Here is a 230,090-nt window from a genome sequence, read left to right as displayed (position 1 = left end):
TGTCCCCGGCTTGTAGAGTAGGATTACGTATAATCTTGAACCTGCTGGGCTCCGTATCTCGATAGGTTCGCTATTTTGCGCACGTGCGGAAGCGTCTCGATTCCATAACTCGCCCATACTCGTCCCATATAATACATTGTAGCCTCTATTTGATATAGCGATTCGCAATACGCGATGCTTTCGAGATACGGGGCCCTGGATTCTGGCTTTAATTGGTGCATTGGCGCTCGTTGCAGTGCATTGTGCACCCTTGTCCATTTTTTTTTTTTTTTTTTTTTTTTTTTTTTTGTGAAATATCTCCCACACTGAAGGAAATTCGGAAAAGGTTTATTTTTATTTTAAAAAAAAATTGTCGTCTAACAGGCTAAGAATTTTAACTTCACCCGAAACATCTGTTTAACAAAATGAAAAAATAATAATGATAATAATAATAAGTGAAAAGTAAGTTAAAATTGAGTAGAGAAGTTTGACCGATAGAAATGTGTTGAGATTGCGAATCCGACCTTGGATTTAAAGCTTTGCCTAATCACTATCAGACGAGATGAGGTTTATGATTTGTGTGAAAGTCGCGCAGGTTTTCAAAAGCTTAACATAACTTATTTAGCGATAAAAACTTATTTTGGGCCTCCTTGCGGCTGCGTGAATTTGGGGTAAGTCGGTGCATTTCAGCCTCGGTCACAACCGGCCGCACGGGCTCTTACGGCCTGTTTGCGTCCAAATTTTGCGCAGAATCTCACGTGCCGCGCAAGTTCTTGTGAATTTTCAAATTCGCAGACAGCCCGTAAGCACGTACGCAGGATGTTGGACATGTCCAAAAGATTCTACGAACAGCGAGACCGCAAACGTAACTTGTTCCACTCGCAAGGGGTTCGCGAGAAGTATGCAAGTGAGTCGTGCGTTGTCCAAGACGCAAGTCGTAAACAATGAAGGAGCAAGTGTCCTTTGCGTGTTGAGTACGACGAACGCCCTCACAGCTAACGAATAAAGTCGAAAGCACGGCGGAAGTGCGTCGCCCCCACGCCAGGAGTATAAAAGGCGTGCTCACGATGCACGCTCGTGTCTCGACAAATAACGTCGCTTGTACCTCGTGTACAACATTTCAAAAATTTCGAAATTTGCTTAATTCAGCTTCTAATATGCCTCCAAAAGGCAAGGGAAAGAAGCTAAGAGAACAAAAAAGAAGGAAGGACGAAAAAAGAGAGAAGGGGGAACAGGAGGCAAAAAAGACGTACGCGGTCAGTACGTCAATACATGCGTGTGAAGCAAGTGTGAAGCAAAAGGAAATTACTTTCGCCGCTAGCATTCTCTTCATAAATGGTGAGTGCGAGCCGCCTACGCAGGTAGCAAGACAAACTCAAGAAATGTGTACATCGCACCTTGCAATTGGCTTCCCTGCTTCTCACGTGGACTCTGCGACTCGCAAGGCAGACTTGCGCCTTTCCATTGCAAACTTTCCTCTACCTCTACGAACTCCACGGCCTCCACTGCACCCAAAATTCACAGGGGCCGTGCAATCCTAAAATTCTTGCGTCCGGTCGTGACCGAGGCTTTAGGTGCTTTTTTTTTTTTTCACTTCTAACATTTGTGTTACAGGGTGGGTATGTTTGGGTATTCATTAGGAATTCTGTTAAAATCGGGAATTTTGTTTCGTTGCTATGTTAGTGACTATATTGCCAAGACCCCCTTTAACAAAGGCCTGTATAACGTTTACACAATATTTGCAATAGATTTACTGTGTTGTGATCGACAACAATATGGTACCAAACAGCACACCAGGGTACTTCACATTGGGCGTATGGCGCCACGCTTTGCGCCGCCCTAGCGTCTAATCCATTACTGCCTCTCTTGTCTTCAGGATTTGTTCATTGGTTACCCATGCCAATTTTGAAGGGAAAATGGTGGTACCTGTTTAAAAGTTTATCTCTGAAAAGAATTCAGTTGAGTGCCCCCGCGAATGATTAACATACAATGGGTTGATATAATTTACGAATTCGCTGATACCAGGCAAAATAGACTAAAGATATGATTATCCATACTTGGTTTACATAAACATTGGTTTAGAAGCCCTGATCTGTAATTCCTCGGATTACGTAATGGACGCGTTCTGGGGACAAAAACGTGGTTTCGGTGCCAAAGATGTCTCCATCCTTAGCGCTATCATCAATGCAATTAATTTTGTAGTTAATGAAATCGTCTAAAGACTAATAAGCTTACAAGTGTTTGTGCGTTTGTGGTCATTGTCTCAAAATTTCTCAAACAATTAAATATGTCCCTGAAGTTTCAGAAATGTGTATTTGTTCACAGATTGTCGCATTAAAGCCAAAAACCGTTTTAAATAGTGCTTTATTGATCCAGCTAACACTTATCGTGACATTCTCATCATATAAATGGACAGTTATGTCATTCTATTTCGATGAAGTTATTTCTTCAGCACGACAAATCACCTGCTCACATTCTAGTCAGGAATTAATTAATTAAATTTAATGGAGACGCAGTGTTCTAAGGATGGAACAGCCATCTTTGAGCCATAATGTTGACCATATTTAATGCCTGCTAGGTGAATTTATATATAAATATTGTCCCTACTATGTACAAATGAAAATATAGTAATACATTGTAATTATTGTTATTATTACTATTACATTCAAACCAAGGGTTTTGTGCCATAGAAGCACTTCAGAATTTACATAAATAATACTAGACAGTTAAATATAGTAAATGCACAGGCAGCAAACAAACAAGAAAATTCAAAGAATGTTCCAGTAAACAGTGACCATCAATGATATGCAGAATTGCGTCAAAACTATACAGTATAGGTGCGGGCTAATGGAACGCTCGGGAAAAAGTGCGATAACGTTAATAAAAAATGACCCGTTATGACGAAATACCGTGTAAAGGTACAGGTCAAACATCACATCAGATCTTCAAACAAATCTACATTACAAAAACTTTGTGTTCATAGCGCCAAAACTAAGAAACAATTATTATATTATGATTGCTAAATTTTGGCGGATAATTTAGTTGTGACCAAGTGTGTCGAAGAGAACAGACGAAACAGACAACAGGTAAACTTAGTATGTGGGTCTATCATAAATGAACAATTTTAACTATTAAAAGCAGATCCATTGAAACAATTTTCGCAAAATGAAATATGAACAGTAACTAGCCAACAGGCAATATGTTTACAGTGATCCTTGCTTACTTAATGCATTGTATTCTACAAGGAAACAACAGAGACAAGGCCTTTTTGTATCTATAGTCCATCATCGCGTAAATAAACGGATTGATGGCTGAACTGAACAATACAAGATCCACTGCAATGTTTCTAAATATAATAAATACCTCGGACTCGACATCCACTTCTTTGTTCTGCAACGTTTGGAGAACTGTCTGTGGCAACCACAGTACAAAACATGCAATCAATGCTACAAATGCCATTTTTGCTACTCTGATTTGCAATTTTCTGCTATTTTTGGGTAGGTGTCTCAAGGCCCTACGAGGCAGTTGCTCCGATGCTCCCGATGTTTGTAAATGCTTCGATGTTGTAGCATCTAATCGGTTTTGAGATGAAGACGGACCGACCACGGCCTGATCTTCAACCCGTTTACTTTCTGTATCAGCGGACGTTGGAGGCATTTCATCATTCTGCACTAGGATTCGTGGCAGTTGTATCTTTTCATCGTCATCTCCCCAAGCAATTCTTCTGTGAGTAGATGCCTCAATTACATCATGTGATTCTGTAACAGTATCGCTCGTAGATAAAGCACCGACAGACGTTCCGAAATTCCTTGTTTGGAATGAGTCTCTTCTAATAGCTTGTTCCAGCTGCTTGGTGGAATTCCTGACTCCTTTCTGTCTTTTTCCCAGCACGTTTTGCTCCTTCGGGGAATTTTTAGACCCAGCTACTTGTAATCTCCCACTAGAGGAATCCAAAGTTTGTTTCAAAGTGTCTGATTCTCTCAAACTAGACGTCAGTTGAATTGATGGGTTGACAGCAAAGCCTTCTGCGGGATTTGGATGGGCAGGGGACGGCGAGGAAAGATGGTTTACTTGGATTTCGTGTTGTCGCACCTTGCGAAATATGGCAATGTAACATCCAAAGGACAAAAGTAAACACGCCAAAATATGGGGAGTATAGATGTATAACTTTGTTCCCCCGATTACCCCAGAGACTCTGCAAGGTTTTTCTGCAGACCATGAATTGAGTCCAAATATCGGCAAAGAGAACAAGGTTATAATGTAAACCCAGCAACTGATCAAGCTCGTGATTAATGTTTTCTTTGTCAGTATACGCAGGTGTGTAGAATTCCGGCATATTTTGAGATACCTTTCCACTGCTACGAACGTAAGATGAAACAAAGAGGTGAGGCACATTGCTGCAAATAGCGTCACTTTTCCGATACAAAAGTACTTGTTGGTCGAAAGGCTTTGGAGATGGGGAAACATGTACATGAAATAACTCGCCACAAGATGATACGGGATCAGTACGCCGGATAGGATATCTGCAACAGACATACTCACAAAAATCGTGTTTGTTGGAGATCGTAGCCATTTGAACTTGGCGTAAGAAATGATGACTAAGGCGTTGGCAAAAACAGTGACAAGAGAAATGATGATTTCAAACACCATAAAAGGAATGCAAAGTACCAGCCTTTCACATGGATTGAACCGGGTTCCATTATCTTCGCCTTGGAAGTATTCCGAATCATTTGTCAGGTTTTCCATGTTATCACAACCTCGTGGGCACTTCCCTTTGTCACTTCAGTTAGATCGATAGTTTACGTCTCAGTAGCGACGTTCGCGCCTTATATATTGCCAGTTTTAATTCACTTAGCGGTATGCCAATCTTCACCACGCATTTTGGTGCGGTACACGATATTGCAAGTACGCTTGCAAGAAATTACTCAACTTAGTATGGCTGCTGTCTTAATACAAACATATTTGCTATAAACTTGAAGCAGGAAATTCACCAATTTGTCTAGTTTTGAAAGGTGGAAACACAGGACACGCCTAGTTAACGCCCTGTTGTACTGCTTAGTCGTTGATGTAATAGTACAATATTACTTGACCAAACCAAGACCCTCAATACATTATACATTTTAGTCTATCATCCCATACATTTGGCTGCAAAATATGAGTGGTTCTCCAAAACATAAAAACAAGACTTTGCAAACTGTGCTGTTGGATAGGTATAGAAGATGGCTTTCAAATTATTCTCCAATGTCCTATTTATATTACACTGACGGAAAAACATTCTTTAAAATCGTCATATTAAAATAAAATATCTATTAGCTGTAATAATTAAAAGATTAGTTATCTTCTAGGGGTAAAACTAGAGTGAATTTTCTTTTGCATATGTACAATGTTCTTTTTTACATATACAATGTGGTCTGCTAAATTTTGTTTTATTCAACTCCGATGAGCCATTGTTGTTTTTTAAATATCTAATACACTGTACATGAACAAGAAATTAATTCATAAGCGTTGTTTGAAAAAACATATTACTGTATATCCAACACTGAGGAAACACACTAACAATAATCAATAAAACATCGTCACTTATTATCTAGATAATTATAGGTGCGAAAGTTAATAGACTGTGAACTATTTCTCAGGCAAGATCAGTGTCTGAAGAGCTTGGTTGGTACTTCCAAGATACTGAACACTTTTCAATATGGCCGTCAATTTATGAGGAAAAATAGAAAAACGACCAGAAGCCGCTAGATATACTTTATAAAGAGCTTCTTTGAACGTTTACCCTATTAGAAGTGCACAGCAGGACTAGTGAATACACTTAAGCACGTTTCTTTCTGCAAAACACAAAAATGGCCGTCAAAACATATGGCAGAAAGAAAAAAAATCTATATACATGTATACTTCTTTGTTATTACCTGTAATTTTTTAAAGAATTGTGTTCTTTGGGGCTACAAAAGTCAATTTAATTTGGCCTTTCTTGACAGTTGTATCTTCTGGGACATTTATCTATTTTCAAAATTCAATATGGCCGCCAATTATATAAAAACTTATTATAATATTACTATATTATAAATAAATAATTATATGAAAAAGCAAAAAGTAGGGTTCAAAGGGCATAGTATTCCGCATTTCAAATGACCTCTAAAACATGCTGGAAAAGGTACAAAATGAGCAGTAAAATTATGTTTTGAACTGGTAATCTGCCACATACTATTTCCCACTCTTTTATTTAATGACAAGGTAGTTAGCAAGGTACAGTTATACTAAGACTCCATAAATGAGCGTCATTGATAGGATTGACCCTTATGTAAGCTTTCTTTTTTTATTGTCAAATACAGATTCAGTCTGTAGGAAATTTTATCAAGGTCCAACAGGGGTTTCCGCAGGATTTGGGATACAGAGAGTCATTTAAAGAGAGTCCAACCACGTCCACTGGGGGGGGGGGGGGGGGGTAAATTAATGATAAGTAGATTTCATTATTATCAAAATATTAACCTTATAATTTTTAGTTTTTATATTGATCATAATTGCCTTTATTTTTTTATTTTATATCTTTATAATAACTATATTCAGTATGTTTATAAAATTTAGCTTTAAAATCCCCCTTCTTTTTATTGAGATTGGCACCTTTCAGAGAATTTCTTGTTCCAAATTACATCAATATATGGTAGCAATTCTAATTTGTCTTATTACTGCACTTTTTTTACTATAAATTACATAGAGTCAACAAACAAAACTGTAAGAAATCTTTTGGTTATTTCTGACAGTCGATCATTTAAATCTTTGATGACATAATTGTCTTTTTTATTTTATTTATTTATTTATTTATTTATTTATTTATTTATTTATTTTTGAAGCCCTAAACTTGGTTATTTTCATATATATGCAGAAACAAAAATCTTAAGTTTCAAGAATTATTTCAAAACAAAAACGACACCTGCCAAACACTAGCAAAGAAAGGAAAGCTTAATTGGCTTTTCTCACTTTTGTAGCCCAGATGATATGGTTTCTTTTTAAAACGTTTGCAAGATATAGCACAGCAGGCTTCAACCATGTGGCGCGTGAGAGTGGCAAATGGGCTCTTGGGAGATGACATTTTCTGACACTATCTGTTGAATGTCAGATAATCAGTTTCTGAGAGTTTAGGATCATAGCTAAAAAATGTCATAATGATAAAAAGGCGGATATACTTTGAATAAGATTAAAAATACAAAAAAAAAAAAAAGAAAAAAAAAGATAAAACGAACTAACTTTGCTGATTTTTTTTCAGTCTACCATATGTTTTGACGGTCATTATTTTTTTCTGCTGAAGGTCATGCGCTCAAGTGTATTCTCCAGTTTTGCTTTGCTTTTCTGATAAGATAAGGGTTCAAAGAAGTTCTAAATAAAGTGAAACAGGCGACTTCTATTCGTTTTTCTATTTTTCCTCATAAATTGACGGCCACATTGAAAAAATGATCAATATCTCGGAAATAGCAACCAAGTATTTTTGCTTGATTCGGCCTGAAGAATGCAATTCAGCAAAAAAAAAAAAAAAAAAAAAAAAGTTAACGGGAAAAAGCATTGCAGGGTTAGCGTTCTGGCTAATCAACAAATGTTGAGTTTATGCTCTTGAGGATGGTGTGAGTTGAAAAAAGGTACTGGTCAGTATGCAGGGGCTTACTGTACACAGTTTTTAAAAATTCTGTCTTAAGTCTTAAGTTGACATTGCAAATCTGTCCTTGGATTTTAACCTTGGCCTACTTTTCAGGGGGGCAGACGGGATAAGGTTTTTGATTTTCTGTGTAAAAAAGTAATGTTTTTAGATACTGAACAGACGGATGAACTCTAATTATGATAAAATTTTATTTTAAGTCCTCCTTTCAGCTGTGCTAGTTTAGGGCCAGTCGGTGCATGGAGATACTGAAACTGAAAACAAATGTTTTTTTTTTTTTCATTTTCATGCCCTTATGTCTCCTACTCTAAAGGAGCATCGGCTATAGTTTTTAATAAATCCAAATAAAATATCACGTAACATACGAATGAAAAATGCATTTTTTTCCCAAAATTGATCTTGAAGACCCATCACTTAATCTTTTTCTTTTTTGACAAATTTGTGATAGGTAAGCTTTCATATTCATAAAAAATAAATAAGAATTTTGGTGAAATTAAAAAAATTTTTTCGTTGCTATATAAGCGCCCATATTGTCAAAATGCCTTTTAACCAAGGCTTTGATTACGTTCACACGATATTTATTATGGCCATGTTCTACATGTCGATTGACAAGAATATTTTGCACCATATTTGTACATCTGTAGCTGTCACTGAATTAAATTGTCCCAAAATGTTCAGAAATGAGTATTTGTTTACAAATCACCACATCAAAGCTGAAAACCATTTTAGATAGGGCTTCATTGCTCCATTTAACAATTATCGTGATATTCTCATATATCTCATTCCTTTTCCATAAAGTGACCTCTGAAGCAATTACAAGCTTCAGCAAGACAAAACACCTACTCACAGTTCCAGTCAGGCATTTGTTTCAGAGACGCAATGTTATAAGGATGGAGCAACCATCTTTGAACCCTAAAGTTGACCGTATTAAAAATCTGCAAGGTGATTTTAAATATAAACATAAATATAGTCCCTATTATGTAGAAATGAAAATATAGTATTATTATAATTATTTTCAACCTAAAGGTTCTGTGCTTTAGCAGCTGTTCAGGGTTTACATAGATAATACTAGGCAGTTAATTTTAGCAAATGAAAAGACAGTAAACAGAAAATTCAAAGATTATTGTAGTTAACAGTGACCATCAATGACATACAGAATTGCGTCAAACTATACAGTACAGGTACAATAGAAAAAGCACTTCAAGCAGTTGAATGATATGATAAAATGTGCATACAAGGCATAATTAGCAAAAAAGTGCAATGACTTCAATGAAATAGTCGACCTCTTATGACCAAGTGCTGTGTAAAGGTACAAGTCAAACTTCACAATCTACATTACAAAAACTTTGTGATCATACAACATGAAACAATTAGGAAACCTGTGTCGATGTTTGCTTAATTTTGACGGATTATTCAGTTGTGACCAAGTGAGTCAGAGTGAACAGAGTGAACTGTAATACTGCATTTGGATCTTTCATAAATAAAAACTTTTTAACTATCAAAAACTGAGATCCATTGAAACTATTTTCACAAAATGAAATATGAACAGTAAATAGCCAACATAAAGTATGTTTTAGGCTTCATTCACATGCAATGTCTATTTTATAAATTCTATTTTCTATTCGCGGTATGTGTTATGATCACGGTCTGTGCCCTGAATATCCCGCGGCGTAATTACTGGCAGCGCGAGCCAGTTACTATAAGTTACTATAAGTAACTGGCTCGCGCTGCCAGTTATTACGCGGCGGGATATTCAGGACACAGACCGTGATCATAAGATAGCGCGAATAGAAAATAGATTTTTAGAAAATAGACATTCCATGTGAACGAAGCCTAAAGTGACCCTTGCTTATTAATGCTTGTACTTAACAAGGAAACAACAATGATAAGGCCTTTTTGTATTTATAGTCCATCATTGCGTAAATAAACGGATTGATGGCTGAACTGAACAATACAAGATCCACTGCAATGTTTCTAAATATAATAAATATCTCGGACTCGACATCCACTTCTTTATTCTGCAACGTTTGGAGAACTGTCTGTGGCAACCACAGTACAAATGCAATCAATGCTACAAATGCCTTTTTGCCACTTTAATTTGCAATTTTCTGCCATTTATGGGTAGGTGTTTTAAAGCCCTATGGGGCAGTTGCTCAGATGCTCCCGATGTTTGTAAATGCTTCGATGATGTAGCATCTAATCGGTTCCGAGATGAAGATGGACCAGCCACCGCCAGATCTTCCACCACTTTATTGTCCTTATCAGCAGACGCTGGAGACATTTCACAGTGCTGAACTAGGATTCGTGGTGGTTGTAGCTCCTCCTCCTCATTTCCCCAAGCAATTCTTCTGTGAGTGGATGCTTTTATAACATCATGTACTTCTGTGACAGTATCGCCCGTTGGTAGAGCTCCGCCAAATGTTCCTAATTTCCTTGTTTGAAATGAATCTCTTCTAATAGCTTGTTCCAGCTTACCGGTGGAATTCCTGTCTCTCTTGCCTCTTTTTCCCAGCACGTTTTGCTTTTGCGGGGAATTAATAGACCCAGGTACTTCTAATTGCCCACTACAGGAAGCCAAGTTTCGTTTCAAAGTATCTGATTTTCTCAATCTAGAAGTCAGTTGAAACGGTGTGTTGTTTCCATCGCCTTCTCCAGGATCTGGCAGGGCAAGATGGTGTACTTGGATATCGTGTTGCCGCACCTAGCGAAATATGGCAATGTAACATCCACAGGACAAAAGTAAACACGCCAAAATATGGAGAGCATAGATGTACAACCTTGCGCTCCCGATTACCTCATTGACTCTGCATTGTTTCTCTGGAGACCATGCGTTGAGTCCAAATATCGGCAAAGAGCACAAAGTTATAATGTAAATCCAGCAACTGATCAAGAACGTGTTTAACGTCTTCCTTGTCAGTATACGCAGGTATGCAGAATTCCGGCATATTTTGAGATACCTTTCCACTGCCACGAATTTAAGATGAATCAAAGGGGTGAGGCACATCGCTGCAAAAAGCATCGGTTTTCCGATACAAAAGTACTTATTGGTCGAGAGGCTTTGGAGATGGGGCAAAATGTACATGAAATAACTCGCCACAAAATGATACGGGGTAAGTAGGCCGGATAGGATATCTGCAACAGCCATACTCACAAAGATAGTGTTGGTTGGAGAGCTTTACCATTTGAACTTGGCGTAAGAAATGATGACTAAGGCATTGGCGAAAACAGCGACAAGAGAAATGATGATTTCAAACACCATAAACGAAATGCAAAGTGCCAACCTTTCACATGGATTGAACCGGGTGCCATTATCAACGCCTTGGAAGTATTCCGAAATATTTGTCAGGTTTTCCAAGGTATCAAAACTTCCCTTGTGGACACTTGTCATTGTCATTTCAGTTAGATCGATACATTTCGTCTCATTAGCGACGTTAGCAACTTATATATGGCCAGTTTATGTACAGGGTTACCACTTAATATGGAATATTATTTTTTGGCGAGTAAATTTTCTACAAAATATTTATTTTCTCTCTAACTACTTTAAATCCAAAGCTGAGGCATCACTCCATGTGTAGCCAGGTGTGTTACCTTATTACCACACAACTCTCGAAACAATTGATGCATGCAGTTGCATGTTCTCTGGTCAGAAATGTGAGGGGTGGTCTTTTCGGCAATTTCTGCCCTTGTATAAAAACGCATGGGTTTGGTCAATCTTTGGAGTGTTTTTAGAGAAGCAACAAAGGGATCGCTCTGAAACTTGACAGGCACCTTATTGAAGACATGGTTCGACAGCCAAGCAACGCAGCTTACTATGGGACTCTTGCTCTCAGAGAAAATGTCCAGAAACGGACAGCCATTGCCAGGTAATTCAACATTTATCAGGAACCGTTTGTAAAGTCCTCCAAAGAAATGATGCAACAAGGGCACCTTCTCCATTACCTCGACCAGGGTGTCCGCGTATCACAACAAGAAGACAGGATCGCCTTCTCCTTAGAGGACGCCGTGCTTGTCGTACAAAGACAACCAGTGTCCTCAGAAAAGAGAGGCAGAATGTCATTCAAACCCCCTTTTCAAGGTCAATCGTGAACAAGAGATTACTGCAAGCCGGTTAATTTGCACGAAGGCCAGTAGGGAAACCACTGTTAACAGCAGGTCATATACAGCGACGTCTGCAATGGGCTGGGGACCACGTGCGTTTGCACCCAAAACACTGGAATCACGTCGTTTTCAGTGATGAGGCCAGATATGGATTTTTAGGGTTGATGGTCGAATCCGTGTCCACCGACGTGTACGAGGGGCATAAAACGATGATTGTGTACTGCCTAGGGTGCAAGCAGGGGATTGTAACGTCTCTGTTTGGGGAGCATTTCATGTCGGTGCCCAGAACCAGTTGGTTTTTCTAAGAGGCAACCTCAGCCAGGATTCCTACAGAGACATTCTACAGCAAACGATGCTTCGATTGGTAAGAGCCATCTTCAGGAACAACTTTGTGTATCAAGACGGCTGCGCAACCCCACATCGAGGCCGCGGAATCACTGTTTTTCTTCGAAACCAATGGATTCAGCAACTGCCCTGGCCAGCAAACTCTCCAGATATGAACCCAATTGATTAACTTTGGGCAAAAGTAACTCACAGAATTAATAGCTATGGTCATCGGCCGGTAAATAGTGATGAACTGCGACAGGCAAATATCACTGCGTGGAATGATATCCCCATCCAAACTCTAAAAAACGTGTTACAGGGTATGCCATGTAGGATGAGGGCGCTGCAAGCGGCTGCTGGAGGTCATACCCGCAATTATTGACTTTTCATGAATTAATGTAGTGAGTTCTTTGACTGTGTAACACATCACTGTCCGGAGGCTATCATTTTCTTTAATATCTTAGCTTAAATTTAATACTGACATCAAACTGTTGATATGGTTTTCTGGGGGTATCCCTTTCTTTTGAATGGCATCTTATGTCAGATTTGATATCATTGACCAAAATATCTCACAACAAAAGACTGGATGTTTTTATTACTCAGTGGTATACTTTTTTAATGACTCAAGCCAAAAAATAAAAATTAATCAGCACTCAAAAATAACAATGATAAAAAATATTCCATATTAAGTAGCAACCCTGTATGTTCATTAAGCTGTATACCAGTCTTCACCAAACATTTTGGTGCGGTACACGACACTGCAGGTTCACGTGATGGAAATTACTCAACTTCTTATCACTACCGTCTTAACACAAACGCAGTTGATTTGGATCGAACCTGGAGACCTATTATTCTAGTGTAAACAGGTGGAGGCACAGGACACAGTTTAAGGCTCTGTTGTACAGCGCAGTTGAAGGCATCTGATTGCTTAGTTGATGTGAATATTCACAATTACTTGACCAAGCCAATACACTCATTATATAAGCAATATATTACACATTTTAAACTCGCATACCACAGATTTGGCTGTAGAATATGAAGGGTTCTCCAAAAACAAATAAACAAGACTTTGCAAACTATGTCGTTTGAATGGTATAGAAAATGGCTTCCCAATTATTCTCAAATGTACTTTTTTATTACTCTGAGCAAGTTGCATTATTTTAAAATAGTTATTTAAAAATTAACATATTTTAATTTGTTAACTGTAATTATGGTAAGATTTTTACGTTTGGATATGCTACTCATTCAAATTCAGAGTGACTTTGAATTTTCTTTAAATTTATAATTTTCTTCTGTACAAGCACAGTGTTCTTTCATATACAATGCGTTCTATTGTATTATATTTTGATCAGCTCTGATGAACCATAATTTTATTTTTAATAATACTTTGCATATGAATACGAAATGAATTTTATGTGTTGTTTAAAGAAACTATTATTGTATACCCAACACCAAGGAAACATTCTTACACCAATCAATAAAACATTGCCACCCATTATCTACGTAATTAAAGGTGTAAAAGTTGTTAATAGATTGCGATCTTTTTCTTGGACAGGCAAGATGTGTGTCTAAAGAAATCAGCTTATAAGTTTGCTGTATAACAACTTGACTTTTGAAAGTAAAAAATATTTCTCTGTGCATTATATGACAGATGATCTGGTGATTATAGACTGTAGGCTTTTTATAAAAGTACTGCAGAGAATGATACTGTCTTAAAATTAGTGGAAATACATCACGACCACTGCTGGCGTGGCTCTTGAACAAAATTAGACCGCTTACAAAAAAATAGCAAATCAGTTATTCAATAATACGTGCAATACACATTTGAATCTGTATGCTAAACATATTCTAAAAATATTTATAATTTCCTTTCAGTTATTAATGTCATCCTATCAAAAATGTTAAGAAAAGTATAAGTTGTAAAAATGCTTCTATGTCTAAATTTCTGTTTTGTATCATTAAGAGAGAAATTCACTATTCCCCACCACTAATCAGGAGTGACTCAAACACGGTAACCGCAATACTCAAAAATCTGTCAGATCGTAACAGATTTGGAAATAAAGTACTTGTAATCAAGGTAACGGTGGAATTTTCCGGGAAAACGAATTGTTTGTTATAAATTTTACAAAGTCTAATGTTCATAGATTGTTTAAGAGTGTGGACCTTCATTAAAAATAAGTTGTGTTTAGTAGATGCAAATATCTAGTAATGAAGGCTTCCTGTATGATACACCGCAGTCATTATCACATTACTGCAGAAGCAAATAAAAGAAATAACGGTAAAATATTATATACTTTCAGATCACTAAAATACATATAAAGACACCAAAGTAAAAACTGAATTATCATGTAATTACTATATTTTCCTGAATCTAAATATTTTCGCTAACAATTCTGTCCAACAAATACAAGCAGCGGTGTATCTAGATGGGGGAGGGGGGCTGGTCAGGAGGGACTTGACCCCCCCCCCTCTTCGGTTTCTGAAAAAAAATCACACTAATATCCCCCTCTTGGAATTAGGATTTTGACTAGCTGACTTATACATGTAGTACTAAACCGTTCCAAATGGCACCGTTCGCCCTCTCAAATACCAAAAATTTTGGGGGCCCTTCAGTGGGCCTCTAACCCCACGCCAACCGAGGAGGTGGGGGGGGGGGGGGGTCGGCTTTGCATCCCCGGATGGCCTTGTGTACGCCTCCGGAGCGGAGGAACGTGGGTTCAAACCCGTCCGGGGACATACCAGTCTTTAATAAACGGTACCTGCTGTCTCCCCGCTTGGCACTGTTGTTGTTGTTGTTGCTTTTTTTTTTTCATAACGTGCCAAGGAGTCAAAAATTCCTTAATATGGGGTCATGGTGACTCTTTTGTAGAGATAAATCAAGGGATGTGTGAATGGAGTCAATTGTGACACTCCTGTGGGGTCTGGGATGGCGTTACTCCATCGGAGTCATCTTGACTCCACCTAGGAGTTAGGCTTCGTTCACATGAAAAATATATTTTCTATAAATCTATTTTCTATTCGCGGTATCTTGTGATCACGGTCTGTGCCCTGAATACCCCGCGGCGTAATTACTGGCAGCGCGAGCCAGTTTCTTCCAAAGCTGTAATTAATTCTCGGCTGCGCTCGGAGTGATCACAAGATACCGCGAATAGAAAATAGATTTTTAGAAAATAGATTTTTCATGTGCACGGAGTCTTATTTTAGGCACGACTGCTGGACTCCAAGTTTGGAGTCACTTGGACTTCAATTTTATTCTCAGTGTGTGAATAGAGAATCTTTGATTAGGAAATCCATGCACATCTATCATACTGTTTATTTATTAAACCACTAAATATACAAAAAATATTACTATTGGTTGGGGGAGATCTCCAAATGATTTTACAGAAGTTGATAACACGAAACTTCTCCGTCAACGTAAAATCGAAGTATAGCGGTATCGTTCGGATTCTGATACAAAATTAAAAATACAAAAAACGAGGGTCTCTGTGCACATGTGACTCTGTGATATTCTGGTTATATACTGGTGGGTTGACGTGAGTGCATCGAGTAGGCATGGAAGTTATGATTTTTCTTATTGTTATTTTGGATAAACTTGGGCATGGCATGAACTGTCGGCTATTCAATTTAGCGTTCAAAATTAAATCAAATGTTTTTAATGACCTTAGCAATAAAGAATCATAATTGTATCAGCCCGGCTTAGAAATGCTATTTCAAAATAATTTACTTCCTATTTTTTTATTTTAAAATAAGGATAACATAATTGGCGACATTTGTTAAACAGCATGGTTCACCCCACTGTTTCGTTCCTGTGAATATTTCAGTCTTTATTCATTTTGATATACAAATGAAAACAAAAAGCAAACAAAATACAAGTTTTAAACTTTTAACTTTTCTATATGTTTATTCATATTTCATAGAATGTGGTCTGACCTCAGTATTTTAGTTATGGAAAGTTAGTCAACACCCTACATTCTTTCTGGAAATCAACAAATACCAACAACAAATACCATATTCCTACACTGTCAACTACATAAAACTTTGAAACAAATGATAAAAAACACGTCTTTAAGATAAGTTAAATCATAATCTCTTCTGTTTCGTGTACTGAAAGAATCCGACAAAAGCCAAATATATATTCTGTAAAAAGGCCGCTCTGTATATCTACCTATCATTTTCATGTGGAACCAGTGACTTGATACCTTTGAGATAACGTTTTTTTTCGGAAGTTAATACTAGGTTTACCGGTAACGTAGCTTACCTTAAAAACTAACTTCGAGATCAGACTTTTGATTTGCTGTTTGAAAAATAGCTGTTTTTCAGAAAATGAACAGGCTTATGAACTTATATATGATAAGAACGTACTCTGGGCCTCTTTTCAGCTGCGCTAGTTTGGGGTCAGTCGGTTCATTTGGATACTGAGACTGAAAACAAAGCCGCTATGTTTCCAATTCTAGAAGAGCTGCACCCATAGTTATTAATGAACTCGAATAAAATATCACATAAGATCGGAATGAAAAATGCATATTTTTTCCCCAAAAATTGATCTTGGAGATCTAGCACTAAATCTTTCTTTCTTGACAAATTTGTGTTAGGTATTCCTTCATATTCATGAGAAATGCATGACAAATTTGGTGCAATTTCAAGGAATTTTACGTTGCTATATAAGTGTTTATATTGCCTAGACGTCCTTTAACCAAGGCTTCGATTACATTCACACAATATTTAAGATGTTCATGCCAGTTATGGCGATCGCCAACAATAATATGCCACACAGCATATTCGTCTAAAAGCATACTGTCACAGAATCAAATACGTACCAAAAGTTTGAGAAATTAGTATTTGTTTACAAATTATCAAGTCACAGCTGACAATCATTTCAGATAGTGTTTGATTGTTCCAGATAACACTTATCTCAACATATATTTAAATTCATTTCCATTAAGTTGTAGGCTTTACCATGATACAGCGCACCTGCTTACAATTCTTTTTGTCAGAAATATTTTGGTAGGCTCAATGCTCCAGGGATGTAACAGCCATCTTTGAGCCCTGATACTAACTTAACTGAACACCTGTGAGGTGGTTTTATACAGTATATAAATATGGTCCTTCTGTACAAATCAAAATATAGCAAGCTTTCTTTTCTTTCTTTTCTTCTTATTATATTCAAAAATAATGGTTATATGCCATGATTTTCTTCACAGTTTACATTTATATAGCACTAGAAAGTTAATGCTAGCAAATAAATGTACAGACAGTAAACAAACAGAAAAAAATCAAAAATGATTTCAGCTAACAGTGACTATAACTGTTATGCAGAATCGCATCAGAACTATACAGTATAAGTACAGGGTAAAACACACGAGCAATTGAAAGAACTGATAAAATATACGGTGCAGGTGAAACATCACATCAAAAGTTTTAAAAAATAATGTACATTAGCAACTATGTAACAAAACCTAGAACAAGTGTCAATCTTACTTGTCTACTTTTTATCTTTGTTCCTAGCCATATATCTAAAATATCAACTACTACTCACTATAAACGGATATTTATACACACAATATCTTTCATATTCTTTGTATAAGAAAACTTTTGTTAGAGATACATCATATCCATAACCCTCAAGAGAATTATGGTCTTTGAAATCGTATTTACATTTAGTGTTGCAGTTTTCTTACTTTTATTTTTTTACCTTGATTAGTGAAATACACACAACTACTACTTTATCAAAAATATGAGTGGCCTGAACGTGCAGTCGCCCAAGGTGGCAATGATGCTGCTGTTTATTTCCTCACTTCTAAAAGTGGATTTGTTCAGAATCGGTTGCGTTGTTGGCATTTGAATAAAAGCATCCGCTAACTCTGAGAGAAATTTCTTAAAGGCATGGATCAGGTGGTAATATTTCTATTTCAATGTTTTTTGTATGTAAGGTACCTATTACAAACTGATGTTTAAAAACTAAATTTAAAAAGTGAATAATCAATGGGCAGTCTGTGTACAGTGACCATTGCTTACTTAATACATTTTATTCTACATGGAAACAACAGAGACAAGGCCTTTTTGTATCTATAGTCCATCATTGCGTAAATAAACGGGTTGATTGCTGAACTGACAACTACAAGATCCACTGCAATGTTTCTAACTATAATAAATACCTCGGACTCGACATCCACTCGTTTGTTCTGCAACGCTTGGACAACTGTCACTGGCATCCACAGTACAAAGCACGCAATCAGTGTCACAAATGCCATTTTTGCCACTTTGATTTGTAATTTTCTGCCACTTTTGGGTGGGTGTCTTAAAGTCCCATGAGACAGCGGCTCTGAAGATATCGTTGTTTGTAAGTGCCTCGCTGTGCTGACGTCTAAGTGTTTACGAGATGTAGATGGACCGGCCACAGCCAGATCTTCCACCGGCTTAGTGTTTTTATCACCAGCCATTGAAGTAATTTCATAATTCTGAACTAGGACATGTGGCGGTTCTATTTTCTTGTTGTCGTCTCCCCAAGCGATGATTCTGTGAGTGGATCCCTTTGTAACATTACCCAGTGGTTGCGCTTCTGTGACATTAATAATAACCCCTGCAGAAGTTTCGAGATTCCTTGTTTGATGTAAGTCACTTATAATAACTTGTTCCGGTTCCTTCACAGGATTCCCGTCTCTCTTGCGTCTTATTTCCAGCTCTTTTTCTTTCTTCGCGTAATTGGTGGACTCAGGTCCTTGTAGTCTCCCGCCGGATGTATCCAATTTTCGTTTCAGAATTTCTGATTCTCTCAATCTACTAGACGGTTGAAACGATGGGTTGTCACCACCGCCTTCTGGTGCGGGATTTGGCAAGGCAGGGAATGGCACGGAAAGATGGCCTACTTGGATATCGTGTCGGCGCACTTTGCGAAATATAGCAATGTAACATCCACAGGACAAAAGAAAGCACGCAAAAATATGGAGAGCATAGATGTAAAACGTTGCGCTCCCGATTACCTCAGTGAATCTGCATTGTTTCTCTGGAGACCATGAGTTGAGTCCAAATATCGGCAAAGAACACAAGGTAATAATGTAAACCCAGCAACTGATCAAGCAAGTGATTAACGTTTTCCTTGTCAGTAAACGCTGGTATGCAGAATTTTGGCATATTTTGAGATACCTTTCCACTGCAACGAACGTAAGATGAAGCAAAGAGGTGAGGCACATCGCTGCAAAAAGCATCGGCTTTCCTAGACAGAAGTACTTATTGGTCGAGAGGCTTTGGTGATGGGGCAAAATGTACATGAAATAACTCGCCACAAAATGATACGGGGTAAGTAGGCCGGATAGGATATCTGCAACAGCCATACTCACAAAGATAGTGTTGGTTGGAGATCTTAGCCATTTGAACTTGGCGTAAGAAATGATGACTAAGGCGTTGGCGAAAACAGCGACAAGAGAAATGATGGTTTCAAAAACCATAAACGAAATGCAAAGTGCCAACCTTTCACATTGATTGAACCGGGTACCATTTTCATCGCCTTGGAAGTATTCCGAAATGTTTGTCATGTTTTCCATGTTATCACCACCTCGTGAACACTGGTCGTTGTCCTTTCAGTAAGATCGATACCCAATGTCGCATTAGCGACGTTCGCGCCTTATATATTGTCATTATATGATAGATTCATTGAGCTCTATGCCAATTTTCACCACGCATTTTGGTGCGGTGCACGCCATTCCAGGTTCACTTGATGAGAATGAGTAATCTTCCTATCGCTGCTGTTCTAATACAAACATGATGGACTTGGATCGATTCAGAAGACCTATTATTCTAGTGTTTACAGGTGGAGGCACAGGATGCGCCTAGTTAACACCTCTGTTGTACTGCGCATTCGCCAATAGTGTCGAAGGCATTTGGTTGCTTTATTGATGATGTGAATATTCACCATTACTTGACCAAGCCGATACACTCAATATATAAGCAATGTATTACACATTTTAAACTCTCATACCACAGATTTGGCAGAAGAATATGAGGGGTTCTGCAAAAACCAATAAACAGAACTTTGCATGCTATGTCGGTTGAATGGTATAGAAAACGACTTCCAAACTATTCTCAAATGTACGTTTTTATTACTCTGAGCAAGAAGGAATACTTTAAAATAGTTATTTAAAAATTAACATAGTTTAAACTGTTAACTGTAATTATTGAACGATTTTAACCTTAAGATGTGCCCCCGACTCCAAATTAGAGTGAATTTGAATTGCCTTTCAATCTATAATTTTTCTTTTGTACATGACAGTGTTCCTTCATATACAATGTGATCTACTGTGTTATGTTCTGTTAAACTCCACTGAATTATATTAAAAAAATCTTATGCATTGTATATGGATAAGAAATTCATTTATAGTGTTTTCTTTTGAAGAAACTATAATTGTTTATCCAACACCAAGGAAACACTATTGCACCAATCAATAAGACATCGCCATTCATTATCTACGTAATTAAAGGTGCGAAAGTTGTTAATAGCGATCTTTTTCTTGGACAGGTAAGATGAGTATCGATAGAAATCATTTTGTAAGTTCTCTGTATTGTATTACAACATGACTTTTGAATGTGATAGGCATGGAAGTTATGCTTTTTCTTATTATTATTTTAGATACGCTTGGGCATGGCATGGACTGTAGGCTATTCAATTTAGTGTTCATTATTAAATCGAATCGTTTTTGATGACCTTAGCAATAAAAAATCATAATTGTATCAGCCCGTAGAATTGCTATTTCAAAATAGTTTACTTCCTATTTTGTTGAATTTTAAAATATGGATAACATAATTGGTGACACTTGTTTAACAGCATGGTTCACCCCATATTTCTGTCTTTATTCATTTTGATATACAAATGAAAACAAAAAGCAAACGAAATACAAGTTTTAAAGTATTTTTTCTATATGTTTATTCATATTTCATAGAAGTTTTTGAATGTGGTCTGCACTCAGTATTTTAGTTATGGAAAGTTAGTCAACACCCAACATTCATCCTGGAAATCATGTAGAAATAACAGCACAACAAATACCATATTACTGCACTGACAACTATATAAAACTTTAAAACAAATAACAAAAAACACATCTTTAAGATAAGTTAAATCATAATCTCTTTTGTTTCGTGTACAGAGAATCCGACAAAGAATCCGACAATAGCCAAAAAATATATTCTGTAAAAAGGCCGCTTTTATATCTACCAACCATTTTCTTGTAGAAACAGTGCCTTGATACCTTTGAGATAACATTTATTTCGGAAGTCAAAACCAAGTTTACCGGTAACGTAGCTTTCCGTAAAAACTAACTGCACTGGCCTTGCAATGGAGCTTGAAGTGTTATAGGATTGTGTGGAGATAACAGAGTATCCTTGGATTTCAAACTTAGCCCCATTTTCGGGATCGGAGGGGTTAAGGTTTTTTGATTTTATTTATGCAAAATTGCTGTTTTTCAGAAACTGAACAGGCCTATGAACTTATATGATAATAACTTACTTTGGGCCTTCTTTCAGCTGCGCTTGTTTGGGTCAGTTGGTTCATTTAGATACTGAGACTGAAAACAAAGCCGTTATGTTTCCAATTCTAGAAGAGCTGCACCTATAGTTATTAATGAACTCAAATAAAATATCATATAAGATCGAAATGAAAAATGCATCTTTTTTCCCAAAAATTGATATTGGAGGTCTAGCACTAAATCTTTGTTTCTCGACAAAATTGAGTTATGTATGCCTTCATATTCATGAGAAATACATGTGAAATTTGGTGGAAATTTTACGTTACTATATGAGTGTTTATATTGCCAAGACGTCCTTTAACCAAGGCTTCGATTGCGTTCACACAATATTTATGATGTTCATGCCAATTATGGCGATCACCAAAAATATTAAACCACACAGCATATTCGTCTAAAAGCTTACTGTCATAGAATCAAATATGTCCTAAATGTTCGAGAAATTCGTAATTGTTTACAAATTATCAAGTCACAGCTGAGAAGCATTTTAGATACTGTTTTATTGTTCCAGATAACACTTATCGTGGCAATCTCAATATATATTTAAATTTATTTCCAATAAGTTGTAGGCTTTACCATGATACAACAATGGCAATGATGAAGATGTTTACTTTCTCACGTCTAAAAGTGGATTTGTTCAAAATCAGTTCCATTGTTGGCATATGAATAAAAGCATCCGCTAACTCTATGAGAAATTTCTTAAAGGCATGGATCAGGTGGTAATATTTCTATTTAAAAGTTTATTATATGTATAGTACCGATTACAAACTGTTGTTTAAAACTAAATTTAAACAGTGAATAATCAATGGGCAGTCTGTGTACACTGACCATTGCTTACTTAATACATTTTATTCTATATGGAAACAACAGAGACAAGGCCTTTTTGTATCTATAGTCCATCATTGCGTAAATAAACGGGTTGATTGCTGAACTGACAACTACAAGATCCACTGCAATGTTTCGAAGTATAATAAATATCTCGGACTCGACATCCAATCCTCTGTTCTGCAACGCTTGGACAACTGTCACTGGTGTCCACAGTACAAAGCACGCAATCAATGTCACAAATGCCATTTTTGCCACTTTGATTTGCAATTTTCTGCCATTTTTGGGTAGGTGTCTTAAAGTGCCATGAGACAGCGGCTCCGAAGATGTCCTTGTTTGTAATTGACTCGATGTGCTGGCGTCTAAGTGAAAACGAGATGTAGATGGACCGGACACAGCCAGATCTTCCACCGGCTTAGTGTTTGTATCCCCAGCCGTTGGAGACATTTCACAATTCTGAACTAGGACACGCGGCGTTTCTATTCTCTTGTTATCGTCTCCCCAAGCGGTGATTCTGTGAGTGGATCCCTTTGTAACATTACCCAGGGGTTGCACTTCTGTGACAGTTATAATAACCCCGGCGGAAGTTTCGAGATTCCTTGTTTGGAATAAGTCTGTTATAATAGTTTGTGTCGGCTCCTTCGTGGGATTCCTGTCATTCTTGCGTCTTTTTTCCAGTTTGTTTTCCTTCTTCGGGGAATTGATAGAATCGGGTCTTTCTAGGCTCCCGCCAGAAGTATCAAATTTTCGTTTCAAAGTGTCCGATTCTCTCAATCTAGAGCTCGGTTGAAACGATGGGTTGTCACCACCGCCTGCTGGTGCGGGAATTGGCAAGGCAGGGGACGGTGAGGAAAGATGGTTTACTTGGATATCGTGTCGGCGCACCTTGCGAAATATAGCAATGTAACACCCGCAGGATAAAAGTAAACACGCCAAAATATGGGGTGTATAGATGTAAAACGTTGCGCTCTCGATTACCTCAGTGACTCTGCATTGTTTCTCTGGTGACCATGAGTTGAGTCCAAATATCGGCAAAGAGCACAAGGCTATAATGTAAACCCAGCAACTGATCAAGCAGGTGTTTAATGTTTTCCTTGTCAGTATACGCAGGTATGTAGAATTCCGGCATATTTTGAGATACCTTTCCACTGCCACGAACGTAAGATGAAGCAAAGATGTGAGGCACATTGCTGCAAATAGCGTTACTTTTCCGATACAGAAGTACTTATTGGTTGAGAGGCTTTGGAGGCGGGGTACCATGTACATGAAATAACTTGCCACAAAATGATACGGGGTAAGTAGGCCGGATAGGATATCTGCAACAGACATACTCACAAAAATCGTGTTGGTTGAAGATCGCAGCCATTTGAACTTGGCGTAAGAAATGATGACTAAGGCGTTGGCGAAAACAGCGACAAGCGAAATGATGATTTCAAACACCACAAACGAAATGCAAAGTGCCAACCTTTCACATGGATTGAACCGGGTACCATTTTCATCGCCTTGGAAGTACCTGTATTCCGAAATATTTGTCATGTTTCCCATGTTATCACCTCCTCGTGAACACTGGTCGTTGTCCTTTCAGTAAGATCGATACCCAATGTTGCAATAGCGACGTTCGCGCCTTATATATTGTCATTATATTATAGATTCATTGAGCTCTATGCCAATCTTCACCACGCATTTTGGTGCGGTGCACGCCATTCCAGGTTCACTTGATGATAATGAATCTTCCTACCGCTGCTTTTCTAATACAAATATGTTGGATTTAGATAGATTCAGAAAACCTATTATTCTAGTGTTAACAGGTGGAGGCACAGGATACGCCTAGTTAGCACCTCTGTTGTACTGCGCGTTCGCCAATAGTGTCGAAGGCATTTGATTGCTGAATTGATGATGTGGATATTCACTATTATTTGACCAAGCCAATACACTCAATATATAAGCAACATATTACACATTTTAAACTCTCATACTACAGATTTGGCTGAAGAATATGAGGGGTTCTCCAAAATCAAATAAGACTTTGCAAACTATGTCGTTTGAATGGTATAGAAAAATGGCTTCCAAATTATTCTCAAATGCACGTTTTATTACTGTGAGCAAGAAGTATTCTTTAAATTTGTTATTTAGAAATGAACATATTTTAAACTGTTTACTGTAATCATTGAACGATTTTAACGTTTAGATCTGCACCAGACTCAAAATTAGAGTGACTTTGGATTTCCTTTTAATCTATAATTTTCTTTTGTACATGAACAATGTTCTTTCATACACAATGTGCTCTACTGTATTATGTTCTGTGAAACTCCAATGAACCATATTAAAAAAAATCCAATGCATTGTATATGAATAAGAAAATCATTTATAGTGTTTTCTTTATGAAGAAACTATTATTATATATCCAACACCAAGGAAACACTATTGCACCAATCAATAAGACATCGCCATTCATTATCTACGTAATTAAAGGTGCGAAAGTTGTTAATAGGTTTCGATCTTTTTCTTGGGCAGTTAGTGAGTGTCGATAGAAACCAGTTTGTAAGTTCTCTGTATTACAACTTGGCTTTTGAATGTGAAGTTATGCTTTTTCTTATTATTATTTTAGATAAGCTTGGGCACGGCATGGACTGTAGGCTATTCAATTTAGTGTTCAATATTAAATCAAATCGTTTTTTAATGACCTTAGCAATAAAAAATCATAATTGTATCAGCCCAGCGTAGAAATGCCAATTCAAAATAGTTTTCTTCCTATATTTTCGAAATTTAAAGTATGGATAACATAATTGGTGACACTTGTTAAACAGCATGCACTTCGACTTTCTGGTTCCTGTAAATATTTCAGTCTTTATTCATTTTGATATACAAAAGATAACAAAAAGCAAACGAAATACAAGCTTTAAAGTAACTTTGACATATGTTTATTTATAGAAGTTGCTGAATGTGGTCTGCACTCAGATTGGGTATTAATTATGGAGAGTGAGTTAAGACCATACATTCTTCTAGGAAATCATGGAGAAATAACAGCATAACAAATACCATATTTTTGCACTGTCGATTATATAAAACTTTGAAACAAATAATAAAAAACACATCTTTAAAATATGTTAAAATTATAATCCCTTCTATACTGGTGTACAGAAAGCAGACAATAAAAACTAAAATATGTTCTGTAAAAAGTCCACTGTCATTTGTGCCTTCTTTCACATTCACCTGCTATTTTCATGTAGGACTTGTGCCTGGATACCTTTGAGAAAATATTTTCCTCAAGTCAAACTTAAGTTCACCGGCCTTAACGAGTTAATATTTAGTTTTCAGTTAAAACTAACTGCATTCACCTTCCTAATGAAGTCGTGTTGTCTTATAGTAATATTTTGTGCTCATTACATAGATAACCCATTAATTCACTATGCTTTATAATCACAGCAAAAGATGCTTCTACATTCCACGTGATCCCTCCTAATACATTCTGTGGAGAAACGACGATAGATATCCATTTCTAACCCTTTCTATCTTGAAAAATCAACAAAACCGATATTTATTTTACGTCTAATAGAACAAAGAACCAGATAGTCTTGTACCTTGATCACTCTATAATTTTATAAACCAAATAAAAGCTGCTGTCACATATTGCCAGTGTGGCGGGAATGGTAGTCCTAAGAATGGAAATCCGGGGTCCCATTTGATTAGGGGTTACTATATAAGATGAATATCACCTGTACAAAGTAATGGGACTACGGTTCCTAGCGGACCTCCATTCCTGTCACACCGACAGACTTAGACCCCATTTCCATAAATTTTAGATCGATCTATCCCTGTGGGGAGTCACTAGATTACTGTCAGCTTAGCCGGCTAAAGCGTCTGTCCCGCCTACTAAAAGCTGTAAAGGGGCCATTAACTACGGTGCGCGCTCGTCTGACTGCAATTTAGCGTGAACCCCCAGGGAGTTAGAATATTGCTAAAAGAGGGGAGGGGAGGGAATAAAAATATAGCAGGCAAAGCAGGCAAATGCTAAACAGGATGAGGGCAGTTTTAGGAGCAATAATATATAGGGTCCAGAAGCGGAAATATTGCTACGCTTTGCCTTGTTGAATTCGTTAAAAATACTTTATTCTTACGCATATTAAGGAAGAAAGGAGAGATTCCTAAATGGGTACCTACGACGCTGTGGGAGTTCAGCTGCTCGCTTCCTTGTCCTTGAACAATTATATTTTACCCGCATCAGTACCGATAAACAATATTGAATGTAAATAATAAATTCTCACAAGCATCAAAAGACTAGGATGTAGCCAACTTTGGATGTCTTACAATGTAAAATTAATTAAAACTGGGCTAATAAAGCCTCTAATTGCAGCTAACATGTTTTTTTTTTCTCACTTCGCTTTCAAAATATAAGGAAAGGGGTAAAATGAGATGAAAAGTGAAGGGTCACAGTTGTGGAATCTAGCAGCAATTTCCCGTTATGAGCAAGCTAAGTCTGATAGCGCAAAAGGCAAGCTATCTTATGTAGTGTCATTTGCAGTTTTCCCGGTGCCCTGAGTTTTTCAGCTCATTTCGAGCAAACATTTACTGCTATCAAAACGCATTTAAAAACTGTTGTTGTAGCTGAAGTAATCTCTTTCCAATGAGACTCCACTCAAAATTGAAAACTGTTATCAATGCCAGAAGCGGGCACGCATGAAGAGTTTTGATCCGATTTTGATATTCTTAGGATATAATAATACGCCCTCATGCTGAAATAACTTCACAGGAAGGCCTATATTATGCCTGTTTCGGATATCCATAGTTTGGATCCGTCGCTGTAGCATAAGTGGGAGGTAGGTTGTTTGCTTTTGTGTCGGGTGCTAGAATGTAAAATTAACAAAATAAGCGTGGTTGGACAAATAACAGATGTCTATGTAAGCGGTGTGTCACTAAGCATTTTGTTACGTTTATATGAAATATTTTCAATATCCAAAAAAGCATTACAGCCCGTCAATATAAATTATTTAAGAGAAAAGTATTAATTCAAGAGAATTACTCTACATGTACATGTGTTAATCAATCTCTCCAGAAAGAAACATATTTGTTTTTATACGTAGCCAGGAAGCAAGCCGAGAGCTCGGACATTTTACCAAACACAGTAGATCTGAATAGATGCATTTTAAACTAATTTATTTATCTCCTGGAGGAATGAAGGTTTCCTTGACATCACGTTTCCTGTAAACCTACATTCGGAACCGCTCGACCTTTTCCGCGAACCGAACAGATACGAAATCGTCCGATTTTGGACGAGTAATGCAACTTACCTCCCGTGCCCTGTGCTTCTGGGTGTTCCGCCTGGTACGTAGCCAGGAATTCTTGCTCTCTCTGTTGCCGTGAAGCCAAGTTATTCCTCCTCTCGCGTGCCTGTTTTCTGTATCGTATGATAAACCATATGATGATACCGATCAAGACAATCACCCCGACTGCCGCTCCTACGATCTTCAGGATGGTAGTTACCTCCAGCTTCCCGTCTCCGGTACAACTGCCGTCATCGCAGACACCTGGGGCTGCAACCGGTAATTAATAACAATGTCATTTTAAAATACTTTCTCCAAGGAGGTGATGTTTTCACCTCCGTTTGATGGTCTGTTTGTCACCGGCCTAACTCAAACAGTTTGGGATGGATTTTGATGGAATTTCCAGGATGGGTCAGAAATGGGATGAATTTAAAGTGATGGTTGGTTAGCTGGTTTGATGACTGAGGGGATGAGTGTTAGCTGAGAGCACAAGTGAAAGGTGTGTGTGTGTGAGTGTGTGTGTGTGTGTGAGAGTGTGTTTGGACACTGTTTGTACAATAGAGAGAGAGAGAGAGAGAGAGAGAGAGCGAGTGAGAGAGAGAGAAAGAATTTTAAAGAGTGGGTGAGCGAATGAATGGAAAAAAACAAACCGAGGGTCAACCCACGTTTTCCGTTAAAAACATGAGATGATAGGTCGATCGAGTACTACTCACACTATTGTTTGACTCTGACCAACACAAACGCAATGCACAAACCTTTTACTAAACACAGCTAGTTGCCGTCTACATGCAAAATTAGGGTAAGTTATTATTTAGCACGTGAAATCTAAAATTAAAATTAAAAAAAAAAAATAAATAATGATAATAATCATACTCACGTCTTTCATAAACTGAAAATCTAAAATCGTAGCTTGTGCTAATGCCAGGGAAAATTTCAGCTGTAAGATATGGCCCGGAACTCAGAAATTGGTCTGGCAGTGGAGACGAGCACTCGATAGTCGTAATCTGTTGAAAATAAACCGAATTTCAAATAAATAATAGTGCTCTTTTTCGTATTTACGTACTTCCATTCCACATCATCTTAGTATATATATATATATATATACAAAATGCTTGTGTTTATATTGCTTGAAAAAAAAGCAAAGAATTTAACACTAAATAATTGAACATCTTATAATCTACTATCCAGGGATGATACTACCATATAGTCAAAAAATATTGCACAGGGCCAGGGAGACGCCTAGGCCAATTATGTGTAACTCGTTATACAACATCAAGACATTGAATGAATTCATCAACCCATTCCCTTCTCTACCCTATAGTTTTCTATACGGCACACACACACACACACACACACACACACACACACACACAACAAACCTGCAATATAAAAGGTTCTTACTTTGATTGCCGACGTGTCAGATCCATCGTAAAACACGATATTTGTCCCACCTCCACAAGGTATGTTAAGTTCCCTGAAATTGACTGTAACACGGCTCCCGACACCCGCCTTAAAGTTTATGGTGCACATCGACGGCGACCTAAATATGGTGTCACTCGAACTCCGCCACGCTTCGATTGTCGTTGAAGCAAATTCGTAGACGGTGAGGACGCGGGTCGGGCAATCGTCTGCATAATCTGCATTACAGAAAGGGATCAAATATTGAACTAACTTTAGGAATGGAGTTGCCTCACTTTTCCTCCTTACATGCTAACGGTACCCTTACCGCAGGCACCGCAGGTAAGGGTGCCATAAGCATGTAAGGCGGAAAACTGAAGCACGAAATGGCGGCGGTAGTCAAAGTGATACACAATTTAATACTGCTCCACCCTCTGACGAATTCTAAGCAAAAGGAATATCAGCTTGCAATAGATCTTGTACTTTTAGTTTAATATGTAAGATATTTACATGTCTGTAATCAGTATCAAATCATTTTCAACAATTTCCCCGAATAAGTTTATATGCCTCCCCCCCCTCAAAAAAAATAAATAAAATAAAATAAAATAAAATAAAAAATAAAAATCCTGCATCTGCCAGTGAAATACTAATCTTGAATCTATAACCCTGGAAGCGGTTTAATAGGAAATGTAAGTTAAAATACCGTTCATCACTGTCTGTCACAGGACACCCTATACTTACAGGTCCTACAATGTACCAGTGGACAGAGAGCCCCTATCACCAGCAGAATTACCAATACCAGTTCTGACATGGTACGCCTGTGAATAGTAAAGGGAGGCTATTAGTGATGATGATAACCGTGATCTTGTATCTCATTTATCTTCTTTCCTTCCTTCTTCCCTTCTCCCAATCTTTATTTTCCAGCCACCTTTGAAATTGGTGACTCTTTCTCTCTGCCCCCCCCCCCCTTCTCTCTCTCTCTCTCTCTCTGGCCGCATTCACATCGAGTTGAGCCATGGCTCTACAAAGCCACGACCTAAATATGGCGGACGTACATGAAAGGAAAACAGCCTAATCTTTTAATAGTCTCTCCGCCTCTCACACGCCTCCCCTTGTGTCGTCCCAATGGAGCCGAGATTTAATGACTGTACCCCAGCAGGGACGACGTAGGGACGACGCATTATTATTGCGGCCTCTCTCTCTCTCTCTCTCTCTCGCCCGCGCGATGGGCGTGTTTGTGTGTGTGAGAGGGGGCGGAACTCATACGTGATTCAAAGGACATTCATGCATGCATACATGCATAGGAAAAAAAAGATGGAGGCGAGAAAGAAAATCGAAAAATAACCTCATCCCCTTCCCCTAGATTTACATTAGCGACAGGGACAGATATTGTCTTAACGCTTTCCGCCTGTTTCCCACACTGTTGAGCAAGGCTCCATGAAAAGAAACGCTCTGCAACTTCACTTTCATATCATTATACGTATTGATTCTGCATACCAAGTGCGACCTCAAACAGACGAATGATAAATGAAGATTAAGCACTTCGGTGACCAGTCTAGTTTAATTATTACTGTTATTATTATTGTTGTTGTTGTTGTTGTTGTTGTCGCCGTTGCTGTGGTGGTGTGCACTAATCATTAATAATCGGCGAAATACTTCAGCCCATTTTCGCATTAATTCCGGTTTAAATGGCTTATGACGCTGCCTAAGAGACGGTTGTGAATAAGGGGCACTGTACGCCTAAGTTAACAGCGTTTTAAAAATAATTGCAACCCTGTATGGGGCCTATTCTATATCACGCCTACCATATCGCACCTGATATTAAGCTGCCCACATTTCTCAGGGATTCCAATGTATAGTGTCATCTCACTATTTGAAGCATAGTAACAATATTATTTAAAAGATAGCAGAAGTGAATTTCAGTGAATGCATCCTTAAACCAACCGTAGGCCTCCGTACACCGACCTCGCTTAAATGCAGGCAGTCGTTACCAATGACGCTACCTCAGCAACAAAAATCAGCCCCACAGAAGTCACAGCGAGTGAATGAATGGAAAAAACAAAGCGAGCGTCAACCCACGGCTTCCGTTAAAACATGGAGATGATAGGTTGAATACTACTACGAGGCACTTTCTCCCCAACTCTAATATTATCACCACTTCTCGTGGATACACTGGTTAAGGTATTAAAAGAACGCCGATCTATATAATACCTTCCGCATTAACTGACATCTCCGTGCACACGCTGACCTCAAATAACTGTAGACCTACAGATGCATTTCAGCTGCGTAGATCAGAATGCATGGAAATGCAGAGACATTTCTCCAATTCTCGTTCTTACCTGTAGGGATGACTGCCTAGGATATGGTGGTTAACAATCCACGCCCTCAGCTCTCACTATTCACTCAATCAACACTTATTTGAAAGACTTAACACAATCGCCGCTACATCAGTGATTAACTTAAAGGCAGCAACATGCAGTCACGTCCTTGACCTATTTTCTTGCGCGCATGCGAAACAATACCAGTAGTTCACTGACCTTTTTCTATTACATAATATGCAAGGTGAAGGTTTGAAGACGTAGGCTATGAGTAGCTCTGAATGCCACAAAAAAAGATATTGGTATATTATAAATGTTAGTTTTGTAATGTGTAGAATCCGGTATGACTCATAGGCCTATATGCTTATAAGCTGGTTTGTTTGTTTAGATGTCACACGTATGCACCCTGAGCTTCAGAGATAACTTTACACTAACCTCTTCACAATAGCCTATCTTCATCGTGTCAAGTTACCTCTGACGAAAATAGTTTGACCTAGTTTATATAAGCCAATCGAATCCAAGTTTCAAAATTTTTCACCAAAGTTTGGTGAAAACGCTGATTGGTTGACCGTCAATCGGTAATCCTCGGCTGATTCCGCAAGCTCCATACTAACAATAAAGTTATTGTCGAGTGCGGAGACATCCGAGTAGTGCCAAGTGCATAACCGTACACAAAGTGACTACGTAAAATAATGTGTTAAGTTATCTCTTGATTCTTTGCAAAATATGAGTATTTCAGAATTGAAACCAGAGCAGTTTGAGGCCCTGCATCATTATCTACTGAGGGATGATGTATTTTGCGTGCTGCCCACAGGTTACGGCAAGTCCCTGATATTGAGCCTTATCTCTGATTGGTCCGGATTTGAACAAAGCGCGCTTTGACTCGTTCACGTTCATTGGCTAGATCGTTCAACGAGTCATTGAGTGCGGGCTTTAAATTTGATTGGCGGGCGGCGGGGGCAATCGAATGTGGTCAGAGGTAACTTGACACGATGAAGATAGGCTATTGTGAAGAGATTAGTGTCAAGTTATCTCTGAAGCTCAGGGTGCACGTATGTTAATCAGTTCGTGTTATGTGCGACTTTATTCAGGTATTAGGCCTATATAGGCCTACTATTAGGCCTACTACTGTACTGTAATGTTTTCTGTCACTCCCCTTTATTAGTGCGGTTAACGTCCAATATGAGTCTACTGTATGATAGTTTGTGTCTGCTGTACGTTGTAATAGGGCCTACATGCATGTGTTTAATGTGAAAAATGTATGTTTTGTTTTGTGATGTCAATAAAAAAGTCCCACTTAATGAAGTTTTGAAAAGTAGGCCCGTAGCCAGCCATTTCAAAAGGGGGGTTCTTTTTTTCTGAAAAAGTGGACCTTTTTTCCATAAAAACTTCAACCTAGATCAAATTTTACCCAGAGTGGACCTTTTCCCACCAAAAGCAGGGGCGGATCCAGAGATATTTTCTGACAGTCTTCCAAATTATCTTTGTTGATCCAACCTCCATATTTGACCGTCTTCCGACAGAAAAAAATAGATACCCGTCAATGTAAACTTGAAAATCTGACCGTCTTCCGGAAGACCCAGAAGACGGCCTAAATCCGCCCCTGAAAAGTGGCGGTTCTTTCGAACCCCCCGAACCCCCCACTGGCTACGGGCCTGGAAAAGGGAGGTAAATAGGCTACTGTACAAAAATTAACTCTGTTAAAAAGTAGAAGGTAAAACATATATGGAGAGATAGAGAATCTTGGCAAAACATTTAGGCCTATGTGTTATTGAAATTGGCACTTATTTATAGCATAAATCTGCGATAGGCCTACAGCTATTAATTCAGATTTCACGTTTGAGCATGCACCCGTGTCAGACTACCGTGCATATGTTCTCAATTCGGTTTAGAGCAGATCGTACGGTGTACCGAATGGCACTGTACTAGTATTTCGATCAAGTTATTAACCCCTCATTATCATCATTTTGACATTATCACGTGAGGCTAATCCATCCATGGCGCTATTTTTAAGAAAAAGAAATCTTTACTCGACCCCCTTTCAACTTTCATCCTCTGAATCTCCCATCCAATATATATATATAACTGTTTGGTATCACACTAGAGTAACCATGCAACGGTCCAGAAACCAACTGCCTGAAATAACAAGTTAGGTTAGGCTATGATGAAAAAGATAAATTATCGCTTGCATGATGACAATCTATTTTTGCAGAAAGAATGAAATATTTTGGGAACAAATTTAGCACAGGAGCTAATTGAAATTCAAGGGATCAAGGGATCGAATTAATTGGCGTTGGGTTGTTTAACTGTGTTACTGACCTGGAGAGCAGCAAACAAGTAATAAGAGAATAAAATAATTATACGATCGTTCTTCAGATTAAAGAGAACACCGCGCGCGCGCAAGCGCGCGCGTGTGTGTGTGTTTGCGGGCACGCTTGTTATATGAAGGGCAAGAGTCATCCATCTTTGATTTGGAAAGAAAATTCACCACAAAACGCACTAGTAGCAAATATTCGTCCGTGACACAACGTGCATTTCTTATACTAACATAAAATTCCATACGGGTAGCATTTGCCCGTGTTCATCGTTTCACGTTACTGCTCGTAAATAACGCGGTAAGATGTAGAGGCACAGATAACTACCGTATTTAGAAAAGCGGTCTTCACTGATGGCCATTGCCCATGATTGTCCACCTTTTAAAGACAAAATTTTAAAGACAGTCTAGTTATCATCCCTGCCAATTTGTGACAAAAGCTAGAGATCATGTTATCCCGCCCTTCCGTCCGACCGTCTCTTCTTATGTCCGTGCGTTAGTAATTTCCACAATCTCCTCCTTGACCGTTAAAGTGAGGGAGCTAAAATTTTGGGGATTGATAGGCCTATCGTATAAGCTCCCCCTACCGGGTGGATGATTCTACTGATATTAGCACTGTAATTTCTGCTGTTCCATCTAAGACCATTTCTAAAAATGAGGAGCTTAAAGCTTTAGAGGTTAGGGGATCGATAAACCCACAATCAGGCGGGGCTTTCCTTGGAGGGGGGTTACTTTAACTTCTAACATTGTAGTTTCTGATATCTCCCCCTACACACTTTGAGTGAGGAAGTTGAAAAATTATTGGGTATTAATAGACCTATCACCAGGGAAGGCCTTATAAACGGATTAGGCGTTTACTAACACTACTCGCAGGTCTTTTAACACTAACATCCATATAAACAACATAACCCACAAATTAACCAGCACTACCAGAGCAGTTGGATGTTTGTGTTAGGTATCACTTTGTTGATGCTAAATAAGAGCGCATTCCCAGAGATTTAGATCGATCCAACTAGATCGACTTAACTCCCTGGGGGTTCACGCTAAATAGCTGTCAGCCGAGCCCGCACTGTAGTTAATTACCCCTTTACAGCTTTTAGTAGGCGGAACAGACATTTAAGCCGGCTAAACTGACAGTAATCTAGTGAGACTCCCCACGGGATAGATCGATCTAAAATCTGTGGGAATGGGGTCTAACACTGATCCTCTAGTTATAATATATTATGACAACCATACTAAAACCTCTTTAAGTCTTCTTTGCATAAGCTGATGCGCACACGAAAAACAATTTATTTTATATCAATGACGCCAAAGCAAACTTACATCCCGTCTTTTATCTACAATGATAACCCTAACCCTCTTGAAATACTGCAAACGGGTTCATCTTTGCTTTGTTCTTGAGATTATATATTTTATCATCACATTGATAAGAGTCTTACCATGATTTTCTACCAAACCTCCATGTAAACTAGATGTATAAAATTTAACAGTTATTTCGAGATAAAGTTTACATGCAAAGCCCCTTCCACAACTGCTTAACACACACATTAACATTATGTACAGCAGTGGATCAAAATCCGAATCATATAAGCAATAGCCTAACCTTACACGTGATACAAAACCCCGGTGTTGGCAACGGATATCGAATTCATGGTCTCTTACAAAGACGCGAGCCTAGGGTTGTAGGTGGTAAAAGTGTGCTAGTAAGATGTGAGACATAAAAAAGTGATGGTTTTCTACCCAAAAAATCGGGTTAAAAAATAAATAAAATAAAACGACCACTCGGCCCAAAACTCGCTCGCCCTTCTTTTTATGTGCCCCTCCCTCAGTTGAGCCTCGGCTGCCAACTATTCTCTGTTCCTCTTTGCTGGTACATGTAGGACTCCATGTACCATGGCTTTCCATGCAGACAGAAGATAATTCTAGGAGTCTTCACAATACAACTACTTGGCTCTGATCACACAGGGCTCGTGACCTGAAATTTACTCGTACCTAAGCACACTAACACACCGAGTTTCCGAACTTTGTCTTAAGGCCAGAAGTAGCAAAAAGGAATATTTTAAGAGAAACAACGCCCTGTTCTTATATATATATATATATATATATATATATATATATATATATATATATATATATATATATATATAATGCACTTCCCCAAAAGACCAATTAAATACACAGATTAAGGGCAGTGTCTAACAGGTGACGCTGGAGCGACATTTTGGTGTAAAAATAGCGTTTTCGGTTTTGGGATTTTCAGACCCAACTTTAAGCCTGCTTCACCTCAGGGTGAATCTTCAGTAGTAGACTGAAATAGAGAACTCGGGCCTGTTTTACAAAATGATTTTTGCTAAAGAATCGTTCTTTACTTTATACCAAGGTTTAAGGTTTATTAACGGGTTTTCTTTACTGGGCATATATTCTATCTTGTAGACGGTAAATGGACTACCGATCTCATTTTGTATAACCTACTTAAAACAGTACTAGAACCAAGTTCGGAAGTCAAAAAGATGTCTTCTTCTATTTTATAAAGTACACCAAAGTTTTCAACAAGATGTGACACGAAGAAATGATAAAACAACTGAAATATATGAATATGGATAGGAAAGATAAGGAATAACGAGGAAGTTGCGCTGTACTTAATGAGAAGAACGTGGTGTTTTTCAGAAAATTAAGGAGCGGTGTAAGGCATATAATAACAATAATAATAAACAACAACCACAAGAACAATGATTATCATCATCATTATTATTACACTGAAGCTTTTGTCGACACCTTTCACTGAGTAAATTGGGAAGGCAATTTCACAAGAAGTAGAATATATATCCAAGAATTAAGCTACAAGCTAGTTTATTTGATAAACACACTGAGTCCGATGTTCTTTTTAAATTAGACTTCTCTTGAATCTTGTATTAGATTTTTTTCTATTTGAAATTTTCAGCAAATCTGTAAACTGAATCTAATAACAAATTCAGACGCACTAATTTACATTAAATATATAATTAAATAAATAAACAATCCTTAAATTAGTAAGTAGCTGTTAAAAGATTTCCAAAATACAGGTGGAAGCTCAGGATAAATCCTTGTTTTTTTTAGCTGTGTAAGTAGTTAAAAATGAAATTAAAACAGAAAAAAGTCATGTCGTTTTTAAAAATAATAATTAAAAACAAAACAAAACAAAAAACAAACAAAATTGTGTTTACGTTATTCAGTGTTTTCAGCAAATCTGCAGACTGGTCTAGCAATTCTACAGGGCACTCACCTTCTTTGAACTTTTGAACAGTGTACAAAAGTCTGAGAAAATATTAGAGATTATCACATTGTGATCATATATTGGGGGAGGACAGACGTGAATTTTTCAGAAGTTGACATAAGATATAATGAAAAAAAAAGCATTGTAATAATGCCAATGTACATGTATGCATTCACTTAATCATTCTGCAAATTAAGTCCTCTTTATATGTCACTTGAAATAAACTATGCTAGTTCGGGATGTTGAATTAATTATCCTTATACGGAATGTTGAATAAGACATCTTTATTTGGAATGCCTTTAAACAGACATCAATACTTGGGATACTGTGCCGGATGTCCCCCTGGGTAAGGGGGTGGGGCACTAGGGGCAGCCGGTGCCATTTGTGGGTTGTGAGGAGGCTGCTGGGGGTACCCGCCTGGCTGTGGCTGTGGCGGTGGCGGGTAGGCGACCGGTGGCTGAGGCAGGTACGCTGGCTGTGGCTGAGGCGGGTACCCGATCCCTTGATTGATCATCTGCGGGGCTATCTGTGGGGAATTAATGTTAGTTATGGGGGTGGATGTATTCAGGGTCACATTCACACTCGGCGTACCTGAAAAAAGGGAAAGGATATTTGAATGCTTAATTCATCTGGGACATCTGTACGAAATAAGTGTATTAGGGATGAATGTTAACCAAATTGCACAACGAAATTCAATACTTTATGCCTTAACTCTGATACACTTGCATCAAACTAAAGTAATAGACCTACTGTTAAAAATCACGCCATGCACATATTTCTTGTCAATTGCATTTGTGAATTAGATTATTTGTGCCAACGTAAAATTGTCTTCTCTAAAACTGCTTTAAGAAATGCTTCTCTGTTTGTCTGATTGTAATGTATCTTTATGTCCGGCTATTTGATTGATTGAATATCTTGCTGGATTGTTTTGGTTTGTAAAAATGCAAGCATATGAAGTAATGCAGCATCTAAGGGTGTATTCCCAGAGATTTAGATCGATCCAGAGATTAAGATTTAGAACGACCTAACTCCCTGGGGGTTCACGCTAAATTAGAGTCAGCCGAGCGCGCACCATAGTTAATTACCCCCTTACAGCTTTCAGTAGGCGGGACAGACGCTTAAGACGGCTAAGCTAACAGTAATCTAGTGAGACTCCCCATAGGGATAGATCGATCTAAAATCTATGGAAATGGGGTCTAAGCAACACAACTGTCGGGGATTAAAGAGTCTTCACCGCATTTAAGACTTAATATCCCGACGAGAGGCTACACGCAACAAAATATATTAATTAACACAAACTCTTACAAAACAGGAGTACTAATGCAAAAGCCCCCCAAAGGCCTTTGAAATTAAGTTGCTTTTTGAAATTTATCAGCATTCATCTCATCGAAACAACGCAATCTTAACCAATACTGGAAAATAAATCAAAAGATATGTACCAAGTCAATTCAAAATTTCAAATTTAAATGACAAAAATTGCACCTACTTGACGTTTCCCTTTCTCTGTACACCACTGTCGTCGTCTGCCTTTCCTTCCTTTTACAGATGCATCTACATATACAGATGCAGAATATCACGGTACCTATAGTACCCACCAGTCCGCCAATGATACCACCTACGTTGACGTATGTCACTGAAAGTACCAAAAACGTCGATGCTTTAACTTTAAACGAAAACGTTAATTCCAAGTCTTTCGAACGCTCTTCATTGAAACAGTTTGTACACGATATAAAAACTATTATCTATATAACGTTGGTGATCAGCAGAAGGAAAGTATCAGAGCCAAGTATGATGATATTTAATGAAGCCGTTTGCTTGTGCACTCGACTCGTTTTAAGGCCTTACCTTATATAACGTAAGTGGACGTGTGCAATTTGTGTGCACCGCCAAATAGTACTGCCAAGAATCCACCATATACATGTGTGTGTGTGTGTGTGTGTGTGTGTGTGTATATATATATATATATATATATATATATATATATATATATAAGACATTCAGAAGTAATATCTGAGAGTTCAGATTGAGAGAGATTCAGGGAGATAGCTCGAGTGAGCTACAAAGACAGACGCGAGCCATGGGAGATGGTTTAGAAGTTGAGACTTCACGTAGATCATGTAGCTAGAGAGCGTCATCAATAAACCATTGAACTGGTGTCTTTGGGTTTTCTTTGAGCGACTTTACGTAAATCTGACATGAAACATGGAAATGCGGATCGCGTTTTGCGCGTTATAAAAAATAGCATTACCTAAGTATAAAAAGATTTCGTTACATTGAGTGTCTTGATTTTATGCATATTATATACCATGTCCATGTCGACATTCTGCTGTTCGTTTACACTGGATGAAATGTTTACGGCACTGAATATAAGCTATTTAATATAAGTTGGCGACTCAAAATGACAATAGCAGAAACGCTATTTCTTGAAAATCTCTTTAGGCAATTAAAACTGTATCATTTCAATTTCTTGCATTTTAAAGAATGTTCCAAGAACCGTTTTATTCCCCAGTCACTACAGTCGCATTTTGATAAATTTTCAAAATTATCAATTTTGTTACTTGGCCGAAAAGGTAAAGCCGGCTATGGTACTGTTTGCTTTCAACGACACCTCTGAACTTTGGTTTTTTTTTTAACCTTTATGGCGTGCAAATAATGAAATCGATTTCCAGTTTTTGTTGTTTTCGACCTGTACCTGTGCTACTGCCACTGTCAATCTCGGAAACGTAGAAAGTAAAGTCATAGGCAGTACTCGAACTCGTAGTTGTCAGCTTCACAGTGAGGTATCTGGACGTGGAATAAATGGCCGACGTGGAATAGCCTCCACAGGTTATTGTCCTCAACTACAATAATAGTTAACAATAGGATAAGTCTGAAATCTAGGCTGTTTTGACTATTTTTTAAACTTTGTTCATTCCTCATTTACATCTCATAACGGGATATATTCCAAAAAGATTACCTAAACAAAACATAAGCATGCAGAATACCAACAGCGTCTTATTTAACTACTCTAAACATACCTCTTAGTTGGAGGGTGACAAAGAATGAAAAATTCTCTTACATACTTTGATATATCTAACGTAATGATAGACAAGGCAAAGTAGAAATGTACAAGAATCTCACCTTATTGCTGTATGTTGTTGAACCGTCATAGAAGGTTAAGGTTGTTCCACAATTGAAATAAGAACCGGACAGGAAGGATACTTTTACATAAGTTGAACTGTAGAGAGTATCAAAATACAAAGTGCACGTCCTGCTCGGCAGGGAGGGTTTGCGCAGACTGTCCTTCCACGCTTTCACGGTATGGGAATAGGAGTACACGGTCTTTGTTGAAGTACTACAATCGTTCTCACTGTCGTCCATGTAGTCTTGAAACAGAGATAAAAAGCAACATTTGCTTAGGTAGCATAGGTAGGTCTACATTCCTGTTCGATTTATAATGTCAGTTGGGATTTAGATGAGAGTGGGACTGGGGGGTTTCGGTCGTACGTGCATATGTATGGGTCCAAGGTTAATTTTATTACCTGTACCTTCGTTCATCTTTAAAATGTAACGATCGAAATATACGTTTCCAAGGTGGATAAAGCGCCAGTGGCGTAAAGGCGTAAACTTCCTCAAGTAATAATAATAATAATAATAATAATAATAATAGATAAGCAACCCATTTGATGATATAAAGGAGACAGAGCACTGACTTACACGTGGTACTAATGACCTCTTTCCAGTGCAATGTCATAATGCACAACACGACGAACAGGGCTGGAATCTTCTCGCTCAGCATGGCTTGTTATTCTAAAAAAATAAACTAGGGAAATAACATGCAACGCGTTATAACTTGTTGCTTCCGTTTGACTGTTTATCTGTCATTCTTGACCTTAGTTTATCATCAATTGCAACCTATCTCAAAGGTGACGGATTTGATTAAATTTTGATTAAAGGTCACAAATGGGCTAAATAAAAAGTGATAAGATTTTGGTGGTGATCCATTGATCAATGGATTAATTAATTCGGTCTGTTTTACTGTTAGCCATACAATGCAAAAACGTTATGAAGGGGTTTTGAAGAAATTTTCAGGAAATGTCGGACATAAGTAATAAAGAGGCGGTTGAGTATTTAATCACTTAACTAGTTAATTAATTAGCCAATCAATCAATTAATTCACTAAAATTAATACCAATAGAAAGTTAACACTTAATAACTTAATTGATAATTAATTTATGGTTATAATTATAGAATTTATAAATTCAATGATTAACTGACTGATGAATGATAAATGCTAATAAGCACTGAATGAGTTCCCTTTGCGGATGTCTTTCGCTCTTTGCTTTTCCTAGTTTTTGAATGTATTCGCACTGGCGCTATGAATGCAAAGTTCCTTTCGCGATCAAACCCAACAAGTGTCTCCAGGCAACCTTTATGCTCGTTTATTAATTGTTAACAGGAGATATGCTTCAATCAGCATAGCGTGTAGAGCCGAAGAATATAAAATGCATATATTTGGTTTTGAAGTCACCTAAAGACTTCATGCGCTAAAACATGGCTGCTATCAAAACGAAGCCCCGTGATAAATGTGTGGAGTCATATTCACAGCGTTAAAGCACAAAAACTAAACCGTCTTTAAAAGTGAAAACAACAACTAAAGCTGTAATTTTACTTACATCTTATAAGCTGTGCTTGTCTTGTTATGCGACTTCCTTCGGTGTCCGTTGACGATTCAATATATCAAACCTTCAATTGCAACCGTTTTATTAGTAATTTCGTTTTTAATGAGCTGATTGGGATGGTCCACGCTCTGCTCTTTATCGATCAATCAGCGTATCTGTTAAAGTCGGTCACAGTAGATATAAACAGCACAATACATGTCACGCGATAACACCAGTGCTGTTAACATACTTTCGAAATGGATTTTGGACAAAATGGATAAATGACCTCAGCGATGGAAATTCTCTATTTTTTTTCTGTTGTCTTTATTATTATTATTATTCTTTAGTAAAAGGGAGGTTATAGTGACTACAAGAATATAAGAAAAAATTCATAGCACCGCACGGAATAAAGGTATCACATCATACAAAAGAAATCATGCGCACTTGCTTTTCAATTACACAAACGTTCGGTAAAATTTGCAGACCCGATATTGTTGTGTTTATCACATCGATCTAGATAATGCAGTACTAGTCATTACGCGATACACTTGAGGACTTCAAAAGGGGTTTTCGTCTTTAGTATTTGCCGAACATTATTTAGAAATCCTGTACCAAACTCGCTGAAAAAAGTGATCAAAATAAAGCCATCTTGTTTCTTCTGTTGACGATGGTTCGCTGAATTTCGCGATCGTCTTATATGGTTGAAACTGTGCATGTTCCATTATTTACAGCCTGGAGAGTGTCCTTCTCTCTTGTAGGGAAGCGTACGTGTAAGGGTCACAACACCACACATACGTCACAACACCACACACGAAACTCACAACACTACAGACAAATCTCACAATACCAAACGAGCTCACAACACCACACAAACCTCACATCACCAAACGAGCTCACAACACCACACAAAACTCACAACACCACATACTGAACAACGCCAAACGAGCTCAGAACAACACACAAAACTCACAACACAAAACACAAAATCACAACACCAAACAAACTCACAACACCAAACTCACAACAAGAACAGGGGGCATTTTAAACTCAGAGGCTAGTAGCAAACCTGAGTATCATATGAATAATGTTTACACCGGGTGCCCATTCAAAATTGACCCACTTCAGAGGTCATTAAAGAATAATCAGTCAATTGTAAAGGTTGCAAATTAAAGAGTAGTGGCAATTCTAACCCTTCAAGAGAAAACAATCTATTTTTTATTTTAATCAGATCGTGTTTTTCAGAAGCAAGACAGACAGTCATGCCAAGCAGTCAAAGGAAACATATTTCCATATTTTCTATATCATATTTTAGTTTTAGACCTGGGAATTGTTTTCTACCCCGCTAATGTAAAGAAAATCTTAGATTGTCTGTTTAAAATTAAAAATATATATGGATTTTCTCTTTTTAAAATGTGCAGTGCTGCATTGACTTAACTAAAAATTATGAATGATCAGTTCCAGTTCAATCGATTATTTTAACAGTATCTAAATCCTTTCTTTTTGAGCCTTTCCTTTGTGATAATTATATATTACATATCGCTTCTGGGTGTTAAATCGTTTGAGCCATGTTTATAGTTTACAACATCTGCTGTTGAGACTGATGCCTGAATATCATATGACCGGCGTTATTCGCCAGGACTTTAAGGAAAACGTGTTTTAAATAGTTGGCGATCCTCAAATGTAGCTAGGATTGCTGATTGCTGTTTAGGAATAGATTCAGAAAATGACATTGAACTCTTTGTTCTTCGTTATTTCTTCAAGGACCGTACCTTACATAATTGGTGCATGAGCCAGTATGTCGGTCGTCCTTCCACTAGACTGCAAACTCGTACTAACTGGACTATTACCACGCAGTATCATAGCACCTGTCACACCCAACTCACCGAGAATTGCTTCAAAAGCACCCCGGCCGTCACCCTTGTGTTACACAAGCTATATGCGCTCTTGTAGAATTTATAATATTGTGTACAGGGTGTATTTTTTTACCAAATCCCCACGTAAACTAGATGTAAACAGTGGAGTCGTGTCACCGCAACTAATATTCTCTAACCAAATTGGGCTCATGACCTGAAATTTACTAGTACCAAGGCACACCCTAAACACCTTGAGTTTCTGAATTTTAATCTTAAAATTCAGACGTAATTTTAAGTCTCCTTCACCTCAGTAGTAGACTGGAATAAAGAAAACTAGGGCCTGTTTCACAAAAAAAATTTTATCAAGAGTCGGTCTTTACTTCTTTTCAGAACGTTTAATGTTAATTAACGAGTTTTCTTTACTCAGCACATATTCTATCTTGTAGAAAGTAAATGGTCTAACGATGTTTTTTAAATATATTTAACCTACGGTAGGCCTACTTGTAAGGTTTAGTTTACTTTTGTTGAGATTGAGGAGCCTGGTGTCCGGCTCATCTAATGCAATGAACATTCTTTTGCATAAATGATAACTTTTCATTCAGGGTGGTGCCCCATGAGTATGCACTTTATTTCATTCAGCACAGTTTCTCCGTAAGAGGAACACATGGTATACTCTTTCTTTTTGATCAGTTATTTTCGCTTTTGCTTACTTGCAATTTATAATTGGAATGTCAGAAAGAGGAATGTCAGAAATGGTGAGTTTTTAATACTGTTTATTGATTATTATTGAGTATTGATGATTATTGAATTTTATGTTTTTGTGTAAGTAAACTGAAGCATGTAAATAACCGGTAGTGAGGGCATTATTGTAATTTTCTTTTTCTATTCTTGTTTTTAGTTTTTACGTGTCTTGTGAATTCCTGCGTGAAATAAAATCAAGGTCCAATGAACAACTTATGCTTTTCGATGACTTTTAATTTATCTGTATAGCCCTTGCATGCTATACTACTAGAACGACGATTGGAAGTCAAAAAGATGCTGTCTTCTATTTTATAGAGTACACCAAAGCTTTCAACAAGATGAGACATGAAGAAATGATGAAACAACTGAAATGAATGAACATGGATGAGAAAAATAAGAAATAATGAGGAACTTGCACTGTACTGAATTAAAACAACGTGGTGATTTCAGAAAAAAAGGAGAGGTGTAAGGCATATAACAGCAATATTAATAATTATCAACAACCACAACAACGATTATCATCATCATTATTATTATTATATCGAACCTTTATTCGACATCTTTTATTGGGAAGGTAATTTCATATGAAGCAAAGTATATATATCGTTTTTCTTTAAATCCCACTTCTCCTGTATATTGCTAAGAACCTTCATTAGCATTTTAAAGAAAAGTGATTTTTTCTATTTTACATGTTCAGCAAATCTATTAACTGAATCTAATAATCAACCGAGACGTCCTCATATTACAGTACAAAACAATCCTTCAGCTGGTTAGTAGTTGTTAATAGAAATCCAAAATATTTGCGGAAGTTCAAGATAAAATTGTAGTTTTTTTAGCTGTGTGAGTGCTTAAAATGGAATTAAAACAGAAAAGAAAGCCATGCCCAAAAAGTCGTTTTTAACAATAAAATAAATACAAAAAACTGTTTACGTTATTCAGGGTTCACAGCAAATCTGCAGACTGTTCTATCAATTCTACAAGGTATTCACCTGCTTTGAACTTTTTAACAGTATACAAAAGTCTGCGAAAATACTGAAGATCAAAATTGTGATTATACATTGGAGGAGAAAAGACTCGAATTTCTTATAAAATTCATATGCTGAAATAAGATATAAGTAAAAAAGCATAATACCAATGTACATGTATGCATTCACTTAATCATTCTGCAAATTAAGTTTTTTTATATGTCACTTTAAATGAGCTATATGCTTGTTCGAAGTGTTGAATTACACATCTTTATCTGGAATGCCTTTGAATAGACATCAATACTTGGGATACTGTGCCGGATGTCCCCCTGGGTAAGGGGGTGGAGCATCAGGGGCAGCCCGTGCCATTTGTGGGTTGTGAGGAGGCTGCTGGGGGTACCCGCCTGGCTGTGGCGGTGGAGGGTAGGCGACCGGTGGCTGAGGCAGGTAAGCCGGCTGTGGCTGAGCCATGTACCCGATCCCTTGATTGATCATCTGTGGGGCTATATGTGGGGCATTGATGTTAGACATGGAGTTGGATGAATTCACGGTCACGTTCACACTCGGCGTACCTGGAAAAGACATAAGAAGGATATTTGCATGATTACGAAATATGTATATAAATGTTGAATGATAATCAAAATGTTAAATTAAAATAAATACTTTATGCCTTAACTCTGATGAACCTGCATCTAACTTAAGTAATAGAGCCAGTGCTAAAAACCAGGTTACGCACATTTTTCTCGTAAATTGCATTTGTAAATTAGATTATTTGTGCCAAAGTTAAATTATCGAAAAAAGGACAGTGCTATAAAATTGTCTTCTTTAAAATTGCTTTAAGAAATGCTTCTCTGTTTGTCGATTTGTCTTCTTTAAAACTGCTTTAAGAAATGCTTCTCTGTTTGTCGGACCATGTTTTTTATGTTCGCCTGTCTGTCTGTTTATTTGATATATTGAATACCTTGTTCGATTGTTTTGGTGTGTAAAAATGCAAACAGATAAAACAATGTGGCATCCATGCAGCACAACTGTCGGGGATTAAAGAGTCTTCACCGCATGAAAGACTTAATACCCCTACGAGAGGTTACACACAACAAAAGATTTTAATCAACACAAACTCTTACAATGCAGGATTTCTAGTGTAGAAGGACCACACAATCCAAAGGCCCTTGAAGTTAAGTTGCTTTTGAAATGTATCAGCACTCATCTCATCGAAACAAGGCAAACTTAACCAATACTAGGAAATCAATCATAAGATATGTACCAAGTCAATTCAAAATTTCAAATTAAAACGGCTAAAATTGCACCTACTTGACCGTTCCCTTTCTCTGTATACCACTGTCGTCTGCCTTTCTCTCCTTTTACAGATGCATCTACATATACAGATGAAGAATATCACGGTAATGATAGTACTGACCAGTCCGCCAATGATACCACCTACGTTGACGTATGCCACTGAAACTACCAAAGACGTCGAAGCTTTAACTTTAAACAAAAACGTTAATTTCGAGTCCATCAAACGCGCTTCATTGAGACATTTTGTACGCAATATATAAACGTTTTTCTATATAACGTTGGTGATCAGCAGAAGAAAAGTTTCAGAGCCAAGTAAGATGAGTGTCATGGTTTTACAGTATATACTTATTGTATGCTACTGTACCATGTTGACATTATGTTGTTCGTTTACACTGGATGAAATGTTTACGTCACTGCCTAATAAGCTATTTATTATAAGTTGGCGAATCAAAATGACAATTAAAAAATCTCTTAAGGAAATGAAAACTGTATCATTTCAATTTATTGCATGTTACAGAATGGTCCAAGAACCGTTTTAATCCTCAGTCACTACAGTTGCATTTTGATAAATTTTCAAAATCATCAACTTTGTTACTTGGCCGAAAAGGAAATAAATCCGGTTAATAAACTGTTTGCTTTCAACGACATCTCTGAATTTTGGGCTGTCTTTTTAACCTCTATGGCGTGCATATAATTTTAATTTAAATTAAAAATCAATTTCCGGTTATTGTTGTTTTCGACCTGTACCTGTGCTGCTGCCACTGCTAACCTCGGAAACGTAGAAAGTGAAGTCGTAGTTAGTACTCGAACTCGTAGTTGTCAGCTTTACAGCGAGGTATCTGGACGTTGTATATATGGCCGATGTGGAATAGTCTCCACAGGTCATTGTCCTCAACTGCAATAATGGTTAACATTTGGATTAGTCTGAAATCTAGGCTGTTTTTATTCATTTATTTTAAAAAAGCTCATTCTCATCTCACCACTGGATGTATCCCCAAAAGATTACCTAAACAAAACATAAGCATGCAGAATACCAACAGTGTATTATTTAACTACTCTAAACAGGCCTCTTACTTGAAGGGTGATAATGAAATGAAAAATACACCTACATACTTTGAAATATATACCGTAATATTAGACAAGGCAAGATAGGAATGTAGGGGGGGGGGGAGAGAGAACAAGATGGCGGTGTGTAACGAGGACTGTGCGTGAGCTCTGAGTAAACCATCGGCAACAGGCAGTAAGTCTGATTACTTTGCCACCGAATTTTTTACAAATGCACTATGAACTGCGGAAGAAGAAGCTAAGAAAGAGATTAGGACTAAAAGTTTTCTGCGTGGGTCTTTTTGAAAGTTTTTTTTAACTACTCGTTGATTGGGACACCACGTTACAAGGGAGGTGAGTGTCACTAAGAACTTATAAAAATATTCAATTACTAAAGGATTGCGTCGAACTTTTCGGACAGCGAATGCAATAGAGAACAATAAAAGATCTAAAAATACAATACGCCACTTCACCATACGATAGACAAAAAATACACCTGATTAAAAATGATGAATTGGAACTCCAAATAGATGATCAAACTTTTTTTGAACTGCTATTGTTGCAAATTAGAGGATTCTCTATATCATTTGCTAGTGCAAAAAAAAAAAAAAAAAAAGAAAATAAATGCAAATTGAAAGTAATTTTCTGGAGGCTCCATTGTGGTATAATCCGGGTATTTTGATCGAAAACAAGGCCGTATTCTTAAAACCATTACATGAGAAAGGCTTCCGGGTGGTGCTCGACTTGCTTGACCCAAGCGGCAACATGCTTTCATATAGAGAAATCACGGATGCATACACAATACGCCTCCCATTTACAAAATATTTTTGCCTAAGAAATGCTATCTATAATGCATTTCCCAATTTAAAAGAAATAACTCTTTCTCAGAAAACGTATAACCTGAAAATACCCAAACCGCTTATGATTACATGGAAAAAAAACTGTAAAGCGATTTATGATACGTTTATAAAAAAAACTGTATAACCCCTAAAAATGAAACAAAATGGGAAAGGTTCCTTAATAAAGCAATAACATGGAATCTTAGCTACAATCGTCTCCTGACAGATATAAAAGAATCCAAACTTTAGATGTATTCATAGAATTCTAGGGACAAAATAACCACTGTTCAAATATAAAATAGTTGATAATCCTCATCGCAATTTATGTAGCACAAGGATGGAAACAATTGAACATCTATTCGTAGATTGTGATCTCGCAAAAAACTTGTAGAAGCAAATCGAAAACTGGTTAAGGGAAGAAAAGGGAGCCAATATTCATATTTCTGCATCGGGTATTATTCTTGGAAACAATGATGAGAAATTCAATTTATTAATTTCCCAGGTAAAATATTACATTTACAGTAAATCAAAGACATCTGGGGGACATCTGTCCTTCAGGGACATCGAATACTATCTGTTTTAGAAAAAAAATGTTGTGCTTATCAAAATATCTTATTTATTTATGAAAATGATGAGCCATCAGTAGTAGTTGTGTGTGTGTGTGTGTGTGTGTGTGTGTGTGTGAAAGAGAAGTAAGCGAGGGGTAACAAAGAAGTATTGTATGCTGTAATTTACATTCCTTAAGTTCAAAAAAAAAAAAAAAAAAAAAGGAATGTACAGCAATCTCACCTGATTACTGTATGTTGTGGTAGAACCGTCATAGAAGGTTAAGGTCGTTCCACAATTAAAATAAGAACCGGTGAGGAAGGTTATTTTCACTCTTGTTGAACTGGAGAGAGTATCAAAATACAAGGTACAAGTCCTGCTCCGCGGGGAGGGTTTGTTCAGACTGTCCTCCCATGCTTTCACGGTATGGGAATAGGAGTACACGGTCTGTGTTGCAGCACCACAATCGTTATCACTGTCATCCATGTAGTCTTGAAATAGAGTTAAAATGCAACATCTATTTGCTGTCATTGATACATACTAATATCATTAAATCAAATTAATTTTACATTACAGGGTGGGACTTTGCCTTCAAACGCACGCTGCAATTTTTATTGATATGCTTTGGGCCCAAGATAAATTTTATAACCTGAACCTGCGTTCATTTTTAAAATGTAACGATCGAAATATACGTTTCCAAGGTGGATAAAGCATCAGTGGCGTAAAAGCATAAACCTCCCCTGATAATAACAATAATAATAATGATAATAGATAAGCACCCCATTTAATGATATAGAGGAGACAGAGCACCGACTTACAAGTGGCACCAATGACCTCTTCCCCGTGCAATGTCATCATGCACAACACGATGAACAGGGCTGGAATCTTCTCGCTCAACATGGCTTGTTATTCTAAAAGAAATAAACCAGGAAAATAACATGCAACGCCCTATTTCTTGGTGCCTCCGGTTGACTGTTTACCTTCATTCTTGACCTTAGTTTATCATCAATTACAACCGATATCGAAAATTACAGATTTGATTAAATTTGCAGTAAAGGTCGTACATAGACTTAATAAAAAATGATAAGATTATAGTGGTGATCCATTGATCAATTAATTACTTAATTCAGTCCGTTTTACTGTGAGCAATACCATGCAAAAACGTTATGGAGGGATTTTGATGAAATTTTCAGGATATGTCAGCCATAGTTAATAATAAGGTGATTTTGTATTTGATCAATTAACTAGTAAATTAACTAGTAATTTAATTAATTAACTAGCATTAATATTAACCACACACTTAACAAATCAATAACTTAATTGATAATTAGTTTATGAAAATAAATATACAATTAATAGATTCATTGTTTAACTAATTGATGAATGATTAATGCTTATAAACACTGCATGAGTGCCCTTTGCGGATGTCTTCGCTCTTTGGACGCTTTTCCAAGGTTTTGAATGCATTTGCTTTGGCGCTACATGTACAAGTGCAAAGTTCACTTTCGCGATGAAGTCCAACAAGCGTCTCCAGGTCACCTTTAAGCTTGTTTATTAATAGTTAACAGGAGATATACTTTAATATGTATAATGTGTAATGTATTAATTATGACTTGCCAATCTTGTATATCTTTCTTTGATACGGAGGTACTTGTTAGAAGATACTGTACATCGCGAATTCTGTAGGCTGTATGTGATATGTAAGAAATCATTCCCTTGCACACTAAGCTAGTTACAATTTAAGGTATTAGAAGGGAAATTTTACCCGACAAATGCAAGAAGGTTGAGTCATTCCATGAGAACCTTTCACAGGGTTTGACAATTTCATAACCAAACAGGTACATGGCCAGGATTGCCTGGGTAAGGCCGACCGAAGAAAACCTCACATAGGGAAGAAAGAACGTTAACAAACAAAAATTATCTCACACTACCTTTGCACCGTATGTAGAACGCAACTACTCCGCAAACGTTACAAAACTTTTTGACTCCACGCGCCGTCGCGTCAAGTACATTCTCCAATCCAGAGTATACTGTACAAAATTCTAAAATGTGAATTTGATTTATTTTAATATCGTTGCCTTATTCGTTGGTCGCACAATCAGCAAAATTTTGTGAAAAAAATCCTTTTAGAAGTTGAATGGAAATTTTATAATAATAATAAATACACTGGCGCTGTAAGTGGAAGGTTTATATTTGCGATCAAACCCGACAAGTGTCTTAAGACCACTTTAAAGCTTGTTTATTAATAGTTAACAGGAGATATACTTACATAATGTGTAATGTATTAATTATGACTTGCCAATCTTGTATATCTTTCTGTGATACGGCGGTTGTTGAAAAAAGATATTGTACATCGCGAATGCTGTAGGTTATATGTCATATGTAAGAAATAATACCCTTGCTCACTAAGCCAAAAACAATCAAAGGTATTATAGAAGGGAATTTTTACCCGCCAAATGCCAGAAGGTTGGGTTATTCCATGAGAATCTTTCACCGGGTAAGGCAATGTCATAACCAAACAGGTACATGGGCACGATTGACTGGGTAAGGCCGACCAAAGGAAACCTCACATAGGGAAGAAAGAACGTTAACAAACAAAAATCATCTCACACTACCTTTGCACCGTATGTAGAACGCAACATCTCTGTAAACGTTACAAAACTTTTAAACTCCACGCACCGTAGCGTCAAGTACATTCTCCAATCCAGAGTATACTGTACAAAATTCTAAAATGTGAATTTGATTTATTTTACTATCATTATCTTATTTGTTGGTTGCACAATCAGCAAAGTTTTGTGAAAAAAATCCTTTGAGAAGTTGAATGGAAATTTTATAATTATTAATTACACTGGCGCTGTAAGTGGAAGGTTTATATTTGCGATCAAACCCGACAAGTGTCTTAAGACCACTTTAAAGCTTGTTTATTAATAGTTAACAGGAGATAAACTTTAATCTGCATAATGTGTAATGTATTAATTATGACTTGCCAATCTTGTATATCTTTCTTTGATACGAAGGTTGTTGTTAAAAGATACTGTACATCGCGAATGCTGTAGGTTATATGTCGTATGTGAGAAATCAGACCCTTGCTAACTAAGCCAAAAACAATTAAAGGTATTACAGAAGGGAATTTTTACCCGCCAAATGAAAGCCGGGTTGTGCCATGAGAAACTTTCACAGGATTAGACAATGTCATAGCCAAACAGGTACATGGGCAGGATTGCCTGGGTAAGGCCGATCAAGCGAAATAAAACCTAGAGAAGAAAGTAAACACGCCTGGACGCGTAAGGGTTTGACTTTTGCACCGTAGGTGGAACGACACTACTCCACAAACGTTACCAAACATTTTGACTCCACGCACAGGCGCGTCAAGTACATCCTTCAATCCAGAGCACTGTACAAAATTCTAAAATATGCATTTGATTTAGTTTACTATCGTTATCTTATTTGTTGGTTGCACAATCAGCAAAATTTTGTAAAAAATCCTTTTAGAAGTTGAATGAAAAATTTATATTAATAAATATCGAGTTAATTATATAAATAATAAACTAATTGATAAATAATAGATGCTGAGTTGCGTTGGCGGATATCTTCTCTCTTGGAATACGGTTTTGATTGTATTCACTTTGGCGATGTAAGTGCAATGTTTAATATCGCGATCAAACCCATCAAGTGTCTTAAGGCCACTTAATAATTATTAATAAAGCTTGTTTATTAATAGTTAACAGGAGAAATACTTTAATCTGCATAATGTGTAATGTATTAATTATGACTTGCCAATCTTGTATATCTTTCTGTGATACGAAGGTTGTTGTAAAAGATACTGTACAGCGCGAATATAGTGGTTTGTATGTGATATGTTAGAAAGGCAATTAAAACACTTCTTTCCCAAAATCAGACCTTTGCACACTGGGCGAAAAACAGTTCAGGGTATATAGAAGGGAATTTTAACCGCTAATTGCCAGAAGGTTGGGTTGTTCCCTTAGAAGCTTTCAGAGGGTAAGATAATATCATAACCAAACAGGTACATGGCCAGGATTGCTTGGGTAAGGCCGACCGAAGGAAACCACACATTGGGAAGAAAGAACGTTAACAAACAAAAATGATCTCACACTTCCTTTGCACCATTTTTTGATACGCAACTACTCCGCAAACGTTACAAAACTTTTTGACTCCACTCGCCGTCGCGTCAAGTATACATCCTCCAATCCAGAGTATACCGTAAAAAATTCTAAATGTGGACTTGATTTATTTTACTACCATTATCTTGTTTGTTGGTTGCACAATCAGCACAATTTTGTAAACAAAATCCTATTAGAAGTTGAATAATAAATATTGAGTTGATAAATTAATCAATAAACTAATAGATAAATGATAGATGCTTATAAGCACTGAGTTGCGTTGACGGGTGTCTTCACTCTTGGAATGATGTTCCCAGTTTTTTTAATGTATTCGCTTTGGCGCTGTAAGTGGAAGGTTTATATTTGCGATCAAACCCGACAAGTGTCTTAAGGCCACTTAATAATTATTAATAAAGCTTGTTTATTAATAGTTAACAGGAGAAATACTTTAATCTGCATAATGTGTAATGTATTAATAATGACTTGCCAATCTTGTATATCTTTCTGGGATACGGCGGTTGTTGTTAAAAGATACTGTAAATCGCGAATGCTGTAGGTTATATGTCATATGTAAGAAATCAGACCCTTGCTCACTAAGCCAAAAACAATAAAAGGTATTATAGAGGGGAATTTGTACCCGCCAGATGCCAGAAGGTTGGTTTATTCCATGAGAATCTTTCACAGGGTTAGACAATGTTATAACCAAACAGGTACATGGGCACGATTGACTGGGTAAGGCCGACCGAAGGAAACCACACATAGGGATGAAAGAACGTTAACAAACAAAAATTATCTCACACTACCTTTGCACCATATGTAGAACGCAACATCTCTGCAAACGTTACAAAACTTTTAAACTCCACGCACCGGCGCGTCAAGTACATTCTCCAATCCAGAGTATACTGTACAAAATTCTAAAATGTGAATTTGATTTATTTTACTATCATTATCCTATTTGTTGGTTGCACAATCAGCAAAATTTTGTGAAAAAAATCCTTTTAGAAGTTGAATGGAAATTTTATAATAATAAATACACTGGCGCTGTAAGTGGAAGGTTTATATTTGCGATCAAACCCGACAAGTGTCTAAAGGCCACTTTAAAGCTTGTTTATTAATAGTTAACAGGAGATATACTTTAATCTGCATAATGTGTAATGTATTAATTATGACATGCCAATCTTGTATACCTTTCTGTGATACGGCGGTTGTTGTTAAAAGATACTGTACATCGCGAATGCTGTAGGTTATATGTCATATGTAAGAAATCAGACCCTTGCTAACTAAGCCAAAAACAATTAAAGGTATTACAGAAGGGAATTTTTGCCCGCCAAATAAAAGTTGGGTTGTTCCATGAGAAACTTTCAGAGGATTAGACAATGTCATAGCCAAACAGGTACATGGGCAGGATTGCCTGGGTAAGGCCGATCGAGCGAAATAAAACCTAGAGAACAAAGTAAACACGCCTCCTCTTTAAAAAAAAAAAAAAAAAAAAAAAAAAAAAAAAAAAAAAAAAAAAAAAAACGACCACGTCCAGTCAGATCGTATAGCATCTAGAACTCTGGCAAACAACTGGGCAATGATACTGTTCTAAGATGAAAGCAGGTTTAACCTTGTCAGAAATGATGGACGCGTAAGGGTTTGGGAAACAGCTGGTAAGAAGTATCTTTCCAATTTTCCACCTCTGGACGATGGGACGCACCCCGCATAATTCATAGCATGGGTTGTATTGGTTACTTTGGTGTGGGCGAGCTGGTATTGGTCAATGGATACCTTAACGCATAGCAATGCATCCTAGCACTGGAAAGGAATTTTAAAGAATTCTGTCGAGAATACCTCTGTGGACAATGCCTATCCAGTTAGGTTTCATAATGTAAAGCCAATGGAACAGGTGGCCATTTGCAAACCAGATCCAGCCCCCCCCCCCCCCCCCCCCCCTCTCCCAAGGTCAGCTCAATCACTAGATCAGAAACTCAATGACAATGTGTGGGATATCTTCGGAATAGCATTACTAATTGATAACCCTGGAAACAAAAATGACCTCATACTACCTTTGCACCGTAGATGGAACGACACTACTCCACAAACGTTACCAAACATTTTGACTCCGTGCACAGACGCAAGTACATCCCTCAATCCAGAGCATACTGTACAAAATTCTAAAATATGCATTTGATTAAGTTTACTATCGTTATCTTATTTGTTGGTTGCACAATCAGCAAAATTTTGTGAAAAATCCTTTTAGAAGTCGAATGAAAAATTTATATTAATAAATATCGAGTTAATTATATAAATAATAAACTAATTGATAAATAATAGATGCTGAGTTGCGTTGGCGGATATCTTCTCTCTTGGAATACTGTTTTGATTGTATTCTCTTTGGCGATGTAAGTGCAATGTTTAATATCGCGATCAAACCCATCAAGTGTCTTAAGGCCACTTAATAATTATTAATAAAGCTTGTTTATTAATAGTTAACAGGAGAAATACTTTAATCTGCATAATGTGTAATGTATTAATTATGACTTGCCAATCTTGTATATCTTTCTGTGATACGAAGGTTGTTGTAAAAGATACTGTACAGCGCGAATATAGTGGTTTGTATGTGATATGTTAGAAAGGCAATTAAAACACTTCTTTCCCAAAATCAGACCTTTGCACACTGGGCGAAAAACAGTTCAGGGTATATAGAAGGGAATTTTAACCGCTGATTGCCAGAAGGTTGGGTTGTTCCATTAGAAGCTTTCAGAGGGTAAAATAATATCATAACCAAACAGGTACATGGCCAGGATTGCTTGGGTAAGGCCGACCGAAGGAAACCACACATTGGGAAGAAAGAACGTTAACAAACAAAAATTATCTCACACTACCTTTGCACCATTTTTTGATACGCAACTACTCCGCAAACGTTACAAAACTTTTTGACTCCACTTGCCGTCGCGTCAAGTATACATCCTCCAATCCAGAGTATACCGTAAAAAATTCTAAATGTGGACTTGATTTATTTTACTACCATTATCTTGTTTGTTGGTTACACAATCAGCACAATTTTGTAAACAAAATCCTATTAGAAGTTGAATCATAAATATTGAGTTGATAAATTAATCAATAAACTAATAGATAAATGATAGATGCTTATAAGCACTGAGTTGCGTTGACGGATGTCTTCACTCTTGGAATGATGTTCCCAGTTTTTTTAATGTATTCGCTTTGGCGCTGTAAGTGGAAGGTTTATATTTGCGATCAAACCCGACAAGTGTCTTAAGGCCACTTTAAAGCTTGTTTATTTATAGTTAACAGGAGATATACTTTAATCTGCATAATGTGTAATGTATTAATAATGACTTGCCAATCTTGTATATCTTTCTGGGATACGGCGGTTGTTGTTAAAAGATACTGTACATCGCGAATGCTGTAGGTTATATGTCATATGTAAGAAATCAGACCCTTGCTCACTAAGCCAAAAACAATAAAAGGTATTATAGAGGGGAATTTGTACCCGCCAGATGCCAGAAGGTTGGTTTATTCCATGAGAATCTTTCACAGGGTTTGACAATTTCATAACCAAACAGGTACATGGGCACGATTGACTGGGTAAGGCCGACCGAAGGAAACCACACATAGGGAAGAAAGAACGTTAACAAACAAAAATTATCTCACACTACCTTTGCACCATATGTAGAACGCAACATCTCTGCAAACGTTACAAAACTTTTAAACTCCACGCACCAGCGCGTCAAGTACATTCTCCAATCCAGAGTATACTGTACAAAATTCTAAAATGTGAATTTGATTTATTTTACTATCATTATCCTATTTGTTGGTTGCACAATCAGCAAAATTTTGTGAAAAAAATCCTTTTAGAAGTTGAATGGAAATTTTATAATAATAAATACACTGGCGCTGTAAGTGGAAGGTTTATATTTGCGATCAAACCCGACAAGTGTCTTAAGACCACTTTAAAGCTTGTTTATTAATAGTTAACAGGAGATAAACTTTAATCTGCATAATGTGTAATGTATTAATTATGACTTGCCAATCTTGTATATCTTTCTTTGATACGAAGGTTGTTGTTAAAAGATACTGTACATCGCGAATGCTGTAGGTTATATGTCGTATGTAAGAAATCAGACCCTTGCTAACTAAGCCAAAAACAATTAAAGGTATTACAGAAGGGTATTTTTGCCCGCCAATTAAAAGTTGGGTTGTTCCATGAGAAACTTTCAGAGGATTAGACAATGTCATAGCCAAACAGGTACATGGGCAGGATTGCCTGGGTAAGGCTGATCGAGCGAAATAAAACCTAGAGAACAAAGTAAACACGCCTCCTCTTTAAAAAAAAAAAAAAAAAAAAAAAAAAAAAAAAAAAAAAACGACCACGTCCAGTCAGATCGTATAGCATCTAGAACTCTGGCAAACAACTGGGCAATGATACTGTTCTAAGATGAAAGCAGGTTTAACCTTGTCAGAAATGATGGACGCGTAAGGGTTTGGGAAACAGCTGGTAAGAAGTATCTTTCCAATTTTCCACCTCTGGACGATGGGGCGCACCCCGCATAATTCATAGCATGGGTTGTATTGGTTACTTTGGTGTGGGCGAGCTGGTATTGGTCAATGGATACCTTAACGCATAGCAATGCATCCTAGCACTGGAAAGGAATTTTAAAGAATTCTGTCGAGAATACCTCTGTGGACAATGCCTATCCAGTTAGGTTTCATAATGTAAAGCCAATGGAACAGGTGGCCATTTGCAAACCAGATCCAGCCCCCCCCCCCCCCCCCCCCCTCTCCCAAGGTCAGCTCAATCACTAGATCAGAAACTCAATGACAATGTGTGGGATATCTTCGGAATAGGATTACTAATTGATAACCCTGGAAACAAAAATGACCTCATACTACCTTTGCACCGTAGGTGGAACGATACTACTCCACAAACGTTACCAAACATTTTGACTCCGCGCACAGACGCGTCAAGTACATCCCTCAATCCAGAGCATACTGTACAAAATTCTAAAATATGCATTTGATTAAGTTTACTATCGTTATCTTATTTGTTGGTTGCACAATCAGCAAAAATTTGTGAAAAATCCTTTTAGAAGTTGAATGAAAAATTTATATTAATAAATATCGAGTTAATTATATAAATAATAAACTAATTGATAAATAATAGATGCTGAGTTGCGTTGGCGGATATCTTCTCTCTTGGAATACTGTTTTGATTGTATTCTCTTTGGCGATGTAAGTGCAATGTTTAATATCGCGATCAAACCCATCAAGTGTCTTAAGGCCACTTAATAATTATTAATAAAGCTTGTTTATTAATAGTTAACAGGATAAATACTTTAATCTGCATAATGTGTAATGTATTAATTATGACTTGCCAATCTTGTATATCTTTCTGTGATACGAAGGTTGTTGTAAAAGATACTGTACAGCGCGAATATAGTGGTTTGTATGTGATATGTTAGAAAGGCAATTAAAACACTTCTTTCCCAAAATCAGACCTTTGCACACTGGGCGAAAAACAGTTCAGGGTATATAGAAGGGAATTTTAACCGCTGATTGCCAGAAGGTTGGGTTGTTCCATGAGAAGCTTTCAGAGGGTTAGACAATGTCATAACCAAACAGGCACATGGCCAGGATTGCCTGGGTAAGGCCGACCGAAGGAAACCACACATAGGGAAGAATGAACGTTAACACACCTCCTCTTAAAAACGTTTTATGATATAAAGTACGCTGAATACTTACAAGATTTAAATCACGAATAGGGCAAATTATGTTTCTGAGTTAACCGTCAGAAGACAACTGCACAATTGCAGTAATTTTGGCAGGGTTGTTGTTAGGAGAATAGTGATCACCGCCTTGTTGTTAGGAGAATTGTGATCACCGCCAGACACCGATCACGTCCATTCAGATCGTACATGTACAACAGAACTCTGGCGTTGGCACCAGGAAACATCTGGGCAATGGTACTGTTCTAAGATGAAAGCAGGTTCAACCTTGTCAGAAGTGATGGACGCGCACGGGTTTGGGGAACAGGTTGTAAGAAATGTCTTCCCAATGGGCACCTAAAGCAGAACAATGCATCCAGGTACTGAGAAGGAATTTTTGGTAATTCTGTGGATTGAAGAGCGACAGTCACAGAGTAGTGATTATATAATAGTCAGAGCTTAATCACAGTGTTTACCCGGCAAGAATAAAGCTAACCTGAACTGATTGTTTTAACATTGTTTTAAAATTAATGTGAGATGACACGTGCCAAACAGTGAAGTTAACCCGAGAGATTGTAATCCAGCTTTTTAAATTAATTTTCTTTGATGATTTTAAGTATGAAGAAGGCTTTTTGTTAAGTTTGGAGTTTAGGTCGTAAACATTAACTATTTTTTATCGTTTTGAATTACAGAGGTGCAGAGTTAATATCAAACAACGAGATAGAAACATTTGTATCAAAATTAAGGCTAATTTTTTAGATAATATTTTAGGCGTGTTTAATTATAATTCTTCCTACTTTGTGTGCTGCATAACCAAGGAGTCAGTCTTTCGGCCGGCCACACTTCGCCTTGTCAAATAAAGAAATTTTTGATATTCGACAACGGTCCAGTTCCCCAGACAACCTTTGCGTGCAGTTAATGGGAAGATTGTTTACTGTTGATGAACAAATTCAAAGGGACAGAAATGTTAGGGGTGTAGATCGGAGAGGTCCTGTTTGCAAATATAGACTGAAATATATTAAAGATATGGCCTACAAATGGTTATTACTCAAACAACTGACAAGTCTTCTTGGAAAAATGCATTCCATTCATGAACAAAGCAAATAAAAATAACAGGACCTACTATAAAGATAAAGTTCAATCGTTTTATAGTAAGTATATAGCAATAACGGTTTGAAGCCTAATATATATTACATGTACAAGTATCAGTAGTGTTTTATTTGATCTTTCATAAATTCATTTATATGTGAATTCAATCAATTCATAGCTAAAATGTACACGAAAGTTGCTTTCATTACCGCATCTTTTTGGTAAAGTTACCTTATAAAAATCATTGTTGGCAAATTCTAATACTTAAAATCACCGTATCAGAGTACAGTGAAACCACCGCGCATCAAAGGTCAATTAACGCTTAGACGAACACTTTATTGCGACCACGCTCAGCTTCGATCTTTATTTCAGCGAGCTAGGGTTAGGCTCTTTTGTTAGCAGAAAGTAAAACACGATAATTATCCGACGGGGCAGGACATGGTACTATTGTTAACAGGCCCAAACAGAGCATGGATGACAAGGTTATTTCCATGGTTACTGCGCCAGGCCGTATGAACAACCCGCAGCGACCCGCAGAGTAAGTAAGGGGACTTTCTGGTGGGTCTGTACCTCTGTGGACAATGCCTATCCAGGTATGTTCCTGAATGATAATGCAACAAGTGATTATTTGCAAAACAGATCCAGACACCTCCATCTCCCCTGGCCAGCTCAATCCCTAGATCAGAACCTCATTGAGAATGTGTGTCATACCCTTGGAAATGGATTACTAATGGATAACCCTGCAAGCAATTATTAACTTATATTAACTTTGCACCGCATGTGGAACGCCATTACTCCACATACTTTTTTGATTTGGTTGCACAATTGGCAAAAGTTTGTGAAAAATTCTTTTCGAGGCTGAATAAAAAAACGCTGGTTCATGACATGATTTTCTGAATCACTTAACACAGAGGTGACGCTTTTGCTGGGAGAGTAACGCGTTTGTTTGCTCGTTTATAAAAAACGAAGGCAGTAGTGTCGGAAAATTTATTAAATTTCATCATTTACACTCTGAAAATGTAAGCACTACATAGTAATGCAAGGGCCTGATGTTATTTTTAACACAGTTTGGTTTCTATTTCAGATAAATGCCGCATCATCCCGTAAAACGCGATTATCTTGTAGCCCGAAGTAGCGTTTTATACTTTTGTAAACAAAGATATTGTTAGCTAGAATAATCTTTCATTTAAGAACCTAAAAATGAAGAATATATATGCATATATGTGGTTTTGAAGTTACGGACTTCATGCGCTGAAGCATGGCTGCTATCTAAATGCATGGAGTGCCATTCACACCGCTCAAAGTACAAAAATAAATAAATAAATAAATAAATAAATAAATAAATTGCCTTTACAAGTTTTAAAAAACAACAGCCAAAGCTTTAAAAAACTGCAATTGTACTTACATCTTATAACCTGTTGCTTGTTATGCGACTTCCTTCGGGATCCGTTGACGATTGCAATCGATTTATAAGTAGTTTCCTTTGTAAAGATTGATGGCCCAGGCACTGTTCTCGATCGATCGATCAACTTATCTGACATAGTCGAAGTCGGTCAGAGGAGAGATAAACAGCAAAATACATGTCACGCGACAACACCTCTTCCGTAAACATGTGATCTAAGTTAATTTTGGACAAAATGGATCAATGACCGAAGTGCTGGAAAATCTTTATGTTGTCTTTGCTATTGTCTTATTCTTTAATAAAATAAGGTGATAGTAATCACGAGAATGTAAGAAAATAAAATGCAGGAAATAAAGACATCACATTTTAATACAACAATGACCACACTTACTGTTTTCAGTAGTGGCAGATTTGATTTCAGAGAAAGAAAAATCAAACCAAATTGCCACCCTCTTGAAATTAGAATTTTGACTAGCTGAATCATAAATCTTAACCGTATCAAAAGGCGTCGTTCGCCCTCTAAAATACCAAAATAAGGGGTGGGGAGGGTCGGCTTCACATCCTTCAAATGATCCTGGAAAACATGCCCCTGTACATTTTCGGTAAATTCTGCAGATCCGTTATTGTAGTGTTTATCACATCGCTCTAATCAGTGATGACAAACCGTGGCATCTATCCCATTAACAAAATAAAAATTATCACTTAGTACAATTTTTTTGCGATACACTTGAGGACTTCAGAAGGGATTTCCGCCTTTAGTATTTGTCGAACTTAGCTATGAAGACCTGCACCAAGCTAATTAAAAAACTACAACACAATGTGAACAGATAGAGCCATCATATCTCTTTTCTCGTCGATGATTCATCGAATTTCATTATCGTCTTAAATGGTGGACACTCGCACGCGCATATTTCGATATTTACAACCTAGGGAGTCACGCGTTATCCCTTCTTTGAGCTTAAATCGAGGGGAAAGTAATACCAACATTAAGTCCCCTTTACATTGGTAGGCGCTTTATGAGTCCCTAGTACATGTTTGAGAGTAAAAAATAATACTGACAACTGGCCGATAATTACGCATTCATTCTGCAACCAAAGCGATGCTTGTGCCTCATTTCTACGACCACAGCGATGCCAGTAACATGGTCGCACAAAGGACACCGTCCAGTGTAAGGGTTTTTCAATAAAGTGGTATAAACTATTTTCGGATTTCTTACGGGACACAATTATAGACGGTGAGTACTAGACTATTATCGCTGACGTCAGAAAAGTTGTGATTCTTACTTTTTTTTACTTTATTTTTACAAACCAGTACCGATATATATTCCCTACTTTTCGAGTCCTTTTTTTCTTATAACCCATCAAGTATTTTGCAAGAAATTGGACTAATCATGATTATTATCAGGCCCGTAGGCTGGGGGGGGGGGGGGGGGGGGGGGGGGGGGGTCGGAGAGTTCGAACGAACTGCCCCTTTCTCTGGGACAAGGTAATTTATCAAGCCCGAAAATACTAAAATGTCAGAAATGATAGCTGCACCACAGGTTACAAGTGCGCTTGTGAAAATGCACACTATATATTTGAAGTTAACCAAAGTAGTTAACAGCAAATTACATTTTGCAAAAATAAATAAATTATCGGATGGATAAATAATGTGAGGAAAAGAAAGTAAATAAATAATAAAAGTAGATAAAGGTATACTTTTTTTTTTAGAAATAAACCCCAGACTTCCATCTAATCTCTCTAAGAAACCGAAAAAAAAAATCAGCTATTCAAAACTATCTAAGCCTATTCAGTGCCTCCAAGCCTGCCCTGTCTCCTACCAGCTTCTAGGTCTATATCATACTCTAGGGCTCGGGAATGAAACTACAGTCGACATTCAAATCAGAAATAAAAATAATTATAACATTTGGGAGCAACTGTACAATCAATTTTGTTCCATTTCCAAGACAGATTCAATTTGCAACTCTGAGGAATGCCGCATAGTTTTCAACAAATTTCTTAAGGGATTCCCCCTTCAGCCTCGCTCTCAGTTTGCTTTGACGGGTCAAATGACGTCATCTTTCAGGTCACGTGATCAAGAACGGGGTGGGTCAAGACATAATTGACGTCCGCCATTTTGACGCAGATTGACAGTGTCTATTTCAGGTAAGGTTGTCACTCATAGGACAGCTATGACCATAAAGAATTACACAGACAACTTATTTACATTTCACGATAATTGGGCAATCGGGGCGGTACCTTGTGATGTTGCAATTAGACCGTAGAATGAAAGATTATTGGGTCATGTGTTCGTTGATTGAATGGAGGAGGTGCGAGATTTCGGAGGGATTTAGGTTTGATGTGTGAACAAAGAGTGACGGATGGTTATTCAGCGTGCCATTCAGAGGGATCGACTGCTGTTCATATTGGCCGTGTGGGCTCGCTTATGAGTGAAATTCACAACATACGGTCGATTTGGTTGGCCAGGAAATGCTTTCCACACTGGAAATAGTTTCTTTGTTCTTTATATTTATCATACTGATAAATGATTGCAATAAATTTGTAGATTTGAGATACATGTTCCAGCACAACGTATGATAATGCGTTTTTCATAAATATTTTAGTAATGTAACACATGTGGTTGCTTATATACTAGCACTTAAATGCTTGTAAGTGTGTGCTATGAAAACGTTACTGTTTTACTTAAACGTTACTTTAAATTGGACTCCGACTAATCACGTTGTTTGCGTTTTGCCTTCGTTGTTAATGTTAACTGCAAGATAAAAAAAAAGTGTATGTGACTCGTCTATTATGTTTAGGTCGTAATCATAATTAAGAACAGGCTATAGTTACGCCAAACGTCGTGCATAGGTTTTACAATCCATTAGGTCTACGATATTATTGCAAACAATATATGTTCAGCAGCAGAAAATTACGAGTCCTGTTATGTACACATTTCACATTTCCTACAAAAGCTAAACAAAAACAAAGCCCTGCATGTTCTCGACATGCTGTTAGTAACATATTACATAGCAGCCGTCAGAAATGTAGAACAGCCCGTTTATACATTTATTTTTCATCTAGGCCAAACCCCTTTGATTAGAGGGTGGGCCCGCAGCCTGTGAGTGACTTGGCCACTGATATGATGACAAAGGGCTCTACGTAGCACGTGCTTTACTGCCATATCACGGGGACTTCCCGTTGACCTTACGTGTGGGGCGTTTTGTTCCGTATCTTGCTGCTATTAAGTTGTTCATATACCGTTTTTTTATCTTTGTTTTCATATATTTGATATTAAGTTTATGTGATAGATACTGCTGTTGTTGATAATAGTTATTTTCATCGGTTGTAGTATGCAGAGAGTACGGCAACTGAGATAGTGGCCAACGTGCTTATAAACGAATATTTGCTTTGGGAATAAAGGTTTGGGTAATGACAGTAATTTTTCATAAAATATAGGAATATCTTCATGTATTTGTTTGTTGAGTTTTATTGAAACCAGACTTAGATTGACTAATTATTACGTGATTAATATGAAAATGTTTTTATTTTCTTTTTTCCTGAGAGTTGTAAAATAAAGATATAAACAGTCGTGACTGCTCGGTTTGCCCCAAGTTTTCGTAAGTTTCTTAGTGTGGCTGACTGCATGCAGTTCAACTTGTTAGATGTGTGTATAAAATCATGAATTTATAAAAATAAAGCTTGATTAAATCATAGTAGATCAGTGACGCTCATTTAAAAATGCCATCACAGTAACATGATTATCTGTTCTATGACCTATTCACGCTATATATACTGGTACATTTCTTTGATGGTTCATGCAGTTATTGTAGGCATTATCCGGTGCATCGAGGCACATATTAAGAAAGGTCGGGTCATATTCCATATATGGGTGTTGTTGCCATGGTGCTGGATGTCATGTGATCTAGATATATTGAGCTTTTATTCACTAGATGTCAGTCAAGTAAGATTACGGCAGGTCATATTGATCGTGTGCTGCAAGGAATAAATAATACCATGGCTCCTCCCTCCATAATAAAAGTAGGTATTACTGATCAAGACAAGGGACATTTGTTCTTGTATTACATTACTGTGATTGATAGGTAGGACGCATGGAAGGGGAATGGTGTGGTTTTTCACAAATAAAGGGGCCAAAAAGGGATGTGTTTTTTAAAGAAATGTTTTTTTCCTTTTGTTTATTTTTGAAAATGGATTTAATTGGAGTTTTGAATTGATGATATAAATTTGTCATTTTTATTTACACTTGATATTGTGTTGCACTGTTATAAAAGACTGGTCCCATGTTGTTATTTTGAAGCAGAAAGTATAAATTATACCGGTTTTTATCAAGATATGTGAAGCTTTTGGAATGCAACACCCTAGCTTAAAATATTGAAAATACAGGAGGTATTTTTGTGGTTTATTTAATATTTTTTAGCAGTTACGACCATGTCATGTCATGTTAATGTGATTTGATAACATACATTCTGACAATTTCACTTAGCGGATATAAATGTGATGTTTTGGCAGAGATAGTAATTTTATTTAATTTGTTTATAAGGAAGAGGGTGTGCCATTTTATACATTTGTAGATAAAAAAAAGGAATGGCTAAGAAAAGTCGGGAAGGTCTTGTGTCAGAATATAGTCTCTTTAATTTGAAGCAAACATGGTAAGATCACTGGATTGAAAACTAAATGGTCAGAGATCAAGTTGAGATTTTCTGTTTTTATGTGGAACTTTGTGGTACTGTTGGTCTTTTATTTATTTTTCTATTTTTATTTTTTCAAAAATTTCAGGTGGGGTATTAATACCTAGCTGGGACAAGATTTCACTAGTAATTGCTATTTCCAAAAGGCTTCATGATATAATATGTACCTTGCTATTATATGAATATAACCATGCCATGTAACATTTTGAAACTGAAGAATGAATAGATAATGCACATTGATTTCCTTTCCAGTTATGGCCCAGGTGGAGGTCCCTTGCCCTTAAATGATGGCCATGTCCCACCCCGCGGGTGTGGTCCCCATCCTGGCCACCCAGGGGATTCCAGTGACAGGGTACCCTGGGGTTCACCTGGTCCCAGCAGATCATGTGGCTCATGTCAGTACAGCAGCAGCAGTGGCCCAGGCACAGGGAGAGGCGGCTGCTCACAGGTGGGACTTTCTTGTGGTAAACAGCAATTGGTGCAAGGAAAAAACTTTTCATCCTACTGGTCCTTCTATAGGCCACCTTAATGATTAGTTTACCTGACTAATGCCTGAACAGTGGATGTTTAACTGAATAAATTTACATGATTTTGGTGGAACAGCTCCAATTTTACTGATGTGTGTTTTGGGGTCAGTGGTTATGTTCCTCACGGACTGAACGAAGCATAATTACTAGTAAGGTGTATGTGAAAACAGTACAATGGGCAATATGTTTAAAAGTTTGTCATTTTTGTTTTATGAACATTTGAAGGTTAACATGCTCAAAGGTTTACTGGTTAATAATTCAATCTAAAGTGCACGTATGTTTTAAAAATGAGATGGCAGATATGAGCTTTTTCTACAGGATCATGGTATTCAGAACTGTTTTAATTCATCCGATGGGACCTAAGGCAGCCCTGGACTCCCAGCTGATGAAGTATTTTCTGTGTTGCTAAATCTCCAGAAAGTTTTTTTATGTCTGATAATGTTAGACATAAACGGTCACCTGCTCACTGAGATTTCAGTTGCCCTCAAACATTCAGACCTCACCATTAATTACCAGTAAATCTCTGAACAAGCCCAAAGTTTAAGTTGTCAAACAGCAACTGCAATTTCAAGGAATGTAACCTGCTGGAAGAATTTTTTGTATATATATATATATATATATATATATATATATATGGGTCAAAACACGGTAACGGTGCCATGGGTGTCAAAATTTTTTTTGTTTCATTGAAATTTAAAATTTTTACATTTTTGTAGAAAACAAATCAAATTTTCAGATAATGTAAGTTTCATTGATATACTCCCAGTACTTTTTCTGTGAGCCACTGGGAAACAAAAAGGAAAAAAAAATTGTCTCTGACGGGACACATGGTCATATTGGCCTGAGTCAGATATTAGGTTGTTTTTTCAAGTTTATATCAACCAAATATGTTAAACTAATCAGAAGTAATAGTTCAACATAGAAAACTGCCACATATCACTTATTTTGAGTAAAAAATTATTTAGCACTAGGAGTGGTGTGTCCCGTCAGAGACATTTGACTTCGAAAAGTTTTCATATTTTCTACATCTGGTAGGTTGTATAAATGAAACTTAAAATCCTCTTTTAAATAATGATAAGTAATGATTATAGCTAAAAATTACAAAATTAAAACAATTGACAGTGAATTTATTGCCACATTTTATCATTGTCTCTGACGGGACATTTTCTGTCTCTGATGGGACATTTTCTGACAGATGTGAAACACAAGGTTTTACATCTTCAATTGAATCATTTTCAAGTGTTCTGGTGTGTTACATTTCTTGTTTTTCTTTTGCAACTGATCATTACTGGGTAATTCATTAACTATTACTGATTATTAGCTAGGTTGACTGTCAGTGATTAGGTGTTGACATGTGCCGTCAAAGATCATGTCAGAGCACTAGAACTGTGAGCAGGTCATTCTGTTCACTGCATGTGCATGATTTAGAACAGAGTCTGAAGGAGACCTCCAGCTCCAACCATATGTTGTGGTATCTGATGATCTGCACCATAACAAACAGTCTGTCTTCACTTGTAATAAGGCCATTCTCAAAGACCTCCAACACCAGCAATCATTCAGCAAAGTCCATTACTGGTCAGACGGAGCCGGAACCCCCAGTCAATTCAAAAGTTGGTTTTTACTGTCTAAACATGGTACTATCATGAAACAGATTTTGGTATGGAAGCGCAGTGGTACTTTTTATACCACTGCCCATGGCAAAGAACCAGTGGATGGGATCGTAGGGGAAATGAAACATCAGGTTTGGAGAGCAGTGCTCCAGAGAAAAATGGTTGTATATACACCTTATCAATTCTATTTGGCTGGCTAAGAATGCCCCAATGTCAACATAATGTACCTGTCTGCAGCAGATATTGTAGCAGCTACCACACCCATCAGCAGTCGCTGGGAAAACTGTCCATCTGTTCCAGGAATTCAACACTTCCAACAGCTTCAGCCCCAGCCCTAGCCCCGTGGACATGTTCTTGTGTCAACCAATTCTTTGTACCAGCAACCCTCTTAATATGCTAAACTTATTCATATGACTGGGGACTTTGATTTGCCTGCACATCCGCACTATGACAATGTCAGTCAAGGCACAGCTCAGTCTCACCAGGGAGATTTTGTCATTGCGGAGTTTGCTGCCAGGAAAGGAGTAAAACAGTTCTTAGGTTAGGTCACCCATGACACTGAAGATGGCGAAGTGGAAGTCAGTTCTGGGAAAAGAAACTGTGTTCCCTGCCACAGAAAACAAAGCATGGATTCCCATAAAAGATGCAAAGGAAGTCCTTCCAATGCCTAGCATAGACACTCGTGGACTTTACTTGTTTCCATCACCTGTTAATGTGACTGGTTGAAAAAAATCTCTAAAGTGCAGAAAAGATATGTGTTCTAAGACTAATTGAAAAACAGAATTTATCATGTGAACTATCATGGAAAATGTTGATTGATATTGAGAAATAGGAGTAATGGACAGTGGATTACGTGAAAATTATACTGTGCCTTATCGCTGTGTCATGATAATTAATTAATATTCTAAACATATTGCATCTGGTGATTTTTCTAATGTACAGAAATGCTATTTTGCAATAACCATCAAGTAAGATTCATTAGATACAAAAATGTGGCTTTTTAAACCTCTTTTCTAAGATTTTTCAATAGTGCCCAAAGGTGTCCCATCAGAGACAGTGACTTTTTACACTTAACAGCCCATGCTGCCAAGGAAAGTAAACAAAACTGGCCTGTTTGTGCATTAATTGCTTCCCAAGACTTGTACCTTGCAATATGTATCACAAAAGTCTTGATTAAATGAAATTTCAAAGAGAATTTTGCATTGGAGTTTTAGTAAAAAAATACAGGGGTCAAAAATGTCCCGTCAGAGACAGACCTTTAAGTGATTGTCATTCCCACATTAATTTCAGTACAAATTAGCTGCTTGTTTTACATAATCCTTTATGGTCCAGCTAAATAAAAATGTAATTAAAAGTAACCATGTGGATCGTTTACCAACTGTAATTTTTAAAATTGTCTCTAAAATGTCCCGTCAGAGACATTTCAAATACCGTGTTTTGACCCATATATGGTTCTATATGTTTTCAGTGTGGCCCAGTTCACAGGTCAGGCCATTACATCAGTACAACTCCAAGAGGCTGAAGCTGCCTTAGAGAATGACAAGAAGGCCATCTATAAGTAAGTTCTGAAACTAAAGCAGCTGTGTGTTGAGTTCATATTGTTAGATGAACATTCAAAAGCATGAATACTTTGATACATTATAAATTGTATTTAAAATATCAACATGTACATCTGAATATAAAAATATAATAGATATGTCAGGAGCTCCACAGTAATCGCTCCTGTCCCTGTGACATTTACTCAGTAGTTGGAATGGAAAATGATAAGAAATGTAGTTTCATTCTGTAACATAGTATATGTACAGTACATACAAAGGATGTGAAAATAAAATGCAAAACATTTGTCAATCTATAGAATCATTTAACTTCTAAACACTAAAAGCCAAGACCTAACAGTTTTAATAATGCTACATTTTCTGTCATTTCGTCTTCTGCCCCATGCTACATGAAATTGTGAAGAATTTATGTGCTATTTTCCTCCTTCCAGGCACCCCCTTTTCCCCCTGTTAGCCTTGTTATTTGAGAAGTGTGAGAAGGCCACCCAGACCCCAGAGTGCCCCACGGCGGACGGCTTCAATGTGGACATCCAGGCCTTTGTCCAGCAGCAGGAGAGGGACAACAAGCCATTCTTCAGTGATGACTCCGAGCTAGATAACCTGGTCAGTGTGTGTGTGTGTGTGTGTGTGTGTGTGTGAGAGAGAGAGAGAGAGAGAGAGAGAGAGAGAGAGAGAGAGAGAGAATGTGAGTGAGAGGGAAAAAGTGTTTGTCCTTGTTTAGGAGAGAATAGGAGTGTGTGTGTTTTATTTTGCTGATATAGAGGTGATAAATGCCTGTTTTAAGTTTAAAGAAGTAATTATATGTATCTCAGTTCTGTAAAACAATTTTCTTTCATTGAATTGTGCCTATAACATAGCAGCAGACTATTGATTAAGCACCTGTGTATAATTTTTTTCAGAGTCTAAATATTACTGCTTAATTATATATTATAAAACCTCTTTCATATCTTTTTTACTTCCAGATGGTGAAATCTATACAAGTGTTAAGGATTCATCTACTGGAACTTGAAAAAGTAAATGAACTGTGCAAGGATTTCTGTAACAGATACATCGCCTGCCTGAAAGGAAAACTCCAGAGTGAAAACATACTAAGGACAGAGAGTTCCAGTGGGGATAGTTTAGATGATAGTTTTGACTCCCCCCACCAGGGGCTCTCTCAGGGTAGCCCTGGGGTGTCATCTGGGGTTACCACAGTAGGGGGGAGCACAGTTGTGCTACAGAATGCTGGAGGTGTCCAGCAAGCCGCGGTGGCTCTAAACCCGGGACAGATTGTGTCTGGAGGAACCGTGTACCAGATGGTGCAGACACCACAGGGAATTGTGGCACAGCCGATACAGGTGAGGGTGCCCTTGTGGGTTTACACACACACACACACACATGCACACACACACAAACACACACACACAAATGTAATCACATGCACACATATGCATACACACACACACACACACAAAGGCACACAAACAATCTAGCTTGAAAGCACAAATGCAGAGTCTGACATGCATGCCAAAAAGTACACATACAAACAAGTTTTGAGTCTGTTCATGTACTTTAAGGTTTACAGTAGTCTTCTTGACAGAGCTATTCATTTCTGCTATGGCTTTGAAGCAGTCGAGCTAGCTTAATTTGACATGAGAACCTTTTGTTTCAGATCCAGACAGCAGTGCAGCCACAGGTGGCCTCAGTGATACACGGCAGCACACCACTGTCACAGATAGGTGTCCCCACCGTCAGTACTCCAGTGTCACGCACACAAACAGGTACAGTACTGACACTAGTGTCATGCACATAAACTAGTATCGACGCCAGAAGCCAAATTTACATATCAAAATCTGTCCCTAAACTATTAAACCAAAATTTTAGTCTAACTTAACCTTAGATAAATCATAAGCTATTTTCTGAAATATGTCTGATATTTTATTATAACTCATGATTGTATACTGAAGTAGAATGGATCTAAATGTATACAGAATTGGGATATTTCCAACTAAAAGCACACTTCTCATTTTTTGGGAGCCCCGTAGACCTCGTGCCCTATTTTCCAGATTTTTCACTAAATGGCAGTCTCATACCTGTGTATACCATTCTCCTGGATCCTCATTAACAGTGAACTGTAATCATCTGGAATTTTTTTGCATGTTCTGAAATATTGATTTTAATCTTTATTTCCAGTAACTAGTCCCCACCCTTCCACGCCTTCCATGCCCTTGTCTCCGTCCGAAGATGAAGATTCAGCCAAGAAAAAGGCCAAGAGAGGCGTGCTGCCAAAACAGGCCACACAAGTGATGAAGTCTTGGCTGTTTCAGCATATAGTGGTTAGTCTGTGTCTAAGTGTTTTTAGCCCCCTGGCCCTGGTTTCACAAAAAAAAAAAAAAAAAAAAAAGTCGGGTTTACTGGCTGGGAACTTATTACCAAGGTTACATGGTCACATGGGCACAACTTACCCAATCAGGTGCAATGTAACAGCAGTTTCACTGGAATCCTAGTCAACTAAGCCAAGGAACTAACCACCAGACTTAAGCCCCAAAGTGGGTCTAAACTTTAAGACCAAAAATGTAGTCTTAAAGAAGAATTTCATCAGCTCTGTAATGTTATAAGAATAAAATAACCTTTCTTAGATCAGCTTAATACTGAAACAGTTTACCTCAATATTTCGATGTCTAACTGGACATCTTAATCAGAAAATGAGGCTGATTCCAGTTTTTTAAAAAGCCAAGAAATTTATCTGATTGTTAATGCTGTATCAAGTACGTCTCATATACCGTCCCTGCAGAGGTTATGTTAAAAGTCTCCACTATTTAAGTATGTAATATAAGGAACATGAATAATATTATGCTTCAAAATGTATCTGTTAAGTCCCCTCCACAACATACAGGTTCAGTTTTGTATTGCATACTCTCATGATTGCTATTTAGTTTCATGTGCAAATTGCTTTGTTATCTTTTAGCATCCATATCCCACTGAAGATGAAAAAAGGCAGATAGCAGGACAAACAAATCTCACTTTACTGCAAGTTAATAACTGGTGAGTGGACTTAGGATGATAATGGAGATTGAGAAGAAAATTCAGTAATTATTTCTTTAATATAATAATTGAAGCAGGAGATAAACCTGCTTGGACCATATTGCCTTCTGAATTCGTCTGGATTCATTTATTGGCATAATGCGATCATATATACTGAGTATTTATATATATACATACGCATTCACGCACGCACACACATATATATATATATATATATATATATATATATATATATATATATATATATATATATATATATATATTTTTTTTTTTTTTTTTTGATGGGGGAAGGGGATGCCTGCTGTAAGTAAATCCTTTAAATTTCAAGTATGGTTGTTTTACTGTTTGTGAAATTTAATTTTCACTTCTGTATATGGCTTGTTTTGGTGCTTTGTTCATAGGTTTATCAATGCCAGAAGACGGATACTTCAACCCATGTTGGATGCCTCCAACCCAGAGGGTAGCAAAGCCAAGAAAAACAAGCCTCAGAACAACCGCCCTGTCCAGCGGTTCTGGCCAGATAGCATAGCAAATCTTCAGCCTCAACCACAGCAAGTGTCCTCATTACAACAACAGCAACAACAACAACAGCAGCAGACCAGTACTGGGAGCACAGCTGGTCCAACCCCGGGTACCATCACGGTCGTACCTTGTAAGTGGGAACTCTGACCTCCACATAGCTAAATATATCTAGGACTGGGTTCCCATAAACCTGTTTTGTACTAGCAGGATTGTTCTAACTCTGAGGGGATACTCGCTAAATTGCATTCAGTTTAAGCGGCCTAACTGGCTGTTATGACCTAGGGACCATTCCCATACCCTTTTGTACCAGCAGGATTGATCTGTCTCCAAGGGGTTTCTTGCTAAATTGTTTTTAGTTTAAGCGTGCACTAAAGTCAGTTACCCCTCTAGCAGCTTCAGTGGGCATGGGTAAAGAAAATAAAAACACTCTCCAGCCAATTTCTGCTTAAAATTGGCCAGATGCTTATTAAAAATTTTTGACTGGTTATTTTAGAAAGCTTTTTCCTTTTGAAAAATGTGAGTTATCTGTGCTATTCTGAAACTTACTTTTTGTATTTATTGGGTTTTTTTTCCCCATCATAGTATCCTTATAATGCAGAGTGGTTTCTGTGTTGATGGAATTTTATGTGTCCTGGTCTTAATACAACATATCACTTGCAGTAACAGCCTCTTTCACATTTCAGACTTCTCATCAGACGGTCAGCTCATCAGCACCCAGGCAGTCACTCTGGAAGCTCTGCAGACCTCAGCGTTACAGACGTCTCACGTGAACCCCATGTTAAGTGAGGCACAGCCTACGGGTGCCAACAGCCCCACTCTCATGGTCCAGAACGGGGAACAGGACGAGAAAGACAATGAGGAGGAAGGGGCGTTACAGAGTAGCGACCTGGGAATGGAGAATAGTGACGATGATTCAGACTTGGTCGGGGATGACTGAGGAGGAAAATGAAGTTGGGGGAAAAAGATATGGGTGATACCTGGTTATAGTAAATACCTGAAAAACCAGAGAATCATACAAGACATGTTGGATGTAGTCTTGGAAGACTTTTATATGGATGGCTGTGATTTGAAAAGATAAGATCTTCAATGAAGATGATTTTGTGCCTTTGAAAGATTTGGAAGGTAGATAATAGTGCTCAGTGTTCATTGGGACCTAGTGGGTCATCTAAAGGCTTTCTTGAGGAGGTGACCAAGTAAGGAAGAATTATTTGGTATCTGGCTTTAGTGCCTATGAACCTAAGAACTAGAATTCTTTAGTAAGTGGAAGAGGAAGAAAATTGTACTGAGACAAAGATTTTCATGTGTTGTATACTAGGTCATCTTGCCTATGGACAGAATTGGAGAAGGAATATTGTAAAGCAAATATTATATACTGGGTTGTAAAATCATGTGATACACTGTGCAAGGATCATGTTGTATGACGGTAATCTGCATCTGTGAAATATTTCCTGGAAATTTTAACAAAATCACCTGGATGTCATCGGTACCTCGGATCCCACCACATCAGTCTATGCAATGTATAGTGTTTGTATGAAAGAAGTGGATGAATCAAAAAAGACCCACTGCTACATGTAGATTTGTGTCACAGCACACGTTAGAATTGTGACATTGAGAGTTGCAGTGTACAAATATATTTAGAGGTAGAAAAACTGTAAATTATATATATACATATAGACCTGTTTTAGTTCTTTATTGCTGGTCATCTTCCAGCTTAAAACCATCACAATGGTGCTCAGCAGAAAGTTTGTAAACTAGCTTAAGATGAATATGGCCGCATTCACAACGGCATACTAACTAGTCAGGGGATCGAATATGGCTGACCCACTTGAATACTTGTTGCATAATCCCCGCAGGGAATATATACAGTGTCTATTAGGGGATAAGGGGTTTTTAGGGTGGTCGCTGTATTTGATCTGCGAACTAGTTAGTCTGCTGTTGTGAATGCGACCTATGTTCCAACCACTATACACTGTGTATCCAAAGAAGACCAGCTGTACTGAATAGATTACCAAAGGCAACTATAACCAGTCTCACGTCAAAGCTTCAAACTTCGTAGGTGCTACAAGTCTCAACTTAATTTAACACTGTGTTTTAGAAGTAAAAATAATATGGAGACACATCTGTTGGTGCATGGTTGAATGAATTGTGAATCGGAGGGTTTATGCTAAAAACTCAGAGGAAATCATTATTTGATATGCGAAATGGGGTGGTCACAATTTTATAATCTTTTTTTAACTACATGGTGGATTATAAAGTGAGGGGATTGATTTTTGTTTGTTTAATCAGTTATAGGGTGTATTGAGGCCCTTAGTGAAAAAGGGAGCTTTTGTATTCTTAATTATGTAATAGTACTTTGCAATGTTTTAAGTTTTGATATTTTGGTAAACAAGCTGATCATACATTATTAGACTGGGATGGAGAAATTTATTTTGCCGGTTGGCAGTGAAAGACAAGCCTGCTATGTAACTACAATGGTATGAAAAGGGGATTAATTTTCAGGTTAAAAATATAATGGACAAAAATATATAAATGGCCTAAGGCTTAACATTTTGTAAAATGTTTGAAGCGCAATGGGGTCTCCCTGCAGAAGGTGTGATGGCACAAACTGTTTTAGTGTTAATTAGGCTGGATATCGAGTAGAACTATTTTGTTAGCAGTTATTACTTAAAGATTTCTCAGTTTACCATCATCTCATCTGTACCAGATTGTTGAGTCACAGGCGGAATTTCTGTTAGACCTTGCTGTAATCCTACAATATGGGCTAGGTGGGATAGATCCCAGGCTCATTGATCAGTATTATATAGACAGGGTGGGAAGATTGTGTCTGTATTGTTTATTTGTTTTGTGGTTTCAGAACACCATTTACTATGTTTACCGTTTTGATTTACAGCTCTTAAATCTCATTTTAAATCTTTTTTTTTTCATGTGAAAATGTAACTTGTGTAGCCTGTTTGCATGATGTAGATTTTAGAGTAATTTATTGCATTTATACCAAACCAGTTTATGTTAATAGCACTAATGTCTTTTCATACCAGATAGGTTTCCCTTTCAAAAATTCCAAAACAGCTTATAGGTGAGACTCAAGAGCTGCACCCCTGAGTTTCAGAGGTCACTTTTCTTCTGTCAGCATGCTGTGGACACCAGACACAACACAGGCATGCTGATAGCAGGAGTGCATTTCCAGGGGCGTCTGAAACTCGGGGTGATGAGCTGATGACAGGGTCAAACCTTGAGCATTTAACCAGTCAACTAAGAACGCATTCAAAACAGTGGTCCAACAGAACTGGGCTCCGTATCTCGAAAGGTTCGCTATGTTGGGCACATGCGTTAGTGTCTCGATTCCGTAACCGATTCTATTTCGAGATACGGGGCCATGAAATCGAGACGCACTTGCACGTGCGCAAGTGTCTCAATTCCATTAATGATCTGTTAGTCCATTGTTGTGAATGGAACCTTATAGAAATGGTCAAAATAAAAAAAGGGAAATGAGTTGTGATAGGGAGTATAGCATTGAAAGCCTTAATGTGGTATAACAAACTATCATTAAATACCATTTTTATGAGGCCTTGTGTATTGAAGTAGTGGTAGGTAGTAGTTAAATATTATGCTGAGGCAATCTTCCAGGGGGGCAGCATATTGGTCTGTATATTATCCAGTGCTTGTGGGGCATTTGTTTTTTTTTTTTTTTTTTTTTTGAAGAGCTGTTATAGAGATATTTTTTCATATAAAAGAAATATAAAATGTTTTATACCATCCTTTTACTTGAAAGAAAAAAGGACACTTCAATAAATGCATTAATTAAAACCTTTTCAAAATGTTGTGTTACTATCTTGTTTTTTAATGGTACATGGTGATTGTAATTTGGACAAGTGAATTAAGCAAAGTTGTGGTAAAACGATGAATATATCTTGTATTTTGAAATGAAGGAAGACCAAATTATTCTGACATTATTTTATTATATTTAAATGGACAATGGGAATATACAATTCACAATGATTAAAATGCATACATATATATACAGACTTAGACCAGCTGTACATGTAACAAGGACGGTTATTATTTTTTTTTCACATATTTCAAATGAAATGTGAAAGTCTTCATAAAAGCAATAATATAATTCCATTTGACCCCATCAAATGTGTACAGCAAAAAATTAATGTTACTTGAAGTAGAGTTCCTGAAATGTCCTGTTCTGGCATATTTCTATGTTATCATTTTGAATACAATCAAAACTGAAGCAGTATTGTTATTGAGTTATATCAAGTAAAAAAAATAGCTTTCTTTTTAAGGGAGAACATGTGCTTAAACTCTTCCAGTTATTCCTGTGGTTAACCTTGTAGGTCACAATTCCAAATACTTCCAGGTAACATATCAATAACTGTAGAAACATTATAAAACCTTTCTTGCTTGGACGGATATTTCTAATGCAATCTGGCATGGTAAAGGTTGAGCAGCTTGAGGACTGAATCTATTTTAATTTTATTCCCAATTTTCCATATTTATCACAGACAGTTCCAAGCAAATGTGAATGATTCCTTTAACTGCAATCACTTGAAGTCCTATTCCTTTCACTGAAAAGTAAATAAATGAATAAAAAAATTAATATATAGATATTTTAAAAAATATCAGAATACCATCCAAAAACATCAAAATTATGTTATGAAAAAGGTACCAGTGATTCATAAAAATCATTTTTCATCACTATTACACAAAAAGCCAATTAACATACAGATTATATTTTGAAACAAATTAAAACACTACATGATAATAATACTGAAATTAATCTTGTACACACACATACCTTATCTTTCGACCCTGGCCGAGATGAAGATTTTCCCTCCACCACCAAACCTCCCAAATCTTCCTTAGAATCCTGTTTTTTGGGAGTCTGAAAACATAAATCAAAATAATAAATAAAAATAAATATACTTACGGTAATTCAAGTCAATATGTGCTAAAAGCCTCTAGGGATTTTAATAATAATTATACTATATTATTATTATATTATTATGGTCCTTATTCTATGACACATTCCATAAATGTCACTGTGCCTTTACAATGATTTAAGATTCATAGTGAATCTATTGTTAAGAACTGATAATTATATCTTAATCTACCTTGGTAAGCAGAATCTTTTTACTACAATCCTATAAAATTTCTTGCTATGGGTTGCAATTTCCAATGTCAATTAATATTCTTATAAAAATATTTAATGAACACTAAAACAGAACACACACCTTCCTCCCAGATGCAGCAGAAGTAGGTCTTGAGCTTGGCCTTGAACCTGACCTTGACTTCGACTTTCCAGAGGGTGGGCGGCCATCTTGTGACGTCCTTGGCGTGGGTGATTTCTGTGCTGGTGCTGCCCCCTGTGAGGTGGTAGTTGGCTCACGACTAGCTGCTGGTGTTTGTTTGGGGAATAATTTGATGATGTCTTCCGAATCCCTGTGTATTTCCTTGTGTGCTGCCAGCAAGTATTTCCTCTGCTGTCTTTTAACTGGTGATTAATGAAAAGAAATTGTCAACTTTACACAAGCACATTTTTTTTTTGTTGATAATTAAAATAAAATAAAACTTTGATTTCAGTTTTTAAGACATGTTTTAAATTTGATATTATCCCTTTTAAAGAGACAGGTTGTTCATTAAGCTGTTCTTAAAAATTCAATCAACTGTTCTTATGGTCATAACCCTCCCCCCCCACCCCTTCGAAAAATGTTAGTAACAAAATTGCAAAAAGACACCTTATTTTGAGTCAGACAGAACATTGTTGTGAATGTCTGAAATTGTTACATCACAAAAGAATAAAATATTACAACAAAGAGAGGCATTTGAAATTATTTTGTAAAAACCATACCTTTTTCCCTCATGTTCTGTTTCTGGACCTCTGGCAGCAGGAAGCTGTGTACAAGTTCTGCAGCAATCTCCTCAGACTGGAGTCTGGTGCGGCTGTAATTGAACAGGTTGACACTCAGTCTTCATAGTCATAGTTTTACTTCATATCTCAGTCTTCATTTTGAATACTTTATGTTAATGGCCAAATTCAATATGCATTAATGGCATTGAAAAATAATAAGTATTCAGGTCTATTCTGTTCTAAACAAAATTGTCCTCACCTATTCCAAAATACTACACACCAGAAAAGTCAGATAGCATTTCAACTTCCATTTAAAAGGAATTAGAAGGACTAAAAGGATTTTAAACTGTTATATCAAATTTTCCTTCAAATAGTATTTTTCAGCCACCTTATCGGGCATCAATAATTACCTGGTCTCAATTTCGTAAGCAATATCATTGATCTGGTCGGCCATCTGCCTGATCTCCTGCCTGGCCTGATGGTCTGCCGTGGCATCAATGGAGCTGAGGATGACGTTTTCCAGGTATGTGTCCACTGTACACTGGTGGGTCTTTACAACCTGGAGGGAACAGGAAGGGTGTTTACTATGATGATAACAACAACAACAACAATAACAGTGGTAATAATAAAATAATATGAAAGGAGGATTTCTCTTTTACTGTAACAGTTGTTACTGACTGAACAATATAAACATGAATTACTAGAGCAGTTTACTATGATAATAATAAATATAATAATAAGATGACAGGTTTACTGTCATACCATAGAGGACAATTTAAACATTAATAAAAAGTGCAGGCACTAACTGATAATATCCATATGACATACTTTTAAACTCTAAAATTATTTTTTAAATCTTAAACCTAGCTGCAACAAATATCAGTTCATCGAATTCAGTTTCTACACATGGCACAGCTACAAATATTATAACTCTTAATAGTAAAAATGTGCACTCTATAAATATTTCATTGGGTGAATAAACACCATTACAATTACCATTGTGATTTTGTTGGCAGACTTCTGCACATATCTGTCTGTACTGGTATATCTCTGACACACACAAGTACCTGTTTGAATGTCTCATCCTCCTCCCGTCTCCTCCTCTCCTCCACCTGTCTGCGTCCCGACTCCTCGGCCTCCCTGATTCTCCTACGTCTCTCAGCCAGCATGGAGAAGGCATGGACTCTCCTCTCTTCCTGGAGGCGTATCAGCTCCTTGCCAAGGAAATCCAGCATATCGCCAATACTGTTGGCTTCCATGTTGCTGAGGGATTCATCAATGTATGACTCCTGTGAATGTGAAAAATTCCCCGATATTCATGAGAAAAGTATCAAAACATCTAAAACTTCTACCTCTGTGTTTTTAAAATGAAATGACTATTTCCTGTCTTAAATCCCTTGCCATTGCTGTTTTTGTATGTAAACACAACATCAATATTTCTGTTAGTCTTAATTTCAAAATGCATAATGCGCCATTTACAATCCAGATTAATTTTCCAGTTACTGTACAATAATTTAAAAACATTAATAATAGCAGGTCACATAAATATGCAGAAATTGCCACAGGAAAAATGTATGATATTAACATTCTTATGTCAACTGGCCCTCTGAGCCACAATTTTCTAGAAACCTTTTTTGTCGGAATTTTCTATAAACCCTTGCCTGAAGCAACATCAATGACCAGAAATCGAACAAATTTCTCAAATTTTACTGGTCCGTCTGTAAATGTTGCAAATTGCAGTAACTTACCCTATGTTCATGAAGCCTGCGCTGTCTCTGCATGGCCAGTGTCTGTTGTTTCTCAGCCTTCTTTAGGGATTGCTCAGCCTCCTGCAGGGCATGTGTGCTTCTTAGCTCCTTGATCAGCTCCATACGTTTCTCCTTGCCTTCAAACATCTGGAAGAAAAACAATGAATCCACTAAGCTGTGCAGAAAATGATCCTGAAAAGAAGCTTAAATTTGCAATAGTCATCTGTTTACTACATCAGTATTACTCAAAAGATTACACCTCTTCTTCTTAATGAAGGATGACTAAGAAAATTGATCAAACCAACTACAAAGTTGTTATGTAGTCTGCAAGTAAGTAGTAATTTCCAACTTAGAAAGAGTAGTAATTTCTTCGAAAGAACCGCCCCTTTTGCCGGGAAAGGTCCATTTTGGGTAAAATTTGATCTAGGTACATGAAGTTTTTATGGAAAAAGGTCCACTTTTTCAGAAAAAGAACCCCCCCTTTTGAAATTGCTGGCTACGGGCCTGGCATATTTATCACTATAATTACAATCTTTGTCAAAAACAGCCTGTTGGTCCTTTTGGATACCAGAATATAATAATCTATTGACCTTTAGCATAAAAGCAGTCACTTGCTAAATAAATTTACAAAATCTTATTGGGTCAGTTTAAATAACTGCCATTTTCTGTGGAGTGAGTGATTTAAGCCCGAGACTCCTGATAATATTAATCCACAAAGTCTTACCATGTTCTGTGTTGCCCTGCCTCTGATGATCTGCTGTAGATAGATAACTGCCAGTTCTCTCTCTTCCTCTTCCTCAGGGGGTGTCTCCACGGTGGGTGTGGGTGGGCGTGGGATGGGCTTCTCTATCTTCTGGAGGAAGCGGAGTGGTTTGGGTGGCTCCTCTCCTCGGGTCTTTTCCTCCTTCAGTTGCTGGAAAAATTTTTTTTTCCAATTTTCATTTCATTTTTTTCAGTTTTGTCATCAATTTGTTGTAATTATCATTACTTATCATGAAATTTTTTATGGAAGAATGAAAATGCTGTCCCTCATTATCAACTTTGCAAAGTAAATTTATTTTCAAAAAAGGAAAATATGAACTAAATATTAGAACAGATGCCTGTTCAGTTTTACCATCCAGTATACAGCTCAGCATTAGCTTCCCCAAACCTCTACCACCACCAAGCCAATCCACCTATGACTATATCAGTGATTGCGAAAGAGATTGAAAACTTACCAGACATGTGGGCTGGAGCAAATTAAATTTTGTCAGCCCACACCTTTTTTACCGGCCCACAACAAAATAATCAAGCTGTATATTTTCACTTCATTTTTGATGAATATTATTGTCTGGCATTTTAAATCGTTGCTTTTTAATTTTCAGGCCAGATGTAATAGGATGTTTAAAGGTTTAAGTTTAAACGTCTTTCATTTTGGTTGCTTTCTGGCATTTAAGTTTTATCCTTTTTACATCTGGGTTGCCTATCTTAATTTCTAATCTTTTAACACAAGATCATGTATCCTTTGTAAATTTTATTCCAATTTTTGACTTAAATTAAAACATAAGTCATAGTGAAGTGGAGCTTCAACTTTTGTATCGTTTTTTAGATTTTCACTCTTGGAAAAATGCTTGTCTGTTAGCAGGGATTGTCCTGGGTCAAAATCTGGTCGGGCCATTTTGGCCCACTTGGTCAAAAAAAGTGTGCCATTTTTTAAAAATGTGTGCCGTGAATTATTTAAAGAAAATTCATTGTATTTCAATATTTTTTTATATGATTAAAATCAATGAAAAAAGGCTTAATGCTACTACTCTGAAGTCCTAAATAATTGTAGTGTGTGGAATAATCTTCCAAAATAAACATTCTGTCTGAAAAATTGTACAGTACTTAATGGAAAAATCTTCAGAATTGATAATTGCACTATGCCAAATAATTGCACTACATGGAAAAGGTAGACAAATCCCATTTTTATTGTAAAATAAAGCTATTGCTCTCATAGCAGGCCCGTAGCCAGCAATTTTAAAAGGGGGGGAGGGTCTTTTTCCATAAAAACGCCATGTACCTAGATCAAATTTTACCAAGAGTGGACCTTTTGTCAGCATAAGAGAGCGGTTCTTTTGAAACCCCTGAACCATCCCTGGCTACGGGCCAGAGTCTGAAAAGAATTTTTATTCAATATCTAAGACTAAAGTTTAGATGAATATACTGTAATGGACAGTTTTGCACCCTGACTGTGCCATTGCGGATTTTCCGCATGGAAAACGATGTTGTCCCTCATTTTGACATATAGCACCGCTAAAGGCGCAATATGACTTAAAATATCCGTTAAAATTAGTTAAGAGCACCCATCTAAAAAGCAGATGAATATTTCACTTATCGTTTACTCAACATGCAGTCCGACGGAAGCCATACTTGTTTACCCAGCACGTGTAGTTAGGTGTTCTCAGAGGTCCGCGCGTGGCCAGTCGTAAGCAGTTTGAGCGGCCTGTTTTCAGAGTCTTGAGCAGTACGTTTTTCATTGACCTGTAGTTGTTTCAGTTTCGATACATTTTTTTGTGAAACGGGTCACATGTCAGCCCTCACACCATCGCTACGCACACTTCAAGCGACATCATAATGTACGTAGACCTTTATTACAAAACGCGCCAGTATGGCGCAAGTTAAAGTTTTACTTGCGAATAGTGCGTACTTAGAGCTTTACGATAAATTCAAATATGAGGCGAGGTGTCTGTTAAAGAAACTGACTTTAGTCCGTCGGACATGTGGGCCGATGAGTTAAAAGGGTTTTCCAGCCCACAGAACTTTTGCCGGCATATGGCCGTGGTCCGACAACTTTCGCAATCACTGCTATATGATTATTAAACATGTATCTTTTATCTAAAGATTCTCAGAATCTAAAGATTTAAAAAGATTCTCAGAATCTTCAGTTCATCTCCTACCTCATGGACTTGTCTCAGCTGGTTCTCCTGCCTGTACTTTCTCTTCACAAATCCTGCCTTGGTGACCGTCTTAGGCTTGGGAGCCTTAATTCTGGGCTGGGTGACAAAATCTGGCAGGGAATGTTCCAGTTCCAGCAGACCTGGAAAAGAGAACAAAATAATATTTGACTTTAATCCATGTAAGTAGTAAATGATGACTCTACAACAAATGCCAATATTGTGTGAGGGTATAAACATCATAATTTTTCCTACTAACTGAAAAAAAAACATCCAGTTTACTTTTTTATGAAATTCAAAATAAGATGGATTTCCAATACCCCTATATTTTCTTTCACTCATATCTCAATCTGCTCACTGCACCGTTAATATGCAGACTACCTCATGCATTTATGACATTACTAGTACATGCACACAATAGTCCCTGAAACATGATAAAATCATAAATTTGTTATCTCTTTCATATTCTTACAAGTTCTTCATGCAAACTTTAGCGACTGCCCCTCACCTTGATAAGAATCCAAGTAGCGGCTTTTCACCACAAACTGTTCAGAGCCCCTATCCAAGAAAACCCCAATCCTCGTCTTGGGTGCGTACGTCTGGGAGCCGGGATTGGAGTACTCCTGAGTCAGATCACGCCGCTCTAGTTTACCTTCAACTGTTCGCCTCTTCTCTGTCAGCTTTCTGATGGCTAAAATATCAGTCACATAATATATTATGTCCATGTATTATATATGCTTGAAAGCTTTGGAATAACTTGTTGTTAAATATAGGACAGGCTAAAATGTTTTAAATTAAATTATTTTATTTACTCAAAACATATTATATTCTATTCTTTTAAGTTTTTTTTTTACTCAGTGCACTGAAATTTTAATAGAATGCATCAAGAAACTATTTATTATCATTATTATTAGATCAGAGCAGTGCTTAGTATATGAAATTTTGACAAAGTAAATAATAATGCTGAAAATGTTTCTATAATGTCAAGTTGTATTCTTTTCTTATAACATGGGTAAGGGATTAAGTCATATAATCAATTATATTACAGGTAAACTACTTTTTTTAATTTAAGTTTTATTTACAACTTCCATCATTACTGATAAATGAACCCACCTTTGATGTGTTCATTCCTGATATATTTGACTCTTCTCTCCTTCTCCTCCTGTTTCTTCCCCCACATCTTGTCCAGTCTCTTGGTATTCAGCTGTTGGTGGTTTTCCTCCCTCTCTTTTAACAGAGACTGTAAGACCTCTAGCCTGGCTTCTTGTAATCTAGAACAAAGAAAGTTTTTTATAAACAGTCACTAATTACAGGTCTGGATTTCTTGTATATATATTTAACATAAACACCAAAATACTGGAGTGCAAAGGTACCTCTGATTTCATCTACAATTATAATAGTTACAAAAAAAGACGTTACTACAACAAAACATATAATGTAGCTGTAGAAACATGTCACTAGTTAACTAAACTCAATACTCCTTACTTTTCAATCTCCTGTTCTCGCAGAGCCCACTCTTTTCTCTCCATTTCATCCATCATCTTTCTTCTGGTCTCCAGCTGAGAGACATCGCTGAGGGGCGGCAGTGTGGCCTCCCATGCCCGCTTAGCTCTAGCTCTCTCTATCATCTCCACCTCAGCCAAACCTGCTGGCAAACCCTTCCCTAAACACAGCAAAAAGAGGTAAGTATTGTGGGTTTTCTTTCAGGTATGTAAAATTAATATAACATAAACATAAGATATAAGTTTGAGGATTTTTTTTTTTTTGGGGGGGGGGGACAGCACCAGGATAAAGGATTTTTCACTACCTTAAGAAAGCAAATGTAGCATCAGCTGAACATATAAAATAGGAACAATGCTTCTCAATCTGTCAAACATCAAAATTGCAAGCCTTTCCAATACTTGAAATCCATTCATATTACTGTAATAAATATAGATAGATCTATCTATCCACCTTATTCAGTAATCAATATCATGGGGACATTCCTCCTCATTCATCATTAATGAATACCAGTATGAATGTCTTTCCATAATTTACAAGGGTGGATCCAGAGATATTTTCCAAATCTTCCAAATTATCTTTGTTGATCCACACTCCATTTTTGACTGTCTTTCAACAGAAAAAATTAAGATTCTCCTCAATATAAACATAAATATTCTGAGCGTCTTCTGGAAGACCCAGAAGTCTTCCCTCTGCCCCTAATTTAATCACCAGTCAGAGTTAATAGCTGGGTCATCACTTACCATGTGACAGGGTAGCTAAGGTAAGGAGTTCGGGGGCCGACCCTGGACGTACGACATACTCAGGTGTATAGGGGTCAGTCTGGGCCTCGCTGTCCCTGTAGTCCGTCTGTGTGTAGGTAGTCTTGGTCAGAGGAGTGGGTGGACGATCTGCCCTCTCAGCTCCAGCCAGAGGGTCTTGCCTGGAGGGACAAAAGAGATGGAATGTTCAAGTACTAAGAAAAGTTTACAAAAAATTTCCTGATTCTCAATTGCTGGACTGGAAATATCAGAAAATCCTCACTAACATGTTCAAGAAGGTGACTTCATAAGGGATATTGTGATTGTTATAAAACTGAGTAGCACTGATTAAAATATCAAGTCAATGACACAATATACTAGAAGTTTGAGAAAAAGAACAAGCCAAATAACATTCTAGGTAATATAAATGTGTACTTCATTTTATTGTGTTGTATGGCACTACATTTGGTAGAAATTAGTTCATATCCATGGGTCAAAAGAATCGGAATAAAACAAGAAAATAATGTTTTTCTAAAATGTGAAATAAAAATATATGAAATCCACAGCCTACCTTGCTGTTGCTAAGATCACCTCTGGTGGCACCTGTTGAAGGAATGGTATAATGGGTCTCCTAAAAAACTTGTATCTGTTGGCACCAGACACGTCCTGGTTTCCTAACTGCTGAGGTGGGACTTTGACAGAAGGATCATAGTTGAACCTGAAATTACCAATTGAAAGTAATAGTTAACTTTATTTTTCGAAAACAAATGTCAGGCTTGTTAAGAAAATAGTCACATCCACCAAAAAAAATCGACATGAATGAATTTCCAAAAGATGTTTGTAGCAAGCAACATAATAATAATAATTATAATAATAAATATTATCTATTGTTATAACTTACGTGGTATATCTAATAAGAGCTTCTCTTGCTTGGTCAGCATACCCTCTCCATTGTCGAGATATAAACCTGGGCACTGGGTCGGTAACATCCAGCCGCATCTGGAACCTTGGGTGGTGCCGCAACTCACTGAACATTGTGGGAAAGTTGGGTACCCGTTTCTGTAATGTAGAAAAAGGATCTGATATCAAATATCTGATATAAATTCAGATCATATGAAAAACTTAGGAATGGAGAGCAGCTTTTCTAGGTACATGTACTGTGTAGCTTATTGCAGAGATGCACAAAAGGATGTTAATTTTAAAAAAATCAATTCTCACTGACAATGATTTCCTTATGCATCATTTTGTGTTTTTTAAGCATAATTTTGTGGGATTAATGTAAAATATCTTTCAGCTACCTAATATTGACAAGACTGTTTGATGGGGAAAAAGAATACTTACAACGCGGTCAATATTTGTATGAGCCTTGAATGTGGCCCTGGCATGGTCCCTCTCACTGGCCAACACATAGTGGTTATCTACAGCAAAGACAAACAATAAGCTACATACTGGAACAAAATCTAATATCATACTCTTCGGGCATTATATCGCTCTCTCTCTCTCTCTCTCTCAAACACACACACACACACACTCACTCACGCTGCCTCTTAGACTTAGTATATTGAATGTATACGTGTGCCTTTTAACTCTGAATTCAGTAAAATTTATCGTTCATATAACTCATACATCTAGTCACCAATGGCCTTTAATCAACATCTTCTAAATCTTTGTTGGTAGGTACTGCCTCTCAAAAAGAGCGATGCAGTTGGGTCTCAGGAGAGTAGCGCTCGTAATAATTTTACTCTTACCGTACAAATAATCGTGAACTCTTTCCGGCTGAACTGGGGGCCGCCGTATAGTCTGTGTCCTTGTTGCCATGTTTTCTTCTTTATATATATATATATAACTAGGAGGCAAATACTTATAAAATTAAGTTATAATCCCGATCGCATTGATTTTACTCCTTCAATGGCAGCCATTTGCCAGCCTTTGTTGTTGTCAATAGCAACAGGCGTAATCTCGCGAGATTTCTGATGGTTTACGTCAACATTTAACAAATGAAGCTCATGTGGATTGAAGTGATTGTTACACAAATAGTGAATTTTTAAACTTTTGTGTTTTAATTATTTTAAAAAAGCAAATATTTGCCTTATTTCACAATATCATGCTCTCAAGTTGTGCTTAGACAGTATTACGACATTAGGTTTTAACAAGACTCAATTCCGGCATAAACAAAAATAACTAGCCGATCAGGCAGTGAGACAAAACACCTCACCGTATTTAAAGGGCAGCCGACAAGACTGTACTGTTGATGTGTTCGCAACAATTTGTTGAGAATTTTTGAAGCATATTTAATGTTCAATAGTAATAGCCAAGTCTCCACTTTTTGATATCAGAAACTAAGGGATTTCTTGGATTGTACCTCAATCATTCTTGCATGTCTTTTGCCTTTGTTGAATTAAGATCGCCTACATGGCATGGCGATGGCGCGGCCTCAAACTCTCAGACATACCTTAGTATTTGGACTTACATGTTACCTAGGACCCACTGAACACTTGTAATCGTTATCATATCCCGAGATGCAAAAAGCACAGCAAATCTAGGTCTGTAGCCAGCAATTTCAAAAAACATTTTTTTTTTTAAGTGGACCTGGCAACGAATTAATGCTGGTGTACCACAAGGCACAAAACTTGGTGCAGTTTTATTTAATTTGTCATTATGATTAACGATCTGAGCATCAAATGTGTGACACATTCAAATATGTAGATGACAACACAATTCTAAGCTACGGGAATACCAAACTGCAGGACAATCTCCCTGATGCAACAACAGAACTCACTCTCTGGTCCCATGCTAATAAACTAACAATAAATACTACCAAGACCAAAGAGATCATATTTGATTTCTCCAAAAAAGGACACAAAACTACACCCTTACTGGTAGATAATCAAAAGAATTGAGAGAGTGGGGTCTGCTGTCTTCTTAGGGGTTAGGATCAGTAGTGATTTGAGCTGGGAAGATCACGTCTGTGATATTTGTAAAAAAGCAAGTTAAAGGCTACACAATTTTAAGCTTCTGAAAAGAGCGGGTATTCCAACCAATGAACTTGTAAGCTTTTACTCATCAGTAATCAGACCTACATTAGAATATGCATGTCAGGTGTGGCACCCAGGTCTCACACAACAACAAGTTGATAAAATTGAATCCATCCAGATTAGAGCATGTAAGATTATATTCCCACAGCTGCCCTACAATGGGGCACTTGAAACATGTAAACTTATCACTCTTGCTTGTAGAAGAGATGAACTATCTAAAACATTATTGCATAACATGTGTTCTGAAGGACACAAAATCCATCATTTGCTCCCAGAGATAAATGGAAGTTCCTATACTTTGCGCCGGGTTTATAAGTACACTGTGCCAAAATTGAGGACTGTACGATCGTTAAAAACTTTTATCCCATGGGCTTTATCAAATTTTAAGAACTGAGGTTTTTATGAACTTTTAATGTATATCGAATCATTTTAACACTTACAAGTATATTTTAAGACTGTGCATCTCATGTGTATTTGCTTTTATTGTAAAATTCAACTTTTTAAGTTGCAAACAAATACACATTATTATTATTATTATTTACCATAAAAAACTTCATGTCCCTAGATAAAATCTTAACCAGAAGGGACTTTTTTCTGGCAAAAAGGGCGGTTCTTTCGAATTCCCGACCCCCCCCCCCCCCCCCCCCCCCCCCCTTGCGGCTACAGGCCTGAAATCCCAACTTAGCCCAGATCAGTAGGTGGTTTATTTTATGGCTTATATTTTATACGAGCCCATGTAGATCGCATTTTGGATGGAAATATACTCAGCAGGATAACATTTAACGGTGTAGGCATGGCAAATTAAAGTGAACTTACCAGTACATGTGAGAAATTATCAGCAGTGGGAAATCCTACATGCATTTACTGGTATTTACACTTTTTCCCTTCACGTTGTGTTGGAGCAATCATTCATGTAATAAAGAACAGTAAAAATTGATGTATCTTAGTGTCATATGAAAAATGTGTATTTTGTGTCTAAGAATGAACGAAGTTAAGATTTTTGATTTTTAAGACAAAAACAAGTCCTTCCCCGGTAGGTTGTCTACTTTCCGAGTACATTGTACCTTGCAAGGCCGAGGGGCTTCTGGTGCTTTTTTTTTCACATGACAATGAAATAAATGAATAAGTGACAATGAATGAATGACACATTTATCAAGTGACAGATCAATTTGATAAAGATGTGCTATGCACAAGGTTATGTAAGTGGAACGGCGCGTATTTAATTTTGAATAAACAAATGTCTCGTGCGTAGCATATATCAGTACACGAATTTTCTCAGTTGGTTTCCTATATATACTGCATTGTACTTGTTTATCTCTTACACACTGACGCGTGAGTAACATTAAGATCAGCGAACAATGGTACATGATGTCCTTTCCTACACGTTTTTTAAATTTGTGGTATTATTGGCCACGTGCATATTGCAAATAGTCAAAACAAATTTTAAGGTGCGACGAAATTATTTGTCCATCTTGGTATAGTGAAGAATAACAACGCTTCTGGAGCTTTCAAACGTTTATTCACTGACTAAATTTTCACACTACTTCACAGATATTTAAACTCTATTTTTCCGTACTGATCATGCGTTTACTTGCTTTCAATCCATTGTCCTTGTGTGATTACAAGTTCTCATGGTGCAAACCACCATTTAACATTTCCTTATTAGGTAATTTCGAAGAGACTTGTTTTCAATTAAAGATAACTAAAATATTATTTGAATCACTCATTCTTGGACCTTAATCTATTGAGAAATTAACCAATCAAATCAAACTATATGTGACTTTGACATGTTCCATCTTTTTCTACTACGAGAACAATTTCTACACTTGTTGACTCTTAAAGAAATTTAACTTGCACTCAATATCTTCTTATCCTTTTACTCCGTTTTAATTACAGGCCCGTAAGCGGTGGGGTGGGGGGGGGGGTCGAGGGTTCGAAAGAACCACCCTTTTGCTGGGAAAAGGTCCACTCTGGGTAAAATTTGATCTAAGTACTTGAGGTTTTTTTTGGTAAAAGGTCCACTTTTTCAGAAAAAGACCCCCCCCCCTCGGAAATTGCTGGCTACGGGCCTGAATTATTATCTGCAACTAGACCTTAATCTATTGAGAAATTAACCAATCAAATCAAACTATATGTGACTTTGACATGTTCCATCTTTTTCTACTATGAGAACAATTTCTACACTTGTTGACTCTTAAAGAAATTTAACTTGCACTCAATATCTCCCTATCCTTTTACTCCGTTTTAATTTATTATTATCTGCAATTAGTGAAAGTGTAAGTCAAATAAAATTTTCAGGAACTGTCAGAAGTGGGCCAAAGAGCATGAGCAAAAACTGGTCAAATGATCTTAAACTACATTTTGGTGCATACTGAACTAGTTTTTGTAGGTATGGGGGTGCGTATTGGTAAATAAATTGCATCCATAAAAGTTATAATTTTCAATAAAATGCATGCTCTAACAGGAAACCAATGCAGCTGCTTTAAAATGGGTGTGATATGAGCCTCCCTGGCTGTGTGGGTTAAAAGAAGGGCTGAAATATTTTGAATTCGCTGCAGATTTTTATTCGATCTTCGGTACAGCCATAGTATAAAGAGTTGCAGTAGTCTAAACGAGAGGTTATCATCGCATGAATAACTGTTGCTGCAGAAGATTGATCCAAGTAGTTTCTAATAGCACCTATATTTCTTATGTTAAAAATACATGATTGAGTGATATTGGATATTTGTCTATCAATGCATATAGTGGAATCAAAGTAGACACCCAGGTTTTTCACGTGCGTTAGTGTGTCCACACCACTGGTGTCTACTGGTAATTCAAGTTATAGATTCTGTGCAAATTGATTGCTAGGAGGTTGCGTGGTTAATAAAATCTCAGTCTTTCCGTCATTAATTTTCAATTTGTTGCTGATGAGCCAGGCGCGAATATCAGTCACACAGTTGATAATTTTATCCCTAGACGGTTTAGGATATTGTATGTCACAGCAAGTATAGATCTAAGCTTCATCAGCGTACATAGGGTATCCAAGTTTGTAATGACGTAAGACTGCACCAAGTGGCAGGGTATAAATGCAAAACAAAACTGGCCCAAGGACACTGCCTGGGTGCACCCCAAAAACAAGTTTTGAAAGATCAAAGATCAACCTACGTGTACATATGACACCGCCCAGTCGCGACGTTTCATTTAGAAGAAAAAAACACAAATCAAGTTTTGGGAGCTGTATTATAACAAAAACCGAACTAAATTCAAAAATAGATCTCGTGCTAGGTGTGTGTTTTGGTGTGTGGTTTAAAAGAAATGGAACGGGTTATAAGAGAAATTAATAATCAGCAATAATGGAGACTGTCTAAAACGAGATAAAAATTGATGGATTACCCGTACCAGTAAGAGACCCTATTAACCTTTAAGACAAAAGAAGTTTATCATAAATTTAGATATCAATCGAGCAAAAATGAAAAAAAAAAACATGAAAATCTATCCGGTGTTCTGATTCGACCCCTTCGTCCTAATGTCTAGAGGTTTTCTAGTAATCTTCTAGATATTAGAAAACAACTGCTTAGTTCAGTGTTTACAGTTGACAATAAATAAATAAATAAATAAATAAATAAATAAATAAATAAATAAATATGTTAATATGTTAATAAACGAACAAATAAAGAGTTGAGGATCCAAGTGAAGATCGCCTTTGCCTCCATTAATCAGTACGATAGGATAATGCAGCCCTGCATACAACTGGCAGATCCAGGACTTGACTCAATGGAAGATGGGGTATGCGATTTTACACTGTTTAATATGAAGAAGTGGACGAATAGTATTTTACTTTAAAATGCAAAGCAAAGAGGTAGCTTGGTTTTTCAAATTTCAATTTTTGCACTGTTTGTAAAGGCGGTGGGGTGAAAAAGGGTACCTCGGAGCTTAAGTGAGAAATCGAGACACCTGCCTCTCCCTGGTTCTACTTCTGACTATGTATTTGTCGCATGTTTCCTCAAGTCAAACTTGTTTATGCAGTACTTTTTTTCGGTAGCAGGTTTTGCAGGTATGATCTATTATTGTCATCACAATTCAATTATTGTTCATGTCTTTTTGTGATATTATTGGCCACGTACATACTGTAAATAGTCAAAACAAGTTTTTTAAAAGGTGCGACGAAATTAATCGCCCACATGTTTTATTATGACAACAATAGAGGAATTGCACTCCTAGCTCTGTAACAGGTAAAAAAAGAAGATCACGTGACGATGCAACCGATCCGGTTCTTAGCCTGTCATGTGAATAAGCCATGGGGCGTTTTATATAAATAGAGCGAAGAGCGTTATCAGCACAAAAAGCAGACGAATATAGTCTTCCTACTGATATAAAAGGAAACTCAAGATGGCACCAACTGCAACACTTGGTTTTGTTTTGCTGATTATTTGCACGGCCCATGGAAAGGTAAGTCTTTCTCTCTCGCGCGCTTGTACACTTTAATTTTAATGTTGAGATATGTTGTGCAGCTTCACGATTTTGATGTAATTGCCGCGTAAAAGAGCAAAAGGGTAAATGAAAGGTCTTAACTTGTTTTCCAGTTCATGACTTAGACAAAAGAAAAAAATATTTTAGCAAAACAAAGACGCAAATGGACATTTTATCTAAATCTCATAGGAGGTTGCAGTAGCACAATGCGTTTTTCTCCTCCTTTAACGAAATGATAACACAATCAGACGAAAGGTGGCTGTCCCAGGATACGTTATGTTTAGGCCAGCCAAAAAGGAAAAAAAAATAACAGAATTAAAAAAAACAATTTAAAGCTTATTCTAATAAAACAATATTATTAATAAACAAGATATAATTTTTAGTTTTTATAATATCTTATGGTGACAATTAATCACTTTAACACATGATCGGTAATACAGGTAGGTCTTAAGATATTTCAAAATACGACAACCTCATGAATTAAAGACGCAATAAATAACGTTTAATAAATTCCTAATGCCGAACCCATACTTTAAAAATGGTTGTCATTGGACGAAGAAAATTTAGGAGAAAAGTAATAACAGGCGTATTAATCAATGCCAGACTGTACAGAGAAATTATCTGAGATACATCTGCCACATATTGCGTTCATTCGGCACGTGCACTCGGCACTTTGATTATAGATAGACACACTATTTGCAACAGACATTTTTATACATAATATGGTTTTTGATGTGGCCTACTTGATTTCAAAGGTGGTATCTTAACTGTTTTTTCTTTAACTGTGTCTGTACGATGGTTCGTTTATCCCAAAGCTAAGGTAAAAAATTCTAAGCTATTGTCAGTGATAGAAACTCAGAAGAAACTGACATGTCTCGCAGCGTGACAGTTATATAAACAACCATCATAATCCATACTAAATTCCAAAACCTAGACTTGTCAGGTTTTCAACTTTGATTATAGATAGACACACGATGCGCAACATATCTTTTTATAAATTATAGGATTCTTTTTGATGTGGCCTTCTTGATTTTTAAATCAAGAAGGCCACATCATCAAAAAGAATCATTTTAAAAAAGGTGGTATCATAAAGAACACATATCTCTTAATATTGCCGTATTATTATTATTATTATTATTATTATTATTATTATTGCTTTAAAATTGTGCCTTTGGAGGGGTAGATGGTTTGGTGGCTTGAGAGAGTGATGTTAAAAAGTATTTGTAAGTAATACAAAAAGCAAATTGGTTTCCTAACAACAAACTTGCTGGTCATTAAGCAAAATGAAAACTAGTGTGTTAATTAGAGCAAAATTTCCTTTGTCTCACCAAAGTATATCCTATCCAAAATAAAATCGTTGAGAAAATTTCGATCCATAAACCAGTTACCGAATCTCTAGTTGTTGTCGTCACAAGTGAAATGCACCAGTTTTTATCTCCATTGTTACGGGAGTGAACTCAACACAAATTTAAGTGTACATGTATTGCTTGAAGTTTAATTGAGAAGTGATGACATCTCCGAGAATATAGGAGACAATCAAACCCAAAATTGAGCATCGATAAGAAACAACCAGCCATTCTCAAGTAAATGAATTTTACCAGTATACCATAATATGTATTTTCCAGGAAAATTAATTTTGTGTCTTAAACACCGAATGTCGATAACAACATCAAGATCGAAACACGTCAGCTGAATTTATCGAGTGAGCTCCTATTGTCAATTGTTATCGTTATAACACACACTTACGTTGTTCTTGTTTTTTCTATACAGGTACTGCCTCGTAGTTGTGTAAGTATAAACAAGTGCTTGTTCGATATTTTTTGTTTGTGTGAATTTTTGTGTCCATGAGCTATTCGTACGCTTGGCTGTGTAGTGCCTTAGCTGAAGCATTTGACCGTAAATGGTAGACTACATGTATATTTGGTGTGGTTGGTTTGATTTCCAAGTCAACTTGACATAGAGCAAGAATGTTAAAATGCCATCCGTTTCAGTGTATTTATTTGGTCTAGTGGCACATTTTATCTCAGTGCAGTAGCTGTCAATATCTTGGTCGCTTTTTGTTTCTACAAACACTCTTGTCCAAAAAGTCTGTTACACTTCTTGATGAGTTTCCGAATTATTTGCTTTTTTCGTCATTGTTGGGATAATTACCTTAAATGTTGATGGTATCTTTTATAATTATTCCTTAGTTTTACCTCTGGTATAATCTAGGCCAAATCTGAACTCTTTTTATTGTGGAAGTGTACCACACTATTCTTGAGACCACGCCAATGTCATCGAAACGAGAACCAGATTCTTGCTTAAACCGGTGACAGGAATGGTAGTAGTCCTAGGAATGGAAGTCCAGGATCTCATATGATTAGCCCAGTTTATGGTTACATTTGGTCCTAGTATTGGGGCTATATATATATATATAAGACGAATGTCACCTGCACAAAGTGACGGGGACCTAATTATGGTTCCTAGCCGACTACCATTCCTGTCACACCGGTCTGGGATTTTGTTATACGAAATAAAGATACATAAAACAAGTAGAAAACTTAATTAATTATGCTGGCATTTGTATTCATTGGCTACAAAATGTGCACCGAACATATAATAAGCATCTGTATTCCTATACCCAGTTTGGTGTACCCTGCCCTCCTGGCCAGAGATGCGTCCCCTATCCATTTCCAAGATGTGTTTTAACATGTCAGGTGAAAAGATTTGCGTTTTCTTTAATAATAACTACAAATTTCTCATTTAGGAAATATATGGACTTTTACTTTAGAGACAACGAAAAATGCTAGAATATAAACTCTTATGCATTCTTCTTTTCAAATAAACATTAAATTATCAGAACAGCTGCTTGTTTACTTCTGAAATGTTTCGTAAGATTCAATATCTATCTGTTTTCCTCAAAATTAATTAATTTTTATAATATTAAAATATGAACTGTTTAAATAAATATATTGGTTTATAAATCAGTTCAATCTTTAAACTGACTGCAGGTTGTAACATGTCCTGTCGGCTCTAAATGCGTTGAGACAGCCCTCGGTGCACGCTGCGTTGCAGTTGAGAAGGCCGACTGTTCGGTAGGTGGCGTTACTTATACGAATGTACGGAATAAACTGATCGTCAAAATGTTTGCTAAATTTTCGTTTCTGTTTATGAAAACCTTGGAAGAAAACTGGTTTTCAGTGGTGTTTCATTTTTTACTTTTAGACGATGGACTGTCCTAAAGGAGAAACGTACGTTCAGGACAAAGTCATTTGTGAAAAGGAGCCATGTCCACAGCCCGATCAACGCATTGATCGTAAGTAATTGTCTCCATTTTCTTAATACACCACATCTTCCATCACTTCATTATATTAAATTCGAAAAAAAAAATCAGACAATTTGAAAATTGTTTCTGCTTCATGGGGCGACAGTTATTTTATGGGAGTAACAGAAGTGCTGGTCATACTGCTTTTGTTTCATTGTACATGCAGACTTTATCACAATCACAATTAAATTTCATAGTGCGTGATATTATGGTGGTATATTCTTTAACAAGTACGTGCATATAATGTGTTTCTGTATATAACAGAACGGCACAGTCTCATTAGGTTAAGTTTTCATGTCCAAATTGCCAAACTAGGTCGAACAAGGATGAGAGACAATCTGCTTGCGAAGCCCCAATACTTTGGCCCTGTCTCTGGATACGTGCTGGGCCTGTCCCCATATAAGGTCCCCCTCCCTCAGCTCTGCCATCACTGTTCGGCGCCAGGTGGTCTTGGGCCTTCCTCTCTTTCTTTTTTCCAGGTGGTGTCCATCTCAAATCTACCTTTGGTACTCGGTTCTCGTCCATCCTAAGTACATTTAAATAAAGACGTTTTAGACATTTGTGTACCACAATTAATAATAATGATAATAATAATAATAACAAGAAAAAAGTTAACAATCATCCCTTCATTACATGGGTATGCCATATCAAAATAATTGCGGAAACAACAGTTTATTACGATTTACGATGACATAGTTTTAAGATTGTTCAGCTTTATATTTCAGATATATCTGATTGTTACCCTGTAATGCATTTGTGTAATTATTGTTTTTAGTTACGTGTATGAACATTAACGTAATTGCGTAATGTCGGGTGTTCCCCGACCTTAACAGTAGTTCGTGCACCAGCAGATGCTTAATTCTTTGAAGTTTTGATATATTAACTTATAATAACGTCCAAGGGCGTTGTATTATTCACGAATGACATTGTATAGGTTATAGTGAATTATGTAAGTAGATGGCGCTCCGGACAAAATTGTTATCGGTATTCGGTAATTGGCGCTCCGGACAAAATTGTTATCGGTATTCATAAAAAATGCGACTGGCAATTCAGACTTTTTTCTATTGTTTTGCATAGCTATAAATCACCATTTCAATTTCCCATTTAATTTTTTTTAGCAATCTGCCTGATTCAACCTATAGCCCTGGACTGTGGATTACACCTCCTTATGTACTTCTTCCACGTCGCGACAAGGCAGTGTGAGCTGTTTATCTATAAGGGATGTCAAGGAAATATTCCATTTTTTAGAACTTTGGAAGACTGTGAAGCTAAATGCCTCGTGTAAGGACAAATTGACACTGCAGACCGACTATACACTCTGAACTTAAATAGTTTTACGTCTATCCGATAGAAAAATGCGATGACGTAGTTTAAAGGTTGTTCAGTTTTTTATTTCAGATATATCTAAATGTTACCCTTTTATGCATTTCGAAGTCTGTATTGGGATTTATTTGTATAATTGTTATTTTTCGTTACATGTATGAGCATTAACGAGATTATATGTTAGCTGACTCTCATTTAGTCTGTGTAAAAGCTCAATGTTACGTTTGGTTACATCGTCTGAAAGTTTCATATTCTTTCCCTATTTCCTGAGTACTGCACGCTTTTTCATAATCCGTGCTTTCACATCAGTGTTCTTAACTTTCAGTAATATTGGTCTTTCCTGTCCTCGCTTTCCAGGTATCCTGTGCACGGCAACGATCTCTTCACTGGTCACCCGTACACCAGTTTCCTATTGTACCAGTTTGGACACCATGCCGACCATGTCTTCATTTTTCTCCTCTTTCACTTCGTAGATCTTGATGTTGTTTTTCCGGGAGTATTGCTCATTATAGTTAGCATTGATTTGAGCTTCTCTGGACATGTTGCCAGCTTCCTCTGCTATTTTTGCTAACCTTGTAATTTCTCTTTTATTGTCCATAATCTGCTCTTTCAATAATTTGTTTTCAGTTGACAGGTGATCATATCCCTCTTTCAGTCTTCCGAATCTCACGTCGAATTTCATTTCCATTTCTAAAAACCGCTTTTCCATGGCTTCTTTCAAATCTTTAACCATTACGTCTACCATAGCTTTTATTTCGCCCACCTCATCTTTTATTATTTGTTTTAATTCAGTTTTAATTTCTAGCATTTCTTTGTAGCGATTTGGGGTGAGTGCAGAAAAATCACCAGCCAGACCAGGAATCGAACCCGGGACCCCTCGCTTACAGGGCGAGTGCTCTTACCTACTGAGCTACCCGGCCGGTTCTACCTGCCCCTGGCACTACACTCCTCCCCCCCAAATGCCGAAAGACGCGAGCCCTATCTCGCAACACCGCTGCCACCATTGTAGCGATTTGGGGTGAGTGCAGAAAAATCACCGAACAGGCCAGGAATCGAACCCGGGACCCCTCGCTTACAGGGCGAGTGCTCTTACCTACTGAGCTACCCGGCCGGTTCTACCTGCCCCTGGCACTACATCTTGCATAATGAATTGAGATTCATCGTCACTGGAGTTTGAGAGTTCCGAGTGAAGTGTTTTCGTTGACTGAGATGTTTTCGAGTCATTACGCTCATTTGTTTCTTTAGTTCCATTCATCATGGGGCGATGAACCATACACTGTACACATTAATAGTGCAGGTAGGATGGATAATGAGGCAGAAATTCACTGGTGTTCACTGATCAGGGCACTTATAGTGTTACGCAATATTTCACTTCCATTTACCTTTGTTCATGAACAATACAGTTACTCATGCTTAGTTCAATCTGTACTTGGAATGTTATATATACGAAAGACGTAAAAAAAGCACCTTTGTTACACAGTTTTCAAAATCAGGCACGCATATCGGTGCACGGTCTATTCATGTCATCGTAACTCACCCCGATCGTTCTGTCACCCCATACATCCCTTGACTGGCGGTAACTTTTGCGAGCTAGCACACCCCTGTCTCCAGCTCATCGGCCATCTTTTTCTAACATGGGTTTTCTTGGTAGTACCTCCGTCAGTTCTTTTACCTCTGGCGGTGTCGCAGCCTCAGAGCTCTCAGGCATAACTTAATATTTGGTCTTAGATGTTATCTACATAGGACCCCCTGAACACTTTTAATCGTTATCGACTGCAAAAAGCATAGCAAATCCAGGCCTGTAGCCAGCAATTTCAAAAGGGTGGTACTTTTTCTGAAAAAGTGGACCTCTTACCATGAAACTTTCATGTCTCTAGATGAAATTTTAACCAGAGGGGACCTTTTCCGTCTTTCGGACCTTTTCCTTTCCCCCCCCCCCTCCCCCCCCCCCGGATACGGGCCTGAAATCTAAACATCAGAATGAACTTTCCTGCCCTAGCTCAGATCAGTACTGGGGGTCCATGGCTTATGTTTTATACGAGAACATGTAGGTAGCATGTTACAGATGAAAAATAAACTCTGCAGGATAGTATTTAACGGTTAAGGTATAGGTTTAAAGCAAATTGAAGAGAACTTACTAGTACATGTGAGAAATTATCAGCATTGAGAACTCCTACATGCATTTACTGAAATTTACACTTTTTCCACTGTACGTTGTGCTGGAGCACTCATAATAAATAATAATAGGGGAGGGTGGGGCTAGTCAGCACCATTTTCATGAAAATTGGCATGAGAGACATATATATATATATACTATTATCGTCAGGATCCTAGATATTTGTCAGGAGGGTTATTTAAATGCCTTTATTTTGGATAAGTATCAGGCGTCCACTGTAAATTATATGAGAGTAAATTAAGTTTAAAAAAGTCTAGTCCAAGTGTGCCAACTTGCCCCACCCAGGGGCAAGTCCACACACATACTAGAATCCAAGAAAAAAATGTGCTTTTGTCCAATTTTGTGCATTTTAATCAGTAAGACCGAGTAACAGCAGCAAAAAGGAAAACAACTCTTCGTATGATATCTATATTTCACAATTAATACATTGTAAACAACTCAAATAACTATAATATATCTATTTCACTACAAAAATGACAGTTATGACAGTAAATCTGAAATCTGTGCTTGTCATTCAACCACGTGACCTCCATAGATGGCTATACTCTATAGCTAAGATCTAATATACTGTTTATTAGATCTTAGTCTATAGTAATGTCTTAAGATGTTATTACAAAAAAAAAAAAAAAATTATAAAAAAGGGACTAACTTTGAATGTAGAAATGAATTCATTAACCATCGGTAAGTATGGGAAATTGCTGTTTACCCCAGGAAAATTCCTTTTTTTTACCAAAATGAACAGTTGTTATCCTTTTAAGCAGTCAATCTTTAACGACTCCTAACTATTGTTTGCCTAGGGTAACTTTTCAAAAATAAAACTTATGTTAAAGACGACAGCACCAATGAAAACACAGCAGTTGTAACCAAAATATCAAAATGTTTATTAAATTATCAACAACAAATCATCTACATTAATCAGAGTTACTGTTGTGACAAACGTACGTAAAGTCAGGCTGGCCAAGAGAGTCCGTACACTCCTCGTGGGCCCACATATCATATGCACAAAATGCAATCCACTTTTCATGTGTTTTACTGTTTGACCAGGGCTCCAGGCAAACTAAGGGCGCATTCCCATAGATTTTAGATCGATCTGTCCCGGTGGGGAGTCTCACTAGATTACTGTCAGATAATCCGGCTTAAATGTCCGTCCCGCCTACTAAAAGCTGTAAGGGGGTAATTAACTACCGTGCGCGCTCGGCTGACAGCTATTTAGCGTGAACCCCCAGGGAGTTAGGTCGATCTAGTTGGATCGATCTTATCTCTGGGAATGGGGTCTAAGCAAACACATTCATCTTCACTTTCATAATTTCCTTTAGTAAAAGCACTCCCACTCAGGCACTTTCTTAATATAATCTCGTAATGTTGAACATGGAATGTCAAATTTTCATGCAGTTTTTCTATATCCATCAGTGGTGGATCTGTATTGTTGTATGCCGTGCTTTATTGACTCTTCATTATACTTTACCTTTTTTAGATTTATTTATATTTTTCTGCATGATCTGAAAATAAAATACAAAGTCTTTGAGTCAACAGTTTAGTTTGGAAATGACACATATAATATAGGGGCGGATCACGGACTACTTGAAGGGGGGGGGGGTCTGCAGTTGCAAAGCCCCCCCCCCCCTCCCCATTTGGCGTGGGTTCGGGGCCCGCTGAAGGACCCCGAAAAAATTTTTAGCACTTTAGAGGGCGAACGGTGCCATTTGGTACGGTTTAGTACTATGATTTAGCTAGTCAAAATACTAATTTCAAGAGGGGACCAGAAATCGAAGGGATGTGGGCCAGGACCCCTCCCATGCCACCCCCCTCTAAATCAGCCACTGTAATATCACCATGTCAATACGACAAATAAATGCTGCTTAAAAGAGTGATTGGGTAAATGAAAGGTCTCTAATTGTTTTCCAGTTCTGGCATCAAATGGCATGAGCTCAAATTGGTCAAGCGATCTTAAACTACATTTTGTTGCATAATAATGAACTAGTTTTTGTAGGTACGGGTGTGCGTATTGGTAGAACATTGCATGCATAAAAGTTTTAAAAAAATAATAAAATGCATGCTCTAACAGGGATCCAATGCAACTGCTTTAAAATGGGTGTGATATGAGTCTCCCTGGCTGTGCGGATTAAAGACGGGATGAAATATTCTGAATTTGCTGCAGTTTAATTGTTACCTCCGGCAAGGAGGTTATGTTTTCACCCCTGTTTCTGTTTGTCTTTCTGTCTGTCTGTCATCAACATAACTCATAAAGTTGTGAACCGATTTTGATGAAGTTTTCAGAAACTGTCAGAAGTGGGCCAAGGAAGAGATGATTAGTTTTTGGTCGTGATCCGGATCAATAATCAATCAATAATCAATAATCAAAAAATAAAGTTATGGACTGATTTTGATGAAATTTTCAGGAAATGTCCGAAGTGGGCCAAGGAACAGATGATTAGTTTTTGGTGGTGATCTGGATCAATAATCAATCAATAATCAATAATCATAAATATCGAAAATCATAGGGGTGAAACGGCATTGGATGGATACTTTGCTACCTTGGCGGAGGTCTGCGCTTTCTGAATGCTTTTCTAGTTTCAATTTGTTGTTGATGAGCCAGGCGCGAACATCAGCCACACAGTTGGTTAATTTATCCAAAGAGGGTTTAGGATACTGTATATCACAGCAAGTAGGCCTATAGATCCGAGTATAAACAGCGTACATGGGGTATCCAAGTTTGTGATGACGTAAGACAGCACCAAGTGGCAGGGTATAAATGCAAAACAAAAATGGCCCAAGGACACTGCCTTGGGGCATCCCAAAAACAAGTAGTGAAAGATCAAAATCAATCTTCGTGTACATGTGACACTGCCCAGTAGCGACGTTTCATTTAGAAGAAAAAACACTAATCGAGTTTTCGAAGCTGTATAACACGAACCGAACTAAATCCAAAAATAGATCTCGTAATAGGTGTGTGTTTAGGTGTGTGGTTAAAAAAAAACGGGTTATAAGAGAAATTTAAACTCAGCAATAATGGAGACTTTCTAAAACGCGATAAAATTGGTGGATTGCTCGCAGCAGTAAGAGACCATATTGACCTTTAAAGGAAAGAGAAGTTTATCATAAATTTAGATATCAATCGAGCAAAAATGAATATTGAAAGACCATAAAAATGAAAATCTATCCGGTGTTTTGATTCGATCCCGGTGTCCTTATACCTAGAAATCTTCAGGACTTGAGGGAAAATGGGGTATGCGATTTTACACTGTTTAATATAAAAAAAAGTGGACGAAGGGTATTTTACTATAAAATGCAGAGCAAAGAGGTAGCTTGGTTTTTTCATATTTCGATTTTTGCACTGTTTTTAAAGGCAGTGGGGTATAAAAGGGTATCTTGGGGCTTAGAGAAAAATCGAGACACCTGCCTCTCCCTGGTTCTACTTCTGACTATGTATTTGTCGCATGCTTCCTCAAGTCAAACTTGTTTAAGCAGTATACTTTTTTCGGGAACAGGTTTTACAGGTTTGATCTATCATTGTCAGCACAATTTAAATATCGTTTCATGTTTTTTTGTGATATTAGTTGATTACGTAAATAGTCAAAACAAGTTTAAAGGTGCGACGAAATCAATCGCCCGCGTTTTATTATGATAACAAAAGAGGAATTGCACTCTAGCTCTGTAACAAGTAAAAAAAGAAGATCACCTGACGATGCAACCGATCCGGTTCTTAGCCTGTCATGTGAATAAGCCATGGGGCGTTTTACATAAATAAAGCCAAAAGTGTTATCAGCACATAAAGCAGAAGAATATTGTCTGCGTACACTTATAAAGGGGAAATTCAAGATGACAGCAACCGTAACACTTGGTTTTGTTTTGCTGATTATTTGCGCGACGCAGGGAAAGGTATGACTCTCTCTCGCGTGCACTTGTACACTTTAATTTTAGTGTTGAGATATATTGTGCAGCTTCACGATTTGATGTAATTGCTGCTTAAAAGAGTGATTGGGTAAATGAAAGGTCTCTAATTGTTTTCCAGTTCTGGCATCAAATGGCATGAGCTCAATTTGGTCAAGCAATCTTAAACTACATTTTGTTGCATAATGATGAACTAGTTTTTGTAGGTACGGGTGTGCGTATTGGTAGAAAATTGCATGCATAAAAGTTTAAAAAGAATTTAATAAAATGCATGCTCTAACAGGGATCCAATGCAACTGCTTTAAAATGGGTGTGATATGAGTCTCCCTGGCTGTGTGGATTAAAGACGGGATGAAATATTCTGAATTTGCTGCAGTTTTTTTACCTCCGCCAAGGAGGTTATGTTTTCACCCTTGTTTCTGTTTGTCTTTCTGTCTGTCTGTCATCAACATAACTCATAAAGTTGTGAACCGATTTTGATGAAGTTTTCAGAAACTGTCAGAAGTGGGCCAAGGAAGAGATGAATAGTTTTTGGTGGTGATCCGGATCAGTAATCAATCAATAATCAATAAAATGCAGAGCAAAGAGGTAGCTTGGGTTTTTCATATTTCGATTTTTGCATTGTTCTAAAAGGCGGTGGGGTAAAAAAAGGTTTAAAACCGAACGTCGATTACAACACACAGTTCGAAACACGTCAGCTGAATTTATCGCCAATTGTTATCGTTATGTTGTTCTTGTTTCTCTTTACAGGTACTGCCTGCTGGTTGTGTAAGTATTAACAAGTGCTTGTTTTGGTTTTTTTTTTTGTTTGTGTGAATCTTCTTGTGTCCATTAGCTATTCGTACGCTTGGCTGTGTAGTACCATAGCTGAAGCATTTGACCTTATACTGTATGGTACATGAATATTTGGTGTGGTTGGTTTGATTTCCAAGTCAACTTGACATAGAGCAATTATGGCAAAAGGCGAACCGGTTCAGTCTGTCCACATGGTCTAGTGCACATTATCTTTCAGTGCAGCAGCTGTCAATATCTTGGTCGCTTTTTGTTTCTACAAACGCTGTTGTCCAAAAAGTCTGTTACACGTTCCTGATGAGTTTCCGAATTATTTGCTTTTTTAGTCATTGTTGGGATAATTACCTTAAATGTTGATGGTATCGTTTATAATACATCATTAGTTTTATCTCTGGTATAATCTGGTATAATCTAGGCCAAATCTCAACTCTTTTTATTGTGGAAGTGTACCACACTATTCTTGAGACCACGCCAATGTCTTCGAAATGAGAACCAGATTGTTGCAGAGATCGGTGACAGGAATGGTAGTAGTCCTAGGAATGGAAGTCCAGGATCTCATATGATTATGGTTACATGTAGCCGTAGTATTGGGGCTACATATAAGATAAATGTCACCTGGACAAAGTAATGGAGACCGAATTATGATTCTTAGTCGTCTACCATTCCTGTCACACCGGACTTGGAGTTTTTTATACGAAATAAAATACATGAAATAAGTAGAAAACTTGATTATGCTGGCATTTGTATGTATTGGCTATAAAATGTGCATCGAACATATAAGCATCTGTATTTCTATACCCAGGCTGCTGTAACCTGCTTTGCTGGCCAGAAATGTGTCACCTTTCCTTATCCAAGATGTGTTTCAACATGTCAGGTGAAAAGATTTGTGTTTTCTTTAATTATAACTGCACATTTCTCATTTAGGAAATATATGTAATTTTTAGTTTAGAGACAATGAAAAATGCTAGAATATAAACTCCTATGCATTCTTCTTTTCAAATAATCATTCAATTATCAGATCAGCTGCTTGTTTGCTTGTGCAAATTTTTATAAGATTCAATATCTATATATTTTCCTCAAAATGAATTTATTTTTGATAATATTAAAATATGTATTGTTTAAATAAATATATTGGTTTATAAATCAGTTAAATCAGCTTGACTGTTCGGTTGGTGACGCTATCCATACAAATACGAATGTACAGAATAAACTAATTGTCAAAATGTTTGCTTAATTTCCGTTTCTGTTTATGAATACTTTGGTAGAAAACTGGTTTTCAGTGGTGTTTAATGATTTGCTTTTAGACGATGAAGTGTCCTAAAGGAGAAACGTGCGTTCAGGGCAAAGTCAATTGTGCTCAGCGCCATCCACGCCATATTCGTAAGTTATTCTTTCTTTTTTTTCGAGAAAGCACATCTTCCGTCATTTATTTAAATTCAGAACAACTTATCAGACATAATTTAAAACTTATTTCTGCTTCATGGGCCAACAAAGTAAAGTTATTTTATGGGAGTGTCAGAAGTGCTGGTCATACTACTTTTGTATTCATTGTACATGTAGACTTTATCACAATCACAATTAAAGTTCACAGTGCGTGATATTATGGTGATATATTCTTTAACTAGTACTTGCATATAATGTGCTCCGGCATGTAACAGAACGTCACAGTCTAATTAGGTAGAGTTTTTATGTGATAAATAGCCAAAAAAGATTGAACAAGGATAAGAGATACCCTGCTTACTTGCGAAGCCCCAGTAGATGGCACTCCGGACAAAATTATTATTGGTTTTTATTAAAAATGCGACTGCCAAGTCAGATTTTATTTCATTGTTTTATATAGCTATTAAACACCCTTTTAGTTACCCATTTAAAAATTTTAGCACTTTGTGAGCATCCAAAAGAACGAGGGTGGTGTGTAGATTATGCGGTTCGGTACTACTTCAACAGCAAGTCCAGGCAGTGTGATGCGTTTATCTACTCGGGATGTGGAGGAAATGTCAATAACTTTAAAACTTTGGAGGACTGTTGGCGTGAATGCAAACAGTGAGGACATATACACTCTGAACTGCGAGCTTATGATTCACTGATGCTGTCTAAATGAACATTGAGTTCTAAAAGTGTGACCGACCTGAAAATAGTGATATTGTTCTTTAGAAAAAAAAAAAAAAAAACTTTCAATAAGTTTTACTTCTATCTGAAAGAAAAAATTGCGATGATGTAGTTTCAAGATTATTCAGCTTTATATTTCAGATATATCTACATTTCGAAGTCTGTATTGGGATTTATTTGTATATTCATTGTTTTTAGTTACGTGTATGAACATTAACGTAATAATATGTGAGATGTTCCCCGACTTTAACAGTAGTTTGTGCACCAGCAGATGTTTAATTTTTATAAGTAATAATACAGATATAATAACATTCAATGGGCGTCGTGTTATTCACAGTATGACATTGTACAGTTTATAGTGAATTATGTAATTTTGTCTCCAGAATATCAAAAGTAACGGGTTGATCGGTCATTCTTTGCACTCTCCTCTCTCATTCCGAATTTTCATTTCATTTCATATGTAGAATGCCCTAGCTTATATGGCCAATAAAAACAAAGTGACTACAAGATTGTGGTGTTTTTAATACCCATTCCTTTGATTTAACTTATAGATTAACAAGAATACAAGGAAACATACTAAACTAACAACCTTACCAAAATTATCACATTTATTAATTTTGAAAGGTGAATTAATGTCATTTTAACCATCCACTTGTATAATTTTAACAAAGCTCATGTGGATTGATGTGATTTTTGAACTTATACTAATGAGTTTTGTTATATCTTTTGTTCTTTGTTTAGTAACAAAAAGCAAATTTTAGCCATACTTCACCATATAAGGTTCTCAAGTTGTTCTTTAACCACATTATGACATAAGGCTTTTAACCAGACTTAATTCCGGTGTACCATGAAAATCTGATTCCGACAAAATGTGACTCCCCAGTCAGATTTTCATTATGAAAATGTGACTCCCCCCACGAAATTTTTACTCCCCCCCCCCCCACAAAACTTTATAAATCTTATTTTATTTGAGTGTATGACTTTTATCTTGTAGTATGCACAATGGAGAGTCAGAGGGGAGTCTGATTTTTATTTGACTGGGGGAGTCAGATTTTCATGGGAGTCAGATTTTCATGTTACACCGGCATAAAGAGACACATTAAGTGAAACAAAATCTCACAGTATTCACAGGGCAGAAGACAGGGCTCCACTGTTGATATGCTCGCTACAATATCCTGGCAATTGTTTGAAGTCTATGTAATGTCCATTTGCAATATATATAAGACTTTCCCCACTTTTTGATACTAGAAACTCGGGTTTCTTGGTTGTACCTCGGTCTGTTCTTTTACCAATGGCGGTGTCGCGGTCTAAGAGCTCTCAGGCATACCTTAGTATTTGGTCTCAGATGTTACCTAGGACCCCCTGAACACATGTAATCGTTATCGAATGCAAAAAGCACAGCAAATCCAGGCCTGTAGCCAGCAATTTCAAAGGGGTGGTTCTTTTTCTGAAAGAGTGGACCTCTTACCATGAAACCTTCATGTCTCTAGATGAATTTTTTTAACCAGAGGGGACCTTTTCCTGGCAAAAAGGGGGGGTTCCTTCGAACCATCCTACCCCCCCCCCCCTCCCCAGCTACGAGCCTGAAATCCCAACTTCAGAATGAACTTTTCTGAAGTTCATTCTGAAGTTGGGATTTCAGAATGAACTTTTCTGCCCCAGCTCAGATCAGTAGCTAGGGGGTCTATGGCTTGTTTTATACAAGAACATAAATGTCGCATTTTACAGATGGAAATAAATTCTGTAGGATAATATTTAATGGTGTAGGCATGGCTTTAAAGCAAATTAAAGAAAACTTGATTGTTCATGTACAGGTAAGAAACTATCAGCCTTTAGAACTCCTACATGCATTTACTATAGTATTTACACCTTTTCCACTTTTCCAATGTCTCACAGTGTCATGTGAAAAATGTATATTTTGTGAATGAAGTAAATATGAAATTTCTTTGGATTATGAAATGGGAAAAATTGAGGCAGTTTGCTAATTTTTAGTTAAGATTTTTGATTTCAGACAAAAAGAAGTACGTACTAGGTAGTATACTCTCTAAATGTCGTATGGTTGTCTGGTGTCAAGTGTCTGGGGTTTTTTCACATGACTCTGAAATAGATAAATAAATGATGTTGAATGAGTGACACATATATCAAGTGACATATCAATTTGATTAAAGGGATAATAACTGTTCGTTTTGGCAAAAAAAAAAAAAATTTTGGAGTAAACAACAATTTTCTTATACATGTACTTACTAATGGTTAATGAATCCATTTCTACATTCAAAGTTAGTCCCTAGGGATTTTTTTCTAAAAAAATTGATTTTTTTGTAATAATCTCTTAAGAGATTATACCACAAATCATAAGAGATTATAACAGAGCATAGCCATCTGTGGGGGTCGGGTGGTCCGATGACAAGCTCAGATATCAGAATAATAGCTATAACTGCCGTTTTCGTGGTAAAACAGAATATACTTTATTTCTATGAGTTGTTTACAATGTTTTTATCGCGAAATACAGATCTCATACGAAGAGTTATTATCCCTTTAAGATGTGCTATGCACAAGGTTATGTGAGTGGAACGACGTGTATTTAATTTTGCTCGTGTGTAGCATACACATAGCATACAAGTGCGTAGCATTTTCTTTTCTGGTGGTGTACTGTTGCATTGTACTTGTTTATGTCATACACACTGCCACGTAATATTTAGCTAACAGTAACACTTGATGGCCTCTCCAACACGTTTTTTTTTTTAATTTGTGGTATTAGTGGTCACGTATATATTATAGTCAAAACAAGTTTAAAGGTGCGACGAAATAAATCGTCCACATGTTTTATTGTGATAGCAAAGCATCTCAGGAGTTGCACCCCACGAGGAAATATGAGTTGGATATTAGATTAATTATAGTTTTAAATGTAAGAAAAAGTATCTCGATATCTCTCTTCTGTAAATACGTTGGCATTGAAAAGGCCGCTACATGAAAGAGCACAAAACCCAGATACTTGTGTTATGGTACAAGAAACTGATATATTGTCTTTTAATGTTGCAGTGATACACCTTGTATTCGTTATTTCATGTAGTCACAATATAATCTCCCCGTGTATAATCGTACCGTCTACATGTACCTCAGACGTTCTATCACTCAAGCGGTTACAAAGAATGCGGATTCAAACCTAAGTGTACATGTAACACCGCCCAGTCACCAGTCACGACGTTTTATTTAGAAGCAAGGAAAAAATCGATTTTCTGGAGCTGTATATCACGAACCAACGAAATTCAGAAATAGATCTCGTGCTAGGAGTGTGCTTTGGTGTGTGGTTTAAAAGAAATGGAATGAGTTATAGCACAAATTGACAGTTGGTTATTAGGGTGCCTTTCTAAAAAGCCATAAAAACCGGTGGATTGCTCGCACCAGTAAAAGGCCATATTAACCTTTAAAGGTAATATGAGTTAATTATAACTTTACCGGGTAGATATCAATCGAGCAAAAAAAAAAAAAAAAAAGATTCGATTCGATTCGATCTCGGTGTCCTGATAGAAAACTTCTAGATATTAGAAAACATCTCCTTTTCACAATGTTTACAGATAACAATAACTAGCTAGCTAGCTAGCTAACTAACTAACTAACTAACTAAATATATATATAAATAAAAAGCTGACGTACAGAAGTGCTGCTATCCAAGTAGACTCGCCTTTGCCTTAATTATTCAGCAAGAGGATAAAACGGCACAGCATAAAGCTGGCAGTTCCAGGACTTGGCTCAAGGAAGGTAGGGATATGCAATTTCATGAGGTTTAATATAAAAGCATGAACGAATGATATTTTACCATAACGTGCAGAACAAAGTGGTAGCTTGGTTTTGTTTTATTTTGATTTTTGCCCTGTTTTTAAGGAGGGTGGGGGTAAAAAAGGGTACCTCGGAAGCTTAGTGAAAGACCAAGACACCTGTCCTTCCTGGTTCCGTTTCTGACTATCTTATGTTTCCTCAATTTAAGCGTGTTTATGCACTACTTTTCTCGGAAGCGGGTTTTATCTGTTATTGTCATCACAATTCAAATATCGCTACCTTTACCACTCCTAACTCTGTAACAGGGAAATAAAGAAGATCACGTGACGATGCAGCCGACCCGGATCTTAGCCTGCCATGCAAATAAGCCACGGGGCGCTATATATAAATAGAACGAAGAGAGACAAGGCTTTATACACGTCATCAGCACAAAAAGCAGAATAACGTTGTCTACGTACGGATATAGAGGGAAACTCAAGATGACAGCAACTGTAACTCTTGGTTTAGTTTTGCTGATTATTTGCTCGGCGCAGGGAAAGGTAAGTCTCTCTCTCGCGCGCGCTTATATTTAGTGTTGAGATATGTGTCACGATTTTGATGAAATTATCGCATAAAGGAGCAATTGGGCAAATAAAAAGGCCTTTACTTTGTTTTCAGTTCATGTCATAGACAAAAGAAAAAATAAATAATAAAATAAAATATTTTAATAAAACAAGAAAATAGGCGGTTTATATAATCTCATGGGAGGTTGCAGTAGCACAATGCATTTATGTCCTTCTTAAACGAAAAGTAATAACACCATCAGATGTAAGGTGACTGTCTCAGGTTACGTCGTGTTAAGGCCGGCCAAAAAGAAAAAAAATGATATATTTTAATGCTTATTCTATAAAAATACTATTATTAAATATGATTTATACTTCTTAGTTTTAATAATATCTTATGATGACAATTAATCACTTTAGCACAGGATCGGTAATACAGGTAGGCCCATGAATTTAAGATGCAACAAATAACGTTTAAGTAATTCCTCATGCTCCACTTCTATATAAATAGCTGGTATATATTAATATATATTGAATATATACATATTAATATATATTGAGGGCAGAAAATTCGGCCATAACAAATTATACGCGTATGTGCCAATGACAGACTATACAGTGATATTATTTGAGAAACATCTGCTACACATTCCGTTCCGTTGACACGTGCACACGGTCATCATTTCACGTGCGCCATTTTCAACGATTCTTGTGCAGCGATAGAAACATACAAAACGCTCTACTGGCATGTCTTGCAGCGCAACAGTAACATTAACAACCACTCTTATCCATCCTATATTTCAATGCCTAGACTTGTCATCTTGGCAACCTTGATTATAAATAGGCACACGATGCACAACAGAGCTTTTTATACATAATATGATTCTTTTTGAAGTTACAATAATATAGACAACCACCATAATCCATCCTTTATTTTAATGCTTAGACTTGCCAGTTTGTCAACTATGATTATAAATAGACACACGATGCGCGACAGACCTTTTATACATAATATGATTCTCTTTGAAGCTGGATTTTAAAGATGGTATCTTAACTGCATTTTTTAACTGTGACTGCACGCGGGGTCGTATGTCCCAAAGCTAAAAAATTTAAAAATGCTAAGCCAGTGTGCTGTGATAGAAACTCGGAAAAAAACTAGTATGTCCCAAAGCGTGACAGCTATATTAACAACCACTATAATCCATTCTAAATTTCAATGCCTAGACTTGTCATGTTGTCAAATAGTTTAAATATAGACACACGATGCGCAACAGACTTTTTTTATACATACTATGATTCTTTTTAAAACCAAATTTCAAAGGTGGTATATTTACTTTTTTTCTTTAACTATGACTGTACGATGGGTCATTTGTCGCAGAGAAAAAATACAAAGCTAGTGTGCAGTGACAGAAGCTCAGAAAAAGCTGACCGCGACCGCAGCGTGACAGTTATATAAACAACCATCCTTTATTTCAATGCTTAAACTTGCCAGTTTGTCAACTCTGATTGTAAATAGACACAACGTGCAACTGATCCTTCTAAACATAATATGATTATTTTTAATGTGGCCTAGTTGATTATAAAGGTGGTATTATAAATGACACATCTGCCAATATTGCCATTCCTTTTTTTGTTTTAAAATTGTGACTGTGATGACTGTGATCTGGTTTGGCGGGTTGAGAGGGTGATGAAAAAATGAGTATGCAAGAAACAAAAAAGTAAATTGGTTAACTAGCAACAAACTTGCTGGTCATAAAACAGAGTGAAAAATAATCTGTAAATTACAGCAAATGCTCCTCAATATCACAGAAGTATATGCTATCCAAAATAAAACCGGTAAGGAAATTTCAAGCCATAAACCAGTTTCCGAGTTTCTGATTTTTATCGTCACAAGTGGAATTCACCAGTCTCTATATCCATTATTACTGGAGTGACATATATAAACACAAATTGAAGTAAACATAAATAGCTTGATGATCAAGGGAGAAGTGTTGAAATCTCCAAGAATATTATACGAAGCAATCAAAGCCAAAATTGAAGATCGATAAAAAACAACCAGCCATCCACAAGTAAATGAATCTTATCAGTATACCATAACAAGTATTTTCTAGGAAAATTAATTGTGTGCTACATAAATTTCTAACACACATTATGTCCTTAAAACCGAACGTCGATAAAAACATCGAGCTCGAAACACGTCTACTGATTTTATCGATGAATGCGCTCCTATTGCCAATTATTATCGTTATAGCACACACTTATGTTGTTCTTGTTTCTCTTTACAGGTACTGCCTGCTGGTTGTGTAAGTATTAACAAGTGCTTGTTTCGAACGTTTTTTTGTTTGTGTGATTTTTTTGCGTCCATGAGCTATTCGTATCGCTTGGCTGTGCAGTAGGCCTAATTATGGTACACGTGGCCTTTGTTGGATATGGTTGGTTTGATTTGTGAGTCAACTTGACATCGAAAATGAATTGTGAAAGGTTCAGTGATTTATGTGATCTAGTGGCAGCATTATCTCTCAGTGCAGTAGCTGTCGACATCTTGGTCGCTTTTGTTTGTTCGCACACTGTTGTCCAAAAAAGTCGGCTATACCTGAAGACTGTCTAAATGTTGGCATTTTTCGTCAGTGTTGGAATAATGACCTTATATATTGATGGTATCGTTTATGAGACTTCATTAATTTTTCCTCTGGCATAAACTAGGACAAATCTGATAACCTTCCATTGTGGTAGTGTACCAAACTATTCTTGAGACTACGCCATTGACGTCAAACCCAGATTGAAAAAACAAATTGTCGCGGAGACCGGTGTGACAAGAAAGTTTGTTCTAGGAATGAAAGTCTGGGGTCCCATATGATTTGTACAGTTTAGGGTTACATGTAGTCGTAGTATTAGGGCTATATATGTGACGATTGTCACCTGCACACGTAATGGGAAACGTGTTACGATTATAGGAAATTAAATAAATGAAATAAAAAAAACAACTTATATTGATTATGCTTACATTAGTAGTCATAAGCTGTATTTCCGTACCCAGGCTGCTGTAACCTGCTTTGCTGGCCAGAAATGTGTCACCTTTCCTTCTCCAAAATGTGTTACAACTTGTCAGGTGAGAAGATTAATTTGCGTTTTCCTTAATTATAAATGCATATCTTTAGTTTAGAGACAAAAAATATATAAATAAATAAATAAATAAATAAATAAATAAATAAATAAATAATAAATAAATAAATAAATAAAAAAGCCAGAATATATACTTTTTAAAACATTCTTCTTTTCAAATAATCATTCTTCAATTATCAGGTCAGATGCTTTGTCCATTTGTATAAAATGTGTATTGTGTAAATGATGTAGAAATTATTTCAATCTGCAGGTTGTTAAGTGCTCTTCGGGTAATAAATGCGTAGAGACATTCCGTGGTGCACACTGCGTTGCAGTTGAGAAGCTTGACTGTTCGGTAGGTGACGTTACTTATACGAAATAAACTGATGGTCAAAATATTTGCTAAATGTTCGTTTCTGTTTATGAAAACCTCAATGGCGTTCAATAATTTTACTCTTAGACGATGGACTGCCCTACAGGAGAAACGTGCGTTCAGGACAAAGTCATGTGTATAAAGGCGCCATGTCCACAGCCCGAACCCCGCTGTGTTCGTAAGTACTTTCTATCCGTTTTCTCAATAAAGCACCAATTCCGACATTTCTTTATATTAAATTCGAAAAAGCTATCAGACAATTGGAAAATTGTTCCTGCTTCATGGGGCGACACAGTTTAGTTATTTTACAGAAGTACTGGTTATACTGCTTTTATTTTCATTGTACACGTAGACTTTATCACCAGCCCAATTAAAGTTCTTAGTGCGTGGTATTATGGTGATATATTCCTTAACAAATATATAATGTAGAAAAGCATATTACAGAACGCCATTGTCTCATTAGGTAGAGTTTTTTATGTGCAAATATGCCAGAGATTAGCCAAATCAGGTGGAACAAGTATAAGAGATACTCTGCCTTACGGGAATCAATTTGCGAAGCCCCAGTATAGATATCATTCCAGACATCAGTTTTCGTAATTAAAGAAATGTGTGACTGACAAGTTAGACTACAGCCAAGCATTTTGTATCAACTAAAGAATACCCTTTTAAAATTTTTAGCAATCTGCGAGCTTCCAGCAGTCCCCGGGCTGTGCAAAGCCTATATGCCAAGTTACTTCTTCAACAGCAAGACCGGCCAGTGTGAGACGTTTATCTACGGGGGATGTGGAGGGAATGCCAATAGGTTTAAAACTTTGGAAGACTGTCAGAATGCATGTCTCATGTAAGGAAAGATTGTCACTGCAGACCGAATATACACTCTGAACTGCGAACATATATTTCACCGAAAAACAGTACTCTTGCTGTCTTAATGAACACTGAACTGTACATATGTGACATGCTAAAAAAGCGATATTGTTATGCAGAAATAAATACTATCAAAAGTTTTACGCCTATCTAATCGAAAAATTGCGATGACATACACACACTGGACAAAAGAAGTGTCACCCCTACTGAGCCAATACTACGGGGGAGATAAATGACTGTGGAATGATATGCTCCTGGTATCATTTTATTAACATCAAATTTCACAAAAAATCACAAAATGAGAACAAAATATACATTCTAAAAAAATATGTAGTTTCAAGTCCAAAATTAGTACTTAGTGGCATAGCCACGTGACCTAATAATAGGTGCCAGTCTACGAAGCAAGGATTCGTATAATTGTCTGATGCGTTCAGGGCTTATGCTGGCCCAAGCATGAAACACTGAATATAACAGAGTTTCTCTGCTGGTTAGACGGGCATTTGTAAAAAGTTTTGACATATCATTCCACACATTTTCTATTATGTTTGTATCCGGACTCTGGGCAGGCCACATCACCTTGCGAATGTCATGTTGGTCAAACCAATCATCAACTGCTCTGGGCCTGTGACAAGGAGCATTGTCATCCTGGTGAACAGATGGATAATTCCTTTCACCAAACATGTTAGTAATAGATGGTAGCAAGCCTGACTCCAAAACATCGATATATTTCTAGTGATTCATGTTTCCATTAACCACTATCAATTCTCCCAAGCCATGGATGCTGATGCAGCCCCACACCATGATGAATATGCTGCTCCGGGTTCGAAAATTCAGTGCATGTGGTTCAAATGCTTTACCAGCAGTTTGCCAGCATAGTACCCGTCTGTCATCAGAGGTCAGACCAAAGCGACACTCATCAGAAAAAATATATAGGACCAATTGTCATGAACTGTCCAGTTCCAGATCCTGTTGACCCTAGTTTACTCTACGTTGCCTGTTTTGTAACGATATAAGAGGTTTCAGTCTTGCTACCCTGCTGTACACTCTCTGAGCATGTAACCGACGCCTAGCAATTTTCACAGACACATTCTTATGTGTGAAATTGTTCCACTGTGTTGTCAACTGACAAGCAGTGTCGAACTTTGACAACCTGGACATCAAAATCAGTCGTCGGTCTTCACGGCCAGTATTTTTTCTTGGACGACCCATCAGAGGCAATTTGTCTCTTGATCCAGTGTTTCTATACCGAGACCAGACCCTCTGCACGGTTCTGACTGAACAATTCAATTGTATCGATATTCTGACATTGCTTATATTCCGCCTCTTCAGATTAATAACTTGCACCTATAACCGTTAGATAATTACCTGTATCTTGCCATACTGGAGGAAGACAGGAATAACATTTGCTGTACATGTACAAGACCAAGAATACAATTCCATGGTATAGCGGTTTTATACTCATTAGTCACATTATAAGTAGACCAGGTATTATAAGTACCCAAGATCTGCCTACTTTTATTACTCTGAGTTAGGGGGTGACACTTCTTTTGTCCAGTGTGTGTAGTTCCAAGATTGTTCAGCTTTATACTTCAGATATATCTGATTGTTACCCGTAATGCATTACGAAGTCTGTATAGGGGTTTATTTTATATGATTATTGTTTTTAGATACAGGCTTGACATTTAATATGGATTATTTTTTTCCCAAATCATTTGTTTTTTCCTATTTTGCTGACTGATAAATGAAAATAAGGATTAAAATCGTGTTTTAATAATTTTTAATTGTCTCTTTGATGTCATTGTGACATCATTTCATTATTATTATTTTTTTATTATTATTGATTATTGTTTTTAAATATATGTATGAACATTAAAGAAAAGCTATTGAAATAAGCCTTTTATTGATATGCAACATGTTGGTATATATTGGTCCTTTGATGCCACCCACCTTTACATCTTTAAAAAGGCAAGAAAATAACACATGATAATTTGCTTTTTGGAAGGTTATATGCCAATAAGATAATGGCTTAATTGGTTAAAATAAGCATGTTGAAATAAAACACATTTCATGAAGAAGTAAAGCAATACTTTATGTTCGAACATGATGCATCCAATATGCCTAACAAAATATTCATGTAGCTGCAAATTGGATATCTAACACCCGTGCATTTAAATGTCGTGAGAGCGTCTAATAAAGTATTGATTAGCCTTGTATTTACTGGAAAATCATAAAGTTTAAAGAAAAAAACTTAATTTTCGGGTAAAATAAATGTGACAAAATATCGCAGCCAAAGGACAGTTACAAAAAATGAAAAAAACAAACCTTCAAACATGTGGAATGCCCTAGCTTATTTGACCAATTAAAACAAAGTGACAAGATTCTGCTGTACGTAATACCTATTCCACTGTTTTAACTTATAGATTAACAGGAATACAAGAAAACATACTTTATTTATTTTGAAAGGTGAAGCTAACCCTATTAAATAAAAGGCACCTTAGATATTTGTGTAACACAATTAATAATAATAATAATAATAATAATAATAATAATCAAGAAAAAGTTCACGATCATCCCTTCATCACATAGGTATACCATGTTAAAGTTGCAGAAACAACAATTTACGCACCCGTTTTCGAGTTCTAAATTTGTAATTTATCTTGTTACAAGTGAGATTCGTCAGCTGCTGTCTCCGTTTAAAAAATGCCCGAATGAGACACAATACGTTTTTCGACGGCAATGCTGTGCACAGTTTTGATATCCTAGATCAAGGTGGTTAATGGGAAACTCCTTAAAATAATAATTTAAAAAAAATACAAAATTGTAAGAAAAAGCTTAACGCTTTAAAAGGAGAACGTGCTAAATGCTGAAACGCGTCATACAATTATGATTCCCTGTCACCAAAGGTTATATAAGTGTATAATATATGGTCTACAGAGCCTTGTTAGACTTTATTCGGACAGCATACAGCCCAAGCATCAGCGGGGTGAATGTCGCAGTAATAACCCTTCGGGCAGTCCTGTCTGTTCAGGCACCTGCCACAGCAAATCGGACCACCATTATTGGCTAGCAGAGGATCGTCGTACCTACCATCACTTCTTAGACAAGGCTTCTCTGGTTCGACTTAACAGAAATACAAAATTATGTTATTTGTCGAATGAAGTTTGCTTGGCAAGTTGTGATGTTGCAATATGCACACACTATAAGATGATAAAAATAGGTTGGTGAAAACAAACGATAACACACATAGCCTATACAGCAATGATAAGAGAATGAAATGTATTTCATTGTACGTATTATTTCAATTCAAAATCTGAAGACAACGCTATTAAATGGGGGTGTGCGTTTAATAACTATACTTACAAAGGTACTAGTACATGTACACGAAGATACTGACTATATAAAGTAGCAACCCCAAATATATTCAAGCGAGACATGTACCTCCGGTGTCTTGAAAAGGGGAGGATTATAAAATTTACCACATTTGGCAGGTGGCTGGGAGCAGGGGTAGGTGATACAGTAAATTGTTTCCTGAACGTACTCCTCTCCCAGAGGACATTCTAAGTTCTAATAACAAAAAACAAACAAAATTATAGAGAGAGCTAATGAGAGATTGTTTTCTTCAATCAGGTAATGGTTTTATACCGTAGTGACAAAGGTGAAGGATCGAACCAGGTAAAAGGATATTTTTTAATAAGCTAGAAGTCTTTCGACACATCTTTGGGCATGCCTGTTTAGGATTTTCCAACAGGAAAAATTTCCCCCACATTCCCTCCACAAAACTAAAGAAATAAATGTGAAGAATCAGAGATGCATTAAATGAATAAATAACATAATTAATTAATTAATTAATAAAATCCGACTTAATTCAAATGTTAGGTTACAAGTTTTTTTGGCATTCCTCCAGTGTTTCGAAATCATTGGCGTTTCCTCCACAGCCTCCGTAGATAAACTTTTGACACTGTCCAACAGTGCTGTTATAAAAATATCTTGGCATGCAGGCTTCACGCAGATAGAAAAGAGAATGCTCTACATGTATGTAAGAATCAAGGGATGTCTTTAACCTGATACCAAAGTTTGATTTTTTTCACTTTCTTGCTTACGTTTTTCTTTGTCTTTCGTAAATAAGAATACATATTTTTACGTCAAGTACCGTGACATCTTGGGCCTTGCAAAATGTAATAAAGATTTAAGGTAACAGTTAGGGGACATTACAACTTCATATCATGACCATGTAAGTTGTTTGATCTTGAGTAACATATTTTAAGTCTGTTTTAACATATTTAAAATACATTTCCAGGATGATCTAGAGGAATGCTGGGTAGAAAAAGGTGAACAAAGAAAGGTGGGTTCGCACCTATGTATTATATACACATATCATCAAGTGGAAGCATATTTCACAGTGTGACACTTGCCATTTGAATTGCGAACAATGTATAATATGTGAAAACGTTCGCGTACAACATCAAACTTAAATATTTGATATCTTTTATACATTACATGCTGAACAAGCACTCGAAAAAAAAAAAAAAAAAAAAAAAAAAAAAACAGAATGGTTCACGTGTAAAGCATTATAAGATATCAAAATGTCTATTATTGTTTTAACATATTAAAATATCTATTTTCTAAGTTAAGAAATAAAAAATGAAAAATGTCCATTAGCTTGGTAGTTGATCAAATATGATAATTATGAAACACAAGCCGTAAGTTTTCATACCGTAACCTTATGCCCCTATTTCACACAGACCACGAATCCCACGAATCGCCAGGAATTGACAAATTTCAGGATTCGTGAGAATTCGTGAGATTTTGCAAATTTTCTGGCCTAATTCGACACGCTCTACGATTCAGTTACGATACAGGTGCGACAGTGTTACGAATGTTCGTGGGATTCGGCTGGAATCGCACGAATATTGTCAAAAATTCACTACGATTATTTGGAATCGGGAGTTCGTGGCCAAAATATTGAACAGCTCAAAATGTTTGCCACGAATTCCCGATTGATCAAGAATTGCAAGAACTGACTACGATTATATACGTTAAGAACTTCACGAACTGATTACGATTCAACCACGAATCCTGAACTTTGTCAATTCCTGGCGATTCGTGGCATTCGTACCCTAAGTTCTAGATTCCGGTATTGCCAGCTCGATCTTGATTTCATATATAACCCATATCAACAATACCGGCTGTAGTGAACAGCGGCCATGTTGCCCTTCCGTCAATCAAATAGAACTGCTCCGCAGTGAATCTGCAGTTGAATGTCATCAGACCAATATGAAACGTAAAACAGATTTAATTCTGCTTTTTAAAATTTTATTTGCTGTATTTAAGATGTAAAGTGAAAAAATAAGTAATATTCTTCGAAAAGAAAAGATATATCCAATGTTTTGTATTTTTTGCTTATCAAAGAACATTAAGTCCTGAGATATACACTACCACAATACACGTGCTTGCCGTGTGCCAAATTTGACAGCTACACTGTATGCCCGATACCACTATAACCCGCACGAAAACGAAGTAGATACTCCAGCGCAGTAGACTACTGCAATCATACTGCAAACATGCTTCAAATCTGCTTCGATAGGGGAGCTAATTAGCATATTTGAAACATGCTTCTATCATGCTGCTAATCTACTGCATTAATGCTCCTCCTCTGTACAACCCTAGGTTATTTTTGAAGTAGAATTGCAGTAGGCTATACTGCATTTCTACTGCAAATATGCTCCACACCACTACTGCGTTAATGCTTCTTTGCTACTTCGATACTACTGCATTTTCATGCGGGAAGGGCTGCGCAATGGCTACACCAAAATCAGTTTTTAAAGCAGAATGTTGCTTGTATTGTGGCACTGACCTTTGACTGCATGATATTTTCAATTCAGTCCGCGCCAGGCACTAAAAATGCTTATTGTCTCGTCTGCACGAGATAACTTCAGCGCAAGGCGGGAAAGGCAGCTCCAGGCGGCCAAACCTGTGACGTACGAGACTTATGACTTCCAAATATGGATCCAGGCGGACACAGCTGTGACGTGTGACTTCTAAATTTGGAAGCGCCCCAGGCAAAATTTTGTAGAAGAAAGCCCTCAGATTGTCGATGTTCGTCAGAGCTAGTAAAAGCGACTCCTTCATAAGGTATATTTAAGAAGCTAGCTTTTACGTAGCTCAGACACTCAGGGTAGGGATTCGTGTTCTGTGTGAAATAGGGGCATTATGGCCAACCAGGACTTAGGCTTTCATCAGACTGATGTGTGAGTTACTGACCGCTAAAAGGCCCTGGCTATTATACGACGACGCTTTACCACATACTACAGTATGAAGACATTCTAGCTTGTGTTTTAAAATGATTATATATAAAGAAATAAAATGATTAAAACTTTGTCTATTCTCTGCCTTTCTCATGAGTGTATCTTCCCGAACTGGATCACTTACGTACACACCGTGGCGGCACACACACCGATTCTGAATTGACATCTCTGTTCAGGACACAAGTTTCTCCGTCAGGGCACTTTATATGCTGAATAATAATAGTTAAAAGATCACAACTACAAGTGCGAGTCAGTGAAACGTGTTTTAATACGTGCAATAATATCCTTGCGTTAAAGGGGTCCAAGATAATTCAAATGTTTTAACTTAATATTTAAGGTAAACGTAACCGATACAATGTTCTCCTCTCTTCTCTATATATTAATGTATTAGCTGTCTTTGGCCTCTGCCACTACTAAATGCCTCAACGCTACGATTAAATGCTATGTTTCATTTTCTGATTTTGTCCTAGACCTAGAGTGGTTAAGTGTCATTCAATTGATCAAAACAGCCACTTCCACTGAAACTTTAAAAATACAGTACCAAAATCTATTATGCACTTTCTCTATCCCTACCTGCACGGGCGAACTATAATCTAATATTATATAGATAGACTCTATTAGATGTCCTCGCATAAATGAAGACGTACATATACATGTTTAAGTCACGTACTTTTATAAAGACAACATCATACACTTACATCATACGTTACAGGACAAGTCTTTTGGCATTCCTCCAGTGTTACGAAATTATTGGCGTTTGCCTCACAGCCTCCGTAGATGAATTTCTGACACTGACAGTCGTTGCTGTCGAAGAAGTACCTTGGGATGCTGTACTCACAGGGACCGGGATCTACAGGGTCCGTACATATAGCTGTGAACATAACAATTACGATAAGATAAAGATAGATAAATAAATAAGATACGATAAAAACAAATTAAAAAATATATATATATAAAATATAGGAGAATCCAACTATGTCTTTTCAAGCATATTTCTTGATACTTAGTCATGAGAAATGACTTGACATCGGAGAATTGCTTAGTTACACAAAATTCGTTTCTTATGTATCTGAGTAGATAATCGTTTCAAGAAACGCTGCATATTGGATTTTGCCTTGGTGAAAGACGGGAACATTTCCTTTTTAAGAATATGGATTTGTTTTTACTGAGAAATTAACTGTATCGCTTACAGCGAAGGTCTTAGGTTCCAGTATATATAAATATGTACGGGGGGGGGGGGGGGGAGGGGGGGTGAGGGGGGCAAAAGTATTGCACCTTTTTTCTTTAAGGGGAAAAACAGCTGGATTAGTTAGTTTTTTCAATTGTCATGTTATTGAAAACTGACTGTGTCAAGTAAGTATTTTTATTTTAGGTTTAAAGAACAGTGCGTTGCCTTTACATAACACATGCTATTATGTCAGGATTAATATTTTGTTGGATAGTCACGTGATCTCAATATGTCCACCATCCTTCTAGGCATAGACTGATAAAGGTTCATTAAACTTCTGGGGGTTATGCTGGCCCAGGCTCTAAAGGCACTTTGGATTGGAGCGTTTCTGGTAAAGAGGCGATCCTTTGCCACTTGGTTTTCAACATCCTGCCAGTCGAGAATTTCTATGTATCGCTGGTGATTCAACTTTCCATTTATCAAGCTCACCAACACCGTAGAAACCAATGTAGCCCCAAACCATTAGTGAAGTGGCCTGTCTAGTGAGGAAATACATATTTTCTGGTAGACGACAAGTGGATGATCTTCTCCGTACCCTCACTTGTCCACCCACGCTGTTAACTGTGAATATGGACTCGTCAGAAAAAAAATGGCAACAATTCTGACCTACTGTCCAGGCAATGGTTCTTGCATCCAATGTCACTCTTCCGCGTATGTTTATCCAGGTGGTGAATGGCTTCCTCCTGGCAACCCTGCTGTGAATACCTGAAGCATGGAGCCTTTTTGTACAGTTCTTTTGCTAACCTCAACCTGCAAACTGCGCAACCACTGCAACGCTAATTCCTTGCACGGCTCAAACCTCCTTAGCCTTGACAGCATAAAAAGGCGCCTGTCGTCCCTTGGGCGGCCACTTCGGTCTAACTTATGGGCATCACCAATGTCCTCCATCCTTCTGCAATCAAAATGCACAGTTCGAGGAGTTACACCATATATGGCATCTATCTAGGTAACATTGATACCCTCTTCCCTTAGAGAAACAATTTCTTTCCTTCTTCATTTGTGAGCTCCCGTTCCTTCACCATGGTGGCAACGTGACAGCTAAAAGAACCTTTTACCTTCGGATGCACCTTTTATAGTACACATGGATGAAAACTCATCTCTGGTAAACCGAGAAATAAACCGAAAAACACGTAGAGTAATTATATGTACGTCACCCGTCTGTATGTGTGTGCTTGGTTTATCTTAAATAACAAACAGGTATGATATCATTTGTTGCATTTCCAAACTATCCAAAACAATATAAATAGGTTCTATCATTACAATTACTAGTTTCTAGTAGCTGTCTAACATTCACATCCATATAAGCTGTCTAATGTTTAACATTTTATATTTCACTCACGGACGCAGCATGGTGGCTTCTTACAAATTACCACATCTTGAAAGCAAGTTTCTCCTTTAGGACACTCAATGGCCGTCTGAAAACATTGATTTATGTGTTTGAATAAATTTCCTAAATTCACATTTAAGTTTTTCTTTCCTGAACACTGAACTACTAAACAATGTGAATTTTTCTGAAGAAGTGAGAGAGAGCCCTCCGTCTCCTCTGTGGAACTGGACTCGTATGTCTCTGCTTAGCTGATTTACAGAGGCTAATTAGCCACTGTTGTGACGACCCGATATGTCCTACGACCAGAGAAGGCCAGATATGTTCTCGGACACATCTGGCTCTAAGCAATTAAAGTCATATACTCCATTCTCACAGATTTTAGATCGATCTATCCCTGTAGGGAGTCCCACTAGATTACTGTCAGCTTAGTCGGCTTAAGCGTCTGTCCCGCCTACTAAAAGCTGTAAGGGGGTAATTTACTACCGTGCGCGCTCGGCTGACATCAATTTAGAGTGAACCCCCAGGGAGTTAGGTCGATCTAGATGGACCGATCTCAATCTTTGGGAATGCAGTCTAAGTGTGAAAAACAAAGAGGGGACATCCTGACTGAAATTAGGGAAGAAACTTCTGGACCTCTTGTTATAAGAGACAAATTTCCTGAGAAGCTTAAAAAAACATTGACACACACTCACACAGTATATATATATACAGTATATACTTCAACACATTGAAAACTTGTTTGAAAACTATGTCTTCCATTATACACTTATGCAGGTATTACCCTTTCTGTCAGTAACATCTGCAGGCTGTATTAATGGGAAATACACATCATGCGGAATATTACACAGTATCTGTTGTGAATAATTCAACAGCGTTTATACAAGTACATACGGCAGCGGTATATATATATATACATGCAGTATGTGCTGGTATAAATGTACAGTTACTGATACAAAAGGAAGAGATAAACAGACTAAATAGCTAAGGGCAAATTCTTTCAAAAATAATAATTGACATGAAAATGACAAATTACAACAAAAAAAAGATGAATGGTTATGATTAAAATGAATGGTAAAACGTAGTACTTACGCAGTTACCAACACGAGCCTTGAAAAAGATGTGACATATGTTTATTAAAATGATAAAGGAGAAATGCACGCGAACAAGGAAATGTTCATTAACTTTCGTAAAATGTATTGACACCGGACTAAAACAGACAGATTGTGTTCAGCTTGGATTTTTGTGTATGAGAGAGAGAGAGAGAGAGAGAGAGAGCTTAAAGGGCAGTTCATACGTGTAGTTCCGTTCCAAGCAAACAGGCTATATAATGGCTTGTCAAAAATATGGTTTCACATATCGTCATATTGTACACTGCAGAACAAATACATTTAACATTACAACGAGCAATATTACACGTGCTTTTTGTCAGCGGTCACGCATGATCCGTCTTTAACACTTAACCAGTCCATAAGCCAAATTGATATTCAGCAATATAAAGCACGGTATCAACATTGTCATCATTTTGATCCTCGCTGCCAATTGCTTTTCTTCTGTGTGGAGCCTGTGTGAACAAACCGTCTCGAACATTCCTTTATTACCGTACGTCACTGAGAGAATGTGTACGCTCTTATTGGTCTAGAAGTGCTGAATGTGACCTTGGCACTGTTCTTCTATGCAGATAAGGACATGGAAACCCGTATGCGTGTTCGTCGCAAAAACATGACTAATACTGACAGATTTTGCATTATACTGGTTTGTCAGGAGTTAAATTCCTTACAAGAAAGTAAATTATCATCTATAAGCGTATACACAATTTTTCACTGTGTGTTCTGTATTGTATGTCCGCAGGACTTAAAATCCCACTGAATTATGTCCTAGGTCATGCGTTCCTAGTAAAGGGAGACCTAGGACATGCGCATCTACAGCTGCCAGTGTGAGTTGTCCGTCTACGCGGGATGTGGAGGAAAGGCCAATGGGTTTAAACTTTGGCAGGCTGTCAGAATGCATGCCTCATGTAAAGAACATTTGACTCTGCAGACCAAATATACACTCTGAACTGCGAACATATAATTCACCAAAGGACAGTATTCTTGCTGTCTAAATGTACACTGAAGTGTGACTGGCCTGAAAAAGTGATATTGTTTTTCACAAATAAAAAAATTTCAGAAACTTTCACGTGTATCTGATGGAAAAAAATTGTGATGACGAAGTTTTAAGATTGCTCAGCTTTATATTTTGGACATATCTGATTGTTATCCTATTATGGATTTCAAAGTCTGTATTGGGCTTTATTTGCATAATCATTGTTTTTAGATACATGAATGTATATGTATCTGATATGAAACATGTTCGTATATCTTGGTCCGTTGCTGCCACGCACCTTCTTTGCATCCTTAAAAATGCAAGAAAATAACACACGATACTATGTCTTGGAAGATTTTATGCCAAAAAGTTAATGGATTAATTTGGTTAAATAAGCACGTTGAAATAAAACACATGTCCTGAAGAAGTAAAGCAAAATTTTATTTTCAACATGATTCGTCCAATATGCCTAACAAAATATACAGGTAGCTGCAAATTGGACATTTTACTGCTGTGCAAACAACATTTAAATTTCGTAGGAGCGTCTGATAAAGTATTGGCTAGCCTTGTATTTACTGGTAAATCATAAACTACAGTTTAAAGGAAAAGCTTTATTTTCAGATCAAGAAATGTGATAAAATATTGCAGCTGTTGGGACAGTTGCAGAAACTGAAAAACAAATCTTCATACATGTAGAATACCCTAGCTTATTTGACTTATTAAAACAAAGTGACTACAAGATTCTGCTGTATGTAATACCTTTTCCAATGATATAACATATGGATTTACAAGAAATAATCACATTTATTTATTTTGAAAGGTGAAGCTAACCCCATTTAATTAAAGGCGCCTTAGGCATTTGTGTAGATAATAATAATAATAATAATAATAATAATAATAATCAAGAAAAACTTAACAATCATCCCTTCATCACAAAGGTATGTCATATCAAAAAGTTGCGGAAACAACAACTTATGCACCCGTTTTCGAGTTCTGAATTCGTAATTTATCTTGTTACAAGTGAGTTTTACCAGCTGCTGTCTCCATTTTAAAAGTTACCCGAATGAGACACAATACTCAAATACGGGTTTTCCTACGGCAACGCTGGGAAAGTTTTGATATCTTATATCAAGTTGGTTAAGGGGAAACTCATTAAAATTAAAAAAAAAAAAGAAATACTTTATCGTAATAAAAGTTTAACGCTTTAAAACCAAGAGGAGAATATTTTTTACTGCTGATTCCCTGTCACTAAGGGTTATATAAGTGTATAATATATGGTCCACAGAGCCTTATTAGACTTCATTCGGACAGCACACAGCCCAAGCATCAGCAGGGTGAATGTCGCAGTAGTAACCCTTCGGGCACTCCTGTTTGTTCAGGCACATACCACAGCAGATCGGATCACCATTACTGTCAAGCAGAGGATTGTCGTACCTCCCGTCACTTCTGAGACAAGGCTTCTCTGGTTTGACTTAACAGAAATACAATATAATGTTATTTTGCTGATTTATTTTGTCGAAGTATCCTTGGCAAGTTGCGATGTTGCAATATGCACACGCTAAGATGAAAAAAGATAGGTTGGTGAAAACAAAAGATATCACACATAGTAAAAAAAAAAAAACTATGCACCAATGATACGAGAATTGAATTTCATTCATTGTACGTATTATTTTAATTCGAAATTTGAAAACATGGGAATGTGCAATTAATGACTATACTAGCAACGGTCCTTGAATATGAAGATACGGATTAAATAAAATTGCAAACACTAAAGATATTCAGCCGAGACATGTAGCATCGCCGTCTTGAAAAGGGGAAGAATATAAACTTACCACATTTGGCAGGTGGCTGGGGGCAGGGGTAGGTGATACAGTAAATTGTTTCCTGAACGCACTTCTCTCCTGGAGGACATTCTAAGTTCTAAAAAAATGGAGAGCTACGAAGAGATTGTTTTCTTAAATCAGGTAATGGTTTTATACTGTGGTAACTAAGGAAAAGGAAAATTTTTAATGAACTAGAAGCCTTTCGACACACCTTGGGCATGCCTGTATAAGATTCTCCAACAGGAAAAATATTTCCTCCACACCCCCTACACAAAACCAAAGAAACATATGTAAGGAATAAGCGATTGAATAAATAAATGAATAAGTAAATAAATAAATAAATAAAAACCGACTCACATCACACGTAACGGGACAAGTCTTTTGGCATTCCTCCAGTGTTTCGAAATTTTTGGCGTTTCCTCCACAGCCTCCGTAGATAAACTTTTGACACTGTTCAGCAGTGCTATTATAGAAATATCTTGGCATGTAGGCTTCACAGGGTCCGAAATCTTGTGGGGCTTCGCAGATCGCTAAGATAGAAAAAGAATGCATTTGTATATAAGAGGGGATGTTTTTTAATCTGATACTAAAGAAAGTATTTGTTTATCTTTTTTGCTTAATTTTCCCTTCTCTTTGGTATACAACTGTTAAGCACTTTTATATACAATCTCCAGTGTGTATCGGGTAGAGTGCTAAGTAGAAAAAAGTTGAAAAAAGAAAGGTGGGTTATTCATGTAAAGTAGTTCATTCGGTTATATATACTGTATATATATATTTTTTTGAAATGTTAATCACAGCTCTGCACGACATCCAAACACGTATTATCACGTGCAAGCCTATTTCATACTGTGACACTTGCCATTTACAGACTTGTCATTTAATATGGAATATTTTTTCCAAATCATTTTCATCTGTTTTCCCAATTTTATTGACTGGTAAATGAAAATAAGGATTGAAATTGTGTCTTGATTACTTTTAATAATGTCTCTGATGTCATTGTGACATCAGTTCATTAATAGAATTCGCCAGTGAAGCAAACAAAAATACATTGCCTATTCTAAGTCATACGACAACCATTGAAGGCGATATTTTGGATCTCCATAATTTCCAAATTATCTTCTGTAAAAGAGTTACACGACCCATAAAAGACCCTCATGTCAGTGTCTAGTCACAACAACGGTCCCTGTTCGCCGCACCTCATTGGCTGCTACCAGGGCTCTCAAGCGGTAAGGCATTCACTGGAATAGGTTTTTAGAGTTCAATCTGGGATTACATTCCAGGCATCGGTTGTAGGACATGTAGACCGTTGGTTCGTCGAGTAATGACCCACCCACATATTGACTATGTGGTTCAAACATGGCGATTTTGATGGACAAGGTAGCTGCTAATTTCCTTGGTTCTGTAAGCTACCTGCTATTAAAAGTGCTCTGTGCGAGTCGGCAATCTCATCGTGCAACCTAAAAATGTTCCTAAGGTGCCCCCTTTCAAATGATAGACAAGTGGTCGCAGATTATTCCTTTATTTGGTCTGGTTTATTTGGTTTGTTCAGGTTTTCATTGATAATTACCATTGGTATTTTGGCACCATTGTAATACTTACGCTTTGAATGACCCTAGTCGCTTTAGACGCGGCACATTCTTCGTCGAAGGCCTTTTGAGAATGTCTGTTAACTCGGTTTTGACTAGTTGAACGGTAAGGGTGAAATCTGACCTCAATAAAGAAAGTCACACCGTTTCAGTGTTCTAGCCAGAAACGGTCATGGTCCCAAATTCATTAGACAAACCAAAAACGATGTTTTGCTGTTTAACAGTGGCTTCCTCAGAGGTCGCGGCTGGTATTCTAACCTGCTAAAATCGGTTTAGTGTTTGGGTCTTGAAAAACGCGTTCTGGTTGCAATTTGCCCCTCATTCTGAACGGACTGGGTGTTTTTTTCGTTTAGTGGCAGCAGCATATCCGGAAGGACAGTGAGCCCTGTACACTGGTGGTCAGATTTCGATACATTGGGTGTGACCTCTGTGTTGGTGTGAGCATAGTGTGAGCATAACTCTATAAAACTGAGCGGACCGTTCCGTTTGGCGCAATAATCTGACTGGCAATTTCTGTCTTTTTCGTGTCATTCTGTCACAGCTTTACAGTTTTGTAAAACACTGACCGCTTGCATGCAAAATTTCAAATTCTTCTATGCACACATGGAAACTTTTTTCACAGAACCATGCCTTGCCATAGCCAAGCTTAGACCAGCCCAAAGGAGCACTACCCAATTAAATCACTGCATATTACACAATACAGCAGTGCAACAGACATGGAAGTCAGTTAATTGGTAGCGACACACCTGACTACACACTTTTCCATTCACATATCTTATATGAGATCGGTGTTTTTTGAAAAACGAACGCATTTTCACATATGCATACCTTTGAAACTGAAATATTCCATATTAAATGTCACGTCTGTATATTGCGACATATATATCATACGTGAAAGAGTCTGCATGCAACATCAAATTTAAATGTATGACCGCTATTATACATAAATTAATAAATGAAGAAATGTAAGCATTTGGATCATAAAAGAATTTTACACATGGGAAATATAGCAATAATAAGATATCTAAATATCTATTGTTGTTTATAAATGTTTTTTCAGGTAAAGGGGTTAAAACTGTATCCGTTGTCTGCCTATCTCTTGAGTGTAGTTATTTTAAAAGAGTTGGACAGGATCACTTACGGACACACCGTGGTATAGGCGGCCGACACAGCGATTTTGTATTGATTTCTCTGCCACGGACACACGTTTCTCCGTCAGGACACTTTATATGCTGAAGAAAAATTACACCTACAAGTCCCAGTCAATGAAAAGTCACGAACAACAATACCCTTATGTAAAAGGGATCCAAAAGAATTTAAGTATTCAATGCGATATTTGAGGTAACCATGGCCAATTCAATGCTCTCTCTCTGTCCTTCTCTCCCTTTTTACACACAAACATACAAACACACACACACACACACACACACACCTAGGTATTTGTGGTCTCTGCCACTACTAAACACTTCAATGCTACATGTAAATCTGGTTTTTAGATTGCTTTAAATGACTCAAAGTGGTAATGCCTCATGTCATCAAAACATCAACTTTTATTATAACTTAAAAACCCATTATCAAAATCTAATATACAATTTATCCATCATAGCACAGACTGTGATTTGGTAGCAAAATAAACACTTGTATATGGTATGGCACAAATAACGAAGTATATTATTCGTTATAAGTTACATACCTTTGTAAATGCAATATTTTATACTTACGTCACATGTTACCGGACAAGCATTTTGGCATTCATCCAGTGTTTCGAAATTATTGTCGTTTCCCTCACAGCCACCGTAGATGAATTTCTGACACTGACAGACCTTGCTGTCGAAGAAGTACCTTGGGAAAAAGCCATCACAGGGACCGGGATCGGCTGGGGCTATACATATAGCTGTGAATATTTATAAATAAGATAAGATAAGATAAAAATAAATAAATAAATAGGATGAAAACGAATAAAATGATATAGCAGAAAGCAAAATAAAAGATTTTCCAGCATATACATTTTGAAAATTTGTTATGAGAAATGACTTGATATTGGACATTGCAAATAGTAAATCGTTTCAATGATCGCTGCATGAGGAACTTTGCCATGTTGAAATACGGGAACATTTATTTTTCTAGAATGTGGATTTGTTTGCACAGAGAACATACCCACATCGCTGACAGCGAAGGGCTTAGGCTTCAATATATGTAAATATGTATGTGTGTGCTCATTTTATCTTAGATAACAAACAGGTATGATGCCAAAACAATAAAAATAGGTTCTAGCATTACAACTACTAGTTTCTATTATTTTTCATGTTTCAGGTTTTATATTTCACTCACGAACGCAGCGTGGTTTCGGCTGTTTGCAAGGTGGCTTCTTACAAATTACCACATCTTGAACGCAAGTTTTTCCTGTAGGACACTCAATGGTCGTCTGAAAACATTGATTTATGTGTTTGAATAGATTTCCAAAATTCACCTTTAAATTTTTCTTTCCTGGACTTTGAACTACTTAACGATGTGAATATTCTGAAGAAGTGAAAGAGAGCATTCCCTCTCCTCCGTTTGGCTGATCGTACAGAGGCGAAGAAGTACTGTCAAATCAGGCTGCACCAACATTATTTGTGTCTCTCCAGTGCAGCTTGTAAGCAATTAAAGTCTTAAGACCGGGTCCTCATACCTAGATCGATCTAACAGGATCGGTCCATCTCCATGGGGTTTCTAGCTAAATTGCTTTCAGCTTAAGCGGCTAAGATGTCTGACACGCCTACTAAAGCTGCTAGACGATAGTTAATTACCCTTTATCAGCGTGGCAGACATCTAAGCCGCTTTAGTTGATTGCAATTTAGCGAGAACCCCCTAGGAGATAGATCGATCCAAAGTTAAGCCTAGATTACATTTGAAATGCGACGCAGTGCACGTATACTGTCCGTAATACCCTTTTCGTACGGCGTCTGAGCGGAGGTAGACGGTGGCCGTGCGAAATCGCACGTAATCGTACGGATTTAACGCCATGTAATGTAGACATACTCGGCGTAGCCTTTAGTTCTTACGATTAAAAAAAAATTAATCGTACAATTTCATCGTATCTAGGCTTTAGTATGATAGGGGTTGGAGATGGTTCCTAAGTGTGAAAAACAAAGAAACAGCTGGAGCTTATTTTATAAGAGACAAATTCTCTAGGAAGCTTACATAATATTGATAATCCCATCTCACATAAAACATTTTATTGCCACCAGTAAATTATATTTGTTGTGGTACACTTAGAACATATTATTCTTATTTCATTTAGAGTGCATCAATACACTACACAACACCTTGATTTATAGGAAATACTGAAGTGCACACGTGACTGAATAATAATGGGGGAATTATAGTGGGAGTATTTCAATCTTGATTGTTATTTAAGGCTTAATGCTGTATTAAAAAAAAATAATAATTTATTGAGCACAAAAATGTTGTTACATTTAAAAAAAATTAACACAAATTTGAATTAACACAGTTTTCAGACAAGTTTTCAATATATATATAAATGGCATCCTATGGCATTGGCGGCCATCTTGCTTTTTCATATTTCCCATGCTAGGATTCCTTAGGAGTTTTAGTATGTCATTTTGGGGGGTTCAAAGGAAAGCATTGTGGTAAAATAAAAACTGTTGCAATTACTTTGAGGTTTGGCCCTAAAATGGCTTAGATTGCCTGGACTCTAAGTGACAAATTCACTAAGAAGCTTACATAACATTGGTAATCCCATCTCACATCTCCATTGTCACCAATAAATTATTTTAATTGTGGTACACTGAAAGCATATTATTCATATTTCATGTACAGCGCATCAAAACACTACACCACACCTTGATTTATATGAAGTACTGAAGTGCTAAATAATAATGGGGGAATTATAGTGGGAGTATTTCAATCTTGATTGTAATTTACGGCTTAAAGCTGTATTTAAATAATAGTAATGATAATAATAATAATTTATTGACCACAAAAATGTTTTACATTTAAAAAAATCTTAACAGAAATTTGAATTAACACATAGTTTTCATACAAGTTTTCAATATATATATATATATATATATATATATATATATATATATATATATATATATATATATATATAGGAAGATCCAGGTTTATTTGAAAGGGGATGGCGCGGATGCAAAGCCAACCCCCCCCCCCCCCGCCCCCCGGCGTGGAGTTCAAAGCCCGCTGAAGGGCTCCAACAAATTTTGGTCTTTTAGAGGGCGAACACTGACATTTGGTATGGTTTAGAACTATGGTTCAACTAGTCAAAATTCTTATTTCAAAGGGGGAATATTGGTGTGATTTTTTTCCGAAATCGAAGGGGTCAGGACCCCTCTGACCCCTCTCTAAATCCACCAGTATATATTGAAAACTTATCTAAAAACCATGTGTCCTCTAGTATACACTTATATAACTCTATCAGTAACATCTTCAGGTTGTGTTAATGCGGGAATACACTCCATGTGCAATATTGCATAATACCTATTGTGAATAATGCAACTGCATTAATACCAGCACATACTGTAGCGGCTGATTAAATTTATATGCGTACGTGCTAGTATATATTTTCAGTTAATGATACAAAGGGAAGAGAAAAACAAGCTTATTGGCAAAATTCTTTTAAAAATTATAGATTACACGAAAATGATATATATTCAACAAAAAAGGGAGATGAATGGTTATGATTAAAATAGATTGTAAAACGTAGTACTTACGCAGTCACCAACACGAGCCTGGGAAAAATAAGTGATAAATGTAAATTAAAAATGTTAAAGAAGAAATGCACGCGTATAAGGAAATGTTAATTAACTTTCGTGATTTTTTTGCGCCTGTATTGACACAGGACTGAAGCAAACAAATTGTGTTCAGCTTCACTTTTTGCGTCGATGAACGAGAGAGAGAGAAATACAGTTAAAAGGGCAGTTAGGCGTGCAGTTCCGTTCCAACCAAACAGGATATATAATTTCATTTCAAAAATATTGTTTCACATATCGTCATATTGTACACTGCGGAACAAATACGCTTGAGATTACAACTACCAACATTACATTATTGTCAGCGGTCACACATGATCCGTCTCTAACACCTTACCAGTCCATAAGCCATATTGATATTCAGCAATACAAAGCATGGTATCAACGTTGTCATCATTTTGATCCTCGCTGCCGATTGCACTTCTTCTTTGTGGGGCCAGTGTGAACAAATCGTCTAGATCTTTTCTTTCATTACGTCAGTGAGAGAATATGAACGATCTTATTGGTCGAGAAGTGCTGAATGTGACCTTGGCACTGTTCTTCTAAGAAGAGAAGGACAGGGAAACCCGTATGCGTGTTTGTCCCAAAAATATGACTAATACAGATAGATTTTGTGTTGTACTGGTTTGTCATGAAACTAAATTTCTACAAGAAAGTAAATTATCATCTATAGGCGTATAACTAAATTATCTGTATGTTCTATAATGTTTGTTTTATGACCTTCAACAGACTTAAGATATGAAATATTTGCAATCTCAAAAATTCAAACATTGCTTCGTTTTCGAAAAAATAAATATTGATTTTTAAACAATATTTTTTACTCTTCTTATCTAATCACTACACTTTTTAAATAGGGACTAATCAAGTGAAATGGGAAGTGGTTTGTAAACGTTACATAAATAAGTGATTATTCTTTATACATTCATTAGCCTGGGTGAAGTTCATTAATGATTTATCAGGTATGTTAAAAATTACAAACCGCATGAAAGTGTATTTTAGAATTCGGTGATAAAACTTTCACGGGCGATAAATTCCAATATCACGCTCGTAGAAAGCAAATTTCATAATATTGTGCGTATGTGGGAGGGGGCATTCAGTCAAATTAAGGTGAACAGGGGGATGCTTAACTCAATTTCTGCCGTTATGACCGACCTGCCCCCTTGCTCCGGCCGTCACCGGCATTAGTGAATATAGAATATAACTAAGTGTAACATCACACTCAAATTCAAACCCCCTTTCGTTTTCTTACAAGTTCAAAAGATGTGAAAATGTATAACTCTAAAATGAGATTGGAATGAGTGTGCACCGTATTGACAATGTGTTTTATATGTACATCACTGTAATTTTGGACACAGGGAGTGTTTATGATTAGTACATCAGGGGCGGATCCAGAGATATTTTCTGACAGTCTTCCATATTATATTTGTTGATCCATCCTTCATTCTTTGACCGTCTTCCGACAGAAAAAAATAGATACCTTTCATTGTAAACTTGAAAATCTGACCGTCTTCCGGAAGACCCAGAAGACGGCCTTAACCCGCCCCTGTACATGGTACGTATATGTAGTTAACTTTGCACTAAAAATATGACATGTTGAAAAAGTAATGTTATGTGCAAATAAACACTTTCAAAAAGTTTTACGTCTATCTGATAGAAAAAATATGATGGCACAGCTAAGATTGTTCAGCTTTATAGTTCAGATATATCTAATTGTTACCCTATTATGCATTTCGAAGTCTGTATTGGGATTTATTTGTATAATATTTGTTTTTAGTTACATGTATGAACATTAAAAAAGCTATTGAAATAAGCTTTTTATTGATATGCAACATGTTTGTATATCTTGATCCATTGCTGCCACCCACCTTCTTTCCTCCTTAAAAACGCAAGAAAATAACACATGAGAATAATAATTTGTTTTGGAAGATTTTATGCCAAAAAGGTAATGGTTTTTAAAATTTGGTAAAGTAAGCATGTTGAAATAAAACACATTTCCTTAAGAAGTAAAGCAAAATTTTATTTTTGAACATGATGCGTCCAATATGTCTAACAAGATATACAGGTAGCTGTAAATTGGATATCTAACAGCTGTGCATACAGAATTTAAAAATTTCGTGAGAGCGTCTGATTAAGTATTGGTTAGCATTTTACTTGTTAATCATAAACTACAGTTTTAAAGGAAAAACTTAATTTTCGGGTAAAAGAAATGAGATGGAATATTGCAGCCACCGGTCAATTGCAAAAACTGAAAAACAAATCTTCATACTTGTAGAATGCCCAGCTTAATTATTTGACCAATTAAAACAAAGTGACAGCAACAAGATTCTGCTGTACGCAATACCTATTCCACTGGTTTAACATATAGATAAACAGGAATACAAGAAAACATAATTTACTTATTTTGGAAGGTGAAACTAACCCCATTAAATAAAAGGCGCCTTAGTGTAGCACAATTAATAATAATAATAATAATAATAACCAAGAAAAGGTTAACAATCATCCCTTCATCACATAGGTATACCATATTAAATGTTGCGGAAACAATTTATGCACCCGTTTTCGAGTTCTAAATTTATAATTTATCTTGTTACATGTACACGTGAGTTTTGCCAGCTGCTGTCTCCGTTTAAAAAAAGTACCCGAATGAGACAAAATGCTCAAATATGATTCCCTGTCACCAAAGGTTATATAAGTGTATAATATATGGCCAACAGAGTATTGTTAGACTTCATTCGGACAGCACACAGCCCAAGCATCAGCAGGGTGAATGTCGCAGTAGTAACCCTTCGGGCACTCCTGTTTGTTCAGGCACATACCACAGCAGATCGGATCACCATTACTATCTAGTAGAGGATCGTCGTACCTCCCGTCACTTCTGAGACAAGGCTTCTCTGGTTTGACTTAACAGAAATACAAAATAATGTTATTTTGTTGAATGAAGTGTCCTTGGCAAGTTGCAATGTTGCAATATGCACACGCTAAGATGATAAAAGATAGGTTGGTGAAAACAAACGATATCACACATAGCCAAAAAAACTATACACCAATGATACGAGAATTGTATTTCATTCATTGTACGTATTATTTTAATTCGAAATTTGAAAACATGGGAATGTGCGATTAATTACTATACTAGCAACGGTCCTTGAATATGAAGATGCAGATTAAATAAAATTGCAAACACTAAAGATATTCAGCCGAGACATCTACCATCGCCGTCTTGAAAAGGGGGAGAATATAACTTACCACATTTGGCAGGTGGCTGGGGGCAGGGGTATGCAAAACAGTAAATTGTTTCCTGAACGCACTTCTCTCCTGGAGAACATTCTAAGTTCTAAAAAATGGAGATATTATTTTCTTCAATATGGTAATGGTTTTATATTAAGGTGACTAAGGAAATGGATCGAACCAGGTAAAAGGAAAATATTTAATAAACTAGAAGTATTTCGACATACATTGGGCATGCCTGTATAAGATTCTCCAACAGGAAAAAATATTTCCTCCACATCCCCTCCACAAAACCAAAGAAATATATGTAAAGAATAAACGATTGAATAAATAAATAAATAATTAAATAAATAAATAAATAAATAAAAACCGACTCACATCACACGTAACGGGACAAGTCTTTTGGCATTCCTCCAGTGTTTCGAAATTATTGGCGTTTCCTCCACAGCCTCCGTAGATAAACTTTTGACACTGTTCAGCAGTGCTATTATAGAAATATCTTGGCATGTAGGCTTCACATGGTCCGGAATCTTGTGGGGCCTCGCAGATCGCTAAGATAGAAAAAGAATGCATTCGTATGTAAGAGGGGATGTTTTTAAATCTGATACTAAAGAAAGGATTTGTTTATCTTTTTTGCTTAATTTTCCCTTCTCTTTGGTATACAACTGTTAAGCTGTTATAGTGCTGTTATAGAAATATCTTGGCATGTAGGCTTCACACGGTCCAGGATCTGGTGGGGCCTCGCAGATCGCTAAGATAGAAAAACAAGTCTATGTGTATGTAAGAGGGGATCTCTTGACATCTGATACTAAAGCATGAGTTAATTCTAACTTAAGTTTTTTCTTTTTCTTTGGTATACAATTCTTAAATATGAATGTCGAAACCGTATTTTTAAAAAGGGCCGTGAAATCTGGGACCTCGCAAAATAAAAGGTAATATATATGATATACCGTTGTAAGTTAAGGAAAATGTATAATATTTATATATATATATTACGCATGTAAAATCTAGCAATAATAAAATATCTAAATGTCTATTGTTATTTATGACTGCATGATTTTTAGAATAAGATATAAAGCGGTTAAAGACTGTCTGTTGTCTGCCTATCCGATCTTGAGTGTTGTTATTGTCAGACTTGGACAGGACATTCTAAGTCTAAAAAAAATGGAGAGCTACGAAGAGATTGTTTTCTTCAGTCAGGTAAGATAAAAGTTTAAGATAAGATAAAATTAGTTTTATAGGTTTTATACTGTGGTGACTAAGGAAAGGGAAAATTTTAAATAAACTAGAAGTCTTTCGTCACACCGTGGGCATGCCTGCTTCGGATTCTCCAACAGGAAAAATATTTCCTCCACATCCCCTCCACAAAACTAAAGAAAATATGTAAAGAATAAGCATGCAATAAACAAATAAATAAACTTACGGACACACCGTGGTATAGGCGGCTGACACAGCGATTCTGTACTGATTTCTCTGTCAAGGACACACGTTTCTCCGTCAGGGCACTTTATATACTGAAGAAAAAAAGCACACCTACAAGTTCGAGTCAATGAAAACTTACGTACAATAATATCCTTATGTAAAGGGGACCCAAAAGATAAAAATTTAATGTGATATTTATGGTAACCATGATTAATACAATGCTCTCCTTCCCTCTACATATATATCACAAGTCAGATCCCAATTGGGTCTTTGTATAGTTAACAGTGATAATGAGCATGTAAATTTGCTGATTAATTTACAGGGTAGCTGCCAGTTTGTTTGTTTGGCATGTGTTATTAAACTAAATCCTGACACTACTTAACGTGTTCAATGCTACATTTAAATCTAATTTTCTGATATCTTTCCTCCACTCAGAGTGGTAATGTCTCAAACCATCAAAACATAAACTTTGAAACTAAAAATCAAAATCGAATATACAATTTATTCATCCTTAAACTTAAGGATGGACTGTAATTTAGTATCAAGATAAAAAAATAGAAATCATAGCACAAATAATGAATGTATTATACTATACAGATTATATAGCTTTGTGAAAATATTTTACACTTACATCACACGTTACGGGACAAGTCTGTTGGCATTCCTCCAGTGTTTTAAAATTATTGGCGTTTCCTCCACAGCCCCCGTAGATGAATTTCTGACACTGGCAAGCTTTGCTGTCGAAAAAATACCTTGGGAAATAGCCATCACAGGGACCGGGATCGGCTGGGGCCATACATATAGCTGTGAAGAGTATTAATTAAGGTAATATGAAATTAATCAATTAAAAAATTAATAGGATAAAACAAATAAAATTATTAAAAAAAACATAGCAAAAAGCAAAATAAAACATTTTCGAGCATTCTTTTGATAATTTGTCATGAGAAAGGACTTGATTGGAAATTTACTTATTTTCACCAATTTATATACCATTCCACTTGTGTCTAAGACATAGTAAATAGTTATTCGTTTCAATAAACGCTGCATGCGGAATTTTGCCTTGGTGAAAAACGGGAACAATTCTTTTTCTGAAATATGGATTTGTTTGTACAGAGAACATGCCCGCATTGCTGACAGTGAAGGTCTTAGCTTTCAATATATGTATATGTGTATGTGTGTGCTCGGTTTATCTAAAATAATAAACAGGTATGATGTAATGTGTTGCATTAGCGAACTATCCCAAACAATATTAATTGGTTCTATCTTCACAATTACTATTTTCTATTATTTGTCATGTTTCACTTTTTATATTTCACTCACGAACGCAGCGTGGTTCCGGCGGTTTGCATGGTGGCTTCTTACAAATTACCACATCTTGAACGCAAGTTTCTCCTGTAGGACACTCAATGGTTGTCTGAAGACATTGATTTATTGTGGTACACTAAGAGCGTATTATTCATATCTCACGTAGAGTGCTTCAAAACACTACAACACACCTTGATTTATGTGAAATACTGAATTGCACACGTGACTGAATTATAATGGGGGAATTATAGTGACACTATTTCAATCTTCTGTATTTTAATCACCAGGCAGTTTTTAGACAAGTTTTGAATATATATTTATATATACTTTAACATATTGAAAACGTGTTTGAAAACTATGTGCCTTCTATTATACACTTACATAACCTTTGCTATAAATAACATCTTCAGGCTGTATTTTTGCGGAAATACACTCCACAAATGGAAAAGATAAACAAGCTTGTTGGGTAAATTCTTTCAAAAATTATAATTAATATAAAAATGATAAATTACTACAAAAAGATTAATGGTTGTGATTAAAATGAATTGAAAAACGCAGTACTTACGCAGTCAACAACACTAGCCTGAAAAAAATAAGAAATAAATTGTTAATGAAAAATGTTAACGGAGAAATGCACGCGATTAGGGTATTGCTCATTTTCCAGTGGACTTTCTGTTTTTGTGCCTGTATTAACCCAGGACTGAAACAAACACATTGTATTCAGCTTGATCTTTTAAGTCGATGAATGTGTGTGTGTGAGTGTGTGTGTGTGTGCTCTTGTGCACGCATTCTAACCGAGGACACACACCCGCCCGAAACCCACTAACCGAGGACACACCTCCAACCGAGGACGTCCTCGGTTGACATAAGCAGTGGAATGCATAAAGGGGCCCATTTCAAGTTAGGTGGTGAAATTTGACGCTATTCTGAGCCAGTCCTCGGTTATGCTGTATAGCGCGGGCCAAATTCCCGCCACGAGTGTATTAGAAATACTGTCCAACTTTTTGTCTGAAATCGGGCTATACACACGCGTCCTCGGTTGTGCTGTAAAGGGCGGACCAAATTCCGCGTCCTCGGTTGTGCTGTAAAGGGCAGACTAAACTGAAACTAATGTTATATCTCAGATGTCTATATATTCAGTAAGTTCATATTTTTAAACTAAAGGTCTTTTTTTATCAAATTAAGCTCTCCTACTCTGAAGTATCAAATAAACGTACCGGTACGTTAATTAATTTTCCAAATTTCTTCCCGCCGGTACGCTCCATTTTCACCCAGTAGCCTACGCTTATTAATTTTTCAAAAATCTTCCACCCGGTATGTTTATTAAATACCTATTGTACCGGTGGGAAATTACACAAGTACAAGTCACGCTTTTTATTTTCTTAAATTGAAGTATAATGAGAAGAAAATCGAGATCTCAACTCATTACTGTACTGTTCCACAAACAGCACTGGAAAGTAGGTCAAGCGGAAGTCGCTCTCTGAACACAACAGTACATGCGTCACCTGATTTCAGTTTCTATAAATAGACGTGCTTTCCCTTCAGCAGTGACAACTACTCATGTATATCGATCGAATGATGCAATGTCGCAAGGTGATAGGATCATATTTATAGCTAAGGAGGTCATTTCAAGTGCAGCAAAGAAGTTGTGTCTGTTTTCAAACGTCAATTATTTCATGCCGATTTATGATTTAAACGATGTTAAATCACATTTCTATGTAAGATAAACCCTTAGGAGTTTACAGGTATGCAAAACGAACCTTATATCTGAGAATAAATTTACTGAATGAACCGTATGGCTCTCGGAGGCGGCTTAGGTGCGATATATCTGGGTCTTCGGCCCCTGACAATTATGAAATTTAACTCATCCCGTTTTTAAGATAAATTTTAATACTGAGTGAATTTTACCTGGTGAATTTTTTTTTTTTCTACAATGATCAATAGCTAGCTTTTTATGTACAGACACAGATGTGTCTGTACATATAGCCGTCATCTGCGTCTGTCGTCGCCGTCGCTGTCGCCGTCGTCGCCGTCGCCGTGCACTTTTACCGATAACACGATAAGTGGAAAACTGTTTTTTCTTTTGGCTTGAAACTTACAGAACTGATGAATATTCGTAATACGCAGGTCAAGTTCGAAAATCAGCATGATCGGGTCACTTATAGAGAATTTATGCTGTTTTTTCACTTTTTTCAGCATATATGCAGCACCGATAACACGATAAGTGGAAAACCATTTTACCTTTTGGTTTCAAACTTACAGAACTGATGAATATTCATAATACGCAGGTCAATTTTGAAAATCAGCGTGATTGGGTCATTTTTAGGGAAGTAATGCTGTTTTTCACTTTTTTCAGCATGTATGCAACACCTTTGTGCTATATGATGGTACTGTATGGATGGCAGTCTATAAAATTGTCCCTTGGGTGATCACTAATTAAATTAAGGTCTATAAAGTCACTTGCCTACTCATTAATTTTCAATTGGCCATTAAATGAGATTACATAAAACACTCCTTGAGATTTCCCTGTAAAGTCCCATAGGTTTAGCTCTCTTAACTGTGTCACAAAATTAGGATTTGGTGATAATTGTGCAGATAAATGGTGTTAAACATTGCAAATAAATTTACAACAAAAAGAATGTGTTATGCCAACATGCTATAGATGAATAACAGTGCTTTATTTTTCTCAAACTTGGTGGGGTTATTAATATCAAGTTAATACAGCTAGATTAAAAGTTTGAATAGCAGCTTTATTGGAATTTTTTACGTTTTTTTTTTTAATTTTTTTTTTAATTAATTTTTCAAACACTAGCATCTTCAAGATGTGATTTTTTACTCCCATCCACCAGAAGTGCTGTGCATTTTCTGTATTTTTGTATATAATTGTTATTTCTTCAGATTTAATTCTTAGACATGTTAACAGTCTCATTATGGAACTAATAAGATATGTAAAAGTGTTGTTTTGACATTTTCTGCTTCTTAACAATATTGTTGATTATATAAAAATGACGGTAAACCTGTTATAATATTGTGCATTGTGTAATAAAGTATCATAAATGGAAAGGAACTCATCATTGCAGTTTGTCAGATTTAATCATTCACTATGTTCAGCATCTGCAAATGGAGCAAATTGGACATTGAAAATTGTTCTATTGATAGTTTTCCTATGTCAACAATTTTCCTAGTTGAACATTTAAAAATGACAGTTTATTGATCATTTTGTTTTAAAAAAGGTGTTGAAAATGGAAAGAAAATCATTTCAGTACAGTTATCTCTTGTTTACATTTTGGCATTTTGAAAGTGTGACTCTGAACTTCCATGGCCTTGAAGACCTTCCCAAATCACATTTTCTGAATATTCATGATAATTTTATTTTTTTATAAAAAATTTGATGGTCATTATGCTGTTAAGTATTATGGTTTATTGCATGAAAGTTGAAGAAAACCCTTTTTTGGACACTGCTGCCAGGATAGCGGTTAAGGGAAAACCATGTTACTTACGATACTGAAACTTACTGAAAAGTTTCATAAGACAGAAGTGCAGCTTGTGTTTGAAAACCAGTGTGATTGTTTTCTGTTTTGGAGGCAATGCAGGTTTATAGAGTGCTATACTGGCATTTTCAAGTCGTGACTTATCACTCCCATCTGCCAGGAGCCCTGTACTCTTACTTTGTAACATTTTCTGTATTTTGTTAAGTTACAAGAATGATTCTTAGGATTGACATACAGCAAAAAAAAAAAAAAAATTAATAATAATAATAATAATAATAATAATAATAATATATATATATATATATATTTTTTTTTTTATGAGTTTAAGCAATTTTTTTTTTGTGTTTAATTTTCACTGTACCTCATTCTGGCATTTCCAAAGTTTAACTCTTATCAGCCTGACACCTTAGGGACTATTTCCAGACCCTATCACGCTAACTGTGGATCGATCTATCTCCATGGGAATTCTCGCTAAATTGCAATCAATGTAAGTGGCTTAGTTGTCCGTCACGCCTACTGAAACTGGCATGCCAGAATCCTAAGACTCTCAAACTGAAAGCAATTTAGTGAGAAACCCCTTGGAGTTGGATTGATCCTGTTAGATTGATCTAGGTATGGGAACTTAGTCTAATGCTTGATACACATTTTACTTTCATCCTAATCCAATGTTATGCAGAATAAGAATTTGATTTTGGCTATGCATTTACAGTTAGCATAATACATAAGTTCATCAGAATTGACAGTATCCTATTTCCTGCGTTTTTATTTTCTGGTTTTTGTCTGTACATTTGACAGCTTTGCTGCCTTGTTTCTTTCTCTTCTTCTTCTTTACTTTTTATTTATTTATTTCATTTTTTTTTTTTTTTGGGGGGGGGGAGCGGTGTAAAGGTTTTTTCCACCCAGTACTTTTATTCCATCCAGTACTTTTATTAAATTTCTAGATTTTTTCCACCCAGTACTTTTATTCCATCAGTACTTTTATTAAATTTTGAGATTTTTTCCACCCAGTACTTTTATTCCATCAGTACTTTTATTCGGTACTTCAGAGTAGGCTTTTCATAAAACTCACAGAACTGATGATTATAAGTAAAAGAATGGTCAAGATTGAAAATCAGCATGACCAGGCCCTTTTCTTTCTAATGTTATGCTGTTTTTTTTTTTTTTTTTCAGCATATAAGTAACACTGTAAGCATATTTCAGGGAGAACCAATAAGCCTGTTTTCATGAAACTCACAGGAGTAATCAATGTTATCTATATACAAATCAAGTTTAAAAATAAGATTGATTGGTTGAGTTTTGAGGGACTTCAGCTTTTATTTGTATATAAGTGGTTTTCCTCAGATTTGATTGTCAGGCATGTTGACAGTTTCGTTATTGAACTAACTAGATATGTAAATATGTTAGTGTTTGTCTGAAATTTTCTGCATCTTTACAACATTGCTAGTTGATTAAATAAATATGACGGTAAACATGTTATCATGTACTGTGTAATACAGTGTCTCAAAATGGAGGAAATGGGGTGATTATTTTCAAAAATTTTGCATTTTTTTTCTCCTTTTTTCAGTGTACATGCAACACTGTAAACACACTTCAAGGAGAACCAATAGGCCTGTTTTCATGAAACTCGGAGAACTGATGATTATTAGTAAATTAAAAAGAATGATCAAGATTGAAAATCAGCATGACCAGGCCCTTTTCTTTCAAATGTTATGCTGTTTTTTTTTCAGCATATATGTAACACTGTAAGCACATTTCAGGGAGAACCAATAACTTAAAGCCTGTTTTCATGAAACTCAAAGAACTGATTATTATGAGTAAAAGAATGGTCAAGATTGAAAATCAGCATGACCAGGCCCTTTTCTTTCAAATTTTATGCTGTTTTTTTTCAGCATATAAGTAACACTGTAAGCACATTTCAGGGAGAACCGATAGGCCTGTTGTCATTAAACTCACAAGAGTGATCAATGTTATCTATATACAAATCAAATTTAAAAATAAGATAGATTGGTTGAGTTCTGAGGGACTTCAGCTTTTATTTGTATATAAGTGGTTTTCCTCAGATTTGATTGTCAGGCATGTTGACAGTTTCGTTATTGAATTAACTAGATATGTAAATATGTTAGTGTTTCTCTGAAATTGTCTGCATCTTTACAACATTGCTAGTTGATTATATAAATATGACGGTAAACATGTTATCATGTACTGTGTAATACAGTGTCTCAAAATGGAGGAAATGGGGTGATTATTTTCAAAAGTTTTGCATTTTTTCTCCTTTTTTCAGTGTACATGCAACACTGTTAACATATTTCAAGGAGAACCAATAAGCCTGTTTTCATGAAACTCACAGAACTGATGATTATTAGTAAAAGAATGGTCAAGATTGAAAATCAGCAAGACCAGGCCCTTTTCTTTCAAATGTTTTTTTTTTTTTTTTTTTTTTTTTTCAGCATATATGTAACACTGTAAGCACATTTCAGGGAGAACCAATAACTTAAAGCCTGTTTTCATGAAACTCACAGAACTGATGATTATTAGTAAAAGCATATTAGTAACACTGTAAGCACATTTCAGGGAGAACCGATAGGCCTGTTGTCATTAAACTCACAAGAGTGATCAATGTTATCTATTTACAAATCAAATTTAAAAATAAGATTGATTGGTTGAGTTTTGAGGGACTTCAGCTTTTATTTGTATATAAGTGGTTTTCCTCAGATTTGATTGTCAGGCATGTAAACAGTCTCATTATTGAATTTACTAGATATGTAAAATGGGTTGTTTGACAATTTCTGCGTCTTGACAATATTGCTAGTTGATTATATAAAAATGGTGGTAAACCTGTTATCTTGTATTGTGTAAAAAAAGTGCCAAAATGGAAATGAACTCGTATCATTGTAGTTTGTCAGATTCAATCATTCACAATGTTCGGAATGGAGGAAATTGGACATTTAAACTTGTTATATTGATATTTTTGCCATCTCAACAATTTTCTTAGTTGATCATGTGAAATGGCAGTAAACTGTATTATTTTATGTAAAAAAGTTAAAAATGGAAAGAAACCCATTTCAGTACAGTGCTCTCTTGTATACATTTAGCATTTTCAAAGTATGACTTTGGAGTTCCATGAACCTGAAAACCTTTGCTAGTCACATTTTCTGAATATTCATGATACTAATATTTTATTATAAAAAATTGATGATCATTATGCTGTTAAGCATTATATAATATTGCATCAAATTGGAAGAAAGCACAATTTTGGGTGCTGCTGGCATGATGTCCTCAATTGTAAAATTGTGTACTGTTCAAGTCTGTATCCAATGGACGACACTTTGTGTTATCAAAATACAAAATTCATGATAATAAAAGAGTGCTAAATAGAAAATAAGCATTATGAAAATAAAATGTTTGAAAACGAATTTCTTTGGTCTTTTATTTTATTTCATCAGTATCCTTTCTTTTCCTAAATTAATTGATGTTTTATCTCATAATCTTCAATTCTAAAAAAGTGGCAAAGCCCAGCATTAAATATTGTATAACTGTTCATTTAATCATCACCTCTGGTGTTATTTTGGAATTTACCTTAAATATGAAAGAATTTCATAAAAATGTGAATTGCTGCAAAGAAACGCTATATAAAATTTGCTTTGCATTAAAAGTACAATCATTATTACATGTAGATGCATGCATGTCCTCGGTTGTAATGTGTAGTGTCTGTCCGTGTGTGTGTCCGTGTGTGTCCTCGGTTAGAATGTAAAATTCTTGTCAGCAAAAAATTAGTTTTTATAAAAAATTAATTTATAACATTCATACTCGAATAGATTTTACCCTAAATTGAATGTTTTTATTTTGATTTAACCAAGGAATAAGATGTCCTCGGTTGTATGGTGTTGTGCTGATGTCCTCGGTTGGTACACATAGACAAGTATGTGTGTGTGTGTGTGTGTGTGTGTGTGTGAGAGAGAGAGAGAGATAGAGAGAGAGAGATAAAAAAGTAGTTCATACGTGTAGTTCCGTTACAAATAAAAAGGATATATAGTGTCTTATCAAAAATATGGTTTCATATATCGTCATCTTGTACACTGCAGAACAAATACATATGGTATTACAACGACCAACATTACAAGGGCTTTTTGTCAGCGGTCACACATGATCCGTCTTTAACAACTTACCAGTCCATAAGCCAAATTGATATTCAGCAATACAAAGCATGGTATCAACGTTGTCATCATTTTGATCCTCGCTGCCAATTGTTCTTCTTCTGTATGGAGCCTGTGTGATCAAATCGTCTGGATCTTTCCTTTATTACGTCACTGAGAGAATGTGTACGATCTTATTGGTCGAGAAGTGCTGAATGTGACCTTGACACTGTTCTTCTATGAAGACAAGGACAGGGACAGGGAAACCTGTATGCGTGTTGTATGACTAATACAGACAGGTTTTGCATTATACTGGTTTGTCATGAGACTTAATTTCTACAAAAAGTAAATTGTCATCTATAGAAGTAGACTCCGACCCCTATAAATAATTTTTCACTGTATATATTATATATTGTTTATTCTTATGACCTTCAAACAGACTTAACAAAATATTTGCAATCTCAAAAAAGCAAACATTCCCTTGTTTAAAAAAAAGAAAAGAAAAAAAAAAGATTTTTAAACAATATTTTATACACTTCTTGTCTAATCACTACACTTTTAAAATAGGGACTAATCCTTTTTCGATTTTCAAGAGTGTTCTTTTTGATATGATCTTTATGGCATCTAAAATATATCAGTATTCCCTGACCTTGCCCGATTTCAATTTTTTCATGGAATCCAAACTATGCCGTATACCACAGTAAGTGACTGCATAAGAAGTGATATTCCAAATATTTTGTGGACAGCACACAATCACACATTAACCTGCTTGTGGTTTTTAATTTATGTCTTCATGAAGAGTCGGAACATATGTAGATTCAATAAGGGGAATGGTTTGTAAACATTCCATGAATAACGAGTTCAAGTGATTACTCTGTATGTACATTTATTAGCCTGGGTGAAGTTCAGTGATGATTTATTAGGTATGTTAAAATGGCAAACAACATACAGGTGTATTTTAGAATTCGGTGATAAAACTTTCACGGGCAATAAATTTCAATATCACGCATATAGAAAGCAAATTTCAGAGTGTGTGCGTACGTGGGAAGGGGCACTCAGATTTATAAAGGCGAAAAGGGAGTGTTTAACTTAATTTCTGCCGTTATGACCGACCCCCCCCCCCTACTCCGGCCGTCACCTGCATTAGTGAATATAGAATATAACTAACTGTAACATCACACTCAAATTCAAACCCCCTTTCGTTTTCTAACAAGTTTAAAATATGTGAAAATGTATAAATCTAAAATGAGATTGGAATGAGTGCACACAGTTTCGACAATATGTTTTATATGTACATCACTGTAATTTTGGACACAGGGAGTGTTTACGATTCGCACAGGGTACGTATGTTGTTAACTTTGAACTTGAAGTTAAGCAGTAGTTGGCCACCTCTCAATAGTTATTTGCCCATTTGTCTTTTATAAGTTTTGTGTTTGGAAGTCTATGCTTTTGCGTTATGTTGAATGCCAATCGCAGAAATATGCATTTGTGTCAGTTACATAATATTATAAACTTAAAAGGACCGGGGCACAAAATGCACAATGCAAGCACCAAGTACTCGAAATATGCTTGAGAAAAGTTTAGGTCATAGGTTGAAGAAAAGTAAAAAACAGGCGTCAAACACCAGCTTTAAACTCAGCATGGATATTTCTTTTAGAATTTCAGCGTATTACAAAACCAACAAATATATATATATATATATATATATATATATATATATATATATATATATATATATATAATTGGTCAAAAAGGTTGTCCCACCCCCAATTCCACGTACTTTTATTTATAAATGATCACCTGACGGGCGTAAATTGTTATAAACATTGCTTTTTGTTCTAGATTCCATATCGTAGATGATAAATGATGCAAAAAAAAAAAAAAAAAAAAAATGCAAAATAACGGTGACAATGTCAATTTTTTATTACATTAATTCAAATTTAGAGTTTGCATCACCTCAAATCCGGTGTTTCATCGTAATTTCCACTGAGAAAAAATTCTATTAAATTGAAAAGAAACAACCAAATATGACCAAATTTACACACAATTAGCATTAGGATGTGCTTGTTAAAGGTCACGCGTCTAATAGCTTGTTTGTCTACCATGACTGCAATGATCTCCTGTGGGCGGCGCAACAACCTTTAACAAGGGTAACAATTAAGTTTGATGGGATATTGTCTCATTCTTCTGAAAGAGCTTGGAGGTGTTGGTTTAGATTATTTGGGATTAGTTCTCCTCTGCACACTCCAATTTATGCCACAGGTACTCAATATGAAGAATATCAGGGCTCAAAGATGGTTGTTCCATCTTCAGAACATTGTGTTTCTGCAACAAATCCTTTTCCTTTGTATTCAATGTATAGGGGCCTATTAATGCTTTTTACCAGACTAAAATACTCAAGTTAATGTTTAATTCATCTCTGAAGTAGCATAGTATCGCACAAAGGGGCAACTTTTGAAACATGCTTTATTCTTTTATGCAATACAATACACTACGTCTTGTCGAAGTACACAAGAAGTGATTTACTGGCATATAACCAAATACGTTTCCGGTATAACAATGCTCGTCTTTAAATTTGCAATCCTATTCACATTCAACCATAACCCCCACAAAACAAACTTATAACAGAAATTAGAAGGCATCAAATGTCCATAAAATCAGAGTAAAAATGCAATGGACTTCAATAATCAAGTGCATGCAAATTTATTCTGCAAATAGATTGCTAGACTCACTTAAAATGACCATAGCTAAGTTGTAAGCACAATATATTTAAATATATGGTCACTGTGCTTGTTAGCCAGGCACCTTGACAAATTGACACAAGATATCTTAACCGACTGAAAGGAAGCGTTACCAATAGTAGTACTTTGGGCAACACACGGCGTAATTTTCAGTCATGTGAAGGGCGCAGTAATGGGTCGGAGGACACTCTTGTCTGTGTGCGCACAGGCCACAGCACACGTCCTTCCCGTTCATTTGAAGGGCGTCGTCACCTCCACCGTTAGGACGCTTGCAGGGTTTCTCTTTCGGGACTTGAAATAAAGTACTGTTATTAGAGCCATATCTGTCAAACGTGGGGTTTTCTTAGCAAATATAACATATAATATCTTTATGATACATCAGTAGGGTCATTTCAAAGGGATATAAGTGATAAGATGTTTGTAATCGGGAGCCAAACCCGAACATACCGACTTCAGTCAAATTAGCAAGAAGAGAGTCAAGTGCATTTTGAAGATAGTCATATCACCGATGAGTGGCAATTTGAATACTAGCTGCTGAGATAGAATATGAAATGAACCAAAAATCAACAAATTATTTTGTCACTACTGTTTATATACAACTTATTTACTTCATTAGTTGAATTACTATCGTATATTTTTACATTCTATTTTCTATAATAATCAACAAATAACATCCGAAGAACTACATGTAATGAGAAATAAAGCAAAACTAAGAACACCTACTGGGAACGCATTCTGGTGGTGTTGGAGGACAGTTGCCCGAGTAGTCGCACATACCCTTTTCTTGAACACATTTTTGTCCTTTTGGGCACGTCACATTCTATCGAGGTAAATTATTCAAATTATGTCTGACACACTATTCTTTATAACGAAAGCGGCCATAGCTTAGATCGAGTCGTTAGTCGTCAATAAAAGTATACCAAACAATTTCAAATGAAGCCAGATTCATACTAAAATATACGGATGTTTTTTTTTAAATACGAGAAAAAGCCATAGGACAGTACACTGCCCGTAAGGGACCCAGAAGGGGCATGATCCCTTTGACCATTTTTATCAATTTATCTTCAAATGTCCTCAGTCCCCTGTAATTAATTACCGAGAAGAACGTTTCAAACAAGTAATGCGTTGAACTATATCATGCCACTAGAATGAACTAAAACAGACAAAACCAAAGTTTCTGAATATCATTACTGGTGAAAAAAATTGTTTCCACTTACGTCACAAGATGGGGGAACCACGCAGACGGCTCCATGGTCAGTGTCGTTACACATATGAGTACCGTTACATTGCATAGTCTAATAATAATAATAATAATAATAATAATCCAGCAAATACATTAACCATACATTTCAAATTGGCTATTCTGTCACAGGTTCATTAAATGAATATATGTTGGTTTAGGGTATACGCCTGTATGCATTCTGTGGTCTAATCTGAACGTAAAAACAGCGAAATGCGTCAGTCTACCGATTTCATTATATTTTTTGACAGATCATTTGGCTTGCATGGGGGAAATGCGTAATGTCTAAAGTAAATGGCACATACTCAGTATATCATATTAGGCATACGTACCATGCAGGTCGATACACATTTAGGTTTCCCATTTGCAACACACTTCATGCCATTAGGGCACTGGACGTCCTGAATAAGTTAAGAATCGTTTGAGAGGCCAGGTAAGTGTGTCTTATATCTGTTATGGCAATCTCACAGCATTACATTGATGAAAAAGTGAGTGCTATGATCTTCCAGACACCTTCTTTCTCTGCAACTACCAGCTCATAAAATATCTTGCCGTTTATCTATTTAAGAGAGGATTTTTCGGTTTGCTTTTAAGTAACTTGACTGATTGACGTTCTCTTTCAGAATTTTAAAAATATTATTTACTTTTTTTAACGAACTGGAAATTTAAAACTATGATAATGACTTCAGTGTAACTTTCATCACAAACATGTTTAAAAGAACATATTACATGATGTGTATTTTACTACAGTGTAACTAACATCATAGTTATGTTTTCAAACACATATTACATGAAATGTAATTTACTACGGCCTTTACCTCACAAGTCATTTCGACACATATGCTGCCATACTGGGTATCCAAGCATCTGTAACCGTCCATGCACGGCATCATCTGATATAAACAAATGGAACAATATAAAAGTGAAAGTATAGGCAAGGTTTGAAAACAAGAAAAGCAACCACACAAGAAAACTCAAGCCAAGCCTAGTCTATCCCTAAGCAAATGTCGCCATACATATAACAGTAAAATTGACCCATTGCACTGTAAAATATTTCTCTTGCTCCACTTTTCAATTATTTTATCATTGTGCCCTTAGCAAAACCCTGGATTCACCAGTATTGTGAAACTTAAAAAAATCCGCGCTCGTTTCATCGTTATATGAGGGAGAAGAGGCAAAGGCTAAGGGAGGGTATGTTCCCATGTGTTCTACATAGACAATGTCACAGAAGAAGAAGAAATGTACATAGAATGGTTTACATGGAACAAAAGTAAAAATATTCAGCATCTAGCAATTAAAATATCCAACTATCCAAACATCCAAATAGCTATACATCTATCCAAATATCCATCCAAATATCGACGTTTATCGCAGGATTAAAGGGAATTTCCAGACCCCCTGTGTGGAACGGTTATTTGTCACTTTATACCAAAAGAATCGCAGAACCAAACCCACAGAAACTCCAGCCTGCGTTTCATTTGCATACTCGACGGTCTTCATAGATGACAGCTTCTACCATGACATATGTACATACACATATACATATCTCTTTTGCAATCATACCACATTTCTTAAAAAAAAAAAACACTTACCGCACATGTTATTTCTTTAATTTCTTCGCATTTGACGCCGTCTTCATGCTCAACGCATTCATAACCGTCCAAACAGTCAATCATCTTGAAAGATAATATAACAAAATTCACAATGTCTATGCGTCTGAAAGCAGCGACATGAAGTACACGATGAATGTGTATGAATTCGATTATTACTTTTATCTACATATACATGTTCACTAACTTCCAGTAATATTTCCTAAAGGTAAAAAATTCGAAGAGTAAACAACATGCGGTTCCATCGACAAATAACACGTTGTAGGAAATGTATATCGTTATTGCATTACATACGTCACATGTTATTTTGACACATTTTGCCCCATCTGCACCATCAACACATTGGAAGCCAGGCATACACTCGATATCCTGAAGTACAAATAATCATAAGCCGTACCTATACATAACCAGTATTTATATATCCAAGTAGAGCTTATCTATGAAATTATTGGATAGAAAGTATTCTAAGTCATAATTGTGAACATAAATTTAAGAATGTTTGTAAGAAATACCAATATGCCAGGAAGTGCTTTAGGCTCATAGAAAACACTAATTAGTATGCAATTTAAATAGAAATTCATTAGTTAAGTTCAAATTTATTTAGTTTATTAAATGAAGAAAGCACGTCAAATACTTGACCAAGAATCGTTCCATGCAGATAAGCTGTATATTGCTGCACGGGATCTTTCATACCGTGTCCACTTACCTCGCAAGTTTGAGTTGGTGTATCACACATACACTTAAGATTACACGGGGATTCACAATAGTCAGCTGATGTGCAGTGACTTTTGCAGCCCTGAAGTTAAAACAAAGAAATCTCCTGGAACTTTTATCTTGAAGATAAACTAACCTTGACAAATTTAACGTTTTCTGTAGAAACACATGAATGTAAAGGCCCAAAATTAAAGGTGCACAGTGAATATTAGACCCTTAAATAAACATCTTATTAATAGAATAATTTTAACTTTATCAACGTAATATACCCTGCCCCAAAACGTTGGAAAAATAACACTCTCAATGCTGGAACACCTTATGGTCAAAAGGTAGTTCAAATCTCAACATTGTGTTTCCGTGAACCTCTAAGGCTTTCAAAATTTTGGAAATAATAATAATAATAATAATAATAATAATAATAATAATAATAAATATCCATCCATCACAGAGGTTCAGATGTGCAAGTAAATAATGATACATTTGGATTTTTCTTTCACAATATTAATTTACATTTAAGCATCATGTAACAGCATTCCCAGTACACTTACGGCGCAGGGGTCCTCAACGCACGTGGGAACGATGGGACAGTAGGGGACATTACACATCATCTTTTGCAGCACACATTTCTCTCCATATGGACATGTGATTTGCTGTAGATAGAACCGTTTATGTACATTGAAATGAAGTCAAAGGTCTAGTGCGCGTACCTGGATACACACACTGCAGCACCTACAGCTTGTTGCACTGTATGTCCAAAAGGATGATTACACGAATAAGCAAATGGCGACAGGGCTAAATCGCACGTTTGAGATTTAAAAAAAACCTTAGAAGTTAAGGCAGGTTCTAATATCTTATATATGTGGATTATTTTCAATGTTAAAGCTTTTAAATGCCCGAAATGTGAATTGTATTATACCACTGATAAGAACGAGACTAATTTTTAATAATACTTGTCAAGGGATTGAATTGTTTGTCCACTCACGTCACAAGAGGTGGGGTCCTCGCACATGCCTCCATTTGGGGTATCGATGCAAACCTGTGAATTGCTGCAATTTGTGTTCTAAAATGAGATTTAAAAATCGAAATGAATAAAACCACTTCATGATAGACCAAATTGATAAAATGGAAAATGAGAGCGACGGACCCTGATTTTGAATCTTTATTCGAATGAAAAAAAAAAAAAAAAAACAGCATTGGCTTAGAGTGTTGCAAAATTGCAATTGGCCAATTGAAAAACGTTATTGCTCTTATATTTGAATAAAAGATCGCTTACACTGTGGATCTGATAAATTTGATAAATTCGTCTACCGACCCAGTTTACATAGGTTGCCGCTCGTCACCCACTACTTAAAATTTGACAGGTTTACTGAAAAGACATTAATATTTTGAAGTGCTTTCACTGTTTTTTAAATGTTTTTTTTTTAACTTTGAAAAATGCCGTCGTGAAATTATGTACAGTCGACTCGATAGAGAACTTGCATTGGATTGGGCAAATTTTTTTAAAGATGGAAGCGTATACAAACCGCGCAGGTAGGCACACAATGACCCGTAGGTGCACACACTTCTCCGAAGGGACAGCCAGTCAACTTGAAAATAAAATGAAATCATACCGATCATACAAAATGTAAAACAATTGAAAAGGTAGATTACATTACTAAAATGCGTGGAAATTGCCTTTGGGCATATAAGCTCTTTTTATAATTTTGAAAAGTACCATCGTGAAATTATGTATAGTCGACTCGTAATTTTAGTTAACATAACGTCCCTTATGACAGTCAAATCAGAAATACATATCTAAACTACTTACGTTACATGTGGGCTCACACTTGTAACTATAGTCATCTTCTTTGCATTTATAATTAGGCGGGCATTCTATCAACTGGAGGAATAATCGACAGTAAAATGTAAGTACTTCAACATTTAAAACTACATGTATATAAGACAACTAGGTCCCTATCATAAAGCTTGTATATTCACTTAAGAATTTAGCTGGATGATTGATATCTTCGTATTTTTTAAAGGAGTTACAATATTTTAGTATAATTAAGGCATATAGTCTTCACTGTTGTTGCAAAATGAATGTAATAATGAATATGTGCACGACTTAAATGGAGGGCAACGCTGGTTATCAACAAACTGCATGGCCCAAATGAAAATGATGACCATGTTGTCATCAACCACTGGCTAAAACAGTGTAAGTTCCCAACATCTACTACGCATACTAAACCCAAAACAAGAGGCATGGAACATTGCTGATTTGACCAGGTAGAGATTTGTCATGAATGCCAAAGTTGAAGAAAGCTGGTGCAAAATACAAATTTCGTCACAACAGCCCCTGTCCAAAGAACCCGTAAGGCACGGTTCAGAGAGAGAGAGAGATTTACTACTTACCTTACAGGTAGGTATGCACATTGGTGGACCGTATTCATTCGGTACACACCTGTAGTGCTTCTCGCACATAATTTTCTGGAAACAATTAAACTTATTTTATTTGCCGACCATGTTATAATGAAACAAGCGTTGTTCAAATCATTTGGTATTTCTTGTTATTTTACTGTATATACATTAGTGTAGAGACTGCCACTTTGGTGGAAATGCCCATCACCGTGTTAAAGTGAACATCACAATTTTTGCATCGACGAAAGGTTATTTTTATTTTTTTGTTTGATGCTGATAATTGGATGTTAAACTTGTTTTGTAATTTTGCAGTAATGCAATCGACTGGTAACATAATTGATAAATATTTTAACTGCTTGTTGGTATTTTTTTCTTGAGACAACAAGACAAGGGAAACATGGCCAAATTAAGATACGGTACTTATGTTTAGTCAAAAGTGCTTTTTACAAGACGCCAGTTGAGTGTTAACGTCAACTTTGGTCAGAAGTTCTCGGTATATAGAAATGTGCACACAGCCAGATACATAACTGTGAACATTGGTTGCAAAATTTTCTTTGTGGCTCTGGTAGAAAAATGTAAAATGTACTAAGGCATAACATTCATTCAGGTTATCCATTAGTTGACTCTAGTAACTATAGAATACTGGGCGTGTAATACATGTATATATTGCATTAGCAAAAATCCTTGCAAATTTTTTCTTTACTTACGTCACAAGGATCGACATCGTAGCACTGGGGACCGTAATCGGTGTCATTGCATTCCTGGTACTCGGTGCAATTGGCTATCTGTGGAGAAATCGATTCCTATATCAACAATCAAGTTTTTCCCTGGTTTCATGGTAAGATTTGCGTATTCCACAGTACTTGTTAGATTGTTCTGACAGAAAACACACCAGAATCTATTGACATTTATTTGTGCAGCATGAATAGGGCGTACATACTGCATAACTGCATGAAGAGGTGCTATCATTTTCAAAAAAGACCTTCAATTTCCTTTCTTGAATTTTCCTCCAAACATGCTTAGTGTATTGATTGATATTTTTGGTCAGACGGTTCTTACTTTTGACAAATATCTTATTATATATATATAATAAGATAAAATGTACGTACCTCACACGTAGGTATGCATACGTGTTCCATGTTCACAGAGACACATTTCTCTCCATATGGACAACCAGTTATCTAATAAACAAAATAGAATTCTCTATATAAAAATGAAAGTTCCAGAAAATATGAAGGGTAAGGTCATTAAAAGGGCATTAAAAGGGCATGTTATAAAGTATGTGAATACTATCACTGATAACATAAGGGAACGATACCAGCTTTTCTTGACTTTTTAATCGTCATTTTAGTGCCTTTTTTGGTGTTTGGTGTTTATATGTTATACTGGAAGTTGCATGATATATACCGTACTTCATTTATCTTTTGTATTATCTGAGTAAATAATCCATTAGGGCTGCTAACATAAAAATTAAATTATGTCATTAAAATTTAAATACTAAGCATCTAATACACGGGACAACTTTGAACCTTATCCACCACAAGTGTGACCATTAAACTTGTTTTACGAGTTGGCCTCTCTGTGATGGCATGATAAGCTGTGAATATGCCTGTATTGTAGTGTTGTCATAGTGTGCCCAGTGACAGTAAAGGCATCTAACTAGCTACTCTCTACCAGGGTGCTTTTGTTCAGGTCTTATCACCGGATTAGGCGTTTACTAACACTATCTCCAGATCTTTTAGCACTAACACCCATATTAACCCTCATAACCCACGAATTAACTAACACACCATAAACGTATTTAGCACTACCATAGCAGAATGTGCTAGGAATCGCTTTCTTAGTATTGAATACTTTTACGGTGTGTTCTTTATTCGTGGGTTATGTGGTACGTTAATATGGGTGTTAGTGCTAAAAGATCTGCGGGTAGTTAGAAACGCCTAAGCCGTTTATAAAGCCTGCAGCTGTCACAAAATCAGTTGAAGTCGTTCTTCGTACATGGCAAAAATTCAAATAAATGCTAAGATAAAGTAATATATTTTCTTACCTTGCAGGTTGGTACGCATTCTCCTTGCCCATAGTCGTCCTCTTCACATTTCATTCCATATGGACAGTCAATGAACTGAGTAGTAAAATTTGAGATAGAAGTTATTGCGGGTAATGTTCAGGGTAATTATAATATTAGGTACGAAATAGAAAAACGAATGAAACATGTATGACAATCATATGAGTATTTCATATATTCTGTACATTTTATTGTTCTTTCAAAAGTATTGCAAGATAGATAGATAGATACATTTTCAGTGTTAGTTTGTTGTGAATTTTATACAACTGATCAACAAGCAGCTTTGAAAATAATGAATGAGGTCAAAGATAAACATACACGTAGATCCAAAACAAAGATATTTAGCAACAAAATCCATGTAGATCCAAAACAAATATATTCAGCAACAAAATCATGTGTCTTTAAGCTGGCCAAGGATATATGGGATGGCTTGGGGCTTTAGTAATTTTTTTCTGCTCATTAGTAAACTATAAGGTAATGCAATTTAATATTTTTTCTTTGTCTCTTGCATATAAAAGTAAATTGTGTTCAATGTAAATTTGATCACGGTCCTTAAATAAAGGGTCGGGGCGTCATATGGAACACACAATTATCCTTTAGAAATGAATCACTTTTTACCACTATAATATTATGGTAATGTTTTTACACTATGACTCTAGAGAAGAACATGGTTGGTAGAAAGTAGTTTCTCCACTTACGTCACAGGATATGATGTCGTTGCACACGCCTCCCATTGGAGTATCTTTGCAGTACTGATAATCTGTACAATTCTTTTTCTTAAAGAAACAAATAAAAGACGAAATGTGCAGATTTTAACGATCCCATAGTCAGACACGTTTTAGACACGTGGCTTAAAATGCAGTTTAAGGTTACTTCCCCCGTAGAGCCGTGTATCGTCCATTTATTTATTTACAAAGAAGTTAAAAATTAAATATTTTCAATAAACAAAAGATATATAAATGCAAAAATCCGATCTATATAAAGTCTCCTAAAATCTATTTTTTATTTTTGTATTTTCCAAACGCGTTCGATCTATCAGTATTTCTCATAAATGGTATTAAACAAATGTCCGAGTATAAAATATTCACATACCTCGCAGGTGGGTACACATTTGTCTCCAGTCGTGTTGGATGGTACACACATCTCCCCATACGGACAACCCGTTACCTAATTAACGAAATAGTATTATTAATTCTACATGTCAATGGGGAAAAGACGAGCCCCCCCTCCTACCTTCACTATTAAGGTGGTCCTGCGTTATTTTCAACCCTCTCCCTCCAAAAAAAAGGAAATACATAAAGAGCGAAACGAGACATAACCAAGTATTTTCCCATCCCTAAATTTCGCGACTTGATTGATGTGGAATATTGTTAACACCCCCACCCCCCCTCCGTATAGATATTTTGAAAAACTAAGATATCAAATTGATGTTTTGATGGTTGACATTTTTATCAAGTGTTCACATGTAAGTAACTCATAACGTCAGTTACCACGGATATAATATTCCTCAAAACAAATTTTACAACACATACCATACATGAATATTGCACGCACTTGGCACCATATTCAGTATCAACGCATTTGTAGCCAGGGAGGCAGTCAACCATCTGGAAGTGAAAATTCACTAACAAAATTTAGACATTGGTCTAGACAAGAGTATCCCTTGTATATGGCAGCACATGTACATCCTAATATGATTATGCAAGGCGACGTATCAGACATTTACTTCAAGGCAATCTCTAGTAACACTAAAAGCATTTTATCCAATTTTATTACAGACTGCAGAGACATCTATCGGAAGGTAAATAAATACAAACCTGACAGGTTGGTACGCATTCGCCTGCTCCTTGTTCATCCTCTACGCACATAGCACCCTCAGGACACAATATAACCTGCAGATTTAAGAAACTGAGATATCAACCCCATGTAGCTCATGGTGATAGCGTACAACTGTTAAATAGGTTATTTTTATTTTCATTGCATTGTCTTCATAGAAGCTGCAGAATTTGCCATAATGCATTGTGCACATTTCATACAGAATCTGTGAATTTGAGGCCTGAAAAAATATAATACTGAGCAACGGCACCAACAAGAAAAAAGGAAACATTATCACTTTAAATTACGACAATGTCAAATGACAGCTATGTTGCTACTGTAGTTAATTAATTATTCAATGAAGCAATTGAGATTTTTTTAAAATATGATAATGCAATTCCACGTTAAGATATATATCACTCAATGAATAATTTACGTCAATAATTAATAGATTAAGAAACGGATAAGCTTGACATTCCAGATAGCCAAGATGTATCAGAAATCTACCTCACGGTTATCTCTAGTAACACTAACTTCCGAAAGGGGTGTGTGTAGTTTGTTACAAAATTGATCAAATGTATGTTAATTCAATTTTGAAACAAACTTTGGAGACCCATATCGAAGGGTACGACAACACAAACCTGACAAGTTGCAACGCATTCGCCCACACCATTTTCATCCTCGATACAAACATTACCCTGCGCACACAATATTGCCTGCAGATATAAAGAAGAAGCATTTCACAGTTTAAAGTTTTCTGCAAAAGTATATGTAAATTCGCAGTTTTATTTTCAGTTTAAAATGTTCTGTATTACGCCGAGGATGACCATCTGCCTGTACTGTATTATGAGTTAGGGCATCAACTACACTATGGGGGTCAACATCCTGAGTTCACATCAGACACTAATAACAAGTATGGCCACCATCAGCTTGCGCACAGAGCAGTACACTGGCAGCGCATGGGCATCACTAAGTTGTCAATAGTGGCCTGAGGGATATTATCCCATTCCTTCTGAAGTGCTACCCGCAGTTGAACATTCCCTGGAGCTGGAACATGATGGTGAAAACGTTGATCCAGAACATCCAACAGGTGTTCAATGGTCGACATATTGGGTGTGGTAACACGTGGTTTGGGGGCATGTGGGCGGTTCCTAGTGCTACCAGTGTCTCTGAAGTGTGTTCTCAGATGGCTGACGGTGGAATGAAGCACATTCAGGCATGCTGCAACTTCTGTTACCAACAAGCCAGTATTGAGCATGCCGATGGCACGCTCCCTCATGATTTCGGACATCTGTGGCATGTTGACAAGTGACAAATATGCACACTTTTTCTGTGTATTGGTCATACAGATTGACTTTCACTCCGTCATGCTCCATTAATCTTATGGGTGGAATAGCTGAGCCTTTGAGCATACTCACGGGGAGCGACCAAGTGAAACCAGACCACTATACTTGATCAAAACAAATCCATCAATTCACAATAGAACCATCAACCTGAGCATAATTTATGATTGTCCATTTCAACTGACCATTTTAGTTTCGTGCGTTTATATATTTGTTCAGCATATATACACAGTATCTGTGAATTTCAGGCCTGATAAATTATAACATTAAACATCTCCAAACAAAAGATTGACCAATGACGTCATCGCCAATGTTTTGACCAACCAGGGAAAAAAAGAAATCATTATCACTCAAACGATAAAAATGTCAGAAAGATCTATAATAATATAATAACTATGACAGGCTCGTAACCGAACGGGGTAAAGATGTTGAATAAACCACCCGCTTATCATTGGACTCTGGTTTTATCTATTGATAGGCACGCTGACTAAACTAAAGATGTCGCCACTCACCTCACATCCAGCTTTTTGGTTTGAGTGGGGGATACACGTGCAGTTTATGACACACGGCATATCGCAATAGTCGTCAGATACGCAAACGCCGTTGCAGTCCTAAAATGAAAACATATGCACCTCCGTAGAATATTAATTAAATATGCATCTTTTGGCTTCTTTAAATTGGTGTTATATGTTACGTGTTACCCTAACTGTTGACTGCAAATGCATGTGCCTGCTCCAAATAATTATAAACGGCCATACCAGTAAAGAAATGCATTTTACTTCTTGTCAAAATGTATTCAAACTGAAACCCGGTGTGTGCGCACGCGATAATTAAACATTCTGCTCCATTTTCTCGATTTTTGCGATAAGTTTCTTTTATTTTTTATTACACGTTTAATTAATGTACATAACTTACAAGCGCGAGAGCCAGCATATGGGGTACACTTACGTGACAAGGATCATCGACGCAGGTGGGCACCAGAGGGCAGTGCGGAGCGTAACACTTTTCTTTTTGCAAGACGCACTTCTGTCCGGTAGGGCATGCCAGTTCCTGCAGAGAGAGCAGATTAAGTTAAAGGCATAAAATGAACTCTATATAACAAATGTCTCATTTTCGTGGATATTTCGATACTTTTCCCGTTATCACCAACGTATACAAGCTCTACCATCTCCAAAAGCGTTCTCATGATTACGATCCATAAACGTGTTTTTGATAGGTTCAATACTTAGTTTTTCAGTCACGCTCGTAATGGAGACAAACATGAATTTCACTTGTTACCGTAACATATAGATCGTAATTTCATTAAATTAAAAAAAAATCCTCAACTCATCAGTTACGTAATATCATGATCGTAATTTATCATAGATGAGGTCACTATACTGTAACCGTTTAATATTTATTGATAATCTAAATTATTTATCAAAAAATAACAACTCACATCTCACACTTAGCAAACTAGGAATTCAGTGCCACCTATTATCCAGAAAATTGACCTGGCTTTTTACACTGTGGCTGTTTTAAAAACAGAGACATCGCACTGATACATGCACCAGCGCTGAGAGAAACACCTCGAGTTTCAATGTAAATGAAGAACTCACCTCTTTTGTCAGTGTGTCGGTTAAGTTTCTAGAAACTAGCGATGAAGATAATATTAGGGTCGTAATACGTACATTGGTGAGCCGCTGCTAGGCTTCTGAAGCTAAGGACGCGTCGCGATGAAGATGGATTGTCCTCAAATGGAATCGCGTTCGACATGTATGTAATTTATTTAGAAAAGCTTAAAATAAAATCATAATACATACACGATAAAAGTAGAAAATTAAAACGTCAGATACTTACGCATCCAAGAGAGTACGGCTGAAATAAAAAAAAAACAAATTTATTTTAACACACAAATTATGATGGAGAAAACCATGAACTTATCATCTCTAAAAACGAGAGAGAGAGAGAGAGAGAGATGAGAATAAATCTTACCTTCGCTGCCGCCATGGCAAATAACAACAAAGCACAGCAAAGTCCAAGGATCCTCATCGTTGTACAGAATCAAGAGCCTAATATACAAATTAAGACTCTTACTGTTAGGCCTATATACCTCGTCAATTCTGTTGTTACCAATTGACGACTGTGTGCCGAACTCCAAAACCCCTTGGTATATATAGTGCCCGAGGCCTGCGTCAGTTTGCCGACTCGTTTTTGTTGGTTTACGGCCATAATTGTGAAAAAACTTAACATAACCAGTTTTTTCTCAAATAAAGCTTCTTTTGGGTTAAAATGCGGCTTGTATCTTAAGATATGAAGTACGCCTTAGTTGACTGGGTTCAAGCGCAGATTAACATTGATTAGGTTGCTGGGACGAAGTCCTGTTTTTTAATTAAAATTATCACGTGAGGTATTTATTCCAATACTTTTAAATTCACACGCGATCGAAAAGGCTATAAGCAATGGATCGGATCTAAAATTAGAACATTGAATTATTATGTTAATCCTGTGTATGATAAGAAGAACCATTGAATTTATTCTCATTCAACTGTTCTGGAATGATGGTAAAGACATACGGGATATGAAGAACATGCAGTTTGTTTAAAAGCTGCCAAAGTTCTATGGTGAAGATTATCCTACGACCTAAGTTCAATGATCGACACTTACACATTTGAAAAGATTATTAAAATCCGTGTGCTCATGCAATTGTCCGATTAACTTAACTGTGCCATCTGCACCTTCTAACCCTTTTATAATTTATTTTTTGTCTTTTAATTATTTTAGATAAAATTAAAAAGGCTCATTATACACCTAATGTATTTGCCATAACTTATTTGCATGCATTAAGTGCTGTTAATTTATTGTCTCGTTTATTCCCATTTTGTTCGTCTCACTTTCATACAAATTAGTCTTTTATGCTTCTCTTGTTAGCTTTTACTTTTACAGGTGTAATTTCTGTTGACTGTCGGTGTATTTCACCTAGTGGTTTTACACTGGGCTTCATATGCTTCTACTATATTACCGGCTCATCATCCTGTAGTTTATAATAAGAACCTAAGCTCCGTCTTACTTTTACCGTATTCCGCCTGCGAATCAGTGCGTTTAACATTTACATTAGACTCATGGTCACTTTTTGGCCCTGATACAGACTAGGTGTTGACGCTCTCGCCTCAGTGGGGATAATACTTAATACTGTTATGTGATCACGAAGATCGCCTTTATAACACTCATAAGTTGCATATGTTTCTTACATGTACCATTTACTTTTTGAGCAAAATATATAATGTTAACAGTCACCTTATACTAGTGTTATAAAACTGAGTTCAAAACTACATGTAATATTATTATAATACTATGACCCCCTCCTTAAGCACACACACACACACACACACACACACACACACACACACACGGCAAAAATTGCTTTAGCACGGTATCAATTTGTTTTCACAATTACTTAATTCTATAATTATCCTAAAGAAAAAGAACCCAACAAAACAAAGTTATTACATGTGTACTACGTAGAATGATTACCTTTTCCAACCCTCCAGCATTACGTTATCAATACGCTTTATTGTAAAGTGAAAAGAGGGCGTGAATCTTTTTTATGATAGGCGTGGCTAATTTACATCTTGCCCCGCCCTCATGCCGCAGACAAGTTGCTGACAGACAATGATCTGCTCTGTGGGTGGCTGAAGGGTGAGATACACATGATAGAAGGGCACTGCATTTAAGACGCATTTTAGAGGCTAATTATACTGATGATATCTGTTTGCGGAGTATATGGGTACCTAACTATTTCACTACTGAACAAAGCCAGAAAATTGGCTCAAACATTTTTACCCAAGATAAATCAATATCGACCCAACCAAATGAAACAGTGCACATGTGCTGTAACAAGAAAGAAAAGGCGTCTGTTTTGGGCCAATTGTCATTCTAACAGCATATAGGAGGACTTTTCACTTATCCTGGATTGGAGAACTTTAAAATTAAGGTCTAAAGTTGAAACCCACATTCCGTCTACATCAGTCTTGCAATGTATCCAATACTGCCGTATGCGCGTCGAAGTATTTAATTTTTCATTACATCAGTGCTGTAGATGGGAAAGTTGTTTAAGGCATTTTTGTGTATCTGTCATTTCGTTCATGTTTGTGTGCTTTCGATTGACATTAGCTGAGGTGAATATCAATATACTAGCAGCACTTGCAGTTGAATAAGATCTTCTTAAACCACTAAATAGCAAACCGATATTTTGAGCAATACACGGTGAGAAAGAGAATGTCTTACTGATAGATACATATCATTAAAAAATGCGGGACATCAGTCGCCATATGCCTTAATGAAAAGCAGTTGGTTTTGTATATCTTATTCTCATGTCTGCATTTTAATTAGCTGAGATCAATAAAAAACACTTAAATTATATACAAATTATGCATTTATTTCACCTTCTGTGCAGCTGACGAGGCTAATGCTTTTCAAACCTATAATTCTTCTTGTCTGACTCTGCCTTATCAGTACCAGTGAAAACAAACGTTTTGATTTAACATGTTTTATCAATTAAAATTGCCACCATGCCACAAGAAGTCTTAAAAATCGCACAGAGGCATGCTAACTGAAACTGGTTATTGTCTCAGAGCCCATTCCCATAGACACAATCGGTCTACGTGGATCGACTCAAATGTACGGGGACTCTCGCTAAGTGCAATCAGCTTAACTGAGTGACTCACCTCGTCTTGCTTCTTACGCACTAGTACATGTACATTCTCCAGCTTTTCTGTATTCTACTTAACGTCTGGGGGAGATGTGTCAAGCTGATTGCAGTCAGCGAGAGTCCTTGCAGAGCTGGGAAGATCCATGTAGACCGAAGGTCTCTATGGGAATGGGGCCTTAAGATACATGTACTTTCCGGCCATACTGCTTTACCGACCAACAGCTAGGGTGAGACGGCGAGAGGTGGGGGGGGCATGTCATGTCTCGGCTTTCCGTCGATTTATTTGTTTGATAAATATGGTCCCAGGACAGCGAACCGGATGACTTCTCGGGTCGACATCTGTCTACGTGCTCGCATTACAAATAAAGACCTGGGATTGATTCGAACTGATTCCGCGTGTGTCCAGTTTCGTACTGTCGTACTGGTAGACCGTTCTCAAAGGCCTAAACCAGTATAATATAAATACTGATTTCAGGAAAGAGAAATTTTCATAATAAAGATATGTGCCACAGGATTTTGTTATGATAGAAGCGCAGAAGAAGTTTTTTTTTTCTTTCTGAGAGAGAAGATGATAGTTGCGACTCAACCGTGTGGAATTTTTTTTTTTTTTTGAAAACTTACAGATTTAGGAAGTGTCATTATAGATTTGTTGAATTATCCATTATCACCATTTTTAGAAGAAATTCGTACCAGATTCTCTTTAAAAAGTTGAAATTTGGATGCGGTATGATCAGTTAACATAACAATGCGGCATCATTTTCGTACTTTAAGACGAAATATGCGGAGTGACAGGAAAATTTAGTAACCATTATGTTCACATGGCAATCAGCACTGAAATAATTTGATGACTGGAAATTTTTGATCACAGGGTAACTTACCAAACAAAGACCCCAAATCGTGGTGCTACAGGTACATGCGCAGGGTACGAATTTTCTTCGAGAGGCCAACAGACAATTATCACTTTTCTCAAAGGGAAGCAGCCGATGTGGAAGATAAGCGTATACACTTAAAGTTTTATAATAATAAATAATCGACATAATTTTTGTATTCATTTTACAAGATGTTAATATAAGACAGCTGCCGTCTGTGTAGAGTAATATCACCAAACACGCCTCCGACGTTCTCGAAACAGGTGTCTCAATTATAAAAACGTATATTTATGTCAATTTGTTTATGAATTTGAATGGATTGAACATGGAATTATGTCCATATATTACAACATTAAAGAATTTCATCAGCTGTGTTCTACTCTCAGTACGAAATATTGGCGTGATATAAATATGTCAGAAATATCAGAGTGGTCATAACTCAGATCTTAAACTGTTATTGGAAGAAGCTACCATTATAATATGATTCTATGTACATGTATTGTTTTTGGAATATCGCTATCAGCGACAAACGGGAAATTCCATAAATAGTCCCTAAGGACCTAAGGATCTCACGCACAGGCATATTCCAGCATTAGTGATTTATTTCATCAAAATGTTCGTGCTCCGCTGAATATGAGTATATAACCCATATGAATATATAACCCAACAACTTAAGAGACTTAAAAATCCATAAATATGACGGTTATTCCCCATGTCATGAAATTTTAGAGAAAAATTATATAATCACTTCTGCAAATAGGTAGATACTTTTCGTATTTTGGGGAATACCCGCTTTAAGGGTCTGCCGCTAGATGGCGTGGGGGTGAAAGCAGTCCTTCTTAAATCTCGCAGAATCTCGCTCACGGCTTTACACCAGAGTTTAACATGGAGCGTGTGCACGCGTCGCTGACAGTGAAGCAACTCAAACGCAATTTACTTGAATGTGGTGCCATAACATCTGGATGAAAATGTGAATTGACTGAAAGGTATGTGTTTTATTTTCATTTAGTGCTTGAAAAATACGACTGCTAACTATTTTCCTTGAAAAAAATCGAACATTAGTCGAGGTGTGTGTGTCAAATCTGACATGTTATGTACATGTAGACTACTGTAGGTACGAGTAGGCCTACGCTCATATTTTGTTTTAGTAGCACGAAAGACGAAGATTTTTTATACTTAGTAAATGTACTTATTTTTTTTCTTTATAAGGTTACCCAAAGAAGGCCCATATATTGGGGGCAAAGCCTGAAACTGTCGATTTCAAGACCCCAGGACAGCCAACTTCAAGAGCAGGATAAAATGATTACTTCAGGAATCTTACCCGTCACTTCACATCAGCGGCAAAGATTGATGTAGCCACCAGTTATGCCTACCCTAAAGCTGACTTACAGGCGGCTGTGATGGACAACAACTATTGCCAAGTGCCATGAAAACAATAATGCATGGATAGAGGGAATGATGTAAGTGAAAACAGAGGTCTAATATTAAGAATCAGGCCCAAATATGAGAAAGAATTATCAAACTCGGTGATGTGTGACATCATAGAAATATAAAATTGTATCTTAACTATTTAATGCTGTAACCATCTACCATGCTTTAATGGGATATGACTATTTCAGGTTGAGGAACAAACAGCGAAGGACACTGAGCATAGCAAGTTATAACAAGGAAAGAGCGCAATCTGACACAAGGAGAGACAATGGCGGATCACTGCTTCCAGATTTGGAGAGATAATGTCAGCTACAGAGAAGTATATGAACAAACTGTATGAATAATTGTTGTGTCCAAAAACCATTGCAGACACATGACAGTTGGACCCGGACCCGATTTCCCCTTTTTGGAATGTGTATCTCGTGCACGAATCTGGGCCTAAAGAAAACCCGCGAATACTATACTAAGTTAGAAGGCCAGATGTTCATTACAAATCGCCCATTCTGCTATTTTGTTGTGTTTACATTCAAAGATCTGTTTTAGGGGTTGATTCATTCTGACGCTGGATATTTTTCTACATGTATTTTGCCCAGGATAACTTTTTTTAATGAAAAACACTATAGGAAGTATGTGTCAACCAGTTTATAGAAAGTACCCCTGTATGAGATGGTTTTAGCTGCAATTATAATTTTGAAGTGCAATTTTAAAAAATGTTTTCACTAAAATGAAATAATTTGGTGGTGCTATATTCTTTACAAAAAGTACTTATGTGTTTATGCTGTTTTTAATAATATTTAACTGTAATGAAAAAAAACCTATGATGCTATTTTGTAAAGTATTTTAGTGGGATGAAATAAATTGCTAGTTGTATTTACAGCAAATAATTTGGTTTTTCTGCTTTTTAAAGAATTTTCAAAGTGATGACATAATGTGGTGGTTCTATTCAAGTAAAATAATTCATAAGTACTATTTTGTAAAAAGGAACAAAAAACTGTGTTAATTTGTAAAATGTTTGCTTTCTTTAATTTTTATTTCTTAAACTGTTACAAAAAGTTTTCCATACCTACAGTAATCCATTGGCTGAGAAATTGCAGCTATATATTCAGGAAAGTTAGCACAAATAAATTATCTAAGTATTACATGGTTTCATGGTTTTTACTATGGACTGAATAATTATTTTGTTTAAATAAAATATTTGGTTTTGCTGCTTTTTAATGAATTTTCAGAGCGATGGTGTTTCTACTCAAGTAAAACAATTCAGAAGTGCTATTTTGTAAAAAAAAAAAGAACAAAAACTGTTCATTTATAAAATGTTTTCTATCTTTAAATTTTATTTCTTAAACTGTTACAAAAAGATTTCCAAACACGCATTATTCCATTGGCTGAGAAATTGCATCTATACTCCCCAGTACATGAACAAATAAATTATCTAACTATATCTAGTTTTATGATTCTTACGAGGTACTGAATAATGATTTTAAATAAAAATAATTATTTAATTAACATTACCGGTCATGCTCAATACATCAATAAAAAAGGGTATTACTTAATAACACAACCTTATGCGGGTAGTAGGCTACCGGGACTTATATATATTTACTGACAACTCTTCTGAAATTACGGACATAAGAAAACGCACTTTGATAAATCATACTTCCTAGGGGCACTTTCTTGCTATGGAGCTCTCTTTCCAAAACTTTATAAGGTTTGCCAAGATCAATTAACCTTTTTACGTGTAATCTTTTTGAGGCAACTCGTCTATCTATAGGGGCCTAATTACTGTTCCTGGGTCAAGTTGTAACTGACCCTTTAACATGGAAGGTGTGTTGACATGGGCAACCCTTCACTTCAAACGAAGCCCTGAATCCTCAAGAAAATTATGCCCACCTTGCCGACTTTGACATTCAGGTACACAACAATACTGAGGCATGTTTATTAAGGCCAGTACCACAGTCCAACGTAATACAATATCCAACATGGCGACCTAGGAAGGACTGAATTCACACTAGCGACACCTGGCGCCAAGCGGGCTGGTATTCCTCATTCCTTTAAATCATTCGTCAAGCAAACGTCAAGCAAACTTGGCAAACTATTCACGACAAAACATAAATGAAGTAGATTGAGATATAAAGAGCAGCATTAGCTTTTATTCTCACTCAGCGTGTAAAATAAACCTGACAGTAAGTATCTTGAAATGATTTCCAGAGATGTCTGCTGTTGCTTTTCCTCAGGCGTGAGTGCACTTGGGCTGATCAAAGCTGCACCTGTACAAAAAGAATAAAAGACATTTTGAATTGAAAGCGATTTATACTAGAAGCGCCCTATAGGAGCTTGCTTGTTAAAAGGAATCGTCGCCATTTGGGATGCTTTCCCGCAGGTTAAGCACAGATTGATTAATAGTCGTCTAATTAAACGAATGACCGCTGAAAGGGCTTCGTGCGAGACTTATGATAAATGACCGTCCCAACCAACCAAACGGAAATAAAATTTGAAGGATTGCAGCTTGTCACGATGGCGACCGTACTGCCGTCTGGCGGTCTGAATTGGGTACTACGATGAACAGAACGGACGACACTAGCTGTTCTTTAGCACTAAATCAAACGATATTCTTTAATGCATTTGATCCCCGTGTAAACAGAGAAAGCTATGTAAGAAATTCCTCTGGGTTTATAAAGTAGAGTATATATATCAATGACGTCACGTATCGAATCTATATTTATCTACATGTATAAGCGGCTGTATAAGGGAGGTATAGGCCTATACGACGCAAACATGAGCTCAATTATAGGCATGTGCATGCTCCATGTAGGCATGGCAAGCTTAACATATACAGATAGAAAATAAGTATCCATATCATGTCATAACTGATTCGCAAAGTGCGTGCCGATGCAGACCCTTATATATTATTAAGTATCCAAAGATTTTTTTAAAAAAATTAGCCGTGAATAAGAAAAGAAGAGAGCCAAATGGAAGAAAAGAGAAAGGAGGAGAAAGCGACGAGGAAAAGAGAAGTATGACAAATCAAGGATACAAGCAAACGCATGGAAGAGGAAGTAAGAGCACTTACTTAGAACTTAAAGAAACAAGTTCTCAGACACGCAGCAAGGGTTGGGAAGTTATTACCGTTGCCTCCGCAGCCGCCGTAGATAAATCTTCGACAGAAAAATCCGTTAAAGTAGTATCTTGGAAAATACGCTAAGCAGTTACCAGGGTCTGCAGGCAAGGAACAAGCTCTGGGTCGAAACCGAGCCTAAAGATAAAAAATAAAAGTAACAAACCCCGCCGGGGCTTTAGACATCATCGGTCTAAGTGGATCATTTGCTACATGTACTAGTCAGAGAGAGAGAGGGAAAGAGAGAGAGAGAGAGAGAGAGAGAGAGAGAGAGCTGCAAACATGGATAACAGTTTTTTCAAAGGCTCACTTAATGCACAGAACTGAGAAATTAAATATATATAAAACTACTAGGGATGAAACACTCATCACGAGTGCTACAACCAGTCCTCATGTGCTGATATCACTAAATTAAACCAGGAATGGATGTCCATTTACACGTGTACAAAAGATAACTCTAGATCCACCGAGACTGAAAATAAACCAATCAATACCTTACCTCGACGAGTGAAAGGGCCACCAACAAAAGCACAAAGCTAACACCCAGCTTAAACTGCATTTTACCAAGATGAGAAAAATACCAACCACAGTCTTTGTACAAGGTTTACTGTCTAAGACTGTTCTTCTAGCCCGGCGCCCAACCTCATTTATATGGGAATGAAACCCTGCATTTAGAAGTTTTTTTTTCTTTTTTTTTTATTTTCAAGCTGGAATCTCAGTGTGTGTGACTATCAAAATTTGTCTTTATTAAATGTGATCACCATTTATTACGTATGTCTATAGTTAAAATGGGGCGAAAAATTGTGAATCTCACGCAAGGGACAAAAAAAATTAATTATAACTTTTCATTGCTTTACTGCAAACACGGCCAACCCTCTTTGGTATCCATACGGTTTCCTGGTCAGCAGATGACCCCTGGATGAAATAAGAATAGCTGTAAATAGTGAGGTGGGTTACAGCTGGGCTGGCTACCACAGCGCCCTGGTTAAGTCACGAACTGATCATTTACTCTGTGGTCCTGTGGTCTTCTCTTAGCTTTCAAACAGAAAAAGCTCCCTCTACGACACACAATGTACTCGAATATGTTTATGTAATTAAAATAAAAATAATAAAATATATTTTTGTGAGGGGTGGGGGCTGAGGGCAATTCGTTTTTTGTAAATTTTTTTGTAAAGGATGTAGCATGTCTTTGAGATTTATTAACATACAAATCATATCAAATCGTGTGCGTGTGTGTTTGAAATAACTGGCTAGTACACGGAAAACCTCAGGCATGCATGCACAAATGCCATTATCAAGGCTTCAACCACAGGTTCGTGAACATTACGAGTTCGTCCCTGTTCCCAATCACTCACTCTTTTTGTTGTGGTCAGTGTTTCGTAAAAAGAAAAAGAGATTAAACTTCTGTGATTGGATAGTGTAACGCCACTTTTTGAATTTATTTATTCATATGTTTTTTTGTTCAGAATGTATCAAGGGGTTTTTACAACTTCGTTTTAGGGCCCTCATTCTTATTTGTTATGTAAATATGATACATACTGTATACGTTACCAAATAACTTAAAGGTATTGTTTTCTGATTTCTTTGTTTGTTCTCTGTTGTCGCTACATTTATTTAAAAGAAAACGAGACAAATAAGATTTCTTGCTTTCAACAATCTGTGAAAATTGTCCCTTTGACTTATACGTTACAGATATGTAAGTGACCAAATAATATGAAGGTGTTGTTTTTTGATTCCATTGATTGTTTTCTGTTGTCACGACTTTGTGAGTGGGTGTGACTTTGTATATGTGCGCACTTCGATTTACGGCCCTCATTCTTATTTGTTATGTAAATATGATACATATACCTTACCAAATAACGTGAAGGTATTGTTTTCTGATTTCGTTGTTTTTTGTCTGTTGTCGCGACTCTGTGGTTGCGAGCGACGTTGTATATGTGCGCATGCTTGTTTTTACGTCGCTTATTCTTCTTTGTTACGCTAAAATGATACATACGTTACCGAAACATACGTTACCATGAAGAGTGTAAATATTTATTCTATTTTCATTAGTTTTCTTTCGCTTTGTGGACCAACACTTATGTCTTTTATTTGTATTTCATGGAAATAGTGTTGGCGCACGAAAGGAAAGACAACCAATGAAAATAGAATAAAAATATTTACACGCTTTATGGTAACGTATGTATCATTTTAACGTAACATCAATAAAATGAAAGAAAACGAGACAAATAAGATTTCTTGCGTTCAACTATCCGTGAAAATTGTTCATACGATACATACCCTGTACGTTACCGATATATACATAACCAAATAATATGAATATGTTGTTTTCTGCTGTTTTCATTGATTATTTTTTGTTGCCAAGGCTTTGTTAGTGCGAGCGACGTTGTATATATGCGCACGTTTGTAGGTCGTTCATTCTGTTTGTTACGTCAATATAGTATATATGTTACCGATACATACGTTACCATGAAGCTTGTAAATATTTATTTATTCTATTTTCTTTGGTCGTCTTTCGTTTTGTGCGCCAGCACCTACGTCTTAATGCTACATTAAATTGAAAGAAAACGAGACAAATAAGATTTCTTGCTTTCAACAATCTGTGAAAATTATCCATTTGACTCATACGTTACAGATATGTAAGTGATCAAATAATATGAAGGTGTTGTTTTCTGATTCCATTGATTGTTTTCTGTTGTCACGACTTTGTCAGTGGGTGTGACTTTGTATATGTGCGCACTACGTTTTACGGCCCTCATTCTTATTTGTTATGTAAATATGATACATATACCTTATTAAATAACGTGAAGGTATTGTTTTCTGATATCATTGTTTTTTTCTTTGTTGTCGTGACTTTGTTGTTGCGTGCGACGTTGTATATGTGCGCACCCTTGTTTTTACGTCGCTTATTCTTCTTTGTTACGCTAAAATGATACATACGTTACCGATACATACGTTACCATTAAGCATGTAAATATTTAATCTATTTTCATTGGGTTTCTTTCGCTTTGTGGGTCAACACTTATGTCATTTTATTTGTGTTTCATTAAAATAGTGTTGTCGCACAAAATGAAAGACAATCAATGAAAATAGAATAAAAAACATTTACACGCTTTATGGTAACGTATGTATCATTTTAACGTAACAAAGAAGAATGAGCGACGAAATAGCATGCGTGCGCACATATACAACGTCGCACGCAACCACAGAGTCGCGACAACAGAGAACAAACAATGAAATCAGAAAACACTACCTTCACATTATTTGGTAACGTATGTATCGGTGGCGTATGCATCATATGAACCATTTCAACAAACTTTTTCAAGACAAGTAATTTTTACTTGCCCTGCTTTTCCTTCTTATTGTAATGTAGTGTACCGTAAGAATAAGGCGTTTGCTCACATAACGGACGGCAAACAATAAAAATAAATGTATTTAAATGCTACATGGTAACTATTTTCATTGGTTGTATTTCGTTTTGTGCGCCAACACTCATGGCTTAATGTTACATTAAAATGAAAATAAGAGAAAAAAAGACAAATAAGTTTTCTTGCCTTCAACTATCTGTGAAAATTGTTCATATTATACATACGTTACTGATATATACATGGCCAAATAATATGAATGTGTTGTTTTCTGATTCCATTGATTGTTTTCTATTGTCACGGCTTTGTTATGTTTATTTTGTATTGTTGCGACTTTGTATATGTGCGCATCTTTGTAGGTCGTTCATTCTGTTTGTTACGTCAATATGATACATACCGATACAAACGTTACCATGAAGCTTGTAAATATTTATTAATTCTATTTTCATTGGTTGTCTTTCGGTTTGTGGGCCAGCACTTATGCCTTAATGCTACATTTAATTAAAAGAAAACGAGACAAATAATATTTCTTGCCTTCAACAATCTGTGAAAATTGTCCATTTGACTCATACGTTACAGATATGTAAGTGACCAAATAATATGAAGGTGTTGTTTTCTGATTCCATTGATTGTTTTTTGTTGTTGTCACGACTTTGTGAGTGGGTGTGAATTTGTATATGTGCGCACTACGTTTTACGGCCCTCATTCTTATTTGTTATGTAAATATGATACATATACCTTACCAAATAACGTGAAGGTATTTGTTTCTGATTTCATTGTTTTTTGTCTGTTGTCGTGACTCTGTGGTTGCGTGCGACGTTGTATATGTGCGCACGCTTGTTTTTACGTCGCTTATTCTACTTTGTTACGCTAAAATGATACATACGTTACCGATACACACGTTACCATGAAGCGTGTAAATATTCATTTTATTTTCATTGGTTTTCCTTTGCTTTGTGGGCCAACACTTATGTCTTTTATTTATGCTTCATGTAAATAGTGTTGGCGCACAAAATGAAAGACAACCAATGAAAATAGAATAAAAATATTTACACGCTTTATGGTAACGTATGTATCATTTTAAAGTAACAAAGAAGAATGACTCTGTGGTTGCGTGCGACGTTGTATATGTGCGCACGCTTGTTTTTACGTCGCTTATTCTTCTTTGTTACGCTAAAATGATACATACGTTACCGATACATACGTTACCATTAAGCGTGTAAATATTTAATCTGTTTTCATTGGGTTTCTTTCGCTTTGTGGGCCAACACTTATGTCATTTTATTTGTGTTTCATTAAAAAAGTGTTGTTGCACAAAATGAAAGACAACCAATGAAAAAAGAATAAAAAATATTTACAAGCTTTATGGTAACGTATGTATCATTTTAACGTAACAAAGAAGAATGAGCGACGTAATAACATGCGTGCGCACATATACAACGTCGCAAGCAACCACAGAGTCGCGACAACAGAGAACAAACAATGAAATCAGAAAACACTACCTTCACATTATTTGGTAACGTATGTATCGGTGACGTATGCATCATATGAACAATTTCAACAAACTTTTTCAAGACAAGTAATCTTTACTTGCCCTGCTTTTCCTTCTTATTGTAATGTAGTATACCGTAAGAATAATAAACAAACAATATAAAATAAAAGTATTTACACGCTACATGGTAACTATTTTCATTGGTTGTATTTCGTTTTGTGCGCCAACACTTATGTTTTAATGTTACATTAAAATGAAAGAAAACGAGACAAATAAGATTTCTTGCTTTCAACTATCTGTAAAAATTGTTCATATGATACATACGTTACCGATATATACATAACCAAATAATATGAATGTGTTGTTTTCTGCTGTTTCCATTGCTTGTTTTCTGTTGTCACGGCTTTGTTAGTGCGTGCGATGTTGTATATGTGCGCACGTTTGTAGGTCGTTCATTCTGTTTGTTACGTCAATATGATACATACATTACCGATACATACGTTACCATGAAGCTTGTAAATATTTATTTATTCTTTTTTCATTGGTTGTCTTTCGTTTTGTAGGCCAGGCCCCTGTTTCACAAAAAAACTTAAGTCGGTTTCCCTGACTAAGAGCTTGGTTACCAACGTAATTAAGTCGTTACGTCACTAAGTCCCGTTTCACAAAGAATCTAAAAGGTCGCTTACGTCGATTTTTTCTTAGCTGCTAGTCGACGATGTCTAGCCTCCTCGGGAGGAGACTTAAGTCGGCAAGCTCAACTAAAAGTCGGTAAATGAGAGCATAAACAACAAAAATTTGGAAAGAACATACCTCCTTCAAGATATTGTGTCACAATATCCTTGAATAACACTGACATTTATGGAATATTGAAATAAAAAATAAAATGCCACTTCACCCAGCCGATCGCGTGTTTGTTTATGTTTTTGACCGCTAGACGTCCATCAGCAGTGTTCCACGACAAGCTAATGTTTAACTATTACTTTGTACATGTAGTTGTATCGAAGTTAAACTAATCAATAAAGTTCAAAAATAAACTTTGTTTGTGTTTTGGCTGATTTTTATTGTTGATCAACGATCGTTCTCGGCCGAAAGAGGCCATGAAATGTCATGTCTTATGTCTGGGGCTCTCCGTTTATTTATTATTTATTTACTTGAGAAGTATGGTCCCAGGACAGCGAACCGGGTGACTTCTCGGGTCGACATCTGTCTACGTGCTCGCATTACAAATAAATACCCGGGATTGATTCGAATCGATGCCTCGTGTGTACAGTTTTGGACGTTCCGTATCCTGACCGCCGTACTGGTAGACCGTTCTCACAGGCCTAAGCCAGTACAATATAAATACTGATTTAAGGAAAGAGAGATTTTCATAATAAAGATATGTGCCACAGGATTTCGTTATGATAGAAGCACAGAAGAAGTTTTTTTTTTTTTTTTTTTTTTTGAAAGAGAAAGTGATAGTCGCGGCTCAACCCTGTGGAAAGATTTTTTTTTGAAAACTTGCAGATTTAGGAAGTGGCATTATAGAATTGTTGAATTATCCATTATCACCATTTTAGAAGAAATTCGTACCAGATTCTCTTTAAAAAGTTGAAATTTGGATGCAGTATGATCAGTTAACATAACATGTGCAGGGTATGAATTTTCTTCGAGAGGCCAACAGACAATTATCACTTTTCTCAAAGGGAAGCAGCCGATGTGGAAGATAAGCGTATACACTTAAAGTTTTATAATAATAAATAATCGACATAAATTTTGTATTCATTTTACAAGATGTTAATATAAGACAGCTGCCGTCTGTGTAGAGTAATATTACCAAACACGCCTCCGACGTTCTCGAAACAGGTGTCTCAATTATAAAAACGTATATTTATGTCAATTTGTTTATGAATTTGAATGGATTGAACATGGAATTATGTCTATGTAGTAAAACAGTAAAGAATTTCATCAGCTGTGTTCTACTCTCAGTACGAAATATTGACATGATATAAATATGTCCGAAATATCAGAGCGGTCATAACTCAGATCTTAAACTGTTGGTGAAAGAAGCTACCGTATAATATGATTCTATGTACATGTATTGTTTTTGTAATATCGCGATCACCGACAAACGGAAAATTCCATAAATTTAATCAAAATGTTCGTGCTCCGCTTAATGTGAGATATAACCCTACAACTTAACAGACTTGAATATCCAACCATGTGTTGGTTATTCCCCATGTCATGCAATTTTAGAGAAAATTCAAATCTAATCACTTCTACAAATAGGTGGTTATTTTTCGAATTCTTATTCTTTTAAAATCATTCGTCAAGCAAACGGAGACAACATGCTTAACTTGGCAAACTATTCACGACAAAACGCAAAGGAATTAGATTAATACATAAAGAGCAATATCAGCTTTTATTCTCACTCAAAGTGTAAAGTAAACCTGACATTAAGCATCTTGAAATGATTCCCAGAGATTCCTGCGGTTGCTTTTCTAAAGCAGTGAGTGCACATGGGCTGATCAAAGCTGCGCCTGTATAAAAAGAATAAAAGACATAGTGAATTGAAAGCGATTATAGAAGCGCCCTAGAAGGGCTTGCTTGTTAAAAGGAATTGCCACTTGGGATGCTTTCCCGCAGGCAAGCACAGATTGATTAATCGTCATCTAAATAAACGAATGACCGCTGAAGGGGCTTCGTGCGAGACTTATGATAAAGGACCGTCCCAACCAACTAAACGGGAAATAAAATTTGAAGGATTGCAGCTTGTCACGATGGCGACCGTACTGCCTTCTGGCGGTCCGAATTGGGTACTACGACGAACAGGACGGTCGACACTGTTCTGTAGCACTAAAACAAATGATATGCTTTAATCCCTTTAATCCATGTGTAAACAAGAGAAGGCTATGTTAATAATTCTTCTGGGTTTATTAAACAAACTTTATATATATATTCATAAAGTCACGTATCGAAGCCATATTAATCTATAAGCGGCTATGTAAGAGAGGCATACATGTACGATAGACGCAAAAATGAGCTTGATTATAGGCAAGACAAGCGTAACATATAGAAATAGAAAATAAGTATTCAAATCATGTCATAACTGATCCGCAAAGTGCGTGCCGATGCTAACCCTTATATATTATTGAGTATCCAAAGATTTCAAAGAAAATTAGCCGCGAATAAGAAAAGAAGAGCGCCAAAGGGAAGAAAAAGAGAATGGAGGAGAAAGCGACGAAGAAAAGAGAAGTATGACAAATCAAGGATTCAAGCAAACGCATGGAAGAGGAAGCAAGAGCACTTACTTAGTACTTAAAGAAACAAGTTCTCATACACGCAGCAAAGGTGCGGAAGTTATTGCCGTTGCCTCCGCAGCCGCCGTAGATAAATCTTCGACAGATAAATCCGTTAAAATAGTATCTTGGAAAATACCCATAGCAGTTACCAGGGTCTGAAGGCAAATAACAAGCTCTGGGTCGAAACCGAGCCTAAAGATAAAAAATAAAAGTATCAAACCAAGTCGCTGCTTTAGACACCATCGGCCTAAGTAGATCAAAAATGAGAGAGAGAGAGAGAGAGAGAGAGAGAGAGAAGTGAGAGAGAGAGAGAGAGAGAACTGCAAACACGGATAGCGATTTTTTTCAAAGGTTCACTTAATGCACAGAACTGAGAAATATAATAATTTAAACATTGTCTATCTCAAATATATATATATGCATGTATATAAATTTACTAGGGATGAGTCGCTCATCACCAGTGTTAGATGTACAACCAGTCGTTATGTGCTTATATCAAAGTAAAACAGGAATGGATGTCCATTTACACGTGTAAAAAAGATAACTCTAGATCCACTGAGACTGAAAATAATTTAGCTAAATAATACTTTACCTCTACGAGAGAAAGGGCCACCAACAAAAGCACAAAACTAACTCCCAGCTTAAACTGCATTTTACCAAGACGAGAAAAAAAAACAAACGCAGTCTTCTTTACAAGGTTTACTGTCTAAGACTGTCCTAGTCCGGCGCCCAATCTCATTTATATAGGAATGAAACCCAGCGTTAGAAGTTTTTTTATTATTATTATTTCAATCTGGGATCTAAATGTGTGTGACTATCAAAATCTGTCTTTATTAAATGTGATCACCATTTGTTACGTATGTCTATAGTTACAATGGGGCGAAAAATTGTGACTCTCACGCAAGGGACATATATAAACAAAAAACAAATTATAACTTTTTAATGCTTTACTGCAAACACGGCCAACCCGCTTTGGTATCCCTACGGTTTCCTGGTCAGCAGTTGACCCCTGGATAAAATAAGAATAGCTGTAGTGAGGTGGGTTACAGCTGGACTGGTTACCACAGCGCCCTGGATAAGTCACGAACTGATCATTTACTCTGTGGTCCCGTGGTCTTCTCTTAGCTTTCAAACAATATTTACTCACACCGAGACACGCTATGCACTTGAATATTTTATTCAATAAAAATAAATATACTAAAAAACGGCGTTGTCCTGTCCTCCTTTTTTTTTTTTTTTTTTTTTTTTTTGGGGGGGGGGGGGAGGGCAAATTCTTTATTTAAACGATGAAGCATGGCTTTGAGATTAATTAATTCACAAATTATCTTAAAAAGTGTGTGTGTGTGTGTGTGTGTGTGTGTGTGTGTGAAATAACTAGCTGCTACACGGAAAACCTCAGTGATGCATGCACAAATGCCATTATCAAGGCTTCAACCACACCTTCGTGCACATTACATGCTCGCTCCGCTTCCCAAGCACGCACTCTCTTTGTCGTGGTTAGTGGTTCGAAAAAGAAAAACATTAAACTTCTGTGATTGCATAGCATAATGCCACTTTTTGAATTTATTTATTCATATGTTTTTTTTTTCAGAATTCCATACGGTAAAATAATTGCAGATTAAAACATCTGCGCAAGTTGCGATGCACTGCGCTTTTTGGTACTTTTTATCTCCCTGCTTCGTCACGTCATGGCTAAAGCAGCCTTAGTAATAGAGATCAACTTCGTTAGTAAATTAAAGGTTAACTACAAACAAGGAGTTACAACGACTCCTTGCTACAAAATAACGCGTTACCAAGCCATTTATACATCTTTTGAATTTACTCAGTAATTTAAGTTTTTCAAGGGATTTTTACAACATGCAAATTAAATGACGACAGAAGTCTGGGTCTGATGAAAATAAAATATATATTTACTAATAAAGTGGTAACTGTTGATTTTATTTGTTAACAATTATGCTAAATATGTTATTCTGGAGAAAAGCAAAGACTTAGAACAGTACACCTGTTGGCAGCCAGCTGGCGTTCACAGAGAACTGAAGAGCTTTGAACTGTCGGTTGAGACGGGATACGTACGGCATCTGAAGAAAAACAGTCCTAGAGTTGAAAATAAATAAGCACAGGGTATTGAGTGGTATATGTAAATTACGTCAAAGTTCTGTCTCTGACAATGTTTAAGCCTATTACATTAGCATGGTATAGGTTGTTCTGCTCGTTCCAAATCATGTTTGTCTTTATTAAGTAGGCCTGTGACAACAACTGCTAACAAGCTTGGAAAAAAGACAAGGTGGAAATAAACAAGAAGAAAATGTAGGGAAAGGGAAGACATAAGTATAAGACTTTTAATTGACAAAGTTGCCAACTTGGAACAATTATTAAAGGAAAAGAAAAAGAAACAACAACTACTTAAAAGACAAGGTCTTACTTCATTCTTCTTAACATATATTGACAAAATCAAATACAGGTCGCCTCGCATGCAGCTTTGGTGAAAAAGTTATTGCCGTTGCCTCTACACCCCCCGTAGACGAATCTTTGACATCGTCTCCCGTTGTAATAATATCTTCTAAAAGCTGCTCGGCAAGGTCCAGTTTTAGCAGGCAGTTGACAAACCTCACCTTGAACAACCTAGAAGAAAGTTGTGAAAAAAATACCATATAATTCATTACCCTATACCTGGGTGGCAGATTATATAGGAAAAAAACGGACACAGAGCCAAATTACTGTCTATTTATCTAGAGACATATCTGTGAATATACATGAAACATCAATCTGTCGCCCTGGTAGAGGGTAATAATTGATAACGTGTGTGATTACATGTATCTGGAACCGAAAAAAAAAAAATGTTCAACTTTGCCAAGGCGAGGAGTATTGTCCACCCTGAATTTTGGAGCAGTTTGATTATTCCCCATTTTGATGATCTCATGATGTGAATTACAGCAGCGGAAGAACTACATGTAAATAACTCACTTCAGTCTCAACAAATCAAAAATCTCTTTGAAGATCCTTTGATCCTATGTTATTATCCTTTAGTTTCTAGTGCATTTACAAAAAATTGATGCTATTTTTACATACTTAAAACACCTTGGATTACGTTATATAAAGCCTTGGATGCCGCCAGCAAACGAGTAAGGGGCCATTCCCACAGATATTTGGGTCGATCTATCTCCCTCGGGAGTCTCACTAAATTGCTATCAGCTTTACCCGGCTTAAAAGTCTCTCGCGGCTAGTAAAGCTGTTAGGGGGTAATTATCTTTACACCCTAATTGATTCGGTAGTCTTGACAGACATTTAAGCCTGCAAGTTGATAGCAATTTAGTGAGACTCCCCAGGGAGTTAGACCGATCCAGATGGATCGATCTAGGCATGGGAACCCAGTCTAAGACGCTTCTCAGTGACTATGGAAGTTTTCGTGGAGGTAACGCAGGGCAGTAGTATGGGTTTAAATACCAAAACATAACAACATGAAAGTATTGTAAGTATTCACGTATTGCTTTCCGGTACCTCAGTCCTATAAATATGACTTCACGCATCTCTGCCTAAGTCTACGCGTCAGAGACTGAAATAGCAACAGCCATTCCGTCTAAAAAATATACAGCGTTTCATGTGCATTGTTATTTGGTACTTCACTAATTCATTTTCACTGTATCTGAATGCCTGTCCACAAACAAATTATGCAAACCACAAACAAATCATATTTAAGGAAACGTCCAAGGTACATGTAAACAATTTGAAGATAAAAAAAAGAGATGAATGTTTCAGGCTTATTACAAAAATGCCGACTTGAGCCTTCAATAAAGAATGCAAATGTAGGGTTAAATTTTAAAAAAGGCACAGTAAATAAACCTAACCTGAGTGAATTAAAAAAGGTGTAAACGGACCTTATTTAAAATTACCAAATAGTTTTCTATTTCAATGAAATCGCCTTTTCAAGTAATTTAATTTGAAAAATGATTTATCAAAATCAGTCATCAAGAGAGAGAGAGAGAGAGAGAGAGAGAGAGAAAGAGAGTGAGAGAGAGAGAGAGAGATAAAATGGCGACAGCATACTGTTATATTGCACAACTGTACATTACCTCTTCCAAACAGAGGATTGTCAGCAGCAACAACACACAACAATGTCCCAATTTAAACATTACTGTTATGAGAAACGTTTTCCTCTCTTGCGTCGATTTTATTACTTGGTCAGAAATGCGGGCAGTCTTCTAATATATGGAATCTCTCTGTAAATCCCGTCAGTTCGTGCCTGGTACAATGTACTTAAACTATTCAGATATCCATTTTTACCCCAACATATTAGTCGCTGTATCTATTTGTCTATGTCGTGTGAAAAAAATCATCTTTTAAAAAGCTGGCACAAGTCCTCATGAATATGTGGCCATAGGGTTATTTCTACTTGCTATTCATTTATTTGTTTCATATTTTTTTTAATTTATATAACATAAATATAAGATAAATGCACTGTAACACAAAAAATTACCATTTTTTTATACGACACAAACAAAATCCACATGCAATTTGACTTATAATTAATTATTTTCCCTACAATGTGGAAATCACAGAGAGTACAAGCAGTATATTTCTAAGTCATCCTATTTGAAACTTCAGGTCCATATCCAGGGGGGTTAGGGGGGTTCAAAAGAACCGCCCCTTTTGCTGTGAAAAGGTCCACTCTGGGTAAAATTTGATCTAGGTACATGAAGTTTTTATGGAAAAAGGTCCACTTTTTCAGAAAAAGAACACCCCTTTTGAAATTGCTGGCTACGGGCCTGAACTTTGATAGTACTTGATCGCGTCCAGCGACAATAGTTCGACATTTTTACTTAAAAGTCTACGTGCGAAAAGGCAGTTTAGTAGTACACATGTTAATGTTAATTACGAAACTGAAATGGCGCGATGAAAACATAAGTCTGATGCCCTTCAAATTGGACATACTGCAACATGCATATTCACACACAACCCCAAATAGCACAGATGTTTCTTTACCTTTTAAGTAAGAACATCCCTTTTTTCAGTTTATTTATATATTGAAATGTTCACAAGCACAACGAAACTCGGTTTTTTCTCAAAATTAAATAAGAAATAAGTTCATATGACTGATATTGTCATTTATTAAAATGACGAAATAGAACATGTTACAAGATCGGGGATAGAAACAACATCAAATTAAATGATCACACATACATCCCCCATACAAGAGCAAAATGTTGGCAAAGAGCAAAACAATGGCCACAAGATGTGAGAGAAGCTCACATCTCCGGAAAGTTTTAAAACAGTCCTACATGGAACTAGACAGATATTCTCTTTTTTGTGCTCCAGTGAATGGTTACACTGTCCGAGAAGCATATGGCACATACTGATTATAATTATTTATTGCCTTTTAATTAACATGTTACGAGAACATTTTGCCACAGTTTGACATCAAATATTGAATTTGGCATTCAAACATTTAATATCACTAAAGGTTAATTAATATTATTTGAATACTAATTGCTTTAAATAGTAAAAAGGCGATTTACTTTAGTAAGATAGGTTAAATGCTGAATTTGGCAGCGTTGGACTCAAGCCAAAGAATGTCGTGAATGCTTTAGAGGAAAAACAACTTGTAATTAATCCCGAGAAATGCTTACGAGGAAATATTTTATGAAAACAACAAATTAATTAGAGAATCTTATATCCTTTTCTTTTTGTTTCTGTGTTATTACATAATTAAACACGAAATTTCATCATTTCTAAGTAAATATTAGCTTACTTGAGGTCCTGTCTATAATTGACATATCGTGCGAAGTGACATCAACGTAGTTATAGAGGGAAATGAAAGACATGCAATCACAAAGAATTCCAAATTGATGTAACTCGATTGAGATTTGACATTTTAAAAGACAGTAATTGCGAATTATAGATGACGTACTAAAATGAATAAAAAGTAAACAAGCAAACGTCCTTATTTTTCTTAATTTCCTAGATGCTCCAACATTATTAAAATGACATTATCTTTATATTAATTCCGGGAAAACATTTGCGTCATAAAATAGAATACTCTTTCTATATATAACCGCGTTGGAACGAAAGCACCAGCTTTGTCTTGGCCAGAGTGTCTTCTCCAGACCACAAGGAAAATCCAGAAGCAAGAAACACAGAGAGCTTGGTGAAACGGACAACACAGATATTTTTCAAGAATATACTGCACACAGCCGCAGGTATGTGCTATGAGCTTTTTATAATCTAGCTGGTTAATCATATTTAGACTGATAAAGCAAATATGTTTAGCATTATTGACAACGTCTGCATGACGTTGGCGTTGCGCAATATAATTCATAGAGTGGAGGATGTCAGGAACATGATCTTATGGTCCAGATGCGGTGTAGGTATACACGCACCGCACCCATTCTCAATATATAATTTTCCAATTTTAACGTTATTACATTAAATGTAAGCGTCCACATGGAACTTTACTTACATCAGTCTAGCAACTTAAAAAAGCAAGTACTAGATTTATTTGTACTCACAAAAAAAGGATTAAATTTTAAACCTGCGTTACCGTCGCTCGCAGCGCTATCTCACATTCTCCAATCGATTTACTTAATTTTTTGCTAAAGTAGAAAGTATGCAACTCGTCAGGGGGCGGGTATGATGTCTAGCATCTCAGAAAATGTCTTGAGGTTAAGAACAAAATGGGACTGTAAAAAAAATGCATCCTGTAATACCTTCATCCCAGTCTAAGTTTTGTTAATATTAATAACTTGCAAATATTATCAAAAAGGGTTTTTATTTTTATAACTTTCGTTACTAAAACAGCTAAAACATTCGTTACTAAATACAAAATAATTCCCCAAGTCGCTGTATTTCCATCATAGTTCCTTTCTTTGCAAAAGTTTCAAAAATGACGAATATCGGGTACACTATACATCAATATTTGCTTAAGATATTTACGTTAGCTCATATAGTTATTTTATAATTATTCAAAATAACGATGATTCCCACCTTTTTTTGGTTGAGTGTATTAGGCATACACCGCGCAGACTCGAGAGGCATTTATTAGATAAAATGGTTGTTTTCATGCAGGTATGGTCACTTCAATGCGGTCCCTGAGCGTTGCCATGGTATTGATGTTAGCAGTGGCTCAGATGACTGATGTCGCAGACGCCTCATCACCAAGAACGCTTGGCCAGCTGAAAAGTCTACTCCGCCGTGCCTATGCCATCATCGAGGTGCAAAGTCGACCAAAGTAGGTGAAATTTCTCAAATTCTATTTACAAACTAATCTATTGGATTATTATCAGTGTTTTAATTCAGGGGCCATGTCACGGAAAATAAAGAATATCTTAGTGAAGTAAATGATAATAAAATTTAGCAAAATAACAAAAAAATTTATTCCTCCTTTGGTACAGGATGCCCCGTCACTGCTTGCCTTGTTTGATATCGTGTACCACAGAATTCTCATGTTTTCAAACCCTTGAGTTGCAATATTAGGAAATAACGGAAGACATATTTTCCAGATTTGGAAAGCGGGGAATTTTACCGTCTCCTGTCACTGGTTACGGTGACTCGGTTTGCTTAGATAAAAAGGCAGTAGCACCCGGCGCTTTGGAAGGGGACGGCTTGGAGGATGCCATTTGAACGCATAAACGTGCTTAGACGAACAACATGCTACGGATAACGAACTCAATACACCCCATCGGACTACGGATTACGATTACTGTCATCTTTATTTGTAACTTGCCTTGACAAATATTTGAATTGATATTAAATACATTTATGCCAAGGGCACGTAGTAAATAGAGTCACAGGTCTATTGTGCATGTTTTGTTTTCTTACCAGCTGTCTTTATTTCCTGTTATTATTTTTTTTTTTATTTTCACTCAAGTTAAATGCTAGCTCTTTTGTACTAACTTGATACACTTCCTTTGAAAAAACAAGCATGTGTAAGGCACTTTTCACACCGAACGATAGCCTATAGTTAACCGAACCGGTCCACTTTAAGAGATCCAATTTTGATAGTGCGCTACAGTATTTTTTACTCCTTTTTCCCCACGTTCTACAGAAGTTTTTCTGTTGTATTTTCTACTTAATTCAATCAATTAGCTATCCTCTACCAGGGCCGCAGATAAATGATTTGGAATTTTTCTTGCCACGAATTAGCCAGAGGCATATCGGTGAAAATCTAGTAAAATATCAATCTGTGGACCTGGTAGAGGGTATCAATAAGACCTGGTTCCCATACCTAGATCGACCTAAAAGGATCGATCCATCTCCGAGGGGTTTCTCGCTAAATGGCTTTCAGCTTAAGCGGCTTAGATGACTGGCACGCCTACTGTAGCTGCTAAACGATAATTAATTACCCCCTAGCAGCTTCAGTAGGCGTGGCAGACATCGAAGCCCCTTAAGTTGATTGCAATTTAGCGAGAATCCTCTTGGAGATAGTTTGATCCACAGTTAGTACGATAGGGTCTGGGAATGCTCCCTAAAAGTCGGCTCTGTAAAGACGACTGTTTTACGTGATAGTCAAGGAATTGAATTAAGCTGTCAATCTCTCAAAGTGGACCGGTCCAGTGCAGTGTACCGCTTGATGTTAAAAGCCTTTCAAGCAAAATATAAAATCAAGACTCCGTAGCGATACAATGGAACACTTTTACCCCTCACCAAGTCTTACAAGATATTTTGATTAGTATTCTTCTCGTTTTCATTCTTTTTAACTTAAAATCTTTCTACGGTAATGAACTAGTTGAAATATACATAAACATGCTCTGGGTGGTTGCGGCATAGGCCTATCACCCTACTACCAAAAACAACAGTTACTTCATGTAATTTCTTTGGTTTACCGAAAAAACTGACGTCAATGACATAACAATCAATTAAATAAAACACAACAGAAGCAATTTATCTGTCTGGCATAAGAGCAATTTCTGTGATATTGTATATTATTTAGGGGAGACCGGGGCTAGCTGGACCCCGGGGTAAGTTGGTCCCTCGTCAGTTTATGAAAGAGAACCTACGAGGAAAAGAATAATATAAAAAGTGTGCGGACTATTCAAATTTTTTAAGTGACCAGATTCCACAAAAATAATGTTAAGAAAACGCTCGTTAAGTTTTACTTGAGCTTTCGTTTGTTTCTAACTGGGCAAGCCACATTGTAGTTCTGGTCTCCCCTTCAATATAAAGAAACGTGTAGTTGCGCAGTCTTTTTAAGCGTGGTGGGAATACAGCAGCGTACCTGCATCTGTGTACAAATACTGCCTATCTTGACTACAATGTTTGCAATAGTATCGCCAAATTAAGGCACAGGTTTTCAGATCCACTTCGGTAACCAAAAATCGTCAAAAATTTTTAAAAAATGGTTACTTTTAACTTCCAAAAATCACTCAAGGCGAAGGGTGAACTTAGTCCTGGCCCGTCTGCCCTCTCAATCAAGTTGATACGTACTTTTTCTCAAAGAGATCATTTCAATTGCAATCATGTGATGCAGGTTAAGAGTTTAGATCAATTGTTAGGCTATAGTATAGCCTGTTACTTCATGAAAAGAATAGCTAAGCGCATAGCGCAGGCCACATGCGTGTAAGATGAAAAATGCTTATTTTAATAGAAAGCTCAACATCTAGCGTCACTCAAAATTCGCCGGCGTTATTGGTGATTTGGGTAAAATAAAAGTGGTAATTTCACACCTCTCAATTGCATTTTCTACAGCATTTTTTATACTTTGGTTGGGTTTGGTAGGGGAGGAGGTTGCAGTGGCGGATTTGGGGGAGGGGGGTGTCAGGGGGTCCTGATCCCCCCTTCGATTTCTGAAAAAGAAATCACAGCAATGGTCCCTTCTTGAAATTAGGATTTTGATTAGCTGAATCATAGTTCTAAACCGTACCAAATGGCACCGTTCACCCTTTAAAATTCCAAAAGTTTTCGGGGCCCGAACCCCACGCTTTTTTTTTCACACAAAATAAGTCCTCATTGTTATATTAACTAGAAAACTCAATTTATGGTTGGTAAATTAGTGTACATAAAAACTTGTTTATAATTTCTTGTTTACGCTATAAAATCGTTATCGTGCATTTGCCTCAGTTTTGGAAGGTTACGTCTTGCTTATCATCTTTTTAATGATAACAATTACCAAGAAGAGTAGAAATATAAATTTTATCTCCTTTAACTAGAAATATATGTCAGAATTATTCTTGTTGGTTTTGATGATTAAAATCAATTCTTTTAACCGACCAAGGGGGTTTGAGCGGCCAACATGGGACTATACGCAACACAGATAAAGAACAAATCCATATGTTTTTTGGTAAGGCCTACTGTCATATTTTTGACAAGGAATAGGTGGCGGTGTAAAGGTGTTTGGTGTATTTCACATGGATAAATTTAATAACCTGCAGCTGCATTTTTTTCTGAAATATAAAGGTCGAAACATAAATTTCCAGGACGGGTAAAGCGCGAGTGGCGTCAAAATTTCCAACTGGCTGCCTATGTGTGGATGCATTCTTCTTGAAGTACGCAGAGTTTTATATTTAAACAGGGATTTTCTTCTGAGTAAGAGTAAAAAAGTGCCCAAAATGCGGCCTGTGACTTTCAATGCCATCCACCTAATTTCAATCTTTCCCTTCGACTGTCTTGTATATTAATGCCTCTTAACACAGACGTAGGCCTACTTGATTATGACGCGAGGTCATCTCAGATGTGGTCAGTCAATCGAGTATGCGACAAAAATTCTTACATGTCGAAAATATCGGAGTCCTGCATCGTGAATTTAACGAGTTTATTGTTAATATATTAATTTAAAATTAATTTGTTTGATGCTAAATTTGAATAGTTCCGTCAACACATTGAATTTAATTTTTTTTTTTTTTTTTTTTTTTTTTTTTTTTTTTTTTTTTTTTGTGGGATGGGGGTTGGGAGGATTCTAATAAATTATAATTACCCCCCCCCTCCCCGAAGGTAATCCTGGATCCGCCCCTATATATAATGTACGTCTTCAATAACACCAAGTAAAAGAGGTGTTGGGTTCTTACATTAGGGGGGTCCATAATTCCAAAAATATGTCAAAACCAGCTTAAAAGTTCCTTACACACCTAAAAACAATATTTCAAATGTTCTTTTTGAAAGATCATTGATAACTCAGCTGCTACTTGCATTTTATGATTACGCGATTTTTAGCACTTTAGCGCAATTTTCACGATTTTCTACGGTTTCGGGACTGTCTTCCTACAACATGAATGAAAGTTATATAGGCCTGACAAGTTATTTCAAACTCACCAAAGCCAAATAGATGGGTTTTTTTTATTTGGTTTTTAAGAAATTTGTGTAAAAAGTTTATTTGAAAGGTAGCTAAATACTCAAAATCATAGCGGCATTGACACCTTATATCAATAACATCATCATGGTAATTCATTATTCATAGTTTTGATGACATTTTTCCTTTTAGATTTCTCATGATTTCATGATCTTTTTAGGGTATCTATACTGTATTACTGAAAAACTAGCTAGACAATGATGGCATCTAGTTTGTCTTGTAAGAGATGCTCTGGCATTGGAATATATCAGAATAGTTGCTGCTGTTGTAGCATTCAATTAGTTTCATGCCATAACAATATCCAGGGGTGCAACACAGCAAATTGAAAGAAAAGTTTCAATCATTACATCTAGAGCTCAGTAGAAATGTGGTAAATGAGAATTTCTTTCAGTTAGATGCTCCCGAGTTTTCCCGTTTCAACCAAGAATTATTCTAGGAAGTGAAAGATAACTATGGCCTACATGTAGTTGAGAGTGTGAAACGATGTGCTAGTGCACATCTAAATGAGTGCAAAGCTTTGACAAAGAAGATATTACCAGAAATAGCAAAGGTTCAGGCTATGCAACGCAGAGAATACTATGGATTTGGTGAATATCCAGTTGAATATTCTGTGTTTGATCAGTGTGAAAACATGGACGAGACCCCTGTCCACAACCTTCAAATGGAACGGCAGTGTGGTGACACTGATCAAAGATTGAGGAAGAAACCAAAACTAGAGGCTGTGGCTTGAGGGACTGTGCTAAAAGAAACTAGCAAAATAAGGAAAACTGTTTTTACTGAATACCGGTGTAACATGAAAATCTGCCCCCCCCCCCCCCCCCCCCCGTCAAAATTTCATAATGAAAATCTGACTCCCCCCCCATGAAATTTTGACTCCCCCCCTACAAATCTTCTTTTATTTGAGTATATGACAACCCAAAGACTCCCCTATGAAAAAGCTATTTGATATTTGATGATCATTTCAATACTTTTCCATTAAGTATACTTTATTAAGAACATATTTGAAATATTAGAAAGTTTGATTGTAAAATATTGGGTGAAAAAAATGAAATAAAAATCTTGAAAAATCTCCATTTTCATATCCATGGTATTTGGACTCCCATGAAGACAAAACCCCATTTTATATTTAGTCACCATACCATTATCTTCCACATAGATTGCATTGTGACATATATTTTGTTAGTATTTGAAAGTTTGGTGGTAAAAAAATGGTGAAAATTGAAATGATCACCAAATATCAAATAAACAGATTTTCCATAGGGGATTCATTGTTTGGTAGAATACACATTTTTAATTTTCTTCTATTCTCATGAAAACATTTACCTGCAAACTAGCATAAAGTGCCAATGTATCCTCTACAAGATACTGCATACTACAAGATAAAAGTCATATACTCAAATAAAATAAGATTTATAAAGTTCTGTAGGGGGAGTCAAAATTTCATGGGGGGGGGGGGGGGGGGGAGAGTCACATACGCTAGAGACACATCCCTATCACAGCCAAAATGTAGTCCTGTCTTTAGGATATTCAATATTATTGGAGAGAAGAGAAGGATATTAACTCTAGAACAGTTTGGAATGAACCTGAAAAGTTGTTGGAAAAAAAGAAAGAAAGATCCACCATAACGCTAACTGACTTAAGCTTCCAAAAAGCATTGAATTCTTAGTGAATTGAATTCTTTTTGAACTTATTATGAATCATCATCTAGGTGTTAGAACATTGAGTTTAGTTTTCATATGCATTTAGTCTGTCAGAATTATTAGTCACAATGATATTAGTGTTAAAATGTAATTATAAACATTGGTATGAAAAACCATCATGTCTTAAAAAATACAGCGTTTAAGTATTTTTAGCGATTTTTCTCCAAAATACTAAAACCTAAGTAGCAGCTCTGATAATAGAGTTAGACTAATTTGGTTTTTTGCAGTTTGTTTTTAAGATGTATAAGCATCTTTTTAGGTGGTTTTGGCACTGTTTTGGGGAAAAAGGTTATCTAAGGACCCCCCCTACTTACATCTACAGCGGGACATATTTATGTAAGATAGTTGATTCTAGGGGCTCTAATCCGACTCCGGAAAGTCTTGGTTTCGGCTCGAGTCCGCATCACCGCAGCTTTATTTCCAAAACCAAAAATCAATTTATATAGGCCTATTACATGGACATTGCCTAGTTTTATGGAAGAAATTGGAGTGACAGAAATCGCAAAATCTTAAATTAAGTTTAAGTGAGATTAAGGGACAATTGAAAAGAAGATAATTTCGACTGATACAGATGTAATTAACAAATCGCGTGCACATGCATGCGACTCCATTAAAATTAATTTGTGAGTCTGGTGATTACATGTATTTTGCCATAGGCCTATGTACACGCCTTCCGTTTTTTAAACAAAAAGAAAAACTATAGAATAATATTTTAGTTAACTATTATGTAGGTCTACAATTTTAAACAATAACATTCAATTTCATAAGTACTTTAGTAATCATAAATGAATTATGTAAACGCAATTAGGGATCAATAAATTGTAGTAGGCCCCTATTATTGTAAGTTTTAAGAAATTCCCATTCCTGTGTTTATCAACGTTAGCACAAGAACGCAAACAGTTCGATAATGCTGACCTTGTGGTCGGTTCAAGCTGGTACCCGATGCTTGCGGGCCGTGGGGAAACCGGGACAGTGCACACGCCTGGATACTCTAGTCTTTATAACATGATAACTTCAGTTTTTTTATTGGCACGGCGCCTTACAGTTCAAGAATAGGTCCCTATCGTCCCGTTTTAATAGACAGCATATGGTGCGACTGAAGACACTGAATAAACCAAGCCTTTCTCTCGTGACTGCAAACTATTCTTTGTAGGCCTATAGGCCTACACTATACTGGTACACGTGATGAAGCACAAGAAATTACCAAACTAATTCCTGCAGAAAGAGTGGGCCTACTGAAACCAATTAAGACACATCTAGGCTTAGGCCTCCTACAGTTTTAACATATAGGTATACAGTAGGTCCCGTATACTTAACCGAGACTAATTTTTACTTTATAAAGTCATAAATAAATTAAGCGACTCCATCCTTTTACAAGCGAAAGCATCCATCAAAATTTGATTAAAATTCTAAGTAGAAAATACATCGGAAGATTCAGGTAGCATGATTATAACTCATGCACCTCGATGGTTTAAACTAAAATTTGACAAAAAAAAATAATAATAATAAATAAATAAATAAATAAATAATAAAAAAACTCCGTTTAAAATAGAAATTTTTTCATATGTAATTTTGAACTGAAATCGCAACTACCTGCATGATACAAGTAAAGAATAAAGCAAGCTTGCTTCGAAATATATTTAATCTGAATAAAGGTCTACTCAATGAACTCTGTGCTCAAAGTTCCCTCGGGCACCTGTATGTGTACTTCGTCATCACTTTTTGCTAATTAATTTTCATTTAAATATTACCATGTTTTGCTACATTTGCTTGAAACTTCATGTACACAGTGCATGGGTTATTTTATTTCTGCCCAGTTTCATTATTTGTACTCAAAATTTTACTCTGAACCGAATGAAATAAGTGAACATTGAAGGCTTGTCTTGTGATCTATAAATGGAAAACAAGTGACGTCACGGTACAACGTGCACCTCCATTTTGTAAACGAAAGGGTAAGTAAGGTAGAATAAACCCCGAATTCCTCCCAGTCTAGTAAATTGATCGTGGGTCTAGATGTCTAGCTTGATTTTAAACTATACGTTTGATACTTGAGGGTAAGATGTGGATGAATTCTGCGTCCACGTGGTCCGTTATCGGAGCAGTTTTACAGGAATAACAATCGACGTTCAATTTGAAGAAAAGCGTCGTATGTCAAAGGACTTCTGATATGTTTGGGAATTCCACTGGGATTCCCCCTTTTTAATATGGTGCATGTCGTTATTTGTGTAATTTCACAGGGGCATTTATTCGTGTTTTGCATCATGATCACAAATAAATTGGCATTGGCGAAAATGAAATTATTTAGATATTTTCATGTAGCTTTACTGATTGTTTGACAGCTCTTCCTGTGGTTTGTTAATTTTATTCGAGGAGACTTAAATGGGCGCACCTTGAATTTTACCCTCCGTGGCTTGGAAATTCCACTGGTTTTCCCAACGTGCAGCGTCAGCATTTTAAGCCTAAGCTGCAATACAAGTCCTTGTTCGGGGCTAAATTTAGAATACTCACTTTTAGTGGGAACTTGGCATTCCAGTCACGTTGATAAAACTACGAGGCCCTGAACATGAATAACCAATATGTGTCCATAAAACAGACTCATTGGGTCTTTTAAATATATTACATTTTCGTCATAACTCAACTAAAACGGGTTTATAGCTTTGATATATCTTGCCCATTGACTCCACATTTCTGGTGGCAGGGCTGCCTAAAATCCCCTTGAGATGTTAGACACAGAGTGTTCTGAACCAGATTCATCCTGGGAGGTAAAGAATAACTATTAATAACTTTTACCTTAATTTTTCTTGCCTTTTAGATTTGATTGTTTTGATGTCATTAACCAAACATCTGATGGGGTTTACATGATGGACTGAAGATGTGAGAGGATAGAAGTAAATGACATTTGGACATTGAATGTAGTGGGAGAATTACTCATAGTGTCACAGTAGGACACATACAACAGGGGTCAGGTGGTCAGTATTTGGTTTACGGTCAGTCAATGGCCGACCATGACAAGCCTTTTGTATGTGAAGTGGAGGGATGTGGAATGGTGAGTCTCTCTCTCTCTCTCATTCTCTCTCTCTCATTGTATATTTTCACTGCACAGAATTTATCACATGTTACATCAGATTATAACATAACAAGTAATGTGAAACATACCTATCACTACCATAACTTCTTTTTTAGCGTTTCACCAATGAGGATCGGCTGGCAGTCCACAAGCAGAAGCACCAGTTTGCCCTGACCCTGAACACCTCCACCAAGGAAATCAATAAGATCTTATTTGTTGGTAAGCACTGGCATGTCTAGGGTAGTGTAGGTAGAGCAAGTCCCCAGGGTACGTAATATGAAAAGGGGCAGGCATTGTGTCATGTAGTAATCTGTAATGAGATTTTTACAGATCTCGTCAGCTTTTTGCCTTTTTAGGAACCACATATACCGTATCTAGACCCCTTGTCTCATCCCTACTTAACTGCTTTTTAAAATTATTAAAATCATTTACTAGTAGATTAAATTCTAAAAAATTGACCAGTTATAAGGTGATTACATAGGGATACAATTTTAGTGCTTGCCATAGGTGCTGCTTTCTTTGGATATTCCACTGTTTTATGGTAGTGTAATTTTTTTATTCCTGGGTTAGTCAATGTTGAAATGTTGTTCTGTTTTCTATCCCAAATTTATACGATTTATTATCTCCACTGAAAAAGTTTGATGCAAAAGAGGATTAGCATGCCAACTTATTTCATTTATGTCCCATGCTAATTGTTGTATCCTCTGTGGTTACATTTCTTTTCTGCTCTTGTGAAGAAAAAAAAAACTTTTGTCAACACTTTGTTATAGTATTTAAACTTAAAAAATAAATGAAACAATTGTCAATGAAAGACATACCATTAAGTAAACGATCTAATTTGAAAATCACAGATCACAACCTTGAGATATTTATTAGATAAATTTTAACATAGTAGACTATTTTAGGTCAAATTCTAAAATCACATGATCAGAGCCTATTCTGCTTATTTCAGATCAAACACCGACACCAACCAAGTTCCTGAAGAATTGCGATGAAATTGGTCTGTTCCAAGAACTCAAGGGAAATCCCTTTGATGAGTCTTTTAAGAAGGCCATTGATTATGAGCCAGCAGTATCAGAGGTGAGTTTACTACATGTAGACAGGTTTCTTCCAAGGATTGGGGTCACAGGCCGTCTAAATATACCACCTGTAATTTCCTACAAAATATCTGGGAGTCCAAGTATGCCTTAAGCCATCATATTTTCAAAAAAAAAAAAAAATTCCATTAGCCGTCCAGCCAACTTTGATAATGTAGGCTGTTCGATGATGCTGATGACCGTTCAAATGATGGCTGGATGGTTCACTGGGGAAACCCTGGTGTGTAGATACTATTAAGTTTATGACTAGGTTAAGATATGCAAATAGCTTTGAGGTTTGCTAGTATTACATGATATTAAAAAAAGTTATATATTTCACTGTGCAAAATGCATGGCATAATAATCGTACATTGTCACTGTGGAGTGTATTAGTAGCTAAAAGAACAGTATTTAACTAGATTGTATCACATGTTAAAACAATGTACAACTTTTCACTGTACAGAGTGTATCACATAATTTAACAAATGTAAACTTAAAGTATTATAAGTAAACAAATGCTAACTTTTCCTTGTCCAGAATGCCCCTCTGCCGGGCCCCATGTCCAGTGTGGACACCCCGGTATTACCAAAGATGCTAATGCCACTGGACAATGGACTGCCCAGTGCTGCCACTTCACGCAAGATAAGACAATCCAAACTGACCCTACCCTCAACTGAGGATGACGAGGGAACAGCAACGAGTGGGGCAGACAGGGAGGAAGAGGAGGAGGTGGTCAGGGTCGTCTCCGACACTGAGGAGGCGTCCCACGTGACCACAGCTGGTGGTTCTGGAAGAGAATCGTGTGTCACATCAACAGCCAAGATCACAGCACCCAGCACCCTTCAGTCAGTTTCACCCAAAACGAGAGGTGCAAATAAACTATCGCAGCAGTCCATCGACGTTGACTTGAGCATGGACAGCGAGTATAACAGTGAGGAAGAGGACATTGACCAAGCGCACAGCGTTGGCTTTCCCATACATAATGTGGCAACACAGAAGTCCCCAATGCCCTCTGCCGTGACCTCATCAAATGTGCCAGCACGGAGGTCATCTGGAAGTGGCCCCACCCCGGTGGCAGCGGGTGGGACAGGTCAAGTGAGCATGCCCAGTGTGGTGGAGGCGATGTCTGTGGACCAGTCCCAGCAACAGGTTGTACTGGGGCAGCAGCCACTGGGAGTCATCAACAGGTGAGTGGGGGGGGGGTCTGGTGAGACACCCAGGGCTCACTCCCAATGAAACTTTAGTTCTATGTAGATCGATTCAGTTCTGCAGGGACTCTCACTGCTTGCAATCAGTTTTACAGATCAACATGCCGCCTCCTGCCATCGAGAAAAATTCAGAGCTGGCGAGTACAATTTGGAAGGAAGAGGAGGTGTGTTAGTCAGTTAATCTGATTTTATTCAGGAAGAGTTCCTGTAGAGTTAGATAGATCTATGTAGGACATTTGTTTAAAGAATAATGAGCTCTCACTTTAAAGAGGTGCAATTTTTAACATCAGAAGTGTAATTTAGCAACTCGCATCTCCATTAATTTTCACTAGAGTGACTCCAAAATTGAAATAAAATTATGTTTTATAGAACTGTTGTAATTTTTCAGAACTTTTACATAGGGTACACCTTGTTGATTAAAGAAAAAAAAGGTTTGAAGTGTCCAAGAAAATTACATTTTGCTATGTTAATGTTGAACATTCTTTGCTTTACCCTCTTCATCATTTTCTTCATTTTAAATAATAAAAAATTATTGTAACAATTTCACTCTTTTGGTTTAGCTCCATGAGTGCCGCTCTGGGAACCCAAGTGACAACAATGCAGGTATTACTGCAACTCCCTGGGGGTCATACCATACCTGTGCAGATCCCAGCAGCTATAGGAAGTCCTACTGCTCAGGTAACAGAAATAGTAAGACTCTGGCACGTGTGCTAAAGCTGTTAGGGCTAATTAACTATCATTTAGCAGCTTCAGTAGGTGTGACAGACATCTAAGCTGCTTAAGCTGAATGCAATTCAGCGAGAACCCCTTAGGAGATGGGTCTATCCTGCTAGATTGATCTAGGTATGGGAATATACTATACCTGTACAGCTATAAGAAGTCCTACTGGCACTGCTTAGGTAATGGTAACATTTAGTTGAAGAATTAATATACAGGTTATACTGTACCTGTACAGCTAAAAGAGGTCATACTGCTCAGGTAATAGTAACATTTAGTTGAAGTATTTTAAAAGAATACATGTTATACCATACCTATAGTATACAGCTGTAGGAAGCCCTAATGAACAGGTAATGGTAACATTTACAATTATTGTATTGGATAACAAATTCAAAGTTGGCTTCAGATGTTGATGAGATTTTTTGGATAAAATTGTTTGACAAGTTTTGTAAGTTTCACTTACTTAACTGCTCTGCTTTCAGGTGCCTTCAGTCATTCCAGCCACTACTGTTACCACGGCAACCAAGCCACCAACAACACCAAAGTCCACAGTAACGGCCGCGGCAACTAGCACCTCATCTCTAACCAAACAGGTAGAAATAAGATTTTTAAAAAATTATGAATGGCAAATAAAGAGAATGAAAAAATGATAAAAAGCATAAGCATAAAAATTGAGCATCCGAAGTATCAGATTACTTACTTGTGGTATTTTTATCTCTCCCCCCCCCCCTTGATTAATGGATTTCTTATTGTAGAATATCATAAAATAGTTTTTATTTAATTATTTTCTGGACAATTTTCCCAAAAAATTAATCATATGGATAAAGATGATAGGATAAAAACATTAAGAAGACAATTACCTGGAATATAATTCTTGCTAGTCTATAGGTTGCATGTTCACACCCCTCCAATACCATTTTTGAGAGTAGTGTCATTGGTTTAGTCTGGTTTCAATAGTCTGACTCTCAACATGGTCATTTCAGAAATTAAAACAAGCTCTGACTCAGAATGTGGCTCAGGCCAACATGAGGACAATGTCAGAGGCTGTGGACAGGGTCACATGTCAGGCCTCACCAGCGCCCTCTGTTAGCAGCAGTCTCAGCAGTCCTGGTAGTGTGGCACAGTCACCCATGTTTCCTGAAGTACACACAACTTTTATAAGGTATGGGGAAAACATATAATGATAGGGGAAAAGTATAACAGCCTTTTTTTTTCCTGCTGCCTTGTCAGGTGTAAGCCAGTGCAAGGATATCTGTGAGGACATTCGTTAAACACAATAAGTTGAAATTGAGTTGATGGAAAGAGCACTGTGATTTAACCAGTGAGGGTCAAGAGAGTCACTGTTATACGGACAAGTACTCATACCCATATAAGACTGATGTATTCTGTACATAATTAACCTTATTATTTACAGTTATTGCCAAGTTCATATTTATAGGAATATGTTTACACATCTAAGCAATACAATCAATAAAATTAACTCTATAAGCCTGTTTGGTCAAGAAAGTTTAGTCACACAAATTATTTGAACCCTAGTGATAGAACATATGTTTTTAATTATAACTGTTACTAATCTTCAGTAAACGCTCAAGATCTGCATCCTCAGACGAGTCCCCTGATGAGAAAAGGCGGAAGTTTTTGGAAAGGAACAGGTAGGTAACAACTTGCATAATCCAAGGGCCCTGAAATTCCAAGACAGAAGTTAGTTGAGTATATCGATTATTTTGTCATTTTGTCCCTTTTACACACAGTACACGCAAAATGATATATGCACTGAGTAACTACATATCTTTGGTCTTGTTTTTTATGCACAGGCAGTTGTGCTGCTCACATTTCTTGTTACCACAGTTGTAGGGAAGATATGTCTGTTTTGCTTGTTACACATGGTGATTACTCACTGCCATAAAATGCTAGTCAAGTTCGAAAATGGGCATGATCCGATTATTCCTTATATTTTTTCAACAAGTAGGAACTTTGTTTTCAGTAGAAGTTGTATTGTCAGAAGCTCAAAATATATGTATGTTGCTGCATTATTTCTTGAGTCTTCATTTTAAAACTGATAAAGGTTGTCTGTTTATGTGTCAGCTGAACCTAGCTTATTATTATTATTATAATTATATCTGAGGGTGTGGGTAGGTGAAATGATAGAAACCCTGATTTTCTGCAGAGCTGCAGCGGCCAGGTGTAGGAATAAGAGGAAGACTTACATTGGGGAACTGGAGAAGAAAGCAGAAGATTTAATGTCTACTAATGTCACACTTCAGGTAGGTAGTTGATGGAACATATGCTGCCCTTTTCCCATCCTTTTTCCCTTCCAAATGTCACACAATTATTTTTTTGATTTTATGTCCATATTCCTTAAATATGCATAAGATGAGGCTGCTCTTTTCCGCCATGTCAATCCACATGCCCTATAGTTTTCAACGTGGTTATCCACACTCACTGCCCCTTTCACCCATCTTTATCCACATACCAGTACATACCCTGCCCCTAAAATTATTTTAATGTATAGATGCAGCTCCTTTCACCCTTGTCATTTCACATCCTCTGCCCCTTTCACATGTCCTATCCACATACCCTGCCCCTTTCACACCTCTCAATCCACATACCCTGCCCCTTTCACACATCCTATCCACATACCCTGCCCCTTTCACACATCCTATCCACATACCCTGCCCCTTTCACACCTCTCAATCCATGTACCCTGCCCCTTTCACACATCCTATCCACATACCCTGCCCCTTTCACTTATCCTATCCACATACCCTGCCCCTTTCACACATCCTATCCACATACCCTGCCCCTTTCACACATCCTATCCACATACCCTGCCCCTTTCACATATCCTATCCACATACCCTGCCCCTTTCACACATCCTATCCACATACCCTGCCCCTTTCACACATCCTATCCACATACCCTGCCCCTTTCACATATCCTATCCACATACCCTGCCCCTTTTACACATCCTATCTGCATACCCTGCCCCCTTCACACATCCAGTCCACATACCCTGCCTCTTTCACATATCCTATCCACATACCCTGCCCCTTTCACACCTCTCAATCCACATACCCTGCCCCTTTCACATATCCTATCCACATACCCTGCCCCTTTCACTTTTCTATCTATATACCCATCTACTCGAGTATGTTTGCAGTCTCAGTGCCCACTTATGTGCAACTGCAAATCAGTGCCATAATCAGTAAATAGAATTTATCTGTGCACAAATGTCATCACCTTGCCAACACCCCCCCCCCCTTTTCTTAGGGGTGGGCGGGGAGTGAGAGAATAAATGTATTAAATGCTTCTTCACATCTTAGTCATTATAAAAATGTACTTGAAATGGAATAAATAATGATAACTAAATTAAAGTTTTGATCACTTCAGGCCGAGTGTAGTCAGCTGCGGGGTGAAGTTGCCCACCTGAAATCTCTCTTACTAGCACACAAAGACTGTCCTGTCACCCTACAGCAGGGACTGTCCTATAAACTAGACTCAGGTGGGTTAGTTTTATATACACAGCTGGCAAAAGTTCCATGGTTTTTATCGTATATAAAGTAGACTCAGTTGGGTTAGTTTTACATGCACATCTGGCCACAGTTCTGTGGTTTTTGTCTACATTGATGAGACTTTTCCGATTTTTGTCAGAATTCCAACTTTTTCAGGGTCATTTGGGTCATTCGTGTGAATCGAGTACCTTGGACCCCGGCCAATTTTCCTATTTTTTTCAGTGAGGACAGGTCTCATCCCTGTGTCTAACAAAGTAGTTGCTAATTGATTAGTTCTGTATGCATAACTGGCAATTTTTTTTTTTTTCGTGTTAAGTGGTGGGTTAGTTTTATATACATAGGTGGCAAAAGCTCTGTGGTTTTTGTTGTATAAAGTAGACTCAGGTTGGTAAGTTTTATATCCATATCTGGCAAATGTTTCGTGGTTTTTGTCTTATGAACTAGAATCAGGTTGGTTTGTTTTATATGCATATCTGATGAATATTTCATAGTTTTTATGGTATAAACTAGACTCACATTGATAAGTTTTATATGTATATATTTGGTATATCTTTCATGGTATCTGTCTGATGAATTAGACACAAGTTGGCAATTTTTATAAGCATATCTCGCAAATACTTCATAATTTTAAGTACGTAATTTTTGAAGAATTGATACATATTTGTTTTGTTGTAAATAACTTCATTCCCAGTTACATTGTTCATTGAATGCAAAGAAGCTGAAGAACATTCATCTTGTTTCTTTAATAAATATTCTTCTGTCAATTTTAGATGGTAACCCTGTCCTGAAAACAGAGATGACCCCTGCTAGTCAGGCGGGCAACCCCCAACCACAAACTGCATCCTCCAGTAGATCCAGTATTGCACCGGCAATCTCAAAATCATACATCTCCCCTGTGATTACCAGTGTAGTGAAGCCAAAGTCAGAGAAGAAATGAAACCAGAATTTGGACAAAAAGTGAACAATAACTGTGCACTTATTTAGGAAAATGGTACCCAAATTCTGTAACTTCAACACCTTATTCTGTGACACAGTTTCATGTTTGTTCTTTGAAGTTCCAGAACAAATTATATTTTATCAGAAATAAGGTAATCTAGATAAACAGTTTTTTTAACTTTATCCCTGTTGATTACTGGAAAATAGCAGGTAACATAGTGGAGTGAATATAGATATATAATTATTTTTTCAGAAATATACATGGGTTGAGACAACCAAATATATATAAATATAAAATTATATTGCCAACCCTGCAAAGATTCCACACATACAACTGACACATTATTAATATCCAAGAATGAATGTAATAAAAGAGAGCCAATTGTAAGAATGGATTAAGGGAGATAAAGAAAAAAATTAAACAAAGATTAAACAAGTTAATGATACTAAGTACTCTTCAACTGTATCTGAAAAAGAGCTTACCAAAATGTTTGGTATAGAATGAAATGTGTAATATGTGCTGTCTAACGGTGCTTCTTCACTTGTTATTGTGTTATAGGAGTTTATGCTTAAAAAAACAAGGTTTTTACTCTGCCAAAGGTTTATTAGATCTGAATATATGTGATCAGCTTTACTTGTTTCAGTAAGAAGAACAATTTTAAGTGAAAACTCATTTTATGAGTGTTTATAATAAGACAAATTTGGTGAAATAGTTGGAAAAAACCTTTTGTTAGGCACTGAACTTGGTGATGGTTGACTTATTGAATGGTTTTCACTTCAGTGTTTCAATATTTCCTGTTTTTTAAGATATGTTTAAAGTAGACTGTTCACACACCTATTAAGAAGAAACTTGAAATATGATTCAACTTTCATTTTGACTTTTTTTGCATTTGCTAGTAGTTCATGGAAGCTTTGTTACATTGCACTGTGAGGGTTCTTAAAACTGATCCACAAACTGTCAAGAAATATATATCAGTCATGTTGTTAAACTTACAAATAGATACTTGGTCAATGATGAGTTCCTTAGCTTGGTCAATGATGCCAACCTAGATTTTATCACAGGAGTAGGATATTCACACTAGTGACTGTGAAGATTTTAAAAATAGAACAAACCAGACATTTTATTATTTTAAAATTGTGAATATATGTGTAACGTTTTAAATTATTAACTAGTGCATTAACTTTTTAAGACTGTAATGCAGAAGTTTCTCTTTTATGTTTTCAAAATATTTATTTTCATGCATATGCTGATACCCCCCCTTGTCCTGTTGTGGAAATAAGAGCACCTTCAGAACAGGTGATCCAGGTACTTACTGTTCTGTCAACTAAAATTGGCCGACCCCACTTAAAAAGCGATGCCACTAATTCTTTGATGGTCTCCCTGCCTCCACACACACCATTGCTGCAGGGGCCTAGCAATAAAAATTCAGAGTGGAGATTGAATCTGCTTAATGGCAAATTGGGATTATCAGCATTGCTTTTTATGTGTAGACGGCCATAGTTATGCAGCAGATCAGTTCGTCTGCAAATCATCTTTTCTGAATGCTCTCTAAGGCAATACAAAAACTTGATGTCACAAAGGTATGTTGGCACCAAAAAGAGATGTTTATTCTAGAACACTGAACATATTGTTCTGAAATAGAAGAAGTGAAGTTTGAATCAAGACTTAACAAAATTATTTCAGTTGTGAAATGCTGGAGTTATAAGTCTTAACAGAAATTGATAGAAATGATAATGTGAAAGACTCATTTCGCTGATGTAGATTTTTTTTTTTCATTTGCCATGGTATAATGATGGAATTTTTTTTTTTCTGAAAAGACCAACAAACCTCACCCCCACCCCCCAAAAAAGGAGAAACATTTAAAAATCAATCTAGACTTGACACTAACAAATAAGTCATATGGTCAAAGGCCAGCTGTAAAACCACTAAGAGTGCATTCAGAAAAGATGATCCCACCTCCACATGCACTGTAGCTGCAGAGGCCTAGCAATTAAACCTCAGAGCCAAGATTTAACCCGTTTCATGTTGCATGTGGATGAGGAAGAACATCAGAGAATTAGCAGTATCCTGTGAGACCAGCCATATTTAATCGGCTGATCAGTTAGTTAACAGTTTATCTGTTCTGAGTGCACTCTAAGACTGCATTCGCATAAACCCATCATACTAGCTGGATCAAACTAGGTCTTAGTGTAATCAGCTGAATTGTCTTACACCCCCCTTGACTGTTGTTAATTACCCCCGAGCAGCTTGAGTAGGATTGTCAGACATTTAAGCCGCTTAAACTGAATGCAATTTAGCCAGAATCCCTGCAGAGATAGATCAATCAAGCTAGCATGATAATGTTTATGGGAACACTCCTTGTCTACAACATGTGAAGGTGTTGGTTTGATCTCCTTTTGACAATCACACTGCAGCATTCAAGGCTTGTATTTAGGTCGATCCAGATTATGGTGTATTCAGCGCACTGGCATACCCAACCCTTTCCTCCCACCATAACGTGCCCTTTACCCTCCCCCTGCCCCATAACACCTGGGGGGCAATGTGCTTGGCTAAATACATATTATTTACTTGATATGTTTTCAATATAGCAAGCTCAAGGTTGCCTTGTTTACACATTGAAGTGTATATTAGGTCATACATTGCCATGAATTTGAAGTGTCACTGTTGGTTATAATATGTCACAAAGCATAACAGGTATTTGTGAGTGGGGACAATAACATGTATATATTTAAAGGAAATAATGATAGTCATAAGGAATTAGGATTGGATCCAGTGCTCTGGAAAGCTATGCCGTGTATTTATATCCCACAACGGAATGAAGAAAACAATACAACCTTGGCTTTAACCCGCACCGGTAGTTACCCAGATGACGTCATTTGATAATAAACTTTGATATGTGTATATTTAGGAATAATTTGTATCTCATACTTTATGTTTCTGTGATATTAGTGTCTGAGATACCTGTTAATAGTTGTACTGACACATTCTGCAATGTTGGGTATATAAAACGTATGGAAACATATCTTGAGTTTACGGAATACTTTTTCTTGTGCTCTCCCCTTTGTATACCGCTGTTTCACAGGCTCCAGTTTCATAAAAAAAACAAACAAAAAAAAAAAAAAAACGCTGTATGTGTTCTGTCGCCGTCGCCATCTGAAACGTCGGGGCCCTATCCTTGTTAAACCACAGTTTTGGTTTGCTTCAAATTTGTTCAGACTTGGTTTAGGAAAGAACGGGTTCCTTTCAAACGTCAACATAATCGGATAATTTTCATATTTTTTAATTCTAAATATTGTTGCGATGTGTTTTGCTGTTTGATGCCTATATTTGTCACCTTTGCTGTATAGTTTGCTAAAAACGGATAGCCGGTTATACGTACGGGAAATCGACTAAATACCATGTTGCACTTTCTACGTTTTTACGAGGGTTTGGCCCACAAAAATGTTTCATACATCTCTGGATGGGATTTGCGTACTGTTACGGTAAAAACATCGTTAGGTCAAACACTATTCTTCACCGGCATGGTTAAAATGTCGAAAAATAAACGGGGTAACTAGGCTTTCAGAATTCTTTGTGAAACGCAACATAGTCGACTTTGTACTGAAAGCCAGTGCACAAGTTCCTCTAACGACGCATCTCTTCTCCAACATACTCATTACTTTGTCAAATGCTATTACTGTATATAGTCCGGTGGCTTAAGGAAAAAATCGTGACACGGCGGATAAAAGCACCAAATTTTGCATGTGGGTACCTTTTGACATTCTAAATCAAATTAGAGCCGTAGCCCACGGAAAAAATTTACCGTTTGGCCAAAAAATCCAAAATGGCCGCCAATTTATTGAATTCTTTAGAAATATGTACATACCTATGTTGATTTTTATCAAATAAATTATTTTCTCAGAGTTTTCCACACCCTTATTACCCATTTTATTCATATATGTCAGATATCAAACAAGTTCCCTTGGACTTTTTGAAAAAATCCAAGATGGCTGTCATTTGCCATAGAAACAGCCATAGGAATACTAGTGCACAACTATTACCAGCTAGAACGATACGTTGTCCGCTATCAAATTAAGTCTGTTTCTCAGATCTTTGTTACCCACATAATATGTTTGTGGTTAGTAACTACGAAGTGTTCTTGGGCATTTTGGAAAATCCAAGATGGCTGCCATGTGCCACAGGAATTCTAGTATACGGGGGATTCAACTAATGGCAACTGGAAAGATTAGTTTTTCACTATCAAATTAAGCTGGTTTCTGAGTGTTTTCTACATCCTTTCTACCCACACAATATGTATGTGGTTAGTAACTAACAGTATTCTTGGGCATTTTGAGAAAATCCAAGATGGCCGTCATATGTAATAGGAATACTTCTAGTATTACAAAGGGTTGGAACTAATGCCAGCTAATTCACTATCAAATTCAGTTTATTTTTTTTAGTGTTTTACACATTATTATTACACTGTGATACATATCTAGCAGGTAATAAATGTGCACATTTGATCATTTTGAGAAAACTCAAGATGGCCGTCACTGGCCATAGGAATTACAACTGCACATCCATGGCTTTTCATCTACTACCAGGGTGAATTTGTGTTTGCTTATCAAGTTTTGCCCATCCTTATTAGTCCTATGATATATATCTGGTGGGTAAATAGTGTGCATCCTTGGATCTGAGAAAAAGATACCTACAATTTAACATAGGAATACTAATGGGTGGGTTTCAATTGCTGCTAGAGAGGCATATGGTTCATTATACAATTACATTTCCATGGGTTTGTTTTAAAAATAATTTATGTTTTTCATTCCATTTATTATTACCCCTATGATGTATACCTGGTCTGTAGCATGTGTGTATCTTTGGGTATTCTGAAAATATTCAAGATGTCTGCCTTTTGTCATTAGAATATTCGAACACATAATCAAATAATGCTAGAGATACACTGAGTACGATTTAAATGTAGTTAACTTTGGGTCGTTTTTAAATGTTTTTCATATCCTATTTATCCTTATGAAAGACTCTGTGTGTTTTGAAAGTGTATGTATCCTTGAGTATTATTCGGAGAAAACCCAAGATAGCTGCCAGTTGTCATAGGAATATATCATTCAAATGCACATAGGTGTCAATTAATAGAACAGTTCAAATAAAGCCGTTTGATGTTTAAACATGTTGACATCCTTATTAACCTTACTCTTTATAAATCTGGTGTGTAGCAAGTGTGCATCTTGCGTATTTGAGAAAATTCAAGATTGCTGCAATTCACAATAGGAATAGTACAGTCAACTACTGCCAGAGAAACATTGGGTTCAATATAAAATGAATTTTGTTTCTCGGTATTTCCCACATTCTTTTTGGACTTTTAGATATCTATCTGGTGGGTAACAAGTGTATACCCTTAAGTATTTTGAAAAAATATCATGATTACCCTCATTTGCCTTAGAAGTGCCTATAAAATCTAATGCACCAGTTTTCCTATGAGGAAAAGAAGGCCATCTTGGATTTCCCCAAAATGATAAAATATGGACATTAATTACCTAACAGATATGTGTCATGGGATAATAATACTAAAAAAAAACAGAATAACAACTGAATTCAGCTTCATTTTATTTGTAAGCCTATCTCTCGCAGGTATTAACTGAACCCCACCTTCTACGGCTAATGGCAGCCATTTTGTTTTGTTTTGTTTTCAAAAAGGATACACATAACATTCTCATCACATATGTATTATGTTAATTAAAAATATGTGGAAAATACTCAGAAACAAACCTAATTTAACAATTAATATTATATCTCCATGGCAGAAGAAGCCCTATGTGTATACTAGTATTCCTTTGATATGGGGGCCATCTTGGATTTTTCTCGAATTGCCTATGAATAAAGGTTAGTTACTCCCCACAAATATATTATTTGTGTAATAAGAAACAAAATTAATTAGATAGTGGGCAATGCATCTTCCTAGTTGGCATTAGTTAGTTGAAAACCCTTGTACATGTTCTAGTATTCCTATGCCATACGGCGGCCATCTTGGATTTTTCAATAAGTCCAAGGACACTAGTTTGTTATCTGACACATATGCATAATATGGGTAATAAGGATGTGGAAAACATTGAGAAAATACTTAATTTGATAAAAATCAACATAGATATGTATATATTTCTACAAAATTTCACAAATTGGCGGCCATTTTGGATTTTTTGGCCAAACGGTAAATTTTTTCCGTGGGCTACGGCTCTAATTTGATTTAGTATGTCAAAAGGTACCCACATGCAAAATTTGGTGCTTTTATCCGCTGTGTCACGATTTGGCCATTTTTTTGCCCTAAGCAACCGGACTAATAAATATAGTCATGTGTGTTATCGTACCACCAGCGTAGGCGCTGGCGGTACACATGGTCTAGTCCCGACCCGCACAGTCCGCCGGCTCCGTTGGTTCCGCCGCCAAGTCACCGTCACCGCTTCTCCTCCTAGACCACAAGAGCCTGCGAACCCATCTCTTGGATTTTGGTCACACATAATCTCAACTCTATCCACGTAAATTTTGGGGTCTAGGTGTGGCGCTCATTGCAATGCACCCTTGTCCAAAATTAAATGCTAAATATCTCCCAAACTGAAGGAATTAAGGGAAACATTTCTACAGACGGCGGACCTACATGTAAAGTCATATGTGAAGATTTCAAATATGCCCTTGGATTTGACCTTTCGCCTTTATTTCAAGGTCAAACGGGCCAAACTTTTCTTATTATGGGAATTTTTTGCAAGAACATTTCGATTTCTGCCGATTTTTAGAAACTTCACAGACCTAACCTATAATACTATGGGCAGGTGTTACCCTTAGGGTCATCTTTCATCTTCGTGTGTTTGGGGTCAATCGGTGCATTTTCACGGGAACAACGGCCATAAGATGCCGAACTGAAGAGTCTCTAATTCAGGAACCGTAAATGCTAGAGTCCTCTTTTTTTTTTTTTTTTTTGCATTTTGTAGAGCTTGTCAAGCGCAACACTGAAGATGGTGTCCGTTTTTTTCTTTGTTTTTCAACGGTTGTTGGCGAAAATAACGTGAAATACGGTAACATGCCATAAATTTCGAACGCCAGGAAAAGATAACATGAAATTTGAACGTTTGAAAATTCAACACCTCCCATTTTATGATTTTCGATTTTATGATTTACAATTAAACTTGAGTAGGAAGTCATATACTGTTAATTTGTGACGTTGAGATTGACCTTTCACCTACCTTTGAACTAAACATTGCAATTTTCTAACTCTTATATCTCCAAAATGGACAGAGATATGCCCATAGTTATTATTGAACTTGAATAGTAAGATAAATACTGGCAATCTATCTGTGACCGTAAAATTGATATTTGACCTACTTTTCACCATGAACTGAACTTTGCAAGGTTTCCGTCCCTTATATCTCCAAAACTGGCAGAGATTCGCCCATTGTTACTATTGAACTTGAACAGGAAGTCATATACTGATGATTAACTGTGCCTAGGCTAGCGTTACTGTTACACCGGTATGAAGATGACTTGGTTGATGAAATGAAATGAGATGATGAAATGGTTAGGCTTATTGTAACCGGTAAGCACTGGATAAAGTAACGTTCAGATGGAACGATTCTCTTCTTTATAGGCCAGCAATATGGTTGCAGTCGATTGCTTTGGTGCTCGATTGCTTGTGCCGCGCACGCGCGCTCACAAACACACACTCACTCACTCACACACACACACACACACACATAATTATTCCTATTTAACATTCTCCTTGTTATTGAGCTGATGCGGTTTATAACCAACTTCTTAGGCGACCCGCATCCTGGAAGAACAGGTCGTAATGAATTAGATTTTAAAGAAACAGTTTGCCTTTCCGTTGGCGTATCAATAAATGCACAACGGGCTCATTACTAATTCTATACTAGTGAATGCTGGGTAATTATTTTCTTGTGAAGAGTTTGGCTAATTTCACACTTTGCCTAAGTGTCGTAAAAAGAGTAGAATGACTACTGATTCGTGTAATAAAAGCTGGGTCAGCTAAACTTATACCATAATGCTTTTCTCAATTGTGCCAGCTGATTTATACATAACGAATGGTCCCTTATGTCTTTCAATTCAGTAGAGATCTCGTTTTCAATTGATGATATAGGCTATGTGCCATTGCATATGCTTATAACACGGACAGCATCTAAGTTTTTGAAGCGTATTTAATAACGATACTGTTTAAGGTTTGGAGGATTCACTGAAGACCTGTTGTAAACTGTAAGTAATTGAGAATATATAATACTGCAAATAAATTTAAAAAATGATGTCACGCAAACTCATGGTATGTTGCACAGATTGAGACCTTTTCATTAGCATAACCTATACTTCAGTCAAATGTGCGACTGCTTCACTTCGATTTGGTTGTGAATTGCAGGGCTTATGCTACTATAGTATAACGTGTACATGCAAGAACAGTATACCACGGCTGCGTAGTTAGAAATCACTGATCTCGTACAAATATTTAAAATGAAATCATGTTTTACAAACGTTTGAATAAAGCGACGAAAGGGTCAATATTCTTGCGGAGATAATAGGATAATCTTTAAGTTGGTTTGTTTTGTCCTGTTGGCTCCAGAAATGACCAGAGTGCGCTCATTACAACAGTGCAACTTTTGCCAATGCAACAGGAGACAGTGCTAAATTCAGCGGAGAAAAAAGTTTTTCTATTAAATGTGCTTCATATACGGATGTATATGTACGTATAAAGACATGTAATTGAACGTTCCTTTTTTCAAGTGACCAAAACAAGTCCCTCAACATAGTTTGAAGATAATGCCAAACTTTGTTCAAAAACTTTCAATGTTCTCAATTAATGCGTAGGCGACTTTAATATTATTTTAATTTAGTGTCGCTAATCAGGCTTATTGCTTCATTATTCCTTATTGATCGCCTTTTAGAGGACCCATATCAGCATCAGAGAGAGGAACATGCATGTATCTATTTGGAGGACCATTGAGTCCGAAATCAATCCCATGTGGGCATAAAATCCTTTACAAGTGTTTATCAGACGATTGATGACATGACCAAGGCCATTAGCCTTAGGGTAGTATCTACAGAAAGAAAAACACGATATGGCTGTAGTTATCCACTTACTAACTAGTTACTGGTTGGCCAGTCTTCGCTGTACAAAAGAGTGCACCGCGGTCGTTTGGTCGGTAACAGAAACTTGGTGACAGCAGACGATAACCATGGGCACTGTCCAGTTTTATAAGGCCCTTCTAACGATTGTAGGGAGCAGTTTGCCGTTTGCGTTCATTAGCAACACAGTAAATGTTTTACTTACTTTCAGTACGCTAACCCCGACTTTTTATTTGATTGCCCCATCTGGAAGGTGAGCAAATGCTGCGTTGTGTGTTTGGAAAAAGCCCCGCACAGTCTATAGTCTTTATTATATTACCATTAGTAGAGTTGAGAGGTGTATCTAACTTAAATGATAAATACGAGTGAAATTCAAAGGAAAATTCGTGTTGTTGCCGCTCGCGTGTAGGGACGTCCGATGTGTTTTATAATTTCTATGCTTATAAAAGAACTTAGAAATTGAAATGTTCTTAGAAGGAAATATATATGATTATACGTATGCAGTCATTGGTCTGATATGTCGCATTACGATAATCTAAAAAAATCCGTCCAATGACATGGCTCCTCGCAAAACCCACGACTTGGCTGGGTTAACTGTTAAGTATAGAAAATACCGGTAAGATAGAAAGACAGAGTCACAGAAATGTTGTCGTGCTGATTCCCTACCTCAGACAAGTCATTTTGTGGAAAAAATTGCTTGCTATATAAAAAGGTAGGCTAGACTCTTGTCTGAACTTAAGCTATTTCAACACTCTAGCACAAATTGTGCTGGATTACTATTATAAACAGGGGCGGATTCAGGCCGTCTTCTGGGTCTTCCGGAAGACGGTCAGATTTTGAAGTTTTCATTGATGGGTATCGAATTTTTTCTCTCGGAAAACGGTCAAAAATGGAGGCTGGATCAACAAAGATAATTTGGAAGACTGTCAGAAAATATCTCTGGATCCGCCCCTGATAAAGGCATTCTGAAAAACCTCCTTGATGAGAAACTGGAGAGTCACAATCTCAATCAACTATGTAATTACAGGTAATCAGAAGAACTATCAGGGTTATAGTGTTTGATTTTCAAAATATGGGGTCTGACTGAACAAACAACTAAGTATTTTGAAAAGGAATCAGGGAATCGTTAGGTGGAGGAGGGGGGGGGGCTAAATTTACATGTATCCGCGGTTTTGGGATGCATCAATGTTTGCAAACCAAAGCAACTTAGGAACCAAGCAAATTAGGAACTGTTGTTTTTAAACAACATAGCAAGATCTTCTAAATCAGAATTCTTAAATATGGCGATTTTTCAATATAACAAAATGTTAAAAATCAACTCAATGTATAGTTAAGTTTGTGGCAAATTTCTTTCCTTTTGATTTATTATGCAATGAACCTGCATCTTCTTGCTAACCAACAAACGTCTTCGTTTTAAATAATTTAGTATTTGTGAGTGGCGAGATACCTTTCGTGTGGCCTCATATCTTTTGACGTGAAGGATAAACGCTTAATAAAAAAGTCTATTCATGAAGATAAAATTCCATATGAAGGAGAGCGCTATGAAAACTGTGTCCAAAGGCGCCTTGCTAAGTTTCACAAGGACACTAAAAGAGCTGACAGAAGTAAGGAGCGTGAGACCTTCTGTGTGACACAAAATACAAATAAATGTTTGATTAAAATTCTTCTGTGCTGATGATACCAATTAACTGAGGTGATGGTTTTAACGCATCACATTTACACTCAGCTCTTTGTGTGACATTAAAATGATTTCAATCATTATCCAGTGCAGTGTTCAGTATATTCATACAGCTTGGCAAAAGTTAAGAAGCGTGTTGGAAATGTATGGAAAATCAAAGCGGCCATGCTTCATGACTGCAATGCCTCATTTTGTCAGTTTTGTGGCCTACACTTCATTTTTCTTAATGAATACGAAGACTGCCATCGAAGGTACATAAAAATTAAGATTAAAAATTAAGACGTTTAATTTATAAAATCACCTGTACCAGCAAAATTAAGAAAATCACCTGTACCAGCAAAATCTTTCTTGACAGACTAGAAAGAATACTACGCATTTCAATTAATTGCTCGGTTTGTGGCTACGGATGCATTTCGCTGTCTCCGATGATATGAATAAATAATGTCAATTAAATGTGGTTAGAGAAAGATAGATTTTCTTTTCTAACTACCTTGATGTATTACTGTTGTGAAGATCATATTTATAATACTGTCTTTTATCCATAATCTAAAATAACAGTTATGATCATAGATATTAAAATAGATAATACAATGTAAAAATAACAATCAGTCAAATAAGCTATAAAACTTTTTGAAAATAAACGTTCTTAATTCTTTTTTAACTGTCCTCAGACGCTTTAGTTTTTAAGTATATTGGGAGATTGTTCCATTCATTTGGTCCCTGTACTTAAAGAGCTAGGCGCTTTATGTTCTTAATCTGGCTTTACATATCAATTTAGAGTTTGTGAATCGGGTGTGTCCTCTCCATTGACACAGTAAGGATGTTATATTTTCAAGTATTTCAGAAAACTCTATAATCAGGCCATTCTTACATGAATGTTTGATAAACATGTATAAAAAATGCCATTATCGATTTCTTTACCCGTTCTGAAACAACAGTAGTGACCCCCGCATACTTAAATGCATGTTAGAATTATAGGTAACTCGTACTTGAAAAAGTTTGGGATACCCTGAAGAGTAAAGGCGTTTCAGCTGGAACATTTGGCCATTTGTGTTACTGATTACCATTGCATTTAGGAATCATTTAGGAACATTTTAATAGATTGTTGTCAAAAAGCTTCAGATGGTAAAAGAAGGCAACGGTGATCCAACAGGACTTTGAAAATGTTGGCTGGCAATTTGAGAGATATGAGATTGACATTGATTTTCAAGCAGGGTTTATGATAACGCTCTCAACATCTGCTTAGAATGGCGGTTTTCTGCAAACGACTGGCCTCCTTTGGAAAAAAAATCAAAAAGAGACGATCGAGGCACAGTTGTGGCAAATGAGGCGCATGCGCACGCTTCGTATGCCACCGTGGCGAAGGCGGTCTTTACGCCCACTTAAAAACGAATATATAAGATGGGTGAAGAAGAGAAAATATCAGTTGCTTTGCACCTCTCCTTGGACACCATTGCCAGGAAGACTCTAGCTTGAAGATGACAGGGAACAGCAACGTGGCCGTGCTTTTGCTCCTTGCTGTGGCAATGGTAGCCGTTGTTTCAGCCCAGTCTCAGCTTACCCCGGAAGAACAGAACATATCAATTGCATTTACTGACATGTGGAACTCGCTGACAACCGCACAACAAGACTACTATGGGGACTGTTTCTATCCCGCTTCACACCTGCCTTGTTACTGTAAGTATATATGATATTATCAGTTTTGTTATCATCATTGAAAGAAGCATTGAGTTAAATATTTTTTTTAAGTATAATTATACGAGAAAGAAAGTTATTCCGTCAAAACATAGTCCATACATTATCCACGTTAGGTATTTTAACCGTTTCTTGGACATCTAAAGGCTTTCATTAAGGATGTAATGTTGAAATTTAAAGATACAATATTTGGATTGCAGGCGGGTGATAAGTAGGGCCTTCATTGTAAAACATTCTTTGTTTCTTTTTTTAAAGAATCTTGAGTTGGTCCGTCACCATGGGTGGAGCACTTTTCTTAGTGTATTGACTTTATTATCCGATATATATATATATATATATATATATATATATATATATATATATATAAGTTATTATTAAATAAATAATGTATGTAGTCATGTACATGTATATGCATGTGTTCAAATTAAATTTTACCACTCATGTCGACACGAATTGGCTCTCAGCAGTACGATTTCTTTAATTCTTTTCATAATTTTTGAGAAACCATAACTAACCATAGTCACTTTTTATTCACATTTTATATCATTCATATTTTACTGTATATAAACATAGAGACGAAAGCTTAAAATATCAGAAGGGCCCGGTTGCACCAACCCGTCGTGTTTCTTAATCTCCAAGATGTAAGCACGATTGAATTAAATGATACCTCACGGTGTAACCATAGAAAAGAAGGTCATAAAATTGTCGACACTGTTGTAAAACTATGAAAAGAAAGCAATGCTGTCGTTAAAGGTGAATTTTTTGCATTATTTTCAGTCTCAAAAGATTCAGTAACAAGTGTGAAGGTGTTCAAATCCATTAATAGGAACAAGTGCTGCCTCCATTGCGTTTTTCTCATTTACAACACCATAATATTTTGATTCGGAATATATTTACGATTTTATTATTTCACATATCCAAGGCAACAACAATTTTATCGTTCTTATTTCTAAATCAAAATTGAATAATGAAGCTTATGAATTTCTCCGTCACTGAAATGTTCCTTTTGTGTTTATTTATGTCATCATTCCATTATGACTGCAGCTGAGAACTCCTCATTTGCCCAATTATACCATCCACGTATTGTTGGCCAGTGACGCAACGGAGCGTTACTCGGGCGTAGTTAAGATCGACCAGTTTTTGTCTTGGAGCAACGGGCGTAAGCAGGGAGAGTAAACCTGGCGCATGGACGCCAGGCGTTGCGGTTTACGACAGTCGTAGCCAAGTAAATTTACGCCCTGTTAGTGCAACCGGCCCAGATATATATCATACCGTGTAGGACTAATAAGGATGGGCAGAACTTGAGAAGCAAACACCATTTGTAATAAACACTATTTCACCCTGATAGTAGATGAAAAGCCAATTTTTGATGTGCAGTTGTAATAGTATTCCTATGACCAATGACGGCCAGTCATCTTGGATTTTCTCAAAATGATCAAATATACACATTTTAAGTAGGTCGTATTAATTTATGACACGTTCGCTTTCTTAAACCTACCGCCGCTCCAAGCAGTTGGAAAGGAGGCGAAAAACACCTATCGCTGCCTAAAAACAGAGAAGAAGTAAATAATATGAACTTTCCAGGCAAAGGTCTTTGTGGTTAGCCTGGAAAAAGTTAATTTTCCTGGATATATATTTTTTGTGAGGTCATGGCTAACCGGTCTAACGTGACAGAGTCCCACATAACAGAGAGTCCGCTTCCAATTCATGTGTACAGGTTAACCTCGCCATAGATTTTGACCCACTTAGATCAGGCTAACCCTAACCATTATAACTATATGGAGGGCGGGCTTTCTGTTACACAGACCCTCTGTTTCGTTACACCGGCCCTCCACGTCGTCTTACAACAAGATGTTCTAATAAGCCAGACACCCATCTGTCACATGAACATGTCAGTGACTTTGACTCACTGTTTGACAGTGGTGGCAGTGACAGTGATCACTGTAGAAATTTACGATGATATGATATGATATGAGTAATTATACCGTTACTAACAATTAAACATGAAGTTTTGGATTTAAGATGTTAATTAATTCTTTAAAAATACCGGTAACTATGACAATTAAGTGAGGTACTAGTCAGGACTGAACGTTTTGGGCAATGGGCAGTGATGATAAAAGTGTTTTGTAATACCTTGATTTAATAACTTTTGAAAAAAAGATTAAAATGTAACGTTCCCATCAAAATCAGTTAATTTATAATATACATGTAGGTGAAATGCTACCGAAATTCACCATTTTACTTCATATTGACAAATTTTTCTGGGGGAGTTCCCCCAAACGACCCCCCTGCTGTCCTTTGGTGCTGGTTGATTATGCGTTTTTTTCACATTGTAATTTCTGTTAACTCCTTCTAGGCCATTAGAGTGAGGAAACTGAAACTTTTGGGATTTGATAGACCTATCATAAGAGATGTGTATGGGCATTGCGGAACTTTCGTGTGTTTGGAAATTGGGCTGTCCTTGGGGATGGATGATCCTTTTTTTTACATAACAATTTCTGCTTTTTCCTCCTTGACCATTGGAGTGTGAGAGTATAACCATTGGGAATCGGTAGAAACAAACTAACAATGCTAACATCCCGTCTAAGTCAGAATTCCAATTAACTGACAGTAAATGTATATAACACAAATGCACCGTAACCAAATGTTCTCTAATGGTATACCTATCCTGTTACTTATCCATTCCAGGGTTTGGCACTTGTTATTGCCATGCCCACGGCGATATCCGCTATATGACTTGCGATAAAAGGGAGTTCAGGTACAACACCAGCCCTGATCATATCGGCTTTATGGCAATGCCTCGTTTGAAAATAGGCCTTCCTAGATGTAGAATGTGGTATGTGTTGACAAGGCACGAATACTTCAATGGCCCCCCGAAGACCCGATTGCAAGCTGTGAAATTTGGCTGCTGGAAAAGTAGCGTTACCGTCTATTACAAGGGCACCCTCAGAAGAACATACACTTTGAAAGTGAGCTATCTCTCTCTCTCTCTCTCCCTCTCTCCCTCTCTCTCTCTCTCTCCAGTCCTTTTCTGTTTAAAGGTGGTTTCATTATGCTATACTATGCAACAACGGTGCGAGCCCTAATTAACGTCATTTTTGTTGCGCATTGCGTCAGCAACTAGTGCTGGCGGTCTTGGCGATGCAATTTAATTCAAAGTTCCAATGATCATTGCAACAAAACTGATATTATTTTTATCCAAATATGGATGCAAAAGTGGCAACTGTGCATGTAAAAAATTAGAAAAATCTATCAGACAGAAATATCATAAGGACATTACTTAAAGAAGAATGAGATTTTCATTCCTATTTACCTTAATACAGTAAATTTTAATATATATATAGATGGGTGACCTGGTAACTGCAGAAGGAGCATGTACCAACTAATTAAAATGATTTTCATTTTTTTTTGTTGTATAACGACCACACGATCTAACTTTTGTGTAAAGGTGGATATTTATGCTATTCTTCTGTAGCGGGAACCCGACCTAACCACTTTTATATCAATCATTCTCATAGATATTGTTTCCTTGATTCATCTGCTAATATTAATTCTCTATTCATTACAGTCAAGGCATATCGTTAGAAACATCGTGTATTGTTGCTTATTTCAGTACTTAGATAGGGCAACATGACAGAGCAATTTACAATTCTCCGTTCAATTATCTAAATTTCTGCAGTTCGCATGCCCTGCCAAAATATGAACATGTTCATTGCCAAAATAGGAAGACGTTCGTCTCAAATGTTTATTCTACTGAAAACTGCCTTTGAAACCCCGTTCCGTTCAAAATTATTTTCAGAAAGGATAGTAAATAAAATAAGAAGTGTAAAACCAAGAGAAATATCTTTATATCTTTATAAGATTAATGAAATTTATAATTTTCATGACAATATTTCATCGGGGTACTGGCCATTTGCACGTCTGCGTTTTAGTGAGCGTAACATTAAACATTAGCACGCCAAAACTTTTTTACTTACGAATAACGGAATTTACATAACTATTATAATATTTCAATTAAATTTTTGAACAATTTCATAATTTGTCGACCATGTGGTTATAATGTCTATCCGGGGTCTTAAAAAGGACGATTGGCACCTGTAGAAAGTAATGGGAAATGGACTATGGTTCCTCGCGGACTACTTTTCCATGCTGCGCACGCAGGTCTTTTTAAATATTCACCCTTGAGCTTTTATCAATATCATGCATGTTTTAAAATTCTATAAATAATGTCTTAACAAAGTTTTCATTATTATTTTTGTGTTTTTTTAATTACAGGTAATAGATGGCCCTGGAACACCCGTAACCCTAGAGACAGACATTTCTGGACCGCAGTTCCTGTTTGAGGGGACACACTTTCGCATCACGGTTGTGTGGCTAGATTCCCACATACCAGGGTGGTATCTCAGTATTGAATGCAAATTCTTCAAGATCAAGCTCTATATTGGCCGTCACTGTATGGTTCTTGTAATCCCCCCTATTTGGTGCAACCAAATTCTTGGCATATGTGGCGATTGGAACGCAAACAAAGCTAACGATGAGACCATCCTTAGCCTTTCAAAGAGCGATGCTACCCCTTGGGGACCCCTCGTAGAGGCGTCTTCTCCTTTGTGGCCGTAAGTTAATTTTTTGTAATAACCGTTACTATTAAATTCAGGGCTTTAAGCGAGGGAGGAACTAACCCTGCTTCTTCACCCCCTGTATTATAATATATTGTATAAACCATTATTGATGAATTCAGGACTTTAAGCGAGGGGCGAACTAACCCCTTATATATTATAATCTTTTGTATTTTAAAACTATTACTGATGAATTCAGGACATTAAGCGAGAGGGGAATCTTACCTTACTACTCCACTCCTCCGTGGAAAACTGTTTCTATCTATATATATCTAAACAAATGGTAAAATATTTTGTTTGTTGTAAAATCCATGACTTAAAGCTGTTTCTGTGGGTTTGAATCTTTTTTGACAGTTTCTGGATGGGAACAGAACTGGTCATTTTGATTTATGAAAAGAGGGGGAGCGCCCTGGTTCCACTTATGATTACAAATTAACTGAAATAGGATAACTTTCCTTCACTTATCATTGCTATTCATGGACTGCCTTTATTAAGGCCCCACTAGTATAATAGTTGAGCCTCCTTTTAAAAATTCAGTGATATTTCTTAACAATATCATCATGTGCACATCAATTATATAAGACAAAATGCTAGCTCAGACATTCATGACACATTTCCTTTCAGGTGGTAAATGGACAAGACCGCAGACGCCTCCAACTACTCCGAACTATTTATCCTCGTATCGTCCTTCTGGCCGGCCTTGAGACAGGTTCATAATTGTTTTCTTATTGAAATGGCACATGTTTGTCCAAAATGAATAATAACAAGTATCACGGGAAAAGTGATGTCATTTTTCTTTCGGTTTATACACGTTTGTATTATCTAATGTGTATAGCCGTTTTTACATAGGGTACTCGCCAATAGTGACCAAGAACGTTATTGCAAATAACATTTAGACATTATAGGCGTAATGATTTGAAGTTTAGGGCGACAATGACTTTTAAGTACAGGATACGACTACCAAATACCGATAGAACGTGTAATGGTGCTGGCATGAGAGCTGCATGACATATTTTAGACATGTTGGAGACAAACAATGTCAAAATTATTACAGACATTTGTGCTTTCTTGATAATGAAGAAAAGGTCAGCTCATGGACGTGCATGTAATAAGACACTAATGGTACTGTATTCAGTCGTTGGTGTGAGCTAAAGGGGAGTGCTGGACGCCTGCTCCAACCTTACACCGAATATATATGGACACAAGACCACTTGTGACGCAAATTGATGCCACTGAAACTGTTCAAATAACTAGCAGACACTGTTTCTTTTCCATTTTAAAAGTCTTACGACTTTTAAACAAGCTTTTCTACCGAAAAGGCTTACATGATCGATCTTCACCTAAACAGAGGCAACCCGTCAGCGGCTAGTGGACAAAATGGCAAATGAAAATAAACAATGGGCACTGAATATCGAAATTGGTGGTGCTCGCAATTCTGTTGGCTCTTCGTTGACTTTCCTTACATGTTTTAATATTGACAACCGTTAAAACATTTTATAATCTTGGGGATATATAATATGGTTATTAATTGAGAGGTGTTCACGTTTCTTAATTCAGGTTTAAATTATAAAATTTGTGTTTTCTTTGATTCCTTTCTACAGTTAATTTCGACAGAGTTGTCAAATTGTGGGGATTTGTCAATCTTATTTATGCAATAACACAATAAATGTTAAAACGAAAAAATTATGTACCGAAAAAGAAAAAGTATTTGGGAAATATCCTAAAGAAATGTTGCATTTTACTATGACATTTATAGTGTACGTGGGTGCTTATTATAGGAAACATTTATATTATATGGTATCATACAATTCTGATTTTTGAAACACTGGTTGTTGTTCATATCTACTGTGTTTCGCCCTGCTTTTGCTTAAGCATAATAAAATGTTGTTAAACATATGTGCTTTGTTTTTCTTAATATCTGTTTGCAGAATGCATTGATGAAAAGAGCAACAAAAAAAAAAAAAAAGAAAAAAAAAGAAAAATTTGATATTTTGATAACTAACTTCTCAATAAAAAGCATTCTATGTGAATCGGGCAAATGATTTTAGGCAAAAAGTACTGGCTATTTCAATTAATAGTGGCACATCAAAAGGGTTCATGCTACACTTTCCAATGCCTGACGTGTTTTCAGCTTACAAAATAGTGAAAAAAGGAACTACCACGGGAGTTTATAGTGAGGGACACGTGCCTGCTGTGTCCTCCACTGAATCTGCCATTGCATGTCTTGTAGCTTCAAAGCAATTTATGCTCCCAAAGCAAAAATGATAATAATAATAATAATAACAATAATAATAGTAAAATATAAATAAATAAATAAATAAATAAATAAATAAATAAATAAAATACAAAATCACCCCGAATGCATGGCGTAAATTGATACATGAAATCATGTCATAAACCACTTTTATATGCAACTTCTAAATGGCTTTTTTTTCACAAATTTTCAATGAATGAACCAATAAATAAGCTTACTATATTAAAAAATCAAAGCCACATTTTAATATTTTGTAGAAACGTTTGCGGATTGATGACGTTCCGCAAAGCATGGAAACAAAAGGTCGCGCCTTGACACCTGTGTTTTACCACAAAGTCGTTCATAAAGGGAAAATAAAGTAATTCGATTACTTTATTTTCACAGCGAACACAGCGAACAACAAGAAGAAATCAATACATAAGATTAAAAGAAAAAATAAAATATTTCTCATCAGTACATGTACGCATGTCCATTGAAAAAATAAGACGAGTGGCTGATTACATTAACGGTACATGTGACTGCGAGGGTGGAATTTAGAAAATTTAACTACAGTTTTTAATGGTGTAGGTGTACTTCTCAAGGTCACCTGAAGGCAACCGCACAGTCGTATTGTGCGTACAACCTTTTTTTTCAAAATTAATTTCCTTGTAGGTGTCTTTTATAACTTCAGGTAAACATAATACAGGGAAATATGGGCTTGAAACTGCATGGGTAATTACAGCACCAAGACGAGTCTTCCACTGTATGCAACACCCGTTCAACAGTACAATGCAATGTTAGAGTAATTAACATGTATAGCACAGGGGCAAGTAGATCTGGTTAAAACCACAGTTCCTAATTGGCGACTAGACTGGCCTTGTGCTCAAGTCCTCTAATTCACTGGCTGTTTCCTTTGAAACTGCTTCTTTAAACATGTTCAGTTTTGGTGCAGTTGTCACAAGTGCAGTTTCAATGTTCTTTTGATTACTATTTGCAGCTTTTTCGACTGACAAAATACAGGGTACCATGTTTATAGAGCTCTGTTAATGCACAGTCACCATACACAGTGATATCATCATCTTCGCAATAGCATTTCAGTTAATTTGCAGGATGCTTAATTCTTCACATTTGATCATCATTTGTGCAATGTCATGTGTCACTCCATGCACATCAGTTTCTTTAACTGGGAATGAAATTTTTTTTATTTCAGTTTCATGTGCCCTTCTCTTGGAAATCATATCTCTTTTCTACAAAGGGGACACAAAATTGTCATGCCCCTTGTTATGGTTTTTGTAGCATGGTCACATATTTAACCAGAGCAAAATGTGTGGTAGCAAGGCAGCACGCGGGGGTCTTCATATCCTCCCAGAGACAGATTGTACATGTCAAGAGATTATCTGAGAAAGCTGCTGCTAGTGCCGCGGTCATGTTGTCACATCAGAGCACGTAAAGCAAGCAGTCAACATTAAAATACAAGGAGCATGTTTCAAACACTCTTTATAGTGTTATAGCAGATGATCAGGTGATGATGACCTTGATTAAAAACATAAAGCTGTACCGTGTTTACTCTGTGCATCCCCTATGCAACCTAAGAACGCCCCCAGAAAACAAAGAACGAAGAAATAACTTGCTTTTCAAACAATAGTTGTACACACTCTGCGGGGACTGATAATAAGCCAGATAGTCATTGTTGTCATTATAAGACAAGTAAACATGCGCCGAAGAAGCAATGAACCTGCAGCTGGTGGGTACTATAGGCCACTGACTGACACAACATTTCAATCCGTTTTCAGCAGACGAATTCTGTGAAAAACTGCAACTAAAACTGCATCTATAAAAAAGACAGAATACTCGTTCCATAATTGCCTGGATCTGTTCAAGAAATTTTAAAAGAAAAAAATACTAATGGGAGCCTGGTATGCGACCACTAGTAACTGCAGCACTCAGATTTCGTGCCTCTGTTGAGAAATGCCCCTGCCCCTCTGTTTGACCATGCATAACAGTAGCCGACAATTTATCATTCAATCTGCCTCCTTGCCTCCTTGGGCGATCGTGCAGCGACCATCCTTCACCGCGCTGTTTGTGCGATTGTTTTGAATATATTCAAAAATTTGCGGTGACCATTGCGTCCTCGACGAACCTGAAACTTTCTGTGTTCGATCTTACCTATCACCGTGCGTTCTTTGAATGTCCAACTGCGACCTGGCCAGTTTCATGGTCGCACAAAAGACTCAAAAAGACGCCCTACAGTGTAAAAGTTGATCAGATCTATGTCAAGCAGGGACAGAAACCGTGCAGTCTGAGAAAAGGCTTATTAGGTCTTGGCTGATTTTCATTATAGCTTTAAAATTGGTGGAATATTTATATATGCTATATGGCCACATAAACTAACTATAACCTTATCAAATATAGTACATGTTATCAATATTGACATGGTACTTTTTCATTTGTATATAATCAAGGTCACCATCATCTGATCATCTGCTATCACACTTTTAAAGAGCGTTCCAGGCATAGTTTTTATATTTTACGATTGGATTATTCACTGACGGCTTGCCTTAGTCTCTGATGTGACAATGTGGCCAACTCACTGGCGGCAGCTTTCACAGATAATCTTTTGACATGCAGTATCTGCCTGGAGAGTATGAGGACCCCCGTGTGCTGCTTTGCTACCATACAATTTGCTATGGTTGTATATACAGGTGGTATCACTATGCTACAAGAACCATGATTGGGAACAGGGCATTTTTGTGTCCCCTTTGTAGAGAGGCGATACAATTTCCAAGAGAAGGACTTGTGAAACTGAAAATTTTTTATCCGATTCAGTCAGCAACAGCAGCATGATATAACATCCCCAAATAAAGACACTGATGTGCATGAAGTCACACATGGCATTGGACAAATGGTGATCAAATGTGAGAAGCATCCAACAAATGAACTGAAATACAACTGTGAAGATGATGATGTACTGTATATGGTAACTGCGCATTACATGTAACACAACACTACAGGCATGGTGTTGTGCCAGTTGAAAAAATTGCAAATAATTAGAAGATTGAAACTGCCCTTGTGAAAGCTGTGCCAAAACTGAACATGTTTAAAGAAGCAGTTGACAAGGAAACAACCAGAGAATTAGAGGACTTGAGAATCGTGTCAGCCTCCATCAACACAATAAAAGAATATGCTCATCGTATCCGGATACGTGTTGACCCGAGGGAGCAAATGCTGATTTCAAAAGTGCTAATGAAATCAGCAAAAAAACAGGAGGCAAAAAAGGACACACTCGAACTTCGAGCTCTGACAGAGAGACTGGCAGCACTGGAGAAAATGCCAGTTTCAACTCCAGACACACCAGCACAGAAATCATACAGCCCAGGTAAGATATCTACTGCCGGATTGGAAACCATGTTAGGGAAGGTGACAGTACGTGTGAAGCGACAACTTTTTAGATCTTCAATACTAGGGAAAATCTACCAATTCCAAGATCAGCACCACAACCTCCTTTTTTTTTTTTTAGAAAAAGTAGAATGTGTGTGTGATGTTTTTTAAAGGATGTTCCTGGATTCTATCATCAAATAACAAGTCCAATATGTAGTCAGCACCATAATTTATTCACCTCTCCTATAATCTCTGGAGATGTCATCTAACTCAACAGACTAGTGCACATCTATAGCATTTACTACAGTGTGGATGCCTACACTGCCGAGCTCAAAGGTGACAAAAAAGGATGTCTATAAATGGGTTGGCCATAGATGAGCAACATATGTTTTATTGTGGATGGACGTAGAGCAAGTAACACAACAAAGGTATTTACACATGAATGTCAGTTCAAGTTTGACATAAAACTTAAGTGCCAGTTTTTTTAAGCACCAGACAAGTGCGGCAAGGTGGGGGTTCACAGAATTTGACCATATTGGGCTGAAATACTTGCCTGAGGACCCTTTTAACTTCTGCCAAATGTTATGCCATAAAACTGTATTTCAAGGGATTTATGCCCAATTTTCTGTTTTTCCAGCTTTCGAAGCAGATTTTGAGTTATCATACACGTCACTCATATATATGCTTATTATACTCTTATCTAGCAATATATTTACTATGTACATGTATGATGTATTTTGTTGATCAATATTCTTCCCCCCAAGACTTTCAAACTAAAAATATAACCCACCTTGTCCACACTGTACCCACTTTTTTCACCCCACCCCCCAAAACTAAGTTTAAGCATGGCAATTTTCAGAGGGTCATATACCCACTAGTAGAGGTCCGATGGCTGTCAAACCTGTATGGGTTTGTAAAGGAACATTAAAAATATAAAGTACAAAGGAGATCCTCGTGGCCTTTTCTTTTGTTGGCGATATATTTTAATATTAAAATATCCGAAAATTGTAAAATTTGAATGGGTGTTGCTCTTGTCTTGGCCAGTAATACCTGCTCAGTTACTCTAATCACGGCAGATATGAACAATAGACTTTACAAGAATAGGCAATTGCCCTATAACAGAGCCCACCTTTGGGATTTAAACCGTCATATTCATATTTTGATGACTTGTGATCGAAATTTATGTAGCTTTGGTTAAGACATAAACCCTTTTCAACCTGCTACTTGGCCTCAAGTTTTTACCCTTTGCTCAATAGCTTCCATCTCGATTGTACACCTGGGAATGGTATTCCCTGTAATACTATAGCTTACAAAATTAATTAAAAATACTTTTAGTCTAATAAATTTAATTATTCAGAAAATAAAACGACAAACAACCCACATTTTTCTTACATTTAATCATACAAAGAAAACTGTTTTCCTTTAACTTTTCTTTTCATCTACTACTTCAACAATTATTGGACACAAGTGGGCACCAATCACACACACAGCTTTAAATCAATCAACAATGTTTCATTATGCATAATCATCTCTTTATTGGATCTTTAAAGTTTAAGTATAAATAAGCAAATTATTTGGAAGTGTAGCAAACAATTGAAATCTTCAAACTGGAAAACACTTATTACCAATAACTTAATAAATGGGTGGAAGGCATTGTAACTGCCATTCAAGACTACTGTCACCCTTAACTGAATAAGACACCGACAAAGTTTTGACTCAAGATTTAAGTGAATGTTTCAAAAAAAAAAAAAAAGTACACTTCATTTTCATTCTACAAAAACATCAAAGTAATGCAAATCTATATTATCCAACTGAATCCCCTTCCTGAGAAGAATGAAGAAATAAGTTGAACTTATGTAATGGTGTAATTCATGGATTATTTTGCACTACTCAGGACCAGGAACATATATTGCTGCTTTCAAATATATAAGTCAAACTGATCTTTTGCTCCAAGGAATAAAAATATGATATTCAGGTGGCATTCACGGATATCTTCAGTAAAATGAAACAGAAAAAAAGCAGCCATGATCCTAGGTTTCAAAAAAAAAAAAAAGTACACTTCATTTTCATTCTACAAAAACATCAAAGTAATGCAAATCTATATTATCCAACTGAATCCCCTTCCTGAGAAGAATGAAGAAATAAGTTGAACTTATGTAATGGTGTAATTCATGGATTATTTTGCACTACTCAGGACCAGGAACATATATTGCTGCTTTCAAATATATAAGTCAAACTGATCTTTTGCTCCAAGGAATAAAAATATGATATTCAGGTGGCATTCACGGATATCTTCAGTAAAATGAAACAGAAAAAAAGCAGCCATGATCCTAGGTTTCAAAAAAAAAAAAACTCCGAACATTTATCATGGGACTCAACACCTTAGCGGCCAGAGGTCCGGGACACCTTGAATTGAATTAAAAAATGCGGAATTCCACGTTTCTGGGGCAAAAATTCATGTCTGAGAAGCTCCTGTAAAAAAAGGTCATCGAAAAGTGTCAGTTTTCATCATTTTATGAAGCTCCCATAAATTACTTCCTCTTGGGGGATCTCCTTGCTACTTGCTTGGATCATCATGGCTGACATTAGCTATCTGTCAGGTCATGGTGTCCTTCTACTGTAGATACAAATACTTGTTCAAAGTAGATAAACATCAAAAATACATTTTAGTTTGTTGGCCAGTAAGTCAATCCTCTTCACAAAACTTCTTTTTCGGGTGCTTGTATTAATCACTGTTTTCTTTGCCATATATATCTGATTCCTGGCTGCTCTTTCTGACCAGTCTCCAAATTAACATCTTCTAGCTAAAATAACAACAAAAATTTATTCTTTAATCTATTGAATGATTTTAATTTTCAACCAACAAAATTTGCCATGAAACCCCATTTTAGGCTACAACTTAACTTTATTTCATATATATATATATATATATATATATATATATATATATATTATTCATGTTATTGTGATATGATTGTTACCCTTTTAATCACTTGCAATGATCTATAAAAGCAGTATTATTTAGTTGTGAGGGTTCTGTAACTTGTTGCTCATACAAAAAAAAGTTTACACTGCTAACATGTACAGTACAAACATAAGCTCTTTTCACTTTACGTAATAACAAATTTGCTGTGGTTCTGAGGGTCAGAGATAGCAGTATTTAGATGATGACTTAGCTTCACTTGTTTAATTACTATGCATATTTAATTCAAACAACACAGATATCATACCATTATCAACCTTCTGTCTGTATGAAAATTTGGTGTGTTAATTAATTATAAAGATGTGACGAATGTCAACTTTTTAATTACCTGGGCCCAACGAACTGAATATCTTGGCTTTGTCTCCATAAAAATTTGGATACACTGTGCATGAAAGCTCCCGCTTGGTCCGAGCAAGGAAAGTCCTAC

The 230,090-nt window shown here is 36.7% G+C and overlaps 15 protein-coding genes and 3 long non-coding RNA genes across 22 annotated transcripts; 8 read left to right on the top strand and 10 right to left on the bottom strand.

Annotated features, from left to right (window-relative positions):
* Window positions 1–20,959: 20,959 nt before the first annotated feature.
* LOC147760687 (uncharacterized) lies at window positions 20,960–25,160 on the bottom strand. The gene has a single exon (XM_087018186.1). It carries the CDS (start codon window positions 23,932–23,934, stop codon window positions 22,399–22,401), a length of 1,536 nt encoding a protein of 511 aa, XP_086874312.1. The 5' UTR covers window positions 23,935–25,160; the 3' UTR covers window positions 20,960–22,398.
* Window positions 25,161–25,294: 134 nt separating this feature from the next.
* LOC106155177 (uncharacterized) lies at window positions 25,295–31,529 on the bottom strand. The gene is made up of 6 exons (XM_013529876.2): window positions 31,388–31,529; window positions 29,790–29,866; window positions 29,052–29,287; window positions 28,528–28,654; window positions 27,678–27,920; window positions 25,295–27,233 (listed from the first exon to the last, which is right to left on the bottom strand). The coding sequence occupies exons 2-6, from the start codon at window positions 29,857–29,859 to the stop codon at window positions 27,151–27,153; spliced, it is 759 nt and encodes a 252-aa protein (XP_013385330.2). The 5' UTR covers window positions 29,860–29,866; window positions 31,388–31,529; the 3' UTR covers window positions 25,295–27,150.
* A 4,897-nt stretch (window positions 31,530–36,426) lies between these two features.
* On the bottom strand, window positions 36,427–41,732 carry LOC147760686 (uncharacterized). The gene is made up of 6 exons (XM_087018530.1): window positions 41,589–41,732; window positions 40,630–40,722; window positions 40,054–40,298; window positions 39,626–39,773; window positions 38,420–38,566; window positions 36,427–37,524 (listed from the first exon to the last, which is right to left on the bottom strand). Exons 2-6 carry the CDS (start codon window positions 40,709–40,711, stop codon window positions 37,244–37,246), a joined length of 903 nt encoding a protein of 300 aa, XP_086874656.1. The 5' UTR covers window positions 40,712–40,722; window positions 41,589–41,732; the 3' UTR covers window positions 36,427–37,243.
* A 2,948-nt stretch (window positions 41,733–44,680) lies between these two features.
* LOC106167017 (uncharacterized) lies at window positions 44,681–61,367 on the bottom strand. Its single transcript, XM_087018529.1, has 6 exons — window positions 61,181–61,367; window positions 49,676–49,768; window positions 49,101–49,348; window positions 47,176–47,323; window positions 46,444–46,593; window positions 44,681–45,704 (listed from the first exon to the last, which is right to left on the bottom strand). Exons 2-6 carry the CDS (start codon window positions 49,755–49,757, stop codon window positions 45,430–45,432), a joined length of 903 nt encoding a protein of 300 aa, XP_086874655.1. The 5' UTR covers window positions 49,758–49,768; window positions 61,181–61,367; the 3' UTR covers window positions 44,681–45,429.
* Window positions 61,368–63,228: 1,861 nt separating this feature from the next.
* Window positions 63,229–76,919, top strand: LOC106155189 (homeobox protein PKNOX2). Of its 2 annotated transcripts, none has more exons than XM_087017418.1 (10): window positions 63,229–63,321; window positions 66,117–66,312; window positions 69,470–69,559; window positions 69,989–70,160; window positions 70,520–70,894; window positions 71,209–71,317; window positions 71,730–71,872; window positions 72,505–72,581; window positions 72,983–73,233; window positions 73,787–76,919. In XM_087017418.1, exons 2-10 carry the CDS (start codon window positions 66,149–66,151, stop codon window positions 74,038–74,040), a joined length of 1,635 nt encoding a protein of 544 aa, XP_086873544.1. In that variant the 5' UTR covers window positions 63,229–63,321; window positions 66,117–66,148; the 3' UTR covers window positions 74,041–76,919. The 2 variants fall into 2 exon arrangements, with proteins under 2 accessions (XP_086873544.1, XP_086873545.1); XM_087017419.1 differs by lacking the exon at window positions 63,229–63,321 and adding an exon at window positions 64,845–65,196.
* Window positions 76,920–77,039: 120 nt separating this feature from the next.
* On the bottom strand, window positions 77,040–87,796 carry LOC106155190 (cilia- and flagella-associated protein 91). Its single transcript, XM_013529891.2, has 17 exons — window positions 87,609–87,796; window positions 87,202–87,278; window positions 86,762–86,919; window positions 86,432–86,578; window positions 85,864–86,042; window positions 85,106–85,283; window positions 84,734–84,891; window positions 84,129–84,311; window positions 83,624–83,763; window positions 81,430–81,618; window positions 80,706–80,852; window positions 80,025–80,246; window positions 79,368–79,516; window positions 78,958–79,049; window positions 78,341–78,600; window positions 77,905–77,991; window positions 77,040–77,674 (listed from the first exon to the last, which is right to left on the bottom strand). The coding sequence occupies exons 1-17, from the start codon at window positions 87,676–87,678 to the stop codon at window positions 77,672–77,674; spliced, it is 2,439 nt and encodes an 812-aa protein (XP_013385345.1). The 5' UTR covers window positions 87,679–87,796; the 3' UTR covers window positions 77,040–77,671.
* A 5,365-nt stretch (window positions 87,797–93,161) lies between these two features.
* LOC106155187 (uncharacterized) lies at window positions 93,162–99,390 on the top strand. The gene is made up of 6 exons (XM_087016713.1): window positions 93,162–93,326; window positions 95,118–95,135; window positions 95,972–96,043; window positions 96,338–96,421; window positions 96,552–96,642; window positions 97,770–99,390. The coding sequence occupies exons 1-6, from the start codon at window positions 93,267–93,269 to the stop codon at window positions 97,934–97,936; spliced, it is 492 nt and encodes a 163-aa protein (XP_086872839.1). The 5' UTR covers window positions 93,162–93,266; the 3' UTR covers window positions 97,937–99,390.
* LOC147760685 (uncharacterized) lies at window positions 95,329–99,672 on the bottom strand. Its single transcript, XR_015335380.1, has 2 exons — window positions 99,512–99,672; window positions 95,329–97,177 (listed from the first exon to the last, which is right to left on the bottom strand). It is a non-coding gene; the product is annotated as an uncharacterized LOC147760685 (long non-coding RNA).
* A 3,462-nt stretch (window positions 99,673–103,134) lies between these two features.
* Window positions 103,135–107,449, top strand: LOC106155186 (kunitz-type serine protease inhibitor bitisilin-3). The gene is made up of 5 exons (XM_013529887.3): window positions 103,135–104,029; window positions 104,792–104,809; window positions 105,636–105,707; window positions 106,138–106,213; window positions 106,714–107,449. Exons 1-5 carry the CDS (start codon window positions 103,970–103,972, stop codon window positions 106,878–106,880), a joined length of 393 nt encoding a protein of 130 aa, XP_013385341.2. The 5' UTR covers window positions 103,135–103,969; the 3' UTR covers window positions 106,881–107,449.
* A 3,631-nt stretch (window positions 107,450–111,080) lies between these two features.
* On the top strand, window positions 111,081–115,755 carry LOC106155185 (uncharacterized). Of its 3 annotated transcripts, XM_013529884.2 has the most exons (6): window positions 111,085–111,258; window positions 113,547–113,564; window positions 114,299–114,370; window positions 114,635–114,718; window positions 114,824–114,914; window positions 115,415–115,755. In XM_013529884.2, exons 1-6 carry the CDS (start codon window positions 111,199–111,201, stop codon window positions 115,579–115,581), a joined length of 492 nt encoding a protein of 163 aa, XP_013385338.1. In that variant the 5' UTR covers window positions 111,085–111,198; the 3' UTR covers window positions 115,582–115,755. The 3 variants fall into 3 exon arrangements, with proteins under 3 accessions (XP_013385339.1, XP_086872838.1, XP_013385338.1); XM_013529885.2 differs by lacking the exon at window positions 114,635–114,718 and having other exon boundaries at window positions 111,081–111,258; XM_087016712.1 differs by lacking the exon at window positions 114,299–114,370 and having other exon boundaries at window positions 111,082–111,258.
* Window positions 115,756–118,541: 2,786 nt separating this feature from the next.
* LOC147760684 (uncharacterized) lies at window positions 118,542–122,985 on the bottom strand. Its single transcript, XM_087017144.1, has 3 exons — window positions 122,604–122,985; window positions 122,030–122,114; window positions 118,542–118,720 (listed from the first exon to the last, which is right to left on the bottom strand). Exons 1-3 carry the CDS (start codon window positions 122,784–122,786, stop codon window positions 118,542–118,544), a joined length of 447 nt encoding a protein of 148 aa, XP_086873270.1. The 5' UTR covers window positions 122,787–122,985.
* A 4,795-nt stretch (window positions 122,986–127,780) lies between these two features.
* On the bottom strand, window positions 127,781–148,491 carry LOC106154817 (papilin). Its single transcript, XM_013529316.3, has 16 exons — window positions 148,339–148,491; window positions 141,247–141,264; window positions 140,697–140,790; window positions 140,008–140,180; window positions 139,378–139,468; window positions 138,333–138,505; window positions 137,973–138,060; window positions 137,454–137,626; window positions 135,064–135,180; window positions 134,688–134,705; window positions 132,283–132,376; window positions 131,673–131,845; window positions 131,093–131,183; window positions 128,723–128,895; window positions 128,375–128,462; window positions 127,781–128,013 (listed from the first exon to the last, which is right to left on the bottom strand). The coding sequence occupies exons 1-16, from the start codon at window positions 148,396–148,398 to the stop codon at window positions 127,835–127,837; spliced, it is 1,803 nt and encodes a 600-aa protein (XP_013384770.2). The 5' UTR covers window positions 148,399–148,491; the 3' UTR covers window positions 127,781–127,834.
* A 2,262-nt stretch (window positions 148,492–150,753) lies between these two features.
* Window positions 150,754–160,958, bottom strand: LOC147760683 (uncharacterized). Its single transcript, XM_087016711.1, has 20 exons — window positions 160,890–160,958; window positions 160,605–160,679; window positions 160,165–160,239; window positions 159,771–159,848; window positions 159,055–159,129; window positions 158,117–158,188; window positions 157,715–157,792; window positions 157,002–157,076; window positions 156,418–156,489; window positions 156,134–156,196; window positions 155,593–155,670; window positions 155,159–155,260; window positions 154,603–154,692; window positions 154,191–154,265; window positions 153,879–153,962; window positions 153,105–153,179; window positions 152,619–152,687; window positions 152,264–152,341; window positions 151,770–151,866; window positions 150,754–151,337 (listed from the first exon to the last, which is right to left on the bottom strand). The coding sequence occupies exons 1-20, from the start codon at window positions 160,938–160,940 to the stop codon at window positions 151,156–151,158; spliced, it is 1,644 nt and encodes a 547-aa protein (XP_086872837.1). The 5' UTR covers window positions 160,941–160,958; the 3' UTR covers window positions 150,754–151,155.
* A 792-nt stretch (window positions 160,959–161,750) lies between these two features.
* LOC147760682 (uncharacterized) lies at window positions 161,751–162,196 on the bottom strand. Its single transcript, XM_087016714.1, has one exon. It carries the CDS (start codon window positions 162,185–162,187, stop codon window positions 161,813–161,815), a length of 375 nt encoding a protein of 124 aa, XP_086872840.1. The 5' UTR covers window positions 162,188–162,196; the 3' UTR covers window positions 161,751–161,812.
* Window positions 162,197–168,574: 6,378 nt separating this feature from the next.
* On the top strand, window positions 168,575–170,462 carry LOC147760681 (uncharacterized). Its single transcript, XR_015335381.1, has 3 exons — window positions 168,575–168,775; window positions 168,999–169,249; window positions 169,409–170,462. It is a non-coding gene; the product is annotated as an uncharacterized LOC147760681 (long non-coding RNA).
* Window positions 170,463–186,568: 16,106 nt separating this feature from the next.
* On the top strand, window positions 186,569–190,129 carry LOC147760680 (uncharacterized). The gene is made up of 3 exons (XR_015335605.1): window positions 186,569–186,664; window positions 187,530–187,692; window positions 187,964–190,129. It is a non-coding gene; the product is annotated as an uncharacterized LOC147760680 (long non-coding RNA).
* A 5,189-nt stretch (window positions 190,130–195,318) lies between these two features.
* On the top strand, window positions 195,319–206,985 carry LOC106161773 (cyclic AMP-dependent transcription factor ATF-7). 2 transcript variants are annotated; one of them, XM_013538795.2, is made up of 12 exons: window positions 195,319–195,397; window positions 196,258–196,491; window positions 196,629–196,731; window positions 197,465–197,592; window positions 198,126–198,775; window positions 199,357–199,474; window positions 199,996–200,106; window positions 200,497–200,675; window positions 201,094–201,165; window positions 201,681–201,777; window positions 202,905–203,016; window positions 203,797–206,985. In XM_013538795.2, the coding sequence occupies exons 2-12, from the start codon at window positions 196,441–196,443 to the stop codon at window positions 203,961–203,963; spliced, it is 1,788 nt and encodes a 595-aa protein (XP_013394249.2). In that variant the 5' UTR covers window positions 195,319–195,397; window positions 196,258–196,440; the 3' UTR covers window positions 203,964–206,985. The 2 variants fall into 2 exon arrangements, with proteins under 2 accessions (XP_013394249.2, XP_013394258.2); XM_013538804.3 differs by lacking the exons at window positions 195,319–195,397; window positions 196,258–196,491 and adding an exon at window positions 196,041–196,207.
* Window positions 206,986–212,145: 5,160 nt separating this feature from the next.
* On the top strand, window positions 212,146–223,174 carry LOC147760679 (uncharacterized). Its single transcript, XM_087018466.1, has 4 exons — window positions 212,146–216,435; window positions 219,142–219,422; window positions 220,729–221,066; window positions 221,694–223,174. The coding sequence occupies exons 1-4, from the start codon at window positions 216,237–216,239 to the stop codon at window positions 221,698–221,700; spliced, it is 825 nt and encodes a 274-aa protein (XP_086874592.1). The 5' UTR covers window positions 212,146–216,236; the 3' UTR covers window positions 221,701–223,174.
* The last annotated feature ends 6,916 nt before the right edge of the window (window positions 223,175–230,090 follow it).

This window comes from Lingula anatina, chromosome 7, assembly GCF_051362555.1.
Source record: "Lingula anatina isolate TDL-2025a chromosome 7, LinAna3.0, whole genome shotgun sequence".
Classification (NCBI taxonomy): domain Eukaryota; kingdom Metazoa; phylum Brachiopoda; class Lingulata; order Lingulida; family Lingulidae; genus Lingula; species Lingula anatina.
Note: the sequence above shows the minus strand (reverse complement) of the source record. Positions and strands in the feature narration are given on the sequence as shown.

Coding starts and splice junctions, on each gene's coding strand:
- LOC147760687 (XM_087018186.1), bottom strand. CDS start 23,934: ATGGGAAACATGACAAATATTTCGGAATACAGGTACTTCCAAGGCGAT.
- LOC106155177 (XM_013529876.2), bottom strand. CDS start 29,859: ATGTCAGAACTGGTATTGGTAATTCTGCTGGTGATAGGGGCTCTCTGT. Junction 27,921..28,527: donor ATTTTCAGTTTATGAAAGAC/GTGAGTATGATT, acceptor TACCGGTTGCAG/CCCCAGGTGTCTGCGATGAC. Junction 27,234..27,677: donor AGAAGCACAGGGCACGGGAG/GTAAGTTGCATT, acceptor TTTACATTCTAG/CACCCGACACAAAAGCAAAC.
- LOC147760686 (XM_087018530.1), bottom strand. CDS start 40,711: ATGCTGAGCGAGAAGATTCCAGCCCTGTTCGTCGTGTTGTGCATTATG. Junction 39,774..40,053: donor CAACAACATACAGCAATAAG/GTGAGATTCTTG, acceptor CTATTATTGTAG/TTGAGGACAATAACCTGTGG. Junction 37,525..38,419: donor CAGAGAAAGGGAAACGTCAA/GTAGGTGCAATT, acceptor CCCTTTTTTCAG/GTACGCCGAGTGTGAATGTG.
- LOC106167017 (XM_087018529.1), bottom strand. CDS start 49,757: ATGTTGAGCGAGAAGATTCCAGCCCTGTTCATCGTGTTGTGCATGATG. Junction 49,349..49,675: donor AGAGGTCATTGGTGCCACTT/GTAAGTCGGTGC, acceptor CTCTATTTCAAG/ACTACATGGATGACAGTGAT. Junction 45,705..46,443: donor CAGAGAAAGGGAACGGTCAA/GTAGGTGCAATT, acceptor TGTCTTTTCCAG/GTACGCCGAGTGTGAACGTG.
- LOC106155189 (XM_087017418.1), top strand. CDS start 66,149: ATGATGGCCATGTCCCACCCCGCGGGTGTGGTCCCCATCCTGGCCACC. Junction 66,313..69,469: donor GGAGAGGCGGCTGCTCACAG/GTGGGACTTTCT, acceptor ATATGTTTTCAG/TGTGGCCCAGTTCACAGGTC. Junction 71,318..71,729: donor AGTGTCACGCACACAAACAG/GTACAGTACTGA, acceptor CTTTATTTCCAG/TAACTAGTCCCCACCCTTCC.
- LOC106155190 (XM_013529891.2), bottom strand. CDS start 87,678: ATGGCAACAAGGACACAGACTATACGGCGGCCCCCAGTTCAGCCGGAA. Junction 87,279..87,608: donor AGTTCACGATTATTTGTACG/GTAAGAGTAAAA, acceptor TCTTTGCTGTAG/ATAACCACTATGTGTTGGCC. Junction 80,853..81,429: donor GCAGGGCAACACAGAACATG/GTAAGACTTTGT, acceptor TTTTTCTTCCAG/ATGTTTGAAGGCAAGGAGAA.
- LOC106155187 (XM_087016713.1), top strand. CDS start 93,267: ATGGCACCAACTGCAACACTTGGTTTTGTTTTGCTGATTATTTGCACG. Junction 96,422..96,551: donor TTGAGAAGGCCGACTGTTCG/GTAGGTGGCGTT, acceptor TTTTACTTTTAG/ACGATGGACTGTCCTAAAGG. Junction 96,643..97,769: donor GCCCGATCAACGCATTGATC/GTAAGTAATTGT, acceptor AATTTTTTTTAG/CAATCTGCCTGATTCAACCT.
- LOC106155186 (XM_013529887.3), top strand. CDS start 103,970: ATGACAGCAACCGTAACACTTGGTTTTGTTTTGCTGATTATTTGCGCG. Junction 105,708..106,137: donor GATGTGTTTCAACATGTCAG/GTGAAAAGATTT, acceptor ATTTGCTTTTAG/ACGATGAAGTGTCCTAAAGG. Junction 106,214..106,713: donor GCGCCATCCACGCCATATTC/GTAAGTTATTCT, acceptor TAAAAATTTTAG/CACTTTGTGAGCATCCAAAA.
- LOC106155185 (XM_013529884.2), top strand. CDS start 111,199: ATGACAGCAACTGTAACTCTTGGTTTAGTTTTGCTGATTATTTGCTCG. Junction 114,371..114,634: donor AATGTGTTACAACTTGTCAG/GTGAGAAGATTA, acceptor TTCAATCTGCAG/GTTGTTAAGTGCTCTTCGGG. Junction 114,915..115,414: donor GCCCGAACCCCGCTGTGTTC/GTAAGTACTTTC, acceptor TAAAATTTTTAG/CAATCTGCGAGCTTCCAGCA.
- LOC147760684 (XM_087017144.1), bottom strand. CDS start 122,786: ATGTTCACAGCTATATGTACGGACCCTGTAGATCCCGGTCCCTGTGAG. Junction 122,115..122,603: donor CTTGTCCTGTAACGTATGAT/GTAAGTGTATGA, acceptor ATTATTATTCAG/CATATAAAGTGCCCTGACGG. Junction 118,721..122,029: donor TGTGCCGCCACGGTGTGTAC/GTAAGTGATCCA, acceptor ATTTCTGTTAAG/TCGAACCAGAGAAGCCTTGT.
- LOC106154817 (XM_013529316.3), bottom strand. CDS start 148,398: ATGATGACAACGTTGATACCATGCTTTGTATTGCTGAATATCAATTTG. Junction 138,061..138,332: donor CTTGTCCCGTTACGTGTGAT/GTGAGTCGGTTT, acceptor TCCATTTTTTAG/AACTTAGAATGTTCTCCAGG. Junction 128,463..128,722: donor CTTGTCCCGTTACGTGTGAT/GTGAGTCGGTTT, acceptor CCATTTTTTTAG/AACTTAGAATGTCCTCCAGG.
- LOC147760683 (XM_087016711.1), bottom strand. CDS start 160,940: ATGTGCGTAGAGGATGAACAAGGAGCAGGCGAATGCGTACCAACCTGT. Junction 159,130..159,770: donor ACGACATCATATCCTGTGAC/GTAAGTGGAGAA, acceptor TTTACTACTCAG/TTCATTGACTGTCCATATGG. Junction 157,793..158,116: donor TATGCATACCTACGTGTGAG/GTACGTACATTT, acceptor ATTTCTCCACAG/ATAGCCAATTGCACCGAGTA.
- LOC147760682 (XM_087016714.1), bottom strand. CDS start 162,187: ATGCCACAGATGTCCGAAATCATGAGGGAGCGTGCCATCGGCATGCTC.
- LOC106161773 (XM_013538795.2), top strand. CDS start 196,441: ATGGCCGACCATGACAAGCCTTTTGTATGTGAAGTGGAGGGATGTGGA. Junction 196,732..197,464: donor CAATAAGATCTTATTTGTTG/GTAAGCACTGGC, acceptor TGCTTATTTCAG/ATCAAACACCGACACCAACC. Junction 201,166..201,680: donor AAGTTTTTGGAAAGGAACAG/GTAGGTAACAAC, acceptor GATTTTCTGCAG/AGCTGCAGCGGCCAGGTGTA.
- LOC147760679 (XM_087018466.1), top strand. CDS start 216,237: ATGACAGGGAACAGCAACGTGGCCGTGCTTTTGCTCCTTGCTGTGGCA. Junction 216,436..219,141: donor TTCACACCTGCCTTGTTACT/GTAAGTATATAT, acceptor TATCCATTCCAG/GGTTTGGCACTTGTTATTGC. Junction 219,423..220,728: donor GAAGAACATACACTTTGAAA/GTGAGCTATCTC, acceptor TTTTAATTACAG/GTAATAGATGGCCCTGGAAC.